This window comes from Enoplosus armatus, chromosome 8 (assembly GCF_043641665.1).
Source record: "Enoplosus armatus isolate fEnoArm2 chromosome 8, fEnoArm2.hap1, whole genome shotgun sequence".
NCBI classification, from domain to species: Eukaryota; Metazoa; Chordata; class Actinopteri; order Centrarchiformes; family Enoplosidae; genus Enoplosus; species Enoplosus armatus.
This window is the reverse complement of record NC_092187.1, coordinates 11808928-12070306: the sequence shown is the minus strand read 5'-3', so window position 1 is coordinate 12070306 and position 261379 is coordinate 11808928. Positions and strand designations below refer to the sequence as shown.

Genomic DNA, 261379 nt, shown 5'->3' with positions numbered 1-261379 from the left:
GTGCTGGTTACATTAGTTCTGATACACATAACTGATATTCATTACAGGCATGGATATCAAGTCCACCTATTTTCGCCTCCTTTCATCCAAGGTGACATGGAAGCACTCAAAGTGCACTAATTCCTGTCCCTCTCATTGAGCTGCTGCCAAAGTCCCACCGTTAACTTGGATTTCTCCGACTCAGCAGGTGTAGGGGAACGAGTCCCAGCTATAATCAGCCACAGCCATCCAGTGTTTGATGCAGCCTGCTAGGAAACTGACTAAACAAACTGTATTAATAGCTCGCGCTGCAGCCATGACTCTGGAATCTGAGGCTTGAATTGCCAGAGGGTAGGGGAGACCCCACAAAAAGAAAAAAAGTAAAGGAGGGGGAGGGAGAGAGTGAAACGGTGAAATAACGAAAGAAAGAAAAACACGGTCAGCAACTGGTCAATTGGAGGAGCATAGTTATGTGCTGGATCACAGGTGAGGTCCTGTTAATGTGGGCTATGAGCTTTAGAGACCAGAGATCTAGGCTTGGCGTGTGCAACAGCCAATATGTATTTATGTAAGCAAAGTGAACCTGAGATTTGGTAAATGGAACAAATGAAATCCTATATCCATGTATGCATAACTAACAAGGGCTAAAAGCTAAATCCATGCCGAGGTAGCAGACAATGCGGAACAATACAGGATGGACCCAGGGCAGTTTTCTAAAATTAAATCAGAAACACTCTGCCTTTGACTTGCGGTTGATGACTTTCATAAGCACTTGCCGTGAGGTTTTGGTTCTATTACAACAAATTCAAAAGAAAAAGACCATGTCACTTGATGTGTTGGGTCTTCAAAACTATCAAAACTGGAGCCTGCACAGCCTCTGGTACAGACAATAATTTTGCTAAATCATTTCTGCTTAATTCTCTATAGCATTAAATATTGAATTATCAAACCAATAATGAATGGACAGCCAAAGGCACAAATGTATACACAAAAGCATACAAGCTCAGCATACATTTTTGAAACATTACATTTATTTACCATATGTGTAATGTGATAATGTTTAAGTTTAAAGTACATTTATGTTGTATAAAATTTCAGTTTTATATAATTACTCAAGATGGGAGGAGTGGGTCAAGAGGTTTGGTGGGACAAAACAGGCTGCAGTTTTCTCTGGTGTAACTCTATGTGATGGAATGAGGTACAACTCTGCCAAAAACATGACCTACATTCCTAATGAAGGTGTTGACATGCATGGGGATGCGGATCCTGAGGCGTTCAACAGCTCAAATTGCAATACTATGGATATCATTATTACTCGAGACTTCGAGTTCTTCAGATTTTGGAGGCTCTCCTTGCAGACCCAGATTATCATTACAGCATGTTCAACCGCCAAAAAAACGACAGGCAAATATTTGTCGTGGGGTTTCAGGCATGTAAAAGAGGTCAATGTCAAACTGAAATCCCAAAGTCCCGAAAACTTTAGTTCCTTCTTCCAGACAACGCTGACTGGCTTGAAAAAGTTTGTCGTTTTTAGCCTTCATTATCGTCTGGCGACGGACGAACATGCTTAGCCCTGCCTTTTCCCGTAACAAGACCGCCTATTCTTTTCAGCAATTGGCTGTAAGCAAGTCAGTCAACGGCGTCTGATGAATGCAATGCTTTAGACCCTGTCAATAACATCGGCTAGCTGAATCTTATTGGATAAAACCCCGAGATCAACTTTTTGTATCCACGAAAAACTAATGGCTAGCTGGTGTGGCTAGCTTTAACAACAGGCCGAACGCACATTCAAAATGAGTAATAACAGTGCTACTACCAGTTTCAGCGATGACAACAAACACACACCAACACTTATTTAATGATATCCGAAGTGAACTGGTGTGTTTTAAAGCCCTTGCGGACAGTCAAAATCACAAAAGCAGAAAAAAACGTTAGCAGTTAGTTGGTTAGCGGACTGACACTTGAGTGCAAAGCGAGACAGTGGGACCGAATGAAACGTTGTAGCTGCCACAACAGTTTAGACAATCCAATAGACGTGTAGTTTAAACGATAACAAACACTGAAAACTGGCGCGGCGAACGCTACTTTGTCATAGTATGGTGTAGTCGATATATCTATGATGAATTTAAAGGGTAATAAAGTGTTTACAAACTCACCCTTGCGCCCCTCTCTCTAGCTCCCCTCTCCTCTCCTCTCTCTTGGAATTTGACACTCCCCTTGACGTCGAATCATCGCGAGAATACATATCAGTTATCGTAGCCAGACAGACGTTGAGAAATGTATCCGGACATTGAGAGAGGAGGCCCCTGATTTTCGGGCGTCATTTTAACGAGATACATTTGTCCTTTAAAAGTTTTAAAAACTCAGAGATTGGACCTACAGGTATATACAGGAAAATATTACAGCGTATAGTAGACCTGTCAAAATTACCCCTTGCTCTTCGCCTTCAAAACCCTATCTAAATACTATGGAGGCACTATATTTTGTAACAGCCAGTAAAATAAAGTATGTGATGCAATATGATGGAAACGCCAAATTCTTAATCAGGTCAAGGAATTTAATAGGTTAAAGAATTTAGTGTAACACCAGATTACGAACCAGCTCTGCCTCTCTGAACAAATGTTGGCTTTGACTATATGGTTTTGAAAATATTCATAACATGTAGGCTACAAACCACGCAGACAAAGTACATACATACAAAAGATACTGAATGGGAAGAACAGCCCATGGAACATCAATACAGACACAAAAAGCAGAAAAGTACATTAGTGTTTAAGGTGAAACTAAATTAACTTAAAAGTACTCACAGTAACACACTTCATGCCATATTCTATAATAGCTCACTAATTCTATTTTTAAGACTGTGAAAAAAAGTGTACAAAATTAATTAATAGTAACTTGTTTAAGACAATCACTTCTGCTGCTCATTGTACAAGACAACATTACCTCTATTAATTGGATGGGTGAGTGATATTGTAGACTGTGACCAATCAAATGTGTCTTCATAAAAGCAATTGAGTGCATACAGTATACAACTGATTTTGAACTTTGTCTTGAGACGCTCATTAGAAGTTTAATCTATTGCGTGTCTGTCTGTCTCTTCCTGAGGTTTCTTCCATTTGTTTCTTATCTGAATTTAGGGTTTTAGGACAGAGGATGTCATATGCTGTACAGATTGTAAAGCCCCTTGAGGCAAATTTGTGACTTTGTGATATTGGGCTATATAAATAAAAACAACTTGACTTGAAGTTATTTCCAAGTCAACACATGTACAGGATGACTATGGTTGTTATTACTTGCCTGTCCTTTCCTACTTAAATTATATTTATTTCCCTTTTCTATAAAATCCCTGTTTGAATTACTATTGCATGACATGTCACAATTCACATAATAACAGCAAATTGTTGAAACTATTGTATGAACATTGAAAATGAGAGGGGTCTTTTCCCCTCTTGCTTTGGTTTCCTTCTTGATATTCTCACCCTATACTCTCCTGTCTGTGGCAGTGCAAGGCATTACATGGTGCACAAGTCTAAAATAATGGGCCAAAATATTAGAAATAGAAACAAAATAGGCTACAATGATTGAATTTGAAATGATGCCAAATCAGCTCGTTATATGTCGCGAAAAATATTGAAGACGAGGCAGCTGATGTAATCCGCAGCAATTGTTACGTAACATTGCAATTTTCCTCCAATATAAAGACTAAACATCTCATTCAGAGGCCGTTTTGCGAGCCAAGGAACGTGAACTCAGGGACGAGGCTAGAGAGACCCCCAGTGGATAATTTGAGAACTGAATGTGCTAAATTTCGCTTTTGTGCTCCTTTCAAGAGACGTAAGTAAAAATACAATCAGCTATTTTTGGTCATCTTAATGTTTTGCCAAAGTTCTTCCCTGGATGATTTAGTTCACCCGTTTTTACAAAATAAATACATCTGTGTGTCAAAATAAATCTAAAATTCCTGTTTAGCTGTTACTATTGTCCCCTCTTGTATCATAAATTCATTAGGCACCCAGAGGAGATTTTTCATTGAAATGGCTCCAAGTAACAGCTCTGGCTGCAAATGTATGATGTGGTTTCTCATACTTAAGCTGCTCTGGCCCTCTCATTGTAATGACTGTGATTCAGTCTAGTGAGTGCCGTCGAACTGTAATTACACAAGTGATCACAGCTGTCTTCAGTCCTAATCACTAACAATAGAACGCAATTTTAGACAGTAAAATCATAATCAGCATTTAATGTATGTATATAACTTAAAATTTTAAAGATTTTGTAAATTTGGGTATATTTTAAGTGACAAAGCAGCAGGAAAAAATGCTCAGAATATTGCCATGATGTTCCTTAAAGGTGTACATTAACTTTTAATTTCAAAAGCATTGAGCCTTGATAACTGGTTTCATAATCAAAACAGGGAGACTCAATCGCAGTGTATACAAGGTGCAGGAGAAGCACAGGAGTAAATAATAAAATGAATGGACTGAATTCCATTTAGCTGCTTTGGTTTCAGGTATTGTGCATGCTGGCTCAAGGTGACTTACTGGGACACTTGAATAGAACAGAGCCATTGTTAACACCTGTACTTTTCCTACTACGACAAGTCAAAATGTCTACTGTGAAAAAGGCCTATGCAAATAAAACCTCAATCTGAATCAAGCCTATAATTTGAATATGACACAGCAAACTGTTTCAGTAGGGTTTCTTAGCCTGCTACAGTGGAGCGTTTAAAGTAATAGTGCGTATAGCTGTCTTTTAAACTTAATGTTCCCATAGACAGAAAATAGACCAAAAAACGTATGGAATATAAAGGCATTTACTTTCATAACGTTGACAAAGAAAAAAGCACTTTTGCAGGTGTACACAAGACATGAGTTAATTTTCATCCATCAGCAGAACAAGCAAAATCAAGCAGAGAAATGGTCAGATTTTAGACAGATGCCATAACAAACGTAAATACATTTTGCAAGCTCATTTAGTGAAATCTTTCAAGAACAAAAACTTAGTAATCGGGCCTTTTCATGGTTCCAACACTTAAACATTTCATTTAAAATAAAGTCTTTTTTAAACATATGCTGCAAGATTTTGGACCAGGGAGCACCATTGAAAACCTAAACTTTTGTAAGACTGAAAACATCCATAGTAAAAAAAAAAAAAAAAAAAAGAACATTTTATTCCTCCTTGGCAACTGCAACGGCACCACTCATTAAAATAAAGCCCAAATAAATAGTAAATCACGTACGACAGCAGGCATGTTGACGTCATTTTTTACCAGCGTTGAACATTTTCAGAGGATAGAGGCAAGATTAGTGTGGCTGGCACATTCTGTGACACCAATCTGTGAAGCCAATGACGGCAACCTTTTGATGCTTCTACATAACAAATGAAACGGATCCTGGCACAGTCTTTTCTGTTCTGGTCAAAGTGTGTTGTTTTTTTTACCTTGGTATTGCAAAAAGGATTGCATTGTGAGTTCACTGGGACGTCATCGAGAGAGAGCACTACTTCAGGAACTGCATTCTCTGACAGAATTATTAGACAGCCTGCATCATGAGACATTAGCCCTCATTCATACACCTATCTTACATTTAAATCTAATCTAACAAGGACCATATACTAATTTAATAACCCTAACCACCAAACATATTTACGCTTTTCCTCATACTTTGTGACAAACCATAATAGCATTTTCTATTATATTTAAGTTTTAAAAAGGTAATATTCAAAGCTTATTGTGATTTTTGCATACAAAAAAAATAACAACAAGCTTACTTAAAATTTCAAAGATGCAATGGCTCTTTGTGAACAGCTGGATGATGGACACAACCAGCTTCATACAGGTCAATTCCTATGATGAAGGCCAACAACTCTGATGTTATAATTTCTTTCTGTACTGGGCTGAACACTTTTTGCTGCACCAAGACTTCTTTTTAACAGGCCAAAATATGTTACCAAAAACAAAAATATTTTTGGGGTGTTTATATGAAACAATATAAACATGGACTGGTGCAGTCTTCTTCCTACAACTGTAACTGATCAAATCTGCACTCCTCTTTTAGATGTTGTGCCACCACAAGATAATAAAAATAAAGACTTGGAGAGTCATCATCTCTCCATAATGCATAAATCTGTTTTCATTTTCAAGAAGGTTTGAGAAATGAGGGCCACTGTCAGACAATATCCTATTCCTTGCCAGTAAACAAAATGTGGTGAGCTGTCTAATAATCAGCCAGTGAGGTCGGAGAGCCCCCCAATTATTTCATGGCCTCAGTCTCTCAGCAGTAGATAGTCTTTGATAGTCTCTGGTAAAGGAAGCTCTTTCACAGCAGTGGGGAGGAACTGGACTCCAAGACTCTGCCGCACAGCACAGCGCGCCAGAGAGCGAAGTGTGGGAGCCTGAGCCACCATGTTGGTCAGCCTCGCCAGCAGCTGGGGATCCTTACTCAGCTCCCTGGGAAGGGTGCCGTCAGCCCGTCGGATCTCAAACCGCCCCGCTGCCCGACACAGCAGCTCTAGGCACTCCTCCTCTTGCTCAGTGCCCAGGCCCCGGGCCAACAGGGCTACCAATCGGGAGATAGGTGTCTGGCCCTTCAGGTTGGTCACATGGACCTGGGCTCCGTAGTCTAATAGCACTTTGACACTCTCCAGGTTGCCCTTCATTGCTGCCCAGCTCAAAGGCGTGTCATTGTTGTAGTCCCGGGCATTGGGACAGGCCCCGCTCTCCAGCAGGGCCCTCACACACTCTGGGTTATCTTTGAAGGCGGCCCAGTGAAGTGGAGTGTCCTTGTTGCCGTCCAGGGCGTTTGGCTGGGCCCCATACTCCAACAGCAGCTCCACGCAGCTCTCATCCTTCTCTGCTGCATAGTGCAGCGCTGTGCGGTTATATCCATCCAAAGCATTTACCTGAGAAAGAAATGAAATGAGCAACTTTATGCTAAGGAGTTAATAACACAGACCATATTTTAATCGCCCAAGCACAATAACCAGTTCAAAGTGGAAGGTCGTTGTAGGGCGCATAGACTGCGCACCTGCTGTTTTAGTTCATGTATGTGGAGCAGCACAAAGTGCAAAAGGGCAGGCTGAAGTAAAATATAGATCAAAGGATGTGGTAATTGAGGGTCAAAGCGAATTTCAAGGTCAGGAAAATACCACACTGTTGTAATGCTGCTTGCACCGCCATGAATACAGAGCCCTACAGTTATAGGTTGTTTATCTTTCTACCAAATGAACAGTCCCAATGAAAACTGTTCCCAGTGATAATCTTATCTTTTTTTTGGTTGCAATTTTGCCTTCAAGGGACAGTCAATAGTGAAGAAGTAGACAGGAAATGAGGAAAGACAGAGATGAGATGCGCTTATGTGCTATACGCTCTAACAATTCAGGTCATTGCCTTTGGGTGGAGGCAGAAATCTCAAAGATAGACAACCCTACACCTGGACAAATGTCACCAGATCTGTGAGGCTAGATAAAATCTGTAAGGCTGGATACCTCTAGAGGTAAATGAAAAAAAATAATTCACAGAGAAACACATTATTGCCAGCTCTGATCATCAAACACAATTATTGTTATTATTATTATTATTATTATTATTATTATTATTATTGTATGGGTTAAATGGAATTTTCCTACATTTTAGCTTGATTTGTGCATCAATGCTTTTTAGCAATCAACTATTCAAGATGTCAAAGCTTTACTCAACACACCAACAGGGAAGATTTAAAAATTGCCCCATAAACATATCTTTGACAAAAATAAAATAAATAATGTTCACTGTGATTTATTACCTATCACAAGCAAGGTTCAACTCTCTGCAGGTTGACGTTCATATCATACAGTGGCTGTCTGGAATTAATCTAAAATCTTGTGGTATGCTCTGGGAAATGGTTCAGTGTGTGGGAGAGACCTATAACATACCTCTGCCCCCTTCTCCAACAGCAGCTCCACACAATCAGCATCAGCGACCATACAGGCACAGTGCAGGGGCTTCAGTGTGCCATGCATCCTGTTCACATCAGCTCCCTAAGGCATACAGGAGATAATGATGTCAATATAACTGATGACACTAAGAGATATTATATATTTGAAGCCGGACTGGAAGATGAGCAGGCCTACCTTACGAATGAGATCCTCCACATTGTCGTGTGGGAATGACCGGATGGCTGCAATGGTGCGGATTAGCCGCTCAGACAAGGAGTATTTACTTTGAATGCTTTGCATGATGTACCACATAGTAGAGCTCATGTGTAACTGAGGACCATGGCACCCGGGCAGGGGTGACACTAGGGCACACTGAAACACATTTCAAGAAGTTGGAGTTAAAAGCTGTTTGATACAACGGAGATCCCTGAGCATTAAAAAAAGAAACAGAATAAAACAAATAACAAATCCTTCAGGGGTTTTTAGTTATTTGGGTGATTAGACCTCTTGTTAGTTAGTGGCAGGGAGTGTGTGTCCCCCAACACTTTCATTATTACATGTCTGTTGCTTTAATATGAAAAATGCACTCACACAGCCACCATTTTACCACCATGGCAGTTTGCATGCAGTGTTTTGTTTCATTGTGACAAAAAAAATGCATACTGTAGAAATTGATTTCATGTAAAATGACTCTGGCAGTACATAATCAGGTCTGCTAAGACCTTTTGAATATTAGGAACTATGTCTCCTTTTATTTTAGAATTTGTTATATTTTAACCTATTTTTTAAAGTGACATAATGCGAAATTAATAAAGAAATTAAAAAAGAATCGTGATTTCGAGAGTACTTCTTGATCTCAAGCTCGAAATGCCATGCCATCATGTATGATGACAATCATGAACGATAACACAATTTAACAAGATTTCCCCGTTCTTTGATCATGATCATTTTGGGGTTAAAGAAATACTGTCAGGGCACTATAGCTCCGACCATACAAACTAGATAGTGTATGCTTGTACTGTTGCCAAAAAAGAGAGCCGATGATTTACGTTATTCTGCTGTTGCTACTTAATGGAAGTCGCCCAGCACAATATCAGCCAAGTAAGTATGCTAACTAAACGTAAACAAATGACTGACACTGACAGCTACCGTTAGCTCACTTGGCAAAAAAACATGCTCCACAACAAAAGAAAGAAAAATACATCTGCAACAGTGACTAAATGACAGCTTTAAAAAAAAAAACACAACAGATTAACATTAATATACAAATCCGCACGACGCTGACGGGCTGGTTTAGAGGGAAAAAAATATCCCCGGCTACATTTTCACCGGCAGCTAGCACCAAGTTAGCTAGCTAGCGAGCTAACGTTAGCATTGAGATGCGAGGAACAATCGACACTCGTAGGCGAAAAAGAAACAAATGACATTCATTTAAAATACTTGTGAACGCGCTTTGAAGTGCCCCTCGCACCAACCATCGATAAATGACCGATGCTAATGAGACAACGTACCGTTTACGGTCCACGGTTTGAAGGTCTGACAGGTTACCGTATTGACTGTTTGCTGCTAGGTTTGACATAAACACAGAACGTCACCGCTCGCGGCCACGCCCTCCGCCTCGAGCCTCCGTTCCCTGTATTTAAACCTCACCGAGCTAACGCTCACTCGCTAATCTGAGATCATTTCAAATAACTTGACATTTTCTTTGAATACCGGCTTTTACGATGTCTGACTACAAGGCACGTCTTTGCCAAGTATACTTACGGTCCCGATATAGACATGTACTGCAGCACCGCCGGCATCCAGCGGCATGCCGGGAGTGCCTTTAGCTCATGACCATGTTAAGATACTGAGACACTGAACAAGTAGCTTCACAAATCACTGAAGACTGACAGGTCAGTCAGCCTCTGGTGGACAGCATAGCCAACAAGCCACAAACAGACCGCACACACTGTGATGTTTTCAATTTTTTTGAAGTCATACATTTAAATTTCCTCTGGGACTGTGGACAAGTTATAAGGAGTTTTACGATTCAGATTAATCGATTAGTCGTTTAGTCTACAAAATGTCGGAAAAGAGCAAAAACGGCCTCCACAAGTTCTGAGACACCGAAGTCGTCCAATTCATAGTTTTGACACCAACAATCCAACAGCCAAAGATATTCAATTTATATTAATCGCCTCGGCGATATGACAGAGACTCAGCATTTGAGAGGCAAAAGCTGGAACCAGTGAATGTTTTTTCTTTGATAAATGACGAATGATTACTCTTATCAAAATATGTTGACATCAATTTTCTGTCAATTTGTTTCAGCACTATTTGACAAACCTTCAGATTCGCTTGTTTAAGTCATTTTTCAATCAAACATTTCCCACCTCCTGCCTAACAGTTCTCCAGCTTTACTGCGTTTCTTTGTCTCGTGATGATAAACTGAATATCTGTTTCTTTCTGACTATTGAAAAACAAAAAAGTTTTATATCACCACTTTGGGCTTCAGGACATTTTAATGGTAATTTTTCACTATTTTCTTACATTTTATAGATCAAACAATTCATTGATTAACCAAACCTTATAATTGGTCTGTGACTTCATAGTCCCCCAGTAAGCACCTCAAATAGCCCATGTAGAAGTCAACAGAGGCCTTGAACTGTGACCCAGCCTGTACCCACATTTTTATGCCTGACTGAACCCAACTGGTACTCGCAAATTTTACAAGAAAAGCTACATTTTAGCTTTTTTCCCACCCATTACTGCCCTTATTACAGTTACATCTTTCTTTTTGTTTATCTTTCAACATATGCCATGCATGGATGCAGACAAATGGCTATTTGGCACAGGCAGAGAAAGAGAGAAAATTTCCAGTTACATTCATTAGAAAATGAGACCATTAGAATCCAACAAACATGTATCCAAACATGCTGTATCTGTTGATGTGTGTAGTGTAGGTACAAAACACGTGATAGCAGAAAGAAATGTGACACTAGAAAGCCAAATCAAAATAATTTATTTTTGGTGACATTTCATACAGTTCTAGGATTGTGTCTCAAACACTTGGTTGATCCATTACTATATTTCCTTTTGCCACCCCAACCCAAATTAACAGAAAATAACCCAAACATATGGAGAGGGGGGGGGGGGGGGTTGTCAACTCCTGTAGGTATTTGCAAGCCTGTCAACATCAACCATATGCTTCTAAAATGATTTCACATTATTCATGAGTAAGATTCTTTTTAAAAACAAGTTAGTGCATTTATTTAATTATACTAAACCACTAGCTGCTCATACTCATTAATGAAAAGGAAATAACAGCCCCAGTGATTGGTTACTCGTTTACTGCATTACTAAACCCAAAGTCAATGCATCAAGTATCTTCGCTCAGCTGACATCTCGAACAGTATATAAATGTCATATGCGTGATTTTATTTTGCCAATGCGATTTCACACAACTTTGGGGAAACCAGCCTACCAAGATTGGGAGAAAAGCGTTGTGCATCAGAATTAAAATAAATAAATTTAAAAAGCAATACATACAGTGAGTCAAACTTCAAATTCTAAGTCAACCTGTTTTGTTTTTTTCAAAAATTAAAAAAAAGGAAAAGAAAAAAACAAAAGAGGAAAAGAAAACAATAAAACAAACCAGCAAACTCACCCTAAAAGCACAAAACAATCTGGTGGATAACCTGTTGTCAAAAGCCTCCCTCTGTAAATTCAGTACTAGAACAATTACATTCTCCCACACACATTTCTAGTGAAGGGTTATTACAATATAGCATAGGCAACTACACCTCTACAGCTTCTTCAAAATCCAGTTTCACTGGGCCAAAAAATTTCCCCAAGACTACATTTAGCAGACCTCGTCAAAAATCAAAACTTTATCCTAGCACACTATAATCATAGGCAGCTGGCACATAGCACGTGAAAACGTTCCAATTTTCTTTATACCCACGACTTGGCTGCCAAATATTATGTTGCTATCATCCTTAGCTAACAGCACTCCTCTGTCTATTTGTTTTGACACTATGCCATTGTTAAGAACAATTCACAGATATAAGCTTAACCTGGATATCCTGTGATGATGTAGAAAAGCCAAACCTCACCTAAAGCACCTGGCGCACTGAACAGTCAAATCTTACCATTAACCAATTCTCCACCCCCCCCCCCCCCCTCTCTCTCTCTTTCTCGGAAAACATCAACCTACTACCGAAACAAACATGTAAACAGAGAACCTGACTGATTATCAACATGACAAATGTTCTGAAGCCACCAGAGTGGGTCAGACCCCAAAATGGTTCAGATAGATAAGAGATTAAACTTAACATGAAAAACTTTGGACCAGGCTAGCAGGTTCACAGAGGCTAACAGGCCAGTGAGCACCCCAAAGTGGATTTCGGCTTCAAACAAAACCACACATCTGACTGCAGCGTATGTCAACAGCTTCTGATATCTGACTGATACAATTTAAGCCAAATTATGAACCAGGATCAAAATACCACCATAGAACACATTTCATTAATATACATTAGAAGACCACACTGTCCAGTTTCAGGACAGTGATTCTGAATCTCTGATGTAAAAATCAAAAATCATCCATTTCATTACATCAGTGCCAACAGCACAATGTAGCACTTCAATCCTTTTGCTTAACAATCAATGCATACACAGACATCAGTCAACCCTTCAGTCATACTTGCAAACCTAAGCACACAAGAAAAACAAAACAAAAACTGATGTCTCATTGCGTGTTAGTGATATCTTTGTATATGTACATGACATATATGCATGTTCTTTTCTTCTTAGTGCATATTGTTCTTGCAGACATCTATTCGTTAAAATAAAATTAAAAAAAAAGGTAGAGGGCCATTTACGCGGCCCAGCATCCCACCTCTCCCTAGCAGAGCATAAATGAGACGGCCTCCAGGAAAATCGCACTTAAAATTCTTTTAAGCATAACGCTGGAGGCCCAAACAAGATTTCTGTTTCCTTTTCAAATCACTCAAAGTTCTTCAGGTGTCATTTTGCCCATTAGTCCTGGATGTCCCGGTCTTGCCATTTTAAAAGCTTTTCTTTGGACAAGTTCCAGGGGGGGGATGGTGGCTACCATAATGTTGTTGCTTTTATGTTATTTTTATATAATTATATATATCCATGTATATATTCATACATCTTTTTTTCTATTCATATCAAGTTTTTACTTTGGCGATACTGGTGGGATATTCTGCTCTTTGCCAGTGTGCCGGTAGCCTCCCTGTGGGGAGCTGCGTCGGGCGGGAGGCGGGCGCCTCTGGTCCCGAAACTTGAGGCCCCCGGTGCCTCTGGGGCCATTGCTGCGGTAGTAGCCTTGAGAGTCACGTTCACGTGGTGGCCGGCTCTCCTTGCATTCCCATCCCCCCTCCCTGTCGTGGCCTTTCTCTTGCTTGTCTCCGGGACCACTGCTAGATCCCGGGTCCTCTGCCTTGTTCACGCGCAACTCGCGCAAGGGCTGGCCCGACGCAGTGCTCGAGGAAGCTGGGGCAGGGGCCGCTGGGGGAGGGTCCTTGGGTGGCCGTTGGCACACCTCGGCGTAGCTGAGCTTACGAGGCTCCTGTACCAAGGCAGGGAAAAAGCACGATTGTAAAAGATGTAACACAGACTCATTTATACATACATTTTCATGATTTCCACCGTCAAACCCTCAGATCTCATAATCTTAACGCTCATTGGGGTAGGAGTGAACATTCTGGACTTTTGGTGGGAAAGGGCAGAGAGAGATAAAAGACAGAAATATTGAAGGAGAGTGACGGGTAGAGAGAAGGGAGAGAACCAAAGCCAGTCAGTCCACTACCTCACTTCCCTCTATGCGCAGAAGCTGTCATCATCAGGAAAACGACTTTGCTGAAGTGTGGGCTATCATTACAAAGAACCAGATCCTCACCTGTGCAGGGGTGGGAATAGTGGCTGAAGCAGGGGCCGGCGTGCTGGGTGTCGCTGGCGTGGAGGCAGCAGAGGGCTGAGGCCTGGAGCTAGGCACGGGCTGTGTGGAGGGGGGTGGGTTTACGGCAGTTTGAACAGGTGCGCGTGGAGCCACTTTTGGAGCTGGAGCTGGGGGCTCTGCCCGTTCAACCCTCTTCTCCTGACGAGTGACACTGTCAGAATAGAAAAGAGTTTCAGATATTCAAGTTACCATTTTAAGTTCAATGCAGGTGTTTGAGTCCTAGTACCAAATGTCCTGAATTCAATTGTAATTGAGACAGTCGTACCCAGGAGCTGAGGGTCCAGGTGGTGGTGGAGCGGATTTTGCTGCTGCCAAGGCGGGACTTGAGACAGCCACGGTCTCCTCTGTGACTGGGGCTTGGCCTGAACCTGGACTCACAGTGGCCTCTTTATTGGCTTGTTCTGTCTATAAAAAGCAAGGAGGCATGCACATTACACCTCTGAAGCCCCCCTCTCAACAACACACTCAGTGCAGTTTATCCAAGAGATTTACAAACTGTCAGTCTTAATTTCCTCTTACCTTGTCCCTGTACAAACCCCGAACAACATCTGACATTCGATTTTCGAGCACCGGCTCTCCCTGTGTGCTGACCACGCAGCCAGGAAGAGGTGGGAAATTGGTAGCAGCCAAGTCAAACTTGGGTGGAGAAACCTTGACCTCTGCCAGTGGTACAGGCCTCTGAGGAAGGAAATTGAAACGGAGCGATCACGAGACGTTTCATGCTTTAAATACAACATACAAGTTTAAAGACAACATGAAACTTGCTATTTACCGCAATTCGATCGTCTTCTCGCCTCCTCCGTGTTCCTCTGTAGGTTGTGCTCCGTCTGAAATGCAAATAAATTATCTGTCAACATGAACTCAACGTCACTGATGAAATCACAGCCAATGAGGAGCAGCCATTGCCGTCCGGCACAAATCAGACATTGACGGACAGGTAGAACAGGTTTACCTTCCGCGTCCAGCCATGCCGCTGTCATCACTGGGGTCCAAAGACGAGGAGAGATGCGAGAACGCTGAGCTCAGGTCAGAGGCTGTCTGGACCGGGTTAGTGGTGTTGGCGGCGGCGACAGGAGCGGGGGGCTGCGGGCTGCGCAGTCCAGTTAGACTTTCCAAGGGGACAGGAGTTATAGATGCTGGGGTCACCTCGTTTGTCCTCACCTGGGGCTTCACATGGTTTCTGTTGCGGAGGGGAAACGGTGAAGATGAGCAGGGTCAATATTAAGTTGAAAATACTCTCAAGACATAATGGTAACCAGTGTTTCCTGTAGAGCTTTTTGCTTGTGGGGATAATTTTGACCCCAGGACATTCAGGGTGAACTTCAGACTATACTGTTGTAAATGCAAGTCTATCTAAAATGTAGCTAATGTTTCTAACCTTTTCAGACTGATATCCTGCTTTTATAGCCATTAATACTATAAGTAAAAGTAGCAGAGACTAGAAACAATCTCAACATGATGAAATCCATCTCTCCAATCCATCTCATATCGTCTTAATATTTTGTTAGGTTATGTTACCGTCACTTGTTAAATGCATTTGCAAGGTAAACAATACACAGAAGGACATAACTTACTTTACCGATGCTGTTCATAAGTGTGTGAGTGCTTTTAATATCTTAATGCTTCAGAAAATGTTCAGTAGCTGTTACAGCCAATTTAATGGGCTAGACCATGTTAAACTACCTGTATGGTCCTTTAAGTGGAGCTTGTGTTTGGACACTAATGCCATTACATATAAGAAAACTGCACTGTAATCATGGTGGTTGTGAGATGAAAATTGGAACGGACAGTAATATGCTTATAAAAAAAACCTAATTGTTATTTGTTGGGAGTCCATCAACAATTATAGATAATGGAGGCTGATACAGCTAAATGAGTTCAAAGGAAACACTGGTGGCACCCGTTTGCTGGAAGGATAAGACAGCATGCTGTATCCTCAGGGTGAATGTGTAGACATGCGACTACATTTGTGCTCATGATTGTTTGAAACAGTGACCTTTGATGTCAACATTCTGTATGTTGGCAATCCATGTCAGACTGCGACAGACTACTAATATTTTAATGCACCACAAACAACGCTTTGAGACGTATACGGTTCGTCTAAAACCTGGCAGCGTAATTCACGTGGATTGATCTTCTCATGAGTCTTTGACCCTCAGATCTCATAATCTGAACGCTCATTGGGACGGGGGTGAAGCACTTGACTTTGGAAGGGAAGGATAGAGAGAGAAAGGAAAGAAACAGGGAAAAAAGATGCAGAGGACAAAGAGAGAACCAAAGCCAGTTACTCCACTCCCTGGTTTCCCTCTATGCGCATCTTGATCTCATCACTGGGTCTGACTGTCAGAAGAATCCAGCGAGATATTTCTTGAAGCTGCTTTTTCAGTGCATGAACAAACTTGCAAAGTTGTCATCTTTTTGTGGAAGATTTAAAGCATTGGGATTAAAGCTCGACAGCTGACCTAAACGCAAACTGTCAGGAGTTCTTTGTTATGGCATAAAACACCACATGGCAATACAATCACTGACGAAGAAAGCGGCAGTAAAACAAATTTAAAAAAAAAACAATGAACAAATAAAATGGATGGTTAGTTGTTATGGGGAGAAACTGTTACGTGTAATACAGCAAAGAGGATATTTTGGAGCCAAGGTGGCCATAAAAATCCAATTGCTCAGAATCAGATAGCAGCTGCTGCCATGTAGGAGGCAAACCTACATTTATCAAATGACATGACAAATACAGGATGTCCATTACCTGGCAACAAACATTTATCACACTGATGTAAAGGATTATGCGCTATGAAACTCTGACTGGCAGAAGGCATGAAGGCCACCATTATGCATTTAGTCATTTGGCTGTGGCAGTATGGTAAGAGATGAGGGTAGCAATGAAGCTGATTGTACAGTATAACAGTGGTACCTGAAGGCATTTATTACATTCTTTCTTGAATAGAGGGGGACACTGTGGGGACAGTAAAAAAGACAGGGAGTGAAGAACAATTCCCTGGCAAGGTTACATTATCTTTAGACAAAATTTAAAAATCGCAGATGATCTGATGTTCACATGTTCTGATGTTTAACATCATGCAAACACAAGTGGTAAAACATTCCAGTTAGAGTATTTAGAGTGTTTATGCAAATACCAGACTTAGATTTAAGAAGAAACTAACAAATTAAAATACTTAATCGGGAAAAAGGCGTCCTTACCGGTTTCTGTTGAATGGGCGAGTGATATTAAGAGAATTGGAGCCAGTTTTGTAGTGTCCTGCAGAGCCAAATCCATTCACAAAGCTACTGTTGGGAAACGGTGCCTGCGTAAGGGGAAAAAAAATTACAAAATTAATTTCAGTTATTTATTCAGTAGCAACCACAGGACCTGAAAAGAAATATACGGTTTAGAAAAATAATGAATATTTTGACTAACTCATTGTTAAGCAAAATATTGTGTGCTGATGTCTACTGACAATTCAAATTTGAAGGAGAGAGAGGGGAAAGACTTATTTGAATTCACAACCAACAAGGTGACAACCAACAAGAAAGTGTGCGGGTTTTTTTGGGTGACGGGGAATTCCAGCTACTGCTGGCACACAACTTGTGGCTGTCAAGGTGAATTATTTTTGTCACATTTTATGTTGATGACACATGGAAACAAAACTGGGAAATGAGGGATGAATTCCAGAGTAGGTTCGTGTTAGTGTGACTGTCTCATAGCAGTGTAGGTGCAGCGTGTCTCACCAGAGGAGTTTCAAAATACGGTGTGGGTGAGGGCGTCCAGGTGGGAGGTACGATGCCGTAGACTGGGTACTGCTGCTGGGGGTAGACGTGCTGCATGTAGAGTGGAGAGCTGTACTGGGACTGGCTCTGGGACTGCTGAGCGTACAGGCTGCTGTCCATGCTACGGTAGCCATTCTTCGCAAAGAATGTGTTGATGGCCTTTATCCTGGCCTGTCAGCATGGGGGGGGGGGGGGGGGATTCAGGAAAAGAGCAAAGACTGAAATGACTAAATGCAACTTCACAAACGGGCCTTTCCAAGATGACAAAGGAGTTTTAATTTAACTCACCATAATGGGTTTTCCCTGAAATGTTTTAACTTCCTCTCTCAAGTACTTGTATGCCTGGGGGAGCGTAAGAGAGAATCATGAGGCAGTTCATGGTGCAGCGTATCTACTGAATACTTCACACAGTGCGAAGAAAAGTGCAATTTGACTTTGCATTACCTGTTGAGCATCCGTGTCGGATTGGAATGTGATGTACCAGTTGTTGTTGTGTGCAAACTCAACACTTATCACCTTTGGACAGTTCTCATTTTTGAACAGTGACTCCACTTCCTGTGAATTAGATACAAAGAATGGGCTCACATGTCAGGTAAACAACTACAATTTGATGCCTCCAAAGTGCTTGCACAAGCTAGCTTTACCTCAACAGGCGTGGTTTCAGGGACCTCCCTCAGGATGATAATGCACCGCTTGTGATTTGGACGCACCTTCTCCCCTTTCTCATCCACTTGTACCATAGGAGAGGCTGAGGGAAATTCAGGGTATTTAAATCTAGACGCATCAGACGTATGCAGATTGTTTCAACATACACCATCTTAAACTTTCCACTTACATCTCAACACATCCAAGATGAGGTCCATGTCAGTAGTGAGGACCTTGATGCCCTCCATGCTGGCTATAGTCCAAATAGGGACAAACTGGTCGCTGTCCATCTGGGACATCAGGTACAAATCCTTCGAGAGGTTTTCTCTGCATCACAAAACGACAAATCCATGTAGATTAGCCTTCTCTTGACTTGAAATGACAATTCCACAGTACATAAAAAGGTGGTTTGGCGTTTACCTAGAGAAATAAAACTCCAGCTCTTTCTTCAGAGACTCTCGTAGATTCTCGGAGGAGATCGGCTGTTCTTCAGTCTTGGAATCCACTGAGAACCAAAAACAAAATGTCAGTGGTAAGAAAAGTGACAACATGCTTCTATATCAACTTTATCTGTATATTAATTTGTCACATACTTGTGGTTCATTCTTTTTCTTATCTTTACATATTTTTATAAACACTCAACATCACTGATGTCTTTTCTCCAATACATCTTTCCTACAAATATGAATATATATTTCACTCCCCTGCCCGGTTAGTGTCTCTTCAGCGCACCAGCTGCCCCACATTAAACTCCTATATCAACCTACATTAGTCTCATATGACCTGTAACACCCATGCTTTAATGCCTTTGGTAATCATCTGTGATGTGAAAACATCAGATTACTACACAGTCAGAAAGTAAAAGTGTGTGTCCTTGTCGTAGTTTAGTTATAAAATCCTAGCGCACCACAGAGCGCCTCTCCTGCCGGGCTGCTCACAGGACTGCCAGCCAGGACGTTGAACCAGCGCCTGGTTCGAAAGTAGTTTAGCAGACTTCATTGACAGTCAGCACCTACCCTTCTCTACTTCACAGTTAGTTTTGTGGTGAGGTCATTTTGAGACAAGACTCGGTTTGTAAAGTCTACAGCCTGCCATGCTATTCCTCCTGCATTGCTCTATGTGCAAGAGTACAAAAGTGATTAGACTAACAAAATGCTTCTCAAACAATTACTCGAATCATCGACTTTTACGTGGCAGTCCTAATCATTGAGGTCATAGTTAGTGGTGGGGTAAAATGAAAAGGACAAAAAATTAGAAACATCTCAATATAATGTAGTCCAGTACACAACACCTTAAAGTATGATCTCAATAATAAACATATAATTGATTTTACACATTTCAACAAAAACTCAACATTATAAACTTCATTAGGATAGATGTTATGGACGGTTGTTGTATTGGACTGCGTTAGTGTACAGGCGAAATTAAAGTGCCCACAGAGTCCAAGTTACTACAGTAAGTATAGGACAGGCTCACCACACAATTACTAGGATAACTTGGCAGTGACATCAAACCGTCAACCATCAATTCTGTTTCCCTCAGTAGTAATATGCAAGTCAGGTTGAGTCTGTGAAAACAGCTATATGGTGTATTTTGTGGCTCTATAGTGGCTGCATTTGTGTCTAAGAAAATTCATTTCAACCAGAGACTCTACTCACTGCTGAGGTGATCAGCTGGTACGAAAACCTACACACTGGTATAGATCAGTGTGCTCCAATGGAAAGCATATTTGTGAGGCAAAATTCACAGAACAGTGTTGTATTTGAGCTGTGGACACCATTTATGATATTAGACCATATCGTTTGTTCAGCGCATGAAACATTTTATATCCCATCCAAACTATTATTTAGGTTAGAAAAATGAAAAAATGTAATGAAAAAGAATAATACTTAGTGGCAGTCAGAGTCTGTGTATGGGGACGACTGCCTGTGATGTGACTGACCTGAGGTCCCTGTGGTGGACTCAGCGGGGGGAAAGCCCAACTCTGGAGGGTCCATTCCATTTACTGCTATCTCAGCTGTTGCTGTGGAGCTGCTGTCATCCAGGGCCGTGAATCCCACAGTGTACTGCTTGCACCCAGCAGACGAAGGCTCAGAATAACCTGTGGACAAGGTAAAGAGTTTCATTCAGACGCAACAGCAGATCATTCTCAGGGCTGCTTCACCTTGTCCATTTTGAAAGTCCATATATGTCCCAGTGTTTGGCTTAGAACTGTGTGTGTACATAAATAAAGTTCAGATGTGTAGAGAAAGGAAAGTGTAAAAATAAAAACACTAAAAAGTGAGAACTTAGGGCAAAATGTAATTTAAACATGAATATAAGTGTTATAGCTGGCTGACTAAAGAGTCAATATTTATAATCAACAGACATGGATGTCAATGACCAGTTTTACAAGCAAACACTGTTTTTCAACACTTTAATAAAATCAGTTATGTTTTCTGATGGATATTTAATTGGGCTGATAGAAGTGCATCTCACCCTCACTGATGTCTGAGGGGGGCCAATGAGGGCTGTTGGTAACAGCCTCGCTGGGGGCCGCAGGCATCTCCTGCCACACCTTGGCATTTGGGTTCAAACCGGCGCCCTTAGAGGTGACCTTCAAAGCAAGCAACAGCGGGATCAGGATGACGTCTGTATTTCATCTAAATCAAACATTTTACATATAGACATTTTGCATGTACAGCTGTCTATCTAAAATTAGACTGCTGCAATTTGACAGTTTATTTTCAGATTTGAATGTGACTGATGTGCTTCATCTGCAATTGAGACCTACACAACGCTGAGCATCATGTATTTAATCGCTGATTCACCTCAGATTTGCCATCTCATCTCAGTTTAGCATCACAGTCACTCCCAGACTACTTTATACATGCTACAGTGCACAGTATGTTTTAACACTCATTTGCTTATCAACACAAACTGATACTTTTTATATCCAATATTGTGCACTGAGAGAAATAAGCACCTAGCATCTTCAATGCATTAAATTTGTCTAATAGCTGTTAAGCTCAAATGGCATCAGGAAATCTATCACCATCAAGAAGGGGAACATGATAATTTGATGCAATTATGGCAATGGACTTGGACAATATAAAGGTAAACAATAAAACACTAGTTGCCTTACACCACAATCATGTTTCAACAGGCAAACACTCCAGAGACTAAGATAAATTCATAGAAGAACAATTTTGACAAACAAATGTGAAACCATTTAGTTTTACAGGCTGATGCACTTGTGTCAATTCTGCGTATGTATCTCCCTCAAGTATCGAGTGTTTGTCAGAAACTGAAATAAAATTTTACCTCTTGTTGTAGGGGTAAACATTCCCTCTTTACTACGTGTGTGGAGGCACATCCACTACAACAAAAGCGTCAACAAACCAGGCAGCAGCAGGGAAAAAACCTTGCCGATTTAACAAGGAATTCAACTGTGGTCTTGAGCAACGTACCATGAAAGACTGAGCAGGTTGCAGCCAACCATCACTACACCTGCTGGTTTCACTAATTACTTTACCCTTATATTGGAGGGCCACTAAGTGAAATCACCTGGTGCAAGGAACCCATGCATACCATTGGGCCTCTATGGCATCTAATTGGAAACCAGAGAAGTACAGTGAAATGTGCCACATAGAGCCCTGTGATCCCATGTCAACAAAAGAGGCTATTACCCCGTTAACCTCCAGGAGGAGAGTGATTATAAACGTTTTGAGTAACCACACTGTTGTCTGTATAGTAATAAATGTTGATAAAACAACAAACTAACTTAATGTTAAGAGTACTTAACTATTACTTTCACCGCCATATTATGACTTTTGATGCATATTATTCAAGGACTGGATCTGACTCGCCATATCAAAAGAGCTGTACACTGGCAGGAGAAACCCTGACCCTGCAAAGATCTGTGGCCAAGAATAGATCACATACTGTACATATTAAGGCATACAGATCCTGATGTGAACTTGATGTGAACTAAACGTGGATGGTGCTTTTATCCAAAGAGGACTGGGTGACAGCCTTTTGAAACGCCAGTAACTGTGAAATTTACCAGCCTCTTCTTTTGACATTGGCACTTGCCACCTGCTAATAGATCCACCCCCCCTTTGGCCTGACAAGTACAGCTGCTAGTCACAATATGCCTCAAGACACTTCTTTCCACCAATTAAACAAGAATGGATGTGCCGAACGGTTAGGCCTCGATGTCATTCAAAAGAGCATGAACATTTATGTGCCGTATGTGACACATGGTTACAATACATGCTTCTGTGTTACAGGCCGTGGCAAGCCAAGTAATGTCAGCTGACTGCGCTGCGCAGCATAGGCCAGGTATTTGCAACGCATGTCACTGCGCTAGCTAAGTTAGCTAGCAGCGCGATTAGCTAACAGATAACGTTAGTGAATGAACGTTTATCCTTCGGCCAACAATCGAAGCATCGATAACCTACAAATTGAAAACAACTCATTCAGTACTTCTCCGCTCCAAATACCACTGCCGTCATTCTTCAGCTGTGTCATAACTTAACTTATAGGCTAGTGATTACTCAGCAAACTACTTAATGAGCTTGCTCGTTACAGAGGCTAAGCTAGCGTTAGCTAGCTATCTGAAGGGGCTGCAGTGGATATCTGGCTAACGACAAGTGTGTAAAATTACATGCTTGTACTGGTTGCAAGTTAGTAGTCGTGCAAATGCTGCCATATGTGCGGTGTCTGAGACTGTTTTCGCTTGATAATCAATATCACCTTGCGATTAAACACAATCGGAGCGTTATTACGCAAACAGTCACAAAGTCAAAGCCAAGTTGAAACTTAGTAGCTTATTATATGTCTGGTTTGGGTTAATTTTAGCTGTTGCCTAATGAATATCGCCCATCACACAGAGGGGGGCGTACTGTGCTAACAGGTCTCCAATGAGCAACAGCCGCTTAGCCAGCCAGCTAACCTGTTAGCTAAAGAAGGCCTCACTCACCATGCCGCCTGACCCTCCCTCGCTCCCCAGCAGAGCCTCGTCCTTCCCACCGGTCTTCGGTCCGGGATCAGCCTCCTCCTGCAGCAGCGGCGGCTCTCCGCTCTGGTCTGAACTCATCAGCCGCTCCTGACTCACTTCCACCCCGTCGCGTTCTCCCGGCCCCCGCCTGCCACCACCTCCTCTTTCCAAAATAGCGGCTGGGTTCAGCAGTCAGTCTCGTTCTCTCCTGTTCGACTGGATTGGCCAGCAGCACACTGAAACTAGCTTACTAGCTAGCTAGCTGGCTAGCAGGTGTGCTACAGACTGAGGCTAACGACCTAGCGTGCTATGAATCAACGAAGCGGGCTAACGCCTGCTAGCTCAATGAATCAAACTTGCACGCTAAGATACTAATGGTATAAGCGATGCCAAACCATGACTCTTCTCAGACCACGGTCCCCGCTGGCGTTTCTTCAGATATTACACCACACACCGGGTTCGTGAGACGCATTCCTAACCGGGCGACCGGAGCGGACACTGGGGACACGCACCCTTCCTCAGCAGTAGGCACACAGTCCGCCGACGTCCCGGCTGCCACCGCGAGTTCTCGGTGACCTCTGCAGAAACCATTTCCTCTTCCTTTTCCGGATTTACACTGTAGTTTTCTACAGTATATTTGCTGTAACGAAGTCTTTATTCCAATATTTATGTGCCGAAGAGTACCCCGGTCAAAAGTATAGATACAGACTTCCTGTATGAATTTATTGTTGTGTTTATTATGATAAAAGGTAAATTCCATCTACTTTTATTCTAAAGCTGAAATATACAAAGATAATTCAAGCCAGCCTATAAAGTTGTAAGGCACCATTATATGAATGTTTGGTTAGGTTTGGGATAAGACCAAAAAAGCAAATTTAGTTTAATTCCCTGATCCCAAACCACATTTCTACAATATACTTGTAAGAAACAAAAGGTTACAGATATACAACTCCTAACATGTACTTATTCCTCTGTAGGCCTGAACATCCTTCAAGACAACTTGATAATTTACCTCTTTTCTTATATTAAGTTGTGTATTTAGGCTATTTATACACATCATAGTATAATGTTACTTGTGTGCCCAGTAATTACAGTAGAACTAGTTTTTCTATTTGCAAACGTTGTCACACTTTTTCTTTTTTCTACAATTACCTGTACTCCCTTTTATAGGGCAGCAGGTATCTTCAGTTTGAGTTAATACACTGCTTTCATGGTAATGCCCATAAAGGGTGTTCAGTGATTACCAGCAGGTTTAATGAATTATCTAAGACCTCTTTTGTGGTATCAAAAGAAAAAGGAGAGCTGTGATGTAATCACTTTTTTTTTGCCCCACTGGAGATGCAATCAGAAACAGGTGATAAACCACTGAAAACACTTTAATTAACCCCAAAAGATTGTTCAAAGATAGGTCACACACTATTACACTGACAAATGTTATTGGATTATCAGTGTAATGGATACACATGGCTCCACTGCTTATGTTCCCTTTAAAATGAAGAAAGCATGTTTGCAAATGGTGAATATTATAACTCAGTGACTGTGGTATTCAGGTATAATCACAGGCAGCATGCACCTGGACTTACTGCGAAACTATTGCCTTTGACACTTCCAGATATTATTTTATTTGAAACTTGTACTAAAACTAAAAACATCTGGCTGCGATGCAACCTGTGTTTGGCAAAGAGCGCTCACTTTGCCACATGGAGTCTTCTCTTTACCTGCAGCCAATTTAGACATCATAACCCTTCCCACCAGTAATAGTAAATATATTAAAGCCCCTCCCACCCCACTATAAAATGTGCTTCGCTTATTGTGACTTCACTTGGATGTTTGACCTTCACTGTGCAGAATGGTATGCGCAGAGTTTGACACTAGAAGGCAGTTTTCACATTCACCTGCTGAAGGGGGAAAGTTTATCTGTGCTCACCTTAAATTTGAGTTTAAGACGTGTATGTACAAGCATGATTTTGTGACATCACTACTAGTTTTTTAAGCCAATCATGGTCTAATCTGCAACTTTTTTAAAATTAGGCAATTTAACTTTTATCAGACACAAATAATTATTCCAAGTAGAGTATTTTTAAATGTCTGAAAACATGTCTGGAGATCAGTACAACAGGGATCTCACATAGATTACAATGTCTCCTTCTTTACCTGCCCACACCTGCAGTTGTCTCAATGATAAGTGGATACAAAAAGATGGATTCATGGATCGATATATCCTGTTTATAGCCATATATATGTCCTAAATTACCACAGTCTTTACTGTACATGTACTAGGATATTGTATGCATAAGATTATTATCTTAATTGTCCGTTTCTCAGGACAATTCACATTCTGCTCCATTTAACATAAAGGACAAACAATTAAATTTTTTAAAATATACCTTTAATTGTTTTTTTGATATCTGGCATCTTCTGCGAAATTGATTCTCTGAAAGTATTGAGAGCTATACAGGACACTGAATTATATGAGACAGAACACATTCAGGATTAGAAAGGATAAGACAGCAGCTCTGTTCCCAAGGCACGTGGACAGGTAGTCGAACAAGAAAAATACTTCGTAATGGAACAGACTGAGTCTATTTCTCGAGAGGACTCCTCTTCTTGATCACGTGCTCCATGTCGGTGTGCTCGGACGTGTCTAGTTTGATGTTGTACTTTGCCAGGATCTTCATGATGGGCCTGATCTTCAGCCACCACTGTGTCTTAGGGATGCGGTGCCTGCAGCAGACAGAGGAGGCATTCATTCACTGTGTTCACCATTAAACATGTTTCTTGTAATACAATAAGTTATATGTAAAAATAATCGTACTCAAAATCTGTGTCTTCCTTCAGGTCAGCAAGAGGCTGGAAGGTGAGCGCCCTCTTCCTCATGCCCAGCACACAAGCAGAGTCTGGTGTGTTAGCGAAGATACGACCTAAAGGACACAGGAAGTGAAACAGTTCAGTGAACACGCCATGCAATGCTCATTACTATCAACCACCAAGACACAGAGCATTATTAATTCCTGCTGACAGTGGTGGAGGAAGTATTAAAATCCTTTACTTAAGTAAAATGAGTAAAAACACATTGTAAAACTACTCCAGTACAAGCAAAAAGCCTGCATTCAAAATTATACTGGAGTAAAAGTACAAAAGTTTTAACAGTTCTATTTTGCATCATGTTTTTATATTATTGTTCTTCAGTATGTTGTATTAATGTTTACATGTACTCAGATCCCAATGTCAATGACACTTACCTGATTAAACAAAGGTTATATAAAGTCATATATGCTAGTATCAAAAGTAAAAGTACTCGCTATTCAGAAATATGTCCCCTGAGAGTTTTATATGGAGCTTTTGGAGCACATTTGAACTACTTCATATACTGTTTGGTAGTTTACAACAATGCATCATATTTCATAAGATGTTCATTTGTTTTGTAAAAAGTATGATATTTTCCACTGAAATGTAGCAGAGTTTAAATATAAAATAATAATAATACATCGGACAAGCTCAAGTGGGTACAAGTACCTCAATATTATTCTTAGGTACAGTACTTACAGGAAATGTATTAAGTTATATTTCACCACTGCTTGTTGGTATTGTACTTGTGCAACAGAAACATTTGATTTCAGGCCCACGTACCATGCCTATAGCACTCCTTGAGTTTCTCAGTCAGCCATAGAACAGACTTGGCACCCATCTTTGTGCCAAAGTTTCTGTCAAAGGGTGTTGGAGTGCCTCCCTGTAGCCAATAAAGGACAGACAGGTGTATCATTGATCACATTGTCATATAAAACAAAATAAGGACAACATCAATTCTGTTTTTTTCTTGGAGTGGATTCACTGCATGAACAGACCTGCTGCATGTGTCCGAGAACGTTCTTACGGCAGTCGAAGATGCCTTTGCCCTCCTCTGAGTACAGGTTGAAGATGAAGTCAGTGGTGTAGTTGGCATTAGAGTTCTCATTCCTGTTGAAAAGTGACAGATTACACACATTGTTCACTCAGAAGAAAGCCTTCACCCAGACTACTGGTATTTGAACACCATGCCTCAATTCATATCTGCTGCACATCTGGGTCACACCTGACCAAAAACCTACCTGAGAATCAAACCTCTCTTCACCGTTGTCTTCATCTTCTCCACGAGATGCTCTACATTCACCTACAGGCCGAGTCCACAGATCACAATCAGAACACGGCGGTGACTCTTACAACTGAAAACTGGATAGACAGGTCCTGTCATCAGCTCACCTCCAGGTCTTTAATGTTGAACTTTTCCTCAAAGATGTAGGCAGCGTCAGCCCCAGCAGCCAGACCGGCCATGGTGGCCAAGTAGCCGCAGTATCCGCCCATAGTCTCGACGATGAAGACGCGGCGCTTGGTCCCTGCTGCAGACTGCTTGATTCTGTCACAGGTCTGCAGAAAAAAAACATAGAAGAAATGTATTTAGCTGTTTCATGTATGTATGTGTGTATATCTGCTGTTGAGGCACTGACAGAGGTGATGGTGTTGAGGGCAGTGTCAGCGCCGACGCTGAAGTCAGAGCCTGGGACGTTATTGGAGACGGTGGCGGGGATAACCACCATGGGAATGCACATCTCCTCGTATTTCTCTCTGGCCTGAACCAGCTCCAGGCCTCCCACATAAGCCTGCAGCAGGGGAGAAGACGGAGATTCACTCGTTTCACTGCATTTTGTGGTGAGGGAAAGATGGGAAAAGGGAGAGGAATGGCTGCCACGTCTTACCTCAAACCCACCAATGATCACCAAAGCGTGGATGTTGAACTTGGAAATGTTCAGGCTGATCTTCTCCAATAGTTTACCTGGCAGAGTTCTTTGGGACATGAGGACAAATTACACTGAAAAGTTTTGCGGTGTTATGACAAAAGCTGTACCTCAGAAATAACAACGTTTTACCTCTTGGTGCCCAACATTGAGCCTCCTTTTCCGGTCCAGCCACTCACTGAAGTCCAGGTGATCGGCTCAATCTGCAGTGAGGAAAAATTACCTACTGAAAATTGTATATACCAAATATTAAAACATGGACGGCTTTTTGGAAACATAAAAACTGAGAACATACTGTGTTATTGGTATAACCTCACCAGAGTACTGTAAAGACTTCCCATCAACGCATGTCAGCCTTATTTATATTTAATTTGTTATGTTTTTATCTGATAAACTATGTTTTGACACTACGGATACAGTATCACGTGTTTTACTTGCTTCGTTTTTTTGTTTTTTCTTGTAAAGTATGCAATGTAAGTTGTGTCTTGGGCACCTTTGTGTGTATGACACTTAAACAAAAGTGTTCATTTATTCATTCACTTGTAATACTAATAATATTACCCCTGCTACCACTTCTTGTAATACTAACATTACAGTTGTCATAATGCCTGTCTTTGGTCCTGTTTGTCTGCCCATTTGTTTGTTTGGCAGGTTGACACTGAAGCAGGATATGGCTATTTATTAAGAATTTTACATTAGGGCTCATAAACCACCAAATCGTAACAATAGCAGGTGTGGAGAAAAGAGGGAAATCTCCACTTACCTGTCCTTGAGCCAGACCGTCAAAGCCGTCATGGACAGCCAACATGGAGTGACCCTGGATGATGCCCATCCTGACTGCCGCACGGACGGCGGCGTTCATACCAGCGCAGGGAGCACCGATGTTCATGATAGCCACATTGATGTTGCTCTGATCAGTAACAGTGAGAGAGAAGGAGATGACTGAGGGGTTAGTTATTGGAGATTTAAATTATGAATTTTATTTTTCACAAATAATATCCCATATTAACGGTGGTTAATAAGGTCCGAGTCTGAGTTCTTACCTTAACATCTGGAGGGTTGATGTGAGCCAGCAGCTTGTATGTGTTCCAGTTGTTCTCAAAACTCCTGCACATCATATATAAGGTTGAGTGTTCAGAGCTACATTATATAAAAAATACACTCTTTTTAAATATATTAATGGTGGTATTAATTTATCTCAGTGACAACACTGATGTTTGTTATTATTTTACTTTTTGCTTTATGTTTTTTCTGTTTTATATACTTTGTTCTATGTTTTGACTTGATCCTGTATATTTTCTTTGTTAAAATAAATAAATACAATTTAAGTGACGCATTATAAACCCCAAATCAAAACAATAAAGTTGCCACTAAATAATTCTATTTCCTTTTTCTGTCTTCAAATTATGAATAATCAGAATCAGAATCAGAATCAGAAATACTTTATTGATCCCCGGGGGGAAATTGTACAGTACTGGTGCTCCCATTCAAGATTAGAAAGCAGCATAAATTTAGAAATAAAAGTATGTACAAAATATAAAAATAAGAAATAGAAAATAAAAATATACACATTTACAATATTTAAGTGAAAAATAAAAGTAAAAAATATATACAACAGCGATGTATATGTATGTGTATGTGTGTATATATATATTTAAGAATAAGTAATAGTGAGGTAGTATATTGTAATAATTTAATTTTAAAATGGCTAGGGTTAGGGTTGCAAAATTAATTTAAAAAGGGTCTTAGAAGTTATCACTTCCAAACTTCATATACCATCTAACAATTCATTTAGTATTATTTGTATTTCATTCAAAGACAGCTCTCTTAAATTTAAAGATGTTTATGCAGCGTGGCACCTAACATTTGAAGGCCAACCAATAGAGAGCTCATATTATCCAGTTGTTATGTGCTGGCAGGAGTCTTGCCAATCACTGTTGCTGCTATATGGGTTGGATTCCCTATAATGTTTAGGTGGCACGCAGCAATTCATTGATTTTTTAAGATGAAACACTGCAAAAATCTATAATTACTCTGTTGACACACACAGGCTTCACAGTGCTACATGGTGATGTTGCACTAAGAAACAAAGTTTGGTGGAGAAATGTTCATCGCGATGACACTCTACATTTAAATGGGGAAATACTTACTTTCCCCTGAGCTTGATGGCGTCCTCAAATCTGCCCTCAGCCATGGCGGCAGTCACGTCTTTGGTCTGTAGCAGAGAGAGCGACAGAGAGTGTGAGTGAGAGAGATGGAGAAATCCCTCACTGTAAAGTCAGTGCATATCCTCCAAAACAAGTAGAGAAACACTCTCAGAGAGTAAATCCTGGTGGATTCTTTCTGGGCGTGAAATGTTTTGACGTACCACTTGCACGCACTCCATGAGCGGCAGCCTGACGGCCTGGTTCCCGGACAGGCTGACCACACAGGCAGGAGTGTCTGGAGTGGCCTCCAGCAGCGCCATCACCGCCTCCACACCCATCCTGCTGCCCTGGACGACACACACACACACACACACACACACACACACACACACACACACACACACACAGTCAGATCATGAGGTGTGTGTGAGCTGTACACTGTCCTTTATATTTGGTGTTTCATTGAGACACTTACCAGGATTCTGTCGAAGGCGGAGGGAGTTCCTCCTCTCTGTACGTGTCCAAGAACAGTGGTGCGAGTATCAAAGCCGAGTCTGTCAGTCACCAGCTGGGGACAAACAAATCCTGCTGTTAGTACGGCACGTTGTCTGTGCAACTTGGAATAATACTGCACTACGCTGACATTAGAAAGAAGCTCTTGCCTTTTTGATCAGGTCAGATGTAATCGGTTTGCCATCTCTGGCGATCGCACCCTCAGCCACGATGATCACATTCAGACGAGAACCTCTGGCTCTTTGCTAAGAAAATGAAAAAGAAAAAATACATTGCGTTTTCTGAATGACCAGTGTTGTAGTGTTTAGAGCAGGTAGGCAGGCATCTCCATCTGCAAATGAAGTGACACATACGTCTTGCAGCCTCCTGCACAAGTGGTTCTCCCAGTTTTCATCTGGTGGCATCTCTGGAATGAACACCCAGTCTGCACCACAGGACAGAGCCGTCACCAGGGCCAGGTACCTGCAGCCACACACACACACACACACACACACACACACACACACAAGATAAAGCCATGTACCAGCAATATCTGTACATAATTCTGGCATAAGTAGACATGTCTGTTAACGGGTACATTTGAAACCTTCCGTGCAAACACAGGATTCATGTATTCTTAATGAAACAGCATTTCCAGAGCGTCTTGCATCCTGAAGTTGATATACTGTACTGAAACTGCTTGTTGGGGTACAAAAAAGCAGAAGTGAATGGAGGCATTATATTAATATGTGGATCAGTAAGATATAATTTAGAAAAAGGTACTTGGAGTTTTCTTTTTATGCCTTCAATTTGATAGTCAACGGTAGAGATGTGACATGAAATGAGGGGAAAGAGAGGAGGGATGACATGCAACAAAGGTCCCCAGCCAGACTCAAACTGGGGACATTGAAAGCACAATGTCAGCATCTTAAACCTCTTGGCCACCACCCTCGAAGGAGAAATTGTTAAAATAACTGTGATAGTTTTACTGTGTGGAATTGTTTATTTTTCCACTTCACAAAAAAGTGTTAGTGTAGTTTCTTTGATTCTTGTTGAGATAAGCACTAAATACTGTTTTCTAGCATTAGAATTAATGTGAATATGAATAAATGTAATGTTTCGGCATTCATTGCTAAATGTGTATATTATAACATGGATAACAGAGAGCAAAGTGAAAAATATTTGATTTTATTGTGACTTAATATCAACAGTAGGTGCTACAGTGCTACATGCTACAGAAGAAATATGTTCTATTTTAGACCAATGATGTTGTATGTTCACGACATACACACACAGATGTGTCCCTGCCAGTGGACGACACACATGATACTGACCCACAGTGTCTGCCCATCACTTCCAGGATAAACGTCCTCTGGTGGCTGTGGATGGACAGAGAGCATTTTGCACGAATAAGAAAAGAGGATTCGTAAAGAAAAGTCAAACAATACACGTTCACTTACTTCATGTCTACTATTCTTTACTGCTGCTATGAATTAATTTCATCCCAGTTGAATATTAAAGTGAATCTTATCCATCACTGTGTGCAAGGAGGGTTGTTCAGTGGTGTCTGACCTCTGAGCAGTTGTGGTGATGGCGTCCACCACCTCGATGATGCGGTGCAGGGCAGAGTCGGTGCCAATGGTCATGTCGGTGCCACAGAAGTCGTTGTCAATAGAGCCCACCATGCCCACGATGTTCAGGTGGGAAGATTTCTTGGCTTCTTCTTCAGTAATACTACCTGTAGAAAAAAAAACAAAAAAACAAAGTCAGAGATAGTAATGTTGATGAAAAGAAGATATTTATACATCTTTGGCTCTACAATCAGCACGGTTCCCAGTAGACCACGCACACCAAAATGGACAATCCACTCTCATGCAATATTTCTGAATGTATAACAAATGGTGCAATATCTACATCTCTCTAAGTGCAATACAGTATAATCCCTTCACCTTTATTTCTTTCGTTCTGTGAATTTTTGAATTTGTAAATTATAGTTGTTTTTTTAGTTTTAGAAGCTTTTTTTAAACAGTCTTTATTGTTTTTATTTATTATATCTTGATTTTCTACTTTCTACAAATTTCCCCGCTGAGGGATTAATAAAGGATTATCTTATTTTATCTTTGATTTATGATTGGTATGTGTATTTGTAATTAAACAATTAGTCACAAAAAACCCAACAAATTATATCAACAGTGATTCACTGTTGTAAAGCAATAAAATGACAAACATTTGCTAATAGCACAAAACACCAGTTACAGCTGAGGCAGATGGGAGTGTCATTAGTTTGCAGGTATTTGGTCATAATTAATATTAAAATTTGACCCTGATGGTGGTGCTACATGACAAGTCAGGGGAGTATAATGTGTACAAAATCTCATGGCAATCCATCCCATAGTTTTCAAGATATTTCACTAAAAGCCAAGAATATCAACCTCATGGATCAGTCATTAGGATTCATCCTCTGGGGACCATGAATGTGCTAAATAAAATTTTATTGCATCTAATAGTTGTTGAGATGTTTGACAGATTTCACTCAGGACTCTTTCTTATTCTCACAGTCACAACGTTTGTCTCTTTACCAGCTCGGACGAGGTCGACCAGCAGTCCGCTCCACTCAGTCCTGAACTGGTTGGCTCCAGTCAGACTGCCGTCGCCTCCGATCACACACAGGTTGGTGATGCCCAGCTTCACGAGGTTGCGAGCTGCCGTCATACGACCTTCTCTGCTGCGGAAGTCCTTGCAGCGGGCACTGCCTATGACTGTACCTCCCTAACACGTGAAGAGGACAAGCTGTTTTTAACACACTTACTGATGCACAAACATTTCCTGGCTTTGAAGAATGTAATAATGCAGCGATTACTGACATTTAACCCCACAATGTTTTCCATCAGGACAGCTGCAACACTGTGGAACTAGACTCATTAAGATGCCTTGAAGTCACATCAAGTGAGGTTGCATCACGCTTTGAGTAAATGCAGTCGGCACTTTAGAAGCGATATCGTAGAAATTTACCATGGCCCGTTTCCACTCCAGTGCTCACTTTCTCACACTTCATGAATCTTAGCATGTCATTCCTTCTCCACTGCCAGGCCTCTTAATTTAGACAACAGAGATTATAGAAAGAAATGTGAATCACAGGCTTCGCAGTATTATTTTGTCTCCCTCATCCTTCAGGTTGCAGGGCAGCCATTTAATATCATAAATCAGTTTCTCAGGTTATCAGAGCTCCTGAGACGCGTTAGGAAGCTCTCGACGCCAAGTGGAGACGGTGTGTTAAGTTAAAAGGATCAGTTCACCCCAAATTACAACAACAACAACAAAAAAAAAGGATACATCTTCTCACTTACCTCTAGTCATGTCCAGCCAGGCAGATTCAGGTTTATTTTGATCTGGTTTTTAGATATCTGCCAATGGGGGTGAGTGGGATTTTGTGTGTGACGGTCACAGCAATGAAAAATGTAATTTCAAAAGTTCAACAACAATGTGTCTTTCCATATCAAGACCAAGAGTCTACAACCTCACGAACGGTCCTGTGAGTCCGTACTTGGGCACAATGATGCTTCTTTACCTGGAGCTACTTTCTACCAAAGAAATAGTCCCTGTGAAAACTGTTTGTTCCGTGTGTCATTCAGAGTAACCAGGACACTTTTTATGGAAAAACGTTTTAGCTGTAATTTTCCAGAGCTGTGAGCGCCACAAACAAAATCTCATTCACCTCCATTGTATTTGTGTGGCAGAAGTCTCAAGATGGATATCTCAAAACCTGAACAAAGTATACCAAAACTACAAGGTGAGGCAAACTTTTATAACTTCAGCTCACTACAGGTCTTACCACCAGACTAACCCTCTCATTGGGAAAAATAAACAATGTCTGTTAAACCTAATTTCCTCAATGATTAAAACAAAAAATGAAACCAAAACTATCTGCATGGTTAGACACCAGTAAAGGTACGTGAAAAAGAAAAGTATTTTGGGTGACCCAACCCTTCAATAACATAATTAAACACCTCAAAAGTCTTTTACATTTGAACATTTATGCATATTTTAGTGTCTACACTACAAAAACTATATGTGGCTCTTGCTGGTGAGCTGTATGGTGTTAGTCTGCGTGTTTACTCGGCTGCACATCACTCACCAGCTGAAGCATCATGGACACACTCTCCCATGTGGCGGGGCGAATGTGTTCTCCTCCGTCCACCAGACCCTGGTAGCCCTGCAGCACACGTTAACATACACTGTGGCTGAGCAAAGATACAGTTGAGCCTGATGTACAGGTTTAACCCTGCACTACACAAAATGCAAAAAAAAAACAAACACGATTTTCTTTCATAACTTTCATAACATACAAATCTCTCATAGGCTTAAGAGTCCCAGTGTTGTATATAATTGCAATATCATGTGATCAAGTCATGAACTGCAGCCTGTATGGAGCCCGTACCTCATGAACAAAGTAGACTTTGGCTCCGGTGTAGAGGCCAACTCTGACTGTGGCTCTCACAGCAGCGTTCATACCTGAGACACAAAAATGACACGATCTGTGAGTTTAGTCACATTACAAGTAAATGTCAGGTTATATCGAACTGTTAAGTGACTTGACCTGTACCGTACATTGGCAACAGATGAGACAAAAATAACCATAGGGAAAGGACAGGACTTTATGTGACTGTCCTTCTTGAGCACCATCCCGCCCCTGGATGTCCGGTGCACTAAAGGCCACAGTATGAACTTGTGTTGTGGCAGGCTGGCATGTTGCAGCAGCTCTCGTTTCACCAGACAGCAGCTGTTGATGGGGGGGGGGGGTTCTCTCCTCCATACCAGAAAAAGGTCAGCGCCACTAAAATTAGCCCCAATGATGTGAAATAAGGGAATGCTTGGGCTGATCCACAAAGGGTTAGGAGAGGAAGATCGCATGGGAATATGAGATGAATATGAGATGAATATGAGATGAATATGAGATGAATATGAAACATCATCCTGTTTGACTCCAAGTCGAGTTGATGTAGTAATTGACTACAGGAGCTTAATGCCAATTTGTAAGTTTGACAAAGGAAAACACAGTCTGTAGGGATGAAATCTCAACCAACTCTCAGATCAAACTTGGCTTGTAGAGTTTGTAATCTTAACCTGTGAGAGTTTATGGGCTTTGTCTGTCATTTGTAAGGACGTTTGAAGCTTTGCTGGATACACATCAAACACTGGTGGTGTTGTGAATCAAATACATAATCCTCTCATCATGCAGACTTCAAATAGGATTTACAGCCAAACATCCACCAACCTCTGACAGCTGGCCTTCAACTGTGCCACTCTGACATCTTGGAAAAATGCTGCTTGCCCTTTCTGTTCTTTGGCTCCTGAACTTACTTTGATGCCCGAGCATTAACATGATACTTTATTGGCCCCCCTGTAAGATGGGGCTTCTACAGATGGTCGGGATTCGGTGTTGTGCTCGGAAACATCAGCAGGGAAGATGCTGCCCGACAGCTTTCATCCCCTCTGCAGCGACTTGCTTTGTGTTTTAACTGTTCAAAATAAAGCTGTGATGAAATAGTGGAGCCTCATCCTCTGCTTACCTTGGGCGTCGCCTCCTGACGTCAGCACGGCAATGGAGCGTCCAAGCCCCATCTTTGTGGGGTCCATGGTCGGGTGGAGATCCTTGGACATGTTTCCAGAGGGAACCGGGGCAAACAGGTGAGCACGACGAAGGGAAAAGAAAAGGAGAAAGAACAGAGCTTGGCTGCCCTTCCTTCACTCTCTGCTCCTCAGGGGAGGCACGAGGAGAGGCACAGGCTTTATACACTACTGGTCCTAATCCTGCCCCGAGCCCCCTCCCACTGACACCCTCAACCAGTCACTCACACAACTCTACTAAATATACACCAGGCCCTGTAGCCACCTGCAGAGGACAGTTACACACAGGGAAACACAAAGCACGTGGCACTCATGTGACAGTTTGAATGCATTTCTGATGAGTTATGTCTAATTAATACAAAGCAACAAAATAATGAAAAGGATTTTGAAGGAAAATTGTCACTTTTTGGTTTTCGTTTCACTTGGACACATGAAATTAGCTGCTACTCAAAAGTTCCTGAACGAAAGAATGGAGACTCCTGAACTCAAATGATTACTCGATCAACAAAAAAACAATAAAAACCCCAAAAGTTTCACATCACAGCTTGATTTGAAAGCTTTTCTCAATTTTATTATATATTGAATATATTTGGGTTCTGAACAGCTTATCACAACAGAAGCTATGTGAATTCATCACTTTGGTCTCTTGTCATTATGTTTGACATTTAATAGCCTCAATGAAAACTGCCCGTCAAGAGTTGAGCTGATTCAGAAGCAGGGTGTGTTTCACATGTGCTGTACTGTGTGTAGCACCAATACTGTCGTCTCTCTAAACGGGACACTGTGTCGCATGATATTTAACATGACGCCGATATGTGCACCTTTCCAGAAAAAGGCTTGAACTCTACATCGGGCCCATAGGCAATCTGGGGAATGCAAGACAATATGGCATCTCTTGTTTCATGCAATAAAGATGATATTTTTCCACATTTTAATGTTGAGCAGTTCACGTTGAGTGGCGACAGCATTACATAAGACTTCAGGAAAAATAACACCTGAAGTTCTAATAAGAGACAAAAGAAAAGGTGAGTATACTGATGATAGTTAAAGAGGAACTCTTTTACAATTTTGTAGTGCACTTCCACAAAGTTGGGGGACTCACAAGAGACACATGGTCAGTACATCCTGACTAGGGATGCAACTATCAATGATTGTGTTCATTATCAATTAATCAATGATTCTGAGGAGTAGTAGTAGTTCTCTCTCTATGACAAGAGAGAAGATTAGCAAATCCTGCTATTTAAGTGGCTAAAACCAGAAAATATTTGATATTTTTCCTTAATAAATCACTTAAATGATTACTTGATTATCAAAATTGTTGACAAATAACTATCTGTCAACCGATTAATTGATGAATTTTGTTTTTTTGTTTCAGCACTTAACCTGTTAACTGTTAGTCTCAGTCAGCTCCAAAAATACTGGCTCCTACATTTCCCACAATGCAACCATCATCATGATGTCATTTGACCCTCCCTGCCTGGAAAATACCCACATCTTTCAAAACTCCACGCTGACAGTTTGTAACTCAGGCTTTTGGTTGTAAGTTTTGTTATGATTTTTTATGAACTTTTCTCAGACTTTAGAAAGAAAGACATTATACAGCCGTGAAAACTGCTCATTGAAACTGAACATTAAATTATTATTAAAATTATTAAAAATTTTATAAATATTTTCAAGAGCTGACAGAAAAATTGTACATGGCCAGACAGTAACATATATAAATTTATTATAAACACTGTACATCAAGGACATTAATCAATCCACACAAGAAGATTCTGGTGTTAAAAAATTGCAAATAACAATGCTCTGATCCTAATCTATATGTATTCTATAGCTATCACACTGATCCAGAGTCTTCATTGACCTTTTATTTATTTTTCCAACATTTAGCTTTTAATTCACGTCATAAACATTGTTTCTAATAGGCGTTCATCTACATTAATGACATTAATAAGTGTGTGCAGTGTAAAAGATGCATTGTTTGAGGCAACAACATACTTTTTTTTTTTTTTTTAAGAAAGCATCTACAGAGAGCAGTCGTAAACATTGCTGAGACAAAAGGGTTGATGGGTTTCTAAAGAAATTATACCAGCAGCGTTCTTTGGACTTGTACTAAGGCCGGCAACAACAGTGTTGGACAAACATCAGTTCTATTAAAAAAAGTCTCATCAGTACACAAGAGGAAGCTTATCCCCTCTCCAGATATTCACTGGAAAACAAATACTGTACTTGTAGTGCAAATCATCTCTCCTGCAGTGGAGAAGAAGGGCCAGACAAGAGCTCGCAGCCAATTGGAACAAATCTCTGGAAAACAAAGACAAATATTTATATTATATCTGTATGCATATACAGCAAATATGTATGCACATGTTTTAATGTTTTAAAGTGCCATGTCAGCACTGTCAAACTAAATGTGACAACTTGTCAGGCTGTAGCACTACGCTGGGTTGTAAATTAAAGGAGTAGTTGAATATTTTGAGAAATAAGCTTATTCGCTTTCTTGCTATGAGTTAGATGAGAAGAGACTGATACCATTCTCACGTCTCTACAGTAAATATGTCGCCGGATCCAGCAGCCGCTTAGCTTAACACAAAGACTGGAAACAAGGGGGACAGCAACGCTGGAATCAAAGTAAAAAACCTCTCTAAAGCTCACTAATCTGTACTAAAAAGGTGTAACAACAACAATTTATGTTATTTCAGGACATAGTAGTAGTTGAGAATATGAGCATTTCCACAAACAGTCAAACTATTCCTTTTAACAATTCATCAAGATTTTTGTTCAAAACTTAATAAATTACCATGAAATCTGTTACAGATACTAATTGTCCCAAAGGATCAATTCAAACAATTTTTTGTAACCACCTGACCTTTACATTAGTGCCACTTGCACATTATTACACTGAGTGTATCCTAATTCCAAACTACATACTAACTGTATATGGCATATACTATATACACTAATTGTCTTAGCATAATGCATGATGTTTATACTAACAGGAAATGATACAACACGTGTGCTGATGCATGTCAATCAAACTGTGACTTTGGAAGTTCACTGCCAATTAAAATTCACATCAAAACCAAAATGTCTGTCCAATGATTCAGTTGCTCTGTTTTTGTTTTCAACAACACACTCAAAAAGCAAGTGATTATTAGTGAGCATACTGACTTTTTTGAGTATACAGTGCATATATGAAGTATTCTCACAAGTCATGCAGATCACTTTCTAGAGATCCATTTTCACTTGTTGACCAGTGTCAAAAAATGGCCAAGCCCAGCCTTACATAGCCTATAGCACGGCTGCAGACATATTGTTTTTTGTAATATATGCATAGAAGATTGCATAGAAATTCATTATTTTGTCAGATTGTTTTGTCAGTTTGTCAACTAGCAATTTGAACTCATCATGTTTTGCTCTGGTGACTTTTGCTGGTCATTTGTACTTTCTTATACTTTATTGACTAAATGCTTTTTGTTTAAAACAAAAACCTATTATGGCCGTTATGTAATGTAAAAATGCTACACATAGCACCGTTTATACTTATTTTCTGTACATGCACACTGTCAGCGGTGTACTCACAGAGGACTCTTCCAGGTGCAGGATGGAGGCCAGTGGGTTTCCACAGCGGGGCCGAGGGGGGAGAAACCCGAGAGCAGCCGGGGCGGACACCGAGGTGTAGGTGGCCACCTCCTCGTCCATACGCAGCTCCTCCAGAGAAGGAAGGCGCTTACGCAGCATCGCCACTGCAGAACTCAGAGCGCAAGTCTTCTGAACAATGAGGTCTGTAATAGAAAGAGTCACACTTTAAAAGGACATTTACAGTCACAGTTCATTGTATGAGTAACACTATAAGATGAACTATTATGGGGAGTGTGAGACGTCAGTGTCACCTCTGTGCAGGCTCTGAACAGAGGGGTTGATCCGACAGGTCGGTTCTGACACAGATGATATCTCTTCATGTGCCGGCGGCACCGTTCTCTGTTCTGATGAAACCGGGCTATGCTGCTTGTGGTGTGCTGAGCTCTCCTGCTTTTCAAAATGAGGGGTTCTGAACAGCTTTTTGCCAGTTGAGAAGAAAATAACAGACTCTCTTTGCGGTGCTTGGAAGAACGGCTGTCCTCCCACAATTCTCTGCTCCTGCTCCTCGTCGCCGTCGGCCCCCCTCGTCTCTACCTTTTCTTCACAGTGGGATTTAGTCTAGAGGAGGGATGGAGGACACCAAACAGCACACAGTGATTTTAAATTAAATAAATAACAAGAACTTAAATCAATATGGATCTCTGTATGGCTGTAAGGTTTGAATTCTTACAATTGTGGCTTGAACTGGGAGCTGCTCTGCTTGTGTTTCAGGATCTTTGTCGGACACATTCGTGCTCTGCTCGTCCTCCTGATCATGAAATAATCTCTGGACAACCTCCTGCTAACAAACAAGAAAGTCACATGGAAGTAGTAAAATGCCTTAAACTACTGCACAATGTTACACATAGTTCTTGAGGGCATTTTATTATTATTCCATTTTAAAAAGGTCTCTTTGAATGCGACGCGGGTATAGCATCATCCCCACCAACTTTTAAAATCTGCTCTTCAAATGCTGACTTTGATAAGAAATGTATTTGTTAACATCTTCATCATCCAAGATATTGGTGAGATCCCTGATTACATGAGCTTGTTTTAATGTCAAAAGGCTATTATCCAATATCTTAGTAATCCATCCTCCAATGTCAAAGCCCACAACAAAAATATTTTAAAATTTCTAAGAGGGCATTGAGTTTTGACAGGTACATTATCTCAGTTGTGAAATCCAAATTTTATCCAACTAAGAATGACATTACTAAAAAGGTACAGAAACCCATATTTAAGCATTTTCAGACCAACGCCAAGATAAGTATAAATATATTTTTTTACTTCCACCAATTACACAAACAGTTTCTACAGCAACGACCATGACTATGAAAAACATATGCTGCTTTTAAAATGTTACGGTTTCTTTATAAATCTTTACATTTCTGAAATGTTGCATCCATTCAGCATATCTAAATTGAAAAATTGTGGCTGCCTTGAATTTATTGAAAGACGCTTGAAGAATAATTATTTTACTATGTCTTTGACTGTGCCTGAAATTTCTCTGTACATACAGATCATGTTTCTCTTTTTGTCGGACTGTTGTTGTAAAGCACTTTCCCCAACATATTTGTGTAAAAGCTCTCTAGACACAATATAAAACTGACATGATTTCCCGCTCTCACCTCCTGGCGTGGCTGAAGGTTTGTTTTGCAGCTCTGCAGCCCGGGACTGCCAACGTACGGTGACTGTTGTGTCGGCAGATGCCATTTCTGAAAACAGTGGCATCGTGAGATGAGGGAGTGACTGTGAGAAACACTATGTACCAAACAGACTGTGTGTGAACAAACACATTTATACGGACCATAGCAGACATGGGCTGATGCCTGGTGTCGCGGACTCTCTGTGGAGTCCATTTCTTCAGCGGAGTCTCTTTGAGTGCTACTGCTGAGGATAAAACAGCCGCGTCACATCAGGGTAAAAGGACAAAGAGATAAGGATGCATTAGGTTTCATAAGATAACAAGAACAATGAGTGTGCATCCTACCAACTGGTCCTCCGGTCGCCTCACCACGATTCTTTCTAAGCGGCACTCTCTGAGCCTGAGGAAGGAAGCAACACAGTGAATGAAACTGTGTTTGTCTTTCAAAAGCCATGTAATGAGCTACAAAAAGGTCCAACGAACAATAAAGTAGAAGAGCTGAAGTGAAAAAAATGTAATGTCTACATACTGTGTAGATTGAAGTTCCTCTGCCTGGTGGACAGACGGAGTCTCGGGGTGTGGCACCCACAGGCCCTCCGATCTTCACGCCCTCGTTCTGCAGGATACTTTGCAGTGCAGCATGGTCCGGGGAGAACTGCATCGACTTCATTGATCCTGTAAGAAGAGCACAAAGAGCACAGATTCAAGTGACATGCAAAGGCCGATTCATTTACATGGCATTGTTTGTTTTCTAACTTTGTACATAACACAGTAGTAAAATTAGCTTGCTTCCCTCCATTTCTCGTCGTCAAAAGACATCACTTTGAGCTCTTTTGACTTGCATCTGTATCTAATTGTTGATATCCTATCGACGGTGTTAAAACAGCAATCACTAACTTGAAGCAACAGTTCTGCAGTTTGGTAAATATGCTTATTTGCTTAGGTAAATATGAAGTGGAAGCCAGCTGCCAATTAGCTTAGCTTAGCATAAAGACTGGAAACAGGAGGAAACCATTGGTCTGGTCTGGCCTGTCCAAAGGTAACAAAACTGGCCTACTAGCACCTCTAAAGCACACTAATTAACATGTCTGTGTCTAGTATTACATGGGGTTGTGTGCTGGACTTTTTCTTGCCTGGGCCATGGATGTATTAAGAGAGCTGGATACGCCGGCACTCAACTTTGCTGCCAATTTGTCCCAAAAAGTATTTTCCCCACAGACTTCCATTATAAAAAGAGACATCTGTAAAATTGTTGACAGGTCACCTTGAACAGCAAAAACGTCACTTATAATTCTTTCTGCGTTGGGTATCCAGTGCTTATAATAAATCCATGGGCTGGGCCCAGTAACTTCGTCACTGTGCCAGACGACCAGAAGAGACTCCAGCAAGTTACTGCACCTGGCCAAGAAACAGTCCGGCACTTAACTTTCAATAACACTGCATCGTGTTGTTTTTACACTTCAGTGTTTGTTACTTTTGGACAGAACCAGGCGAACTGTTTCCACCTCTAACCCCCATTTCACTCAGTGTAAGAAAGTGAGTAAGAGTAATTCCCAAAACATCCAACTATTCCTTTAATGCTCTACAAATACATAAATGTACCTAGCTTCGCACTTCTGTAACTGGTTTGACGCTAACAAAAATCATAATGAAATGACATTATGTTTCCAATCTTGTCCTCACCTGCAATGGGTCCAGCTTTTTGTCGACTCTTCATGACAGACACTCGCTGGGGCTGCAAACACACAGATGATTATTAAAGATTTGGAACATTAAAATGAATCAGAATCAGAATCAGAAATACTTTATTGATCCCCGGGGGGAAATTGTACAGGAGAAAAGTAAGAGAAAAAGAAAAAAAAAATGGTTAAACAAAGATTCAAAACCAACATCTCAATACCAACCTGTCGTAAACGACAATTATAAAACCAACTCACCACATAGTTATAGGGTTTGGACTGTGGAGTTGCAGATCCCAGACCTGTGACACTTAACCCCTCATTCCTGAGGATACTCAGCAAAGCTGCATGGTCAGACAGGAAGTTCTCCCCTTTGTCTGAAATACATAAGAAGCACTGTTGACTGCTATTCACGGGGGAAAATAAGTGAGCTATGTACTTAACAAAGAAAAACAGCAGGCAATCATAAAAATCCTAATGATTCTAGCTAATTAATTAATAATAAGCTACAATTGTGTCATTGTCCAGGTGAGATACATTAATCTCCATGAAGAAATCTAGTTATTGCAGCAGTATTAAATGGATCCAATTAGTGTATGTGAAAACAAACAAACACATCAAAACCTATATTTAAAAACTCTATTTATTACCAAATACACTCAGTTGCCGAATTATTAGATACACCTGGCTAAAACTAATACAACAGTCCTGTAATAAATCCTATATTCATGAAGGTTATAAATGTTCAGTTTGTGTTTGATCAGTTTCAAATAGGTGTTCATTCAACGGTATGATGGAAGCTGTAGTTTGTGGTGCTGCTAAAATGTATTACATTACACGGAGACGTGTTTCTGTTACCCTCATTGATATAAATGGGGTAGACAAAACAACAGCAACACCTCTCAGTATTACACAATACAATTCAAATGACCCTGAAGTCAAATCAACACCTGTTTAGAATAGTTTCAACAAAAACATTATGACCTTCATGAAGGTAGGATTTACATCAGGACTGTCAGGTTTAACTTACCGGCTGAGCAGTTGGAAGAATTGCCCTGCGCGGTCAGCTGCATGTTTTGGCTAACATGGGATGTCTTGGTTGGATCTTTGAGACTGAGCAGGTTCATGTAATCCAAACAGACCTCTGCACTAAGAGCAGGCTGTGCAGAAGAAGTAGTGCTGTTTTCATGCATAGCATTATTAGGAATGGATGATAGAGGATTGGACAAAGTGGCTGAAGTCTTGAATGTGTTGGAAGGCCCGGACTGTCCTGACAGCTGGGGTGTATTTTCTGCAGCCTTTCCATTAGACTTCCCCGTACCTTTGGTTGAGTCCACGTTGCTGTTTAATGTGGCTGTATTTGTAGGAGGTTTTGAATTTATGTCTTGGGTTTTTAGACGAGCATTGCATACATTGTTATCAGGTTGGACAGCGTGAGCGCCGGCCCTTGATTGTGAAACAGTTATGGGCTGTTGATTTTCAGAGGCCATTCTTGAGCTCTTGGGCTGAGACAGGTTGAAAGGTATAGGCCTGGTGCATGGCTTTTTCTTCTTAGCTTTCCCCTGCATGACAATGATAAAGTATTAAGAACATAAGAATCATCTGATTAAACACTTTTTAAAATAATCTACAGGACAGGAATGAGGCACTTACAGCCAGAGGTTTCTCCTCCCATCTACAGTGAGATTGACTGAAGCCAGAGGGAGTCTGAAGACGAAGGGACTTTGCAAGCACTGGAAGCCTACTTACACCTGGTTGCACAGGTGCCTTCCTACCCATTTGTGAGTTTCCTGGATCCTGGTTCTCAATATCCCGGTCGGTAAATTGAGGTGAGGACTGGAGTTTGGAAGGCTTTTGATGCGCTGGCATCTTGTTATGTTCATTCTTAATTCTGAGAGGAGAAAACCAGTCAGTAGGTAAATAATAAATGCAACTAGTGTTAAGCATTTCTTTGATACGGTTGCGAATTTCGAGTTTCGGGAACCAATAACAAAACACATTTTTGCTGCCTTACTTTTTAGAAATATGAACATGTTTCTCCAAATGTTTGTTTTGTTTTTTTATTTAACAAAAGAAGCTTTCTCAAATGCTAAATGTCTAAACACAAGCAGCTGTACAAGAATTTTGCATGTATGAAACACAGTCTAAACAGGTTTTAATTTAAACCAGGAACTATCTGATCAAACAATAATTGAACAAGATTACAAATCTGACAGGGCATCCGATGACACCTTTTGGTTTTATTTTATTTTTTATTTATAATTGGTGCTGTAGGTGCATTTCGAGCAGTACCAAAAAAGTACTGAGTTTCGATATCAAGCCCTAACGGCAGGAGAAAATAACTTCATAAACTGGCTTACCTCAGAAAGTCACTCCGGACTTTGTTCTGACTTTGCTGACGGAGTACTGGAGGGGAGTCCATAATGATAGCAAGGTGTGAAGAACAACTAGAGGAGCAACAAATGGCAAACACACATGAAATATGAGCAACCAAGCATGAAACTCTATAAAGGATAGTAGCAAACTGTGTATACAGATAGACAAAATACATAAATCATGCACCAGCAAAAACAAAAAACATCAGACTACAATTCCCTCCAACACTTCACATTTTAACTGCTCCAAAGTTAAGGAAGATAGGATGATACAAAAACAAGGAAGTTTAGAAAGCTTGAGCTCCATGCAGCCAAATGTAGTAGAAACAGTAGAAAGGACTTATCAGGCATTAAGTATTGACTTTTTTTGCCTGATCAATAGAGCACAAACTTGATCGTAGCTAAGCAGGGTGGACTAGCCAACATTAGGAAGAGAAGTATATTGGTTAACTTTAACCCGAGCAGAAGACTAAATGTCAAGTCTTTTCTCGTTAGCACATGCTACAAACGCAGGTTGAGCCGTTTATTACATACGTTACATACTTTCAAAATAGAAGAGGGCCTCTGTTACTTCCTTCTGTGCGATTAAGTATTTCGGATACAAGAATTCCAAATGTTTTGGTTTTCCAGGCGTTTTGTGCAGATTTAAAGATCCCTTGTTATGTCCTTTCACACCGCAGAGGGCTGTGAACTTCCTGGACTCGCAGCAGTTTGTAAAAAGCGCGCTTCGCCATTGGTCGTCAGAGGAAGCCGTACCAACCAATGACTGCGTGCACTTTGGTCAGGACAATATCGTTGACCAATGAAAAAACGATTTTCACAAACAGCTCCATGGTAACGACGCGAAAGTTGTTTTACCACGTGATTGCTTTTTGCCGCGGCATCCCCCCACCTGCAAACAGAACAGAATAGAGCAGAGTAGAATACAACATTATTGTCCACCAGAGTGGATAATTGTCAGTAGTAGTAGTAGTAGTAGTAGTAGTAGTAACAGCACAAGAACATGTAACATATATAACAAGTAACATGTACAACAAATGCGACGAAAAAAACAACGTTTAGTTCGATAAAAAAAATACAAATAAAATACTTAGAACAAAGCATAAAACACCAAAACATATCATACTGTTGAGCAAGATTTTTGCTTCAGTTTGTTTTTGTTTGAGATGCTGATCGACTCTATTCTATCATAATCACATCTATCATAATACTAAAGAGATTAATCCTGTGATACTGGATGATAATAATAATAATAATAATAATAATAATGATAATGTTTACAATTAACTCAAACTTAAAGTAATAGTTTGACATTAACAACATCTTAACTAAAGGTCCACTCACTAACGTTTCCCAGTGCTTTCAACTGCATCTAACTGTCTTCCTTTGCTCAGTTGTCATGGAGATGAGCAGATTCCTAGTGTGTGCTTTAGTCACACAAAAGATGTAACCTCGGTTAATCACTTCGTGTTTTTTGTTTTTTTAATCCTAGGTCGGATTTTTATAAATGTATGGTACAGTCATGGGAAATAATTTAACCATTGTTTAGCTGCTAGAATTTGTAAGTATTGCTGCTTGATGTTGCCCACAAATACTAAATCAATTTACCTCCAAAGGGCCTCTAGAGGGCGATGTTTGTTATGGCAGCAGTAATATCTGATATTCAGACTCAACGTCATTTAAACAACGTTACCACTCAGTTATTTAAATTACTAGATTATGTGAATTACTCTCGACAAAATGTGAGATGTGACTGTCGGTTCAGACGCCTGGAATCAGGCGTACCTAGGCTAGCAGGTATTCATGAAGTCTGTTTATTTTTAATAACAATGCTAAAGCATACATACTATATAAAATAAACAAAGTAAACTGTTAGGCCTAGCTAAATTAAATTACAGTTTGCTAGCTTGTATGAGAGGTACAAACCCGAGTTTAAGCTAACTGCTAATTTCGTTTTATGCTAACCATGTGATAGTTAGCCAACACTAGACCTAAAAGTAACGTTAAACCAAAGAGAGAGGACGAGCTATGTCGCAAATAATAAAATAATAGCTCGACTAATCACGTTTTATGTATTTATTATACTTTATACCACTACATTTATTTGACAACTGAAGTTACTACTAATACATTTATAAAACATGATGCCTTGTTATAAACGAGGATACCCAACAATATACAGTACATACATCAAAAGGTGTACAGTACATCAAAAATAGCTCCACTTCGACCACCTACAACATTAAAATGCTGATGACACCTGAATACATCAATAATGATAATTTAATGAAATAATAACAGAACATAATATAATATAAAACTGTGATAATAATATAACAATCTAAAAGGGACATTCTCAACACTGAAGTATACAATGTACTTTTACTTGTAATGGAGTATTTTTATATTGTGGTATTTCTACTTTAAAGGATCAGAACATGTAGTAAACAGTGACAGTGGACGTCCTGCAGGTGTCGCTGTCAGCAGCCTGGTAAAGCCCCATGTCTGTCTGACAGCAGCAACACAGTGTGGGTGTCTGCTTGTCACCCAGGGGCCCTGTGTCAACAGCAGAGGGAAGAAGAAGAGACGTAAAGGAAGAAACCAGAAAGTAACAGTGCTGCAGACATGGAACTGCGGTCTGAGCTGCTCAAGTCCATCTGGTACGGTTTCACAGCCCTGGATCTGGAGAAGAGCGGTAAGGTGTCCAAGTCTCAGCTGAAGGTGAGTGGAGGGTCCTCTACCTGGAAAATTAGAGTTTAGGAGACATTTTTTTCATCTGAGAATTCGCTCACTTTTGTAATATGCTGTCTCATTTCCTACCTCAATTCATATTCCATCACGTGGGCTCGCTCTGACGGAGATGTGGTGAAAATATTTGAAGTGCTCAGCAAACTAAATGTCACAAATGCGCTTGTTATTTGGTCTTTGTTATATTTGAGTGGTGTTTCAGGAAGAAAGGGTGTACACGATCTCATATTACTTATCATTCTCAATATTTCCTGTGTGTAGCTCTGTTTTTTATACCACATGCTGTCCAACAAGGAACAAATTTGTTCCTTATATTGCGAGTAAAATGCTTTCGCTGCTGCAAGAAGGCACAATATGCACCTCTGTCTGGCGAGAGAACGAGAGTAACAGTTTGCTCTCAGTCTGTATATGAATGGGAGCCCTCATCTCCATGCTGTGCTTACACTGGGCCTCCATGTACCAGCTTGTAGTGCAAAGGGTCCTCTGGCACTGGACCTGTCCAGAGAACAGCCTGTAGAATAGAGTATCTTCACAACATGAGCCCATGTACGTCAAAAGGACATTGTTACAGTTAGAGCGAGGACAAAGTGGAAACATGTTGGTGATTGCTGTCTCTTGCCACAGGGCATCAATGAAGCCACTGTATTTTTGTTGATCTCACTGTTATGTCACTTGGTCTTGGTGTGGATCAGACTCCATTTCCAGCCACCTCCACGTTCCTGCGATGTGCTGCCCGCCACTCCTGGCTCACAGCAAGTCAGCCTCATGACTAGGCTTATCCCCCTCATGCATGCAGCCTGTGCACAGGCACCATGTTCTTTAGACGCCCTCAGAAGAAAGCAGTTTGCATGCCACGGCCTCAAAACTGACAGATGTTGTACTGCGCTGGAGAGTAGAGACAGGATGTGGTTATGGCTCAACACACGGAGACTGGTTGTCAGATAACATGCATCAGATAACTCAAGACATTGCACTCACCGTTGAAGAAATTTATAGCAATAAAAGTAAAAGCCTGGTTTCCCTTTTACACTCTAATTGTAATACTAGTAGTACCACACTGATTATACATAGTTGTTTATGTTACTTATAGCTTATGGATATTTGATTCCCATCTGTAATTGTTTGCCTTTTATCTATTTTTTTGTAATTTATATTATTCCACTTTTATAATTTTTACTCACATTGTCAAATTACTATATTGCTTCATTGTTTGTCTTTTTAGTTTGACAGTCATCTGTTCAGCACTGCACTGAAACATGTATGAAAGGTGCTGTACCAATCTAATTTAATTTGATAAAAAAAAACACATTTCCTTGTAGTGTATGTATGTAATGTAGTTTCGTGTTGACTCCAGCTACCCACATTTTCTTCAGTATTTCTTTCACACTGATGTATGTGCAAACAAAATTATTTTTAGAAAAATACGATGCAGCAGTAATGCAAAACCTCAGTTCCCCAAAGATCAAAATGAGCATTTGTCTGGGAATCTTTTCTAAGGGAATAGTAACACAATGGTTTCATCCCGTCCAGTAGATATACAGTATGCAACATCAACATTCATGCCAGTAAAGCTTATTCCATTGTTGTCCTTTTTAAAAATATTTATGTCCTGTACGTTGTGATTTTTCAGGTGCTGTCCCACAACCTGTGCACAGTCTTGTCTATCCCACATGATCCAGTTGCTTTGGAGGAGCACTTCAGGGATGATGATGATGGGCCAGTTTCCAGTCAGGGATACATGCCTTACCTCAACAAATACATCCTGGATAAGGTGATGGAAAAACACCACTATATGCTCTTTTTGTTTTGTGAAATTGTAATGCTGTGTAGTAGAGTTTTTTTCAATCTCTGTGTTTTGTCGTTGCAGGTTGTTGAAGGGTCTTTTATTCAGGAAAATGTAGATGAGCTTTGTTGGACTCTTACGGCAAAGAAAAACTACCAGACGGACAAAACCAGCAGCACTGTTCTGCCGGAGAAGGATGCTTTTCGGCTTTGGTGCCTTTTTAATTTTCTCTCTGAAGACAAGTACCCTTTAGTTATGGTCCCTGACGAGGTATGTTCAACCAGAATATATTTGGACTCACACTCACTCATTACAATCTCTATTACAAAACAGATACTTTGAAAAATACTTGGAATATGAGGTGTTTCTCGTTATTCAAACACATGGTTGGACTGAACAAAAGCATTTTTTGTTGTAAGATTATATGAACAAACAAATTTGCTCATCTTGAACGTGGGTGCGTGTGATTATAGTGACACTTGTTTCTAAATTTAGCCACATGGATAATTCAAGTTACTGTGCTCTGTTGTTGAGTGCAATTCAAAGACTGTAGTCAGTAATCTGTGACCTAAAAATGGTGTTGGATCTTTTACAACCACTAAATACACCCTGGCTGAAACCTTGTTTCTTGCCATCATGGAACAAGGTGCTCTTTTCATGCAGCGGTGTGGGCTTGTTTCTCACTTGCGAACTCTCATTTTGGTTTCCTGTTGTGTTTTTTTCACAGCTGCTGCCAAGAGAAAGACCTAACATTCAAGGGCAGAGTAGTTTCTATCAAGCTGAGTTTAAGAAAACATTATCCAGTTTTATTTTGGTATGCGTTTCGCACGCCAACCACTGGACAAAGACATCTGTGGTGTACTGAGTGCTATTGTGTCGTAAATACTGCATTTAATTAAGAATCAACATAAATAAAAGTTAAGGACAACATTGTTGGATGTGATCTCTACTCTGACCTTATCTGCCAGCAAACAATTTATTGTAAAAAGCTCAGAAAAATCAGAAAAAATCTACTTTATATTTATTATTATAGTAAAAGAAATAATTACCGTAGCCACTTAGTTACTTAGTTATTTGATGCAGCAAAGACGGATAATTCAGATGAATCGCATTATTTCTCACTCTCAGCCTTTGGTTTCTTTTCCTCTGCAGGTGGAGTACCTCCTCAAGAAGATATGCATGGCTATGACTACTGAGTTCAACTGTGTTGAATTAGAGGACTTCTTCTCCCAAGAGTCAGTGCAGCAGAGCGGCATTACTGTTTGGGTTTTTCTGGAGATGATGAACTCTGGAAAGCTAACCAGAGGAATTGATAAAAGCATAATCAGCATGGCTATAGAGGAAGTGTACAGGGAGATAGTTGGTGATGTTCTCAAAGAGGTAGGAGACGCATCTGCCATCTGTGTGTGTTTTGGTTCCTGACGTGCTCTGCAATGTGTTGGTGACAGTATGTGTGTGTGTTGGTCGGGGGCACGCAGGGTTATCTGTGGAAGAAAGGCCAGCTGAGGAGAAACTGGAAGGAACGCTGGTTCACCTTGAGGCCGAGCAACTTGTTCTACTACACCGGGGAGGACCGCAAAGACTGCCAGGGCAACATAGTTCTGGATGGGAACTGCTGTGTGGAGGTAAGCAGCTGGAGATGATCATCTTTCAAAGCCAAACACTGCTAACACTGGAAAGAACTGTGGCTTTTGATAACAATGTATTCTTTGTCAGTTTGTCCAGAAAAGAAATACATACTCATTTGCTTTTTTTAGTACATTTGATTCAAAATATCATTCTTTAAGCCAGCGGTTCCCAACCTGGGGGGGTGGGGGACTCCCCCGAGGTGTCGTAAGATGAAGCTGAGGGGGTCACAAGATTTATGACTTCCCTCATCTTTGTTTTTTCTCGTGAATTACTGAAAAATGTTATCTCTTCAGGACTTAGAAACAAAATAATTCAAATAAAACACTATGAGTCATTAAAGTTAGATACGATAAGATAACCTGTTAAGATTGATGTACAAATAAATATGATATCATAAGAGGTATATATACAATATATATATACAAATTAAAATAAGAATGGAAGTAAAAAAATAGAAACTATACAAGAGTAATTAAAGACAAAATGACTAGATAAAGTGACAGTCTAGTATATGTAAACAGAGTACACCAGACTAATATATAATATGTTTAAGTAATGATACTTAGTGTTTGTCGGTTAATTAATATAGAATTATAATAGAAATATAATTTAGTTTATCATGTAATCAAACATTATAACATATGAACATAATATAGTATAATATAGTACCATATAATATTGTATGGGATATAAGATATAAGGTGAATGTAATTATATAGTATAACATAATATACAATATAGTACAGTAACACAATCTGGTTCTAAATGTGGTTTTAGTCTCACTGCTCACAACCCGTAGACATGTGCAACCAGTTACTAGGACTCACAAGGGACTGTATGAAAGTTATTGGGATGGGGAGAAGGGCAAAACATTATGTTCCACCTTTTTTAAAAAACGAGGCCCTCCCCAGTGTAATTGTGATTTTCTTTGGACTCTTTCCTTGACTAAGAGAAAAACTGCAACACATTCCCCACTTTATCTCTAAGTAATCTAAAACACTATTAGCATTGATAACTAAGTTCACAACTAATTTAAGATGACTTACTCCACTTTAAACCTTCCAAGAGTACTCCACCGATTTAGTACTGCACTCCTAAAACACCGCCGGACTCACAATGGACACTTTGATAAAAAAAGGATCAAAATTGATGCAGCAGAATCGAAGATGTCGTCTCTTTTCTTCCATGTATTCATCTTCCATGTCAAAACCCGGCTCCTACACTACCCACAATGCAATGTTGAGATTTGAGTGTGTCATACAAGTAGTGGCTAGTGTAGCCTTAAGCCGCTAGTCTCAAGCAGAGATGAGGAGCAGGCTTTAGATTTCTTTCATTTTCAAACTTGTAGTCTTCAGCTCCAACCATTTTTCAGATTTCCTGCAGCTCCCGTCTGAGCCACAAAAGGCTTTATACAACTTCTGTCAGTTCCCCTTTAACATGTTAATGGAACAATGATTTTCACATAGCCCCGAAATCGAAGTGTCAAAATTATGGTAAACTATGGTAAACAAATATTCTAGCCAGACATTTTCGACACATCTTTTATTTCACTAATGTTCTGCTTTCTGTCAAGACTGTCAAGATTAAAGGGAAGGTGGGAGCTGCTGCAGAATAGTGACAAATGACGTGTCTCTAATCACTAAAGACCCCCCCTCCTCGCTCCCAAAACATTTAGACCACCCTCCCTTATGCAAGGAGTAAAAATACATAACCCCCTTTTCATAATCCAAAAAGGTTGGGAACCATCAAGTTCATAAAAAAGTACGGTTGAATGCTGAATGTTGTCTTGTTTCACAATCAGGCTTCCTCACAAATCTCACAGAGCTCAAGTGAACTTAACTGATTAGTCTGCCAGCCTCGCTCTCATGACTGACCCATTCAGTAGCAGGATTCTGGTGATTGTTACCTGGGCTGTTTTGCTGGCTTTTGACATTAACACAGAGTCAATTATTAGCCCATCAATGCCACGCGGCATCACACTGAGTGATGACAAACAAAAATCAGGTCAAGTTCTGTTATTTTTTCAGCAAGAGCACCACACACTGCACCATGTGTTACTCCAGAGGAAAACAAGCAATCATTCTAAAATCATGCTTTATTGTAGGAAGTAGACGATGATCAAATATTGTTTGGTCGATCAAAATGGATCAAAAACGTCCTTTTCCCAGTGAGTTTAAAGTTTTTTTTTTCTCCTCATCACTGTATATTTAAAAAATGGTTACAGCAAATGTAAAAAAGAGAAAAAACAATTTGATGACGGGATATTTATTTATGAAATTGAGTTTCCCTCGTTGAACAGGTGCTGCCCGACCGGGATGGAAAGAGGTGCATGTTTTGTCTGAAAACCCTCTCCAAGACTTATGAGATGAGCGCCTCAGACACCAAACAGAGACAGGAGTGGACTGCAGGTCAGAGGAGATGAGTCATGATAAGTCTGATCTTAGAAACTTCATCTTCATATCAAGACATTAAACGTTATCTTCTTCACAGCCATTCAGACAGCTATCAGGCTGCACGTGGAGGGGAAAAACTCCCTCCACAAAGATCTGAAGCTGAAGCGGCGTGAACAGCGTGAGCAGCGGGAGAAGAGACGGCAGGCCAAGGAGGAGGAGCTGCAGAGGCTGCGGGCCCTGCAGGAGGAACGGGAGCGTAAGCTGGCGGAGCTGGAGCTCCTGAAGGAGGCGCAAAAGCAGGCTCAGGCCCTCTTGGAGCAGGACGAGCAGAGGAGACGCCAGCAGCACGAACAGCTCCAGCAGGCCCTGGAGGTCCAGCTGCGGGAGGCTGAGGAGGTGAGTGTGGAGGCAAAGACGGAAGAAAAAATAAGTTTGAACAGATGTGAGTGGTCATTCCTTTGCTTCTCGCTGTGCAACTCAAGGCCCGGGTCAGTATGCAGGCAGAGATGGCTCTGAAAGAGGAGGAAGCTGAGAGGCAGAGGAAGAGGATCCAGGAGCTGGAGGAGATGCAGAAGCGTTTGGAGGAGGCGCTGCAGCAGGAGATCAAAGCCAGGCTGGATGAGGAGGCCTTCCGCTACGCTCAAGCAGGGTAGAGTGTTACATGTAGCCATCCATCTCCGCTAACACATGATTAGAGACCTACATGCACTTTCACAGCGCGATAAGAAGTCATTTGTTTGGGTTCAGAGCCAGCAGACACATCTGTTAGCTGTAAGGGAGGAGGTGCTTTTGTGTGCAGATATTGAGCTCAGCTGTTGAAAGGAGTTCATCTTGCGTTATGTTCCTGAGGAAGTTGAGCTGCCAACAGAGGAAGCTGTTAAATGCTGCCATCAGTCAGATATATTGTGTCGATGTTTCTAAGCTCTCTCTGCCTTTTCAAGTAAAACATTCTGATGAACTGATCCCATAAATCTACATACAGATTTGCATCCGGCCCCGTGCATCTTATACTTACTGTAATGTCTGAAACATGATACAAATAGCTGTTCCTCTTAAACAGTGAGGAGTCAATCATACCTTTCTTCAGAAAAGGTTATTACTGGTGTTCTCTGTTGTGTCCAGGTTACTGGCCGAGGAGGAGGAGAAAATGAAGGCCCTGATGAACCTGCAGGAAGAACAGGAGGAGTACATCCTGAAGACACAGAGGGAGAAGCAGGAGCTGAAACAGGAAATGGAGGCCAAGTCCCGGGACCTGGACGAGGCACAGAGGCAACTGGAGGAGGTCCGCGCCAACCGGCACAGGGTTGACCAGGATGTAGTGGTAAGAAGCAAAAAATAAAAACCTCACAGATTTCACAGTTAGTTAAAAAACAACTATCATCAAAACTACATTTATTTCTTTATTGCTTGCAGGAAACGGGCGTTTTAATGAGCTGCTCTTTTTCTCTGACAGGCTGCACAGAGGAAACTTCGCCAGGCGAGCACCAACGTCAAACACTGGAACGTCCAGATGAACAGACTGATGCGACCAATCGGACCAGGCGGTACGTGTTCCATCCGCACGACGAGATGGTGCATTGTGTGACACGACTGACGTGTGGCATTTCAAGAGGTTGATTTTCAGCAAACCTTTGCGTCAGGCCTCTTTCACAGAAGACACGTCACAGTAGGAAAAGCACAGGTGTAAATAATAAAATTAATGATGGCTGAATTCCATTCAGTTTCAGGGTCCTGGTATTGTGCACGCTGGCTCACTGTTATGACTTACTGGGACATTGACTAGAACGGAGCCGTCGTTAAACACCTGTGCTCTTCCTACTACTGTTTCCATTGCACTTTGTCGTATTTTGCTTTTATGAATACACAAACTTTTCCACCTCAGCCAAACATAAAAACCTTTTTTGCGGTATTTAAGTTTTTTAAAACAAGTCAAAATGTCTTCTGTGAAAAGGTCTGTTGTCTGACAATAAAACGTACTACTGTGTTTCACTGACAGGGAAGTAAGCTTATATTATGTGTCATTTCTGTTTTATGCTACAGTCATTTGAATTATTTCCCCGGAACGTACTGCAGGTTACGTAATGCCAGAGTTAAAGGCTGTGGTGAGCTGATATTCAGCTTTGCCTCCAGTAAAGACTAGTGTGACACCATTTTCTTAGATCAAAGATTGTTTGCGATTAAATTGACAGTAGTTATATTTCACACTCTGTTCTGTGAATATACTTCCTGAAGTGAATTCCTTCTCTATTTCAGCACCTTCGCCTCCAGACCTCTATGTTACAGACCTAAATCTGATTTAACTTGCCTGCTGTGAGCATTCACTTCACTTTCTGAAGTGCTCTGTTTGTGCCGTCCTTGTTTTTAGAGAAGAGACCATCGTTGGGGAGCTCTTTCTCGGCCTTCCAGATCCCGACACAGAGAGATCCTGGGCTGCGTCTCAGGAGGAGGTCAGGATCGGAGGATCGGGACGAGGAGAGCAAAGAAAATGTTGACAACAGAGCTGGGTGTGATTTAGAGAAACGCCATTCCCATGCCTCTAATGGAGACATGGACATCCCCTAAAAATCATGAATCAGAGAGGCTGCGTAGGTCACTTCTAGTCACTCTGTGAGGTTTTCTGACAGGAAGGGCAAGAGATGGCCATGTAATGTGTGAACAATATGAAAACAGTGGGACATCTGCACTTAAAACTGAATTTACAGTACTACCATTTCTATTAAATGTTGAATTTACTGACCTCATTTCACAGACAGCAGCAGTTTCGAAAACATTTTAATGAGAAGTTACATTTGCAGAATTCACTGCTCAACTAATGCTTTGACAGCAACCTGTGTGAGGCCTGCTCTGGACATAAACGATACCTCAGTGCAAAGAAAATGAGCTGTAAGCAAGATCCTGAAAGTACAAAGTAAGTTGTGACGTTTAAAGGCTAATACTTACTTACAATACAAGGAAGCTCATTTGTTTAGCTCCGTAATATAGACACATAAAGTTTAATTTTTATATATGTATTTTGTTGGGGGGTGGAGGGTGCCTTGACTTGACGTAAAAAGTTGGTTCAGTATTAGAGGTTACTGCAATTTCAGTTGAAGAGTGTCACTCCTGACAAACAGGAAAGAGAGAGAGAGAGAACTTCCTGTTTCTGCTGTCAGTTAACATAATTGTAAATAAAGGAGTGAATCGATGCCTTCACCTGATTTCTTCCTGTATCTTTACTGCGTTGAACTGAAGTGCAGCGTGGAATTCAAACAAATTGTTAGCATCACTTTCAATAAAATCTCAGATACTTTACACAATGAATAGCTGTGATGAATAATATTTAAATAAGTACATTAAATAAGTTAGTAAATGACTGACATTTTAATTACAAGGACCACGCAATGGAAGGAGTTGAAGCCCACACTGCTGAATTTGCAAACTGCACGTCCGCTCGAGTTTGAATTTGAGTCTACCTCATTTGTTCAGTGTCAAAATGTGTCATCACTGACTAATTTGACGGCTCTCACTGATAAAACCACGAGTGAACAGAGACATCCACTGACAAACGGAGCAAACTACATGTCGGTTGGACTGATTTTAAATAGGCTCCTTGCCTGTATGCTGTATAGTTTTATCTACCAGTTTTTACAGACTTAACAGGTTTCTTTTTGTTTTGTTTATTTTCACTCTTCTTTCAGAAAGTCTCAGCGTTACACTAACAATTACAAACCACAAAATAAATAAATAATAAGACTTACTTATAGAAAGGAGACAGTTATACTTATTGTCGATATACATGGTTGATATAACCTGCCAAAACATTTGATATTTGCTTCTTTTTTAAAGCTATATCATGGTAACAGAATTACAAAACATAGCAGAAGGGTGGAAATTGCACAACCTTAAACTTAAACTAAAAGAAAAAACTCAGTAGTTTTTAACTTTCTTGTATCTTGGGGAAATTATATTTTTCATATAGCAGCCCGTCTAAACCCATGTAATCATGAATGCTGACTTTAAAAAGAACTTTATATATATATACCATAGCCAACCAGCTTCCCAAGAGCAAATGAACTGCTAGACCTGCCATTAACTCTCTGTTCAGTGTGTACAGTATTCCCATGCTGTAATATGGCCCCAGGATTGCTGTGTGGTGATTAGATAACCACAAATTAGTTTAGGAATGTGCACCATGAAATAATAAAAATCTTAAAACTGGATTTGGGCACAGGGTTCCTCTTCAATGCATGGTCTATAGATCAGGTTATAAAAGAAGTTTGTTGCTCTGTTGGACATTGTTGTTCTCAGATATCCGCAATTACGTTGGTTTAGTAGGATGTTACCATAACCGATGGAAGTGATGGCCAGAGCAACAAAAATTAAATCCAAGTTATAGTAAATCATAGTTTTTTCTTCAAGACCCTCATCACGTCCATTGGTACTGTGGTTTAATAGCATCAACTGCCAAGCAAAGCTACAATTAAACATATTATTGTGCTGCACAGTGAAGCAGAGGCTTTTGGGGGGGCCCTTAGGGTTGGGCCGCCAAGGCAGTTTCTTGCTTTGCCTAATTGGTAATTGGTAATCAAGTCTTGGTATGTGGCATTTGGCTAGAAAATCATAAGTTTAATTTAAAAAAAAATTGCTTCTCCTAAATATTTTGAAAATCACACAATCCAAGTCTATCTAGTGAAGTCAAACCAATTGTTTTTATTTAGACCACAGCATATGATCAAAGCCGCATAAAGCTGTTAAGTATCAGTGCAGATCCAAAATAAATGTCGCAGATTACAGAGACAACAGTGCATATTAGTGTGAACAGAGACCTTGACTCCTCAGAAAGCTGTTTGCTGAATCCAGTTTGATGTGTGCGTGTGCGTGTGTGTGTGTGGGGGGGGGGGGGGGTGGCGCTGTGTCCTGGCATGTGACGATGGAGGAGGGGGGGGGTGAAGCAAAGCAAAGCAAAGCAAAGCTAGGAACAACAAGGAGAGAGTCGGGGAGGGATTATCAATTCACTATGCTTATCTGCATGTGATATGGTAGCGACCAAAAGTGTCCTGACAGTTTTTCTTTTCTTTTGAGCTCAGCAGTTTTGTCAGCTCGACTGCTACCCGAAGGCCTGAATCAATCTTAAGTTTATGTTAGCAGCCTGACGTTAGCTCCTGCAGCTAGCTAACTCTTGCTGGTGACTTCAAACAACTTGTCAACAGCCGATCGATCCAGGACGGGAATCGGGACAGTGGCTACCAGTTTATTTTAGCCTGTTGGCAATTTCTCGTAGCGTAAAAAACGTCTTCTGAACCAGCAGCACTATTGGGAGAGGTAAGCTAACTTGGCAAGCCAGCTAACGTTATTTTAAGGCACACGCGAATGTGGGTCAGCCACGCTAACAGCTAGTAGTAGTACTCAGTCAACATTCAAGGTTAGTAGCTAACTAGCTAAGTTAGCTAGCCGTGCCGACTCTCTTCGACGGCCGCCTTGCAGGGCAAAGCTACCCATTTATACGTCTAATATTGGTTTCACTTTAAGCAAAAAAAAAAAAAGTTTGACGGTAGCCATGTCTATAACTTATCCGTCCTTTCATTTCTTTTATACTTGTATCCAGTTACAGTCATGTCTGTGACTCATTCAGTTCACAGTAATGTTAGCAGATATTTCCGAGAACCAGTGTGACAGGTTGGCTACTGGCAACCTCCAAACGTTATGAAAACAAAGTTTAGGCTGTGTCCCGCTTTGGGCCATCATGTGACGACCGTATTCACACTGGAAATATTAATACATCTCTTAATAAGTAGAGGCTGTGGATGTTTGTCAGGGCACAGCTACATACATGGACGGATTAATCCACTAGGGGGCCCCGGGGCAAATATGTAACCCCCACCCCCAAAGCCCTCTCCCCTACCGCCTCCACCCGCGATCAACACTGCACAGTGTGTACATAGTGCATGCACCCTGTCCCCTTAAAGCACCCACCAAGTACACTGTGCACCCTACCATGGAAGTGAGGCAAACAATAATACAGATGTCTCCCAGCTCCAAAAGAGACAAAGTTTACTTTTTAAGATAGTGGAGAACAGACTGAAATGTTTAGGACACATTGCTGTCAGTCCAGAAAACTGTGGTTGGCTCAGGCATCTTGAGTTGTGGGCCCTGTGTGTTCATAGGAATGAGGCCCTTATTTATGTCCAGGCTATTTTTAATTGAGATTTAAGCCTCATAGACACACACACACACTGACTGGAAATTAGTAGGGGTGGGCAATGTAGACATGTGTAACATCAGAGATTTTGCCATGCTGTTTATACCGTGGTGGTATCCCTTTTAACATCTCTGGGTGGATTAGACCTGTTTGTGTGCATGTTGCTGATCAATGAGCAGGACTGCTTTGTGGTTATATTGGATTTTTATGTGAATTTTGTGCATCAGTGTAATGAAGTGCCTAAATCTGTCAGTTATTAAATTTGCTGCAGATTGCTGACTGGTTATTTTAATGGTTTCTTTAAAAAACTTTGCAGAAAATGTACTTTATCATTCTGACATCAGGATGCATATCACCCACTCTATTAATAAGGTGTTGCAAGTTTGTCTTCATGCAATGGTTCTCAGTGGTCCAGGCCCCTGCTTGTCTGTTCCGCTTGCCTAGCAGGTAATCCTGGCATGCCTACACAGCGTGTGTATATCATGTCATAAGCCTATTACTATCAAGGACATTCCCTGGCTGCTCAAACACAACCAGTAGTAATGGACTGACTCGGGAAAGGACACCTAAAGAAACGAACTGTCAAAAACTAGTAAATGCTCCCATTTACTAAGACAAAAGCTAAATAGCCACACAGTGTTCACAAGTGTGCTTCCATGAAAAATGGACATTTAGAGGAGCATTTTGGCTCTGCAGCATGTTATGACAAGCTTTACACTCAGTTGGGCTAGTGACTGGTCACTGGAATTGGACTGTTAACCACTCACATGCTGGATCAAATAGCAAGATAGATGATATGTGGACTTTTGAGGCCAGTTAATAGTGATCTGTTGGTCATTCTTGTTCTGCATTTAATTCACATGTTAAGTACATGGTTTTTAATTTAATATTGCTTATTTAAAACGAGGTATTCTATTCCCCAATAGTGGAGCTATGATGGCAACGTGACAGGAGGGAAGCCGCTGAGTCAGCTACAACAGGAACCATGGAAGGGTTTCAGCAAACTGCTACAGAGCAGCACGACAGGGTGAACGGCTACTCCGAGCCCAAATCCCCAGAGGACTCAGCCGATGTCGGGTGGACGCCACCGGAGGGAGAGTCTGGAGGTTCAGACAGCTGTGGGGGGACAAGTGTGTCGGAGCTGACAGACCTGCAAGAGTTGAAGGCCAGGGAAAGTGAGGATGAGGAGGACAAGGAGGAGAAGAAGGTAGTTCCTGCCTCTAAAGGCCTGAAAGGGGACCAGAAGAAAAAAGAGAAAGAGAGTCTGGATCAGGAGGAGAACAAGCAAAACAGCAGTGCAGCATCCAGCTATACAGGTAAGACTTTTATTTCAATGACATATTTAGATGATAGATAATTCTTTAGCCTTAATATTCATGCATATTTTTCTGCAGACCTGTCCCATACCTCGTCGCCCTCGCTGTCAGAACAGCTGCGTCTTGGCCGTGAAGACAGCACAGGGTCTGGGATCAGCGTGGAGTGTAAGGTCTGCGGGGACAAGGCCTCTGGCTTCCACTATGGTGTCCATGCCTGCGAGGGTTGCAAGGTAATACAATTAGTGTGTGTGCATCGCAGCAGAATTGCTAAGTAAGATTGCAAAGTATGATAACAGCAGTTTTGTGCTGTCTGATATGTGTTACTGAACCGGTTCCGTTCTTTCTAACTCAGGGCTTTTTCCGGCGGACTGTGCGGATGAAACTGGAATATGATCGCTGTGAGCGTTCCTGCAAAATTCAGAAGAAGAATCGTAACAAGTGCCAATATTGTCGCTTCCAGAAGTGCCTGTCTTTGGGAATGTCCCATGATGGTGAGAGAGAAAACATTTTAGCAAATGAACTCCTTAAATTAGGCTGTGTTATTTTAAATAATTAAGCTAATCCAATACTTGATTTGAAATGTAATTTACTGTGTAAGGTTTAGCTTAGACAATTATTATTATAATTATATTATAATTTAATAAATCTGAAGTGAATAACAATTAATTTATCATATAATCATAAAGGTCCTGTCTAATCTCCTTTGGAACCTTTGTACATATTTGTTTGTCTACAACAAGGGGGGTGGAGGAAGTGATTTTCAATTGCAATTTTGAAACATGCAGTTTCTCTGAGGGGATGGTGGATTCAGTCGAGGGCTAACTTAGAACCTGTTCTGAAAAAAAGCCAGGTTATCAGAACCTAACCATGGTACTGACAAAGTGATTTACTCCTGAAATATCCACTCAAAATAAGACTTTTGTGTGTGTGTGTGTGTGTTTTCTCAGCGATCCGTTATGGACGTATGCCTGAGGCGGAGAGGAAGAAGCTGGTGGCAGGCTTGCTTGCGGAGGAACTGAACCACAGCAAACCAGGTGGTTCAGACCTGAAGACCTTGGCCAAACAAGTCAACACAGCCTACCTGAAGAACCTCAGTATGACCAAGAAGAGGGCCCGCAGCATCCTGATGGGCAAAACTAGCAGCACCTCGGTACGTTCCAGTTTTATACCTAGAAGAGCTGACATGACCATCATAGGGTCACAGGAATATATTTTTACATCTATGGTCACTGTGGCTCTGACCCTTAACTGCTGGTTGCTTGAAATGTTATCTTGTTTAGAAATTAAAGCATAGTATATTGTTTTAGTCAGTCGAACTTATTCTCGTTTCAAGCCTCTTCTGAAAATATGTAAGAGAACCAAAAAGTACATATTTATTTATAATCCATTCTTGTGTTTTATGTGAATCCTTAATACCTAAATGTCATACCAGGTATATTCTAGTTCTAAGTCTTTGAAGTTACAGATGGTAATTTATGAGAACTTGATTTTTGTCCTCCTTTTAGCCGTTTGTGATCTACGATGTGGACACACTGTGGAAGGCAGAGAGCGGTTTGGTATGGAGTCAGTTAGTTCCCGGTGCGCCCCTGACCAAGGAGATAGGGGTCCATGTGTTCTACCGCTGCCAATGCACTACTGTGGAGACTGTGCGAGAGCTCACCGAGTTTGCCAAGTGCATTCCAGGGTTTGTGGACCTCTTCCTTAATGATCAGGTGAGTCACGATCGACTCAGTGTGCTATACAGTAATACGATTTGTATGTGGCTGTTTAGGCACTAATGTACAATCGTCTGTGCGCTTTCTGCAGGTGACTTTGCTGAAGTACGGCGTGCACGAGGCTATTTTTGCCATGTTGCCCTCTATCATGAACAAAGATGGGTTGTTGGTGGCCAATGGTAAAGGCTTTGTGACCAGGGAGTTCCTGCGCAGCTTAAGAAAGCCCTTCAGTGAGATCATGGAGCCCAAGTTTGAGTTTGCTGTCAAGTTTAACGCTCTGGAGCTGGATGACAGCGACCTGGCTCTGTTTGTTGCTGCCATTATTCTCTGTGGAGGTGAGACGGATGGGTTTTCTAGTAAAGTATGTCATGTCATATTTGCTTGTTTTTCAGGGTATCTGCAGGTCTTGAAAAGTCTTCAAAAAACATTGAATTAATTTTCTTCAAAAAACTGCCTTAGAAGGTATAAAAGTCATACTTTTTATTTACAAAGTTTATGTATCCGATAACTGTGAGTTGTGCTTGCAGGAGGCTGCGCAATCCTTTTTTTGTAGTTTCAGTCAGCATCATCAGACCTACAGCAAACACTGTCACTGCTGGTAGTGCTGCTACTGCTAAGAAACTCTTAAAGGTCAATGTTAACGTCAAAGAATTGGTTAATCCATTCATCCATTTTATGCTGCTTATGCTGATCCAGGTCACATTAGTTGAATTAATTATATCATTTGAAATTATTGTTATATACTGCTGGTGAGTGCTGAAAAATATTTAATATAGTAGTTAATAATTCAAGGCCAAATCGTCCCTACTGGTTTTCCATCATACTTTCATTCTTTGGTATGTATGATTATGAATCTGGTATTAAAGTACATTCTATTTTGCATTAAAAAGTCTTCAAAAATGTTAAATTTAACTTGGTAAACCCTGCAGAAACAGGGTACATACACAAATCAGAGCACATTGTCACTCTTCATGTCCCATGGTGCCTTCTTGTTCTCTCAGATCGTCCCGGGCTAATTAACGTGAAGCAGGTGGAGCAGAGTCAGGACAGCATCCTCCAGGCCCTGGACCTCCACCTTCAAGCAAACCACTCTGACTCAGTCTACCTCTTCCCCAAGCTGCTGCAGAAGATGGCCGACCTTCGTCAGCTGGTTACCGAGAACGTTCACCTTGTCCAAAAGATCAAAAAGACTGAGTCGGAGACCTCGCTCCACCCTCTACTACAGGAGATCTACAAAGACATGTATTAGTATTCTCCAGCGCAGACTGCTTTTAGCAATACTGTTACAGACTGAATTTACATTTATAATAATACACTGCATTCAGTACAAGCACTGTTCCACGTACGGGCATGGATTTTAACATGATGAGGCAAAGTCACGTGGTAGGGCTAACACAATCAGCAAAGTCTTCTCAATGTCAGCATTACGCTCAGCACAGTAATGTGTGTGTGTGTGTGTGTGTGTGGGTGTGGGTGGGTGGGTGTGAGTGTGTTGTGTGTGTGAGATGAGCATCTGGAATCATTTGCCGCAAGTCCTAGTTTCCCACAACGGTCGCTTAACAGAGAGAATGAAATGTTTTCTCACCGAGGCTGCTCCTATTACATTCTAATAGCAAAGCTGACCCCAGAGCAGTGTCTAGAGAGAGCTTCTCCTCACTCACCTCGGCTCTGTGTTTCGCTCTGAAGGGAAAGCATTTCATGTTCTTACACCAATGGCATAATTGAGATAGAAAAGAGCCGTCAGTTTGTACCGTGCAAGAGTTTCTTATGAAACCAATGTCTTTGGTAGAGTGATTGTTCTCAGACTTTTTGGTAAAGCTGAAGATGCACAAATTGGTTTTTGTTTACATCACTATCATCATCATTATCATCATCAGTGACTGCTACTTTGCCATTTGGTTTATAGAACACAAACTGGGCTGGCTCCAGCAGTGTAGAGCTCTCTCAAAGCAGCTGTCTGTGCAATACCCTTTTTCCATTTGTCAATAAATGTGGAGATCCAAGTTATATAGGTTTTGTCTTAAAGCCATCTACCCAAGAGGTAACTTATGGACTATGCTGCACAGATTTTGTTTCTGAAGCTGACACTATAAACACACGACCCATTGAAGTACAAGGGACCGCATGTTTTTTTTTTCTCCTTTATTTTGACATGCAAATTATCACAAACTCGCCTTTTTAAGGTTTTTCTTAGTTTATTCTGTGTAATTATGTTACTAATTATTTGTAATTGTTGATCATATTTGTAAGGGCAAAACATGAATTATCTTGTTTTATGTATTAAGTATATCTGTTCTTTCATATTACATGTCTGCCTATTTAGTTTAGGTTGTACCAAATATATTGTCAAGCATACCAACAAACTCTTCCTTGATGAGGAATTTGGACTTCACGCCTTAGCAGGATTTACCTAAAACCAGCATACTGTACCATGATGTCATTATTGGGAAAACTGATGATGATTAGAAATCAACATCCAGCATCTGGTATACTACCCCTTTCTGATTTGTCACACAGTGTAACAACCCTACAATACTGTAGCCAGGATTTATACATTTCCAACTGCCCCCCCCCCCCCCCCCCCATATTCTGTAGCACCTCTTGTTTTTCACTGTACTTATTCTGAATGGACTTCAGTATGTCAGCACTGGTGCACACAGTCCACCTTCAGAAGTCTCCTCTTGTGCTCTTATTCTGTCTTGATCCCTATCTACCTCTAATGTATGATCTGTGACATTATTCCACTGTCTCATCTAATCTCTGACATTTTTTTTGCCTTAATTCCTGCTATTGGTACACATTGCAAATTTGATATTTTAATAGGCTGATATGCAGTGTGCCAAGCAAAGGGTGTGGATGGATAAAATGAGAAAGTACACCAAAAAGTTGATGTAAGCTACCTCTATGCCTGTGTAAGTTTAAGTGATGGATTGACATATTTGTTCACAAAAACATGTTAAGACTTGAAATAATTTCGTCCTTATAGTCACATGTAACCTATTTACAGATCTAGTTTAGTTACATCTCACTTATAAACTTTATTAGAAATATTAACACTTGATCTTTCTCAATTTTTTATTATGAGGCAGATTATGTCTGATTCATATATCAACATTTTTTTTCCACTTATTAGAGCACTCCCTGGTGTGATTGCCATAATTAATTAAACTGGGAGAGTTCAGACAAATGGATGGATAAATGGGAATTTGAAATACGCAACGTACAAACGTCAACGTCACGTTTCTATTGGTTCGTTGCTAAGTTAATTGGTAAAAAGAACCGGCTGTCAACTATTTAGATAGCTAGTGAGATGGAGGGCGCTTGGCAGCATACTCAAAACACACGGAGGATGGACTCGGCCCGTAGTGGAAGTATTTGTAGGTAAGCGGCAGTTGTATTTGAAGCTGACAAATAGTAAGAAAATAGTAACGTTAGCTCTGAAACTGAGAAACGTTACTAACTTAGCGAGTGCTACCGAAAGCCTTCACTTTGAAATGATGGGCTGCATTCGAATGCGGGCGTTAAGGCGGAAAGGTGCAATTTTGACGCTTACAAAAATCATTGTGATAAAATACAATGAGATAACGTTGCCTTTTAGTGGATGTATTGACCTCCTAGCAAAGGTTGTAGCGTTGAGAGCCATTTTAATAAATTGATTTAAGTGTATCAAAAAAGTTATACGCGTTGAAAAATTAACCGAAACTGTTAAAGGTTATCGTTAGCGTTAGGTCAGTTATTGGCAACGGCATGCCTTCTGCCGTGTTTAGCTATTATCTCATTCAATATGAGATTCAACTGTCAATAAAACAATGCAGGACTAAGCTAACTAATTTAGCGTTAGCTGAGTTAGTGACTGACGGTAACTTTCTGCAGCAGATGGAAGCCTCGATTTCGGACAGCACGTAAACACAATTAATGAGACCCACGTCTATTTGGTGAAGTTCGTTTTAGCAGTTAACCTTATCTGGCTAGCTAAACATTAGCCACACAACTTGTTGCCAGCTGTGTCATGGCAATCGCAAGTAACGTACAGTGTTTATTTTCGTAGGACGGTTAGCTGTGTTGAATTTACCGTTGTTGTTGTTTTTCTTCAAACGGTCGGGTTACCAGTTCTGTCCGTAGCTTCCCAAATTTAGTTACACAGCCCTGGTCACTAGTTTTTATTTATTCAACGTTAACGTTAGTCTTTTGGTAACTCGTGTGTCGCTGTTCATAAAGTTCTTCGAAAGACTTGCATTTTGACCTGGAATTTTCTCATGAACACTAACTTAACTCAGAGTTGTCCCATAAGACATATGCACCATTTAACAAATGGGAATTCACTGCCCCTTTTTCTTTACAGGCGTTTCATAAATGGCTCATGCAGATTTGGCCCGAGGTGTAATTATCGACATGAATGGCCAGGTATACAGCCAGCCCAAATATGTAGATACTTTCAGAAAGGTGGATGCTGGTATGGTGAACGCTGCAGGTAAGGTATTTATCTTTTTTCACCCTTTGTAACTAAAGAGAGGATGACATGCACACAAATTTCCATCGCTCATGCAATATTTTTCACCACTAGGTACCTCCACGTCCTTCAACCTGAAGTTGATGCAGCTGTCGCAGGTAGAAGAGGTTCAATGCCTACCGTCTCCTCCTCCAGTGTGGCTTATGCTCCACCTGACAGAAGAGGGTCAGAGCCTGCTCTTCTGCAGGCTGAGGTGATGTCCAGGCAGGGATGCAGCAGCAACAGCAGCAGCTCAGAGAGGGCGGTTAATGTCTCAAATCCTCAACAAAACATTGGGCACCTGGCAGCAGATATTGCTGAAGAACAATCGCAAGGTATTGGATGTTTTCATGTGTGAAACTGACTTTGGTCATCATTTCGCCATGCTTCACTTAACCTTTTCTTTGCAGGTACTGGCACTCATCTCACTGCTTCTTGGGAATCGGTCCAAGAATCAGAAGTTGTTCAAGCATGTGCATGTGAAGGAAGAAATGAGCAGGTTTGCTTCCTTTTTTTTTTTTTTTCTTTCTTTTTCTTTAAATGGGATCTTTCTGCAGGGAATATTAGTGAATGAAGCGAACAAAGTTGAACCCAGGAGGCTTATACTGATAAGTTTGTGTCCAGGAGACCTCTTCCTATGAGACGACAGAGGATGGTGGTGGTGGTGGTGCTGCTGCTGCTGCTGCTGCTGCTGCTGCTGCAGTCTCTAGTCCCCAGGGGAGAGTAGAGGAAATGGAGGCCTTCCTCCTCCAGAGTAAAAATGTGACCTGTGGCATCTGCATGGACAAGGTGTATGAAAAGACGGATCCAAGAAACCATGTTTTTGGAATCTTGCCAAACTGCAATCACTCCTTCTGTTTACAATGCATCATGACCTGGAGGAAAACGAAAGACCTCGGGCCAGATGTGGTGAAGTAGGTTTCAGTAATTATTTATTTAATTGCATCTGACGTCACCTCCCCATAAAGGATTTGACTTGACGTCACTGTTTCATGATTATTCTTCAGGACCTGCCCCCAGTGCCGAGTGAGGTCTGCCTTTTATGTGCCTAACAAATACTGGGTTGAAGGACAAGCTAAGGAAAGAGTCATCGCTGCCTTCAAAGAGAAATTCAGGTATGGCGTGAGATTCAGTTTTGATGGCAGCACAACTCATGAACTCAAAGTGATTATTTTGACATGCTGTAGGGTTACATTCAAGTCAACTGATTGAACTTGGTTGCGATTCAAAACTTTAAAGGCATAAAAACGTTTTTCAGTACAACAAATCTGGCAATATGTGATGAAACTAATCGGCAACTAAAAACATCAATTTTTAAATGCTACCAAAATAATGGTCTTCAGATCCCAGAAATAAAAATGGTTTAAGTCAGTGACTATAAATGTCTGGCCTGTAGAATGTTCTGTAGACAGAACATATCATTGGATCATTGAGGTGGAAAGCAATGTGATAATCTGTCTCAACATGTTTTAACAGGAAATGCATCAATTTAAGCAAGATTTACTTGGATTGGATTTGGAAGTCTATTAGCAGGCTAAAACTGCACGCCCATTATGAATACTAAAGATACAAAAGTTTTGAGTACAAAATGGAGATGCAATTTTTACTATAACTAGACTTTTTTTCACGTGCACTTGTCTTATGTAAAGTTAAATGCAAAATAGTGTGAACTCTTGCCAATGCTGAATTGTTGTGATTTGTGTGAGAAATGACCACATGCACCTGAAAGCCCCAGCCCCCCCCTCCTGTTCTGTCTTGTCTCTTTATGACTAGTAAGAAAAGCTGCAGTTACTATTCGCGATACAGATGCTGTCCCTTCAAAACAGAGTGCCTTTATCGGCATGACAAACATGCACGTCACAGGTCATTTCCGGTAAATATCATTTTTTTTTATTTGCTATTAAGTTTTCACCACCATTGGTATACATTAGGTGATGTGTTGGTGTGTTTTACTTTTCCCTTTCATTTGTTTTTTGTTTAACAGTATCCTACAGAAGATGAAGACGACTACGATGGTGTAGATCTGCTTAATCTTTTCATAGCCATGACCCTTCTCGGTGGGGATGACGACGACGATGACTTTGACTTTCCTTTTTACCTATCTGAGGAGTATGGTTTCTGAGCTTTTTCATTGTTTTTGTCAGTGCCTGAAACCACTGAATGGGGTCTTTAATTTTAAGATTGGCCCCAGAAGAACACATGGCTGTGTTTTTGACCCTTCTGTCAGTATTGAAACATCATCTTGAGTAGCCATGTTCAAGATCAGGGATATCAGCCATGCACCCTGGAGGGCCAAGTGTTTTCAGGTTTTTAATTACAGTCAGACTACAGCAGGTCATTTTACTGACTAGCACTCCTTCAACTAGTGAGGAACTAACCTGTGAAATCACCTTCTGCAGTCTGTTTGGAAATGAGACCGTGTACACTTAGCGCTCCATTGCACATGATTTGTTGCCCCTGCTCTAGAAGTAAGCACCCCAGATGGGACACAGCTTTAATCCATATCTCTAAGGATCTTGTGGTTAATCTGCAGCCTTCTAGTTTGGATATATTTCACTCTCCCGTGGCCATAGTGCTTCAAACATGTTAATTTTGAGTGCTCAATTTGGACTTCTGGCCTAGCTATTTTGCACCATTTTGATATTTTAAAGTGTTGTGTGGATGGTAGTTTTAATTGTCTATAGATAAAAAATATCCTGTACCCCCGTCTCGCTAATGTCCACTACTGATGATACCCGTCTCAAGTGATAGTCATGACACCCTTTCCCTGTTTTGGCAAGAACATAAAATGTTAAGATTTTATTTCTTTTTAAACAAGTTGTACTTGTACACAGAAAATAAAACATTGCTTCACACATTGTCTCACTGAAAAGGGTGTGTCGTGCTCTTCATTGACATGTTTGCAGTTTGAGAGGAAAGAATATATTGCTTTTGACTGTGACCACTAGGTGGGGGTGTGCAGATTACATGTAGTCAAATGGCACTAGCGAAGAAGAAATGTCAACAAATCTGGCGGCTGGCGGCAGCAGACTAGTCCGAAGATTCACACAGCAGTATGGACGCCGGTGTGTCTCTGAGTCGGTTCGACGGGCAGTCGAAGCTGCTGGTCCGGGCTCTTCTGTCTGGAGCCTCCGGTGCCCGCAGAGCTTTGGCCGTCTTCCACAGGCAGCAGCGGGCCAACCCCGAGATGTCACTGTCTAACTTAATAGAAACATTGTGCCAAGACGAAATAACCTGTCCAGACTGTGAAGCCCAGCCTCTGACAGCGTGAGTAAAAGAACACCGCTTTAGATTTCCGTAAAATACATACAACGTTAACTTGGTAGAAAAGGCTCGGGAGAGGAGACGACCGAGGTTTTCTTCAGGGACGTTTCCTTCTGCTAGAACTTAACGTTACCCTAGCAACAGCAACGCTATGGAAACTTGATAAACTGAGTGAAGGAACATTGAATGTGCAGTTATATTGTAATTCTCTGTAATGGTAAGCTCACTCGGTAAACCATATGAACTTTAACTATTTCCATTTCTCACTGCAGACAGTTTTACTTGTATGCGTTTCTTCGCATGTCAGTGAGCAGTGGTGGAATTAAGTGTCGTATGTTGAATTAGTATTTTTACTCAATTAAAGGATCTAAATACTTGTTCCACTACTGCCAGTATGCTCAGTACCAGCACTGGTAACAATGAAGGCCATTTTTAGCGTTGTTCATTGTACCTGTGTTTGAAAAGTAAAAGGTGTAAACCTGGTGTTTTTGATTTTTAACACTGGAGTTTTCCTTTACATCTGGCTCTCTGATTGTGCTTTCATCTACAACCCCATTAATACCATGAAATGATAATCTTCAGATATTAAGTCCATAATCGATAACCTAAGACAAACTGTTGACATCTACTTCCATATTATGTCACATACCCGTGCCTCTACCTCACACCCATTTTTTCATCACCTATTCTAGTAAACCCCTGGTGTGCCTGTTCCCAGCATTATTCAAACACAACCTGCTGTCCTTCATCTATCTGGTCCACTCGGTTCTTCCTCGGACCGCTGTCCTTCGTCTGCTCACACGCCTCGGCCAGGACCCTCGTCCAAGCCCCTGGGTCACCGCTCTGGTCAGACAGCTGGAAAGAAACCTGGGGGCCCACAGTGAGGAGCCTCTGTACACTCCACTGTGCAGCCAGAGACTCAAGAACTTGTCGCAGCGTTTGGCTGGTTTTGATGAGAGTGGAGGATGGGCTAAGTGCTTCAGCAGTCAAACAGCAGAACCTGAATCTCAGAGTGCATCTGGTTTATCAGAGCCAGGGACACAAAGGAAGAGGAAGGGCAGCTTTGTCACTCTGGACTCAGATGGCGAGGAAACAGGACAGCAGAGTAAACGGATAAAGATGGATGTCTGTGGTAGTGAGTGTCTCGATGCTGAACAAGAGAGCGCAAAAGAAGACATTTCAAAAAGTGGTGCTGCTGAAGAACTGCAGCCAGCACCAGGCAGTCCGTGTGAAGCCCTGCCTGAACATATAAAGGTAGAGGCTCTCAAAAGCAGTTCATCATTTTACCAATTTGATTTCTTTCTATTCAAGAATGGAATTTTCAAATGATAATTGGACACCCTCCTGATAGCAGATTTCCACAATGATCAAATCAAGTGTACTAATGGGATCATTGTATTTATTTTTATCACAGGTTACAGTTGAAATAACAAAACTTGGTCTATTTCTGTGTTTATTTAGGTCTCTGTCCTCCAAATAAAAGAATTACTGGAAAATCAGACAGAGGTATGAAGACATTTTTCTTCAAGCCAACTCAGTTAGTACAGACTTTGGTATAATTACTATAATTATTATTATTGTCTGTTTGCAGTGGGACCAGAGCTCCACGGATGTGTTCAAAGTGCTGAACGAGTGTGACCCCGGCCAAGTATGTCCTTAAAATGTTTGCATTAATACTTCTGTATGTTTTTTTTTGGTTTTTTTTGCTCTCTATTTAAAGGTTTTTGTAATATTTTATCCACCCATTATTGTATATGGGGAAACAAAATATTCGCTACATCTTTGAATGTACTGCAACACAATACACCAATGAAATTATAGGCTCAAAAATGATAATTTATTCATATTTATATTTATTTAATGTAAGTTTCACAAAGGTAGGAGATATTTCAGAGCGATTGAATTACAATGTACAGGCCACTAAATGTATAGCAGCTCTAATATAAGAAATAAAGTGGAGACTGATTATTAAATACCACTGTATTTACCATTGCTTAGTTTAGCACGTTGTGCTTTACAGCTACACTCAGCACAGGAGAAGTACCCTTTTGACCAATCAGGATGCTTAACTTAAGCACTCATATTAAACATTTGCTTGCTGTGAAAGGACTAACCCCACATCTCTACCTCTCCTGCGTAGGTGGAGGTGTTCTGTAGCATGCTGAGTTTGCCCAACTTGCCGGAGCAGACTCTGCCTAAACTGTGCAGCAGTATTTTGGTTCCCTCTCTTGACCTCAGCTACAGCACAGCAGCAACACTCATCAAGAGTCTCCTGCTGGGGAAGGTACATCACTGAATATGCAAAGGATGCAACGCGTGTCGCTGTGTTTGGCGCTGACAGGATATCATTCTGCTCTACCTGCAGGTCCTGTCCCTGTCAGAACCGGCCTCCAGGTGTCTAGTCACTGCAGTGACATCACTGTGTAGCCACTGTCCCAGACCAATGTGCCACGCTCTAATCGGACCAGTTCTAGAGGAAAAGAGCATAGGTGAGGAAAGGGTTGAGCTGAGTGCAGTGATAATTTATTAACTCTGACTACCACAGGGGGATCAGAGTCAGTTAGTTATAGAGCAGCAGCCCTGGAGCTGGACCTTGTTCCTTGCCTCTTGGCCCCAACATCAATTGATCCTCTGTTTTGAACTTTGTTTTGTTTTCAGGGAATCCACATGCTGAGCTGCTGAACAGACTGATAGAAGGCTGCCTGGATTCACATTACAGACTGCTGGTGCTTCAGTAAGATAAAACATTTAGATTCTGTGTTTCCTTGTAACTGCTTTACAAGTCAAAGAAGCACATAATGATAATAGACTCATATGGTTATTATTAGTTGTTTGTTGATGCAGTCTTTTACTTTTTCCCAGAATGACATTCAAAATAGCGTGGAGCGAGGCAGTGCTCTCCGTTATCCACAGCTTGCTCGACTCCAAGGTAATCTGTGTGTGTGTTTATTCGTGGGAAAAGTACTGCCAAGACCACTTAGTCATAACATTCATTGTTATTTAGTTGCCCGTTTTCTTTTTTCAGCCTGACTTGAGTGAAGAAGTGTTCACACAATTCACAGAACAGCTCGTCACCCAGGCACCTCAATTCACGAAGTCTGTCAAGTTTGCAAAAATGATACTAACAGTCCTCACCAAGTACAGCAGTCACGTACGTTTGTGAACTTATATCATGCATAATGGCTGAAGAGTGGATGAGGTAGTGTTTGTAATATTTCTGTATGTATTCATCTGTTTTTCCAGGTGACCGCTGCACACAAACACTCCCTGTGCGGTTGCGTGATGTTAAATGAGACCTTCCTGAAAAAGTCTCTCCAAGCTGCTTTGAAAAGAATCACACACACATGAAGTTTCTTCTGATCTAATGCATGTTAATAAACATGTTTAAATAAGTTCTTGTCTACTTCTTGGAAATATTTTGACTTGAAAATGAAGCACCTCTTTCCACCCGTTTGACACAGAAAGATATCACAATGCCTCCCTGAGTCAGGTCTTAGGGAAAAGATTCCAAAATGCGGACTTTTGCTTTCCAGACTTCATATTCATTGTGTGTGTGTGTGTGTGTGTGTGTGTGTGTGTGAGAGTGTGTGCGCATAGCTCCCTCTAAATACTGAATAAAATTTTTTTCGAATAAAAACATACATTGGTGGAATGTATGAATATTTCCATTTAGTCTTCCTTAAACTTCTACTTCACTACATTTGAAAGGGAAATATTGTACTTTTTACTCAACTATAATTAATTGAGACCTATAATGACTACTTACCCTGCAGGTTCAGATTTTACATCCAACACGTGATCAAATATAGTAAAATATAGTTGTAGATTATACTGCCAAACAGTATATAAAGTAATTAGAATTATCTCTATCTTGACCATCTTCAGCACTAAAATGCTGCTTACATGTTAAGGTTCTGTATTACAAAATGTATAATAATATATAAATTATATTATTATAATATATAATAATATATAATATAATATGATAATACAACACTAACAAGCCAATCTGCTGCATGAGTACTTTTAATACTTAAGTACATTTTTCTGGTAATACTTCTGTGGTGTTGTGTAAGATTGTTGTAAGAAGTTGTAAGTAATTGTTTTAATATTGAGGCTTTTTTCCTTTTTTAAATTTACTTTTCAAATACAGATATAAGTACTTCTGCCACTGAAAAAATATATATCAGTATTCTGCTTGGGTTTTACATACACAGCTGTCTGGTTATATACTGTGGTTTAAATAAAAAGACAGGATCTTTTAAATTTTATTTTATTGGGAGCCTTTACATTTAGTCAACACAGTTTACAACTCCTTTTTGAAAATTTTCCTCTTCAGCACAGAGCACAAATAGTCACAAAATACTATTCAGACAGCAAATGTGTATTTCTTAAAATGCGAATTTGAAACATTAAATAAGCGAGACTGTTAAATAATATACAGTCCTTATTTTTATATTTTAAATAGATGTGTGTATTGAAAAACAAAAATGCGTCGATACGCTTTTTGATGACGTCACCAGATGGCCGCCTTTATTTTGCGTAACTTCCCACGGTACTTCCTTTTCATCGTAGCAAGGCGAGAGGGACGAGCCGCTAAAATGAGGTTAGACCCAATTTTACTAATAAATGTCCAGAAATAAACTGTTTCCACATTTACACTGAGTCGTATTGCTGTTCTAAACCTGTAGTGATCGTATCTTATGCGGCAGTTGTGATATTTAGTACAGTTTGTCAGAATTAGGTGACGCTAAACATTGAGTACGTATGAAACCGCTTCATCTGCCGGGGTTCATCCGCCACGTTAAATTTTAGATGCAATCCACCGTCATCCACAGATTTAAAACGCATTTTAGAAAGCAATACAGACTCTGATGTGTACATTAACTCTCCTAGATGACATTTAAATGACTCTTTACGAACTTCGTCACTACTTATGAATGTTTAGCCGCTGCTATAGATTATCAGAAGGAACTGAGTTTATTTAGGTATTTTACTGATTGCATTTGGCTTTAACATGATTTTTGATTTTTATATTACAGTAAGGTTTCCAGGGATACGTTGTATGAAGCCGTAAAGGAGGTATTGCAGGGCTCTCTGGCCAAGCCAAGGAAGTAAGTTCATTTGAAGAAAGCTATTAAACCTGTGACACTTGGGCCTCAAAATAAATGCAGGAATGGGATATCAACATAACTTGGTGTCTGTTTGTAGGTTTACGGAGTCTGTGGAGCTGCAGATCAGCTTGAAAAACTATGACCCCCAGAAGGACAAGCGTTTCTCCGGCACTGTCAGGTTCGACTTTTTACTGTTTCACCCAACCTTTTCCCTGTGTGCTTCCAGCCCTGTCTGAGCATTAAATCAGCCTGTTACATGGCAAGTAACTATAGAAATCTCAAAAGCCAAAAACTAAGTCCAGACAGGCCAGGGGCAGACATGGAGAAGTACTCTGGGTAGTCTGACTGAGCTCATCCAGCCTTGGCTGGTGAAGGCGAAGCAGGCGGACCCCTACCCTGGGTCTTAAAACATGAGGGGAGGTTTTGAGTGGCTGAGCTTTTGAAGTTCATGTCCTCAAGCCGACCAATTTACATTACCAAAGAGGTCAGCTGGACACCGGCCACGGTGGTGGTATGGGTAAGACGTTTTCTGTTACACTGTTAAATCAGCAAGGTGTCATTTGGGGATGGCAGAGTATTTGAGACCAAACACTGGATGTTGTATAGAAATGAACTCAAGTCCACATTTTTCATCACCAAGTTAATTGTGTGTTTTTAATGTTTGCAGTTGATCTACAAAATTAGTTTTATAGGCCTCTAAAGTCTGTTATATGTAATAGAAGTGCACATGCCAGCTGTTACTGAACCACCATAATGCAGGTTATTCAGTCAGACCAACACTGAAAATTCACCCAGGTTTTCTCAACCATACCCTGCCTTACTTCCAACTGATGGCCCCTGGGTTTGACATTTGGGTCGTGAGCAGTGTCTCTAACTGCTTTATCATCATGCAGGCTGAAGACTCTCCCCAGGCCCAAGTTCTCTGTTTGTGTCCTGGGAGACCAGCAGCATTGTGACGAGGCCAAAGCCGCTGAACTGCCACACATGGACATCGAGGCTCTTAAGAAGCTAAACAAGAACAAGAAGCTGGTCAAGAAGCTCGGTAAGAAGTTAGCACCATGATCTAGAGACACCTGATTTGTGATGATTGTAGTCCCGACAGGCTTTGTAAAAATTGATCTTGTTCCATATTTCCCCCTTCTAGCCAAGAAGTACGATGCCTTCCTGGCCTCAGAGTCTCTGATCAAGCAGATCCCTCGTATCCTGGGTCCTGGGCTGAACAAGGCCGGCAAGTTCCCCTCCCTGCTCACCCACAACGAGAACATGAATACAAAGGTGGACGAGGTTAAATCCACCATCAAATTCCAGATGAAGAAGGTACGCTAAGCAGCACTCAAATCTGAAAATGTGTGCTACTTCACTGGTTAATGTTAGACTTATAGTCCAGTTTTAATTATTTGTTCTAAACACTGAAGTTGTATTGAATAATGGATCGTGTGGTTCCTGAACCAATGTATTGCTCACTTTTTGTCGTAGGTGCTCTGTCTGGCTGTTGCCGTAGGACATGTGAAGATGACGGAGGATGAGCTTGTGTACAACATCCACCTGGCTGTCAACTTCCTGGTGTCTCTGCTGAAGAAGAACTGGCAGAATGTGCGTGCCCTCTACGTCAAGAGCACCATGGGCAAACCCCAACGCCTCTACTAAATGACAACTTTTCTGTTAATAAAATGTGGAGATGCTCCAAAGTTTACTGTTTTGGGTGTTCTTTTTTTTTTTTTTTGTCAGATTGAAACTTTGGTTTTTAGAGCTTTGTAGAGTTAAAGTGTCATGGCCATCAATATTTTGAGTTTAGGCTGTTTGCATAGAATTTTCTGTGACCTAACCAGTGCCTAATATTGTACTCTAATTATCTTGGTTCATAATTCACTGTTATCTTAACAAATTCCATTTTTATACGAAATGATAGAAACATTTAATGCTGACTTATATTGCATGACAAAACGTAAAGGAGAGCTATAAAGAAACAAGTGTAGCTTTTATGTCCCTGGTAGGGGGGAAAAATGAAATGAAAAGTAATAAAGCTTAAATTCTTGGCAGTAGATGTGCTGAATCGCGTACATGATAAAGCATAAGAATACTTTATATGGTCAGTAACTGTTGTGTGATTGCTGCACAGTTAGACACAAATGGGGATATACAGAGATGCATTGACTACAGAGGCCCATGTAGGACAAAAGAAAACCAACAAATCAGCAAGAACAGAATGGGTCTGGACCCAGAAACTGACAAAGCTCCACTACTGGACAACAAATGGAATAAAGCAGTGAGCGACATATTACGTCAACACTGGAGAGGTCGCTGAAATTAAGTACAGACAAGATAATTGCGGCACACAACAGCAGCAGAGAAGCAAATAGTGCAACATTGAAAAGAGTGTCCATGTGCCCAGAACATTTGCTCCTGTTGACAGTAGTATCAATAGTGTGGGGATCGATCAGCCCAGCCCTACTTCTAATGTTTCTATCAAGCGAGTGGAGCTTCCTCCATGCTCTTAATACAGAGGAAATCAAACCTGTCCTACAGCAGGTCTAATATTGGACTCATGATACTATGATAAAGTGGATATTCTGGGTGAAAAGAAGTAATAACCCTCCGGATGATAATGTGATGCACCTGTCCTGAGTCAGCTGACAACACTGTCATGCCTTACAGAACACAGTGAGAGTTTTAAATCAGGATTTAGTGAAGTGCATGTTCAGGACCCAAATATTACCTTTTTCAAAGGACGGTGAGGGTGGTGGGAACTGCAGAAGTGGCACAATTGATTCCTCACCTGGGACGACACCAGCATTTATTTGCTAAAGATAAAAACACAGCAGCAGGTACAACAGGCCATAGCTACCCATGAGCCTCTTGGGGCAGTCATCCTGCTCAGGTTTGACTGTGGATCTCTTAATAGGATTATCTATTCTCAGTAGAGGAGAAAGGACGAGGGAGAAGTGAACCAAGCACGGACAAGAACTTAACGAGAATGTATTTGTGTTTTAAGCAACAATGACAAATCCACTGTTGGATCCTCCACCGAGGATTTGAGTGATTTAATCTGGTGTTTACCAAAGTAAAACATTTGGACTATTCTTGTGAGGACACGATGAACGCTGAGGTGAGTCAAATAACCTCCCAGCTGTCCCACCTGTTGCTGTTAACACTGAGAAACACTTTGTATTTAATGATTGTGTTGTTCAGTGACAGAGGTAATGTTTCTGAACTAATTTCAGCCTGACGCAGAGGCAAGCAGCTACTGTCCTTCCACCATGCTGGACAGCGAGGACAGTGAAGAAGGTAACAGCCATAAAAGGTTCATATAAGTCCAGCAACCAGTAACATGTCTCTAAATTTAAACTGGGTTGCATCTTCACAACAGAAACCAGTCAAGAGGAGCTGCCAATCACGAGCTGGAACGAGCTGTCCATCATAGAGCGTGTGGGCCTCAACAGGTGACACAGAGTAATATGCATCTATCACAGTACATTTAAATAACGTGATTTAATTTGACTTGTCATTAAGCTTTCAGTCGTCTTGTTTCCTGACAGCGTGGAGATGTCAGAGAAAGATGTGGAGGTAAGGTCGCCCTCCTCTCGTTCATCATGACATACCTCAGATTACATGCTGTTTAAGCTAATTCAACAGTCCTCTTTGTATTGGCCCACATGACCATTTCTATGTACTTCATATATTACATGTGTGCATTATTTGCTCATTGTGCCTGTGTACGTTGTGTTTAAAGGATATTTTTCAGGTGGAACACATTTTTCTTGTTATAATCATTCCTCCTGTTCACACTGGCCATTAAAACATCCTTTCTTATTGCTCTTTCAGTGCAAGTAATGGGGGACAAAATCCACAGTCCTCCTCCTGTGCAAAAAAAGTTTATCTGAAGCTCGCTGCAGCAGTCGCACTTAGAAAAATGTTGTGGATATCTTAAGGTACTGTTTTTGGTCCAAAATTCACTCTTTTTGTTATTATCCTGCCATTGTAACTAGACAAGAACACAAGGAAACATAAATAACTTGGATGGCTGAAGCCTCATATGAACTTCGGATAGACTTTGTAATACGTTTTTGAACGAAAGGAGGACTGTGGATTTTGTCCCCCATCACTTACACTGGAGGTACATTATGAAGGGATCTTTTAAAGGCTCCTGTAAACAGGAGGAATGATGACAGCAAGAAAAACCTGTTTCAATGTTCATACGGGCACCTGTATATCTAAATATCTAGGCAGCAGATGAAAATGTATTTATTTGGTTAAATCTGGCACATTTACGTGACAGAAAAGGTTATTTTATTAATGTATCGTTTAGTCTTTTTAGTTTAATTGTCATTTCAACCATAAAAAATACAGCTGAATGAAATGTTGTTTCTCTTCAGCACCAGGGATCAAAACAAAACGTGAACATGTGAAATGTGAGGGTGAAATAAAATGAATCTTGTTCTTGCTGGCAGACTGCCTTCACTCAGATCGCCCTGGCCTTCCGCTGCGATCAGTACACCCTGAAGCAGAGGCTGCAGGCGGAGGAGCACGCCCGCAACCTGGCCGAGGAGAACATCCAGCTGGAGCTGACCAGAGGCAGGGAGACCCTGGAGGTGCAGCAGACCACAGATGATCTAAAATAATGACACCACCAGAGAGCGAGTACACATGTGTGTGTTTGTGTGTGTGTGTTTTCAGACGCTGAAGGGCCTGTGTCTGGACAGTAAGCGCAGTAAGATCCTGCAGAGGCTGGAGCTGTCTCTGGACATCCTCGGTGGGACCGTGGAACGAATCTCCAATACGGCCGAGGTGCTCGGTGCTGTTCACCAGGTACACTGAGGATCCTCTGCGCCTACTTTATTTTGGGATGTTTCAGTAGGTAGTAAACTGCGGTTTCCAACCTGTGGGTCGGGGCCCCCAGAAAAGGGTCACAAAATGATTAGAGGGATGACGAATGAAAAAGAACATTTCTGTCTTATAAATGATAAATATGTTTAGTTTTTCCTGCTGAATGTTTTCACAAAAATCCCTTTTTATTTAAAGGGATCACAAGCCAAAGCAAATACGAACCACTGACTTAATAAACTCTCATTATGGGTTTATACGTTTCTATTCATGACTTAATTATTGGTTAATATAATAATTTATTAGTGTGGAAGTCCACAGTGTACAATAAGCCACGAGGCAGAGATTTGAAATGTTGGTACATCATTACCTTGATACCTTGATCTTTAAAGCTCTTAAAAACTTGGTTTCATCTTAAGCATTACTCTATGACATTAAATATTAATCACTAATAAGCAACAATCAAAGTTCAAGCTGGTCTGCTCCATCAGGACTGTGTGGGTGTGATTTGATAACATCTGACTGACAGCGGCCTGGCAACATAAGCGAACAAAAACAAAACTAAAAAGGACAAAAACACCCAAATACAGAAATCTCTCATGTGAAATGACCCCAACTGTCATCCCACTTTAACGGAAATGTTGTGTTCTTGTAGCACCGCGTCACTCATTGATTGAGCAAATAGGTTTTAGTTCATCATTTCTTAGTTTTAGTTCAGGGCTTAGCACCTGGTAAAACCAGCTTTGTGTATTTTTGTACATTGTGTGAGAGCATATCAAGCAACCAGTGGTATCCTTCAATTGAATGTTGGCTCACAACCTGGCAACCCAAAATCTCTTTCTCTTTATGCATTACATTAATATTGATCTGTAGCACTCTGTAAATGATGTATGTCTATTAAAGCTATCAATAACAGCTTAGATCTTTGGGTAGTGTCCCTTCAGCGTGACTCTACATGATGTTTTACACTTTCTGCCTTGGACAGGAGGCTCGAGTGAGTCGGGCAGTCGAGCTCATGGTGGCTCACGTGGAGAATCTGAGGAGGCGACATGACAGAAACGTGGCAGAGCTGGAGGAGGCCAAGAAGGCGATCCAGCAGCAGAACTCCTGCAGAAACGTCATCGATCCCAGGGCATCGCCAGGTCTCTGATACTTCACCTGGTATTTGACTTGTTCTGCTGTCATGTGCAATATTTGACTGACCACTGCATGTGTTGTTCTAGATCCAGAGGACAGTGACAACAGAAAGAGAAGCTTCCAGCAGGTATGCAAATATTTAGTTTATTGTACCATCTATTATGGGTACAACTATCTTTTCATCACTTGAATCTTTTCTCGCTTTTTCCCATTAGAACAGCGGCCGTCGAAGGGTCAGTGTGTCATTAATTCCCAGCCAAAGCCAGGTAAGGTTTAAGTCTATTTATTTACAAAGGTTTTCATCCGGAAACCCAAATGAGTGTCTCCTTCTTTGTCTCTGCAGGAGATAAAGCAAGACTTGAGGAAGCGGGCCGCTCATGGGGGGTCCTCCGGCAAGAAGTCCTGCCCGTCTCCCTCCCTGAGCTCCGAGTCCAGCTGCTGTGCCCCGGCCAAGGACGACAGCTGCCCAGTGGAAGACGGGTCAGCTAGAGGCTCAGTGTTTGTGCTTCTCGATCAGAGTGTGCATCACCTGATTTTCTCTCTTTTTTTTCCTCAGGCCACTGGATCCAGATGAAGCTCTGTCAGAAGCTGCTCAGCCTCCTCCCCAGCCATCTCCCACCCCCACCCCCGACCCAGAGTGCCTCCTTTCAAAGCAACTGGCCACCACAAAGATACAAAGCAAAAGGTTGTTGTTGTTTTTTAATTTCTTCTTCTCTGACATTGTCATTTTATTCTGCCACACATTACATGACTTTGCAGTGTTCGTGGCTGACAGGCCTATTATAAATAACAGGAGAGCTTTTTCACTGCTGAGTCTTTGACTTGTCACAGCAGGAAATGCACAGGTGTAATTAATAAGATTGATTAACTGCCATCATTAATGTTATTAGTAACACCTGCTCCGATCCTGCTGTGAAAAAAGATCGATTATAAAAGCAGCAATACAAGTTTCATGTAATATTTAATTAAATATGTCCAGGCCAGGTAGTTGCTGAAGTCTGAATTGCTGCAGAATCATGCCAAGGCAATGTGTCAAAAATCATGACGACACACGAACACACCATCAGTAGTTGTAGTTGTAGGGGGCCACAATGACTTTGTTGCATGTAATTTGATTAATTACAAGTTGGTCTGGTGAAATCTAAAATGTTAAGGGCCCTTGGTATAGAGAGGCCCTGTGTAAAAATTATAATTTTAATATCTTAAATATTTCAGTTAGCTTTATGCTTACATGGTGCATTTCCTTTGACACATTCGTGTTTAATCAATTTATGTCAACCTGCATGGGGGAGTGTTGTGTTGGGGGGGGGGGGGGGGGGGGGGGGGGGGGGCTCAATAGGAGCCCACAGATTAGTTTTGCACCTGGGGGCCCTTGTTAATCAGTCCTGATTTTAGAGAATGGGGGTATTGATAGTGACGATTTCATATGACATGAGGATGACTGTGTTTAATGTGTATAAATATCCATTTTGTTCTCCATCTTCTGTCTTTTGTCCTGGAAATAGAGGGAACTATGACTAAAAGACAACTTTGCATTGAGACTGGACAGTAACTGTATGTGTCGCTGTTACAGTTCCCCTCTGGATACTCTGCGACAGAGACACAAGGGCAAAGCTGCGCTATCAAAGAAAAAAGCCGACAAGGATAAGAAGAGTAAGAATATTTACAGACAGCTTCCTGTGGGCACGTGAGTCAACATGTGTTTTAAAAGCCTTTTGATAACCGTGATGATTCCTCCTCTGGACAAACACTCATTGTCGGCTCTCCTCAGGTGCGGATCTTTGTGGAGACAACGTCCTCTGGCTCACTGGTTGTATCGCTGTCGCTGGGCGCTCCTCTGCACGTACCTGCTTGTGCTTTTCTTTGTCGTAACACTGACTTACTTCTTGTTGGAAGCTTCATGATGGACCACCTGAGCCTCCGGTTTTCTGGAATATTCAGTTACCAGGATGTTGTGTAGACTCTGTGACTGTAAACAACAAGTGTGTAGTCCTGCTGAGTTTCTGTTTGTATATGAATACAAAACATTTTGATGCAGCACTTTCGTTTTTTCTTCCATGTGTTTTGAAATAAGTCCACCTTCTAGATAACGCCACAAACTCTCAGTTGTATTTTTTATTATAAATATACAAAAAATATCAAAACTGATACAATCACTTGGTTAGTAACAAAACACCATACTGCAGTGAAAACATTCATCAAACCACCGTTAAAGGCATCAGTGATTAATTATCAAGTGTTAATAGAAAATGTTAAGATTAAATTTTAACTATATATTCATATAAAATAGAGCAATGCATTTTCAAAGGTGTATCAAATTTGAGTAATAGGTCTCTATGTTAAAAACTTTCAATAACAGATAAATATAACATTTAAAGTTATATTAGGAATCTGGAAACTTGTTTGAAAACTACTGTAGGTGAATTTTATGTGCAAAATGTGTGCCAGCCACAAAGAAATTCTTGAAACCACAGCAAGTTTGTTTTTTCAATCTGTTTTTGTGTGAAGCTCAATTCACCTCAGGCGTAGAAACATCTATTAGAAAACAATTTAAAATAAATAAAACTGGCATAGCACCTTACATTAAGTTTTAAATTAAAAGACGAGAGAGAAATGTGCTCATCAGGGTACCGATAGGTCCACGTTTTCTGCATCATGTCAACATACAATCTCACAGAGAGTCCAAAACCTTAATAAATACAGAGATAAATAGAAAGGAAAAACACACATCCTACTGAACACACTGCAGAGCAGAAGAGGCCTCAGCTACACCTGGCTCACGATCTCAGCATCCTCTGCAATGAACCACTGGACTGGAGTCCCGTCCGCAGCTCTCTGGAGGATCACGTTACCTGAACCCTGTGAAGACAGTCAGGAAATCAGTGTTCACCTCATGCGTTCTGTGCAGAAATATATCGTATATATATATTAAAGCTGCAACAATTAGTTGATTAATCGATCAAAAGAACATCAATAAGAAACTATTTTCGATTCATCATTTCAGTCAGTTGTCAAGCAAACATGCCGAAACATTTGATTGTTCCAGCTTCTCAAATGTGAGAATTTGTTGCTTTTCTATGTCTTAACATGATTGTAAACTGAATATATGAGTTTTGGACAAAACAAGACATTTGAAGACGTAACCTTGGACTCCAGGAAATGGTGATGGACATTTTTCATTGTTTTCGGATGTTTTATACACCAATTGTGATTGTTAGTTGCAGCCCTAATATATATTAAGACAGATTTAATTACTTCTGACTGGCCCTCAATTTTAAATCACATCATTGTGTGTGTTAGTGTACTGTTGTATTCTCAGTACTGACCTGTTTAAATGGAGGCAGATGAGGTGAAGTGGGGCTCTTAACACTCAGGGAGCTCTGCTGATCCACGCAGCCCGGCCGTGACTTCTGCAGCTGATTCCTCTGATGCCAGGACTTCAACTCCTCCGACACAATATCCCTGGGCATCAGCCTGATGGCGTGGTTCGGGTACTCCTTCAGCGAGGGCGTTCGCACCAGCCGGGTGTAAGGCGGAGGGGGCTTTAGGATTCTCCCCGGGGACAAGGCTCCCTCCTGCCACTGTCTTTGCTGAGGGTTGCGTGCAACAGGAGGAGGGGGCAGGAAGCACTCCGCCATGTCAAGGTCTTGAGGGGAGAGGGGGCCATCTTCTGCTATGGCCTTGACGTAGCCGGGGCTGGACTGACACTGGTTGGTGTTCTTGTGTGAACTGGGGAAGCTGGCGAGCCCTTTCTTTTGTGCTCCAAAGTGGAATCCGTAAGGCGGCGGACATAGCTTTGGGATGTCAGTGGGTCCGTCCCTGCCAGGAGAGCCAACATAGGAGGAAGACGAGTGCTCCGAGCTGCTGTCCTCAGAGCTGGACTGGTGAAGGCACAGGGGAGAGTACTCCGGAGAACGCACCATGAAGTCAGCCACGCAGCGCCGCTGGGGCAGCCTGGCTCGTCCTCGATTGTTCTCTGAGCTGAGGCGCTCCATGTCAGCAGATAGCTTACTTTTGGGAAGCCTGGGGAGACATATCATATGAAATTGTAAAGTTATAGCGCACATGTTGTTATGCTCTTTGTGCATTAGTGTATCTGACTTCTCTGTGTACCTGAAGGACTGGGAGTACTGTCGGCGTACGTGCAGCTCTGGGGTGGAAGGGGCGCTGGTGGAGTGGTTGTGACGCAGGGCCGAGTTCTTGATAAACTGAGAGAGAGGAATCCTGCAGCTCTCGGCAGACACGTGGGTCCCTGCTGGACTACTGCACACAACAAAAACAAAAGATGATGTTAGATGTAATGTAATACATCCTGTAGGTGGTACCCTTACTGTACTCTGTTGCGATTATTTTCTGTAAGGTAAAACAGCCACACACACACACTCACTCAAGTTTTACACTACCCGGTGCAGAGACTCCTACCTGGACCTGCTGCTGCAAGCAGACTGAGGCTTTGTGGCCTTCTGGTAAGGTTGATCCAGACTAGACTCTTTCCATGGAGAGTTCTGGATGGGAGAGCGCTCCTGCTCCACTCTGAGCTGGCTTGATGACTGCTGGGACAACTGAAGGGTCTTGGCTGGCAGCTGCAGGGGGTCTGAGTAGGAAGTGCCCAACACTTGAGGAGAGGGAGGGCTGGGCGAGTCCACATCTGTGGATGATCACAGACGACATCAAACAGTTGGTATGGGGCGAGAGTATCTTTTTAAAAAATGTTTTTTATTGATATCATTTTGACTCGTTTATTCAATATCAGCACATGTTAAACAACATGAATGTTAGCTTGCTTCTTTGAATATGCTGCCTGCTCACTTAAGTACAATTTTGAGGTACTTTACTTGATCCATTTTCTGCTACTTTATACTTCTACTCCACTCCATTTCTTTTTATTGAGTAAAAATGTATTATTATAGGTTAAGATAAGACTTATATTTACAAGCTACCAAGCAGTGTTTTTTATGTCTAAATCAAAGCATGTTTGAGAGGGATGGTGATCTTTAAAGCTTGTATAAATATAGTCTCCACTCACCGTCATCCAGGGCCACCACATCAGATAGGGAGCTGTCATCAGACATGCACAGATCTGCATAGAGAAAGGGAGCATTTTTAAAAGTGTCCATCAAACCCAGTGTGTGTGTTGAGTGCAGTGCTCAGTTTGGCCTGAGGAGGGCAGCAGTGTCACTCACCTTTGTTTTGGCTGGTGATGCACGGTGAGTTGCACTCGCTCTTGATCCTGTGCTGGAACACGGCCTCCTGCAGATCCTTCACCTTCTTCTCCTCCCTCTTGCACTGCTGCAGCCGGCTCTTCTTCTGTGGTTTACTGAGGTGCCCCTCCAGGGAGAGTTTGCGGGCCGCCTCATAAATCTGCCGCTGGAGAGCCAAGTCAGTTTCCAGCGCTTGCAACTCTGAATCCTACGATAAAGAGACAAATTCTGACAATTAGTTTTAGCGGATGAATTGCAGTCTCTTTTGTTTACTGTCTGTCTTTCCCCAATAATGGTAAACACTGATGGTGGCCCGTACCTGTTTATTCAGATGGATCAGACCTTCATCCAGCTTGAAGGACGCTCCAATCCTCCTTCTGACCTGTGGTGGCTTCTCATCGGGCATCAGAGGATAGTCTGAGGGCAGTTTACCAGTCAGCTCCTGTGAATTCAAAATAAATGTTGATTACAAAAAAAAGGAAAAGCTCTTATGCACAAAATACAACTATAACCACTCGTTTAGAGCTATGACAGTTATAACTAATCAAAGCACAAAATAATACCTTGGTAATGTGTGTGTGCTATCATCTAGAAGTTACTTACTGCCTCCCTGATGCAGAGCTTTCTGAGCTCCAGCAGGCAGAGCTCCAGACGCTCCTCCAGAGACTGGTGCTTCAGCTTCAGGGCTCTGGTGTGCGTGGTCAGGTCCTTCACTGGGGACGTGGGGCTGTCTGGACCTGCAGTGAACACACAGGAAATCAGATCAGGCTTTCCTCATCAGGATCTGTACCAGCCATAGAATTAAATATACTATTTCTACTGTGTATAATGTACTGTTGTAATGGACTTGCTATAATGCATTTTCCCATGGATGAGCCAGGAATTCTTTCATCCCATAAAACGCATACACAAATTGCAGCACTATGGGGCGGCTGCTTAAGTTTGCACATGGAGTTCTTAGTACTCTTATCAGCGCTGCAGCTGGTGTTTTATAGTATGTTGTACAGAATATTCCTCTACTGTTTCTTCTGCACTTATGCTAACATTGGTTCTTTTTAGTATTGAGTTAGTATTAATATACTAATTGTAATAAAGTGTGTCAAAATTAACATCTGCTTTTGCATCTATAAAATCTGCAAACTAATTTATTGCAATTTGTGACCAATTGGACCATTATATCTGTTCACAATTTCCTCTTAAATGTTTATGAATGTTAAAAGTGAGCTAGGAATTAGAATATGATTTATTTCCAGATAAATAAATCCAACAATGTGACATGCAACATTTTCTTTTTCTTGCTGTTTTCATATCAGTAGTATTATTGTCTTTTATGTTGATTATGCAGCCCTAAGCTACACATGACATATGTAGAAATTCGATGCTGTGTTTTTGTATTTCGTAGTGACGTTCTTACCAGAGTGCAAGATAATCCCACTGTCAGTGTCACTGATCTCCTCTTTACTCTCGATGGCCGTCATCTTGAATATCTGCTCTTAACTTTTTAGAAATACCTGTTGAAATAAGCAGATATTGCACGGATTAGTAAAATTAGATTGATCACGTTTAAGAATACAGATTCCTCTGTTGTTTTCCTGCCACATGGCTCCATTCATGCTCACTCCTCCTGCTTTACTTAACAAAAGTGAATGACTGGCGAGTGTCCTTTCACAGACTTATCCATGCAGCTCTCCATCTCCCCCTCCTCCACCACCTCTTTTTCCCCCCTCCATGCTCACTCACAAAAGAGGCAGACCCAAAAGGTTGACTCGGCACATGTGCGGGGGTCAATCCGAATCGTGGTGCCATGGTGACGGGGCACGATGCGGCTGGCTAGGGGAGCGTGTCGCCATGAGGCGTGTCAGAGGGCGTTTAAAGAGCCCAGACCCCGAAAAAGAAAGCAGATGGCAGCGGGAATTACCCCACTCATGGGCTGCACCTGTTCCCCCAGCACACCCCTCCCTCAGCTCCTATTCAACCAGTGTCCAGAAAACCCTCTGGGGGCTTTGAAGTGGAAGAATGTCTCAATGCTGTGCTTGTCCACGCAGCATCAGATCACAAGGTCCCTGCTGACTCCTGTGCAACACTGCCCATTTCACTAACACACTTTCACAAACAGGCGAGCACAATTCATGTTTATGGCCCCGCTCTGTTCCATTGTTGCCTTTCCACCAAACATCTGACTGACAATAAACAACAACGAGATGCAGAGAGGAACGAAGAGGAACACAATGCCAACAACAAATTGGAGATAACATTTAGAGATAAGTCAAGGCTTTTAAAACCGCCCTAGGACGAGAGGCTGTACTTTATTTTCTCCATTTTGTAGGTCAATCCATTTATTCTGGATCTCACATGTTTGCCACTACCCTAGACTTTTCCTAAAAAAGGCCGGCAGATCACGAGAGACAATGTTACGGGCACTAACATGATTAAAGGATATCATTAGCCAGCCTTGTTTCAGTGCCCCACATTCATAAAGAGAGTCTCTGTGTAAATACCATGTAAACAAAGCTCATATGAGGAGTAAATTATGTGTTATTAGTCAGTAATAAAGGGGAAGCAAGGTGACATGAAAACAGATACCACATGAATTAATGTGTTGCTATGGCTGCTGTGTATGATCCTCAACCCTTGTCTCATCCTCTGTGTTTGGAGATTGCTTATCAGGCCTTTTCCTGTAGGGACCAGGAAGACACAGAGCCCGTGTGGATGAAATCCTCCTCTAACAGGATATTATTGTGTATCCCACAGGCCTGACCCATTCACCGCAGCAACTCATGTGAACTGACGCAGCTATGAGCAGCCGGTAGCACAATGAGGCGCAGGCAGCCCGAATCAGTAAAACAACACGGCAACAAAGGCCCTGTATCCACCGACCAGCCTCAATAATCTGCTGTGGGCGCAATATCTGCTGACAACTCTGCTTCGGGGCCTGAGCGCGGTTGTTGGGCCAACACTGAGACAAGGCTGCAGGGAGAGGTGGGGAGAGGAACAGTTTTTACTGTGCAAGGTCGGGGCCTGCTGTACTCTCAGACACATGGCTCCACGCTGCAGCAATGTAAAACTATAGACGTCAACAGGAATCCAGCCTGGTAATCAGAGACAGGCAGGGTAATGTGGGATTTACCCACTTACACCCCATAACTCTCTGAAGACTTTCACAAGAGTATGTGGTCGGTGGTCTAGGCTGAGTGAGTGAGTCTAGCGAGTGGGTGGGTGGAAGAGTTTGGGTAAAACAGCAGATCTTGCTAGAAGTCGCAGCTTATTGCCAAGACGTTGATGCCATTTGTCATAGCTTTCATAAAAAGCTGGAGTCGTGGGAGTGTTCAAATTATACTGTTAGGGAGAGTCAAAAAGACAATACTTTTCTTGATCGAGTGTAACAGGAACAGCAGTCCATTTCCTGAAGCTGCTGATAGCACAGTCTCCACCCGGCAGACTTGGTTGACGTAGTCATAACATCTTAATTGCGACGCATGTGATCACCGCTAATTACGACTATCTAGGAACGCGTTAGGGATGGGAGATGATCATCCCACCCGTCCTCGCTGCTCACCAGACCGTGACAGTGCAGCATCTACGGAAGTGGGTGTTTATGGCAAAAGATCATGATGTGGATTCACTGTCTCCCAGACTTCCCCCACCTCCCTTTCCCATGAGCCTTTTGGAGCTGCGATCTCCTGGAATGCCGCCACCACCGCCGTGCTCATTACCACTGTGGTCGGCCCTGGAATTACCGATGGGGACCAGCCTCGCCGAGGAAACAGTGAGGGATGCCTGAAACCAGACCGAGGCCTGTTCGAACCCTGTAATTAAGATTCTCCACTGAATGCTGATACTATGGAAGAAACCAAACGACTTTTGCAGCATGCCTTATTTCAGAGTCTGATGGAAAGCCAGAATCCATTCAGCAAAATGGATCCACTCTGTACACAATATGGGCTGCTGGAAGAAGAAGTGCATCAATGTGGGGGAGCGGCAGGAGGGGGAAAAAATGAAGTGTTGGATTACAAAGCACGTCACTGGAGTCAGATCTTTGTCTTGAGAAGTAGACTGCAGCAAAATGCAGACATGAGGCTGTGATAACACAAATAAAGAAGGTTATGATTAGTCTGTATCAAAGACTCAAACCCTGTCAGCCTCTTTCCTTTGTCAGATCAACACTGTTAAGTCGTGCAGGAGTCTTAGTTTTCCCGCAGAGACAATGCAGGGGTAATAAGCACCATATCGGCCTGCTCTCAGTCACTGGAGGCCATATGCTGTCCAGACACACCAGCCCTGTCACAGCCCAACGACAGCGTAAATACAGAGGGCAAGAAGAGATGCTCCATTGTTCTCCCCAGGCTGAGGGGCTGACCGGGGATCATGACACCTTGTCCCTCTGAGTCATCATTTTTGAGGCCTCTGAATGGACACTGATGGTCATCTCACCATCTCGGGGCCATTGGCAGGATGTGGTTACAGCTTTTCACCCACGAGTACCCACTGTTGACAAAGGAGCCGGGGGACTCCAGGGGCATAACAACACAGAGGTGTTGTCTTTAGCACCACAGTAGCACTGCATGTCTGTCAACATGTAGACTGTGTTTATTCTGCTGCTGTGGGCACAAACAACTGCCACCAACCAGCCCCTCATCATCCATTAGTGTTGCTTATCTGTGAAAGCAACCTGTGCACAATCATGCTACAATACTGATTCAACTGCAGAGCCCAGGTCTTATTCTGATCATTGTAGTACTGAGGGGTTCCAACTCTTTGTATTTGTGTGCCGTGTTGGAAGAAGTACTCAGATCCTTTTCAGATCCTCAGAGTACTTTAGTAACTAAAAATGGCACTGCCACACTATTAAGATATTCTCAAGTCCTGCTCAATACTTACTCAATTTTGCATAAGTAAAAGTACATAAACATTATCAACCAAATATACTTAAACTATCACAAGCACATTTTCGTTATGTTTTGCATGTAAAATCAATCAATCAACTTTATTCGTCACGTGTAATCACACAAGATACAATCACAGTGAAATATAATGTAACGTCTGTTAAATGACTTGTAACTGTAGCTGTCAAATAAATATAATGAAGTAAAAAGTGCAGTATTTCCCTCTGTTGAAGTGGTGTAATAACGTTAGTAGAAAGTGGCAGAAAATAGAAATACTCAAGTAAATTTCAAATATCTCATGATTGTACAGAACTTGAGTAAAAGTACTTAGTTACTTTACAACACCGAAGAAGAGTGAACACTTCACAATGCCTGTGCTTTGGAAGTGTTTCTATTCTTACGGTTTACATACAGCCCAAATAGCAAATCCAGTTCAAAGCTAACTGCTCTGTAACGGTTCTCTACTTTATAACAGCATCTCTCACACACTGCATCCTAGCTTAGTAATGGTTGTACTTATGTTGCTGCTCCTTCCCTGTCCGGTGTTTTCCCTTCGTATCATCTTGTTAACCTACAGAAAACCGTGTGCACTTACCTTGTGGCGTGTTGTCTGCTCCTCTACAGCATCCTTTCTGGGACAGCGGGAGTTGTTCAGACTTTCTCCGGTCAGATGTGAGAGTAACGCTTTGGACATCTGTTTCAGTCAACTCCACTTTTCCGGGGAAAGGGGAAGAGCGTAATTGTTTTTTTGAAGTATTTCTTTGCTAACTCGTGTCTTCTTATATTTACTAAATAACAAATATTTCTGTATTTATAATCTCTGAAGAACAAATAGTTTTTACAAAATTATGTTTTTAACCGGGAAAGAATTTTTTTTTTGGTATCTGTGATCTCCTCGGCTTGTCTTTAAATGGTTTGGTCCGACGCTGCTGACTTTCCAGACACGCTCTGCGTATTGACACAGCACGCGACTCGCTGAGGGGGCTTTTAATTTGAGAAGAGGCACAAAAGAAGAATGGCCGGAGGGAGAGACAAGTTTTGGTAAAACCCAGGACAGCTGGCAAGTAAGTAAGAGGTGGTGGTGAACAAGACCACACTCATCTCTTCCTTCCGCCATGCTGATGATGAAAAAAGAGCAAAGAGTGATGTTTGATGCCAATATGAGCCACCCACTCATCATCCATTCTCAGCAATACATTCAAACTTAACTATGCTGCAGAGACAGATGTACTTTTGATAGCTGATTAGCATAGGAAGAATATTTATTTCTACTAACCTATATTTGGCCTTCTTATGCCAAGGAGAATATTTTATGCTGGGGGATGATTTGGCGTTACATTTGTTTATTTTTATATTTTATTATTTACGCGTACTTTATTCCTAATTATATAATTTATATACTTTTTATATGAGTCCTTCCATCTGATGCTACTTTACACTCCATCAATGGTGGAAGAAGTACTCAGATCTGGTACATAAGTAAAAGTAGCAATACCACAGTGCAGAAATACTCAAGAAAGTTACAAGAAAAAAAATCCTGCATTTAAAATGAGTAAAAGTACAAAAGTTTTAAAAAACATAAAAATATACCAAACGTAAAAATAAACAATTTGCAGAATAGCCCATTTCAAAGTAATGTTCATTATATTCTTGGATTATGGATGCATTCATGTTAAGGGGACTTTAATAATCTTGTAAATGTGGGGTCGATTTAAATGTATTTATATATATCACGTATTATGTGAAGCACTTTGGGTTGCATTTGTGTATGAGATGCGTTAGTAAAATAATCTAAATACAATTCTTAAATAACAAACAGGCTACTTTTATTTGCCTTCAGCCGGTGGCTTCCCTGACTTTCCCAAATATCTGCAGTGCCTTAACCAGGCCCTTGGGTATTCCTAGCCTATACATCCTACAAAACCTCCTCCAGATGGCCTGTGCTTTCTCCTCTCGTCCCGTGATGGAATGAAAAGATCAGCTAATTAAACAAAGTCCCATATCCATGTAAAAGAGCCGTGAGAGTCCTCAGGGGAGAAGAGCTGCATGCAAATCAACCCCCAGTGCTTTGAATTGCCTCCAACAAAACAACACATCTATGCAAACCATAAAGCATTTATTTTCCACAGCACACGGACACACTAAAAACCGAAAGTCATGACAGAAACAGATAAACAAACATCCAAAACGGTGACACTGGGGGGATTTCTAATGATACAAAATAGTTCTGTTGAGAAATGTCTCTTTTGACAATTGCATAGTAAACTTATAGAAAGTAAGGAATTAGACTGTTGTGGCCCTTCCACTAAACAAACAATAGAACAGTCTCATGCTCCTTTAATCAAGGAAGAAGCATGATGAAATGAAATAGTATTACGACCATATAAAACATTAAAAAAATCCAGCCTTTAAACAGAAGTAGCTTTCCCTTAACAAACATTGATCCAGATAATCATTCAATTCAATTTTATTTATATATAGCGCCAAATCACAACAAAAGTCATCTCATGACACTTTACAAATAGAGCAGGTCTAGACTCTTTATAATGTTATTACAGAGACCCAACAGTTCCCACCATGAGCAAGCACTTTGGCGACAGCGGCAAGGAAAAACTTCCTTTTAAGAGGCAGAAACCTCGAGCAGAACCAGACTCTAGGTGGGCGGTCATCTGCTTTGACCGGTTGGGTTTGAGAGACAGAGAGAGAGAGAGAGAGAGAGAGAGACATAGAGAGGGAGGTAGAAGGAGAGAGGGGGAGAGACAGATGGACAGACAGAGAGAGAGATAGACGTAGAGACACAGATAAATAAAATTAATTTAAAAAATTAGCACTTCCATTCCCTCATCAGAAACAAAACTGTGACAAAGTTTTTAAGATGACTTGTCTACGTGTGTTTCCTGGTATGCAGGATTCCTTACACAGATTCTGATATTTCAAAATACAATTTAAAATTGACTAAGAGATGTGTAGTCAGCTGATGCCTCTGTGATGTTTTTTATATATAACTCAGCAGACAGTGAACATAAAGATAGGGCCACTATGGTGAGATGCTGCAGGGGCTGATGGGAGCCTCAAGGCCTCACTGCTCAGACGTCTGTGTTCGCCTCAGGTTGTCCTTCACACGGACAAACTCTGGGATCTTCTGCTGGTTCTCCCGCCGCCTGATCTCTTCCTGCTCGTACTGGAAAAACACAAATAAACAAAGGACAAGTGAGTCAGTGTAGTGTACTGAAAATATCACATATGACATTAGATCGTTAACACTGATGCATCAATAGCTAGCTTTAACTATTTTTTTATATAGTTACTTCTAAAGAGGTCATAAGATACATCTGAAGGGTTAGGAGGTGATTAATGGGGCAATAAAGTTCTGCTACACATATTTGTTTCCAATTTTGTATTTTTCTCTGATCTTTTAATATTGGATAATTTGACATCTTTGGATGTTGAACCATTATTTAAAAAATCAGAGTAAGTTTTGAGGGGAAATGTCAAGTGCATTGTGTGTTATTATATATATATATTTTAAATATAGAATCTGAATTTGAAAGTGAACCAGTACATACATCTATCAAATACATGTAATGGAGTATTAAGCACATAATAATGTAGCAGTGAGGTAAAAGTACCTTTGGCCAAAATAAACTTATTTGTATTTTATAAAGTATTAAATGAAATGTCTCCCAGCTGTTTGTTATGCGCCTCTGACCTCTTCCAGTTTCTGCTGCCTCTTGCGGAGCTCCGTCTCCAGGTCCGAGGGCCGCCGTTGTGCCATCTCCTCCTCCTTGTGGAGCTCCAGTCTGCGCTGCTCCAACACTCGCTTCAGCTCCGGTTTCTCCTCCAGCAGCAGGCCCCTGTGCGGTCAGTCACAGAGTCACACTCAATCATACTGCTCTGTTTTCAAATGCTGACCATAAGAGTGGAGATGTTTTCAGTGTTCGACCTCTTGTACCGTTTGTGACTGAGCAGCAGCTCCCGGTGCAGGTTCTGGTGGCTGGGTGTCTCCACTGAGGAACCATTCAGTCTCCGGGGCTGAACGGCCTCGTCACTACTGCAGTCTGCTGTGGACTGACGGTACAGTGGCGGGTGGCCAACAGAGGCCTCTGAGGAACACAAAACCACTCAAAACACCATCTGTTGACTTTTAATTCCTCAGACAAACACATCCATTTAGGAGGAAAAATTAATGTATGTGTCATTCAGCGTTACTGAAATATAAAGAAACTAGTCTGTTTTCATGTCAGGTAAGAACTTATAAAGGTAATCAAACAAATCCTAACCTATCAATCAAGTATTTGTCAATAGCTGATTGATGGATCAATCAATCTATCATTTAAATAGATTGATTGATCTGTTTGATCAAATAGATTAAGCAATCAAATATGTGATTGGTAACATTTGAGTTATGTCAATCAAATATTCTAATCCACAGTATCATCAGCTGTATGTGTACTTGTTGTAATGTTAGAATATATTTTCAGTTTAAGTTCAGCATTAGTGTGTTGAAGATACCTTTTCTGTAATGTCCATATCCTGGTTTCTGTCGGTTTAAAAGTGTGAAAGAAGTAGGTTAACATTGATTGTGCCAAAACTGGTTTGTCAAAACATCTTCTTTATTTTGGTCTTCACCTGGTCGGACAGATGGTATAATTAGACACTGTAAGAGCTAAAAGGGGCCGTGCCCGCTGTGCTGTGTTTACGTGGAGCACAAAGGTGACATAACATCTCTGTCAGCCTGTCGGAGAAACAGTAATGTCGGTTTGGTCTGAGAGTGAATGTCTTTGGCAAAACATGACCAGTTCTGCCAGTAATTGAAAAAAGAAAATGAAGTAAATATCTGCATTTATTACACTCATGGCATAAGAGGTTATGGATGAAAACTTGGCATGACAGCCTACTGTAACACAATCAGACAGATACCTCTGCCACACCCACTGAAACCAGGAGGAAAGGATCATATTGAGCAAGTAGCAGATGGTAGATGTTGTTGTAACCGGTCCGAGCAGCCTTTCTCAGACAAAGTGAAGAAAGCTGAAAACAGCATAATTCTCTTACAAACTGCCCTACGCCTGACCATAAGATCCCCAAGCTCCCCTCCTGGGATGCTCTGAGCTCAGAACTGTATTTGGGATTGTGCCTTTTACTGTTCCCGTCACCGACATAAGCCTCCAAATCCTGTCCCTCCTCTGGCCCCTGCAGAGAGTTTGAGCTGGGGGATCACCTGACGGCTGTCTGACCTGATGCGAGCCATTGTTCTAGTCCAGGCCTGCAGGGCTGGGATGGTCTCCAGCAAAATCACTCCACCTAATCTCACAACTTCTCCTTCTCTCTCAACCAGAGGCTCTGAATTGTATTATCACTGGCTGACTGTAATTTTACCTTCGCTCATCCTGTGGATGACACATTTATTTGCACATCTTTTCACCACTATTCGCACTGTATTTGTTGTCATTGCAGTTTTTGTTCTTTATCTATTCCTTGTTATTGTCGTCACCTCCCCCCCATCCTCAGGTTAACTTGTAAATATTTAAACTCTTAGTACTTGTATATGCCAACCCAGGGTTCTGAGAGAAACAGCATTTCAGTTCACTATATGTCCTGTACATGTGGCAGAATCCACAATAAAGTTGACGTTTATGTCCTTTTTTTAATTTTTTTAATTTTTTTTATGCCTTGGAACCAGAGACCTATACAATTGCTATTTAAATGTTCACATGCATGTCTAATTTAATTATCTTGATCATCCTAATCTGTAAAATAATTGTAGATTGTCTCAATGACAATGATTATTTTGTACACAGTCTACATAATATGAAGAGGGATAAGTCTATTGGATAATATAGAATTCAAAGTAAATCACAACTGTAAATTCACAAAGTCTACGCTGAAGTCAACTAACCTTCTGACAGATGGCCACCAGACCAGACACTGACCTCTCACTCACCTGACAGGAGTGGAGGTTTAAGAAAACAACTTGCAAGAACTCACTTTTTTTGCAGTTGACCCCTCCATGGCAGGATGGTGGAGGTGCACTGTTTCTGTCCAGTAACAGTGTCCCTGTTTTAGTCCATTGTTAATAGAAGCACAGCTCCTCACACAGTCTGTCTGTTGTCTGATTCTTTGCTGCATCCGAGTCCAACATGTTGCTGTTGACGGGGATCCTTGGACTCAACGTGCCACCCGGCAGTAGTCAATAGATGGTAGTAGACACTGAAATCTTATTACGCCATTCAAGATTACCTCACAACCCCCATAGGGCACAGGACGTTAGATTAGTTAATTGCCGCAGACACAAATGCAGCTTAAAACCAACCTAGCACGGCACTAGTGCCAGACTCCAACAACAAAGGCTTTCAGGCAAACCGACATTCGGTATTTACTGTGAAGCAGTCAGATTTTTCACTCTATGTTCATTGGTTCTCATTGTTAGGAGACATAAAGTGCAAGTATAACAATTAGTTGCAGATAAGGCATAGAAATACTTATTCTATTATTTTTATTTCTAACTGCTAATCTGGAATCCATCTTTGGCTTGAACTGTGAAAGCAGCAGAAACAATTCCTACAAATATAATTGTAGTATCATGTTTTGGTGGATTTTTTACATTTTACATTTACACATCATTACTTCGTTTATATTCCTTCATATAGGCCAACTTACAACTTACGTTTTTACTATTCTATTATTGCTTAGACCAAGCTGTTTTTCTGTGTTTCTTATAAGCTTGCGTAACTGTAAAACTACAATTTCTTCATTTAATGCAGGAAATAAGTAAAAAAGAGGAAGAAAGGAAAGTATTTCTGTCAATGGCCACTTGAGGTCGACATACAACTACCTACCGCTTTCAATGTCCCATGATTCCATGCGGCTTTTAGCTTTAAACCCGACCCGGATGTTGCTCGTTCTTCACAGTTTGAATGGCGCGTGTGTGTGTCCTGTCTGTGAGTATTTGGTGACTGCTTGAGAGAGTGAATGTCGGGCGTTTGTGTGCGTGAATGCGTATTTCTGTAAAAACCTACACACTGATCTTATTTGATTTGGTCTGAGTTTGGCTCTGCTCTGACCAGAGATGATAGGAAAAAGCGCTCGCGAGCCTCCGGGGCGATGAGCAGCAGGCAAGACTTAAAGCTACAGGGCCTCCACGCTTCTTGTTGTGGTCAGAGGTGATGAATTGATCAGATATACTAGTTCTTGGTGAGTTTGGGTTCATCTCAATCTTCACAACGGACAATGAGTAAAGAGGCGATTCTGATCTAACCACAACCGAAAAGCAGCCCGCGGATATTTGACCGTTTTGGCCACGAGACAAAGAAGATTTCGGCAGCTTTACCTTTTTCCGCTCGAATTGTTCAACCGTTTACAGGCACTCAGAGGTGGAAAGTAACTGTACATTTACGGTTATGAAGTACTTTAAGAGCTAATTTAACTATACTACTTAAGTACCATCAACTGAAAGTATTCGTCACGAGATGCGTGCTTTTAATTAAGTGAGGACTATCCTAATTCATAGGTCTGAAGTACAGGCCTACGGTGGTTAATGTTACTGTCGTCATGGTTACTTCACTACAACCTACTTCCTAAACCTTGCTAGCCCGTGCGCCCGTTATTAAGGGTAGCTTTACGTTTGTTTTTTGTTTTTTTCAAGTCTGTTTTGAAAGTATTGAAAGTGTTATTGGGTGCTGTAACGTTCATCCCGTCCATACTGGCTGTGAAGATATCCTTTAAGCCATTTCCACGTGAGAGAAGGGGGACAAAGGAGTCCTTTTTTGTGTAAAAGTAGTACGATGTTCCCTCTTTGTGTTACTATACCTCCACTGCAGCCAAGTAAGAAAACAATGGGGAAACACAAGGATCTATCCTTTTTTAATGTCCCTTGACCTATCCTTAAATTACCCAGCAAATGAAGCCCCCCACCTCACCTGTGCAACCATATTCATCTCCCTCTTTGTGTCTAGTTTATTGTATACACCTAGCTAAGGATAATTCAGTCTTAATACAATACTTTGCAATAAATCCCACCTTTTTTAATGAGGGTTACTAGTTTTTGTCAGAAACTGATTTACAGAGGCGTTGACCTGTTTCTGATATTTTGTTCATCCCATTCATACCAATGATGGTAGACTAAGTACTAAAACACCTTTCTGCATAATGCAATGCAATTCAACAGCACCACAAACTACATTCTCTAAAGTGACTATAAAGCTGAATTCACATCTCTCTAAGATTTCAACAAAACACAAATACAACATAACCTTCATTAAGGTAATTTGTATTAGACTGCATTAGTTGTGCACCCATAACCACATCAGGCCCTGTAACTTGGATATAACCAGGGACTATTAATAAAATAATATAATCCTTTATTAATCCCTCAGCAGGGAATTTTGCATTGTTACAGCAGCATACAGGATAGTGCAATAGCAGAGACATAAGTAGAAAATCAAGATATAATAAATAAAAACAATAAAGACTGTTATAAAAAAGCTACTAAAACTAAAAAACAACTATAATTTACAAATTCACAGAACAAAAGAAATAAAGGTAAAGGAATTATACTGTATTGCACATAGAGAGGTGTGGATATTGCACCATTTGTTATACATTCAGAAATATGTGGATTATCCATTTTGATGTGCGTAATCTACTGGGATAAATGATAACTAGAATAAACTAATTAGTAAAATGTGACTAATATCATCGGTTTGCACTATATTGTCCATAACATTACATTGTGGTGCTTAATTCAAATAGTTCTTTGGCAAAGTTGTCCAGACTTATTGGAGTCAGTCCATTTATTTTTATCTATGTGGATTTTTAATAAAAACCAATTGTACAATGAAAATAAAATATTTTCTCCTGAATGTTCTTTGTATATATATATATTATATATGTAATGAAGGAACAGATGAGAAATTGTTTCTTTTTACTCTGCAGGACCCACAAGAATGTACTCTAATACTAACACAATAATATCACCTGCTAACCAACAACTGCTGAGTTGTCAAGTTGTGATCTTGAGTATATCATTGCCTTGTATTCTGTATCTGTAAAATATTTTCTGCTCAAATCAATATAATTGTTTTTAGACATATGCAATTATATGATTTGCTAATGTTTTACAGATGTCCATATCAAACAAATATCATATGGGGTTGATTGCAGGTTGGTGGAGGACAGTTAGTTGAAAAAGTTTTACCCATGGACGTATTATGTGTTTTTATTATCAATCTCGCGATAATGAACGTTAGGTTTGACAATGACGTCAGTCTTTGTGTTTACACGTGACGCCTGGGGTCCAACCAGATTTCAACAACGACTGGGCGAAGCGCGCGAGGGCAAACTAGCGTGTATGTAGTTCCTTGACAGTCGGGTTCTGTTTTTATTCTCAATGGCTGAGCGCAGCAAAAGACGGCGAATCAGTCATGCTAACAGCAGTTCACAAACGTCTAGTAGCAGCGGAGCGAAGACGCAAAAAGGTAGTCAACCCGATGTGACCCGAGGAGATGGTCGTTTTGTAGAGGGAGCCATACTTCGCATTGCCATGAAAAACTTCCTGTAAGTTACTGCACCCCCGCTGTTCGTAAGCAACACAGAACAACATCTACAAACCAAAACTCAACTGCCGCCAGCCTGGAAGGATATGTTAGACCCTGATCATTGCTAGACGGCTAAGCTAGCTAGACATGCTAACATATCATCAACGATACACCGAATCAGGACGCTTTGACGTCTGTAAACATGGCCAAGTCGTATACCCACTGAGTTAGAAACCATCTTACGCAGAGATGTGTCAGTGGTGCCACGGCTGTCTTGTGAAACTCATGTATTAATTTTAAGTCATAAAATTAAGCCCAAATTTTAAGTTGCAATTAAACTTTGAGGGACGAATTGTTGTCAGGTCTTGAGTTGGAGCTCAAATCATGTCTCAAGATCTTGAGGGAGGCGTCCAAGTCAAGTCTCCACAGTGGCCAATAATGGCTATAATTTTCACTTTAGAATATATACACTTAGGTGCCAGTTTATCAGGTACACCACCAGTGGTGGAATAAGTACTCATTCATTATTTTCTAGACTTTTCTCTAATGTTTTACTTTTTTGTGTGAAATGATGGATAATATTACCTCTATGGGCCTGAAACAGAGTTTGAAATAAACTCATGTGAGTAAGTTTGACTGGAAATGTCTCTGGTGGAAATGCTACAACAACTCATTGACATGAAACATGATAAAGGGCCCAAATCAGGCACTGCTTTCTTTCTAAGAGGTCACAAAGCTAAAAGGTTGGAAACCACTACTTTAATATGTTTTTTAATGTGAAATCTTAATCTGAAAAGTAACTAGTACCCATAGCTGTCATATACATGTAGTGGTGTAAAAAGTGCAGTATTTCTCTATATAAGACTTTTTTATGATGTTAGTGGCCTTTATTTCAGGCAAGGCTGCCCTCTTTCTGCTATAAAACACTGCAGGGAAACTTTAAATATATACCTCCTGCCCTGACAGGACCTATGACTACTCTGTGGTGTACCCTGGACCTAATCTGAACATGATCGTTGGAGCCAATGGAACTGGCAAATCTAGCATTGTGTGTGCCATCTGTCTGGGTCTGGCTGGCAAGACCGCAATCCTGGGCAGAGGCGACAAGGTAAACGGCAGAGTAACACAACCACTGGTAGATGCACTCTGAACATGTTCAGGCCTTTGATTTCTATCCAAAAGACCAGTGAGTAAACTTAAATGCAGGATCATTAACCTTTTTATAATGGATAGCTTTTCAGCTGCTAGCAACAGCATGAAGTAGGTGATATGCGTCATTTGAATGTCTTTCATCGTCCTCTTGCACCGCATGGGATCTGTGTTTGTCTCAACTCCCAGCACCAGTGTCAATCAGTCAAATTATTACACAATTGTTTTAGCTGACAAATAGATAAATTACAACTCTGAGGATGATTATTAAAAGGGTTTGTTTATTTTTTTTCCCGTAGGTTGGGCTCTATGTCAAACGCGGGTGCCATAAAGGATTTGTTGAGATTGAACTGTAAGTTATGCAAAAGAGTTCACAGACACACACTGTTACTGAAACACATTTGTGTTGCGTTTATTCAGAAATTCCTGATTAATCCATTTAGAAATCATCAAATATTAATCTTATTGACCTAACTCGGCATTTTAACTATACAGTTCCACCTTAAATGATACTACTGTTTTATGTGTAGTGTCATGCCAGCCATTTAATGATTTTAGGAATCCGATTGTAGAATCAAACTGTTTGTCGTTATTCCAGGTACAAGCGTGGTGGTAACGTAGTGATTAACAGAGAGATCCATGTGGAGAACAATCAGTCGCTGTGGATGCTGAATGGAAGACATTGCAACCAGAAAGCAGTGGAAGAGGAGGTCAGGGCTCTGCAGATCCAAGTCAGCAACCTCTGCCAGTTTCTGCCACAGGTATGTTTGTGTCACCGCAAGATGCAGTGAATTAGAGTAATAGCTGCTGGATGGATGATCATTTCTTTCTGTTTTTCAACCGTAGCTTTCAATAATCAAGCAACGTGTCAGTGTGTGAATGTGGAGGACATATAATGTTGTATTTTATTCATACAAATCTGTACTTAAAACTTAGGAGGCATAATTCCAACATGTCTTGAATGTTTCCTCTAATAGCACTTTGCTCACTGTTTTCCTCTTTTCCTGTTGATGTGGTCGGTTTGTCCTTCCAGGAAAAAGTGGGAGAGTTTGCCAAGATGTCCAAAATTGAGTTGCTGGAGGCAACTGAGAAGTCGGTGGGACCACCAGAGATGTACGAGTACCACTGTGAGCTCAAAAACTTCCGCAACAGAGAACGAGAACTGGAGGTAAACACAAGGCTTGTATGGACATACAGTATACCGCGGGTAACTCACAATCACAGTTGCACCATTGATTATTTCACTTTTTTTCCCATGTTTAAAAAGAAATGTAAGGGTAGTGTTGCAGACCTCAAGCTCTTCTAGGTTTTTCAGTGTATGTCGGTGGTTTGTTTCCCTTCAGAACGTCGTGAAGGAGAAGGCCAGCTTCCTGGAGAAGGCCAAGCAGAGAAATGAGAGGAACAAACATGATGTGAACCGTTACTACGAAAAGAAGAGGCATCTGGATGTGATTGAGTTGCTTGAGAAGAAGAAACCGTGGGTGGTGAGTCGCAGAAATGTGTATGAGAGGGAGAGACAAATACACAGTGTGCAGTCAGAGTAAAACTGAATTCTTCTGTATTATTCTGACTCTCCCCCCTCTGGCACTAGGAGTACGAAACCACCCGTAAGGAGCTCGAGGGTGTGAAGAAGGAGCGAGACGAGGCTAAAAAGCAGCTCTCTGCCCTGAAGCAGGCACAGACGCCCATGCTGAGGAAGATCCAGCTGATTGACAACCAGCTGAAGCCCACTGAGGCACAAATAAAGGCGAAGGTGGAAAAAAAAGCAAATGTTACTCTCTGATAGGTCTACAGTATGACAGTTGGGTCTCATAAAAAATGTGGGTAAAGATTTGAAGAATTGTAGAAAACTTAAATGAAGCCTGTTATGATCGGCGCATATTTATGTACTTAAGAGGTCTAGCCATTAGCTCTCACTGAACCAGGTATCCACAGTAAGTGCACTTGAATGGTTTTATGGACATCCTTTTTCAGCATCCCTGAGGATTTCACACAAAATTTCAGTGCAATATAAATTAATCCGAGCATTATGCTGCCCACAGAAACCCTGAATAAAGATGTTTGAGTGGCACACTTGAGAATCCTGCCAGCTATTTACATTACAATGTGGGTTTATTTCTTAAATACGTTTTCACTGAATGTGAAGTAGGAGTAATTTAAATTGATTATAAACCTTTTCAAAGTCAGTTTAATGTCATTAAAAATGAGAGGCTGGGGATTTTGAGCATGTTTTTCCTCCTGCAGTACAATAAATACTGGAAGGTAATGTTTGTGATACTACCGTGACGATAACTATGAGCGCGTTGTTTTTCAGACTGTCGCCATCAAAGAAGCCTCTCTGAAGTGTAAACAGAAGCAAGATCAGTTGGATCGAAAACACAAAGAGGTGAGACTGCACTTTTCTTTGTGCTCGGAGAGCGAAAGAAAAGCAACAGCTGATAAGAACAACCCCTCTGGTAGACTCGACAACGTTTATCTTGGGGGGGGGGGGGGGGGGGCGGGGGGGGAGGAGGAGGAGGAGGAGGAGGAGGACAAGGAGAAAAGTCCTGCAGTTAAAGTTGATGTTTGATTTTTGGCTGCTGTTGATTTGCTATATGCGTGTATTATAGATATTATTGAACAGGAGCTTCATATTTGTGAGTGAATAAAATGTTAAAGGTCAAAATCTAATCCATTTTGTAACGATGTGAGGCGCACAATAAACAGGCCACTATACATTAAATGCACTTCTATCTAGATTCAGATTCACTACATTCAGTCCTCCTCTTGTATTTTTCATGGTTTGCATTTCCTTCACACGTCACATTTGGAGTGTGCTTTAACCAATTACAGCTAATTATGTTTTGAAAAATCCCTGATTTGAGTTCATTTAACGATAATATATTTCTTGCTTTATATCAAGTAAAGAAGAGATAACAGAATTTGCCATTTGAATGATGTAATTAGTGGTTTTTTTTATATTTACGATAAATCCATTTTCTGTTCAGTGTGCCTTTTTATCACTGAGTGCAGCTGTGTGTTGTTCGTTATACAAGATAACTCTCCCTGTTCTTCTCTACAGATTGAAGATATTAAACAAACGCTGAGGCTGAAGCAGATGGAAGAGGAAGACCACCAGAAGCGGGTCAGCAACACCAGGCGGACCATTGAGGACTTGAAGGCGGAGCTTGCCAAAGTGGGCGACCAACCAGACGTGACACCACAGATCAACGCTGTCAACGTCGAGCTGAGGCGCATCCAGATGGAGAGAGCCAAGATTGAGGGAGAGAAGTCCGACCTGCGCAGGGAGAAGGACAACCTCTTTGCCGAGTCCAGGAGTGAGAGTCTGAACCACTTTACATAAACAAAGATTGAATATTTAACATATGATGCTGCTCACATGGGTTCCTTACCTCTGCTGGTGTCAGTCAAAAACCAAATAATAGATGTTGAAATAATGTTTATTTATTTCAATTGCCAGTGTTAGAGAGGAAGCTCAATGACATGAACAACATGATGAATGCCAAAGAGGAGAAGCTGCGAGGACGCCACAGGGACACACACGTTGCCCTCCAGTGGCTCCGACAGAACAAACACCTCTTTGGTGGAAATGTCCACGAGCCCATGATGCTGGTGGTGAGTCCCAGTGAACCATGTGGGGTAGTACTTTACTTTAACCCCACCCCATTTAGCATTTATAAGCAGTATATAAACATTTAGAAAATGGTTTATAAGACAATACAATGTAGATATAAGTGTAGATAATGCTACTATAACTATAACTCCTCCTGTGGTGTTGGGTGTATTAACAAGTTGTAATTATATAAAATATGTTTTCATAGGAGAAGTAACAATTGTTGACCAATGTTGCACATGAACAAACACTTAAAATGATCTTATGTCTGCGTACAACTAGATTACAGTGTGTTATTAACAATTTATTAATGTTTGTATAGGGCTGACTAAATTGTGGGGGTTAGAATAGTACAGTAAAAGTATATATCCATTTAGCAGGATGACAGAGTAAAACAGGTGTGTGATTTGCTGATTTGATAGCTGTCACTGTTGTGCATGCTAATCCTTTCCTCTTTCCCCAGATCAATGTGAGAGATCATCGCTATGCTAAGTACGTGGAGAACCACATCTCGTTCCACGATCTGCGGGCGTTTGTCTTCCAGAGAAAAGACGACATGGAGAAGTTCATGATTGAGGTCCGGGCGCTGCAGATTATGACCGTCATGTTGACTCTGTGTGGAGGATGGAAAAAAAAATCCATCTGAATGCAAATTATAGTTAAGCTTAATGTCAGACAAATCCTAACTTTGTGTGGCACATCCAATATTTACCCGCTCAAAAAATGAATTGGGTTTGATCTGTCCTGACCCTCAGGTCCGTGACAAGATGAACTTGAAGGTGAACTCCATTTCTGCTCCGGAGGAGTCGTGCTCTAAGCGGCCGCCGTCCCGAAATATTGAGTCCATGAGGTAATGTAATCAACATAATATGTATTTATTTGTGCAATTGTGTCTTTGCCTGTGACCATGATTTTTTTGTTTTTCATTTTCTTACTTTTTCATCTTTAGGCGTTTCGGGTTCTTCACCTACCTACGTGAGATGTTTGACGCCCCTGATGAGGTGATGAGTTACCTCTGTCACCAGTACAGGGTGCATGACGTACCCGTGGGCAATGATCAAACTAAAGCCATGATTAGAACGGTGCGTTTCTCACATTTTCTCAGAACACAACAACAGATTCAACCTCTTTGCTGAAATAGGTTGGATATCGAGAGATTGTGTAGGTTGAGGCACCACCAATAAAAATGATATAATCACCTTTTTAAATGATTTATTTTGACCTTTCAGAGATGTCAGAAAATTGCATTCTTCAATTTGATGTCAAAGAAAATAGTTTTAATTTGACTGTATTTTACGGGGGTAAGTTCAATCTGACTGCCGTACTTCTTTCTCCTGATATTTCCCAATTTTTTTTTATTAAAAAGGTATCTCTGCTGACTTCGACGTTTGTCTCCATGTTCTCTCTCACAGGTGATTGAGGAGCCCTACCTCAAGGTGTTATACACAACAGAGGAGAGGTACACATTGAAGAGGTCCCATTACTCCAACAAAATCAGCACCAGTAACTCTGCAGTGCACCCGTCCCAGTACCTCACCATCACTGTGGACGCTGAGGACAAACGGCAGCTGGAGCAGCAGATGAAGGTGGGGGAGAGACATATATGGCAGCACAGCCGACACCCTTTTCTTTTAATTCCCAACATTCTTTAAATTCCCAACAGTTCATCAATGTAATTTACAGTACCTTGAGAGACATCTCAGTATGTTAGAGTTTAATTGTTTTAAGAGTTTACCTGTTGAACCCCACTGGGAGCAGGCCTGTGAGTCCAAGTTACGAGACATTGATGAACGGATGAAGGCCCTGCAGAAGGAAGCCGCCGCACTCGATCGCCGTGACAATGAATTGTTGGCGGAGAAGAAGCAGCTTTCTGAACTGAAGGGCAAAAGGAGACAACTGGAACAGAAAATCAGCACCAAACAGGACAGGCAAGTCTGTCTTACATAGTCAAGAGGCCCAACAGGAGTTTTACTCTGTATCTTGTAATATGTTGACACACATGACTTGATTACTAAGTTGTCTCTGTAGAGATGTGTTTGGTTAATGCACATATATTAGGATTGGACTAACTCCCATCTTTCCACGTGTTTAGCCTGAGGCAGATGGAGCAGAGTGTTATTGACCTGCAGAAGATTGAAGAGGAGACAAAAGAGAGAACAGCAGCTGTCAATTCCCAGAAGGTGTCCATAGTCGCAGCGTTCATAACCCAGATGAAGGTATGGATAAATGAACTTGGAGCTCAGGACCTGTATGTGGCTGCTTTGCTTTTGATAGCTAAAATAAAATAAATAAATAAAGTTTTTCTGATAGCTGTGGTTGGGTGACATTTATGTTTTTTGATGTTGTCTGACTCTCTTTGTGACCTCCATTTCCCTCTGCAGCTGAGAGCCAAGCTGACGATGGAGAAGGTGTACCTGGCTTTGGAGACGGTGGGGCTGACGGCTGAGAAGGACAAGCTGGAGAACGACTGTAGAGAAGGCGCCTCTGAACTCAAGACCACAGAAGTAAGCGGCCGTGATATTAACTCCTGTATTTCATGATCTACTCCTTCGCTCTGTACCACCGCTGTATGCTAACTGTCTGTGTGTTCCTGCAGCAACAATGCAGCCGTCTGGATCAGAGGAAGGTCCAGCTGACAGAACAATGCAAAGGCCTGTTGAAGAGGGCGAAGATGATCTGCAGGATGCAAGCTGACGAGTCCTTACCTGAAGACCTGCGAAATGTGTGTGTTTATTCTATCGCTGAACGACACAAGCCACTTTCTATGGAATATTATCCTTGGCATGTGGTCCTGTCGCTTTTGTGGAGGCCTTTTGAATAGAAAATACTATTAATGTTACTTTATATCATATTCATGGTTCTTGTTGTTTTGTTAATGCAGGCTTTCAGCGAGCTGCCTGACACACTGGACGAGATCGATGCCATGCTGAACGAGGAGCGGTCCAGAGCTGAGTGCTTCACTGGCCTCAGTGAAAGTGTAAGAGCATTACAAACTACATTTCTATATAATCATAACTTTGTTCTCATAAATTAGACATTTTGAGCCTCTCTCCAGCTTAGAACCATCTGTTCTGTAAATCTTTTTTTGATATGGAAACTTCAGAACTCCTCAGAACCTAGAAACTGCCTCTTTTCTACAGGAATGTGTGGTCAGACCATGCAAGCCGTTTTTATTGTTGTTTATGAATTTATTCTTAGCAATTTGGACAGAAATTGTGAGTCTGAACACATCGTGGCAAGTACCCTCAGAGTGTAAATGTCTCTCATGTTAAGGTTGTTGACGAGTACAAGAGGAGAGAGCAGGAGATCAAACATCTGGAGAAAGAGCTGGAAGATAAGAGCAACGACCTGAACGCCTACCGACAGAACATATCAGAGGTACATGATGCGTCACTGCTGTGATTCCTCTGTTTTGTAAAGAAATATATATCAGTCTGTGAATTCAGACTGACAGCGTAGCCATCCTGTGTATACATGTGTGTATAGTGATTTCTGTGTGTGTGTCTCACAGGCTAAAGAGCGCTGGCTGAACCCACTGAAGCAGCTGGTGGAACAGATAAATGGCAAGTTCAGTGATTTCTTCCGCTCCATGCAGTGTGCAGGAGAGGTTGACCTGCATTCAGAGAATGAGGTAATGACAACACACACAATTAAGGGTGATTTATTTTAATTCATGTTATGAGGATTGTTGTTGGTATTTGTAAATGGTATTTCACAGTCAACCAACTGAGTTGCGCACAAGTTTACGTAATCCTGTAAATCTAATAAATCTTATCGTCATTATTGTGGTTCAGGCAAAACTAATTTTGATTATTCCCCCATTAAATGACTGCTGTCTTTCATTGCAGGAGGAGTATGACAAGTATGGGATCCGAATTCGGGTGAAGTTTCACAGCAGCACTCAGCTCCACGAGCTGACGGCCTACCATCAGAGCGGAGGAGAGCGCAGCGTCTCCACGATGCTCTACCTCATGGCCCTGCAGGAGCTCAACCGCTGCCCCTTCAGAGTGGTGGACGAGATCAACCAGGTAGAGCTCTCTCTCTCTCTCACTCACACTCACTCTCACACACACACACACACACACACACACACACACACACACACGGTCTACAGCGCTCTATGGTCCAAACTGCACCAAAAATTAATCTCTTAGTTCTTTAGCACATGGTCTAACTTCTAATACTACCAAATGTAGGTATTAATGAGATCATAATGTAGCACATCTTCAGATGATAAAACAAACTAATACATGCAGGAACGATGCACGAATCATGTTCGGTTTGTTTAGCTGGCTGTTTCTTAATGATTTAACAAAGTGAGCTTTCTCTTCACTAATATCATTTGCTAGCAAAGCTAATTTTTCACTTTTTCTACACATACATCCTGAGCAAAACATTAACAGACAGGTTTATATCCTATTTTTGAGGATTTTAACATTTTAGCAAGAAATTTATAACACAATTCTGACTGTGTAAATATTGACTCCTTTTTGTAAAATTGCTTTTTTCACTCACTCACAAGCCTACAAGCATTTAATGCAAAAGTCAGTTTTCACCTGCTTTGTTAATGTGGATGTGACTGAGATTATTTCTCTCTTCTGTGCAGGGCATGGATCCCGTAAATGAGAGAAGAGTCTTTGACATTGTGGTCCGCACGGCCTGCAAAGAGACAACATCCCAGTACTTCTTCATAACTCCCAAAGTAAGTGTTTGTACCTTCTAATGGATGAGTGTTAAGATGGTCATAAGAAATTGATCTCATTGAGCGTGTGTGTGTGTGTGTGTGTGTGTGCGTGCGCGCGCGTGCGTGTGTGTGTGCATCTACTGTACTGTGTGGCTAAGTGACTATAATCAATATTTTTATATTAACAATGGATCGTATGACTACTTGTGTGAGAGGTGTCGCTCATAGTAATGAGAAAGAGAGACAGAGGAGTATCATCCAACTCTGTCGTTCTCCTCAGCTCTTCAGAGCGTTTTAACATCTTTCAGCTCTCCTCAGCGTCGTCTCCAGCCGCAGCAGACAGCTGTTTTTTAGCGAAACAGTTTTAACAGTTCACACCAAACAGCAGACTAGCTGGTGAACATAGTGGAGCATTTAGCAGGTAAAAAGCCAGATATTTCCCTCAGGAGTTAGTGGAGACCAAAAGCAGTTAAAAGACAGCGATTATTGGACTTACATTCATCAAGTGGCTGGAAACATGACTCCCAATAAATGCCAGTGTTGCTCTGTATCTGCCAGATGTGTAAATAAGTAACTGTTTGCTAACAAGTTTGCTATATTAACTTAAAAAGTGATGATATGTCACTGTTGTGTTCAACTTGTATCTGTTGTCCCCAAGTGGCCAACAAAAACCAGCTACTGCAGGTTTAAAATGTTTTGTGTGAAGCTGTTGTATTATGTTGGTGCACCCACGAGCGTCTGTGCTGTTCATTTTCCTGAACTTTCACTCCTGCCGCGTTTGTCTTCAGCTGCTGCAGAATCTTCAGTACGCTGAGGAGATGACCGTCCTTTGTGTCCATAACGGCGCCCACATGCTTCCCCCCAGCCAGTGGGACGAGAGGGCTTTCATCAGACGGTGTCTCCAAAGAAAAGCCAGGGCATGAGTCCACCAGGCCGACCCGTCCTGCCAGGATTCGATTAGTTTCCAGTTCAGTGAGTTCAAAATACACAACAGTAAAAGTAAAAGTGACGTTTATCAGTTACTATAAAGGGTTTTCAGAAAGAATGTTTTCGTTTTAAATATGTTTCACAAGTGCCATTTGTTGAAGGTCTACATAAAAGTGAAATATACTGTGAGCATATTTGTTGTTTCCTCATTTGCACATTATTTTATTCTATCTATGTTAACTCTTTAGACAAGACAAAACATGTACAACTGTTTCATCTCCTTAACAGTTAACATGCACTTATTTCTAATGTATATTTGAATAAAATATTCTGCTGTTTCTGTACTAAATGTGTATATTACTTTTATCTAGAATATTCATTAAATATCTGATAGCTGTTATGCTTTGCTTGAATACTGCTTCAGTACGCAGTGCAGTATGAACAAATTAAGTAATTATTATTATAATTAAGTATTATTATTGTTATTATTATTATTATTATTATTATTATTATTATTATTATTATGTATTATTTTCTGTAAAATACAGAATAGAAGTTTTGTTTTGATTTTGATATTAGAATACAAAGAAATGTATTTATTTGTATTTTAATATCTAATATTTTTTGGCATATATTGTTAAATAGGTGCACAATATGACCAGGGATGTGATCTAAAAGGGTTAAATGGAATTTTTCATTTCATCACGACTTTAACATCCATATTATGCAGAAGTGTACCTTCATTTTATAACTTCATTACATATCCGCTTGGCCATTTAAATATCTATATATGACAGCTGAGGGTTCATGCTTTTATTATACCTTGCAGCTTTCTTCAGTGCTTATTGAGCAGTTTTGTGGTTTAAAGTGATTCTTAAATCAGGCTCAGTGTCTAAGTGTAAAGGCATCCCTTTAATTTAATCACTTTTCAGTATTCAGATTACTATTTTGCATTTGGAAAAACACAAGCAGTACAAAAATGCACTGAAAGAACTCATTTATTTACAGAGCTCTGATGTCTGTAGTAGTTGGAGATAGTTTTACTGGAAGCTTCATGTTGAACAGACGCTGCCATCATCCTCCCGGGTGTAGCCCTTGCTGGAGGGAAAGAAAGGGCACTGTATTGATATTCGGGACACACCTTGCTCCAGACAAAGCTGCGATTAGGCTAAAGTCAGATTCCACCAGTCTGAGATTTGAATCAGAAGTATTAGGTTTGTTAAAGTTAGTTTCTCCACACAGACATCTGCTGCAGTGACTGGGGATCAGAATATAACTGAACCTCACCTGTGCTTCACTTAATGCTGTAAATGGAGCTCCTCTGTGGATCAACCCACACTCTGATGTCTTTCTCTTGTTCCTTTTCCAGCATATCCTGCTTTAAGTTTTCCTGTTTCCTGTAAATTAACATGAAAAATGATAAATTAACACAGTTGAATTAGACTCCTGAAATGCCACTGCCAACACAGGGTTGTTCTGCCAGGCCACAAACTTATCACCAACACCCACCTTGGGTCCTCAGAGACGGTCTCCTTCTGGTATAAAATCTGGGTCTTTCTCCAGAAGAAGTCCTTGTGGTGATCGTAGACAGACTTGAGTTGGAAGTCGAGGCTGTCGTTTGGAGCCTGAGGAGGAGAAAAGAGCGGTGCATTGAAAGTACTGAGGGTGCGTTTGCCTTGAAATATGTTTCTGGTTTTATAAGTGATGGTCAACATCATGCTCCCAGGTTACCTGACGCTCATAATGCGTGACACTCCGCCGGGTGCTGGCCAAAGTGGCTGTATCATAGAGGCGACTCCAGGGTTCCTCTGTTTGGGAGATGTGAGTTGGTTTGTCCCATGTTTTTCTCTACACAATGGGAAAGGAAAAAAAATGGATTCCAAATTTACAAAGAAATTATGTTTTTATTCAAAATTACAGCACAAAATGATTGTTGGTGCAACTGTACATCACATGATGGGTCACTTGTATTGCTAAGGGTCATTTTAATACCTGGACTGATGAATTTCAGGTGAGGGTTTTCAAATGATCATATGCTTTAGCATTCAGTATTATAAGTGTAGCAACACAATAGTGCTCATTAATATGTGCTTTATTAACCATAGGTGTTAATTTTGTTAGAATTTGAATTCACATATTGAGCTCAAACACGTCACAAAATACATACATACTCTGTATATGTACATTCAGATAAAATATACGTTTTTCTTAAGCATTTTTAGTATTCTGCTGTGTTTTTGCTGCAGGCCTGTTTGAATGCCATCATTTGACTCTCCAATGCTTGATTATCAACTGGGCAAGGTCCCACGGGCCTCCAAAGGTTCCCAGGTTCACTGTGCGGGAGGTTTGTGGTAATTTAATTGTAACTATGTTTGGGGATATGGGAATATGCACCACTAATGCACCGGATCAAGTGACGCAATAAGGGCCTGAAGGCCAGACTTGCTTTATTACCTGATCTATAGTTCCTGTCTCACATACATTGCAAATACACAAATACAGACAGCTCAAGTAGTAGCACAAATATACTGAATGTCAATTTCCAGCATTAAACTGACAAAAACACACACATTAAACTGACAAAAACACACAAAAACACAATATATAGTAGATGATGTTCATTCAAAATAACATGAGTTCACAGTATGTTGGACATGCTGGTCCTTTACAAATTGTTTGCATAGAAAAATAAAGTGTGCTTCTGTCAGGATCAAATGCGAAGTGACTTTTAACTAGTCTAGCCTTTAGCTTGTGTTTTGTTTAACTAGCTAGGTAACACTAATACCAGACAAATAGTGTGTTAACAGTTGAAAAACTCACCAGCTGTGGCCTGAAGCCGCTGAGCGTGAAACCGTTTTCAAACTTTGGGGAGGGGAAAGGATCCCGGCTCGACATATTTAATGACAACACGAAGCTCGGCAGACGAAAAACATAATATGTCCGGAATTTTGTTGTTGCTGTTAGTTGTTAGCTTCTACTTTAGCTAAAGAATAACTCTGCTACTGTGTTTACTGGTTTCTAAGCAACTACAAAACTTCCGGTTAAACCTTTCAAAAGAAAACGATTGATGGCGAAGGTTTACCTCCTCCCACATGTTATGGGCCTATTAGAGTTGGACGCTGTCTGTTTTAAACCTAAGGTGTTTTCAAATTATTTCCTCACATCCAGCTGCTATGTCCGTTTGTAACAATGCCAAAATGGCCGCTTTTCTTTTATTTATTTTAAAATAAATGTTAAGCCCACCACATCATAAGCCATCAGTTGCTAACACAGTTGCGAAGTCGTGGCTTTTCTTGACAATTAATTACCGATAACTGTACAAATAATATTGGCAGAAGGCAGGTAAAATACAAGTCAGCCTATTGTGTTTGAACAGTCAAGATGATTCAGAGTCAAAACAGGCACCAGAGCCAATCGGCTCCCAGTATTTGTTCACATTTTTAGTATTCTGCTGTGTTTTTGCTGCAGGCCTGTTTGAATGCCATCATTTGACTCTCCAATGCTTGATTATCAACTGGGCAAGGTCCCACGGGCCTCCAAAGGTTCCCAGGTTCACTGTGCGGGAGGTTTGTGGTAATTTAATTGTAACTATGTTTGGGGATATGGGAATATGCACCACTAATGCACCGGATCAAGTGACGCAATAAGGGCCTGAAGGCCAGACTTGCTTTATTACCTGATCTATAGTTCCTGTCTCACATACATTGCAAATACACAAATACAGACAGCTCAAGTAGTAGCACAAATATACTGAATGTCAATTTCCAGCATTAAACTGACAAAAACACACACATTAAACTGACAAAAACACACAAAAACACAATATATAGTAGATGATGTTCATTCAAAATAACATGAGTTCACAGTATGTTGGACATGCTGGTCCTTTACAAATTGTTTGCATAGAAAAATAAAGTGTGCTTCTGTCAGGATCAAATGCGAAGTGACTTTTAACTAGTCTAGCCTTTAGCTTGTGTTTTGTTTAACTAGCTAGGTAACACTAATACCAGACAAATAGTGTGTTAACAGTTGAAAAACTCACCAGCTGTGGCCTGAAGCCGCTGAGCGTGAAACCGTTTTCAAACTTTGGGGAGGGGAAAGGATCCCGGCTCGACATATTTAATGACAACACGAAGCTCGGCAGACGAAAAACATAATATGTCCGGAATTTTGTTGTTGCTGTTAGTTGTTAGCTTCTACTTTAGCTAAAGAATAACTCTGCTACTGTGTTTACTGGTTTCTAAGCAACTACAAAACTTCCGGTTAAACCTTTCAAAAGAAAACGATTGATGGCGAAGGTTTACCTCCTCCCACATGTTATGGGCCTATTAGAGTTGGACGCTGTCTGTTTTAAACCTAAGGTGTTTTCAAATTATTTCCTCACATCCAGCTGCTATGTCCGTTTGTAACAATGCCAAAATGGCCGCTTTTCTTTTATTTATTTTAAAATAAATGTTAAGCCCACCACATCATAAGCCATCAGTTGCTAACACAGTTGCGAAGTCGTGGCTTTTCTTGACAATTAATTACCGATAACTGTACAAATAATATTGGCAGAAGGCAGGTAAAATACAAGTCAGCCTATTGTGTTTGAACAGTCAAGATGATTCAGAGTCAAAACAGGCACCAGAGCCAATCGGCTCCCAGTATTTGTTCACCGCTCAGAGTGAAGCCGCGCCTCCATCCGCCGGGCGGGCAGCACCTGAGGGCGCAGGTCAACCGTCTGCTCCCGAGTCTCCATCACTTCAGCGCTGATAGGAGGCGACGATGCAGCGAGGCCCGATACACCTGAGCCACCTGTTGCTGTGGCTGCTTTTTGCACCAGCCTCTGCGGATTTACCCATGTGCAAAGAGGTGAGGAGATTCATATATTAATGTTTTATTGTGAGCCACTTCTACACGATGAATAACCATCCACCCAAAGCTAAAATCACTCATAGGTGTCAATAGTTCCTATTTTGACAAGTTAATGTGCATGTTAAGGTTTCATCAGATAAATTGCTTATGGGTGAGCTGTAATTGGAAATTTTAATTTACAGTAAGTCCAGCAAAATATGAAATTTGTTGCTCTGAGGTGAGAGACCTGCAACATTTCTGAACATTTTTGAAAGATAGCTGACCTAAAGCCTCTTAAACACCTTCACTCAGTTAAACATATGTCTGATAATGCCAGGAAACATCAGTCATTGGAGGACTGACTTAATCTTTAAACTTGTAAGTGTACATTTCCTGATGGGATCTTGAATTGCCACAATTCAACAGTGCTGTTGTCAGACACATATTGTGTGTGGGACATGAACATATGTTTAGCAAGTGTTTGAATTACATTACAGTAGTCACTTCACCTCTGCTTGCTTCAGTGTCATGTTATCAAACACTTGTTTTACTTGAACTCACATATGTTACACTGCTCTACTGGGCTCTCCTTGCACCTCTGTATCTGCTTCTAATTTGCATAACAGTACAGTTTGATAATACTCAGAACATTTGTTTTTTATCAGCATACCATGAACATTACCACAGAGTGTGTGGAATTGAGATATCAGAGCTGTAAGGGAAGCACAAGAGACCTGTAGTCTTTCATTTTGAGTCTATTATAGCTTATAGATGATGATGATTTGGAGGTCCTGGTAGGTGAGTTTGTTTCCATGCCAGTCCACTGACCATGAGGCGCAGCGGTCATTATGTCCTGTTGCCTTGGTTCCCTCATGTTTGTTTAAAGGAGGCGATTAGGCTACAGCACATCTCCCGTTTGATGCATTTTTACATCAGATCCTCCCACCCAGACCCCTGTTCATCTGATACCCCAACCACAGCTAATGTAGCAGCTCTAATCGAAAACACAGACCCAGAGGAGCGCTGCTGCTGCTGCTGTGTTTCTGTTAACTATTAATCCCACAAGGCTATGTGTGGGCTTGGATTAGTCTGCTGAGTGACTTTCCTTGGACCAAGATTACACTGTGTGCCCGTATTCATGACTTGTTTCAGAAGGTGTCAGATCAACGAGATAGCCTTTAAAGTTATGTCACATCCCAAATAACATCATTACGGGTGGGACAGTGTTTGTCAGTCACCTATTGTAACTTGTATCTCCAAAAGGCGTCAGAGCACGACAGACAAACGCAGCAAAAGCTTTGCACCTGAGCTCCTGCTGTCTCCAAAGTCCTGCGACAACACCGAAATTAAATGTTTGCAAAAGGATTGGGTGAATCAGCATTTCTCCCCCTTGGCTGAGTAAATAAACCCTTGAGCACATCCTTGATGAGTGAGATTGAAACAACAGTTGAGACAGCCTCCTGGGCAAATATTAGCCACAACCCTTTATTTGGAAAAGAGGCTTGTCTGGTTTTGGGAAAAGATTCCAGAGGTATAAAATAATCTGGTGACCTGTTTCTAATGACAGCTCCATTTGCCTTTCACATGTAAGCTGACTTGCATGTTTCTGAATCACTTAAAATGTATTTGATGAACTTCTAGTATGTACGTTTCTTTTCCTCCGGCTGTGTGAAATTCAACACCTGTGTTTTGTCCCTGCAGTCAGATTATCACTTTGAGTACACAGAGTGTGACGTACTCGGGTCACGATGGAGAGTGGCAGTTCCCAACAAAGCTGACACATGCACGGGCCTCCCAGATCCAGTCAAAGGCACTCAGTGCAGTGAGTGTCCTTCTCTTTCATCTCATTTTATACATTTTCTGTACACACCTCAATCTGTATCAGAGCTTTAAATTGTTCCCACGCTTCATCCTCTATCTGTTCCTTGCCATGTTGTCCACGTCTCCATTATACCTCTCATTTCTCTTTGTGCTCTTTCTTTCCCTCTTATAGCCTTCTCCTGTAGTGAGGGGGAGTTCCTTGACATGCAGTCGCAGCAGTGCCAGAAGTGCGCTGCAGGCACCTACTCTCTGGGCACCGGCGTGGCCTTTGATGAGTGGGACAGCCTGCCGTCTGGCTTTGTCACCCACGGGTTGAACACGAATGGCGGGGACGCCCACACTGACTGCTCCAAGTTAGTACATGCCTCACTTGTTTTAATCTTAAAAGCAGGTTGTTTTTTTTCATGCTTCTTGGTTTTATTGATCAGTCAAAGCTCTCACTGTCAGTTAGTTTTGAGAAGCTCATTAATCTGTTTCTGCTGCTGATGTTTCTCTAGCTCAACGTGGACACCAAAGGGCGATTACGTAGCCTCAAACACAGATGAGTGCACTTCAACGCTGTCCTATGCTGTGAGCCTGAAGAAACCTGGAACTGTGTCCTTTGAGTATTTCTACCCTGACAACAGCATTTACTTTGAGTTCTTTGTAAGTGGTTTAAAAATGACTGTTGCTGTTGCTGAAGATGGCTGTATCCCATTTTTCAGAGGGATATTTGTTAACTTCTGGCTCGTTTCTCCTCCTCCTTTAGGTTCAGAATGACCAGTGTCAGTCTACGGACTCTGAAAACAGGTGGATGAAGATCTCTGAGAGCAACTGGAGCAAATACAGGGTTTGTCTGAGCACTTCATTACACCTGCTGCCGTCTGTTTGTCACTCGCTGGAGAATTCAGACCAGGAGAGCTCTCAATGTTTCCCACTTTGTCTGTTCCTGTCTCATGTTCACATTGACTCTGTGCAGGTTGAGCTAAACACTGGCAACAATGTGCTGTACTGGAGAACCACTACGTATACTCTGCAGGGCAGTGCTGTCAAACCTGTGCTGTTGAGAAACATCTCCATCTCAGGTAGGTGATCGCCATTTGTTCACTCCTCAACTCCTTTTTCACGTTAATGATTGCAAGTTGATTGATGGTTTTCTTTCAGGGGTGTCCTACACGTCAGAGTGTTTCCACTGTAAACCCGGCACCCACAGTGCAAAGCCAGGATCTGCCCGCTGTACTCCCTGCCCTGCTGAAACCTACTCCAACAAGGGTGCCACTGTTTGCCATCAGTGTGAGCCAGACACATATGCAGGTAGGCATAATTCTTGTAGATATGTCCAAAATTTTAACCATTATGTATTTGCATGTTGCCACACACACATATGCAAAGCAGTCTGCGTACAAATACTGCATTTACTGCTTAGGTGGCAAGAGTGTGTAAGGTTTGTCTTACCAATGGATCTTAATGTGAGCTGTGTGTTTTCCCTCGTCCCCGCCCGCTGTGTCCCCACTGGCTTGGTTTCTATTATTCCAGAGGCTGGTTCAGGGAGCTGCAAACCGAGACCTGCATGTACAAACAGTGACTACTTCTACACCCACACTCCCTGTGACTCCCAGGGAAAGGTAATGTAGAAAATGGCATGACGTGTGTGGAGGCAGCGTTCATGCAGGTTCAGTAGAGGTGAACAGAAAGAGAGAGAGAGATTTGACTTTGGAAATCCTGCTAGCAACCATCTGGTGTAACTATTAGGTTTCTTTAAATATACATTGTCTGGGCCGATTGTGTATGCCCACGCTTCTTTCACATATTCATTGCTGTGTGTCTCAGACTCGGCTCATGTACAAGTGGATCGAGCCAAAGATCTGCACTGAGACTGTCGAAGGAGCTGTGAAGCTGCCCACATCAGGGGAGAAGCAAACCTGTCCCCCATGTAACCCGGGTTTCTTTGTCAGCAACTCCTCCGCCTGTGAACCCTGCGACAAAGGTTTCTACTCAAACGGAACAGGTGCAGAATCAGTGAACTCCTTATACTCTATCTTGTGCTTGTCAGACTGAGGGGCTTATTTTGTCATACATGTGTACTTACCAAAGACATTGGTCATTTGACAACAAATATCAATTAATATGATTTTAACAAAAGGTAATTTACAACCTTTGTGCTAAAGTGTCGCTGTAAAAATCACCAAAATTAATTAGACTTCTTGAATGCAGAGAAATATATATAGAAAAAGTATAAAACTGTGATCCAAGTCAGGACAGAAACGACCGAAAACATTCGGTGACTACTTAGAATTAAATATTCAGCAAAGCCATGTAGTAAAAACATCTAGTACTGAAACAAGTATGAAGAAATGACTGATTTTAAATGGACGGTTAAGAGTTTGCACTTGCTCATTAAGGCTGTAGAGACATTTATTCGGGGCTGGACCTTTCTTATTGTCATATTCAGGTGTTTCTTCTTCAGGGCAAAAAAAGTTGTTGTTTGCTTCAGTCCTTTTTTTTAAATTTACCTTTAATGTAAACCCAAATGGTAGTGCCATCACATTCCTGTTTTATTTTCCTTTTTTGAGTACATGTATACCCCGATGTAATAACACATTATTTACTCACAGCCTGTACCAAGTGCCCTGTTGGCACGGAGCCAGTGGTGGGTCTTGAGTACAAGTGGTGGAACACAATGCCGAGCAACATGAAGAGCTCCATCTTCCGCCAAGAGTTCAGTGACTCTGAACACAGCACGGGTGAGACACAGGATTACTAAAACAGCCGGAGGTTGAAGGATAGCACAAATAGCACTGCTGAACACCCAAAAAAGCAATCACCCAGAAGAGAAAAGTGTTGCTAGAAGGATAGCACAGGATGGTGTAACTGTTTTCCTTTTTATTTATTTGTAATGACAGCATGGGAGGTGGCTGGAGAATATGTCTACACCACCCCTGGGGATCAGGACACAGACTACCTGATGCTCACACTCAGTGTCCCTGGATACAGGTGAAGTCAAACAAGAATTTCACATAAAAGTCTCTGTGTTCATACACTATATCCCAGTTGGAAAAGTTGAATGAAATGTCACTTGTTTCCACAGGCTGCCTCAGTCCATGGCCAAAGACAGCGAAAGGAGCGAACTGTCTCGCATCACCTTCGTTTTTGAGACCACGTGTACAGCTGACTGCAAATTTTACTTCCTGGCGGTGAGGGAAAAATGTTACAACATTTCTTCTCACATATATGCTTCAGGATGCATGCATATAAATGAGCTTGACATCAGTGTGAATATATATATATATATATATATGAAGTGAGTGTATTTTTCTGCAGGGTTATAATCAGTGGAATAACGATGTGGTGGAGCAGTGGAAAGGCAGCAACAGGAAACAGTCGTACTCCTACCTGATCCAGAGCAACAGCACCGTCAGCTTCACCTGGACATTTCAGCGAACAGAGGAGTTTAACACGGTGAGACACAATATCACTCTTGATCTATGACCCTCCAACAGCTTCACTCCCTCGTTCTTAAAAATAATTTCTAAAGGAATAGATAGAAAAAAGTCAATCGCTATCTCATTCAGTGGTCTAGTAGTACATTGTTATTTTATTTTCACAGTCATCCATCCCTCTGACTAGACAGCCAAAGCCAATGCTACAGCAGTCTATCATAGTGAATTCACGGTCTCTTCATCTTATAGCTTTTTAGTATGTGCACTTTGTGTCCGTGTTTCTACACGTATATATCTTATACATATGTATTGTTATACTCTTTTCTCCCTCTGTACAACACTCTGTAACTTCTGTTTTTAAAGTTTACTTAGTGACAGTCAACAGTAACGGTACGTGTGAGAGAAACCCTGACACATTAGCCATTATAAAGGTTTTTATGATGATTTATGTGACGCAAGAGGCCAAGAAGATGAAGCATCACATTTAGCAATAAATACTGTAAAATTATTTACAAGTGGCAGCTGTAAATGTTTTAAATTATTATTTTGTTATGACAGACTGCTGTCGCATCATGTTTGCCTCCAGTTATTGCTCTGAACTCTAGAGGGCAGTCTGGAGCAGTGCATCTGCTTCTAAAAAATCAGAATTACCTTTGTACATGAACTACATGAGAACTGAGTAGAAAGTATGGATAGATTTTTAAAAAATCTACATCAGCTGCTGAATGACACCTTACGTTTCCCTTGCCTCAGGAGAGGAAATACAGCGCTGATTTTGCAAAGATCTACTCCATCCATATCACCAACGTGATCGGAGGTGTGGCCTCTCAGTGTCACCGCTGTGCCCTGAGGTCTGCCAAGGCGCTGTCCGCCTGTGTTCCCTGCCCACCGGGAAACTACATGGTCAGTGGGACGGGAGTGTGTATGAGTTGCCCGCCAAACACCTTCATCCGGGCCGACCAGCCCATCGGAGAGGCAGCTTGCGTTCAGTGTGGACCAAACACGAGGAGTAACAAGGTAATGGGAACAAAATCCTTTCCATTGAAAAACTCTCAATACAAAGCCTGTCAGGGCATGAAGGTATGGAGGGCTTCTTCTTCTTAATCTAAAATGAATAAGGAAAGTGGGTATTGCATTGGGAAATTTGGAATTTGGAATGTTTCAGTGAGTCCAAATTGTTTTATATGAAAATATAAAACCCTTGTCCTTAAGTACCCTTCCTCTCTGACATACACAAACTAATCACAGTTGCAAGACTTTCTGCCATCCACAAAAGTGTTCATTTCTTTTATTACGCAATAACTCTGTTTCTCCTTCTACCCAAAAGTGAGAAATTCTCATGTCGATATTATTTTCTGCCATATTTTAATTTGAATTGTTTAGTTAATAAAGACACACAGTTATAAAAACATAAAAACCAAATAAACTTAAGATTCACTGATAAGACGCTCTCTATATCTATATTCTGGCTAATATCAGTGTATACCAGTTGTCATATTTGGGTTTCCCAAAGTCGGTACATGAGATTATACCACCCACTCTAAACATAATGTGATGTACCTATCTCCCCATCCTCCAGGCCCACACAGCTTGTCTCAGTGACTGTGCATTGGATGTGCAGACGGGAGGAGGAGCACTGCTGCGCTATGACTTCTCTCCTCTGGCCAACGTCACCGGCTTCCACAGCAGCCCCCGCTTCACCAGCAAAGGCCTGAGATATTTCCATCGCTTTAATTTGGGTCTGTGTGGGAAAGAGGTGAGAAGGTGTTCCTGAAAGGACTGGATTGTGTAAAAGTTTAGTTTGACGCGTGTCTTAACCGGCTGTGTCGCCTCTTACAGGGCAGAGTGCCGGCTACCTGCGTGGACAATGTAACAGAGAGCGGGAGAGAGGTCAAAGGTTACGTCTGTCAGTCCACTGTGGTTCCCTCGGACATCAGGAGTCAGACCGTGGTGTCCTCCCAGCCTTTCCTTATTGGCGATTCACTCATAGGTATGGACTGAATGCTGCAGCCATCTGTTGCTGTAAATGAGAGGATATGTTGTCATTTGCGGGGGAAAATACACACTGACGGAGGATGATGCACTTTAAAACACCCATATCCTCTGTTTTGGCGGTGTGTCGCATCGGCAAGTTCCACTTTCCTGTTTCTCAGCATCAATGTGTGTCAATGCTCCAAAAAAGCAGCAGTTTTGTCACATTCACTCGCCAGATTGGAACAGATTCTGGCTGTCTGTGTGTGCTATAGCCGTGCGCGCTAAATGATGGTGTGTTGCAACTCTTCTGTTGTTTTTACAACCACCAGTAGTGCTTTAGTGACTATTTTATAGTATATATTGTTTAGTCTGCTGGGATGTAGGATCATATCTAAATTGTGACTCAATTATACGCTTCAAATACTTGAATGCTAATTATTACCAGGGTACAAAATGAGAAACAATTCTGCTAAATTATATTACATTTTGTACTTTAATATTTCCCCTTTTTAGCACTTCAGGGACTGAAATGTCTAAACAAGTATTGGATAGATTGCCATGAACGTTTGTGCGGACATTCATGGCTCCCAGAGAATGAATCCCAATTATTGTGGTGATCCCCTGACTTTTCCACTTGCACCACCATGAGGCTGACATTTGTGGTTTTAAATGAATTGTCTCAACAGCTATTTGATAAATTGCCGGGACATTTAGTTCAAAAATTCTTTGCTATCCTCAGGATGAATTACTTTGGTGACCTTCTGACTTTTTTGACGAGCGCCCTCATCAGGTCAAATTATTAATTTGTCCAACTTTGGTTTATGACCAAATGTCTGCAAATCTAATGACATTCCCATCAGCCTCTCACAGACATATGCAGCCTGTGACGAAGGGTCGCCAATAGACATTGCTTTGTGGGGTTTCTAGCAAAAAAGATTGGAACTGCTGGTTTACTTTGTGTGTATGTCATATATCAGATATGTATGCTCCATGTCTTCTTATTCTGAAGGTGTGACCACTGACACAACCCTGAGCAACGTCTCCTCTCCAAAATGGCTGTTTCCTTCTGCGTCCGGCCTGCCAGATGTCATATTCTATTACAAGTAAATAAGATCACACTTTTTCATTTATTGTGTTTCATTCATCCTTCATCTGTGGTGCTTTCAATTCCATGTTTTTAATAGTAATTGTTTGATGCTGAAAGTTTGACCATTTGTTTAATGATGAAATATAACTGAGAATCAAAGACAGTCTTAAAATATATCACATTGTGGAAGTTAAGACATTTATGTTCGTCATGTTTGTGATGTTTCCAGGTCCAGCGAGACGACTCAGGCTTGTAAACAAGGCAGGTCAGCCACCGTCAGACTGAGATGCAATCCCACAGTGACTGCTAAAGACCTCATCACGCTGCCAAGGTATCTTTCACTGTCAAAGCTCAACTTTTGACCTTACAAGAGTTGTCCAGACAGCATTTGATTTGACACACACATCGTATTACAACAGCCATATATGGCACTTACATGCCACATACTGAGCTCTGTGAATCTCAACTGTGGACAAAGTGACTCCTCTGAGATCATTTTCACCACGTAAAGCTTGTAATCTTCTCTCTTAACTTGTTTTCCTCCACAGTAACTGTTCAGAGGGGACGTGTGATGGTTGTACTTTCCACTTTCTGTGGCAGAGCCAGCGTGCATGTCCACTCTGCACCAAAAACCACTACAGGGAGATTGTCAGCGCTTGCATCCAGGGAATACAGGTAGTGCTGCACAATGCATGGACATATTGACAAAAACAATTTTCTCCTCAACCCCACTAATCCACCACAGGTCCATCACCAACTCTTGTTGTGTTGAGAGATGTTCTCAAAGATTTAAAAAATTTGGATTATGTCAGGTGTTGTCAAACTGTGTTGTAAGTGAGCTACAGATACAGTGAAGCACTGGAACTGCAATGTTTTATCTAACTTTTATGGGGACATTTAAAGTAATAGTTTGACATTTTGTGAAATACGTTTATTGACTTTCTGGCGGAGACTTAGATGAGAAGATTGAAGTGTATTTCCCAAAATGTCCAACTATTCCTGTAACAAAAATACTGAAAACATTAGGATTGGAGTAGTTAACTGATATATGATCAAGTCAAATCGAACTATGTGTGTGTTTGTGTTTCAGAGAACCACCTATGTGTGGCAGCAGCCTTTGCAGTGTTATGGCGGAGAGTCACTACCAGCACAAAAAGTCAGTGCTTGTGTGACTCTGGATTTCTGGCTCAAGTTTGGCGTTTCCACGGGAACGATCGCCGCTGTGCTGCTCATCAGTATCAGCTGCTATTTCTGGAAGAAGACACGCAAGTAAGACTACTGAGCTTCACATTTCCTTTGGTGTTTGTTTGATATATCATACTAGTAAATAAGATTAAAGCTAAAACCTAAACTAAAAGTATGAAAACTGTGATTTGTGTTGGCCAGATGTGAATGAATTCCTGTCATTCTCTGTCTGCAGATTGCAGTATAAGTACTCCAAGCTGATGATGAGCTCTGGTGGTAAAGAGTGTGAGCTGCCCACCGCAGACAGCTGTGCAATAATGGAGGGAGAGGACGCAGAAGACGACGTCATGTACCTCAACAAGAAATCCTTCTTCACCAAAATTAAGCCCTTCTCACGAGAGGTCAGTAGCCCCTCCATTCACACATAAATTACGCTACGTCTAAGGCAACTTTTCATGCTTTGTCTTATCACCCATGTGTTTTCAGTGGACATCAGACGGATTTGACTCGGTTCCACTTAAGTCATCATCTTCATGCCAGCAAAGAGATGAGGAAGACTCTGATGATGCTTAATTCAGAGGATGAACAGATCCTTCTACGGAGAGCGCAGAGGAAGTGTTTTTTAGGTAAACGGTTTGACATCAACGCAGCTCCAACAGATGGAGTCACAGAAAACAGAGATAGGTTGTTGAAATCATTTTATTTATTACAGAAGATATAGGCCTAATAAGGGAGTTTTAAAACGATGTTTTATTTAGTATTATTTGTCATATATTAGGTTGCCAAACCTAATATCACAGGTCTCCTTGCCATTGTTGTAGACGTGTGAGTCTGTGTACATTTTACATAAATGTGAGTGTTTTTCATTGTTTTCTATTTGTTTATCTTTTCTTCATGTATTTTTATTATTTCTTCATGTATTTTTATTAGGCGATCCTGTTTTTATTAGACCAGCCATCCAGTTCCGTCTCATAATGTCATTTAGTAGTATGTTTTTAATTATACTACAGCTTTTGATAACCTTTGCTGCACCTAAGATTATAATATAATCTTGCTTTATTGTGAAGTAGATACATTTTCTACAATAAAAAAACCCAACAAATGTGCATCTCTAAGAATTAAGAATGACCTCCAATGCTGCCTTCAGGTGCCCTTCATAAAATCACATCGCAGAGCACGAAAATAATTAAATCACTTCACATTACGTATATTATGTTGTACTATGAATACTTTCATGTTACTACTTTATATTGGCTTGTTTGAGTGGTGTTTGAATATAGGTATAAAATGTATCTTAAAATGTGATTACAATGTCACCAACAAGTTTTACTGTTTTGGAAATTACTTTACAATCACAACTTCACATCTCATAATAAACCATTATGGAACAATAGATACTTCACAAAAGAAAATCTCTGTTTTATAGGAACTGAATGGACAGGAATATTTGGTGTGTAATGGACCTATTGGATATAAGTGGAGATGTATTACCTTACAATTTTTTGGAGTAAATATAACATTGTTTGCAACCTCAAATAATTTAAATCTCTCATTAATGCCTTACCCAGTACATTCCTTATCCTAGCAAAAATTATATCATTGTACTCTCAGTCCCCATCTCATCTCCCCACACATTTTATAAATGGTATTCATTTTCTTGATAAAAGGTGCTCAAACTAATTCGCTAGGTCTGTTCTAACAGATGACTTATACCCTGCTCAGTTTTGTAGAAATAATATTTGAATATATTTGACCAACCAACAGTATCCAAACTGTCTTAATATTTATATACTATTTTTGTTATCAGCTCTCCTGTATTGTGTACTTGTTTGTGCCTGACGTAATATGTACATTTTTGTTGTTGAATAGAGTTGAATGAAGCTGAAAAAACAATCTTCCGTTATTATTTTTCAACATTATTCCACAGTGTCGCCATTGCAAGTCGAGTCAGCCAGCTCCGAGCTGTGCTCCCCGACTGCAATCGGCTACTCTCGTCTACTTTCGAGGCAAGCCGCGTCGCATCTCGTCGAGTGTCTTTCGTTGGCTCGGCTGCCCCAAGTTCATCTCTCGCGAGACTTGACGCGACGTGTTGCAAGCAGGGTGAAATCTCGGGAGCTGTCTGAAAGCGAGCGGAGTGGGGAACAAATAGCGTGAAGATTTAAAAACGTGCACTTAGCAGACGGTGATTCTGCAACATTTCGCAAGGAGGTGTCCCCGTAACGTTTGATTATTTGAAGCTCTCTAACGACGAAAAACGTTTTATTTAGCTTCTCATTTCGTAACTTGGAGAAAGTTTAACTCTAAGGCTGCACGGCTCGGAGTACCCACCTCGGAGCATAAAGTCAAGTCGGTGGTCGGCAGTTCTGCAGGAATGTCGCAGAAAGAGAGACCCAAGTTTTATCGACAGGACGTCAACAAGACGATATGGGAAGTCCCGGAGCGATACCAAAACCTGTCTCCGGTTGGCTCTGGCGCCTACGGATCCGTGAGGTGAATCACTTTTTGTGTTAGTCTGCGAACGTATGTGTGTAGCCTGGTCACCTAACTTAACCTCCATTCATTTAACGTTAGACGAGGCCTGTGCTGCAGATGCTAAAGTTAGGTTAGCTCGCCCCGATTGTTGGCTAGCAAGGTGGAGCCACGATGTGCCTTTCAACAAGAAAACCTGTTGACTTGTTATCTATCTTGTATTATCCGCTTGTAAAACTTGTAATTAACCCATCTAACTTCATATATGCTCACACAGGCCACATTGCAGGAAACTGCTCACTCACAATAACGTTGAACTGTTGAAAAAGTATGCGAGTCTTTATCTGATCCGTCGGACTGATAATTCAGTATTTCTAATTACTCACACACTGTAGCTGCAGGTCTCCAGACGTTACTTTAATGTCGGTAGGTTCGGTTCTTTATTTTATTAAATGTATGTAATCCGAGTAAGTTAAGATGAGGTTAACATGTATTGTTGGGTGTTGTTAATGTGTTTTGGGAAGATCTCGAGAAAATGTTACAAATACGTTTTTGACTCACTACTTTCGTATTGATAATGTGACAATATCTCTATTATCGGTGCCTTCATATTCATATATAATCTGAACTGATATTGCTAAAAAAGTAAAAAATATTAGTAATAAGATGGCAAAAAAGATAGACTCTTTCAAAGTTATTTTCACTCATATAAAATAGTTTAAATTCATTGTGAACCATTTCGATCAGTGATTGGTTGTCTGACATTTTGTCAGACTAAATGATAATTATAGTAATTGCATAAGTAATTGACAGACTGGTCGATATGCTAATGAAAATAATTGTTAGTTGCAGCCCTCGTCCAGACAGTTATATTACTTGTTTACTTATCTGTAATACAGTCAATAAGACAACTTTCCTGGTCACCCAATCCCACATGATGGGTAGTCTCTCTATAGAAATATCAATATAGTTTCGATATATTTTCCAGTCTTCAACATCTCGATAACTACTCATCTTTTAGGCAGCTCTACAGTGAATGTTTTCAGTAATGATAAACAAATTTGCAGCACAGAAGCATTTGCATGTACAGTGGAGATGGGATCGCGCTTCTTGATTTAAAAAAAGAAAAAAAAATTTTAGGTGGATTTCCTTAATGCTGCTTCGTGGCAAAAGCATAAGCTTTCACATGATAGATCTTTTGCATTGGTCTGGCGATTAAATAGGTTGTGCTGATACTATCTAGGACACAACATTGTCAGCGGTACACTTGATTTAGTGGGCAGATGTTTGTTTTGCAAATGGAAGCGGACAGCTGTGCTGTTGCTGGGCAATAGGATAATCTGTTGCTGGTCAGATTACTGTCTGCTCGCCAGTGCATTGAGCGTGATTGGGTTTTTTTTCTCTCCAAACGGTACACTAGTTTATATTGTCAGTGGTTACACGGTGGACGCTACCCTAAGTTTACTGTGAATCTCTGACCTGTTTATTTATACTGGCACTGCACAGCTTTCATTTTTCCCCCAGATAAACTGGTTGTACAATGTTGAGATGACACATACCTGAAAAATGTATAATATGTAAAACATCCATATCCATATTTAGTTATCAAAGTAGAAAAAAGTGGGATACCATCAAAGCAGTCAATGTCTTCATATTTTATTCAGATATAATTGCTGACTACTTTGATAACTGATTATATTTTTGAGGTTGAGCACATAGTTTCCATCTCTGGAATGCATATTTGTCTTAATTAATTCTTAATTTTATAAATGCATGTTTTAATAACTTGACATGTGTTTTGTATTTCAAGAAATACATTGGTTTTGGCTAATAGGGATGGAAAACATTGGATATTTCAGCTTCAGCAACTTGTGATATTGGTACATCCCTCGTCACACTGGTTTCTGACTCCTTGCAGTAGTCATAGGTGTGTGTCCACTGGCTATCACTATGGTTAGGTGAGCTGAGCAGGAGGAAGTGGTGTGTTTGGGTTGGAGATAAACAGCCTTTAGAGACCAGGACAGACTGCAGGCAGGGCTGCTCCCAATCTGCTGAGAGATGACATTTTCTGCTGATGTCGCCCTTTTCCTCAGCCTTCAGCAGCTCTTACTTAACCTAGTTTGGTTTTGAGAGCAAACTCAGCCAATTCTGAGCAGAAACAGTTTTTCTCATCTGCCTTCAAATGGCAAGCTCACATTTCATTTCAAGTTCATTTCTAGTGTTCAATAGATTTTCAACAAATCAGTTCATTCTGAGTGCTGACACAAATTGTTTGTGTACGCAGGGTTATGGTGCTGGTGTATTATTACTGATTAGATTTATGCTTACATGTTTACCCACTTTTTCTAAACAGTTCTGCATATGATTTGAAGATTGGTTTGATGGTTGCTGTGAAGAAACTCTCTCGGCCATTTCAGTCCATCATCCACGCCAAGAGAACATACAGAGAGCTGCGGTTGCTTAAGCACATGAAACATGAAAATGTGAGTCGACTTGTTCCTCTTCTCTTTGTTCTGTCTGGTGGCGAACAGGTATAGAAAAACAAAGTTGTCAATGTTTTCTTGTGTAATGCTTCACAATGTGTTTGCTTAAAAACATCAGCAGTTTAAGATTTTAGTTGCTGCCCATTGCTGTTTTGTTAACTTGACAGTGGGTTTCCTATGTTTGCAGGTGATTGGCCTCCTAGATGTCTTCACCCCTGCTACTTCTCTGAAGGAATTCACCGATGTGTAAGTTGAATTATGTTTGTTTTAAAATATTTTCCTTCATCCCAAGTTTCCTTCTGCCCTTTGACTTGCGGTCACATCAGCAACACTTATGCATAATTTAAAAAAAGGTGTTCAACAAACTGCAGCCTTTAGTTTCTCAGCAGCAGACAGTCCTAGCTGTGGCTGGGAAACACCTGGAGACAGGCCAGCTGACTAAACACACTGGAACATTTCTGAGACTGTCCACTCTGTTAGTTATTCACTCTCTGGCTGCTACAACAGTTAGTTCACCACCAGCTTCCTTCCCTTTGCTTCCTGCTTTCTGGCTAAGTGAAACATATCTGCTTTGTTGGCAAAGAGGTAGTTATTATTTGTTGATGTTGAAAGTTGTTGGAAATGGGAAGTGGACAGCTAGACAGTGACTCAATCCTCAGACGTGCGTGTTGCCTCCCCCGTCGTTTGTGGAATTTCAGTCTCTTTCTCTTCTCTACACACACGTAGTGATTTCTATCAAGATCAAATTGTGTTGGATTTCAGTCGACACCCAACAAAAGAATGTGTCTTAACTGAATACTTGGAGTCAGTTTTTTCTTCCTCACTTACTTATGATTTCATACTTAATACCTCCCTGTATGGAAAACTAATCCTCAAGATTTGACTCATCCTAAGTATTTTGGAGCACTTGGGGAGTGGGCACTGTAGCACCCGGGGACCTACTTCATGCAGGATTATTTCTAATACCTAACATGCATGTCATTTTGTGTGGGAGGAAACCCACACAAATACTGGGAGAATATGTAAACTCCCAAGACCAGACCCAGGAACTTCTAGTTTTGAGAATGGGAGACAGTGCTCCCTGATTTTTAACTGTATTACTGTATTCACTTTTGCTATTTGTGTCACATAAATACTACAGAGTTTATTAGGCAGTCTGTGAATGTGTTCAGGGATGCACTTGCAGTGCAGGGTTTCCACACTCACTAATACATGGCATTTCCTTTTTGAAATGCCATGTATTGAAATGCCAAGGTTCATGTTTAATTCTTCCTGACTGCCAGGAATACATACCGTGTCTTTAAGTGTATTAATTTCTCATGTTGGCATAGGTGGTTTTGTTTATTTCAGGGGTCTTCTGCCATAAAACACTGCAGGATACCCTGCGTCCATGCTCCCTGAGCACTCAGAATGGGCTGTGTTTCAGGTGCAGTCATGCCTGCATTGAGAGCTGTCCACTGTGAGATCACCTGAGGTACATTTTAATGCAAAATGTGAAAAAGGCTTCAGACATTGACAGCTGGGGCTGATGCAGAGTAGTGAACTGTGGTCAAGTTTTCCTCAGTCATGTCCCCGAATAGCCTCTCCCATGCAGTGTGACTACATGACCTTTTCATATCTGACATGACTGAAAATAGGCTCCAGTAAGAATTGATATCTTTGTGAAAAGAAAACTCTGATTTTACTCATCAAAGTCTGTTTACAGACATTGGGGAGTACCACCGCATTTGTTAAAAAAGTTGTATAAAGCCTTTTGTGGCTCCAGAGTGAGCTGCATGAAATCTGATAGATTGTCTCAAGTGATGTAACTTGAGGCAGAAGACTACAAGTATGAAAAAAGGAAAAACATCTGGGGGTGTGGAGTTCGAAAGAAGTGCGGTTACCAAACCTCTGTAGCCTGCACCTCGTCTCTCCTCGAGGTGCACTACATTAGCCGCTGCTAGCATAACACACTCGAATCTACGACAGAACTGTCGAATTGCATTGTGGGTAATGTAGGCGCCCGGTTTTGACAAGGAAGAAGAATCCACGAAATAAAAAAGATGATACCTCTGGTTCTGCTGCATTGATTTTTATCCTTTTTTTTTTAAAAGAAACCCCAAAAAACTGTCCATTGTGAGTTCGACATGTTATAGAAGTGCAACGCTAAATCGGTGCTGTTCCTTTTTAATGTGCTGCATTTTTGCAGAATGGCACACAGAAACATGCTGGAATTACTTCCTCACACTTTGAGCAGTGTTGGCTGTGTTTGCTGTTGAAATGGAGAGGCATCCTCTCAAGATGCCTCACCCCCCCCCCCCCCCCCCCCCCCCAGATTAGCATAATGTCACGGAGGCCTGAAGGCAACACAAGGTCACACATGTAGACAGTGTGTGAGACTGGGCTCCTGAGAGAAAGGGAAAAATAGAAAGAAAAAGAGGGAGAGAGAATTGGTGGGTGGAGTGGAAACATAAACGTGTGCTGTGAAGTTTCTCATACTACATAGAAGAATAAATGCTGAGTCACAGGTAGTGAGGAGGAAATATGGCTCTCTTTATCTGCACATCTGCTGGAACATTGGAAATGTTCTGAATGCAGTACGATATCTAGGAAAAATCTCAGACATGCAGGTGCTGTAAGTGTGGCTCCCCTTGGCTCTAAAAATAGTCACAGCGTTGTGTTAAGGCTCCTCAGAGCTCCAGCCATGCTCCTGTTTCTATAGGAGAGCGGAAAACAGAGGTCACTATTTATATCCCTTTTTTTCCAAGGCGGGTGAACTTTGGAGAGCGCCTGTGTCCCTGTGTGCTGCTGAGAACAAGTTCAAGCGCAACCAGTTGCTATTTTAAGGCCTCGCTCTCTGCTGTGTGAGAATAGAAGTATAGAGTATAGAGTATTCATGAAATGGGTATTTGTTGAGCAGCAGACTGACAAAGCAGCACATGGCTCTGTGTATTTTGGCCATAAAACTGCCACTGTAGCATCCTGCTCTCGCCTCCTTCCATAAGTGCAGTTTGGGCATTTTAAACAGCTTTGGGATTAGATTTGAGTTATCCACTGATGCAGTCCCATTAAAGCCCATTTATCTGGGTTTGTTGTTAAATTACATTCCATTTGTGAAGGGCTTGGCCTTTCAGTGCCTCTGGAGGGAAGTGAGAGTGAAAAGAAGTAGTAGCTAAACCGGTTTAAGCTCACATAGCCATATGGGAAATTAGTTTCAGGCTGCAAACAACTAATAAGCTGGAAGTGCAAATATATTAATTTATTTCCATCTGGCTTGGAAACATTGGCATGCCTTCTGACATTTGTGTCTATTTCAACTATCTTTTGTGATTGACAGGTATCTTGTGACTCACTTAATGGGGGCAGATCTCAACAACATAGTGAAATGTCAGAAACTCACAGATGATCACGTGCAGTTCCTCATATACCAGATCCTCAGAGGGTTAAAGGTGAGCTTATTAAAGGGATAGTTTGACATTTTTGAGAAATGTGCTCATTTGTTCACTTGCCAAGAGTTAGATGAGAAGATCAACAAACAGTCCGACACAAACCACAAAGTGTAGTTTTTACAACAAACAAGACCTATGCTAACGTGATATGGCAAGCTAAGCTAACTGACACGAGAGTGGCATCAATCTTCTCTTCTAACTCTCAGCAAGAAAGCAAATAAGCGTGTTTCCCTAAATGTTAGATGAATCACTGGTTTCTACATTGTACAGCAGTTCCTCTGACATTGTATGCAGTGGTAAACCAATACATTTTTAAACTGATTATGTAATTTAATGCACATGTTCTCCATCTTTCCCCAGTATATCCACTCAGCGGACATCATTCACAGAGTATGTGCCATGTTTACATTTTTGTCTGACAAATGTCACTTTGTCTTTGACCTCGATTGGGTAAAAAAAAAAAAAAAAGTGTTTCAGGGTTTATGACATCCTCCTGGCAGAGTTTGGCCTGTGCAAACACTGAAAGGAAGAGAAAGTCATAAATGGGACCTTTTACTTTTAGGTGTTGTTAATGATGTAATGCTTTTATTCTAATGTTAACAAAGAAAGAACATATTCATTCATGAAAAATAGGAATATTTCTCCAGAACAAGATTACAGATGTACTATCCACAAGTGTGCTCATCACCTAAACTTAAATTACACTTATTCACATTCATGGCTTTCCTCCCTTCAGGATTTGAAACCTAGTAATCTGGCGGTGAATGAAGACTGTGAGCTGAAGGTCAGTGAACTGCTGCTCTCATTTAAAACAACAGTTTATCCACAAATGTGAATCTTTTGCAAACAACTCTGCTTTTTTGCGCTTCCATTGCACCCCAGATTTTGGACTTTGGTTTGGCGCGGCACACTGATGACGAGATGACCGGATATGTGGCCACCCGCTGGTACCGTGCCCCAGAGATCATGTTGAACTGGATGCATTACAACATGACGGGTAGATGACACTAAAAAGCTCCCTTGATCTTCCTCAGTAACTTTCTGCACCTATACAACATGATAGAAGAGTTGTTTGACAAGTGAGTCTTGATGTCTGTGTCCTGCTTTTGTGTTTCAGTGGATATTTGGTCAGTGGGGTGTATAATGGCTGAACTCCTCACTGGAAAAACTCTGTTTCCTGGTACCGACCGTATCCTTTTCATATGAGAGTACAGTATGTACTGAGCTCCCATAGCTGGTGAGACTCTGACACAACATTTGCATAACAAATCAAACAGGTTAAACACACTTTGACATTGTTGTCCTGTCTTATGTTGGCCAGCCCAGTAGCAGAAACTCATCTGCAATGCTTCTTTTTTTATGTCCTCTCATGAAAACCTGCTTTTTTGCTTTTCTGTTCCAACATGATGCTGCCTGAGGCGTTTTTAAAAATGTAACGCAGATAGTTGACACTTTCCTCTAATGTTTCCACTGGCATACTTCAACTCTTCCTACACTGTCAGTATGCATCGTTGGCTCTGGTCCGCTCTCTGCCTGCACCACTGCCAGTCTTTGTATGGGCCCGTCAATCTGCTGTGTCTGTGCTCAAGATTTTGTTTCTCTCTCTCCCTCCTGCCAGTGTTTTCAGACTAACGGCTAAGCGTACAACAGTGTACAACAGGGCCGTCCGCTACCTCCACTTTTGTCATGTCGTATCTTTCCTCTCCTCTGTGTAGACTTACATGTAGGCCTTTTTCTTTTGTTGCATCTCACGTGTGAAACATAAAGAAAATATAGTGACATTTTATTTACTCATCACAGATGGTTTTTAAGTGACTTAAGTTTCACAAGGAGGTTGAAGACTAATGGGTCAGATTACAAGTTCTCCCTTGTCCAGCATCTGGTCTTCCTTTACCGTGTGCCGGTAGACATTGATCAGTTGAAGCTAATCATGCTGCTCGTCGGAACACCAGGGCCTGAGCTCTTGATGAAAATATCTTCAGAGTCTGTGAGTTCACAAAGTTATGCAAGGTTTTTCCTCTAACCAGTTTTCTGCTCCAAACTTGCCACTCTGCTGTACAATAACTTGGTGTATCTGCTACCTAACTGACAGCATGTCTTCCACCCTTCAGCTTTGTGGGTTTGAGCCTCTTTAACTGGGTGAATCAAGTTATGTTTGCCATGATATGACTATGACACAGGTGATTGAGCTCTGGCTTCCACTGATTGACTGTAATGCCAAGTATTGTGTTGTGTCTTTCCTTTGAAACTGCCAATCCCTCCTCTTATGTTTTTTTTTTCTTTTGGTCACATTTTGCTTCAAAGCTTGAAGTTTGCTTTTCAACTTAACATCCTAGTGCATCTAGTGTTTAGCCGCACAGTGTTAGATTGAGAAGCAGCTTCTTAACCAACTCTGCTCTGTCGCTATACTCCCCTTGACACAAGCTTCATAGATATAAACCAGCTTCAGCAGATAATGCGTCTGACAGGAACACCCCCAGCATCTCTAATAAGCAGGATGCCCAGCCATGAGGTGAGCAGGATCCGCAGTCGCTTTCTTTAGACCACACAGCAGACCGGGGCGGGAGGACAGTCAGACCTGCTGTAACTCACTTTTTCTTTGCTTTTAAAGCAACGCAGCTCTTGGCTTAGTATTCTGTATTTATCCTGAGTCATACCCCAAAATTGTACGACAGTTTTCCTTACTAACATATCCATGTATAGAATAATAGCAGTAATATTTGATGCCAAGATTGAACTATATTAATCTTTTTTAACTCTAATTAAGTCAAGTGATGAAGGTGTTAATGGCCACACTAATGAGAGCGCTGGGCTCTGGATGGCAGCATCACTCAGTTGACTCAAACTACTTTGGTCAAGTGGGGTGTAAGGAGCAGCAGGGCCTCTTGGGACCACTACCAGGGATTTAAGATTTTAGTTTTCCAGTTTAATCATAGTAATTGTGTGGTGTCTGACACGCTTGCTGCATGTGATCGTAACAATGATTGCCAGAAGTGGCTCCGGTAAATGCATTTCTGTGCTTGTCATTTCACTCGGGTAGAATTAAAATGTCTCTTGACAATTAAACATGCACACTGTGTGCCATAGCTAGGCTTGCTCTTGGTGATACAGTTGTTACTAACAATGTTTTCTGTGTGAGAAATGCTTTGTTCTGTGGGGTTTTTTTTGGGGGGGAGGGGAACATCTCTTGAAACGTGCCGTCTTGCTTCTTGCAACATGCTTTTGTGTAATGTACAAGTAGTGTGCAGCCTAAACTTTTCTGTTAACGAGAGGTTTATTATGAAGAAAACTTTGACCAATAAAATAAAATAAATCTGTCTTTTTGTTATTAGCAGAATAAGACAGCAGGGACTTACAGGATACTTGGGGCTCATTATTTTCAGTTTTTAAATGTATTGATGTGGTTTTGTTATGATAAATTGTATATGAAAAATAGTATTTGCAGCGTAAACACGTAAAACTGTTTATACCGGACGTCTTGAAAAGAGACACCGCAGTGTTTTTCCCCCTGCAGCTCTGATTTTGATCACACCAAGAAGTCTTGCTGTTGCCAGGCAACACATCAGGGCTGTCGATCACATGTTTGCCTTGAAAGCTACACATAGCCATGAACAGCAGCTGTGTATGTGTTTTTGACTGCTTGTGTCTCACTTCAGGCAGTCACCGTGTTTACTGTAAACTGCACTGATCAGGAGGAAACACAAAAACCTTTGGCTCCGTGGGGACATAAAAATATGTGTGAAAATCATTCTTTTTCAGTGAAAATCTGTTAAAAAAACCAAAATGAAAACAATGAGCCTTAAGTATACTGCCTAGGGCTTGAGCTTTAACACCAACATTTATACTCTTCGTGGTATTTATATACATTCAAGATTATGTGATACAGTGTAGTCACATCTGTGGATGGATAGAAATGTAATAAGTGGGCAGGTTTGATGCAGGTGGCTGCATTGAACAGAATCAGTAGCGTGAAAACGTGTGAGCATAGTGAAACAGGCTGCACTGAATGTGGGCGACATGTTGCTGCTAGTGGGAGCTGACATTTGAGTTAATGTGTGTATTTTCCCAGGCCAGGAACTACATCAGCTCCTTGGCACACATGCCCAAGAGGAACTTTGCTGACGTGTTCATTGGTGCCAACCCACAAGGTAATACCCGAAAAACAGGCTTTTCTCAACATCAGCTGTATTGTGTTGTGATGCAAGCCATGCTAACTGTAGTTATTTCTTCTTCTTTTTTTAATTCCCCTTAATAGTTTTGGGTTTTCTATGTGATTAAAAGTGGTTTAGAATTGAAACTTTGGCCTAAACTCTGCATGACAGGACGCTAGGATTTTTAATTGTTCATAGACCGTAGTTTGAGATTTAGCTCATTCACGTGTTGACATGTTTTTAAGCTGTGGACCTTTTGGAGAAAATGCTGGTTCTGGACACAGACAAGCGGATAACAGCAGCCGAAGCTCTGGCTCACCCTTACTTCGCTCAGTACCACGACCCAGACGACGAGCCCGAGGCCGAGCCGTACGACCAGAGCTTTGAGAGCCGCGAGCTGGAGATTGAAGAGTGGAAACGTATGTCGTTATTCTGCACTGAAACTCTAATATTGAAAAAGAAATCTGTAGAAATCTATTCATATGACTGTTATCTGTAAAGAAAAAGGTGTTAATGTACGTACAGACAGCATAGAACCCAGCATTTTCTCTTTTCTTGCAGGATTAACCTACGAGGAGGTGTGTAGTTTTGAGCCACCTACGTTTGATGAGGATGACATGGAGTAATGAGAAGTGCTACCCACTTTGACCCAAGCCTCCGACAATTTGTAACAACCTCGAAACATGTGCATTAGTGTTAAAGAAACTCTCAGACACACTTGTATCAGAGTGCCTGCCAACCTTTTGTCAGTCTTTATTAACCGAGAAAACATTGTCCATGATTGGCTCAAGTAAGGAGATCATTGCCAGCGCAGGGAAGAGCTTGACCAACTATCATTATTCTTATTTATGAACCACTAATGTTGATGGTCTGTTGCTGGGAAATGTCACTTCTTGCCAATTGCTGAAATAATTTTATATTCAGATATTTTTAAATTTAGACTTTCATCACTGTGACACTGAGATGCTGAGACACCTGGACCTATAGCTGTGCTATTTTGTGTTTTTAAATTTTCTGTTGAGTAACTTATGAATAAGCTTTTGTGTCTATCAATTGAAAAAGGATTATGCTAGTCTCCCACTCACCCTGCCAAGCTGTCACATATAGAACTATATGTCACATGTATTCAGTTATGGCCATGTTTGTTCCTATATTTAAAATATCTGTGACCGAAGTAGATTTTATGTTTTTAGGTATTTGACAATTTGAGAATGTGCCTGTTCTGTGTAGTCACTGATCTTTAGTGCTCCAACCAACTGCATTTCATACATTTTAATGTTTATTTTGGTAGTTTAGATACTCTGTGAGACTCTGAGATACATATGCTGGCTACACAGAAAAATCTGAGCCTCTGCTGTTTAAGGACAGTGTGATTCAACAAGGCACCTAAAATAGGAAAAAAAAAACAATATTCATGGTTACACGCTCTGCTCAAAAATGTGTAAATATCTGTGCCATATTTTTTAAATCTCTGACTTATTGTGGTTATATTATGAAGCAATCACTTTTAGTATGAACATCACTTAAAGACTTTGTGTGTGTTTGCGAGAGTGTGTTCTTGGTTTACAGGAATTTTAAGTGTCATGCTAAAACCTCTAATAGAAATACTGCTTAAATGTGTAAAAGAGGGATTTCAGATGTATTTATACTTTGTGGAGGTGGTATTTATAAACAACAATCGAAAGATCCCTTAAACTATTTTCAGTCCAGCAGAGTAACTACTATCTTCAGTCCTTTGTTTAACAAAATAAAGACTTATTTTTAAGAGATCTATGTTTCTTTTAATTTTTGTCCTATTTTCCAAATAAATTTGTATCAGCAGTGCCATTCCTCAGTGATTTCACTTGAGAATTAATGAATGAATTGATGTGGATGATTTTACCGAGAGGGCAAAGACCTGCACATTTATTTTTCATTTTGAAAATTCATGACACATTACCCCATTTACACACACATTTTAACTTTCTTGCTGATAAGTGCTGTATCTGCCCAGCTTAAGTGTTCTTTAACCAAACAGTAATACACAGAAAAATACAAAATAAAATTGAAACACCTGAGATTGGCTGTTCAATCACAAACATGAAAAAAGCATTAAATAAGTGGCTTTGCTGTTTACAGAAGTCTTGAGTGCACTGCGAATCATCAGTGTGCAGGAGGAGGGATGCCGCTGCATATTTGTCCGTGGTTCAGCAGTACTTTTTTTTTTCCAAATGGAAAGTCAATGTTTCACTGGCTTTATCTACAGTATTTCACTTAAGTGCCACATGTCAATTGCCAATGTCAAATGCATTAATCCAAGGTTTTGTAACGAGCGACTGACAAAATAATGCTAAAATTATACCCTGCCCTGGTTTATGGAACAGAGCCCTGATATTAATAGGTGAACTTAAAACAGATATATTGTTTCGACACATATGTTGGCCAGAAAGTAACAAGACATTTCAGTGCAGAAAGGCTGATGTTATGTTTTATAGTAATTTAAAAATGGTGTCTCCATTACTTTGTTGCAAGTTTGTTTTTTAACAATAAAATGTCCCCCTCAGTACTTATTTTCATTACTTTTTATTAAATGAATTCACGGGATCCTTGCCAAAAATGTTTATGCATAACACTATGTCAGGAAAATAAAAATATTTGCTTTGGGCTTTCAAATATTTAAGTATGACCCTGCAAATGCTAATGCTGGTGATGTTGCCCCTGCCTATTTCTGTGCACACCACTGTCAATTTCAGTCTCTAAAGAAGGTTTTTTGTATAACCATCTGACAGCTCGTTTGTGATACAAACTTGAATTATTGTTTTCATTGTAAATATTAAAATGTAACAGGGTACAGATACTTACCCCCCAAATTATTTAATCTAGTTGTTTTTGTGTTATGTCAGGCAGATCATTTGACACTGAACTACCTGCCAGTGTTACTGGATGGACACAGTTTAAGTCAGCATGCTGTAGCCATTGTTACACATTGTTATACAGTAAAAGTAAATAAAAGATCAAAGATGAGTTTGAAATCCCATCAGTACTACCACATAAAACACTTCACTGTCTCTGCCCTGCAGCTTCAATGTAGTAAAAATCATAAAAAAACATGATTTGATGCCCAGGTGGAGACATCACTGGGGAAGCTCCCCTTGAGCAAAACGAACCAGTGCGCATGCGTGGAACATTCGATCACTGGTGGTGTAGCTAACGGCTAGGCTACGAATCCAGCCAACATGGAGAGGAAAGGTAAATCTTTACACCGACACGCCGCACACTGTATGAATAATGTTAGCCCGCGTGTGTGTTGACACTGCAGTTGATGTTCCTCCGCAGTCACAAATGTAAAGTTTAGCCGAGCTGCGTGCGTTCAGATGGTGGTTTAATTGAACGCGTCTGTCACGCACTGTTGAGCTGGAGCGAGCTACGTTAGCTCTCTAGAAATTAGCTTTAGCTTCAATGGGACATGTCAGGATTATCTAGCTACATATAGCTTTCTAGCTCTTTACGTTTTACGCACACCCCGAAACACCGACAACATTAACCAGCCGTAGCTCTATTAACCGACCAGCTAGCCACCCGAGTGTCTGAAATGACTTCACGCCATACTATCGTTACAGTCCTTTAAAGAACGGTTACCTAGATGGGTAAGTTAGCTTAATGATGTAACTTAACGTTAGATGGCTTCCAGTATCAAACCGGCTGACTGGCAGACCGACAGATACACAGCAATTGTGATTTAGGTATTGGTAGTTGCAAACATGACATAAGACGGTGCATAATGACCGAGTTTCTGAGCTGCAGGATCTGATAGTTGTATTCCTTGCCTCAGACAATGTCATCCTTTATTTGTCTTGAGTATCAGCTAGACAACAAACGGCAGCCAGACAATGGCAAAATAATTGGTCACTGGTGTCTTTTGACAGTTCTGGCACTCCAGGCGAGGAAGAAGAGGGCGAAAGCGAAGAAGACCATCAAAAAGTGAGTGTTTACCCCCGTTAAAGCTCGTCGTCTCATCGACACACGGTGCTGTCTGTAGATGGTCTAGACGTGTAGATGTGAAACTGACACATGGTCCTTGGCTGCATGCTTATACTCTTGCTTATTTTGGTCTGTGCATGATCCAAAGATAAAGAAATGAAGGACTGATTAACATCTCTCAAAAGACTCATTAGACTGAGCACTTTGGGTTGGCTTCCATAGCTTTCCTTTTTTTTGTATGGGGTGTAAGTAAGGGCAGTACCATAATTAATTTGGACAGTTATTTTGATTTAAGTTATGACTTGTAAGCTATCCATATAGAATGTGCAGTATGTGGTGCCTGAAATAAACGACCCGAAGGCTATGCCCTACTATTAAAATAGTTTATGAATGATCGCATTAAGATAATGCAACATTTCGTGCTCAAAATAGACCACTCAAGTGTTGATCTCCAATACTGATTGTTTTGGTGTAACTAACAATCTACTAATCATGCCATCAGTGGCGTCCTCTGGAGTGTTGCATAACAGCCTGTGCTATATTTATAACCAGAGAATGAAGAAGCCCACATCAGCCCACCGAAGCATGCCGTTTAACTGAAAACGGCACTATTGCAGATACGCACCTCCTGACAGTGTTGTCTTCATGGCTGCAACTGGCATATCCATTAGACATAAGAACCATATGATGCTAAGGAACTAAATATAACTTAAAACAGTACTGTTGCATGCCACAATCACCCTTGCATGCTGAGCACCATATGTATAGAAGAGCAGTAACACTCTCATGTCATGTTGAGGACATAGCGGAGTGTAGGAGATGCAGCTCTGAATCAGTTGTCAGGGTGAATATCAGTTTAATGTAAGCCTCTCAGGGAAAACGTACATCAAAACAACTTGAGCACTAGACACGCAGTTGCCTTTACACCCAAAGTGAAGAGCACCAGCAAAAAATAGGAGCACGACCCAAAATTAGAGCAGCCATGTCTTTTTTGTTTGTTTGTTTTTTTTCATGAAAAGATATCTAATTGGAGTTGTGTCTGGCTCCACATTTAAGCATTTTGGTCCATCCCTGTCTTCATTCTTCGACAGTCAATGAAAAGCCGTGACTGAGTATGAGAATTGAGTAGATTAATTATTAGTACCAATGATTGCTAATTGCTTCCTAATGTGTTATTAATTAAAATAATTGCAGTAATGAGAGCATTTCAAATAGTAAAATATCATTATAAAGTCAAAATCCAGTGAAGATAATTCAGGAAGTGATTGCAGCTGTTGTTGTTATTGGTACACAAACATGCAGTAAAACTGCTCTGCTTCAAATAACCATGTCAGGCATGAATAAGTAGGTTGCAGATTATGAAGAAACCAGCAGCCCGTTTGTGATACTACAGACCAGTTTAGGAATTTACTTGAACGTGATCTCTCCACGGTGATGAGCAGCCTTAATCTCCTCTGTGGAGGAAGTAACATCAATATTAGCAAACTGAACTGTTGGCAAACACAGATTATAGGATGTTACACATATATACACAGACAAAGCCATTGTGGTTTTTATGACTATATATAAATGACTGAATGTGTTTGTGAACCCCTATATTTTAATTTCACATTTAAAGATTTGTATGACTAAATTAACGAAACTTCAAAAGAGAGATTGATATCATTAACAATCTGAGGTCAAAACACCAGTAACTGCAAATATGAAAAACCCAAATATTTAATATGCACAGATTTTCATCCATTCCCTTTCTTCATGTACTAAATGCCATTAATTGTGTACGGATACTTACCTGTCAGGTTGTTTTAGGTTCTAGACTTCTAGTGCATAAAATATTAATATTTAAGTGTATTTTTTGTCTGTAGTTGACTACAAAACCTTGGGCCACATTCTTAATACTATTTTCTTAATATCTTATTTTTCGTTCAGTCTTCTATGACTTTCTCTTGATGTACTTTGTCTCTTCCATCTGACAACCTGACATAATGACAAAATAACTGTGCTTGTACAGGCTTGTACCCTAATCTTTTTTCTTAAATGATGCATATTTTTTTTTCTACAAATTAATGAAGCCATTCTGATAAATTTGTATTGTGTCCTTAAGTGTGATGTCTGTAGATGGAGGAGTGTCAGTGTGGATCTGTTGTGGCAGGAAGATTTTGACTGAGATTTTTACAGCCTCTCTTCATTGCCAGCATGAACAAAATATTGAAGTTCAGATGCAGTTTTCAATCATCAGCAGCACTTTAAAGGCGTGGTCCACCTGAAAAATCTTTTTATAACTCCAGGTGTATTCACTTGCATCGCTCAATTGGCAGTCTCTTTTTTGCGTTTATTTGTTTATGGAAGATACAGCTCAATTCAAAATGGACTTGGTTGATTTTAACAACAAATTGGCAGATTGGCTCTGGACATCTGCACTATTTGTCTGAGCTAATGTAGTTCACAGTCATTCAAATATGGTATACAGTACATTCTGAATGGTGTTTAACATTCATTTAAATTCAATTTAACTTACAACACATTCAATATGTCACTGGTTTAAATATCTGCTGTCTGGCCAGTACAGCTGTCTCATCAGAATAATGCCAACTGCTGCTCTATTGTTTTGTCTTGGCAACAATTACCTGCAATGCATTAAGCAGGATTTGGGTGTGGTTAAATTTGTGTGGTGGAGGCTAATGAAGATTAACTGTTCACCAACTCTGCTGAGAAAATCTTTTATTACCCTTGTTAAACATTTGTCAAATAGGAATGCGTTTCAATTATTAAGACTGGTTGTTGGTGAGAGGCTGTGAAAGTTGATTTCTCAAAGGGAAATCTGTACTCAGGCAAGAAAGACGTCTGGGACTTTGTTCCTAATGAAGTCTATGATGGTTGATTGCTTGTCCATCAGGCAGCCAGCCAATCCCAGAAGTCGACAGCAGCCCCAGCTAGAAGCCTCGCCCCAGGAACCCGAGGAACCTGAGGAGATTCTCGGCTCTGATGATGAGGAGCAGGAGGACCCCAATGACTACTGCAAAGGTGAGTCCCGTCTTACTTAGTATGTTTACATGCCCACTATGACCCAGTTATTGTGAATAACCAGATTGAAAAACTTGATTTAAAGCGTTCGTATGGTTTGCAGTAAATAAACTTTCCGAATAAATGAGTTTATTTTACTAAGATAACCCATTCAAGGTGTTTTTATGTGATTGTTACAAGAGTATTACCTGACAGTCTGTACATTGTTGATCCTCCTAGTCAACATGGATTTTCTTCTCATCTAGGTGGCTACCACCATGTGAAAGTGGGAGACCTTTACAACGGAAAATACCATGTCATCCGGAAACTGGGCTGGGGACACTTCTCCACCGTGTGGCTCGCCTGGGACATCCAGTACGAGAAAATCTTTACTGCATATTCTTACTGCACTGTTTTTGTTTTTGAGGCCTTAAGTTGGATACAGATTCAGTAGCAGCTGAGTGTGTGACTGTTGTGGTAGGACCTGTTAGCGAACGTTACTTGCTCTGTGGTTGCAGGGTGAAGAGGTTTGTTGCAATGAAGGTGGTGAAGAGTGCGGAGCACTACACGGAGACGGCAGTGGATGAGATCAAACTCCTCAGATCTGTAAGTAGCTGAGTTAATGCCAGCTCCTAGTTAATGCCTATGCCAATCCTGTATTGGCCCAGTCTAACATTAGTAAGTGTAAATCCTGATTGTTTCGATTGTGTTGTACCTTTTCTTTGTCCCCAGGTAAGAAACTCAGACACCAATGATCCCAACAGGGAGATGGTGGTCCAGCTGCTAGACGACTTCAAGATCTCTGGTGTTAATGGAACTCGTATCCTTTGCAGCCAAATATTTCGAATGCTTCGGGGTCATTTTTAGGACTCAGGTTTGATCTGTTTTAATTGCTGACTACTGGAAAGTCTAAAGCCTGTTAATTCTTAGAAAAATACTTTGTCAAGGCGAGGATCAATCTTTCCCCTGGTGTCAAATTTAGCTGAAGAGCAGAATGCAGGTAGTAAAGTAAACAACAGGTGATGGGTGTACTAAATGGAACCTTGTGTGTCCCAAACAGACCTCCACCTATCCACAACACGTTGGCTTAGTAATATCCCCTGAATGCCACAGGGATTGCTGGAGCTGTAACATGAAACTCCCTAACAACACTGTAGTGTTTGTGCTGCTATGACCTGCCCTCTTTTCAATAAAAATAATGCTGCTTCTCATTTAGGTGATTTGACCCTTGTGTTATTAGATTTTTTTTTTCTAATTGGTTCAGTTTGGGCTTTACTTGTATTGCATTGTTAATATCTTAACTGCTGTGATCTTCAGATGTCTGCATGGTGTTTGAGGTGTTGGGGCATCACTTATTAAAGTGGATAATAAAGTCTAATTACCAAGGGCTGCCCCTGCCGTGTGTGAAGAGCATCGTAAGACAGGTAACATAAGACCCACAGTGTCGCACTTTGTTATCTGGTGACTCGTGATGAAGGTTCAGTTGTAGCTTCCTCTAGTTTGCCAGAGCCAGGTCGCCTCCTGGCTGTTTGATGGGTGTGAACCAGTTAGGGTGGAGCATGTTGTGATAATTGACTGTATAAACAGTAACCAAGTGAAAGTGGGAAAAATTGTGGTGTATCCATTTTTTTAACTAAGGGGGCCCTTGTCATGATGGATCGAATAATAAGAAATATATTGCAAAAGACTCCATTGTAATACATTATATTCACTGGCACTAAGTGTTACTCTTTATTTACGCTTGGATTGTTGATTTGACATCCAACCAAAGACAGTTTTCTCATTGCCTAGTCATACTTGTATTCAATATATTTTAACCGTGTGGAAAACCAAAACAGACCTAGAGAAAAGGATCTATACAAATATACACTTTAACAGTCTGTCAATCATTCTCCATTCATTAATTTTCCAGGTACTCCAAGGCCTGGACTACCTGCACACGAAGTGTGAGATCATCCACACAGACATCAAGCCGGAGAATATCCTGATGAGTGTTGATGAACCTTATGTCCGCAAGCTCGCAGCTGAAGCCACAGAGTGGCAGAGGGCTGGGGCGCCTCCCCCCTCCGGTTCAGCAAGTATGAGACACACACACACACACACACACACACACACACACACACACACACACACACACACACACACACACACACACACGATGAGCACAGTTTTTACCAGTTTGTACTCATCTGATATTCTCTTTTCAGTAAGCACAGCGCCTGCTCCAAAACAGGTACAACCCTTTTATCATTTACTTTTTGCATAGGACATCAGCCTCCCATATTTTCTAGTATAACACACATTTAAAGCAGTCCCACAAATATGCAGCTATCCATGAGAGCTATTTTATTTCTTACGTTCATCCCTGACAGACAGTAAAAATGTCCAAGAACAAGAAGAAGAAGTTAAAAAAGAAGCAGAAGCGTCAGGCGGAGCTGCTGGAAAAGTGCATCTTGGACCTGGAGGAGATGGAAAAGACCACAGAGACACGAGAGGAGGAAGAGGATGAAGATGAGGACCCACAGTCTCCAAAGGGACGGGCCTGCGCTCCTCTCAGACAGGTGTCTCTTCTGGAGCTAGGAAATGAGGAAACAGAGGGTGAGAAGCCAACATCACAGTAATGCTTCTTAAATGTTTATTGCTGCTGGCTAAAGTTCTGTCGTGGTTGTAAGCCAGTCATAAAATCCCTGGTATGAGTCATTGGAAAAGAATTGTCATCTGTTTTGTCCTGATACTTTCAGAGAGCAGTGTGACTGCAGATCTCATGAGGCTGCGACCACAAGGGCTGTCAGAGGTGAACTGCAATGGCCACGTGGAGGTGGACCAGAGGCAGTCTCAGTGGAGGGACGAAGACCAACACAATGGCAACGCAGAGCCCACAGAGAAATGTGCCAGTCAGGAGGAGCAACACGAGGAGTCCCCTGTTCACCCCGTCTGCAACGGCGTGGACTCTGCAGATCTCAAGGAACTGGACACTGAGACTGAAGGCAGGGGTGCTCACAGCAGCGGAGTAACTGAGAGACGCCTTCCTGCTGGGCTGGAGGAGGGAGAGCTGGAGCGTAGCATTTTGCAGGAGGTGGAAGAGGACGGGTCTGACTGTCAATATGCAACCCAGGAAAGCCTGAGAAACGGTCAGTCAGCCAAAAATCAGTACATCTACTTAACTGCAAAGAGTTTGTTTTTTTTCGTTTTTTTTGCTAGCTGTTTGCTGTGGCTGGGCTGCTTTGGAATAAATAAAGGCTCAGCCATGTGGACTTTGAAATATTGATCGTTAAGCTCTTCTTTTATTAGATGTTTAGTCCATCCTTATCTCTCTGTCTCTCTCTCTGCTCTGATATAGGCAAGCTAACAGCAGGATCCCTGCTAGTTAACCCCCTTGAGCCACTCAATGCAGACCAGATCAAGGTCAAGATTGCAGACTTGGGAAATGCCTGCTGGGTGGTGAGTAGCCTACTAATGACCTGAGGGATTGCCTGATTAGGCAGCGAGGGACATATCCAGTGTCATCAAGCTACCGAAATAGAAATACTTAAATCTTCCAGCTCTTTGTCTTATTTGTTGTATTCATCTAGCTTTTGAGATGGAATGGAAGTTGGATACAGCTCTCTTCTAGGCTTCTTCTTCAGTCCACACACATTTATAATTCTTCAATATATTTCTCCCATCTTAACAGGAACCCATCTGTTGGCTTTGTTACTTACACATGTCATGGGATTTTTGGTTAGGATTTGTTTTCTTCTCTTCCTCTCTCAGCACAAGCACTTTACAGAAGACATCCAGACACGGCAGTACCGGTCCTTAGAGGTACTCATTGGTTCTGGATACAGCACACCGGCAGATATATGGAGCACAGCCTGCATGGTGAGATTAAACTTACCGTAGATCATAGTCCAATGTACCTTGAAAAGATCTCAATAGCGTTAAGAGAGTTTAGCAAGTGGTGGGAGGGATTAAATATATCCCGTCATGCAGTCTTTTCCTGTGTTTATGATGATTGTGTCTCCTCAGGCTTTTGAGCTCGCCACGGGGGACTACTTGTTTGAACCACATTCTGGGGAAGATTATTCCAGGGATGAAGGTATTGCTGGGACTTCCTCTTCCTCTCCATTATCTGTTGTATCCACTTATAACTGCACAGCATTAATCCTAACTGCTACATGTTGTAGTATTTTTTAAATGTACGCTTCACTGGTAAGAGGCGTTTAGCATTGGTGGTAACTTTTAACAGTTATTGCTACTGTGAAAAGCTTCATGATGTCTTTCTTGTTAAATTGGCCCTCATTGATGTTTTATTGCCATCGTGAATGATGAACGTCGACAATCTAATGAGTTTCACAGTAAGCATGGCAAGCTGTGACCTTCACTCCAAATTATTGTGCAGTTTGCACAATAAGTTGCAAAGTTTAAAATGCAACCAGAGTTCTTGTTGCACAGTGGTAACTCTTAAGTGAGGTACTCCCATTACAGTGATGTCAAATTTAGAAGAAATGGAGATGTGAATCATGTGATGATGAGTACCAACGTTCCTGTGTTTATTTCCTCTCTTAACACCTCAAACCACATTTTTTTGCCGCACTGGAGGCGGGGCCATCTTTCACTTCCTTTTTCATCTTTTCTTCATCTCCTCACTGACTCACTCTTCACGTCTCCTCGTTCTCCTCCATATGCTTTCCTTACATTCATTTTGGCTCGCTGCTTAGCTTGAGGTGTCTGTACTAACTTGATTCTGCTGCAGCATGTCAGGTATGTGGTAAGATTCAAACTTTATTGGCGTATGCCCCGCAGCTGTGAATCGGCTTTTTCACCTGCTTTACGTGATCTCTTGAGGCTATTGCTTAATATTCTTCCACAGCTTTCTCTCTTATGATTCTTTGACTAATCACTCATCCTGTATCAGAATCTACTGTACAAGTTTTAGCACGTATGGCTTTGATGGCTGTGCTTTAAGTCTGATTTTTCAATCTGATTTGATCTTCATGGTTTGTTTTCCTATACGAAAGTGAATGGCCCACATGCGTTCCATTGTTTGTAATAGCTTTTGATGTGAAATAATGATTAGGCTTCCCATATGTGTGCTTCTTGTCACACAAGGCTGTCATCATCCATTGTTCCTAATACATTGTTCCACATGACTGTTTGCCATCTCTCTCCTATCCCCTCTCTCATTTGCCATCTCCTCCTCTCTCCAAACTGTCACCCTCTGACTTTCTGTCCTCCCCTCTCCTCCTCTGATGTGCCTCATTTCCAGACCATCTTGCTCTCATGATTGAGTTGCTCGGTAAAATCCCTCGTCACTATGCTCTGAGTGGGAAATACTCACAGGAATACTTCACCAAGAGAGGTATGCTACCCCTCTGTCTGTGGCTCGCTCTGGGAACGGTGGAGGGGCGGAGATGAAAGGGGGGAAGGCGCATTCAGATCTATCAAAGTTGTTGGTGTGTGCAGGCCAACGGGCAAAATAATGAATACAGACCAATAAATGTGTGTTACTTTGAACAGTGCCATCAGACACTGATCCAAGTGTCAGTAGTTCTGCCAAAGATTTCCTGGCAGAGGTACATTCAGTACCTCTTTAGTTGTAGCCACAGGACTTGGCTGGACACTTGATACTGTATTGATCCTTGTAGGCGAACTTCTCGTTACTTTTATTTCCTCCACTGAAGAGTCAAGAGTGTAAGGTCAGCCACAGTAGTGGTCTGATTTTACCTAATTATTTAAAATGCATTTAATTTGATAGAATTATAAAAGCAACCAGAGAAAATGTTCGTCTTAGTTGCTGTGCTTCTCTAATCACAGGTCTGAAGTGACAGGAGTGTCAGCATATAAACTGGCATCAAAAAGTGCAAGTGTGAATAAGAGTGTTCAACAGTGTGATAATTATGGAGGAGCCTTGGAAAAATATCTCATCCAAAAGGGATCCCTGGGCCAAAATAACTTGAGAACCTTTGTGCTCCAGATGCAGGGTGCCTGTTTGGTGGCTTGAACCTGAACTCTGTATTCTCAGAAAACCACTCTGCTACCATTCACTATGGCACAGAGTCTTGATGACATAACCTCTGCGATGCCTTAGTGCACTGATTTTTGTTGTTGATACAGTCAAGTGTTAAAAGGGTCAAGACCTCTATGTTTACACCCAAGAGTGTTGCTGTGAAAATGAGGATGATGCTGTTGTATAAATGGTTCAACACGTATAAGCAGGTGTATAAACATGACAAATATTTTTTATTTAAATATATTCATATGCCCAAGATCAGTGAGTTTAAGATAAAATCGCTACCTTTACTTGTAGGTGTTGAAATGTAATAAAAAGCTACTATAACTTAATGTGAGCCACTGAAAGTTTCTGCTTTGAGATTGAAGTATATGAACAGTAAAAGACTGATTACAGATCTCAGAAGAGTATTTACTGATCCTCTTCATACTCCACCACCTTAGTTTTAGTATGAATTTGAAATTTCTAACTGAAGGTCTGTACACCCCAACCTCTGCAACAATCTGCTGTCAGCCTGGTCCCCCCTCCTCTTCCTCATCCCCCACCCACACACCCAGAGTGGGCCTGTGACCGGGACACTGTCTGATGAATCTGTCGTTTGTCTTTGTCTGTCTTCCCCTCTCCTCTTGCAATCGTCTGCCGTTGTAGACCATATAGCGCTGATCATTGAGCTGCTGGGGAGTGTCCCACGCAAACTCATAATGAACGGCAAATATTCCAAGGATTTTTTCACCAAGAAAGGTAAAAAGTGTCAAGATTTGAGGTTTTCTGTCTGTAGTCAAGATCATGCCCTCGAGCCACTTACAAAAGAGTCATAACTCTTTTCACTGTTAAAGAATTTTAAATGTTTTTTCACTTTTATGTTAAAACATTTCCAACATTAGATATTGCTATCCAAAAGAAATACCTGCTTTGGAAATACATTCACAGTTAATAAAGTGAAATATTGAATGTATGTCATAGCTAGATATTTAAATATGTTTTCACATACTTTACATTTGGGAAATTGTTGTGTCCTGCACGGCCCTCTGACACGATGTTGTCTGACTGACGTGGTTTGTCCGCAGGTGATTTGAAACACATCACCAAGCTGAAGCCGTGGGGCCTGCTGGAGGTGCTGGTTGACAAGTACGAGTGGCCCCGCGAAGAAGCCGAGTGCTTCACCGACTTCCTGCTTCCCATGCTGGAGCTGGTCCCAGAGAAGAGAGCCACGGCCGCAGAGTGCTTGCGCCACCCCTGGCTCTCCCTCTAGTGGAGACCTCCAGTCATTGCACCTCCCTTCCCTCCCCACCATCTCCAGAGACTGCAACAGATCACTTTCCAGTTTGGGCATATCAGATGAATATTTATTTCTCCTTTTTTTTATTTTGTTGTTTTGGATTTCTTATGTTCTCTTGAACTAATGCTTCTGTGTATGTTTGCTTTGTATTTGTTGGTTCTTCTCTCGGCATGATGACGCCAGGAATCCAGTGGATTATATTACTTTGTGGTCATGTTGGCTCCAACTGCTGTGTTCCGTTCACCCACCCAACTAAGCAAACCTATTATTGTACTGCTAGTGACTCATCCTTGTTTGTTACACTCCTGCACTAAAACCCAAACAAAACAAGGATATGTAGCCTTTATTGGTCATTTTTGTCCCCTTAAAAAAAGGACGCGCTATCACTTCTTTTCTTGTACATTTTCATTAGTGCTGTGTTGTTGTTTTTTTTATTAATTATTTTATCTTATATTACACATATAAGGTATATATTTTGTATTTGTAAAGTAGGCTTAGGAAGTTGCACACTGGGCTGACATTTACACTGACTGTGGTAATAGCATTTCTCCAGACAGACACTCTAGTTTCTTACTGAGACATCCACTGTCTGGTAACGTAGGTAATATTATTTAGCCATAACAAATCCGTGGTCTCCTGGTATTTAGTGTGGTTAGTTAATTATAATAAATGAGATCTTTCATTCTCATGGGAGGCTGGTATTCTCATACACTTATTACAATTCAGGAAAATAGTGTTTTAAAGGTTTCAACAAGACGACATGTTAAGAAGCCCAATTTTAAAGGAAAAAAAAAAGTGAAAATAAACTGTATATATCTGTACCAAAGAGTTTGCCTTTATGTATATTACAGTTATGTACAGTTTTTAACAAATCTTATATCTTAGCTAAAATTATTTAGCTGGGTAGCTGTGTTTTAATAACGCGTATGGAAGATGTGTTCAAGCTCAGTTATATGTGTGGCCAACTGTTCAATAATGTCACTGTTTTTACCATAGAAATGGTGAGATCTGATGTTATGTAATGGTGTCCAAAATTTATCATATGAAAGTAAACCTATGTATCTGTTGAGGCCTAGGGGGAAAAAAACTAAATTTACATCAGTGTGAAATTCAAGAACATAGACTTAATGTGAGCTGTCGATTTACAAAACTGTACAACACACCATACAATAAAACAGATGTTCATACAACACAAAAGGACTGTGTCAAGCTTGTTTCTCTGAGTTTATTTGACATGAAGTACAGAAATAAAACTGCAGTTCTTGTGAAGCAGTAAAGGACTTCTAAATTTCAATTAACCAAAAGTCAATACAACCATGAAAACAGCAGAAAACAAATAAAAAGTCAGGTGAACAGTTTGATCTAAACTACATCATGACATTTCAGGATGCTTGTTCATTACCATCAAAGTACATCTGCATCACACTGGTCCTGAAGGTTTGTGTTCATCAGGGGTTTTCTGTAAGAGAGGAACACCTTTATGTGATGGATTTCAGACACTGGGCCTTTGCTGGCTGCTAAACCAACTCGATAATTCTGGTTCTCAAACTAAAGTGTAAAGTATACAGAGAAAACTAGTGTAACTTTTTAATTTAGGATACTGTTGATAAATATATGAAGAGTTCAACATTAATATTTTCACCTGAGCTATTATGAATAAGTGGAAAAAATATATAGTTGTTAAATTCTCTCTCAGTATACAATTAGACAATAGGATCATCTGAAAAGCAATCAAATTAGGAAAGTTTAAGGTATTTAAGTGCTCTGGAACAACTAGGCAAACTCCATTTGCTGATGAAGACCATATGATATGACCGAAAGCTCTGAAACAGACACCAAATGGACCTTGGGGTGGGACTGTTATGGCACTTGCTGTTTCCAAGGTCAAGAATGTTTAATAACTCTCAAACCTGTTTTCCTTTTTTTTGAGAACGCTAACTTTTCTGAAATGTAGGTAACAAATGTATGTGTGCATTGTTCAAATGTCAGTCAAAATGCAAAAACTGAAAGAAGTTAATGCAGCAGTTACAATGGAAGAGCTGAAAGAAGGTTCAGCATGAGCACTGAATGAAATCAAGTGTAAATTTAAGTGTAAGCACTGAATAAAACTGAAGATTCAGTTGAACTTCAAGTACTGAAATGAGTTTAAATGTCAGTCATAGTGTATGTCATGAATTGAGTTTGAAGAGACTTGATGTGATGTCAGCAGAGGAGCAAAGGATGACTGCAGCTGAAGTGGAAGCGCTGAAGACACTTCAAGTGCGTGCATTGTGAGCTGTTTAACATTTCAACTGTAGTTTATGATCTGAAAGTTGAACTGTCTTCAGTTTCAGGGTCCTGTAGTTGAGCATTCTGGCTCACTGCCATGATTTACTGGGACACTTGAATACAACGGTTAATGTTATTGTCACCTGTGATTTTCCTACTATGACAAGAAAAATGTCTGCTGTGAAAAAGGCCAACGACCATCATTCAGGCTCCCAACACCAAGCTCAAGAGCAGAGACGGGTTGCGTCCGTGCTTTGGTCTATTCCCACAACCTTCACCCGTTTGCATCAACCCTCACCTGCTCCCTCCACCTCAAAGTCATCCGGCAGCAGTTTGTCCTGGCGGTTGCCGAGGGTGAAGGACAGCAGTGCCAGGAGGAGGGCGTCCAGGATGCTGATGATGGCCAGGATGTAGGCCCAGCGCACCGTGCAGTTCCCCAGGCTGTACTTATCCGTCCTCTGGCCACACATCCTCTTCACCTCCGGGGAGTCCCAGCCGTCCGGGTAGATCATGCAGCCCATCACCATCAACGCGGCTGCGGGGGAAGAAGGATATTGAAATGGTGGAGCCGTGCAATAATTACCCCTTGTGTGCTTTTACTTTGATAAATAATTATTAGGGAGGTTCTTCTGAGCCCCCAGTGCAGTATAAGGCATGATGTACCCCCATAAAGTGCCAAAGGTTTAATTCATTTATGGTGCCGCAGGGCAAAGGATGCTCAGTGGTGCTGTTTGCATGATGTACTGTTCTGAAAGTTCTTAAAGTTAAATGCTCTTCATCTGGTAAAGTTTCCTCTGGGCCACAGCTACGTCACAAACCTAGATTAAAATCTGCATTCTGCAACTATGTGCATTTCAAGGAATAACCATGTTATGTACAGTGGTGGAAAGTAACTAAGTAGATTTACTGTACTTGAGTATTTCTTCACACTTTACTTTATCATTATATTTCTCAATTTGTACTTTTTATTCTACTACATTTACTAGAAAGACAAAGTTACTAATTACTGTACAGATTTACTTCTACATGAAAAGTAAGCTTATAAAATAAAACACACTGTTAAAGATTAAATTAGTGCTTTCCAACCATTTGGGTTGTGACCCCTAATAAAAATATAGTGTCTGGTTCTCAGATGTCTATGACTTGTTAGCAGTTCAATCGAAAAGATGTTTCTCCTCTAACCTTCTCAGACGGTTTCATTTAAATAACTTTTCAAGGCCCAAAGAGGTAAAATTATCTTCTTCTTTTTTTTATTTACAAAAATGCAAAGATTAGATTAAAGTCATGAGATGATTCATGGGAGACGTTAATCATCTCATGACCTCTTAGATTTATCTGGTGACCCTTTGGAGGGGCCCGACCCCTAGGTTGGAAACCATTGGCCAAAACTACCTGACAATCTAAAGAAGTTCAAACTAGCTGCAACTCAACCGGCCACAACAGAAAAATGCTGCTCTAACATTGTTGCATCAGTATTAAAAATGTAATAATGTGATATATGATAATACATCACTCATGGGGAGTACTTTTACATTTGATACTGAAAATACATTTGTTGATAATACTTTATCAAGTATTTAACTTAACTTTTACTTTAGTAGGATTTGGGATGCAGGACTTTTTGTTTGTAATGGAGTATATTTACATGCTGTACTGGTGTTTTTACTGAAGTAAAGGATCTGAGTATACTAGTTATTTAGGACTTTATCATATGGCTAGTTTCAGGTGCCAATTTAGATCAGTTAACAACACAGCAACACCTGATCATGTTACATGTAATCAATCCACCCTCAGAGGTGTCAGAGGCTGGACTGAAACTGGATCCCTTATTGGCTTCGACAAGAACAACACATCCAACACAAACACAAAACGCGCCTGAAACCAGAGAGGTGAGAAGGCGGCTCATGACAGGATGAGTTCATCACCTCACAGTCGAGGACAGTTCATGACAGAGGCACATGTCTCACTCGTCCTTCAGACCCACTGCGTTCTTGTCGGAGTTTTGATATTCAGGTGCCGAACTTTGGTAAAAATTGGAAGGGTTTTGTGGAATGTGTATGTTCACGACCAAATGTAAAAACTTGGTCTTTATTCGAGTAATTAGATGCTGACACTAAAGCAACTATAAGGTTTTAAAAAGTAGAATAACTGGTCCCTTGCCTGCTTAGTGTTTCTCCATGGACTGTGGCCTTTGACGTCGGCCAAGACTTTAACATTAACTCATAAAATGAAAAGCAATAGACTCCTTTTTTTCCTCCAAACCTTCAAGCCAAACCCAGTAGACTTTTTGGTGGCACAGTTACAAAATCAACTAGTATTTTTCAGACAATGTCTCAATATTGATAACCTGATGATATTATAGGCATTATTCTCTTCGCTCAGTTGTAAGTTTTGTATCAGTTCTGGACAGCAAAATAAGTTTCTTTACTTAAGTACAAGTAGTAATGCCCCAATTTAAAAATGCTCAAGTAAAGGTTCTGCAAGTATTATTAGCAAAATGTACTTCGTATTTTGTATTGAAAGTACTGCAGAATGGACCATTCCATTGTGTTATATTATTATATACATTATATTAATTATTAATATTACTGATGCACTGATGCAACATGTAAGCAGCATTTTAATGCAGCTTGTGGAGGTGGAGCTAGTTTTAACTGCTTTATATACTGTTGGGTACTTTAATCAATAATATGCATCATATTTTAGCCATACATTGATCATATATTTTTATGTAAAATATGAATATAACCAGTCACTGGTCACTAGAGCTGCCAAATAAACGGAGTGGACTAAAACATAGGCTTCTGAGATGTAGTGGAGAAGAAGTATAAAGTAACATACAATGAAAGCGCTTGAGTAAAGTACAAGTACATCAAAATGGTGCTCAAGTACAGTACTGGAGTAAATGTACCTTCCTCCACTCCTCCTCCTCCTCACCTGAGGCCAGCTGCATCCAGGCACAGATCCTGTACACGTTCCCGGCGTTGCAGAAGAAGAACAGGCTGAAGCAGACCATGGTGCCCACCACCAGCAGCATGGAGGTCCCCACGAAGAACATGGCGGTCCTGAAGGCCGGCGACGGGATGGAGCTGAAGTCCAGCACGCTGCCCTTGCACGTGAGCTCCGAGGTGAGCGCGTTGCCGATGCAGTAGTGGAAGAGGCCGAAGTAGCCGGCCTGCGGGGTGTTGACGCTGTCCCCGATCCAGTAGGGCTGGATGAAGACCACCACGGTGATGATGACGAAGCAGATGGTGAACACGGCCCACATGACGCCGATGGCTCGAGAGTTCCTCACGTAGTTCGTGTGGTAGATTTTAGCAGCCTCCTGGGCCGGGAGCAGATCCATGTCAGCGAGCAGACAGACAAAAAGTTTGTCTCTGAACTTTTCTTAAATGTTCTCCATCTTCAGTTAATCTGTGAACATCTTTCTAAGAAGGTTTAAGCTCCATCCACACGTCCCGAGTCTGTAAACGCCACAACACCCCCCCGCTGCGACTGAAACACCTGGCTCAGGCTTCAGCACCCTGGACAGCACCCTCTCCTCTCTAATTAATGACGTTTCTCTGGCGTCAGAGATGGACAGCTGTCTTACAATGTGGGATCACAAGCTGACAAACACAGGCTTTACTACAGAGAAACGAAATAATACAGAGCTGCAGTTTATTGAGTCTCCTGATGAAGTATTGAAGCTGCTCAATTCATTTTGGACATGTAAGAATAACAGAATAATCAACACTATCAGGAAACTTGTCCATTCACATTTGCTTGTCTTTTTCCTCTTCTTTAAAGACGGTTTAATATAAAAAGAAGGTCATTCTGGGGACTGGCCCTTTTCTTGTTGAGTTAAAACCACAAACTATCTCACAGCATACTTAACTGGGGGGTTTAATTGAAAATGTATTTATAATATAAACACTACAATTTTATCATTATAAGATTAACTGTAACTTAGTACATGTTTCCCTTTGGAAAGCCTAACCTGTTAGCCTTGTGTTTCCTCAAACTAACTGATCACCAAGAAAACAACACACATTTGTCAGGATTATTAAATGTTCAGGGGTTCTTTTTATATTCACACTGCAGCTTTACTGCGTAGTTTTGTTGTTTTAATTTAGTACAAACCCCTCTTCGTTCCAATATTAAATTAAATGTCATAATATGAGATTTAGTGAGCTTGGATGCTGCTTGGCAGTTTACTGAGGTTTATCGCTGCCACGCAGGAAGCTTAAAATAAAGGTTTGCTGATATCAAATTCAATATTGTTCCAGCTGAGTCTTGCTTATTGGAGCGCCGCTTATCTGAAAACTTGCCGCACACAAGGAACACAATCAGGTTTTTTTTTCATTTTTTTATTATTATTTTGATAAATTAAAAAAAAAAACCTCACATGGATAGATGCTGGCTTTTGATTGTAGGTGTTGGGCGTTCAGCTGCCTCACAGTGAAGTCTGAGTAGAAATGGCACAGATGTGGAAAAACCTCACACTACACGGACGTGGGCAGCTTCAAAGCACACAGCACACTCGCGTTTGCCAAAACCAGCTGGTCTGTGATGTTTGATACCAAAACATCTATTTAATGCTGGCGAGGCCTTTTCTGCTCTCTCTCTCTCTCTCTCTCAGTTGCTGCTCTTCAGGAGCCTATTTTGTCCATTTTAATTGCTCCTCTGTGGCCTCATAAGTGACCATATTCAACACCAGAATTACTTAATTGCTGTGCTGCAATCCCACTTTTAGTGGTGTGTGTTTAATAACACTAACAGTTTCCTTCAAACAACACATATGGTTTCACTCCTTGCACATTTCCTTTGTGTGCCATATTCAGTTTGGGATGACAGCTACGGCTCGAGGCTGACAGGGGCAGCCGGACTGAGCGTGCCACCATCTGTGCCCTTCACCCTCCAGTCAGTGTTCGTAACAAGTAGCTTGAGGGCCTCCTACATGACAGTGTGCCATGTGTAGAGAAAAGTATTCAGGCATGAGCGGTTGTCCCACGTCCCCCCCGGGGGATCTCTGACGGCTACCTGCAGCTCAGGAGGGACAATCAGCTGCCGGTGGGAGGTAGCGGAGAGGGAAACGAGAGCTCTGTCTGAAAGACGGAAGACAGAGAGGGCTGAGATGGAGAGGAGATGTCACAGTTTAGATAAAAAGACTAATCAAACTCTTTGTTTCTGTGGAGGAAAAATGTGGGGGAGCAGCTTCTGAGTGCTGCTCTAATGAGACGTAATCCCCGGTACATGTGACAGCCTCTGAAGAGTCTGACTGTCTTGTTAAGATTTCATCAAGCCTGCTATTTCTTCAGTGATGCCTTGATGAGGAGGTGTGCTGCAGACATCTTGGTGGGAAGAAAATGGTTGTAGACAGTCAGTGCATCACTCACACACAAGCACACTTTTGATTAACCTCTTTATTTGTCTTTTTTTTAGTTTTCTGAAATGAAACCTTGTTTCAGGCGTGTTTTAAAGTATGAAAGCCTGTCGTGATATGAGGGAATTAGTGAAATCCAAGAACCACTTGTCTTGCATTCAGAACCCCTGGTTATGAATTAAAAGATAAATCCATGACCATCTGCTTTCGACCCAGAGCAGTGCTGCTTTGTTAGAGCTCCCAAATGAAGATGAAATGTGATGAATATCTTATGGGCTGATGGGCTGCATAAATCACCTTGTGTTAACGCAAAGTGGGAAAGAAAACTTTTCCAAACCCTTTTTCATTTTACAGCTTTTTTTACCCGTCACAGACAAGTGGTGGTGCGTGGTTGGGAATCCACCCTACTTGTCACCCCATTGAGGCATTTTTTGCCTTTATTAAATAGTAAATAGTGGAGATGTGACAGGAAATGAAGGGAGAAAGAGAAGGCATGATGTTGCAATCACACGGTTATTGTCTTAGACCTCTAAGCCACCAGGACACCCACACAATATCTGTGTTTTATGGTAATTACCTGTCTTGAAAGAATGAGACACCTTTAAGCGTTGCCTCATGTACAACCTCAGGATCTACTACCTAAACATACTGTATTTCCCCTCAAAGGACTTGTTGAGCATACCTCTGGGTTCTTTACTTCACGAGTGACTGTTTAAGCAAACCTGATAGCTGAGCTGCTCTGCCTTGTCATTCTTATACCTTGAGGAGTCAGCCTTGTTTATCCGTTTGTTCAATAATTCCTGTGCCTCACTGCAGTTCAGAGAGGCTGTTAAAACGATCTGCCAGTTTCCTGTGCAGCGAGTTCACACGCTGGAGAGGCAGGCAAGAGAAAAGTGAGAGGGGGTACAAGCAAGTGAACATTTCTCACCCGGCTCTCTGAAAAACGACACAAATAAAAGTGACAGATAAACACACAGAGGACGTAATGTGGGCTGCTGCATCTCACCTCGAGGAAGGCACTGAATAGATGGGCAGATGATGGGAAGACGTATTCTCACGTTTTCTAAATCTTCAACATGTACATGTTTCAGTACATCATGTTACCCATACAGTTACTGTACATTTGTTTTTTCTCCCCACAGGGTGTCTTCATGGACATATAGTACAGTTTAAACAGCAACATTATTTTCATTGTTTCTTTGGATCCTTATCGGTCATTACCTCACCAACAACTCTTTCTGGGGTTCATATTTACATGATTTACTTTATTCAGTATTACATTATTTACACTACAGTCTGGCTGACACATCAGCTGATATGTTTTTTTTTTTACATGTAACACTTAAGATAAACATCTTTGAGGCCCCTGGGGATGTTCCTTCTATAACAAAGATGGGAAATAGCCTACTTGTAATTTCATACTTCTGTGTTTTTTCTGTATTTCCAATAAAAAAGATTAATAAAAAACAAAACAATGAAATGAAAAACAAACTAGAAACCATCTTGCAATAGGATCACACCAGCCGTGACGCCCGTCAACATGTTGAGGTTCTGACCAATGAGTACTCAGTAGTCATTACTACATTAAACATGAGTACCCACATACTAACATACTGGGATGCAGTGATCCGCGAATGTGGGCCAGGGGCTTAACCAACACCCCTGCTCCTGGTGCCCTTGCTCCGACCACACCAGTCTTCAAATTCTGCCTTCATTATGATCTCAACTCCACACCTGTAGAGTTTTATGACGCTATCATGTTGACACAATCAGTCCACAGACAGACCTGTAAACACCACACACAGACTCACAAGGTGAAAACAATATCAGCTACATGCTGTCGGCAGGTAAACATACGATACGCAAAGCATTAATCAGAACAACTGACCGGTAAACATGGATGTAGAACCCATTTATAGAGAGCCAGGGGAGGTTTAATGGGACAATTAGTTTTCAGTGTCTGTAAAAATCAAGTCCAGTCTATCTCAATCTGAGCTAAATAAACACTTTTAGATGTTGTTCTTTGTCACTCCAGAGCCTCATCAACTCTCAAAAAATGTCTTAAAACCCTAAATACCCCCTAGAACTGAACACTTGTGATCAAAGCTGTAGAGGTTTTTCAGTGGAGTGTATATGTTGTACACAGGCAACACATGGCTGACATGGAGAGGCAGTTGAATTGCAGCACTCCTTAAAAGGATATCTTTGAGTTTTCACCGAGCTCAATGTCTGACTGGATTCAGTCACAAGCCATTAAACCTCCCCTGGTCCTTTTGTAAATGAGCAAGTTCTACTTCCTTGGTTCATCATATTTCTCTCCATAATCCAATATGAGGTGTGTGAGCTGCTGTAAAATGGCCTGTGGCACTTCTAATAACCATGGCAGCTTTATTACATTTATGGCCAACTTTCATCAAATGAGCGACGTGCTTATTCCTTGATGTGATTAAGGTCTGCTGCTGAGACAGAGAGCAGAGTGCATCATAATGTTTTCTGGAAATGTGACAGATATTCCACCACGATTGTATGTTTTGCTGCATTCTTGCTTAATGTCATGTGACTCGTCTTCCTTCCTTCTGCCCGTCTTTGTAAAAATGTGCTGTTTTCAGGCTTTGGATTCATAACAAACAAGCACTCACCATAATCCCGTAGATTTAGATGGCAGTGCCAATTAGAGATGAAGAGGCATTTCATCTGAATGTTAACAGTCGTTTAAAGTCAGTCGCTGATTTCTGTTATGATTGGCCCAGAGGAGGGTGCTGCCAATGATTCTGGTTTGAGGAGAATCATAAGATTTGGTTAGTCTTTTCTACTTAGTATTCAGTTTAATAAACCACTCCAATCAGTATGCAAGAGGGCTGTTGCAGGAGGGCAAACTCTCTCTAAGTGTATCTCTAGCATCCCTTCATTTCTATAGTTTTAATCTCACTGGCCTTGTGCATATATCCTTCTAAACACCCCCTTGGGTTGTATCAATAACCTTGACCCTCTGTTGTGTTGTGGCTTTGTTTCCCTGCTGTAGCAGTGCTTGAAGATAATGAGCTCTGTGAGTTTTGAGCAATGTTGCAGCAGCTTTGGCCAGGATTCACATATTTTTTGTGCTCCTCCCAGAGCAACAGATTGTGTTCACCCCCCCCCCCCCCGCCAAATGCCTGACCCCACGCTAATGTCGTCTCCCCTTCATTACAGCACAGCAGCTTCATAGATGCTTGTCCGGCCGGCTCTGGGGCCAATTTTCTTTCATCCCATCTCTGTTAGAATCGGCATGATCTGGCAGCAGAAAGCAGGAGCTGATACAGACCTCAGCCAGACGCATCTAGTTATTTCAGACAGAGAAAAGAGCACAATGGGCTTTCAAACCCTCAGCGACCCGGCACCGCTGTATTTGGGATAACTGAGGCATCCGCAATGGTTACAACTCTTGGAATGTGTGTTTGGTGTCGCACTAATGAGATTTTATTTCTACCACCACAGATGCTCTGCTTTTGAGCAAAAAAAGAATAAATGAAAACACAGAAAATGCAGAGTCTCATTGCGTTGATGAAAACACATTTTATTAGCCAGGATTGTCCAAGAGGGGGCAGTATGCCATTAAGTGTATAGAGTCAGGTCACTTATTAGAGTGTATGCACAGAGGCTAGATTAAGAGTGTACACCTCCTCAAACAAACAGACTGTCCTTACTGTTCACAGGTGTTTTTACATACAAAGAGTCACTTGTAATAGACAGGAACACTGATCAATATTAAACATACCTGAGAGTCCTGTAATGTTTTTTTTTTTTCTTGCAGGGTATGCTTATGTTATCGTTTGATGTTGAAAAGGACCCTGACTGTATTTGACATGAATCCTTTGTGGTGTAATGGTCTTTGAAGAGGCTTCTGAATCCGCCAGTGTGACCATATTAACACACAAAATCCTCAATCACATTGATTTTCATACTCTTACTTCCGTTCCCTCACTGCCTCACTCCCTGCTTTTCTTCATCATTTGGAATTGTGAATAATGCGTTTATTTCCTGGACGTCTTGCAGATGCACCTCTTTGTTTCTGGGATTGAAGCCCAGCGTATGCGTGTGTGTGGACGTGATATCAAGTGTGAGAAGGGGGTCATCATTCAGTCCTCCTGACAGTGAAAACACCGCTGCTGCCTCTCCCAACACAGCTGCTATTGGTGCAACGGCACTGGCTTCATCTCCGAGCTCGCACACTCTGCATGAGATATCAGGCAGGGGTGCAGTTATGCAAGGGCACGCGTGACAAGGAGGCATATTCATCTAGGGGGTGAATCTCATCGTTATTCTTTCCTTCCTAACCTCCCCTGGTCGACTCGGTGGTGTGCAAAGACCCAAGGCTCTGAACTTTGATGGCAGCGCTGCACCAGCAGTAATATAGCCTTGCTTGTAGCAGATAGCAGAAGTGATAGGAAGGAGGATCCCTTCCTACCACCCCACCCCCCACCCCACCCCACCCACGAGACAATGCTGCGAGAACTGTGGGGAAATTCTTACTGTTAATTGGACTGTGAAGGATTTCTGCTGCAGATTCAGCACACTCTGCAAATTCATACCATGGATTGTGAAAGGCTATTAGTTTACAACATGTCCTCTATGTCTCTTTCCATGTCTCAATTCCATACTGTAATTTTAATCGGCATGTACTACAAACTATTCATAGCATACACAACTGTATAGTTTACTGTTTTGTAAGCTACTAACTGTAAATGATGCAAGACATGCACTGACAGTTTAAGGAATAGTTTTATGAAATGTTTTTGTGCTTATTTCTCTTTTTCTGGCTGACAGATGAGAGGATCGACATCACTCATGTCCGTATGCTAAATATGAAGCTAGCAGCTAGCGGGCATATAGACTGGAAACAGGGAGAAACAGTTAGCCTGGCTGTGTCCAAAGTAAAAAAAGGCACTAATTAACACATAATATCCTGAAGTGTAAAAATGATAAGTTGTGGTTTTATGGGAGGTTAGGTGCTGGGTTATTTCCTGGCTGGGAACAGTGATTTCCCCGAGTCTTGTTGTCACTGCGAGGTTGCCAGACAACCAGCAGACACTCCAGGATGTGTTCCAGTAAAATGTTGCCAGATTGGACAACTTTTTATATGATTGAGCCATTTGGGCGGCTTCCCCCATTGAATAGTTCATCTGCCAATGAACCGGCCCCTCCTCTCCTCTAATTACTATTAATGAGACTGACAGGGCACTGAGTCCAATAGTTCGCCTAATTAAACTAATATAGTAATAGAGGTCGTATTCAGCCTCAGAAAATCACAAGGAAGCTCTGAGAATATGGATAAATAAAAAACCCCATCAGAGATCCAACTAGAAAAGGCTACATTTATGACGATTGGGTGTGTTTGTGGCTTTGATTAGGCTACTTGGTGTCAATCAAATCTGGCAACACTGCTTCCAGTCGTTATGCTAAGCTAAGCTAACCAGCTGCTGGTTCCAGCTTCATGTTCACCATAAAGACATGAGAATGGTATTGATCTTATCGTCTTACTCTTGCCAAGAAAGTGAATATTTTGAACAACGTCAGAGCAGCAAATGTTTTCCTTAGATTTACTTCTTTTTTTGTTTTTTGTGGTCTCTGCAATTTGTTTTAATGTGCTGCAGCTGCGAGTCGCTCCTCCACATCCTTTGTGCATTGCACTGTGGGAATGTAGTGCCCACCAGTGTGAACACATACATACTCAAAACCCTGTTGGCATACTACACAGTCTCCATGTCTTCCTCCTCTTCTTCACACATGCAAACACTTTTTCAAGAAGGCTGCTCAGATGAAGAGTATCCCATCAAACACTATTTGCACCAAACACTGATGAAACAGTGACTGGTGATGATGCCAGTTCATGTAAACTGACTGTAAACCGGGATGAGAGCGACGGGATCGAGCTTCAAAGGGAGTTGCTGGCTATGCAAAGACATTTCTATTCTATTCTCTCAACATTTCAGATTGCGTAACTCTCGGTGCTGCTATCTTTTCCTCATAGTGTATTGTGTCTCTACTAGAGATTTTCTTACCCTGGAATTACAGTTTGTATCAGCTTTGTGAGTTGATTTATCACAGTAATGGAGGCGCAGGCAGAAAAGAGCACAGAAAAAACTGTTTCGTTTTAAATCACTTCACACCGCCGGGCGTGTAGCCATTAACTGCTTCTTTTACCCACAAAGGAAAGAAGAGATGCTCCATCACATAAAGCAGTGGGTATGGCTAAATACTTGACAATATGAATCTAAGAAGTTTATTAGGCCCTTGCAGACCGAGTACAAGCCTTTAATGTTCCTTTAATTTTTTTTTTTCAATCACAGACAGACAATCTTTAGGTAAAAACAGCATCCAGGTTGTCCGTCCTTTTGTCCTCTGGCCTACAGGTCGCTCATAGAAACACATATTTTGGGTGGAGTCAGATAAAATGGGGCCACTTTTTGGTAAATGATTTATAAGACCATCATATAAGCTATGCATGAGATCGAATGATCTTTTTATGAATTGGCATGGGTCCCTTAAATATGTATTTGTTAAAGAAATTGTGAAAAAGTATAATTGTTTTGGAATTTTGAGAGTTAGCTCATCAGCAGGTTCCCTCTTGAGCTATGTTCAGGTAAAATGACCCAATAGAAAGAGAGAACACGTCACTTCAATTTCAGCTTGACACTAACTATTATCGTTGGTGTGCCATAGTAACACTGTAAATGCATTTCATGTTGTATGGGTGTGTGTTTCTGCATCTTTGTGTCTGTTTTTTGTAGGTCTTAACATCTCATCTAGACAGGTCTTGTTAGGTCTTGTCCTGCCTTCCCTTCAGAACACAGTAGGGCTGTCACTTTTCCACAAAATCAAGTTTCAACAAATTTGAAATGACATGTAATTCATTCGAATGAATTCCCTGTTTAGGGCGTCCGCCAAAACCGAAACTCACACTTACTGCACTGAACAACGTTCAGGGTACTGAGCTTTACTTTTTAGATGACTTTTTTTTTGTTGCCTCTGTGAGTTTTATTCTGTCTCAAATTCTTATTTAAGAAGTTTTATTTGATTATATTGACACAAATCTGACTCCATAGGTTACAGACTATGACGCTCCAACCTTATCTGGCCCATTTTATCTGACTTCGCCCAGTTTATTCACAGAATATACATAAAGGGAATGTAGAGGTATAAGCTTTCCCTATAAAGGCAAAAATCTATTGTTGAAAAGTGTTCACAATAAGGAAGTAATGAGTCCCTTTATTTCATCGCCTCTCGACTGGTTTGATTTTGGACAATAACGGAGGCGAGCGAACTGTCATTTCTATGGAAATTGTCAAGTGGCAGCTGCTGGTGGGGGGGGGTGGGGGTAGTAAGGAACAGCTCAAAGGGTTAAAGACTACTGGCGTTGACAACACCGCAGCAGGCCCATGCTGCTACCCGCACTCGCCACTGATGACTTTTCTTCCCTGACAGCGATGACTTCCCCGGGCCCCTGCGAGCAGGCGAAGCCCATCAACTCCTAAAATCACGCTGCTCCCGTAATGAGGAAAACCATAATGGCAAATCCTGCTCGGAGCATCCTCTGGCTCTGATGGCTGCACTGTAGGGCATGTGTGCAGGGAGCGGGGGTGCTTCAGCTGGCGAGCAGGCGCTCCTCATTATTTAGATGTGAGCGCCACGAGGGTCGAATAAAGCAGAGGGTGTGGAGTCACATTAATCATGCTGTCACACATGTACAGGTCCACTCCAGAGACAGGAGTTCACACCCTCACATGCTAATGCTCTGAGGATGAAAACAACCAGTGTCCTCACTCACTCAACCACAGTGGTATTTAAGCACCTACCACAGGACTGTGGCACTGTGTATTTTTATACTTTGCTGTCATATCACTTCCTCCAGCTGGGGATGTGTGCTGTAATGGTAGTCCTCCTTTGCAGCTCCGGCTCAGCGGTGCTCCCCTGCACCTGCATCTGATCTCTGCGTGGGAGGAATCCTGCTATTCCTCCTCAGTGAGCCATTGGTGGTGCACTGTGTCTGTTGTTGGTCTTACCATGGCGATGTTCACATATCACTGGCTGCGTATTCATTTCCACCCATACTTCACAGGGGATAAATGCGATGATTTGCATGGATATAGCTTTGAGAAAACACGGTGATGAAAGTCCTTCCCGCCCACGATGGAAAGCAAACTTTAATCAGGGGTAGGAGGGAAACGTCTCCATGCCTCCTGGCATCGCAGGGGCAGGAAGCTACAGGGGCGCAGCGTTTAAGATTAGCCCCACTGCTTGTTGAACAAATAGATAGAGGTCAAAATCCTTTGGGAGGGGCTTCTTCTTTTACACAAGTCTCAGCCATGATGATGATGCCACTCACTAAAGCAGTTTTTTATTAAGCATCTAAATCATTCTTATTTCATTAAAGATGAGCAGTGGAGCTGCAGAGTTTCAGTCAACACAAACTAAATTGCTTCAGTTAGCATCCTGAGGTAGAACGATTAGCGGGTGTGTTGCTGTTGCAAGTAGAAGCTGAAATGGAAAATTTAGATGATGCTGTGGCCCGGGATTCGGTGGATGAACAGATGATACATTTCTCTCAGGCTCCCTGCCTCTGAGTTAATTCAATTCATTTTCTTTTATTGATTGACACTGGACACCGTGACGTTTGCGGTTCATGCAAGCAGGCAGCGATAATGAAGGAATTACTTGCAATTCGGCTCCTAAAAATAAAGTGTAGCTCTGTGGAAGCTGCCAAGTAGTTGCAAGTGTGTGTGTGTTTTATTGTACTTCTAGCCATTTTTAACGTGACATGTTTGCAGAGATTTTAACCAGTGCTCACAATTTCCAGGGCAAGTTTGAGGGCTAGTTTGGACTTCAGGTTTGCCATAGTGTTCCCACAAGTGCAGTAATACAAATGTGTGTGTACAATTGTACGTTTACCTTTGTGAGGACAATTTTGAGTTTTAAAGCTTGACAAAAGGAAACATTTTGGGAGGCCTTCTTCAAAAGGCTGTTGGAGGTTTAAGGATTAGTTTAAGGGTTAATTTTAGAATAAGTTAAATTTGCACCAACTGATTTGTTTACCTCTTGGGGGCAGCATAAAACAAGCTGTGAACACAACATTGACATATTATTACATTTAAGGTTGATATGGCGAACTTGTTGGCAAACAGTTTCGTATTTACACATTCAGATATGGAGCAACATTAGTATTCATTTGGAGTCGTGTATCTGTGCACCTGGTGGATTTCAGCCCAATATTCACTCTCATTTTAGCTCTGGTTTTGTTCTCCACTAACTCCTGAGGGAAATATCTGGCTCTTCAGCTGCCAAATGCCACGTTGATCAGCTGGTTGCTAACTTTGTCTGTATGCCGTTTGGTGCTGGGCTGGTAGCATACAGTGGGTTTTTAGAGCTCATGTGTAGGAAACAGCTGCCCGATGTGGCTGAAAACAACGCTGATGAGAGCAGTCCGAGTGACCCAAAAGGTTGAGGTAATGGGCCGTAAAACCAAAACAATGAGCTGAAAGACAATAAAGCTCCATAGAGCTGAGGGGAGCTGAGGAGTCGAGTGCTAATTCTCTGTGGGTTACTACGAGAGGGTCCTCACAAGTATAAAAATACAAAAATGTGTGTGTTTGTTAACAATAATCAATTTCTTTTTGGGGACCACAGCAGGAACCTGTCAACTTTGTGTTACTTTTGTTCGTCTTCCTGACATTCTTACTTTTTGCAGCCTTTGAAGATATTAAGACCTTTTTTCATTAAACCCTCCAATGTGTCTGTTTCTTTTTTGCAGAAGAAAGCGTGGCTCTTTCTGGGTTTGTAGATTGTTTCAGAGCCTTTTGACTGTTGTACATAATCATATTTTTAGGGATTGTCTCCTTCCTCTCCGGAGCTGTCGAACCACTGAAGTGCCTGAACTTCATAACTCATAAAGTCTGACCTCAGTTACCCAGAGCTTACTGGGGACGGATTTCATACTTGTGAATTAATTTCATATTGAAGAGGAGACTGCTTGACCTCGACAGCTGCTTAAAATAACCTGCAATTTAAAGGGGCACTCGAGCAATTTTACATGTCAAAGTCAATTTACCAGTCATGAGTGTACTCAACGCCACCGCCAGACAAGAATGTCGATATTGAACCCCGGATTACATTCAATGACAATGTTTTTTTTTTTCTGTTTTTGTCCAATGCCAACCTATTAAACAGTTTTCACTCTCTACAATATCTACACATGGCAACTTTAGAGAGGTTATGGTTAGGACATTGAATCATCCAATATGGATGTAATTTCTGTGATTCTGGACGGAGCGTTGTGAAAGTTAGTCAAGGGGCATCACTCGGGTATCTCGGCTTTGGCTTGAGACTACACATTTTTAACAGAGATCCTGCGTTACAAAGTAGATGTGGCATTTGTAAGACGAAGAAAGGAAGGATCTAACAAATGCGATCAAGACGCACCATGGGAGGTGTAGGATTCAGTGTTTTTGGAGCTTGACCCAAACTGACTTTAAACATTCACTCACAAGTCCACCCACTTTATGAAAAGGAAATACAAAATACTAAACTGGAGGACTGTTTTACTTTAGATACAGATCAATGCAAAGCAGTGTTTGTTTTCCGACTGGAATTGCATGTTCTTTCATGATAATTTTGTTTGTTGCAGAGTCGGATGTATTTGGATATCCCAACATCACGACGTGTTAACAGGGTTTATGAACAATGCACACAAACATTTCAATGCATCTTTTGGATTGCATTGATACGAGCTACCAATTTGATCACAACTGACACTGCAATCATTCATTCTTTGGACAATAGGAGGGGAGAGTGCCTGTTCTACATTGTGGTTTGGTCTTTTCTTATTTACAGGAAACAGTTTGCATGAAAGACCAGTAAGTATCTGGACTGAGAGGATAACAGTAACACAATCTGAGGAAGGTGAGCATACCTCTGATTTATTTCTCTGGAGAGTCAGCAGCGACAAAGTTCAGTCAGTTGTGGTCATGTGGTGTGGTTTCTGAACTACAACACGGGCAGCTTCAAGCACGCATTCACCAAACATAATGTGGCAGAGTGAGAGTCATAGGAACTCATCACAACCCTTGTATTACAAGTGACCACAGATATGGCAGATGACAGGCAGGCTTGAACCTGCATGACAACGACTGCAGCGGCACACTGAGACAAAAACATGTGGCAGGCAAGACAAACGCAGCCCAAAGAGCTGCCAACGGATGATAGCAACTAATTAGAGAGTTTTCTCTTCCGCTCAAGGGGCTGTCTTATGATTAAGAGAGCCCAATGAATATGTATATGATGTGAGCACAGGGATGGCTGGATCTAGGTCAGGCTGCTGGTGGATGATGAGTTGCCTGTGAAGTGAAGCAAGGAGACGTGCGGCAACACCGCGCTATTCAGAGAAACCCTCGAGAGGCACGCAGATGTGAGAGACCTTAACTTTTCCAGATTATGTCTCTAACAAGTTTATGGGCTCTTGGCATTCAGAGGGAGGCAGCTCATCCAGCTGAGGAGCCCTAAATGACTTCTCTGGGGATCATTTCTGTCTGTTACAGCTTGGCATTTAAATAGAGCAACTGGATGCATTGATTGGTCCAGCTACTCACTCGGCAAACAGAATGTTAAACAGATACTGTATATGTTGCTGCAGCCGAGAGATAGCCTTACTTTTGTTGTCGTTCGTTGTATAGAGAATATATGTTATATATGCTAACACTTCAGAGTCCGTGAAGACAAATGAGTGAGAAATAGAAATAAAAAAGGCAAGAATTCAGCTATCTTGGCTTAGGTATCACAGGGACCCTGCCATGGTCTCTAAGGCAAAGCAAGTGTGCAGCGCAGAATTGTTAATGATGCTTTAAGTTGGTCTGCGATCATTTCTCTCCCCAGGATCAACAGCTGACAAATTCCACCACTCATGGTTTTGCTATACCAACAAATGATCAGAATTCATAATACAAATGTCCCGCCAAGCTACATTCAAAGTAAAGAGTTTGCTTTGGATATGAGGTGGAAGAGAAAAGACCTGTCTGTTGCAGCCAACCCGCCACACAGCTGAGTCCTCCCTTCTGTCACAGATGCCTAACCAACAGATCTGTCAGAGGATATGAGAAAAGCCCCCAGTATTATTTTCTTTTATTAAAATGTGCATGTCCTCAGCTTTTTTTTTTCCTTACCACTTGCAATCACACTTGGGAATTCTGAAAGGTTATATGATTCCTGCATGCGTGACAGCTCCCAATAAAAGCAATGATTTCTTTCTGGGGTTTTTTTTTTTTTCCTTTTTGGAGGGAAAATGACTTGAATGAATTACCCCGTGTTACGTGTGCAGCATTTCAAAGCAAAAGCACAGAGAGCCAAATCTGTGATCCTGAGCTTTTCAAAGCATACTTGCATAACTACAACTGTACCTGTGCCTGTAATTTTCTGAGATTCACACCACAAAAAGGATTTTATGTGTGAATTCTGCAGCAGGTTTCAGCCAGAACATACAAGTGACAGCCTGAATTATCTCCACTGTACTCTATAATAAGAAATGCCTCCACTTTATGCGACTGTGAATCTCTTTCTCAACATAATGAACTCCCTGACAGGGAAGAGGCAGCGCTTCAACACAGTAAAACACGGCCGTTTCCTGTCACCACCACTGAAAACAGCCACGCTCCAGTGTTTCAGTAATGGTTGTGGAGCGGCTGCCGACATCACATTTCCCGCTGCTCGATCAGTGTAACGGATGAGTCTCTGCTACAGACAGTGACGCTGATACACACATGTGTGCATGCATACATGTCATGCATATACACACAAGAAGCCCTGTTCTGTGATGCCCTCTGTAGCAGTTATACCTCTCTGTCACACAGAAGATGAATGAGCCAAAATCTCACACTCTTCCTCCCTGCATGCTTGGTGAAGCTCCATCCGCCCCACATCAATGCAGCTCAATTGGACATTGAAATGGATCAGCGACGGACTAAACGCCACTTCTCAGTTGAGTCCAATGGTTCATTTGTTCTCTGTATTGTTCTGTATGACTGAAGATCCACACACTGCTCCTCTCATTAAGACTTGAACATCATTGCGCTGGAGGGATTAAATGCTCCCTGTTTCCTTCTCTTCATAAAAACAAAACAAAACACAGCGCTGATAAAATGATCGGATCACCTGAAATGGAAAATGATAAATGTGTTTCCAGCCCAGCAGAGGGGCATTGTTGATTTATGTCACGGAAGAATGAAAGTGGAGCTATTCTTTAAGCATTGCAGAAGAAAAGCATCCACTTTAGGCTTCATATAGATAGATACTACATTGAGTTCAAACTGTGAGGATTGCTTGTGTGTGCTGATTTTGTATTTGTTGTTGTGTATTTTTGATCTTTTTTTCATCACCATTTGTTGTGCATTTCCTTGATGTTTTTCGTGGTCTGAACTTTGTTTATTGTCATGGCAATCAGAAAACCTGATGTTGTCTAGACTTGGTGAGACGAACGATTGTTCGTAATGAAATACTCAAACACAATATCCATCTTTGTCCTCTTACAAGCACACAACAATTTCCATAACACTATTGACTTGCCAACTATTTCAGTCGGCCTTCTCCTCCCCTACCGCTATCTGCACGTTACCATTTTGCATGGGCACCGTCGCTGCATCCTTGGCTCAGCGCTGTCCAAGACAATTGTGCTTAGTTTAAAGTAATACAAACAAGCCAGAGCGCTTTTCCCCCATGCCAGAATGATAATGGTTTGAGCCAAACCTTTCCCCAAAGTGTGGACATAAGTTTGGCTAGTTCTCCCCAAAGGATTCGTAATCTAAACAGTTACATAGTTAGCTAAAGAAGGAGAAAAATAAACATGGATAGTCAGTTATCAGTTATAAAATAAATCAATAAAAAATGCCATACAGCCATACCAGATATAGGAAAAGTTGCAAGACAAAGTCAAAAAATAAAAACTATAGCCGAAGTCAACACACTGTACAAGCAAACAAAGAAAATATGCAAACAAATTAAAAAACAACAGTAATATATTATAAAGAAATACAAAAACAGTATGAATCAACACATTTTTGGCACAGACGGAGCCTCATACAAACAAATCTTAGTGATTGCAAAAAGTTCCACTGTCAGTATTTTCCTTGTGATCTTTCCTTGTGTACTGACGCCAGCAGGCTGCAAATTTGTGCTACTAACTACTAAACTCTGGCTGGGCATTATAACACTATTTATTCTCAGCGGGAAAGGAGAGGCATACATTAAATTAAGTTCATTCATTCAGTAGTCAGTGGTTTTGTGTTTGGAACACAACAAACTTTGCCGCAGATGGCAAACTTGTCCTTGAAAAGTTTCTGCTGTTCAACAGACGAGAAAAAATGACGGAAACAAAACTAAACTAAAACAAAAAAAATTCCACTTTTAGCAACAATCATCTAGAGACTGCATAGCCAATATTTCTTCCACGGTACATTTACAGTATGTTGCTTCCCAGAAGTTCATTTCAATGTAGATGCACTTGATGTTTTCAGGCTGCACAGACAATAGATGATATTAGACTTTCTGTGTCTGGTCTTTATTCTACTACTTCTCATAACAGGAAGTGCCATGAGCATGCAGATGCACACATGCTTTCTCTCTCATTCTCACAATCTGCTTTTCTCTACATCATAACCTTCAGTGATAGAACAAGTATTCAGATAATTTCTTCAGTAAATGTCGCAGTACCACAGTACAGAAATACTCCATTACAAGTAGGAGCCCTGCATTCAAATGTGTGCTTAAAGCTGCATTTATTATCATTTTGATTCATTAAATGTCACTGAAGTTGGTGGAGACCAGAGCTAAATCACAGAGCAAATATTGGACTTTCATTTGTCAGCTGGCCAGAAACACTACACCAAATGAATGTTAATGTGGATGTGTAACTGTTTGGTTACAGGTTTCAAACTTTCAGACACTGTTGAAAAGCACAAGAGGGTACACTGATGCGGGCGTGTTGCCTCAGGTTCAGGTGAGACATTGAACTATACAATCCAGAAAGTCCAGTTTGAGTAAAATAGATCGATGAGCTTGAAGCTAAAATAAGCCCCATTTGTGACCACTGCGCGTCACATGGGCGAAAGTCAAAACGTTATTTCTCTTACCTGTTATCCAGCATGAGGTTGTATCTCCAGGTGTATTTTCTTGATCCCACAGACGTCATCGGAAAGATATAATGTATGCGTGGGGACAAAGCAGCGCTTAATTCCTATCCTTTCACAGACTGCGCTGAAGCCGAACGCTGCCACGCCTGCGCAACAAATTTAACGTACGTTCCAGCGAAGAAGAAGAGCAGAGCGTAGGACCACTGTTTGTGAAAATGTTGGTATTAAACGTTGTTTTTAATCCCATGCAAACATATTATCATTCCAGGCAGATAGCAGACACCCGTGAGAGTATGAAAATACACTTTGAAGACGCAACCCGATGCTGGGTAACAGGTAAAATATAACGTACCTTCGTGTTGGGAACACAATGTGACCGAATCTTGAAGGTCGTGAACGGGGCTAACATTGCACAGCGGTTTCAAACTCTATAAAGTTGTCAAGGCAGGCATTTGTGTATTAGTGTGTTACTTTATATTAGTATGTCGGACCCCCGACCCTTATTAAGTATAATTTTAAATGCATTGTGTCACTCAAGTCGCTGAAAAGCTCCCCTGCCCTCATGTAAGACGGCTGTAGTGCGATATCAGTTTCCGCCAGTAGGTGGCAGTAAGAGGTGTGTAATGTCGATGAGTTGCGCTGTAAACCCGTAGGAGCAAGTTACACCAGTTTTAATGTAGAACAGTCACAAAAGCAGAGAGCTACAAAGCCTGTATTCATCTAAAACTGTTCTTTTGCTGTGTTTGCAGGTGAGAAAGTGAAAAAGCGCAGTGTACGTTCAAGTTAGATCGTAATATGTGGCGCTATATTTTTATGTTCAGCAGGTTATCAGTGTTAGAAAATGAAGTAGCTAAATTAAGATAGCTTCCTTAGCTACCTTTTGTGGGCAAGTAAACCATGCTAATTAATGTAGTTTTTACCTGTAGTAGATGATGGGATGATTATTTTGTTATTGACAGTGGTTTTGCTTTAAGCGAAATAGCAATACCTCAATGTATGCTAAGAATATCATGTTACAAGTAAAAGTCCTGCACTCGAAATGTTACTTAAGTATGTATTACGAGGAGAGTATACTTAAAGTAGCAAAAGTGAAAGTACTTATTATGCAGCAGAATGGCCCCTTTCACTGTTATACTACTATATATGATACTATTGGACTGATTAAAGTGTAAACAGTATTTTATGTAGGCTATTTTATCTTGTAGGTGATTGAGGTGGAGCTAAATTCAACTACTTTATATACAGCAGGGTAGTTTTATCTAAAGCATTACGTCATATTCCATTTGCAATCTGTGAAGTAACCAGTAAATCCAAATGTATGATAAATGTTGTGGAGTAAGAAGTACAGTATTTTATACCTCAAAAAGTACCTCAAAATTGTACTTGGGTAAATACTTTCCACCACTGGTTATTGAATGGGCTGCCAGTTTCATATTTATATTATTGTTTCATTTCATACATGTTTAGTTATGCTGTGTATTTAATTAGTTCTGGCTGTTTATGATGTACATAGACTACATATGGTGATGTATTAGTGTCTATGTTTATGTCTAGAGAGCTTCAAGCCATGTATTCATCTAAGACTGTTATTTTGCTGTGTTTGCAGCTATTGAAAGTATTTGGCACCTGATTCAACATCATCATGATTCGGAGTGAGTAATGTCGGTCTGAACACGAACTGAAGGCGTCATTATGCTGCAATTGAAGTGCTTCAGTTGTTGGATGGTCAAACAGCATCAGAAACTCCTTCGCCTCACAGCCTTCTGATGTCTGAACTGACAGGTGGAGCCAGGTGTGTGGAGGTGAGAAAGTAGGCAGCACTTGAACTTGTCTCTCAAGTGTCTTTTTGTTTCATCTTTCACACAACTACTTCTGTCACTTGTCATTTGTACAGATGCGTGCAACAGTATAAATGCCTTCGAGGACAGGCTATCTGAAAGTGGGAGCTGTTATCCCAATTGTAATAATTATTGCCTCTCAACCCTCTCTATGATGGCAGGATCTTGGCCCCGCCTTCTAGTGTGGCTGTTGGGAACAGCTACAGTATGATCACTTTGCCTCCTGTATCAAAAACTGTAGTTAAGTTTCATAGTGTTAAAATGTTGCTGCATTGAGGTTAGCAGTATTTTAAAGGAAAAGTTCAACATTTTGGAGAAGAGTAGAGAGTTAAATGAGAAGATCGATACTTCTCTCATATCGTATGCTAAATATGAAGCTATAGAGCTAACAGCTAGTTACCTTCACTTAGCACAAAGACTGGAAACAGGGTAATGTATTTCTCGGCCGAGCACAGGGTTTCTTGTCGTCACTGTGAGGTTGCCAGTTTCCAGTCTTTGTGCTAAGCTAACATGCTGCTGGCTGTGTCATAAATACCGTACAGACATGAGAGTGGTATCAAGTTTTCATCTAACTCTTGGCAAGAAAGCAAGTTTATTTCCCAAAGTCTCAAATATTCCTTTGCTAATCCAAGTGGTAGGCTACTAAAATACTTAATATACTGTTGTGTATTTCGAGAATTTATCATAAGTGTAATCTTTGACTGAAAAGTAACAGCTGTCTGACATTAGTAGTAGAGTAAAATGTTTCATATTTTACTCTAAAATGTTGTGGACTAGTACTAAGTTATACCAAATGAAAATGTAAAAAATTGCACTTCTTGAAAATGCTGTACTCAATACAGTACTCGAGTAAATGTACTTTCAGCCTCCGCTCGTGTTGCTGTAGGCTACTCGTCATTGCAGAACACCAGAGATGTTGGAGTTTGAACCCCATCATCTGGCCTGCTCCCCCTGCTAATGCTGAGGCCTGCTGCTGATGCCGTAATTACACTCCTGCCACAGCTATAGGAAGTGGTGCTGCTGCGGGTAGAAACAGTGGAGAGCCTCACAGCAGGCGGCGGGGAACAGCACACTGAAGGGAGCTCCAAATCAACCAACTCGGGGCCACCACGGGGCCTAATTACCGAGTGAACATGACTAATGATGAAGCTGCTCTCTGGTGTGTCCGAAATATGCAGCCCTCATGGCCCTATCAGCCCAAGTCTCACACTCCAGTGTAGAAGTGTAGCTGTAGCAGTGTGTTACCGTTGTGCATAGACCTCCCACAATGTTCGCTCCTCAGAAATGACACTTGGAGAGTGATGGATAGCCTGTAGCACGGACCTCATACAGTTTCTTGCATGATTTGCGCGTGTGAACTATGGAACATATGTAGGTGTTTCAGTTTATAGCATATGTAGATTATGATTTCCATATGTCATAAATTTAGGCAGCTCTTTATACCTTTTGCGTCAATCGATGATTCGGAGAGGTTTTATTTGGCGTTTCCATGTGAGAGCTGGTGGCCTGTTTGCCACTTATAACTGTGTGAATGGTTTCAGGGGACATGGGGAGTGATTCAGAGTGATTTCTTAAAAAGCGTTTTGCAAGAGAGATGCAATCACTCTGTGCAGTGATCCTCTCCTCAGAGATTTCCCGGTAGTTGGTCGCAGTGACTGATGGGAGTAACCCCCCCCCACACACACACACACGCACACACAATTTCTCCACATTTCACCTGGTTGATAAATCAGGAAAACGATGAAACGGAAATGAGGCTCCCCTGGGAGAGAACAGCCTTCCGCACAGAGATGCATACAGTAGGTGTGGAGGAGAAGCGAACGTTACTTTTTATTGGCAAGATAAATGAGCAACGAGGCTGCAGAAGTTTGAGGAGCTGTCCAGATGCTGAAAGGGCATCAGGGAGCTTTTCAATTAGTAATAAGAGCGAGTGGCTTTGGAGGAACTAATGTAATGTTAACACCAGGTGAAAATACACTATTAAGCCAGTTGCGTGTGACGTAAATGTTCAACTTATACATTTAATGTTGTCGTTAATTTGATTTCACATCTGCACGGAGGTCCGCCGTGCTGGTTTCTTAAACCAGCAAGAAAATCACTTTTAATAGATGGTTCGATTACATCAAAATATTTCACCCGTCTGTTCTACAAAGAAAGAGCGAAAATACAGTCCAGTGCAATATTCACGCCCCTCGGTGCTTATTTATTTTATGTTAGAGGCTCTTAAAACCAATTTGGAGCAATATAAAGATCCGTCCAGCCGTAGATCAATAGCTTGAATCTGCAACGAGTGTCAGTCGCAGCCCCGCATGTAGGAGAATGCAGACAGGAGGGGTGGAGTTCACAGCTTTTACTTTTTTTCCAACGCTGCTCTGGCAGAAGAGCACAATTCTTTGCCTGGAAAACCTCGGAGTTGGCGCTGATGCGTCCTGGCATGTGATCCCACTTTAGTCAAATCAGTCGCCTCGCCGCTGCAGCCCCCCGTTAAACTTTCCATGCTGTTGCCCGTCCAATGGACAGCACTTAGGAGGTTTCTCTGGACCGTATCCGCTCCTGCTCGCTCGTCCGCGGCGCTCCGGCTCTCCACCGTCGACCCTCCAGGTTCAGAGTGACTCGCGCGGCCCGGGGAGCTGGCCTGGGTCTCCCGCTGCACGCATGGAGGGAGACGTTATGGACAAAGTGGAGGCCACGGCGACGGTCTGTGACTTCGACCCCATCAGTGGGAGCATCCCGGCCACCAAGGTGGAGATCACCGTGTCCTGCAGGTGAGTCCACCCCGGCGCTGATGCTGCTGTGTCTGCGTCAGGGTTAGGGGAGCTCCGCGCGCTTTGGGTGCGCTTTACCACGAGAAGCCAGGACACTGTTCGTAATGAGTAACGTGATATCTAACATTTTGAGGCTGAAAATCATAGCCTATACGTCTCCATGCGTCATGTCCTCATGAAAAAGAACTACGTGTAACATTTTGAAGAATAAAGAAACTTTACAAAAGGTAAAACGAGTTCGCAGGGATCCTTACTCCCCTATAAAGACCCATATACACACAAGACACCATTGGAATATTTAAGCATGTTTTATAGAGTTTTAGTTAGCAATGTAAATTAAAAATTCATACAGCACCAAATTAGTATTACAGTAATGTCCAGATTTTCCGCCAATCACAGGCAGTACAGAAGACAACATGCTGTAAATCTGGCAATCCCTAAACTTTACGCTTTTGTTTGTTTGTCCAGTTTATCGTTGAGATTTACGCTTTTATGTTTATTCAGATGAGTCCCTGTCTCCGTCAGTGTCTCGTGGGGTCTGTAGCGCTGTTGTGTTTTGCGCGCCAAGTCGCGTGCCACAGGAGATATCGACCGTCGTAGAGTTTGTTGGCGTGCCTGAGAGGCTTCCCCCGAGGCAGCGTGTCGTGTGAAGCTGTGTGAAAGCTTGACAGGCTCAGAAAACGACACCGGTTTTGTAGCAGAAACGTGAAAACGACAATTAGCGCTAAATATTTTCGCCCTCGTTGTCCATTACTGAATCCCCTGGTCCCCTCCCTCCAAAACCCCTAAATACCACGAAGATGGCAAGTGCCTCGGCTGGATAGGGTGGGGCAGCGCCGGTTGCAGGTAGAGTGCGGCAACATATAGAGGCTTCATGTGGGTCGTCAAGTACAGTTGGTACAGTTTTAATTAACGTTTCACATCGAAATTGGCTTTAATTTGTGTTTCCAGGGCCTCCTCGGCTTTGCGTCATTTTGCCACAATCCACAGCGTTTAGCTCTGTGTAACTCCTGGCTACATCAGTGTTATATGCATGTAAATGATGTGTTCCCATGTGCACTGCTGTTGAAACTGATCCCACAGAGATTTCAGCAATTAATGTATGTAAAGCCACAGGCCAGAGATTTATTAACCAAACATCCTGCTGCTGCCATTGTTTCCTTCACTCTCTCATCTGCTTTTTTTCTCTCGAAATCTCCATTCACTCAGTCAGCTATCAGGAGGGGAGACTGATTGATTGTCTCTCTTGTTGCAAAGGCTGCTTTGTCATCCATTTTGAAATTCTGAAGTTGTTCAACAAACCCAACATTGCTGTCGCCATGTAGGCGACCTTACAACCCATTTAGGATATTAATTAATTAGTTACGTTTCAGAACAAATCTGTTAACCTTTAGAGAGCAGACTGGCTGAGTGGATGGTGCAGTTGTGGTGGGTGGGGGCTGTTTGAAAAAGATGAACAGCATTAAATCCTAGATAGACTTACTGTAGGATCCTGTGTTTATATAATTAAAAGTATTAAATTGTGTGTAAAAGTGAGGCGATGTGTCTAAGTTTGGCATATAGAGCTTGGGTTGTGTGTGTGTGTGTTTTATCCATTGTAGGGCGTGTGTAGTAGCAGCTGGACTCATGTTGTTTCCCTCTTGGTACACTTGTTTTGTTTCTCCCTCAGACCTTCATACTTTAAGCTGGGATCTGTGTTGATGCCCTCGGGCTCTCTCGATCGGCAGCTCCTTGTTTGTCATTAATGTCTCTCCAAACAAAGACTTGCTCCAGGACACAGTTTGATAGAGAAGAAAAATTCACTCCAGCTTTCATTGGACCTTGAAACATTGTCTGCAGAGACTTCAGGTCCTGTCTGTTCTACTTCGTGGCTTGTGGAGATTGCCACAGTAGCTCATGTCTGACCTCTGAAGACTGCTTTTTAGATCAAACACTGGACAGCTCAAAGGTTGAACGCACATGAAATAAACAGCCATGCATGCAGCCATTCCTCCCACTTATCAGCAAGTGTGTATTTGGTCCATAGAATGGAAGCAAACCAAAACAATGGCTGTTATGTGGGTGAGAGGCACAGGCTCCACAACTCTGTGTAATTGATTTAGTAAGCCTGAAAGCTCCGAGGTTGCAGCGCTCATGGAATTGAATTGCGGCGTGCAGCCCTACAGGCATTCTCATAACCCTCTGCCAATATTGCAGCAAGCCCCCTGACAAACTGGAGGGACTGAAGCAGACAACCCCTTATCAAAACGTGTGCATATCACCGTGATAGCACATTGTTCCCCGTCTATGGCTCTGATTGGTTTTGCTCACAGGTCAGCCAGTGAGCCGAGCCCAGAGCATCTGCTTCTTAGCTGCGAGGGGGCCGCACTCCAACTCAGCAATAAGATGGCTCTTCAAATTCAAGTGGCCTCTATTCCTACATCTGCCTGACCAAACGCATGCCAGTTCAGTGGGTTAGGGCCAGTGGTCCCCTGGTACTTTTACATGCTTGATCCCACCTCTGACGTGGCAGTAATGAGTGAGTTCATTAGTTAATATTTAAACCGTTCTGATGAATATTTCACAAGTTGTTTATGCGGTTTGCTACATCATGCTTTAATTATGAGCAAAGTAGTAAATGTGAATACTGCTGGATTGTAAAAAGCGCCTTTCTATATCTCAGCTTACCAGACTGTCTCAGTTCCCATGTACAATGACTTAAGGGAAATTGGGGCTTCAGCTCTGTGGTTCCACTGTGCAGAACACTTTTGTAATGAATGTCGGAAAAAATGTGCACACAGACGAAAATCACAAAGCCCCTAAAGGCACATGGATCTCCATTTAATGAATATATTTTTTTCTGTGTTTCTCTTTGGGACATCACAGTACAGATCCATATGCAGGATGTAAGTAATGATTTGTAAATGCACTGTTTACTGTGTGTGCACCGCTGTGACCAGAATCAGGGAGCATAGTTGATAAGCTTGACAACCCTGACAAAGGTTTACAACCCTTATCAGGACGGAGCGAGGGAAAAGGAATTTCTTGCTCCTGAAAGATTCGTTTTTGGCATGTCATTTGTTAGATATAGTTACCACCAAGAGGAGGATGAAGGGAAAGAAAATAACAGAATGATTTGACAAAAAGCTCAGATTTGGACACGGTATCATTGTGAGTACATGATATACTCTATAAGTTTAACAAAACCATCAAGCACAAGGATGTGGCTTGACTTTTTATTTCATTACATATCAACAAAGGGCATTTTATAGACATTTATTGGTCCTTTGCAACGTGTCAAAACACACCACAGGTATGCTGTTAAAAGTGAAATCGGCTGACAAAGCCACCCTCCCTTCTACTGCGCTCAGCCTCCCACCTGACAGCTTGAACATCGAACTGAATCAGCCCCCATCGCCCATTCCATCAGGACGAAGACACTGCGTCTTTTCCGTCCCCTCCTGCTCTCTGCTGTTGCTTTGGACTTTGCTGTAACCATTCATTTGCTGTGATAGATTGGTTAGAGTAGCACTGCATCCAATCAATGCATTCCATAGCTGCGGGGATCTAACTCAACCAGGCCACCCCGCTCCAGAGGGATTCATTACCTGGTGAAACACACAAGAGGTCACATGACTGCCAGCATCCTGCGACAAACGCTTGCAGGAGAGGATCCCTGGTGCATGAGGCCACTGATTGCTGTTCCCCGGGGTCATTCTGAAAACTTGCGGCGTGTTTTTTGATCTGAACTCTTCCTGAGGCAATCATTGCAGCAGAGGGGGGAGGCCTAATGAAATCATCAGGACGATTAGGATGTGTGGCATCGCTGCTCGATCTGTCAAAAACAATTGCTTGAGCACAGCAATTGGGATTCAAGCTGTGTTACAACCTATTGTTTATTCAAATGCGTTGTTAAGGCCTGTAACTCTGCTGTTGTTGTGTTAATAGCTGTTGTAGCTGTTGATCTCATTCAGTCTTGGTTGCCCATTCAATCAAACCCTGTGACCTGGTTTTTCTGGATGAAACATCCTTTTGTTTTGCCCCGGCTGATAGCAAGTTTGAATTGGACTAGTTTGCATTGTGTAAGAGCATAAAATATTAATAAAAGATCTCTCTGAGTAAGAGAGAAATTTCAATTTACTGTGCCGTTTCTTTTCATATCGTGTTCTGGGTTAAGACTGACCTGAGGCGAGCTCGCAGCTTTTATCTCGCAGGAAGGCTTGTGTGTGCGTGAGTGAGTGATGTGTCGCATCTGTTTTGGGGATCGAGGCTGTGAGACAAGAGGGTGCCAAGAGGAGGCAGATTTTTTTTTCTTCCAATTTTGGGGATGTTAAGATTGCAGCAGGCGAGTCTCACAGGTCGATGAAGCGGATAATTATGCATGAACCCCTGACACAGTGAAAATGAGTTTGGATCCCAGACACTTGGCTTGTGGTGGTGTCAGTGTTATTAATATATTCTCATTTGGGATATATGATAGCAGAGGGGGATCCCATGGAAACACAGTCATGGTGCCATGCGAGTGGTTTATAACACTCTGCATGTTGCCTGTGTCATCTGAAAGTGTTGATTAGAGTGACAGGAAAAGTCAAGAGTGTGGTGTAGCAATAAGAAATCAAAGCAGTCCCTCCAGGCTCAGAAGCATCAAGCTGCTTTTGTCACTATTTTCAGAGAACCTTAAGGGTCAGCAGAGTATGTTAGTGGATTTCTGTGTCGGGGGATATTTGACCTAACATCACAGCTTGTCTGGGAAATGTGAGAGCTGGTGGCGGATTTGTACAAAGTGTGACAGTTTGCTCAGTGAAGATTTCACCACATTATGTTACATATGTTGAAGGTCTCTCACTCGTTGACGGTCTTAGCCGAAAGCCTAAACAAGCTACTTGTTGTCATGTCATTGTCACTCCTGTAGACCTTTCTGAGTTAGTAATTTTCCTGTTAGATACATTAAAGTGGATGTGTTATATAGTAGCCAAACTGGACATTTCTTTCTGTGTGAGTGAGAACGTGTGTGTGCTTTTGCTACAAAGCTGTGTATTGAGCTGAAATATCAGGTTTGATAAGTACAAATTCAATTAATTTTCACTGCAGGGAAATGGATTATCAGTCAAAATGTGTGAATCATAAAAGATACACTTAACCACAAGCTACAAAACTGTGAAATTATTATAGTCTTCTCTAGAAGCTGTCGGTTATTCTAATTTCAAGTTTATTTGTCATTTGTGTTAGATGCCTTCAAATTGAGCATGAGTGGACAACAAGAAAAGGTCTACAACAAAGTAATTTAGCCCAGTGAAGATGCCATTTTCTCCATGTCCCTGGTCAATTTCAATCCGGTGACCGTGTAAACAAACCACTAAAATCTGTGAAACAAATGTGAACGAATTTGGATTGATCAACCAATCAGCTTGCTTGATGCGCAGGTCCTCACTACACCTTGTTGAGATTTGGGAGGTGTGCACGATGACTCCTCTGTGAGCCTCTGCAACCTATGGCTACACATAACACCCTCTCTGTGTAGATTTGCAAAAACATTTACGTGCATCTTCTCGGGGGCATAATTCTAACTTCAGAGAAGCCATTGACCAATCAGAGCTCACGTCAGAAAAATGGTGACAGGTGTGGATGAGATTGACATAGCTGTAGAAGTTGACTTACAGAAATAACAACTCTTAAATCTTAAATATTTCTTTTACAGATGTGAAAAACCTTGGTACTCCTTGGAAACGCAGCATTGGCAAATCAGTTGTGGGACATCCATTTCCAGCCCAGTTAATGTGTGTGTGTTTGAGTGAAAAGGCGTGTGTGTCATAAGGCGGTTATGCCTCTGAATACTGACAGCGCTACTTAGTGTTCGTCAGTACATGCTCATTGCTGTTTACCGCCACCTACCTGCTGTGTGCTGCTTTCACCTATCGAGGCTCAACATGAGTCCACCACCAATTAGACAGCTCCATTTCTCTGTTTGCACCCTATACGGTATGCTCGCTGCCATCTCGTCCCTCACTAACATCAATTAGTGTTATCCTCTGGAAGAGTTTCTTTGTATGGTTTATTATCATGATCAGATTGAGATTGACCCTGCTCTCTCCACTCCACACTTGACTGAATCCACTCAGAGTTCCCTTTCTTCAGATTTAATGATCAGTTTCTGTCATTTCAAAGCCAAAATATGTATGAGCTTAGGAATGCTTTACTGTGCCCGATTTGTTTCCTAGTGTACAAGTTAACGTGCTCTACGTTTCCAGTTTGTGAAGTACATAGTTAGTGTGTGCCATTTGCAGCTTGGGTTTTTTCAGATGGAACGGAGAGATGAAGGGAAATTGGCGTGAATTCACAGTAGGCTAAGTGCAAAGTGCTCTGCCAGGGTTATAACAGCTGTATAGTATCAGTGTGTGCATCTCCCTCAGCTCCTTGCAAAAAAGAAATAAAGACCTTTCTCTGCACAAACCCCGAGCTGTTGCAGCGTGCAATTAGCGGTGATATTATTCCCTGATCGGACATTAGTCACACACCAAAAGCCAGTCCGAAACAGGGAGTCGTAGCGTGTGTGCATTCTCATTTATTATACTAGCAGAAGAGCAGTTTTATGACTGAGATTCTGTCGCTGCCTGCGAGACGGCCGCCCAGGGAGTGCTCTGCTGCAGGTATTGTCGACCTGTAGAGTTCCCAGGTTGATCAGAAAATGAATAATTAAACAGATGGAGGAGAGGAAGACACCTGGTGCCATCGCAGTGAAGGTCAGCAGATGGGTCGGTCACTAATAAAGGGACCAGATTGTGCGTTGAATGTAATGGAGGTGTGTTTTTCTGATCCAGACAAAAGCAACATTTCTCTGTATCATCATCTGTCACTGTCTGGGGGATTCAGTTATGCAATGCAGGCAGAGATCATTTCCAAAAATTAAAATGCAGGAGTGCATGAGCTTTTATCAGCTGTTTGTTTTAATTTCAGCAGTGGTACTTCTTACACGCCTGTATCTGACGACCTTTCCTGCGTAATATTCTGTACATAGTTTTCTATGAATCACAAAAATACCTTCAAGGAAAACTGAATATTTCAGTCTAAATAATGGGATTCCTCCCGCTTGTAAAGGGTCAGCCGACCTCTGCAGCAACATCCATCTCCCCTGTTTGGTTCTTTGACCCTTTGACCCCTGAGAAGCTGCTTAAGGGTGTCTTAGACAAAAAGTAGACCTACTGACCCAGTGGTGTGTGTGAGTGGAAGCAAAGTGTCTGTCCTCAGTCAAAAAAGAGAGTGCCAGAGGGTGGCTGAGAAAGCGAAGTGGCAGAGAAGACTTGAAAATGCAAACCACCCTTCACTTTCTCCCCGAAGCCATCTCCCTTGTCTCGATTATCTTGAGAATTTCTGTCCTCTAACCCACTCAGAGACTTGACTTTCAAGCTCATATTTGTCTTGTCCTTTTAAGAACCAATGAGGCAGCAGCTCATACTGGAAGTGGCCAGCCAGATTCAAGACTATTTAAAACCACTTTCCACTGAATTAGATGCTTTTTCTCCAAGGTGCCAATTATGATTTCGACAACTCTGAGAAAGTGGAGGAGAATTAAGACACTGCTGACAATAAGGCACTGTGGGTGCAGGAAATAATTCCCACATTTCTTAGTTTAATAATCAGCCACGTAGACCCTGGAGTGGCTAAAATATCTCCAGGGATCTGACCGAGAGGGAGTGTGCTCTCCTAATGTATTCTTTTAAATTAGAGTTCAGCAGCCAGCCATGTTTTAGAGGTCAAACCTTCTTCCCTCTTGGCCTGTAATGGAAACATTTATCAATATGTTAGCCAAACTAAATACTTTTTTGGCACCTTTATACTGCCAGAATGAGTTTGCAGATTTGATTTCGGAGCACATGCATTGGTTGGGTGAATTTTAATTCAGCGTTTGCAGATAAAGTGTGCATAACCAATGACGACAAGCTTAATTCACTGATGAATAAACAAACATTACTTTGTTAGGGATGATTAGACCGAGAAAGAAAGCTATTAAAATGATATTTTCTTTTTCTCAAGTGGAATTGAATTGAATTTCTTGTAGTTTTGTTTGTCTTACACTTAATAATGCACTCCAGACTCTTGCTTCACATGTGATGAAATATTAAGTGCTCCGGTGACAAGAGGAGGTGATTGCACTCAGAGGTTTAATGAAGGTGGTGAGATCAAGAGGAATAGGAAAAGTGATGTTTGCCATTTTCGTATTTCAAACTAGATGGTCATAGTGATCATGGAAGTGCTGCAGTATGAAACAAGGCTGATACATGTAATGTGATGTGGATGAAACGTAGCTGGATCTAATTACTTTTGTCCTACTTTCAACTAACTTCAACTTCATGAGCAAAACTTTCTCTACATCAGCTTTCGGGATAATGATCTTCTCTTATCCCACTGAGAATTGAAAAGAGAAGGAGTTAACTTACTTCAGTGAAAGCAGATGGATTATCTGAGATCTTAATACCCATCCTGCAGCACCGTTGTGTGTTTTCTGGCCATGTGCACGGTGAGATGGTGGATTAATTTGTATTGGTGTATAAATCTGTATACTAATTTTCTGCAATAGCAAAGTGAGGTTCAGCCACTCAAATGGAGGCTGGTTTTCCACAGTAACATTGCGTAAGAGTGAAACAGGATTTCCTGTTTTACCTGCTTTTCCTTTTTTCCACGTGGCACATTCTCTTCTGCATTGAGAGATGGGATAAGGTGATGGACAGGCTAATTTGTTGCAGGGTAATGAATGCCAGACAGTAACAGGTGGATACAAAGAGGCAGTTAGTCATGGATGGCTTTGTTATCTCCACTGATAATTACACTGACAATGTTCTAACTGTAGTCAGGTCAGCCCACGAAGCTCTGTGTATTATCCCCTTACGTATACCTGTGACAGAAGATTTTGTGTCGAGGAATGCAGAATTAGGTGTACATGAATGATGCCCTGTTGCTTGGATTCAGTCCTAAAATCTCATCTATATTCATTGAAATCCTGCTGTCCCCCAAAGGGATGAGGATTGTTCTGAACTGCATGCAAGTTATTTATTGACACTGCTCACGACCAGGAACCAGAAACAAGACATATTTATAGGCTGTATGAATTATGCTGATATGCTGATGAGATCACTGAAGCCACCTGGAAAATGTCTCTCATCTAAAATGCTGAATGAAGCGATTGATGGTCAGACCCATTTGTAGCATTGCGTTATGTTTTAAAGGTAATATCTGCTTTGTTTGATCTTGTACAGCGACAGAAGGAGATACTGAAGGGAATGACTCGAGTGGTCGGGAAACTCCCAAAAAACACAACATTTCAGTCTGGAAGAGGCTAAAAATAAAGATTAGATGAATAATATGAATGCTGATTGCGCCACTTATCTTGGATGAGTCGATGAGCCAATCAGAGTGCCTGGCAGCGTGAAAAGGTGTTGGATGATGATCAGTGTTGGGGAACTGGATAGGTCCTCCACAGTGAGCTTTATTTTAGGTTTTAGAGGATTTAGAATGCTGTTGTGGGTGTCCTGACATGCAATAGTAGCTTGTTTTCTTTGATTGTGCTTCAAACTGAGGGAGATTGAATGGGATCTGGTCTGAATGAGTGTGACTTGGACTGGATCAGACTGATACTCATAACGTTATGAACATGTGAAACACTCTTTTGCAGTGACTTTAATGTATTGATAGTACCGTGTTGCTGTGTGAGTGGTGAAATAACTCGTCATGTGTACTCTGTGTTGTGGCTTCTTGCTTTCTGCCCTGAGGCCAGAGCCACAAGAGCAAAAACAGCAATACTCCTCACCTTCACTCTGTAGTACTGGTGTTCACTGTAACACTTTCCCTTGTGTTGTCATGGACATATTAATAAAATTGGATACTGTGTTAAAAGATACCCCACCATTCATTTTAATAAAAGTTGCTCACCTGGTGGTAAAAGTGCTTCAGACTTTCTAATTTTTTGACCCATATCACATATGCATTAGCGTTAGGGCTGCAACTAACGATTATTTTCATTATTGATTAATAAGCCAGTTATTTTCTTCATGAATTGTTTTGTCAGTAAAAATGAAAGCTGAAAGTGTCGTCTTCAAATTATTATATGAATGCTTAATTTTGAGTAGGACAATTGTTTACGTTTTTGCTGTTTAATCCTGAACTTCTACACTTATTTGAATGAAAAGTCTTTTTTGATAGAGATAAAAAAATAAAGAATACTGTTTTCATAAGTAGTGCCTATGTTTCTTCTGGCACCTCTGCCTCTGTGTCCTCTGTATCCATTGTCTGAGTTTTAAAGTACTCATTGTGCTGCTCACCTGGAAATGAAAACTCAAGGACAGTAAGGTTTATGTGAAGTTGGTTGTGAATCACCATGCAATTATCTTGCAGCTCTTTGCATATGGGATTTTTTGATTGAACTGTTTAAGAGAGGAAGCATTTCTTCCCAACTGTTACACAGCGGTAAATTAATTAGACTAACATAAACAAATGCTGGACTCCAATGAGATTTTGATGTGTAACTGTTTCCTTCTCTTACAGGAATCTCTTGGACCGAGACACTTTCTCCAAATCCGACCCATGTAAGTCCTCAGCTTTTTACGATGCTAATTGCAGCTCCGCTTTTCCCTGGTCAGAATACGGTTCATTGACACCTCGCTCCTTTTGCAAAGTTTAACTTTTTACTTTCTCTGAGCTTAGCTTTGATTCAGTTTACTCTGCTATTTCAAAGTCTTCAATAACTGCATATCATTTACACAGTAATGTGACAACCTTTCCTCACTGAGAGCTACAGAAAGTACCTTAATGCATGCAGGGTCTTAACTCCAGCCTTTGAATACAAATGGGTATGTTTTGGTGAGACACACGGGGAACCGCCATAAAGGCATTTTCTTTGATACTCCCTGAAGGATAGAGAATGGAGGAGGCATTTAACATAATAGGGAGGAGGTTCTGGCCCTTTGGTGTAAATAAGGTACTGGGAAAATATCACACTCGCCCTGTTTTGTATTCGCCTGAAGATGAACCTTGTGATATATGACAGGTCACGTCGTGTTTCTCCAGCCTCAGCTTCATTTGAAGTCGCAAAATCAAATAGGAATCAGGAGAATCCCACAGTGAAGAAATTGTGTTTTGATTGCGCGGCTTAAATTGTGCTCCAGGAGCCTTCAATCTTGCTTTAGAGCTTTGTTCTTTTCATGTGGACATTATACCCAGAATTTGATGCAGCGCAGCTTCATCAAGCTTGGCACTTCATTATGCTGTCAGGGCGTGGCAGGATAATTAATGATGAATGTCAGCAAAGAAGGAGCAAAAACAAACACTATTTGAATAAGCGGGATGCTTGATTGAGATCGTTTAGTGACAATGTATTCCTCTGCTCTCTCTTTCTCCCTTTGCCTCCTCTCCTCTCAGTGGTTGTGTTGTACACGCAGGGTGTGGAGTCCAAACAGTGGAGAGAGGTAAGAGATCACAGCCATCCCTCTGTCAACGCAACTCAATCAGCCTGTCTCCTCTCCATGACAGCCCGCTCTCTGTTTACAACCCTTCCTCCCCTCTTCTCTCTCTCAAGGTAAATGCTGTGAGTGCCAATCATTTGCAATTGATTTACCCTGCGAATATCCATCCGCTGGTCAGCACTGTGTTAGCTGTGACTGATTGGGTGATTAAGGTGGCAGCTACTTGTATCGATAAAGATTTGCCTCTGCTTCAAGATTCCCCCCTGGCTGTTGGCCACTGGTCCTTAATTAGACCAAAGATAAAAGAGGCAGATAAAGTAGAGGAAGACTGAAGAGAAGACTGAAGCAAGACAGAGGGTCCCTCTGGGGTTTTTGTTTGTCCCTGTAATCCCAATGGATGGACATGCAGAGAAATGGCAGCTTGAATAACATCTCAAAGAGGAATACTTTACTTTAATACAAGATTTTTTTTACACTCTGATATTCCTTTGGTCTAAGGCAGCCCATCATGAAACATGAAACCCTTCAAAAATTAAAAGCCAGCCAATTCAGAAATATACAACACAAAATCAATACTGTGTATACATGCTGCCTAACAGGAAGACAGATAGTTTTCACACTGAAATCCTGTTTGATTGAATAGGAGTGCTGTGTTTATTGACTCCACAGAGACCTCGGTGTCATGCTGGTGCACAGTGTTGTGACACAACAGATTTAAGAGTGGGAGACACTCGGCTGCAAGATGCAAAGGTTTCATTTATAATCTGTGTTTTGGTGAGTGTGGGTTCTTGAAAAGCGAGGAGGGTTTACAGAGGACCAAGGATTCAGCGGTACACCACAAGTTGATGACATGGATTTAACATAGATGAGAGACACTTCATCTCACCTTTACATGGCATAGCCACCCACACACACACACACACTAATGTTTAACCTGCTATACTTGTTAGGGCCATCACGGGCGTAGTAGCGCAATGCCTAACCTTAACCGTAACCATAGCCTTAACAAAACAGGACCCTAAAACCAAGTCTTAAAGGAATAGTCAGATATTTTGCTTATTTGCTATCTTGCTCAGAGTTCGATGAGAGGATGCCTGTAGGGTGAATATGAAGCTATAGCCAGGAGATTAGCTTAGCATGAAGACTGAGAGCAGGGCTGAAACAATCTGACACTGTCCACAGGAAAAAATATCTGCCCGCCTGCACCTCTAAAGCTCACTTAGTTACATGTTATATCTTGTTTGTTTCATCCATACAAACACCAAAGTGTAAAAACAAAAAGTCATTTCTATTTCTTGGCCAAGAGCTGTAAATTCTTGATGACGATAAGACTCCAGATAATCCAGAGTGGTATCGATCTTCTTACCTAATTCTTACCAAAAAAGTGAATAAGGGCATTTCCCAAAAATGTTGCTTTAATCCATTAAAGAAGTGAGGACAGGCTAAGATGTCCTCGCTTTCAAAAAATGTCCTCACTCTCAACCAGCTGTTTTGAGAGTGAGGACATTATCAAAAGAGTGAAGTACAACACATAGAGAGAGAGGTGCGTCACATTTAAACTGAACTCGTGAATGGGATCTCCAGACAGTGTTGGTAACTTTTACACTTTGTAACTCATCTTGAGAATTGCCATTTAAGAGAATAACCATTTTCTTTGTGTGTTCATTTCATTTTAATGTATTTGGGGTCGTCTGTATGATGGTTACCTGTCTGTGTTATCATGTCTTGTGTGTGTTACCAGCTGACCGCATAATACATTTCCCAGCAGGGACAATTAAGGTGAATTATTGACTGAATTGTGGATTGGTTGGATGTTTGATCAACTATTTAATTGATTCGCTGATTAACTGAATGTGTGCCGAGAGTTTCATTGCTAAATCGTTTTGGGGTGTTAATCACTCAGAAGAGACAATATTTGAGCTTGGTGGCTGGTTATAATTTCTGCTCGCGTGTCTTTTAGGAGCAGTCAGCTGGCCTTGGCTCACAGTAAAGCTTAGTAAACCTTGGTGCTGGTAGCAACACAGTGATATCATTTTAAATAAAGCCAGTGGGTAGTTTTACTGATTAACACGCAAATGTAAACAAGCTTCAAGTGCAGTGTTCAGGCGGGAAGAGCCTCCTACACCTGTCACCTCTGCTTACACTGCCCCACCTCGAGCTTACAGACTTTGGGTGCATCCTGAACGTCTCTCCCTGAAAGAGATATGGGCTTGTGTTTTCAGTGCAGACGACAGCTGGCTGGGTGAGCAGCAGAGTCAAGCTGTGCAGTATTGATAAAGCTAAGCGCCTCTTTTGCCCCTCTGTCATGTAATGTGTTTTTGTTCTCCCCAGACTAGATATGGTTGGTCGGAGCACCTCTCACTGTGCCACCAGCCGTCTGTAATCCAATCACTCTACTCCCCCATCGGCTGCGAGGCATTCTCAGTCCTCCATCAAGAGAAGAATATGAAAATGTGGATAAATTGTGTTTTGATTCCAGGAGGATGCCTTCATCAGCTGCTCTTCAGATCTGTGCCCCCTTGACTAATTTTTTGTCAGCATCCATAGTCGAATACATAAAACTGTAGCTGCAGCCCATCATTCTGTTACCACATGACTTGCAAGTCTTAATGTTCAACTCCCTAGTCTGAAATTACTCCGAAGTGCATGACAGGTTTTCCTCTTTCTACTGCTTTCACTTAACTGAGCAGCTGACACAATATAACCTCCCTAAATTCAAGCCAAGCCTGGCCTTTCCACTTCTAGCCAAACTGATAGACGTTAATCTTTTTACCAAGATGAATCGTCTGACATTGCAGCTCACAATTTATCCTAGTTAGGGTTATTGGAGGGGAAGAAGTGCACACTGCCAGTGCCCAGATATCCCTGTAGCATGGTTGTTTTTTTGGGGGGGTTGACAGTTAATTGTAGTGCTTTGCAACTCTGGCTTTACAGGCCGACAGTGTACTTCCCAAGGTAGGAATAATATGTGGACTGGGAGATCTGTTATTTCCTCGGGTGGCTGTTCTTTGCTCTGGTGCTGATGTTTCCTGTGTTAAGTTTGGCCAGCCTGAGACCAAATTGAATATGCTATCGTCCCCCCCTGCTGCCACATTCAGCTCCCATCATTGAAATAGGCTCCTGTTCACTTGGTGGAGATTTCACCTCCTTTGCATCTGCTGGAAGGGAGCTCTCACTTTCTGACAGGGACGAAGAAGAAGAGCGAGAGGAGAGGTAGTGCCACATACTAGTTAAACTTTTATAGGCTTAGACACACTTTTACGTTTGATGGCAGGTTACACTTCAGCAAACCCACTCTCTCAAACTGTCATATTTTACACACAATCCAGCTTGACTGTTTTTGCATTAGCATAGGAGTCCATCCGTTAAAAGTGTTCTGCTGCTGTAACGTTACCCTGCTCAGCTCCCCTGTTAAGTCCTACTTTGAGTTTTACCCCCACTGAATGTAATCACAAAGGTGTGAGCCTGTAATCCTGCTGTTTCATCTCCTCATTAAGCCCTAACACTGCTTTTATTAATTCCCTGTGTCAGTTTATGGTAACACTTTCTACTGGGGATCTTTTATTTATGCAGCTCAACATCAGTTCTCTGACATTGAATTATTCATTTTGGATACAATTAATGTGCTTGTGCGGGTGGTGCAGCACTTGGTGCAGCCATTTCTGTGTCTGTTGATTTGTTTATTGGTACATCAAATAATTGGAAGGTCTTGCTCTGTAACACTGACAGATATTTTTTTCAGTGTCTGTGCTGGCACGCCAGGGAACAGGAAACTGTTTGCCATCTTCCCATCATTTGTGACAGTTCCCCCTGTGTAAAGATAAAATATGAAAGTCACTATTTTTCTCTGCCTTTGTCTCCTCACCCCCTCCTCCATCCTCCGCCCCTTGTTTTGGAGTGGCTCTGAGAACAACAGTGGCGTTAATGTGGTATTAATTAAATGAGCATAATTGGACTCAATGAAGTGCTTTCCTCAGGCTTGCTCATCCCCAGCACAAAGAGAAGAGGTGGAGAAGAAGAGCTGACACTGTGCCATCACTGACTTCTGTTAATCAAATCTGAGCTTATCAGAAGCCGCGAATTCACACGGTTGCCGGGGGAAGATAGAGGGGGTGGGGTGAGGTAATAGAGCAGTGGATGTAGTTTCTGAGTGACTGCATGATGTGCCATCTCAAAGCTCTGCGCTCACATCTTCCTTTTCTCTCTTCGCCCCCTCCCTTCTTTCCTGGTTCTGATCTAGTTTGGGAGAACAGAGGTGATAGACAACACGCTAAACCCAGACTTTGTCAGGAAGTACATCCTGGACTACTTCTTTGAGGAGAAGCAGAACCTGCGCTTTGACGTGTGAGTTATTGCGTTTGATCCGGTCCTCTGAGGACACACACCGAGGTGTGTGTTTGTGTGTGTGTTTCAGATGTGCCGCCCTCTTCTAACCCAGTCCTCCAATTCTTCCTTTTGTTTTCACCACAAGCTTAACATCTTCTCCCTCATTTGTTCTCCCTCTTCCCCCATCTATCTCTTCATCCCCTGACCCTCTTTCCTGCCTCTCATTTTCTCTCTCCGAGTCACTCTTCTTCTCTCTTCCCTCCCTTTTCACCAGCGCGGCTCTCTCCTGAGGAATTATTCATTGGTGCAGTGTCTCAATAGTCATTCGTTGAAGGGAGATTGGTATAAGGGTGATAAATATTTCATATAAAGTTTTATCCTTAATCTCCCTGCTGCTAAGCAAAGCAAATGTCTTCACATATTGCTGCCTTCCTCTCCTTGAAAAGGCCAGACTAGTGAGAGGGTCAGGAAGGTGCGGTTTCATTTTGAGATCTCAGTGAACAGAGTTGGGATAATTTTTTCCACCCTCCCCTCCTCCTTTAGGAGAACAGATATGCTTCCAAAAATCTGTCCTTTTTTCCCCCCTCCTCCCTTCAAGCATGAAGTCCCGGGTGGACTATCCAGGACCGAGCTGCAGGTCTCTGAGGATTTTTAGACACTTAATGAATTCATTTGGCGTGCTATCATGATACGACTCTGGAACAGGAAAGGAGGGAGTGCATCCCCTCACAATTAGCGTTACTCATTTACATCATCTCTTTTATCACAGAGGTGGGAGCCAGGGCATACTGAGGTTTAATTACTTTTACATTAAGTTTGACTGGCAGATGCTCGAAACTTTCTCTGCATTGGTAGACTGTTTCAATACGATCCCCCAGGCATAGTACAGAAATTACATTCATAAACTATAGAATGACTTTCTTAATTAACTGTCATATTATTGCTTACATTTTTTTTTCATTGGCTGTTCCCTTTTGCTCCCTCGGTGACCCAGGTGTGTGATTGACAGGCAGAAAATGTCCACGCTGCAGCCAGTATTCCTTTATGAGAGTCTGTAGTCATTTGCAAGGTCTTATGATGTTTCTTTGCCTCTGTGATTTGTGTTTTGTTTTTGTGGTTTCAGATATGACATTGATTCTAAAAGTCCAGATCTGGCAAAGCATGTAAGTGAAGAATTTGTCATTTTTTATTTTGTGGATCAAGAGTTTATATTTTATCCTAAAATTAGTTTGAATTGTGTGCATGTCTCAAATGTTTAGGTTTTATGCAAACCAACATTTGTCTAAATTAAGCTCAAATATATTTTGGAATAATGAGTAAATTATGCTTCATCTGCCAAAATAGTTTTCTTTACCTTCCACCTGCTTCAGTTTGTAAAATGAGGCATTTATTCCTCCAGAGCTATAATAATCAGAGTACATTTGCATCTGGCAAACCCTCATTACCTTTTTTTTAAATGAGAAATGAAGCATTGCACATCATTATCAAAGCTTTTCCCTGTGTGCTCTGTAGTGTTGTTTGCAATTTTGATTTTTCATTTCCAAGACAGCATACGTTTTTTCAAAACAATATACATTTATTTAAATGGTAATTTTGTCTGAAAGGGACAGCACTTTATTGTAGAACATACATTCAGGTAAACAACTCATTGAGATGAATGTATGTTAGTGTTATCATTTATGCTGAAAGCTTTGATAAATAAACTCCTACTCATAGTGTACAGACACAAAGAATATATTTGCAACACTTGGTTTGCATACTACCAAGATTTTCATCATTAGTTATGCTTCTGTCCCTGTGATGCTTTTATTGTTGTGTTTTTTGCATTGTGCTGCATGCTCTGGAAACAAACTGTTCCTTGTGTGAAACTCTTTCAGCCGTTGTTGCTTTCCTTCTCTTGGGCTCTTTCACTTTCCTTTTCTCTTCCTCTGTGACTCTCTGCTGTTACCATTCTGCCTCTGCTCTTTCACATGTCTACTTTTGCTCTTCTTTCTTGCACTTGGTTGATGACAGTCTGGTATTTGAGTCTTGTGCCTTCTGTTCCATGATATGCTCTGTTGTGTCACTGCTGCTGCCTGGTCTCTCTCTCTTCCTCCTCCTCCTTCTCCACCCTGGAAGGCAACCGACCTTAACGTACGTGTCTGCCTCAGATGTCCTAATTTATAACCGTACAATGCTTATAGCGATGCTTAACTCCTCACCGACTCTCCTTGTTACCCCCCGTGATCCACCTGAACGCCCCCATCCTTTGCCCCAACCTACGTCTCTCTCCATCCCACTTTATGCTCCCCCCATGGCAGGACTTCCTGGGACAGGTCTACTGTACATTGGGAGAGATCGTGGGCTCACCTGCCAGTCGCCTGGAGAAACCTCTCGGGTGAGTGTTCATTTTACATGTGGCGAGAAAAAGAGCCACTCAGAGCTGGGAAGCGTTTTTTTCCCGTTACTTATCATCTCAAGAAGACAAATAGAACCATTTTAACTTTGAAAACACGAGTTCTTAGATATTATCAGATAATGAAAACTCAGTGCCTCCTCTCAGCCCATTCAAATGACAGGGTTCTCCTGCTGGATATCACACGTTCCAGCAAAGATGAGGCGGTGATGAATATGTCTGCCTTCTAGAGCCATCTGTAACATACATTACACTGCGAGATTAGACCCGTGTGCTTGGATGGGAATGGGTAATTGAACACGACTGGGGGCTTCCTCAATGCAATTACTGTCATTAGGGAGGCGATCTAGCACGAAGAGTGGATTGAAGTCAGCGTGAGACACATGGCACTATCAACTCCGCTTCAGCGTAAATTGGGAAATATGAAGCCCTGAAGCCATTGGCACCCACGGACGTGTGCATGGCTCTTTGGGTTATGTGTGTCTTTCTGCGAGTGAGAAGGAGGGTTTGACAAACTACGAAGCTTGTGTTTGTGTGTGAGTGCAGTGTGTGTGCCTCTATGTGAAGTATGAGGTGGTGCTGGCCCCGGAGGTGGGGGGTTTGTGTGAACAGCAGGGCTTTGGTGTCGACCATGAACCCTGCCAGGGACTGGTGGCGGTGGATTACAGAGCTCGGTGCCCTTCAGGGCTGAATAAGAGGATGAGCAGGATCAAGAGACAGTGTTCACCAGTATGCTGTAAACTAGGCTTCACACCCCACATCAGACACAGGCAGGAGGCTCAGGAGCCCCCAGACATGATGGACAAAAGTATTGATTCTGCAGCTTCAGCGGGGCACCTTGATCTCCGCTGAGACTCTCCACTGATGCAACACCCAATTTAGCTGCAGTAGAGGGTGATGATGATGATGATGATGATATGGTGGTTGCTACACAGTTTACAAAGTGAAGAAATTAGCCCTCATGAAAACATTCTGTGTTACTATTAAGTGTCCCAACAGCTTTTATGTCAGGGAGTAGCAATTCAGAAAGTATAGGTTTCTTTTGATTCTCTGTTCCTGATGACATTCAGTTAAGGGTACAGCTTTATTCAGCCCTGACCTTTTTGAATAGCTAAACAGTATCCATGGGTAATGGAGTTTTCCTCCCCTCCTGTGATAGACGACAGCTCAGAAGTTGTTTAATGGCTATGTGCTCCATTTCCTTGTCATGCATCCTGACGTGACAGTGCCTCTCTGGACCTGAGGTTTGAGGAATGGCTCCCACAGGGACTGAGCAAATCTGTTAGCCATGCTTAAACGAGCCCTCCCAAGGCACACTGCATCCAATGACCTGCTTAAGAAGCACATCAGCACCCCTTTCCCTATTTTCCACACTTCATCTCTCGTTTATTCTCCCTCCTTCCATCCACCAGATTATTTTTTTTCTAGCTTGACCCCCTTTCTCCTCCATTGTGTTTTCTCTTTCTTTTTGTTCCCCCAAACCTCTCCCTCACTCTCATTCTGCCTTCCTTTCGTTCCCTCCTCCTACCAGCACACACGCTATACTTGTGAGGGCATTTTACTGACTTATCCTAGCCTTACGGTAACGTTAACCATAAACGCTACACACCTTTCAAACCCAGTCATAATTCTAACCTTCACCTCAAAGCCAAGTCTTAACCCTTAATTGTTTTTTTTTTTTACTTTATTGGGACCAAAGTTTTGTCCCCAGATGGGTGGTGAGTCCACGCATATCAGAGCGTGTACAGATTTGTGTCCCCTCAAATACATATATTCAACCCTGTCTCCTATGAAATACAGCTACACAGTATAAGACAATGTTGCTTTTGTCAGGAGACAGTCAGGAAACATGGGAAGAGAGAGAGGGATGACAGGTAACAAAGGTGCCTGGCTGGAATCAAATCGGGGACATTGCGGTTTCCGGTGGTTGCAGTAGATGGTTGGGTTTGCAAAGCACAGGGCATTGACACTGGAGATCAGGGTTCATGTCCTTACATGTAACGTCTTATGTATTGATTAATAAACACCTAATTCGAGCAGCATTACGTTGCCTCCAAAATGTATATGCAAATGAAAGTTAGTTTTATATGAATGTAGGTTTCATGAAACTAGGTTTCGCATCATATTGTCTTACATTCACTCCCTGTAGTCTTACCTGAACATTAACCACAACCACTACATGCTAAATCCCAGACTTTACCCAAAAAGTCAGACAAACATAAATTATTTAGTTTGTGAGGACTGAATTATGAATAATGTTGGGGTGGATGTGCAATAAGTATTCATCATATTGTTGGATTCCTTGTACTCACCTTGTGATGAAAACATTGTACACACACAGACACACTCTTTCCCTTTCATGTAAGCACAATAATTTACCTCTGAATTTGTATGTGCTGTACACATGGGGACAACAATAATGTTCTGGCATTCACTTCAGAGCAAATTTCCACAGACGTACAGTATTTGTCTTGGGGAAAATAACAGATGAAATGTATGGCTTTTCCTACATGCCTTTATTAAGTCAGAAACGTATGCCAGTGGAAGGAATGTGAGCTATGAAGCACTCAAGTGATACAGTGTTACAAAGCCTTTATGTTTATAATCTGGTTTTAATGAGAGGCATGTATCAAAGTTATTGGTAGCTGAGGAAATGTAAAGCTAGATTGACTAGTGCAAGTGAATGGCATCTTTCACTGAAAACATGTCTCACAGCTGTGATTATGTGTATAGCCTGTGGGAAGGAATTGTAATATGGTTGTATAGGTAACATGGTAATAGAGTTCATTATACAAATGGCAGAAGCCTTTTCTGTTGATATAGTTGATTATACCACACACTAAAGCATATGAATGCAGCACAACATTAGCATGTTAAACCCATTAGCCTACTGTGACTGTGACCTCCTGCTGTATGCTTGAAGCAGAAAATGAACCATAAGCAAAACTGCAGTGACTGCCGTGGGTGTGCTGGCTGCACCCGTGGGAGCCAAGGGAGGAAAGGGATTCGTAGGAATATAGAAAATTATATATCAAAAGCGTGCATGCTGAATTAAATAAATTGAGAGCCGTAGCTCATATCAAAGGATCATCTGAACTATATCCCACCTGTGGGAACCAAAACATCATTAAAAGGATTAATCTTGCCTTTCAGTTGTCTCTACAACACTCCATATAGAGTGGTAACTGAGGAGGAAGTTTAGGAAAATGTTTACGCAAAGGCAAGGATGCAAGGTACAGTAAGCACTTTCAAGTGCACTTCATGTGTCATTCACTTTTTAGCTCACATAATAAGAGATCAGCTTCTGTCTCTTGTTGCAGTTATGAGGAAAGATATAAGTCTGATACAGTAAGTCTATACACTACAGTAAATACAAATAACTCATTTATATGAAGATATTTTGAAGTCAAAGTAAAATTAATGCTCTGCTAGAACGTACCCTGGATGTGGAAGTACTGTGGACGTTTGATGTAGTATTGATTTTATGCCACTGGATCTGTTATCAGTGTGACACTCTACGTTACTGAATTTCTCTAAAGCCTTAGCCATAAATGTGTCCATATAGTTGAACAGAGCCTGCACCACAGGGGTACTTTCAGTCCAAAACCTCAAAGTCAAAGGCCAAGCAGAAATTAGATTTAAATTACCCCAGGGGTGGAACAGAAAAAAATTAAACAATAAAAACAGAGAAGATGAAAGTGTAGTTAAACTGATACATTTCCTCTTGAATTTCCCAATTGTTTTGATAAAGACATAACTTGATTAAAACATGCCAGATTTGATCAAAGCAGAGCCAATATTTGATTAAAATCACAAGAAGCTTGATTTGATGAACATCTTTTTTTAAATCACAGCTTTTCTGTTAATCATTAGTTTTCTCTGATGTCGGAATTTATGGCTTAATATGTGCAGTGGCCAGTGTGTCACAAGCCACGTTATTGTCTAACCTCCTTTCTGATGACAATAATTAAACCCGTTTTAAATCATCTGTATCAAGAAATGTATTTATACCTCTTTTCTCCGGCTGCTTTATTGATGTTGAAAGCGCCAACATCAATAAAGCAGCAGAAAATCTTGAGAGAAAAGTAAACAAAAAGTCAATCTCACAGTGTTGGTGCAGACCGGAGCTCCAAATGGCTCCAAACTGGGTCTGTCACATTCAGCGGTGTGACGAGGCCTCAGGGAACAGGAAGTCAGAACAATCAACGCTGACTTTAAAAGATTAAGCTTTGATTGACACATTGGTCAGTACACATGTTAAATGATAACTGCACACACCAGTGCAGACGTCAAAAGATGAACGGTGTTGAATGATAATGATGTTTTTAAAATGAAGCTCGCATCTGCTTTCATCGAATCAACCATGTTTTAATTGACTGATTCATGTGTCTCTGTCCCAAAACAAGACATCTAAAAAAGGAAACACAAGATTGCATCAAATTAAATCTATTTTTGTGTTTTAGTATGTAATTGCATTGTTATATTATACTCCCTGGAGCTCTCATCCTTGTGTTCCCCCTGGACTAGACATCATTTCAACATTGTATCTGCGCTCATATATCTCCACAAATCCTTTTTGCTCCCTATAATTGAATTTTAGACTAAATCTTAAATGCAGCAACATCAGTACAACGTAATACAATATAACACAACAGAAATGCAATAAATACTGCATCTGTGAAACCTATAATGTTTGATATTTGTTGAGACTGACTCAGAGGTGTTGATTCACCTCTCCTCTCGCAGTTTCTGGTGTTTATTTTTTTAGATTAAGTTTAGGTTAAACTTATACACATTATATTACATATAGTAGTAAGCTGTATGGTAGTAAGCTGTCTCATCCATGTGCTGTAGTTGTCTCACCTTTTTTCCTATTCTGTCCCTTGTTGCTGCAGCTCACAGTCCATCAGAGCATAACATAAAAATAAGGATTTACTGTAAGACAGTAATGATCATCGTAGTCAACTGATCAGACATTTCACTGAATCAATTCAGTGAAATGTTTACATTTTGACAATTGACCTTTTGCTTAGCCCCGCCCTCCTTTACTTAGTTACTGTTGCTACGCTTGTCGGCACATATGCAGTACAATTGTAATGGTGGCAGATTTACCATAGAAATTCATTGCAATTTTTTAAACAATGGCCCTTGATTTCACACAGAGGTAAACAAAAGCAGCATATAATTTCTAGTCGGCGATTGTCGAATTTGCAGCTAAAATAACTGGTGTTGCTGGTAAGTTTCATCAGCTGTAGCTAGCTACTTAAATAAGCTAAGGTTAGCTGAGTTGGCTCGCAGCTTACTTGTTCTAAAATCCATCTAAAATAAACTTGATGGTAACATACTGTAGCTTTCATGATATTGTGCTAAAAGACTGAGGCTAAAGTCAGCACCCTCAGTCAGTTGATGATCCATGTGGAAGACATGGAAATACAGAAACAGCGTTACTCTATTGCAGCATAGAGCTTGTTAGTCCTAGTATTATTATAAGTATGATAAAGAAAAGTGATTTCACTCTAAGACAACCCTCTTTGGATTAGCTTACATACTTACATATTTTCAAACAATATTTTTGTACAGAGGGTTTTAGGAGGAGGACTAACAGATGTGGCTTAGCACTATCTTGGGTAATGATGGCTAGAGTGTAAATGTCCCCACATCCCTAAACTCTGATAGCGTCCAGCACCTTACATGTAACCCCACAAACTAATGTAGTAAGTTAATGAAATTGTAGCTCTTGGCTTTGAAAATAATACTCGGTTACTCGTATCAATAGTAACTAAGTCCATTCCTTACAATTTTGTGCCTGTGTTTTTGATTTTGGAAAGGCTAAACAAAAAGACACCAACGTCCAAACTCATCCTATGACCCCTTGCACACCGCTTCAACATGTGGAGACATCAAGAGCCTGCTGTGCCTAGTTACAGTTGCTAAGCTATGATTGGACCATTTGGGAAGAGGGGTTTAGCAAAAAGTCAGTTTAAACCTCATAGTACTAAGATGAGGTACAGTTTCTAAGATGGATCATATCTACATACTCTTATTCTGAAATACAACACAAAAATAATAAAAATGTATATAAAAAGGTCAAGTACATCTTTACAATGTCATTCTCTCAAGATGTCAAACTGTGTTAGCAGCAGAGTTTTATGACTCAGAAAACTGAAGCAGAGGGCATCACTCGTCTCATCTCGACTTCAGAGACTCAGTTCTTTTAAAGTTGTTGGTTAATGTAGTTGGCTGACTGACTTGGGGCTACACAGCTGCAGTTCCTCTGAGATGAAAAAAAAAACCTTATGCTGCAGATTTGAATAATGAGTGGGAGTGAGAGAAGTTCATTTTGTGGTGAAGCTGAAAATCCTTAATCTAAGTACTCCTGATACTGTACACAGAGAGAGAGAAGCAGGTACAGTGTTTCTTTCTCTGTTTAGCCCCGTGTTTGCCTGTATTATTTAACTGGGAGGTGAAGTGTTTTAGACGGCTTACAGTAATCAGCATCCTCTGCCTCGGGACATCACACACAATTAGAGCATTCTGCTGCCTCGCTAAATGCCAATTTGGGCTCCAAGGCTGAACACTAACAAGGGTCCCTCTCTAATAATGTGTATTCCTGCTTAGGTGTGGAAAACCCCAACCATGCTGATTGTACAAGAACCCTTTTCATCCGATGAAACATGGAGCTATATGGTACCTTTTTGGGTCCATAAGAGGCAAAAAGCCTCCCTTCTCATCAGCACAGCTCTTGTAGCTAGCCTCTTGTAGTTTTTTCACCAGGCCTTCCCACATTCAGTTTAATTGCTCTGTTTATGACTCTTCAAGGACTTTGCCGTCACACAAAATCTAAAACATCTCCCATTTTTTCTGCTATAAAATGAAAACAGTTCATTTTATATATACTGTGGTTGTTAAAGGTCTTGGTTTTTCAAGCTCTAGAGATAATAAGGCAATAGATTTTTGTCTTCACACTAATAATGGAGGCCTCGGGTCCAAGAGCGGGCAAGGGCAGCGGAGGTTTTTACTCTACGGATAAGCTTAGCTGATTTGTTTTGCACTCAGAGCTGCCAGACAGTGTTCGTTTCTGTCATGGCCACGCACTCTCATCTGCTGGAAAGGTGAGAAAGCACCCCGAAAGCCTCTGAACGAGCGCTCTGCTGCCCCAGTTTAACACTCCCATGTTGTTAATCTATTCAGCAGATGAAAACGATCTGTCGGTGCGCACATTGCAATCTATAGTCAGCAGTAACCACCACAGAAGAGGTCAAGGCGACCCAGTGTAACATGATATGAATTCCATTACTCGGCGCCCAGCATCAGGTGAGGGGGCTAAAGGTGCCGCTGCCTCGTGACACAGCGGGGATAAGGAAGAGGAGAATCAGCTGTGATTTGATGTCAAGCACCCACAGTGGGGAAAGTGGTACAAAATACAACTTACATCATGTGTGGAATAACAAAGAGAATCGGGCATCTCTTTTGGCTTCTGATAGAGAGGGATGTTCTGTTCTTGCCGGGGGGAAATTGAAAAGGCCTCGTTATGTCCTCTAGAGAAGGGCTTTTCTTGTTGGCAGGAGAGAACACAGGGAAGGAAGTGAATTTGCTGTCATGACTTTGAGTAGTTTTTGCCTTTTTAGATGGAGACAGAAAGTTTCTTTCTGATTGACAACACCTCTTAATCCTCTCTTACTTGATGAAAACAAGACATTTTTAGCTTGCAGGTGGTTGATGAATGCCTCATTTATTTAGAATCACAATAAATCAGTGTTGTAGTGATTAAAGCCTGTGCCATCATTTATGTAATCAAAACATCAACAACAGTCTCATTACATCACTACACACTGTACATACTACAGCATAAAATGGAATACATTTATAATCGTATTTCATATTTAGTGTTCATAATTAATGAGCACACACACGAGTGAACAGAATTCCCATAAATGACAAGATTAGTTTCTTTCATTGAAGCTGTGATAATGGTCATTATGCGTCAGTGGGAAACCTGAGATGTCCAGTGAATAGTACTCAACAACTCATCAATGCTAGTGACGATGTGGTTTCATGCCTTGCACCTCGTTTCCACTAGTAAAAACACATTCTTGGTCACTCCTGTTTTTTTTGTATATCCATCTGACATTTTCTGCACCACATTTTTTTGGCCTATTTACTTACTTGCTTTGTGCTCATTCTTACAAAGCTTCAAAGACCTTAGCACAGGTTGCCTGTAGCTACCTGCTTTAAACACAAACACCAGCTCGTCTCGCAGCACCAGTAGGAAGCAGCTCTCTTTTTCCCCTCTCTCTGCGAGCTACAGTTACATATTCTGGTGTCCTTTTGAATTAGTCAGTGCACTTTTCATAGTCTTTTTTTTTAATCCTGGTGAGGTGAGGGATTATGGATGCTTATCGGTGTATGAAGATCAAGGGGATTAGGGGTATAATCCCATTTGAACCCATATAGAGTTTTGGCAACCTTGTCTAATTCTGTTCAACTTTGATCTGCCCACTGCCCCAATCGTTTACAGTGGCACAAAGCCAGATTATCTGTCTACGCTTCATCTCTGTTGGTCTTTGACTCCAACCAGTTAGATTTGTTCATTTACCCCTATCCCCTTGTCAACCAGGGAGATTCATTGGATTCACTAACCTGGGCAAGCTCACGGAAATCATTCTTTTGTGCAGTGAAAATTATCCTATTTCTTGTCTTATTGCACTCCACCTTCCCAGATAATATGTTTTAATTTGCTTTTCCCTAGGTGTGAAATTGCAAAGTAACAATCTTCTTTGCACAATAACACTGCAGTCATTCTGTCTCGTAGGAAAATATGTAGACCCACCCTGCAACAGCTGCAGTGTGAAAAAAAAAAAATCTTCTTCTTGGGCTCTCACTCATATTGTTGAGCTGATAACCCTCCCCCACTCTCATATGCGTGACACGTTGCAACGTTGTTAAATATCAAGACCATTCCTCATCCTAATGACCTAATGTGAACGGCATCAACAATTGCTTCCTTCTCCCTCCTCGGACTTTAATCTCACCAACCTCCATCCACCCCACCTCTGCACTGATAGGTAATGGCGAATACAGGCGTTGTGAATCACCATTTCATGACAGCAACTGCCTCTTGTTGGGAAATTATAGAGGCCATACATTGAGCATGAATATCCATAATATAATATGTCATGCACAATGATCTTTGATGCTTGTTTTTTGGGAAGAATAAATGACTTGAATGTGTTCTCCGTTGGAAAAGAGATAGACCCGGTATTCTCTTCGGTATTCTGCAGTATCAGAAACTTTGGCCAAGTAATTGTAGTGATGCTGAAATATTCTGCTTGATCTCTTTCCATTCGGTTGATCAAACGGGGGATCTGTCAAGACAGCTGTGGCTAACTCTCTGTGTCAATGTGAGCTAAGAGCACGGCAGCACTTCTTCCTTCCATTTCTTTCTGGGTAAAGGAAGCTACAAGGCGCCGTTTCATTTCTGTCTCTGCTTGTTTGTTTTCGTCATGAAGTTTTGTTTGATACCTCTGTGTTTCTGCTGAAGACAAGGAGCAGCAGAGGAGGTAGCCTCGCTGACATGATGCTAATCTGGCTATAAATATGAGGCCTGCTGGGGTTTTCAGGCAACACCAATACAACACGGACCGGCATTGGATTGGTCAGGACCATATGGCACGGTGTCTGTTGAGTGCCAAGGGAAGCCTGTAAGTGTCTGTACGAATTACGGAGGATTGTGAATGGTGTTAAGTATCATAGCTACTTAGCTTCTCACCTGCATTGCTGAGATGCTGGAAGCCGTAATGGCTTTATTACATCACATTAATCATCTACTGGAAGCACAGAAGCCATGGATGATAACAGGCTGTCCACCTCATCAAAAGTCTATTCAACTGTCTGCGCTTCACTCTGTGAATTTAGATGATATTCATTCTTTACTATTATTCCTTTTAACTGTAAGTTGTGTTAAATCTCAAAGAAATCGAGTAATAGAATTGCGTAAGGGCTTAAATTTCTATTCTTCAAATAAACTTAAGGTTGTTATTGCACTCTGAACAACCTCACTCAGGCCTGTGAGGGTTCTGCAGCCTTAAACTAAAGTTATGAAATATGTAATTGTGACCTTTCTAACCAATCATATAGGAAATTTCTATTCTATCTGCTATTTTACTTTGATGGCACCACGAAGCTCCAAGGCACTTAAAGTTGTTGGGCAGTTATTTCACTCATGGATGTACGTGATATCATGCAGAGAGAGTTAATCTATGTTTGATTTTTCAGTCCTTTGTTGTTTTACATAATTAGATAGAGACACTGTATCAGTGGCACAGTATGAAAGTGTTGAAACGCACAATACACCAATGCTTTTGCTATTCTTACAGCCTGCCCAGTAGTGTGGCTAGAAATTTGGTGCATGGCAATCTGCCAATGTTGACATTATGAAGAAGGTTCAAGGTGTTAAAGTTTCATGTGATATGCCTATTGGACTTGGACTAATGTTTCTTGTGTTCAAGTGGAACTGATAGCGGGAGAAGAGGAAAGGTCAGGGGATCACTAAAAACATAAACACTGCATTTAAATAAGGGTTTAACAAGCCTTCATCCACTTCCCTCTTGGCCCTTCCAATACTATGAAAATTCAAGTAGAGCCTCTGAGGGCAGAGGGAACGAGTGAACAGTGATGTAGACTCAAGCCGTGCTCACTACACAGCATGCGTTACGTGTTGTTGAGTCTGTAACATCAGTTGGTATTAACAAACTTTACATTCTCCTTTTGTTTCTGTGTTTTAAATTTTGTTCAGAAAAGTGTGATTATAATACAATTCACTTTTATCATTACTTAACGTACATGATCACCACACTCACTTGATCACATATTGCAATCATTTGCTGAAAATGCTGTCTCCCCAATAATTAGTACGTTAGAGACGAAGTAACTGCAGTGCACAGACAGTTAAGCAAACGTCTCTTTCCTGATTCATTATTGAAGAGTATTTGTGGAGTTTGTCTGCAGATGAGGGCAAGAGCAGTCCATTTTAAATCTTCCTCTCCTCTCTAACCCTGTCACCTCGCTCATTAAGTGGTGATATGTAATATCAAGCGCAGAGGGGAAGTGAAGGAGAGCATGGCAAACGATTACTGAAATGCACCTTTTCATCATTGGAATATGACTATCCATAGAACATTTAATGAAAAGCTGCCTCAGGCAGGTAATACTGAAGCTTATGTATATACTGCTGTCGAGCCAGTCAAATGATCAAAAAAACACCTTTTTGAAACACTATAAAGAACCAAAAGGAAATAAAATAATATATTTGTCGAGGAGCAGTTAATGGTGGGCACTTGCAGTTACAATTTAAATACCAACATCTGTTGAAGTCAACCTTATATTAACTAATAAATTAAACTTGACCAAATTATAATATAATAATGCCCCTGATTATCAATTTGTTATTTTAAAATGTGAAAACTGACAACGATACAATTTATGGTATAATTTGATTATTATCAGATTATTATTGTGTGTTTAGACTTCACATAAACACATCTTTTATTACATTGCTACAACATTCACACTACCCTATGACAACGTTACAAACAGACATAGTAAGAAATTATTTGATGTTGCTTGTTGTAATGACTCTCTGGAACAGAAGATACCATAATACACGGCCCAATGTGACAAAATCGAAGCAAAATTCAGAAAAGAGAAAGACTAAAAACATATTTCTTATTATACTGTATGTTGATTGATGTAACCTGAAACATAGATGCTGTCACGTTGTTTTGTTGACACAATTCGGTTATCAGGGGATTGCCCGACTGTTAAAAATCACAAAATACCCTTATGGTGTTTGACTGTAATCATTTGAATACTCAAATGTTTGAGCAGCAGCAGAATCAGCAGAGACAAATATGGCACACTTTTACATGACCGACTGATTAAAGCCCGTCCGGTTCTCACAGCAGCCAGACTGTAGGCCTTGTTCACAGCAGATAGTACAGCAAAGGAGGACCACAGCAACTCATTTCACATAATTTCATCATCAAGGCGTTTTCCCTCTGAGGAACCCTCAGCGAATGAATGCTGAGGCCTCTTGATGCAGGACACTTCATATCACCAGCAGTCACATTTCAGTACCAAAGCTGTTAGAACTAGCAGGAAAATTGTCAGTCTGGGCAATAAAAAGGAACTCATGTGCCACAGATAAACGACAGGAACTGTATTTATCCAGTCAGTGCTGGCTTGCTCTTCAAGTTAACTAGTCATTGTCAGAGAGAATGCCGCACTCAATAATGCATGCCTAATTTAAAGACCATTGCCCTTTTGGTTCCTGCTCTCGTCTCAGCAGCAGAGATTACAGCAGGGTGGTGCATCTTAACGTGTCTGGATTTCCTTTTTACCAATCACTGGATCTCATTTCCCGGTTTGAAAGGAGTGTTGGTCATTATCGTGACCTGAGGGAGATAACTTGACCTGTGGAGTGTGCAGGGGTTTACTGGCCCCATTGCTGAAGGGTTTACTGGCACTTTGAGGCGTCATCAAACTGCACGGTGGCGACTTGGAGTGAAACATAAATAATTCAAGGACAGTTAATTCACCTTGAGACTGGTCTCCATGGAGCTTGAAGATAGACCCCGAGAGTGAGCTGGTTGCCTTTCAGAGAGTCATGGCAGCATTTTACATTCTGCTTCATTAAAGGCTGAGACTATGATTGTTCTCTTGCACAGCATTTGCAGTCGAATGCTTTTGGTCAGTGGATTTATATTAAGGTATGTATTAAAGTATATGTATTTCAGGGCTGGGAAACCTGAGAGAGGCCAGTAATGGTTAATGGAATCACCCTTCACCATATCTCTTAAAAACACTACAACCACTTCCTGCACAGGCAGATAAGAAAGAGGAAACCACACTCTATCTCTTAAAAGGTCCCCTGGCGTACCCAGTGCTATATGTTCAGCCGTTGCAGGTTAAGCTTTAGGTTATCTATGTAAATAATGCAAGCTTCTGCTGCTGTAGTTAAAGACTGTCTACCACTTAGCAGTATGGAATCCAGTATTGCTGCCAGTCAGATCAGCTGTGCCAGCTTGATGAGGATCTGCAGCAAGTCTGACCTTCTGATGATTGGTCTCCTGCTAAGGCCGCAGAAGGACTCCTGTGTAATTTCCTTCTTTATCCAGAAAGATGACAGGAGTGTCAGCAGCTGGAGTGCTGCTGCATGATTGGAAAGTAGATATGCCTTGTTGCTCTGGGTTTGTTGGAATGGGCTCTCTGCCTTCCTCTCACAGCTTCAGTGGATGCAGAGAGTTGGTGCGACTGAATATTAAAAAAAAACAAAAAAACAAAAAAAAAACCATTTGGTTCCGCTTGAAAAAATACAGCCAAACAACATTTAGGACACACTCTGGAGCAATAGAGCAATGTTGTCTCTATTTTTGTGGGCGCCATTGGATTGGCATGCTACTGAAGAGGTGATATAGAGAAACACAGACACGCAGGGAACCTCTCGTATGCTACAATACGTCTTGATCATCTGCTGGAGTGGGAATCAGCGGTAAACAACTGCAGACCTGCAGAGCTTTAAAGTCTCAGTGTGATGCTGGCAAACAGGGATCAGAGGAGTTTTATGTTTTTTTATTCCACATTGTACTAAAAAAACTCAGGAGCCAGTATTTATAACTATTTCTAAGTAACGTTTTTGATTCGGTTATAGTGGTGAACCAAAATAATGTGGTCATTAATGCTGTCAAACTGTCACTCGAATGTCACTTTGACATTCTGTAATGCATAATTGAATTAAAGCTGTGAAAATACACCTGTTGTCAGCCTCAAATGAAAAGTATTACAGCAGAAAAAGCCAAATGAATGTTAATCTTTCTAATATTATTATTGAAATGTGTGGTATGCAATCAAAACTATGGAGTTAAAGTGAAGGCCTGCGCCTCAGGTGTACTTTAGCCCTCTTTCAAAGGATAACTGGACTCACCAACATTGGTTAAAGCTGCTGCTAAAATAACTCACTATTTCAACAGTTTGTTGAATACATTGCATGACTTGTGCGTATTGTGAAGTGTGAAACACAGCACCTCTCAATGCAATTTTACAAACCTTCAAAGATTATCGAGTGGATCTTTTAACGTTGCGCTGTGAACAATTTTAGTTGTGAGAGTGAATAATATCTATTTGTTTTCACAGTGGCATACCTGGGAAGAAATGTGGGACCATTATCTTGTCTGCCGAGGAGCTGGGAAACTGCAGAGTAAGTCCAAAAAGTTTTAACCAGTATCCTTTTTTAATTTGTTCACAATGTAGGTTTCATAATAAATGAAATGCAGTGTTCACTGATCTAATTTGAAATGGACCCTTTAACAACGGTGCATTAGAGTTTAATTGAACATATTTACTGTAGCTGATAGATTATGGCATGTCACTGTGAAATTGTATGTGACACACTGTGGGGAAATGGTGCGTGCTGTTCAAGCCACATAATGCATGTTTAGCAATGTTCACAAGCCAGCTGAAGTGAAGTGGCTGTTTAATAGCCTCGACTTCACTAAGATATATTATATTATAACTGTCTCCATTACACAAGCAGGATACGCCATGTCACTATGCAATTGCATTTAGAAATTGTGTACACAGTGAATATGCTATGAGTTTGAATGGCTATTTAATGAGCCCGCCTTCATTCCAATGACTAAAACAGGCATTTCCTCCTATGGGTGGTGTGTTAATCCATGAGTCTGCATTAATAACCTGTGTCCACTAATGCCCATTGGCTTTCTCTCTGCACTGCTAAATGAAGATAGTAAATAATCACATTATACTGCTGCCAGTGGAGCAGGAGAAAGTAGCAAGACTTATCGACCAGAACAAGTGGCCTCCCTCGGAGGCTATAAAACAATCCATTGAGCTGCTACTATTGTCTTATGATATCCTAATGCATGTAAGCATCGAATGATTAAACGCTTTGTAACTTCCAGTCATACATGTCGAGTAAAAAGCACCTGGTTTAACAATAGTTGTGCCTGACTTTGAGGAGTTTTTGAATTTTTACGAATATCATCCTTCATTTCCTGACAAATAAACAGTCAGAGTGAGGCGGACAAGCCATGGTGATGATAAAACTGCCATGATAACCATTCCTGATTTAGTCGTTGCTGGATTGAAGTGTCAGTGCTCACAGTCATTGAAGGGCTGCTGTGAGTCATCAGGTGCATTGGATCTGCAATGATAGGAGTAAGCATAATCACTGCAAAGCACCACTTCAAGAAGCGGTTTTATAATATAAATGCAAATGATCATTACTGGTACAAATGACCATTTCCTTTCTCCCAGACTCAATTAGAGAGACACAAACTTGACATGTCACTCCAGACCTGCCCTGTTTACACAGAATTTGAGTAAAGAACAGGAAACTGAGAGAAAAGGCACATCATAGTTGAATATTCTGAAGACCCTGCTGTCAGTAGAAGTCCCACACCTGTGAGTTAAATCAGTTTAGAATCACTACCATCCATCTGGATGGTGTTTATTCTATAATCCACCTGTGACTAATAAATGGAGGCAGCAGAGTTGCTGCTTCGCCTGAGGTAAACACTGCGACTCTTGTTTGGGGGAAACTGAAACCAGCAGAGTGGGAATCGACTGGTGAAGTTCTGCAGGGACTGTTGACCAAGAGGCAAGGTTGGCTCTCACCTTTGGGGAGGATTTGCCAGGTATCATTAGAAAGAGCAACAGCCTCTGCGTGGATCAAAGGCTTCCTCTTGGCTGTCGTTATCTCTGGCACATATGACATGCTGAGCAGCGGCTGGCTCTCTCTCAGATCCTCCTCACAGTCCAGCAGCAGCTCTGGCTGATTTAAATCTAAGTAAACCACACAACACTTCATATGTGACAACAGTAAACCATTTGCTCAGATTATAGCCATTACCCAATAAGCCCAGTTACCATTGACATTTTGGATTTCATGATGTATTTCCCTCAAGCAAGTATTCTTCAGTTTATCACTGAAAATGTAATTGAGCTCTGTTACTCTTTTTATTATTCCATTTTCTTTGTTGGTGTTCATCGCATTGACAGAAATCCTTCACCTGAGGCTTACAGTCATAATAGACAAATACCCAAATGAATGAAGTGATGCGTGAAGCATACAAAGGATTGTGTTAATTTCTGATTTCATGAAATCCTCTGGCTCACGGTTCATTTGGTGATTCACTACAGTGTGCGATCCTGAGGATGTCATAAGCTTAGGTAACCAGAATTGAAGCATTGTCTGCTTTGCTTCGTATTCCTTGAGCGAACTTTCTGAAAGTGACAGTGTGCATTGCTCTGCCACTTACCCCATGCAGTGATATCTTGGTAGGGCAGAGAAGTGGAAAGAAGGATGCAGACTGCACTCAGTATTCCCCTGCTGCTCTTAAACCTCAGTAGCTGAAATGAATGTTCTGCCTTTTTTCCCCACTTAATGAGAGAACACTGCAAGGCACCAAAGTGGGTATGTGTTATCTGTGCCTAATGAAGGCTTAAGTCACTGTGTTGCCGTGATAGTGTAATTGTAGAGGCCATGTCAGGGCTAAGCAGGACAGTTATAGGATACCTCTATTTTTAAGGGCTTGGATAACTGACCTAAGCAAACTCTTCTAAAATGATGTGTGTTTTCTTAAATCCACCAAAACAGCAAACAGGCAAATAAGATGTTCTTTTGAAAAGCCATCAAGGGAGAGCTTGACACACTTCAGGTACAAACTACACAGTGAATTGCTCCGTAACTTGGCTGATACGTATCTAACTACACAAATTGGAAAAAGACAATCTTCCATTAATGTGCTCTCTACCTATATTGTAGAATTGATCTCAACACAGATAACAACTGAAAATGACGGCAGGGAATGACAATATTTAGAGTAGATATACAACAGCCCTATTTCATTTAGCCACCCCTGACCACCATTTTAATCAGCTCTATACTTCTGTGTCAACATTTCCACAATGTTTGGAAACAGAAACTATAATTGGAAACAACCGCAGTAATCAAGTTAGCTCAGTTTTCAGGAGAATACTCAAAGGGTTATTTTACTGTGTACCTATGTAGTATCTGTATGTATCCATCTTTCTCTCAGCGGTTGCCTCAGTGATAGAGGCTGGTCTGTGTCGTGTCTGTGTCTAAGACATAAAGTGATGTGATGGGGGTTAGTGAGAGGCTGGTCAGAGGCCGAGCGCTCCACACTGATCTGGGTCAGCGCAATCGATAGGGTCCCTGTCCAGCACCATGCTGATTCTGATCTAATGGCTGCTCTTCCAAACCTAAAAGTTTTAAACGACAACTCAGAATGGATATTTATATATAGCCTATAACTAGCAGCTGTTTTAATCTTTCTAAAGAAACTGTGTTAATGCTATTTTATAAATAGCAACACTCATTTTCTCCCTTCCTCCTTATGTATGTGTATGGTTTTAAACTAGTTTTTGGTGTTTACCAGCCGCGGCTGGTATTATTTTCACCCTGTTTGTCTGTGTGTCATCATGGCAAAATGTGGTCCTGGAGACACCTACTGTAGCCAGGTGGTTATATGTCTGTCTGTGGACAGACTTTGTCAACCAGATGCAGTCTCAAAACTTTACAGCTGTGTAGTTTAGATTAAAATCAAGCAAAGGCGCTGGAAGTAGGGCGGTAGAAATCTTACTCCCCTGACCCACATTCGGTTTTAGACGCTGATCACTGTTAATGGTCGTTCTTAACGGGTGTTTGCCTAAAATAAGATGTTAGTATGTGGGTGTGGTTCGACCCATGAGTACTGAGTACATATGTAATGATGTAGTAATGGCTACTGAGTACTGGGTCAGAACACCAACATGTTGATGGGCATCACGGCTGGTGTGATCCAATCACAAGATGGTCTCTAGTTTTGTTTTTGCTGCTGTATTGTAAATCACTTTGAGCTGCATTTCATGCATGAAAGATGCTATATAAATAAAGTTCATTCATTCATTTATTTATTCATACATAAAAGCCTGGGAGACCAGCGGGGTGAAAACAGCTCTTCTTTTTGCTAGTCGAAGGCTCTGATTGTCTTTAGGTATCACATCTCACACTCTAAGATATGATGATTAGACACTTGCATATGCAGTATGCTGCAGGGCTAAAAGGTTTCAAAGAAGACTCATACAGCTTTGAGATAAAGGCTGTCAGTTATAGAGAACAATTTGCAGAGCGTCTTCTGATGTGGACATTAACCTGTGCAGCCCCCTATGCAGCCTCATTATTATATACGATGCAGACTAATACCTTGACCACAGGGAGACTATCTGGAACCAAGAGCATTATGGGAGATGTTCATTGTCCTTGTAATGGCAGCACACATTGAAATGCTGCCTAAATGAGTATAATTATGGTAATACCAGCCTTTCTAATGTATCATTAGCTGCACTCACACCCTCCACATCCTTTTTGTACACAACCCCCCCTCCTTCATGTTGCTGGGTTTTGGAATCAATTTCTGTGCCCCTCTGCATGGTCTCTCATACTGTTACTATGATTATATTCAGCACAACAAGGTATTTTCAATTTGATATCCCTTATACCCTCCACTGTTGTTATGCAGGAGTTGCATAATAAAGAAATGGTAATGAATGCATTTGCAGGTTTTGGAAACTAGCGCCCACTGGCTGGTTCTGCACTGCTCTTATTAGGATTCAGTCAGCACTTTGCTTTTATTTGGTGCTTCAGTGCTTTTATATCTTGGCACACAGCATGTATAAACAAACAACAGGAGGCAAACAGAGGCAGGAGCATGGATTTACAATGTCCTTTACTTTTTTGTCTTTTCATTTCTCTCATTCTCTTTTTCCACTTGTCTGTAGGATTACGCCACCATGCAATTCTGTGCCAACAAACTGGATAAAAAGGACTTCTTCGGAAAGTCTGACCCCTTCATGGTCTTCTACAGGAGCAACGAGGATGGCACGTGAGTTTGTCTTCTTTGTCTTCTGCTTCTCAGTGGGTTTTTCATTTCAGCTTATCAAAGACGGTAGGAGGGCGCAGACATCAAAGAGGAAGGGGATTCAAGGTCGAGAGAATTAGATTGAGATCCCTTGAACTCAGTGGCTCAAAGATAAATTCATGCAGACATGCTCTCGAAGCAAAGCATAGTGGTATAGATTTTATCATTGGGTTTTTCTCTTAGACATGTGTCTTGTAGGATTTGAAACCCCTGTCGACCTGCGTCCTCCAGGTTCACCATCTGCCACAAGACTGAAGTGGTGAAGAACACACTGAACCCTGTGTGGCAGCCCTTCTCCATCCCTGTCAGAGCGCTCTGCAACGGAGACTATGAAAGGTAGGATGAATGATGATGTACAATAAAGTGTTGTACACTCTCACACATACTCGGATGGAGTGTGATTTTCCAGTGGAAATCAGAGAGTTTCAATATGTGGTATACTTATTCCAAAAGGAGTTAGGTGTGTCAAATTCAGACACCATTGATTTTCTACTAATATTTTATCTATTGCTGAAATAGGGAATTATTACAGGCCTATCTCTAACTACATGCTACCTTGTCTGGCTATTCATTGATTTCTCACAACCGGCGAGAGCCTTTCAGAGTATTTTAAGTGTGGCTGTTCCAGTGGCATCTCCTATCTTATCTGAATCTCCTCCGAGCAAAGGGCCTTGCAGGACACCTGACGAGCAGGAAGAGTTTTGGCAGGAAAATAAGAGGAGACAGAAAGAAAGAAAGTGAGAGGAGGAGGAAGAGTGGCTATACTCGATGTTCTATAGATGTTGACAGGCGGCTGCAACAACAGAGGAGCCCTGCTATGTGTGTTTTGTGTGTGTGTGTGAGTGCATAAGTATGAAAGTGCGTGGACCCAGACAGCCAGGAGAGTGTGTGGAAGTCGTCAAAGAACGTGTCAAACCTCGCCCTCTCCACCACGCTGGCTATGATCAAAGGTTCTTCACTTCGATCCCGTCTCTGCTCACCTGCTTGGAGAAGCTAATTGGGTCAGGCAGATGGAGTGGAAGCATGAAAGACGCCTGATTCCCTTTGAGGATTTTTATGGCAAGAGAAAACTACGGCAATTTAGGGCCTCGCCGACGTTTTGTGTGAAATATCTACAGTTTGCTGTGCTGTGTTTTTTGACGTGCTCTATTTCCAAGCTCCACACGGCAGAGCCGCAGCAATTTTAGTTCATTTCAATTCACTAGTTCTCAGCAAGTCAATTTTTAAATTATCTTTAAATTATAATGGCTTTGTAATAATTGCTGGTTTTGACCCACAATATGTGCAGTGATTCTGAGGCTTTACGTTTCTTTCACTCAGGCATTTGTCAAATGCACAGCCCTTTCTACTTTATAAATAATGCAGATTTCACTGCCACTGTGCTTTTCCTTGTATTCATTTAAATGTTTTCAACTCAAATCAATTTAATTCCGATAGCCCACACATTTGCCTCAAAGGGCTTTACAATTTGTACAGCACATGACACCCTCTATCGTATAGACCCTCGATTCGGATAAGAGAAAATGGGAAGAAACCCTCAGGCCAGACAGAAATACAATAGATTTCATGTGCACAGAGTAGACAGACACAGAAATAACAATAATAAAATCACACCATATTAAAACTGAATAACAATATTTAGTACATAGATTGCAAACATATATAAAGAGCATGGATCCGGGAGACCTCTACTACAAGGACCTGGAAAAAGGCACAGACTACACATACAGTCAAGAGGCAAAACCCAAGGATACCATTCACACAGAGTGAGAGGAGATAAGAGGTGAGGCTGAGTCTCCAGGAGGACGAAAATCCAAGTCTGAGGTGTCCGAAAGGATCCAAAGGCGCAAATTATCGTGTTTATTCCCTTTCCTCAGTCACGTCTTTTGTCCTCATGTGAATCTGTCAAATCTCTTGTAATCATTTGCCTTTAATAGCGATTAGAAAGTGAAATCTCTCCCATTTCCACTCAAACATTTAGTGGGTGAAGGAAACGAAATAACATTGATCCAGGAACTAATTCTCTGTATCTTCACCGGTAGACTTGATTGTGTCGTAGTGCTGCTCATGATCTCGATGATTTGTTGCGAGAAAATTGATGTTGACTGACACTTGACTGGGGAATCATCTGCCACACTGGCCCCTGAGTGTCAAAACACATTAGTTTTTTTGTCTGGTAGTCAAGAGTACCAGGAAGATTTGATTGGCTGTGTTATGTGTTGTCTCAGTATTTATAATTGGTTTTAGGCCAGATTTACCGTACAATTCAAGCCTTATCTCTCTCTGCACTACATGGATCACACACATCTGTCAGGAGGGGAAATACGTCAGATGAAGAGGCAGAATGAGTTCAGGTCAGGATAACAGGGCAGCCCTCCATCACCTCCTCCTGGACCCATTGACACATGATTGACAGCAGATCAAGAAGAAGAGAGGAGGCACTTTTCCTCATTCTCAGTGAATTCTCTCAGGCTTGCTTATTTGGTTTCTCGCCTTCCAACTTATTTTGGGAATTTGCAAAATATGCTCCCTCCCAGGAGGTTGGTTTTCTATCTTTGGCATGTTCAGGGAAATGCTTTACCCAAACATTTGGCATCTCTATCTACCTGCTGTCTCTTCTGTGAGAAACACAAACTCACTTATAAACAATTCATTAAAATCCTTGATGGCAGTTTACCAACCTGCTCTAAAATGACTTATTTTCCTTTTTTAGATGCAAGAATGACAAAAACCAAATAGGCTTTGTGGGTTTGTATCAGTCTCAGTCTTGTTTAAATGATTTGTCATTAGCTAATGTATTTTAGAAACTGACAAGTCTCAGTGTTCAAAGACGTAACTATTTTTTGTCACCCTTATCTAGATCCTCAGAAAGATGTTTGCATCTTCTGCATGTGAAACACAGAACAGGTTCTCTTTGATTTATTTAATTCAGCCTTCACTAACAATTAATGAGCTTAAATAGCCATTTAGGCATTTAGACATTTAGGTAGTGACTTGCGTGTTACATAAATGTGCTCAAACAATCAAACGCTTTGTCTTCTCTTTTGATATGTTTTACAGGACAATCAAAGTGGAGGTGTATGACTGGGACAGAGATGGGAGGTAATGGAATGTCATTTATGAAATTTTCCCCATGTCTTTGCCCACTGTCTATGAGTTTCTACTCCTCCATGAATTACATTTTCATCACATTCACATTACCCCATTCACAATCTTTTCCCTGTAATTGCTATTAATTTCTTCATTAACTGATTATTAGAGTCCGCCTGTGCATCAGTGGCTGTCGTGCAATTGCTCCAGCTACTTTTATCATCTCCCTCTCAGGTTTGTGCCCTACTGTACCTGAATGAACAGTATGTGATTTAGTTTTTGTCTCTTTTCTCCAGCCACGATTTCATCGGTGAATTCACCACCAGCTACAAAGAGCTGTGTCGAGGTCAGAACCAGTTAAACATCTACGAGGTGAGTGGAGATAAAGACAGTCGATACTGTTATCACCCTCTCTGGTGTCTCTCAGAGCAGAGGACCTTTCTCTAAAACAGCGATTGTAGTTACACATTTCATTCTAACTAATAGTTGAGCTGTGTTTAAAACCCCTTTTAAGATCACAGCACTGTATTTAGCATCTAATGGTGCTCTACATAGTGTTGTATGTTACCCGTTCCCCTTGTTCCTCTTTGATCTCTTTAAAGTAGAATTCAGGTCACAATGTAAACCTGACCTCCTTTCTATCTAATTCTGAAGGTCTGATATCTGTTTCTGCAATATAGAATTTTTGTGCATCCACGTCCATCACTTAATGTGTTTCAAGTCAAGTGAAGCAACCAAAGCACACTGTGGCTGGACATAGCTGTGAGCAACCTATTAATGAATGAAATTTGGATGCACCTTTGGCACAAAGGTTATTCTGCTGGGGCACGAAAACAAACCCAAGCTCCATTACTTGGTGCCAGTGTGAGAAGCCTACTTCGATTCGAGAGCAAATCAGTGCGTCCTTTGGCTCAGCAAGGTCTTGTTATCCAAAGTTTAATGACTTGATTGTGGTTGTTTGAGATTAACAGCTAGCCTCCTCTGTCTCTCCTCACCCTGCATGGCATTGAGCATCAGAGAGGTTAAGTGTTGCAGCAGACCAGATGAGGAAGGGTGTTTTTGTGGTGAGAATACAAATGGGAACGCACCAGAACTATACTGCTGATTAGAGTTTTTTTGGATGGTCCTTGGAGGGTCAGATTGGGTATTACTGTTAGGCGCTGGGAGGCTGCTATCGGTCCCTCATTTAAACACTTGCCATGTTACATTAGCCTCTGAATTAGTCATGGAGATGGATTAAGGAAAGAACAGGGCCAGTGAGAGGGAGAGGATGGTGGGTAGATGAGGATAGGTGAGGAGAGACGGAGTGAGAAAGAGAGACAGAATTAGTGAGTGGCATGCAGAGTTGCCCTTTCACACTGCTGACATGGCAGAAGAATGTGCATCCATTACCCTTCACCAAACCTTTCGGTATTTTAAATTAGAAAATGAAACACAGCAGTTTCTTCATGCACTCTTTGCCTGGTCACTGCCCTTGAATCTGTTTCAAGATGTGGTCAGAAACTACATGAAGCCACCTTTTCACTGTAGACAAATAATAATTATAATAATAATAATAATAACATTTGAATAGGTCACTGGCCGCAGTGTTCGACTCTTTGCAGATTTCCTGTGCACTCAACCTGACATGCGAACGTTTGCTGTGAGTTGAGATGACAGCAGGTTAAAGAGGGCCTATTATGCTTTTCCTTATTTTCTGTCATATACATGGTGTTACAATGTTGGATATTCATATTAAATTTTGCCAAAGTTGCCAAATAATGAGGCAAATGTATGTAAAAGTAAATCCCTGTGAGCCAAAAGCTCAGGCTTCAGACTGCTCAGAACGCTCTGTTTCCGTCTCCGTTTCTGCCTTCATTTCTGTCTGACGTCAGACAGGACACAGATTTCCTCAGATGTTCATCTGCTCAGGGCACAGCAGTGACAGCACGCCCATCAAGAAGAAAAAAAAAGACAAAAAAAAGCACACCCACAAGGTAGAGGGATGTGTTCATCCACCTGCTCAGTCTGTCTGAGTTATTCAGCTGCTCTGCTCAGGATTACTCTTTGCTACTACTCAGGTTGTTCAGTATGTCTCACAGAAAGTGCTTTTTCTGTTGTGAAGGAAAATAGGTAGGTAGGAGGTAGTTTCTTGACGGACAGATGGTTTTACTTGTTGCTAAAGTAATCGTTAACTACTGCTAACTGTAGCTGTCGTTCACTAGTTACCTGTGCATCAAGCAGTCCTCTTAGCCATAGATATATATCTATATCTATGCTCTTAGTTAGCTGACATCTGACTCGGAGCCCGGGACTGAAAACCTCCTCTTCCCGGTGATCCAAAGCTCCTGTGCTGGCGGTGTAAACACCAACACTCCCCTGGTGCTCAGAGCTAACAGAGCTAACAGAGCTAACAGCAGCTACAGTTAGCAGCATTTAGAAGTTACTTTATAAAGCTTTCTGTCCATCAGGAAACTGCGTAAATCACTGAGAGTTGATGCAGAGCAGCCGGAGGACATCTGAGGGAAAACCAGAAAACATTTTCTCCATAAAATGATCGAGTTTCGCCAAAATCAGGGAATAAAGTTGTGTCTTTTTGTACAGTAATCAGTGAGGCCCAGTCCCCAAAAACACTCAGCTCCAGCAGCTTCTATCGTTTTTACTTACTTCTTGTCTCATTTGTGGTCTGATAAACAGTAAGTTCATCACATTCAGTCCCCATATCTCTATTTTCCAAGCTAAGTTACTGTTGCTGTCATGCAGTCGAGCACAGCGCCTTGAGTATGAAGCGATGCGCTGTGCTCAGGGCTCAGACGCGTCTCCCTGCCCCTCATGGGCTGCAGGGAGGTGGCCAATCAGAAGAAAGTGGGATTTTAGGGAGGCGGGCCTTAAAGAGACAGGAGCTCAAATGACTTGTGTCAGACAGAGGGTGAACTGAGGGGCTGCATGATGGGCCAGAATAAGATGAATAATTTTGAACTATGAATCATACAAAGCTACTCTAGTGGTGTCCCAGAATAAAGATATAGAGCTGGAAATGAGCATAATAGCTCCCCTTTAATGCTAACATATAGTTGAAGGTGATGTCTGCGTGACGTAATGTGAACCTGGCAGTGACTGAGTGATGACCGCCGTGCTATGAGGCATGACCTGTGTTGGAGGAGTTGAGGAGTAGCATTAGAAACCACAGAGGCAGAACTGAGGAGTAAAGGCTGCAGGCAGGGAGGAGGAGAAAGGAAGAGAGTGGGATACCTTTTACTTTTATTATACAGCACAGTTTCCTCCAGGCTTGAGCTTTATGTTTGTGTGCAGACCCATAGAATAAGCTGTAGAGATATTTGACCTTGATGGATTACTGTTGCACACATGTTTTTGGCTGCAAGCTGTAAATGTAACATTAATTTAAAGCAGGGAGTGCTGTAATCTCATTCTCAGCTGGCCTCGCTTATCGCGCCTATATTTGTGTATTTTTGTGTGTTTGTCCACATTACAAGTTATTGTACACATGTGAAATTGCACTGCACAATTCAGTCTGTATGTGGTTATCATTTTGTTTTTTACAAGTAAATAGTTTGGAGAGATATGTGTTACACGATCCCCAAGCTTGGTAATGTGCATGTAAAATGTACAGCACAGTGCAGGTGCTTATAAAAATCCCCCTGAATAATCTGTATCTTGCTGCGAGGCATGATCAATGCTATCACATTCTCACCTACTGCAGTTATTGGATTCAGTCCCTATGCTCCATTACCCTTACAGACATGGAGTAGGAGGACAAAGATGTTTTTATTACTTGCCCGAGGGGTGGATAAAAAGAATGGTGCTGCAAGTTTACATTATCATTATCTGTCTTTTCTATTCTGCCGTCATACCAGGTGGTGAATGCCAAGAAGAAAATAAAGAAAAAGAGATACATCAACTCTGGGACGGTGAGTCTAAGTTCTGAGATAAGGCCGTCCTTGTGCACTCACACCCCTGCCCTCCTTTATTCATCAAGAAGTTTCCTCTAAGTGGATTGCATGAGTTCAGCTCTGTTAAATGTTTTTGTTCTGTTCCCACTCTCGGGGCTTATGATCCATACAGTGAATTTAAGTAGAGGGGGAAACATTCTGGTGACCTCAAACGGGGTGAACAATCAAGTCCATAGTAATGCATAAAGGGGCTCTTGTCTGTGTCGTATTAGTGAAGAGTAGTGATGGATGTTTAGAAATGAGCCACAGCTTTGTTACTGCCTGAGCACTTTGGCTGCTCTTGCTGTGTGTGGTGACTCTGTAATTAAAATCTGTGGCTAGTTATCCATCACACAAATCCTCCATCAGTGCACAGCCACGCTCTCAGTGATTGTAATACTAATATGCTGCCCAGGCGTCAAACTCACTCTCCGTGGATAAGTCATTTTGTGGGTGGTTAGCTCAGAGGGCAGTTTTAATGTGTAGCTTGCTCGATTTTGCTTTCCTTAATTACCAAGTGTGATATAATCAGTTTGGACCTTTTTCCTCAGGTGTCCTTGTTGTCATTCAATGTGGAGTCAGAGCACACCTTCTTGGATTACATCAAAGGAGGGTGAGTCCAAATGTTTGTCTAACAGTTATGTTGTTGCTTTTTATATGAATACACGGTGTATTTAGATATTACCTTTGTGCCACTTGGAAACTAGGTAATTCTAGGTTATTCTTAACTAGGTAATTTAACTTTTTGGGGGGGGAAAACCACATCAGACAAATTATTATGTATTTATATATATTATATTATTCCAAGTATATTATGTGTCTTAAAGTATGTCTAGAGGGACATGTCTTTAATTACTTTTATCTTATGTAGCATTCACAAGTCGGCTTTATAAACACACAGCCGTGACATTCAGTATGAAAAGCTAATAAAAAGTTGGTCACAAACTACACAATTTCGGGGTCACTGGGAAGGAAAAAATAAAGCTACTGGTTATGCTCATGTCCATTGTGTGCTTGTGGTCTACGTATGTTGTCCATTAAATCTACAAAAATGTCAGCACCATTCAAATTGACAGAGACAGAGAATTGGCCACATATACCAGTATGCACAGCATGTAATGTCTAGGGCGATCCTTTATGCCATGTCAGTTGTTTATAGAGTTGTTAATAGCATGAATCCCATTTCTACCGTTCATCTCATATGATGCGAAACACAGCATTAAACCGTCCCTCTGTGATGATGGGTGTTTTCATCTCTTATCATAAACTCAACAGTACAACAACCACCAACTAAAAGCTATGGTAAAATTTACAAACACAACAGGAACTGGCATGTGCAAAGAAACCACTTTTTTGCAGTTGAAGAGGGGCATATTTAACACAGTAACTCTGCTTGCCACCTATTAGCAGATGCTATATGCAACAGCTATACTTAGTTGCCAACAGCCCTCATGTCCCTGTTGGCACTGACTGTTTCTCTTTAAAGAGGTTTCAGGCCCCCTGTTGTCACACACACCAGCGCTCCGTCTGCACTGTCGTCTGCACTGTCGTCTGCAACAGAATCTCAGTAAAAACAGTCCAGTAGCCACAACATCCTGAGCCTCTGCTGGCATATTTTGACTCCAATGTGTTATAAAATGTGATGTGTGGGCGTCACATGGGCCTAGTGGTTCACTTAATTTTAATGTCCCCGGTTCGAGTTAGGTTGGAGATCTTTGTTGTAAGTCAACCCCATTTCTTGTCTGACTCTCAGCTGCCTACTACTAAATAAATATCTGTCTGTAAATAAACAGAAAAAGAACTATAAAAAGGTCATATATTCCACTATGTCTTCTGTTATTGTATTTTAGGAAGCCAGTTAGGTTGACCAACGAGCAGCTTCGGTGAAATAGTGAAAAACACTGAAAAAACTGTGGACCTGGAGGGGAAAAAACCCACTGAACTCTTTCTGTAGTTTTACCTTACATATTAGGATATCCGTCAACAGTGGAAGTTTACTAGTTTGCTAAAACAAGCGAGTGTTATGGGTATTGTAAAGGTGTCATTGCTGTGACGAATACATGGAAATGACTCTGCTCATAACAGTACAAGCACCAGTCCACATTTCCTTCACTGCTATTGACTGCGGCTTTTGAGGGGCCTGGAAGTTTCCACATGTTACTAAAGTGTGGCCTCAAAGGAGACGATCCTGTCTACATGCACAACTACAGTAAGAATGAATATGAATGACTATGATAAAATATGGAGAAGATCTGAGAGCTTAATTAAGGGCAGGCAACCTGTCACATATGGAAATGTTTCTCAGTGGATCAGTGGCTGCCCTGGTTTTAGTTTTCTGCTGCTTTGCTACTGATGGCTGAGTGTCCCAGATCTGTCCTGTTGGTCTCTCTCCAGCTCACACAAATGGACAAACATACTGTATCCACACCTACACACACTCAAAGTAACAGTGTTTTCATCTTCACCTTTATTACCTGTTCGCCTCTGATTTCATTTGTCCTTCAGACACTGTAGGAAGATGGAGGAAGAAGGACAACAGGCAAATAATAAGTATTAATACACTGTAGGTCCAAATCAGAATGTACTGCATTTAGATACATATTTCAGTCATTGGGGTTTTGTGTTTTTTTGTTGCTGCATCTTAACATCATTTCATATTCACAAAAACCCAGATAAACACTTATATAAGTCATGTGTAACCTAAATATGACCACTGGGATTTGCTGATACTGGGGCATGTACTCATAGTATCCCTGCTACTGTTCTTGCTTTTGTTGAGTGCAGACATATTTCTGCATGACATTTGGAAGGAAGGAGGCTCAAAGACAGAAGTGGGAGATAACCAAAATCAATCAAAAATGTGTGGGATATTAGAGATTTAGTGGAATAATACTTGCCTTGTGCCGAATGAGACCTTGAATTAAGATAAACTGAAATTGTCTGTAAGTGTTTTAAGACCACATCGGACCATTTCATTGGATTCTGCTTTCATACACCAAAGGATAAACACCTAGAGAAACTCAAAGACATATCACCACATAAAGAGTAGTGTATAATGCTTTTCCTCAGGTGACAAAATCCCAAATACAGAGAGAAAGACACCGCCACTAACCTGCTGATGAAAGATCACATCAAAAATCCTGCCCAAATTTCTGGCAGATGGCTTTACACCTAGCAGACAATACACCAAAAGAAACCTGACAGTTATTGAACAGCAGATGAACCTTCTGTTGAAAAGTAAACTAGTAAACATCACATATCTCCATGGGAACAACTTGGACTTAACCCAAGTGGGTGAACATGTGTAGGAAGGTTTCCCAAAATAGAAAGAAATCAAAAAAGTATTTATGTGACAAATGTTCATCTTTTAAATGGTTATGAAAGGTTCAACTTACATTCTGCTGAATGAAATTCATTCTGAAAGAGCCACACACTGATGTTGTTAACAGGAATCTGATTAAGCTCTAATTCTGATCATCATTAGAATAATGCATAATTAATGCAGCTACTGTCAAACGTTGTACACGTTACTTTCACCTAAATCTGTTCAGTCATTTGTTGCTTAATCTCAGTACTCTAAAATCAGACTGGAATCGAACTCTTAATAAAGCCACCAGTGTGAAGCATGAAACAGCTTTTTATCCATCATGTTAAATGAAAAGTAGTAATCTTCACATGAAACTCTTTCAGACAGAAATGAGAGAGAGATTACCCCATTAATTACTGTGACCCAGCACACGGAGTGAAGCATTATGCAGAGTGGTACTTCATCTTTTTGTTACAGATATTTAGAGATGTTAAAAGCTCATTAGTGCTTTTGTGAAGTTTCAGTGCCGTGCTTGGGAGACGAGCCGATGACAAAGACTATTACTTTAAAAACACTCATATTTAAAAGAAAAGAAAGAAATCCCTGAAAGAAAATCACTCCAGCATCTCTGTTGTGATATTTTCTCTTGAGGTCTTTTAAAATCATCATGAAAGTCGTGCTGCAGCCTCTGCGCCTTCTGTTGTCATTGTCTCCCTAATGTTTTCTTTGAGAAGTGCTCTCAACAATGGAAGTCTTTGAATATTAAAATTCTCATAAAGAGCTTCAAAGATAACAATTGTCTGGAAGATACAATCAAAAACATGACAGTTACGGGAGACGCAGAATAGGTAAATATTACTTAGTCATATCTCCTGGTCTTTATGTGCTGTGAGTCAAGGCTATCTCGACCTCTGTTTTTGTGTTTTTATGTTTTGATTGAGGCTCTATCTTTTTTACTACAAGTCATCACTCATATGACTTGTACACATATGCTTACTTTCAAAATTAATTTGAGAATGATATATTGTATATATTCCACATGTAGGTGATTTAAGGCAACATTAACTTTTACTCATTATGCTAATGAATCGATCTACACTCACAGCAGATTTTAGATGGCACCACATGGAGTCAAACAATTAACTCACACATTCATTAATAATTTCAATGATTGGCTGTGAAGAGGAATGGCAGTGTTGTGACTGACGACACACTAAATCACGTCCTCTGTGTCTGAACTGTGAACTTTTTTTCTTAAATATTTTTTTCTATGAACTTGTTTCAGTTAGCCCTGGTATTCTAGTCTGGTTATGCAGATATTTATGCAGATATTAGGTGATGTTGGAGGACATCAATGACATGGCATCATGGCACATATCGTCTTCTTCTGGATAAAAGCCAGGAATTATCTGACTAAGTTATATACAAAATATGACCGGTGATTCAAAGCAATGAGCTCACAGGTCCATCAACAAGAACATAAGAACAGAAGTAGAGTCCATCGAGAGGTCATCCATAGCCAGGAAAGACGTCTTAAAAAAGCCTATATAGTATATGCACCCAAATGTAAATAATTCTACACTTAAATCTTTTAACAGAGCAAAATTACAGAATGTAATTATTTAATACAATACTTATAGTATTTGTTACACATACAATACTGCGCTTAAGATTCTTTGTCGGCCATCTCTGGGTCATTACATGTATATTTTAGATATACAAGCCTATGTGTTTTAAGAAATTATTGTGAACTGTTTTTATCTCTATGATCTATTGGCGATATGGTCGCTAAGAGATTTGTAGTGAAACTGCAATGATATAATACCACTACGTCAAAGCTCCACGATCATAAATAACCTAATTTATCAAGTAAGAAAAGCAATATGAAATATATTGCATTTAAAAGATTCTCTGTTTGGAGCAGATTGCGTGACAGACTGATGAAGAAAATAAACAAGATTACTAGTGTTGGCAGTGGAGGGATGAAACAATAAGCATGCTGCTTATCCATGATGGGTATGATTAACTGTGTCCATGGAAAATGAAACAGCAGACTTACAGTGTAAAGTAGTTGCTGTTTGGTCAATTAAACTGGAAAAAACCTTTAGGCAACTTTGAAGTCTTATCAATCTTTATACTTTGAGCCTATTATCCGCTGAACATCCATCAAGTTAGGTCAGATAGGTTTATTTGTACAATCCTTAATAACTGTTATTGTCTCAAAGGGCTTCCCAACACCCACGTTATCAAAATAAACCACACCCCCATAATCTCAACCCTAGAGGATGAGAAACCTCATTAGGAACTAAAAGATTTGCCCCACCGGGACGGTCAAACATGCAATGGATGCTGAGAATGGACCAATGAAGATTAAATGTATGTTTCATCTAATTAAGATGAATAGATGTATGCTGTTTTAATTGACTAGATAGCATTCGAGGAAACTAGCAGCTCACATCATCACCAAGATAGAAAGATAATGATCGCAAACAAACAAATTACTAATACAGAAACACATTATTTCACTGCAATTAATCATTTTGTTGTGTCCTAATCTAGACATCTTCGAAAAAATCATCTTGACATGCAGTAAGAACGTTTATGCCCATTCACAGATGTTTCTGGTTAAGTTGCAAAACATTTTTTCTACTCATGTTAAAATTTTATGCATTCACATCTGCAAGACCAAAATGTGCAATTTATGGGTTCAGACTGGCACAGAGCACCGTCAGTGTTTGTCCAATGGATCGCTTAGTTTTGATTTGGCATCTGTACTGCTGTAGCTGGGTAAAAGAGATGACTTTTCTTCAACTTATGCAAATGTAATAAAAAAAATAAAATTAAAAAAAAGGAAGCTGAACCTGAATGCCTGCCAACCCTGCCATTCACATAGATGATGAGAAATATGAGCAGGAGCCTGCATCAGGCTGTGTAAATCTGATCCAAGACCCAAGTTTGATATTTTAAATTTCTGCCATTGATTCCTTTCTTTTCATACGGGTTTGCTTTACCGCTCCCTTTCTAACAGGTGATAACTAACATGATGCATTTTAGATGATATTTTGAAGCAGAGGGTAAAAAAGCAATTTCTCCTCCAGACACACCATCACATCCTGACTGGTTTCACAGTGAATTGGTTTTTCATAGATTTTCATTAACGTTCAATTGGGGCAGAGATATAGTCAAATAGAGGTAATTAAAGTCCAAAAGCCACACACTGCTGAGATTCTGAGAGGCTAATGAAAGATTTATATTCTTTTCATCACATGATGAAATGTTTCTTTTTAAATTAAATCTGCAGTGGCATTGGCCGTGTAATGGCTTCTGTGGAGCCTCTATTGTGTGGACATCTTATTAAGGTTTAATAGTTTCATCCCAAAATATCCTGTTTGGGAGAAATTGATACAGTTTTTTTTTTTTTTTTCATTTAATTTAGGTTTGCTTGGTGGTCAGGCGAGTACACCATTTTCTTCTCTTTGTCTTTTACTGAGATATTTCTCATCTGTGACAGTTGTTCTTCTGCCAGGTTATATTTTACTACATGTGCAGTAGTTTGTTATCCATTCATCTTGTAAAAACACAGGAAAGAGGCGGTATTGATCTTAAAAGATTTCAGTTACTGTGTGCTGGACTGCTAGGTTTTGTGCTGCTCATTCTGCCATTGGGCTACCGTGTCCGTGTTTGAGTTTACAGGGAAGCAGAAGCAGAACACTTCACTTTGCATTTATGTATAACACAGTTTTGTGTTCATTTTTGTCCGAGGAATCGCTGCAACTAGAAACTGTCATGACAGTTTTCTGAAATCGGAATCTTGCCACTCTAGACCTCCCTGACCTTTCTTTTCCTTTGTTTTACGACCATTGTTACTGCCACATACTAAATATCCAAGGACGTAATTTCCACCAGGGATGGGTGGACATGCCCCCCTCACTTTCAACCCGCTCACTTTTATAGTTTCAGTGTAATTTTCTCACTAAATTCTCTCTGAAGATTGTGCAGTCCAGATGAGAGATATTTCCATCTGAGTCGCCTTCAGTTATTACCATGCTCTCACAGCAACACCGAGTTCCTGGGTGTCTTTTTTGCCCTGTGTTTCGCCTCTCAGGCTACATCCAGGTTGCCCTACCTAATTGGTGGTTGTTGGGGCTGTATGCTGTCTTAAAAGGAATCCTGCAGATATTACACAGTGTGTTGAAAGTACTTCTTTCAGTTTTGCGGGTTGAATAAAATAATTTAATCTGTATTTTAATTTAGACCCGCAGTTAATATTCTCCTGTAAAGACGCAAGAATTGAACATCAGTCAAAGATAAGGCAGGAAGGCGCAGTGCTCTTTGTCGTAAAAATGAAGATTAGAAAGTATATATGATAAAAAATAATTTTGTAATGACGATGTCTTCATTGTGTGTGCCCCTCCCCCCTCCCCTTCTTAAACCAAACTACACCTTTGTGTGAATCTGCCTGCATTTCATTATACAAGAAAAGCACTGTGCCAATCTGCTCATTGATGTAGTCTGATGGCCAATTTCCAGCACATACAGATGAGATTGTAGGTGCACTGTAGCTGCATTTCTTTGTCACACTGTTTTACATTACATACAATATCCCACTCAGCCCACTTTGCCAAGACTGCAGGGATTCACATTACAAGGACTCCTGCCATATGGTGTTTGTCTTACTGGAGGGGAAAATCAATATGACACCGATATGTTTGTACCTATTTTAAACTATTGCAGTAATTCAAGGTGATAAACAAACTGGTGGAGGGGCTGTCACTTTAGCTGAGAACAAAACTGCGAGAAGAGGAGATGCTCAGCGAGTTAGTGATGATATGGAAGGACAGAGTGAAGCCCATAGGGAATTATTGGACTGCCTGTTCTGAAGGATTTGTACTGAATCAGGTTGAGAGGCCATTTAGAGTCTGGTGTTAGATTTATGAACTCCTGATCAAATGTAGGAAATGGTGATGGTACTTTAATTTGTCCACAGAGCAATAAATCACTCAAAGAAGAGTCTAAAAAATGAAAGATGTCTGAAAAATTACCTGCTCTCAAGGACTATAGATAGGACGATTGCAGGGATAAGAATAGTAGCCCCAGACCAGCTACCTACAGAACAGACAATACCGCAGCATCAGTCAACATCAATCCGTATTGATTTTTTAGTCTCAAAATAATTTGTGAGCTCAGCTCTTAAACAAATCCCCACTGTGCGTCACAAGTGAAATAAACCCCCCCCCCCCCCAAAAAAAAAAAACAAGTACTGCAAGCCAGTCAACTGAACACAGACATATGTGTGATGGGAGATGTAACTCCTCCTGCAGCAAGCCACAGACTGCCAGCAGCAAATACTGATCCCCAGAGGACCATGTGTGTCCATGGTCTGTTGGCCGGTTTGTTTCACTTTTCTCTAATAGAAAGAGGCACCACTGAGAATGCCCTGATTTCTGAACCTGTTCATCCAGTGAATCCTCATGGAAAACTACTGTACAGAGAGGGATAGAAGGAGGGTAGGAGGGTGGTGGTGATTTAGCAGCAAGGATACAAACCTGAGCGCCCATGTTTATATGGACGCCTGTTGTGAGAGATAGTTCTGGAGGGTGAATGGAACAATATAAAATTACTTCCATGCCTGCCTGAACTAACATGAGGCTCTATAGTTTGGGTCAGGCAACTAAAACACTTGGTTTTACTTTAGCATCATGGTGGGGAAAGGTCGTAGTAATACTTCATGAGAAGGTAAACATTAATTGCAGGTCTGTCTAAATCTAGAGGTGTGCTGTGGAATTGCCAATTATGGAAGTAATGCCTAGAGTATTGGCTTTTGATAACTTCACCAGAAAATCACTGGACATAACTTCAATTTAAGGATCAGGATTCAATTTATGGATCAAGGATTTAATGATCAGTGACCAGGGGAAAGCTGTCTGGGTTTCTGGTGATGTTACTGGGGTGTGTTTATGGGGAGCTGTATGGTGATCCTCTGTAAATCATCCTTTGGAAAGACTGGTCTCTGTTCGGTACAGTATGTAGAGCTCCATACCTACTGCACTCAAACTGGATTATAACTCCCAAGAACATTTTATATCCAAATTGAAACAGGCATGTCATGAACTCAAATTGATCTCCAAATTGTTCAAAAACCCAAAGATATTCAATGTATGATGTAAAACAGAGAAATGCATCACATTCCCACATTTGAGAAGCTGAAACCAGAACATGTTTTTAGTATTTTAGCTTGATAAATAATTGATTATCTGCTGTGCACTTGTCCCTATAAACATTTGGATAAAAGAAGTAATGGGTCATGCTGTTGGTACTTCCACTTACTGCAGAGTTTAGCAGCTACTGCCTGAGGACGAACTTGCAGGTAATGCTCTGACGACCTGATTGGCAGTTTGACTGACAGTGACCGTTTCTATTGTCTTGCACTCTGCCTTAACTCTAACTCACCACCTTGCTTTTCCAGCCAAACATTCAAAACTAACCATAGAAATCAGCAGAGGCTTTCAAATTGAGGCAGCATGCCATTGTAACAACCCCCTTTTGTCAGCTGAGCAGTCTAGCTCAATGCTGATTAATGAGCTGGGGTCAGAGTCCCCCCCCCCCGGAGGAAAGCCACCATTATCTCCGATACCGTGCTCGTGGGAATTTCTGAATGGAGGTGAAGTCAAGAAAGGCAATCAGTGTTAATCACAATGAAAGAGCACACACTTTGATCTAAACTCCCCTTCCCTTCGCTCTTCGTTTGTCTCTCTGGGGGGGCGGGCAAATCCAGCAGAGACTAGTTAGGCCGTGTTTAGCTTCTTTTCAAGGTTTTGGCTATTATTACGGGCTCATGAATAAAACATATACACATTTTTTGGACATTTTGTGTGGCTGCTTTTTCAGACTGATACAGTGAATGGAAAACCTCAGACTTTCCATTGATCATATAATAGTGACCAAGTGGAACAAAGACAATAAAGGTGATTATAATGATGATAAAGATTATGATGGTGATTATAATGGACGATCGGATGCACAGTATACAGTATTGTGTAAATGTATATCACAACTAGTGAAGAATTGGGATTTTCTTTTTACAGCTCCTTGTGCCTCAGTGAAATGTTCAGTCAAATCATTAAGCCAGCTGCAGCAACCCATTATGCGATCATTTGAGAAATGACTCTGTTTTTCTAGGTTTGTTTTGGTGGGATTTGTTTGTGGTTTTCACTTTGCCGCTGTGCTTTTAATCTTTAATCTTTAAATATGCGTGTTATTTAAAGATCAAAACGGCGCTTTGGATGCTGTTTGACCATAATAAAATGTATGCTCTCTCTGTTTCTTGAAATTGAATATTAAAAAAACCTGATTAGATCCCATGTTGCACAAACAATAAAGGCGTATTATCAACTCTGTTTTGGGTTTCATTTTCTCGTACCTCTTCTCGGATGAAGAGTCAGGGAGTACGGTGAAAACCTGGGAGAGCCTCATTAAACCGCAGCGCTGAGTTTTCCTGCCTCTCTTTTTTTAACAGCACCCTTTCCCCCCATTCATTTGTTTCAGGACTCAGATTCACTTCACAGTGGCCATTGATTTCACTGCATCAAATGGTGAGTGTTTTGCCTACCATCACCCTGTTCTGCTTCCACTTATCCTCTGATGTATGAGTATGGCATTTTCCATGAATCAAAGAGCCGGCTGGAGTTTTCTCCCTGCTTGTAATATCTTTTTTCTTGTTTTTTATTGAGGTGTTCACATGGTAAACAAAGTCAAGTACACGTAATGTACGTTTTAAAAGAGGACAGTTAGAGAGAGAGAAGACAGCAAAAGTGACTTAACTGGATTTAGAAAGGGAAGAAAAATACTTTATCAGTACAAAATACAAAGCTAACATTTAACCCAAGTACTGTACCTAACTACAGTTTTGTGATACTTTAATGGAGTATTTCCCTTTTATGCTACTTTACACTTCTACTCCACAACATTTCAGAAGCACATGTTGTACTTTTCAACCCTCTACATTTATCTGAGATTATGTACATTATGATGTATTGTTATAGATTAAGCTACCCAACAGAATAACATTCTGCATAATGACTACTTTTACCTTTGTACTTTGTAAAAGTTTGAGTGCTGCGGTATTGCTACTTTTAAGTAAAATATCTGAATCATTCTTCCACCACTGCAAGAACTGGCTTCCAGAAACATTCAAACATTTCAGCATGATAAATCTGAGTATTTTATTCTCTCTGCTTTGAATGAATTGCCTGTAATATTTTGACTGTTACTGATTCATGCCAGTATAAAAGGGAATCCTGGAAACTGATGTATCCAGAAGTGTTCAATATGTCACTGTAACTTCAAAAACATAAACAGGCAAATATAAACATTGACTTCCAGTGTTGCTAATAATCCAGATAGTCACATCGAGCCTCAAGTCTGATTCAGAACATCAAATTTAGTGTTGATTCACTCGTGTTTCTGCGGTTGTAGCTGTCAGTTTGGTCTCAGTGTGATGGTTTGCATCACTGACTCAGACTTCTCTTGTCTTGGAAGGAAATCCATCCCAGTCCACGTCACTACACTACATGAACCCGTACCAGATGAATGCCTATGCCATGGCCCTGAAGGCCGTGGGAGAGATCATCCAGGACTATGACAGTGATAAGATGTTCCCTGCCCTGGGATTCGGTGCTAAGCTGCCCCCTGATGGGAGGGTCTCCCATGAGTTCCCTCTGGTGAGAAAACCGTGGGGTTATTTCAGATGCTCAGATTCTAATTCATCATCAAAATTGCTCATGAAAGTTAATCTGACTCCATGTGAAAACGATTTTCGCCCCCTCAATGGAGATTATCTTTGAGCACTCGTATGTGTTTTTTTATGCTCTCACCAACATGTATGGATGTTTTCATGTGCAATATGGATGTGTGCATTTTGAGATGAATGCTGCTACACCTCTGACATGCATAATTCAGAGTGAATTCCATTTACCTTTTATAGTGCAAATTAGGTTCTGTAAGGCTGAAGGATTCTTAAATCAATTTGGCTTCTCTCAGCCAGCTAATGTGCTCTGGCTGCTGCATAGTACAGCCTAATGAGGAGTCTGTCTACAGGGTAACGTCTGCATCACTCCATGTTTCCATTAAAATTTGCAAATTAAGATTCATCTCACCATATAATTGAAGCCTCATTCTCTCATGCTCTAGTCCTGTAACTGGGCTTAAAAGTAAAGTTTACAGTCCTGGGTGAAATATTTGTTTAATATACATATGTTTGGTTAGAAACTTGCCTTGTAGCTAAGGAAGCTAACCTTTGAAGAAAAGTTTGACAAGCACATCTTTGAACATTTTCAAAATGTTTTTTGTGTATTTAACACATTTAGAAATAGAAAATGGGTGCTGGGTGTATTTTTAACAAATTGTTCACAAACTACTGTGTAAATACGACCCTTTTGGAGTTGTAGGCGGTGTTTTCACTCATTCACTCACTCTTCTACACTAGGAAATGACTACAATATATAGTGTTAGATGACAAAATCAGAAACAATTATGGATACTCGGTCATTCCTTCTATATTTGTGTTTTTTTTCACGTCTGTGCAATGCATGATGGTAGTTTTCTCTCAGTTAGTGAGCATCAATTGTTACTTTTTAACATACATTGTGGGATCATTGAGTTCACTATTAAGGGTATAATAATTCTCACTAGAAAACACTACAACGCACACCATAGAATCAGAATCAGAATGAGAAATACTTTATTGATCCACGGGGGGAAATTATACCAAAGAAACTGTATATTGAATATCCAACCATTTCAGACACAACTAGAGTCTCTTTGATTAATTGGGCTAAACATGTCCCAGGTTCATATCTGTATTGAACACAAGGAGATTCAATTCATATCAGTCTTTTCATTTGAGACCGTAAACAAGGCAGTTGCCTAGTATGTGATTGTCAAGGTGTTTAAAGACCAACTTAACAGCAGCTGAAAATCTTGTTCTTGCTGACCATCAGTGGTTCAACTCCATTCTGACTACCTTTGTTGTGTCTGTAGCATTCATGTTTTGTTTTTGTGTTTCTCAGAATGGCAACATTGAGAACCCGTACTGTAACGGCATGGAGGGGATTCTCGAAGCTTACCATCAAAGCCTTAAGACGGTTCAGCTGTATGGACCCACCAACTTCGCTCCAGTTGTTAATCATGTGGCAAGGTATAAGCACAAACACCTGTCCTGGTGAACATCAAGTCGTCCTCTCTTTGAAAGTCAATCTGTAAATATTTTCAGGAGGTAGACACGCCGTCAGAGGTATTAAGGCAGTGAGTGATAGCGTCTCTATGAATTGAGCAGAACTAGTGAAGGGAAAATAAACAATCAGCGGCCTGGCTGAGATGAATAGAAATGGTAATCAGGTGTATGTGGGACCAGACGTTTTAGAGTGCAGGTGCTACATTGCTTTCCAGAAGTCTAGTGTGGTGAGAGTTTGAAGGCAATCTGGCAGGACTGGCAGGGGACTTATAAATGGATTCATGTCATGTAGCCTTTCTGCCACGTGCTGATGGGTCACGTTGTTCATTAACATGTACTGTGAATGAGGCACCACATGCTTTAATTCACAATTACAAACTTCCCGTCATTGCAAATGGGTTAAATGCACAAAGTGAATATAAGTGTGTGTGTGTGTGTGTGTGTGTGTGTGTGTAAGTGTGTAAATCGGGCTTCACCTCTTGAATACACAGCAGACGTGATTTGTTGAAAATGGTCTCAAGATTGAAACAGTGGTGAAATAATAATAAGGTGCAGGTGTACACCGCCTCACCCCCGACCTGTGTTTTAACAGTGGACTCTCGTACTCAGGCTTGGTCGCAGGTCCCAGTAATGATGACTCATGACTTTGCTTGGACTTGAATATTAATTGGAATATTCATTAAGGTGGACACAGATTTGTGCACTGTGGACCTGGACTTGAATTTTTGAATTCGATTTTCAGCATTTACCTGTATTTATGGTTTGTTTACAATTACTACGTGAGGTAACACTTTACTAACACTTTACTTCACTTTAAGTACTATATTAACATTTAATGAATGGTTTAAAACACACTATAATGTAGTTGTAAGCATACATTTTATAGAGGAAGTGTTTATCAATGTACAGTATTTGTCAACAATTATAAGTTCTCTTATGAAGACTTATTTTGTACTATCAAACTGTGTTTTGCAATATTATCATTCATTATCTGTTTATATATCAGCCTCCACTTTGTGTCCACAGGAGGATTTATAGTTATAGTTAAGAAAATACATTAATAACACTTATATCTGCTTACAACTACATTATAGATGATAACTTATGATAACTTAAAGTCACAAGTCTAACCGATAAACTAGGTTTTACTATTACAGATGTAAATGGAGATTCCGTATGTGTTTGTCGGGTTCCTCAAACTAAAACTAAAACTGGGCATGACCTTTAGTGACTTAGACTTTAACTTATATTTAACAACTGACAGACTGATGACTGACTTGGAATGAGGAATAATGTGGTGGTCAGGCCACTGCAACTTGTTTGTTTTCATCTGAAGCAGCCGAAGGGCTTTATGTCACTTATTGTTTGTCAGTTTCACAGTTTTATTTGCTTCTTTTTTTTTTACATTGACTGGTGCAACAACCGCTACAACTGAAAAATATCCTTCCCCAAAACCATAGACACCCTATCCAGTCCCGTTCACTACCCACACAAGGATAAAAAAAGATAAAAAGATAAGAAAAAAGTCCCCGGCAGACCTCTTTGCGTGATTTCAAGGAATAAAAACGATTAATAAATAAAAAATCTTAGAAGGATTTTATGCCCAATATAAAAATGTCACATTATGGCCTTGAATAGTTAAAACAATCGGAGACTTTATGCATTTATAAAATAAGACTTTCTACAGTCTCTGCTTGCCTTGAGGGTGCAGTATAACTAAGGGTGCAGTAAAACTCAAATACTAAGAATTATTCACAAAGATGCTGCACACCATGAGAGTGACTCAACTATTCAGAACAAGTGAAATAGGTCATCCAGTAAACCGAAGGTGAACAGATTCAAGTGGCTCTTTACATGACCAGAACATTAGATGTTGAGCAGAACATGTAGTTCTTGTTGGCAGCAAAGGTTTGAAGTTTACAGTTACTGTAGGTTTTACATACCGCACAAGCAGAAAGCTGACGCATTAATGAAAGCAGAATACGTACTGGATACTAGATGTACAGTTTGAAAATGTGCTGGTTCTATATTCTCATCTAGAGAGGAATCTTAAAAACAAAGACTGTCTATAATACAATATTGTGTTTGGTGCTGCAAATATTACTCTGCTAACATGGTCAAACGTCTCCAGTGAGTGTGGCCAACATTATTTTTTGGCAGATGAGGAAGACAAATGTCTCTCTAATGTCTTTAATACCAGTCATCGCTCTTGCTTTTGTCTCTAATTGGGCACGCTCTTTGATTAAAATGTCAACGCCTGACGGTCAGATTTACCAGACTGAAAGCGAGAGTAAGGGCTGACCTCTGACCTGTCCTTGGCTCTCACGATGACCCCCCCCTTCTCATCAAGGCAATCGAGAACTAGGCAACCAATAATGCTCTGAAAGAATAAGACTGCGGCACTTGCATAAACAGTTTAATAAATTATTCATAGAGCAGCCAGCGATGGGCGATTGAAACTAGGCCACACTCACTGTGGTGTCTCTGATGGGTTTCATAATAGTGTCTAGATAGACCTCTGAGACATGAAGAGCTATACAACATATTTTACTTCTTCTTTACATGTCTATATTAAGCTTTTGCGTCAATCGCTGGGCTGAGGGGGGAATTTCTTTCTGAAGAACATGTTTTTTCAATGTTTTTTTTAAATTTATCTCTGACACAGTGGTTGCTGCTCTGCTGCTCTTAGAAACCAAACACATCTCAGAGTTTTATGTAAATCCATACTTTAACACAGTCTGTGCATTCCTGTCTTAAACCACTGCGTGCTGATGATTTCTCTTGTTTCAGTTATGCAGCAGCAGTGCAGGACGGATCCCAGTACTTTGTTCTGCTTATCATCACTGATGGCGTCATATCGGACATGGCTCAGACCAAGGAGGCCATAGTGAACGTAAGTGCTGCTCTAACACAACCTGAAGGGCGCTCACCTCTTCTCTCTCTCTCCTGCAGGGCATTGGCATTGCAGGTGCTTTTAGCTTACTGTGGCTCTTCTCTCAGACTTTCTGTTACTTTCAGGAGTTTATAAGCCAGTGGCACTAGATTTGAGGATTTATGGGATGTTTTCTGCTCCACTTGTCTCACCCCCTGTGCTTGGACGCTCTGCCTGTCCAATACTTTTCCTTTTTATTTGAGACCCTCCGGAGGCTGAGGGGCTCAGCTGAGATTCACTCTCAGGTCAACAGGTTCACTTTATAAGAGGCAAGGGTCTTATACAGCGTACCATCTGAGGCCTTTTCGGTCAGATTTTAAAGTGTCCTTGTATTTCTCTTATGCCTATGCTGCATGCTGCATATTTTTTGTGCCTTATGAAAACACTGGAGCTCATTTAGAGTTGGAACAGGCTACTATAAGATGCTCATCATCGACCTTCACAGCAACACGGTGCTCTGACCCCCAGCAGACTGGGTTTAAAGGGAATTTGCGACTGTTAATCAAACCTTTCGAACAGCCACACCTTCCTTTTAAGATCTTGTCTGCTGCTCTGCACTGCTCGACCCGAACCTGCCGTGTCCTGCTGCCACTTCTCGCCTCTCAGTTTGGACCTGGCTACTCCTTCCTCTGCCCACAGTGCAGAGGACTGAATGACCTGCTTCACTTGGCATTCAGCCTTTAGCCCTGGAGATATGACTCTTAGCGAAAGAGTTATGTGCAAGACTCATTTTGGCACTTTTTTGTACTCTTTGTATCTTTAGCAGATATTTATAAAGACTGCACATAGCAGATATCTGTTGGTAATGTTACTGCTGCTGACCAAACTGTACTTTAATGTTTATCCTGGTGTCCTTGTTCCCCAAACCAGCACAGCTTAGCCCTCAGTGACTAATATGTCCACACATCTAACAGGACAGCCTCTGGGGCCATCGTTCCTTTCATGTTCTTCCTTTAAGCTCCAAATTTAATTTCACGGTTTTGAATTATAAAAGAGGGTCTCTCTCTGACCTGGTAGGCCAAAATATAAATTAATTTGTGCCCAGGTATTAGATTATGTCTCCGGTGGTCAATTTGTTGTCTGGATAGGAGGCTGGCTCGACCAGTAACTTCATAAAATCCATGAATATTTTAAAATTTAGAGACACTTAAAAAGCTGCATCAATTCTGAATCAACAAAGCAAAGGTTTCACTTGTCTGGCCAACTTTGAACTAAAAAAGGTCCACAACAAGAGATACTCTGCCACTGATTGTTCTTATTTTGCCAAATTCCTTCTCAAGCCAGCAGGTTTAGATGTATGTTATTATCAGTCTATCCAGTCTTGAAATCACTATAACTTCTCTTTTTCTCGCTGTTCTCACCGTTGACCTCTTCAACCCGATTTTGGGGAAACGTATAAAATGATGCATGAAACATCTAAAATTTATTCATTTGATCCTACATATCACCATAAAAAACATTTTGCTTCATTAAAGAGCTGGAACAAACTGATTGATGAACTATTGATTTTTTCCAACCTTAAAGTTACTTAAAGATGCAATGAAATGATACAAATACATTTTCCAAGTTCTAATTTCATGTACCTGTGTTAGTGGTTCATTTATCTCTTGTTACATGCTAAATGGCTGTAAAAAGAAAATGTGACTATTCTTTATATCCCTCTATTTTCTTGTAAAAATATTCATACTAAACCCCTCGCACATGTCTATTTCACTTGGAAAAACGTCACATTATAAAAGCTAAAGATGCTCAAATGTCCGCTTCTCTGTGATTTTAAGAGGAAACTAATTGGGAAAATTGGATTTGACTGAACAACCTGGATGCTAAAGTGTTAGCATTCGCATTGGAATCATTTTGGTGCCAATCCTCTCACCGCTTTGTTAATGTGACCAACGGGGGAACAAGGTAGCTATAGTCCTTTTAACAACCAATTCAATGTTTATTATGAGAACAGGCATCTGCTATCTGCTATGTATATATATTGTGGTTCTGTGCAGTGAGAGGAGGAAGTATCTGTTCAGACAGACTGATGGAGTGAGATCCCCTGAGTGATTTCACAGTACAGGCAAAGTAACAAATGGCGTAGGCTGAATAATTCAGCTACGGATGCAGAACCTGATCTGGCATTTATAGGTATATATGCTCGTGGGATCTTCTGCAGCTGGAAAAGCAAACAGAATGTATGTATTTTGTGTGAGAGCAAGAGGTCATGAGGAATGAGCCTGGTGGATGGAAAGATAAAATGGGAAAAGAGATGGAGGGAGAATAATGATACAGAACATGGAGAGGCTGGTCTATTTACTCCTATCTGTGACAGGCCTCTCCCCTCGGGAGGTTTTTCCAGGAAAGATGACCTACTTTTACCCCTGTAAATGCATTTCTACCACAAGCATATATCATTCATTCATGCCAGAGCTTTCACATTCCCCACATCAGGACTGTGGTTTAGGTTCATGCACTGGAGAAACCTGTACACCCATGAGATAAACCCTATTAAATGATTGAAGTTAAATAGGCAGGACATGTGACTTTTCTGTTCTGACAACATTATTTTAAACATTTCTTTATGCAAACATAATAAATCATGTTAGACTGAGTGATGTAGGTGTGTGCATGTTTGCACATTATACTTTGGTATTCCACAAAGCAGCCTGTAAAGTGTGTACACTGTATAGTAGTTAGTGAAAATATTCTGTTATGTGCTGGCTGCTGCAACAACCTTGGAGCCCCTGAGTTGCATAATGTATTTTGTATTTTCTCTCAGTCCCTTGACAACCCAAACTATGCAACATAAGATGATGTGAAACACCGTGAAGAAACTGCTGTGATGCTATGTATCATTTATGTTTATCTTATTTTATTTTGTCCATTATTGTTTCTGTCTCTGGCGTCTCTGGAGTACTGTTCTTGCGGATAAATACTGACTTTGCAGAATGAGAAGTGTATTGGGTGGAAAATACAAATAACGGGAAATTTAACCCCTCAAAACTCTGATAAATAAAACTCGGATGTCAGAAAATACAGTATGTCCTCTTCCAGGCACCTGAGTGACAACTGACTGTTTGTTCTTCTTGTTCATGACAGGCAGCTAAACTCCCCATGTCTATCATCATTGTTGGAGTTGGCCAAGCTGAGTTTGATGGTGAGAACAGCAACTAAAGTTCTTTGGGGAACAAATTTGTAAAAAAGAAAGAGAAACAATGGAAACCAGTTTGTGGTCTGTTTTGTTTCAGGGCTTGCCTCCAAACATAACATCTTTGGAATCAGTTCACAGCATGGAAATATGCTTGATGTGAGTTTATTTTTAATAAAACATCTTTTCTCTGCAGCCATGGTTGAGCTGGATGGTGATGACATCAGGATTTCCTCACGGGGGAAGTTGGCAGAAAGAGACATTGTACAGGTGAGACATGTTTTGTCTAATCTCAGCCTGTCATGGGAAGGACCTTCTTTAAAGGCACAGTGGTTGAAGAGTATCATTTTTGCCCCATTAGTAGCCATGCTTATAGATGGCGATGTTGGTTGTTTGTTTTATTACAAAGCAAGATATCTCAACTGCTACAGGCCAGATTGTCTTGCCTTTCCTGCAGCACCAGCATCAGGGAAACTTTAACATTGGCTTATCTTTGAAGCCTCAGTGCTGGTAATGCTCTAAAGCTTGAATTATGGTTGTGCGTTAAGGGATCATGACGTAGCTACTTAGCATATGCACATTTCCCTACATACACACCTCCTCAAAAACTGCACATCCGGTTTATGGCGGCTACAGACAAACCACGTGGGGACCTCAAGAACTGTGATCAGTCTTTTCAGTTTCTATAGCCAGTAGAGATTGTTGAGAGTGAAGACATCATTAAGGAACTTAAATACGGCAAGTGCATGGCAGCAATGAGTAACAAGGCGATGTGAAATAGAAGTTACCTGGATGTTACTCCTGTTACATGAGCAAGTTGCGCTATATCACAAAATAAATTAAAGAGTGTGAACACAGCTACTGTGGGGAATTTAATTAAAGCACAATACAGCCTGATCACGTATGATACATGTGTTTGGTGCTGCGGTGGTCCTATCAATGGTTGAACTCCGACACTAAACTGCAAATCAAAATCTACACTGTAGTGGGACTCCTGCTTACCCCTTACGTCAAGTACAAAAAGCAACATCATCGATAAATTATTTGGTCCAATACTTTCATTTTGTCAGACGTAAGGGGGCTACCAGAGGGGCTCTAGCCTGTTAGACCTATTTTACACATGACACATTCTCTTCATAAAGTCATAGATTTCTTTCCCATGTCGCAACAGTTTGTCCCGTTCAGAGACTACATGGATCGCACAGGCAACCACGTGCTGAGTATGGCGCGGCTGGCTAAAGACGTGTTGGCCGAGATCCCTGACCAGCTGATCTCCTACATGAAAAGCAGAGGCATTAAACCTAACCCCGTCCCGCCGGGTTACTCGCCCTGCGACCGCCCCCAAACCAACCCCGTCTGAGCCCCACACACAGCTCCGCGTTGTGGTGGGGTAGGGTCGGGAATTGATGGCAACCGCAACCGTCCTTTGGGAAAATGGAAACGCTTCAGAGGCCCTTTCATAAATATTAATCCGGCTAAACAAAAAGGTGATGAGACTCCATTTTGTTTTGGAGCAATAAGACTGCTTTGGGGAGACCTGCTGATGATCAGGGAGTTTTTTCTCTCTCTCGGTGTTTGAGGATGAGAGCGCTGAGAGGAACCCGCTGTAAGAGGAAGGTTTTAGTTGTTCGCTGTCAAACCTGTCAAAGTGGTGATGTAATGGATAGCAAGTAAACCCGTAGAGAGAGCCTGTTTGAGGGCATAAATATATTAGAATGTGCCAGTGTGTATCATGTTTGTGATACCTTTTGGACTCGATGTGTGTTAAATTAGGAAATTATGTGTATACTAATTTATTTATCTATTTATTTATTGCAGAAATAATTTATTCCTTTGAGGGGGTTTTAAAGGGTGGGGATTAAAGTCATATTTTCCTGTAGTTTTCCATCCTATATTTTGTGACCAGTGTAATAAAAAAAATCCCCATTTCTACTTTGATAAGGACTGTAATATAAAAGCATGTGATAAAACCTATTCAGCAGTTTATGAATCATTTTCACAGATGGATACTTTTTGATTGCAAGTTGTTATGTAGAGGACCTGCTGTGAGCTGTTGCCATATGATTTTCCAGCACCATGTCTTATACGTATTTCTAAATATTTATAATAATAATATGCACTAATTATTGTCCAAATAAAAAGCACAAAGGTTGTAATGTTAATAAGCTGAAAACCATCATTTTGAAAGAACCAACAGCTGCCACAATGAAAATAATGGAAAGGACCCCACTTTATGTTTTCAACATGGCTTTAACGTTGTCTTACGCCATAATTTTAAACAGGATGTTTATAAGAAAATCACTACACATATACTGTATATTGAAATGAGCTCATATTTATCATAAAAACAGTATGTTTACAGAAAAATAGATTAATAATTCAAAGCACATGTCTGCTTCCCCTGTTGGTATGCACAGAGGTAAATTATACTGCTTAAGTCATGCTGCCATATCTCATTTGCCATTTTGCAGTTTGTGTTTCTTTCCATTATATTTGTTGTGGTTTGACGTTGTTTGTCTGGGAGTTTGCTCGGTAATTTTAAAGGACCCTACAAATAAACTTTGACTAAAGACTGATGTCAACTAGTACCCACTTGTTTCCCCCTTTAAATGATTTGTTTCCCCAGAATGAAAACTGAGCAATCTTGCAACAGAGCTTGAGATATTTGGGTTTGGATTTCCTTTTTAATTATCTAAAGAAACAACAACCAATTGCACAAAACAAAAACAGTTACGAGTTCTCTTTTCTGATTTGTATGCATTGTGTTTACTGTGTTTTACTCTTTCAAATGAATTGAGTGTTCCCAGATAACATTGTTTTAATGCACAACAGCCCAGTGTATAACAAAACACTGCGATACCATTTTACTACCTAAGATACAATTTCACTATTTTGTTTTACGATTTCAAGCCAGTTGTCGATATATTCACATTTGTTCGCTGCATTTCTTTTTAGTGTACAAAATGTTTCAAAAGTTACAGCCATTGTGACCCAGTCACGTACATCCTAAGTTATCTATTAATAATGGCCATTATTTTCATTAGTATCTCTCAGTCACTCAATATCTCGATCCAAATGTGCCTATTATATGGAAACATATCCAAATTCAGTTACCCAGGTGTTATTCTGCCAGCAGCAGCAGGTCTCATGTTAAAGATGTACACACAGAACATGTCGGTGATGATAAAACTGTTGCACGATTAGGACTATTACAGCTGGAGTGGCTGATACACGCTTTCTCAACCAGTGTTCTGTACTTTTTATACTTACAGCTCTTCACTTATGATCTTTGGAATAATGGAAGTTAACAGTGTCGCTGAGCCTTGTTGTACAATATTCAAAGTCAAGACTTGTTTACAATTCAACTATGGCTATTAACGTTGCCTCAAGGAAAAAAGTAAACATTCATGGGTTTCATTAAGAAGTGAGTTTATCTTTGATGTGCATTATTCAGTCTTACTTTGTGCTTAGAGGGTTTCATCGCATGACACTGGAGAACCAACGTTTACAAAGATTTGTCCTGTTGTTCTTCGACAATGTGAAGCTCTGATTTCTCACCGTTGTTATATTTTGTTTTGTTTTTCGAGCAAACGTGTTTCTGGTATTCATGTTGTTTTATGATCTTTGTTAGCCGTTGTTCTTTGACTCCCATTGCTTTAGTGCTCTCAGAGGGAAGATAGAGTCTGATGATACTGCAGAAAGTCCAGAGGCAGTGAACTCCTTCTGTCACGGGCCCAGATATTATATTTGGCTTCTCTCTTTTTTAATTTCTTTTTCATCAGTGATGACATTTCCCCCTCAGAAGACAAAGCAGCATTTAATCTACTGCCAAATTCACTTGTTCATCCGAAATGAAATGTGGCTATTAAGTTTAGTTACATAACACACATAAATACCAGAATACCTCTACAGAAAGCCATTAAAGCCAAAAGGAAATAATTAATACACACTGACTACATTTGTTATGAAATATATATATCTAAGTATTATAAATTACTAACTTAAATATCTGATATGTTTACAAGTAACCTCTTTAAATTCTACTTTTCAAAGTAATTTATTATTTTCACATTTTCCTTTTAAAAACAATCACAAGGTAATCGTTACAGAAAATGTATCATTTCACATGTTAAGTCAGCATGCAGCTCATGTACCGTGAGTGTGATTGCAAATGTCTGTGAGAAGCGATGAAATGAAAACGTGAAGTGGAGTTGGGGCCGTTCGTTGTGTGCACTTTAGGTCATTAATATGAATTAATATCAGTTAGAGTAGTCTTAAATGGCTTTGTTTTTGGCTGCTCTGCTAAGATTATTGCTAAGTTATTCTCTTTTTTTACTTTACTTTTTTTTTATTACCTCTGAGATTTCCTCCATGGAGAAATCAAAAAAACAACTACCCTCAGTAGTAAACAAATAATCATTAAATATGAAATGAGCACAGTAATGACACTTATGCAATTGTGAAACATTAAATGATTATGAAATATATTTTGCAGTCTAAAAGATGTCTTTCCAACAGTACAATGATTTATTTTCTCTCTGTGGAAATGGCTTTGATTATCTCTTCATTTTGAATTTTCTTTGAGGCTGAACCCTTATTATGTACATAAGCCCTGTATGAAGAATACTCCGTGCCAAAATGTGTTCAGTTGTTGAACTTGGCCTCTTTAGACAATGTGCATGTTTGTGCCAAAATGGCAGGACGTTTGGTAGTCTACTTACATTTCACCTGATTAGTGCATCTGCCATGTGCTTCATTTGTTATTTACGGAGGTTATTTAGAGATAACAGCCGCCTCTAGCATGTTGCATCTCTGGTTTCTTTCCATTCTGTTCCTATGAGGCACATACTGTATGGGTTCTTCTTTGCCACTACTCCTGTTTTATCCCAGGTTGTTTACATACCTCTCTTGGTCTCTGACTTGCATGCTGAATAATTTCCAAACCAGGTGTTGGACATGATATTGTCGTCATACTGTGGTTTGTGAAATGCTTTGTAATGGATTGCCTTAACTGAAGATTAATAAAATATTGACAACTTTGGCAGAATGCAAGATGGGTTTTTTCTGTGTTTGGTCACTGTGAGATAAAACAAAGATGAAACAGTAACTTAACTCTTAACTTTAAAAGAGTACTCCACCGATTTAGCATTTCGCCTCTATAACAATGTCGGACTCAATGGACAGTTTAAAAAAGTCAAAATCGATGCAGCAGAACAAGAGATATCATATTTTTTATTACACGCATTCTTCTTCATTGTTAAAACCTGGTGCCTACATTACCCACAATGCAGAGATAAGGAGCAGGCTACAGAGGTCTGGACAAACAGGACACACCTCTTAATGTTTTTTTTCATTTTAGTCAGAATTCCCTCGCGTCCTGGATAACCTGGAAATTTAGAGGCTAGCTTTCCAGTCATTTTGGCTCCAAGACATATGAAAATGTCTGCTGTATGAAGCCCTTTAATTCCAGTTAAGCTTCCCAGTCAGATTTTAACTCTTTTTTTTTGTTTTTTTGTTGTTGTTGTTGTGTGTCAGTGGTTATTTGTTTGACAAAAGTAAATTTAAGTTAAACTAAAATTAAGATTTCATTCATCTCCATCAATACTGCTACTGTACAGGCTGCATGTAACAACTCATTACAATACCACCTGTTTGAAGTTCATATGAGGGACCTGGAGTATAAGCCGGTGTTTGGAGTTAGTATTGTCAAGAAAAATGGCATGGAAAGGTTCTGGAAAATTATTTCTTAAAAACAGTACTTCTTTTATTTTACAGAAATATTTTTGTGGACAATTATTGATTTTTTTTTTTTCTCAATAGCTTCGATGTAATGTGACCCAGTGACCCCAAATCAATACATAAAATAATTACTACACTGGACACATAGGACACACCTCTACATATTGGATCTTAGTGCTTCTTTTATTTTATAGAAATATTTCTGTTGGAAATTCCTGATTTTTCTCCCCCATATAATGTGAAAGATAATGTTGGGTATGTCACAAGGTGTAAATACAATACAGCAAAAGTTACTGGATGAATATTATCAAGTGACATTTCATGCTGGAATGTGGTATTTTAAGCTTGTGGGAAGTTACTGAACTGGACCACATATATACCACATGAGTCCTGACAGAGATATTATTGGATTGATATCATACATGGCGTGAAGTAGGCATTTGTTTGGTAATTTCTGCGTTTATGAGCAACATTACTGGCAATATTTTTTCTTTGAAAGGGGAAGAGGACCCATAAACTCCTTCTGCCAGTCGGCCAGAGTCGGCCTGTCCTCCTGTAAACAAACTTTGTTGGTGGTGGAGTTCCCCTTTAAGCTGAGCTGTCTTTACTACATTTCTTTTTTTTATTTCTTTTTTTAATAAATCTGTCAGTGTGGGGTCATACATTAGAAAAGCTGCTGTCAAGAGATTTTTATTGCCGCTTTTTTTTTTTAACAAGATGGTTGATTTGTATCTACACATCTATTCCCCCGGGAGACTGGTGTCCAATCAGGGATGAACGCTGTCCTCTCGCAGAATGTGTTCCCCTTAGAAATGTGTTTTTCTCCCCCTAATGAGATGCACTGCTGACGAATCAAGATGTCCACCTGGGGAGAGGGAGACAGCAGCTGGAGCCATAAATTACCAGCCTAAGATAGAGCCAACACCTCCCTTGCCCACCCACTTACTGCCTGAACAATAACCACCGACTGGCAGCCAGGAAGAAAATCAACAGCTAATGACATAGAATTATACCCTACTTATAGATAACATTTCACATGTATAATATGCAAAAATCATTCACAGGAGAGTTCTGCTCAGAACTAATTACACCAATTACTCTGGAGTTCTGGTAGGCAACATTTTATGAGCCAATATAGATATTGAAAAACCAGTTTAATGGCAAAGATGCCTTGACATTTTGGGAAATATACTTATTCACTTTCCTGCCAGGAGTTAGAAGAGAAGACTGATACCTCTCTCATCTGTACACTAATTATGAAGCAACAGTCAGCAGCCGGTTAGCTTAACATTGCATAAAGACTGGAAACTGAGGGAAACAGCTTGCCTGGTTCTGTCTATCTGAAACACATCCAAGTTGTGGTTTTCAAGGGGGTTATGAGCCTGACCATTTCTTGGCCCGGCGCAGTAACTTCCTCTCGTAACCATCTGTTTTTGTGCTAAGCTAAGCTAATCCAGTGTCATGTTTATCCTACAGATATGAGAGTGGTATACATTTTCTAGTCCAACTCTTGGTAATAAAATGAATAAGTATATTTTCTCAAAATGTTGAACTGTTTCTTTAATATTTAGTTTTCAAGTTGGTAAGATTTATTTGCCTGCTGCCTAACGGGTTTGTCAGTCAGCCATGTGAACACATCAAAAGCATATCAAATATGATACAGAATGTCTGAATGAGCAGTTGGCAAAGCAGTAAATTCACTTTAACTGCAAGAATACTAATAATATCTAACTACAGATAGACATTAAATCACCTAAGAATAATAATTAAAATAATTTGCTGCAGTTTGCAACATTTAATTTGGCAGAGCATTTCTTGAACAGACACAAACTAAGTCTGCGTTTGTGAATTCACAAAGTCTGCAGTCAGCCACCAAACGCCCCTCTGTCCTCCGGTGTGTCTGTTTTTAATCTGTTCAGCAGGGCGGGGAGGGAGGTGTGCAGAAGCTATTCCCACTCTAATCAGACGTCAGGGTGGGCTGCAGTTCCAGTATTGACCTGGAAACCAACCAGAACCAGATCTCTTTCTGGTGTGTTGGAGCAGCGCTGCCCAATTAAAACAGCCTCCAGGTTCTCCAGCAGCAAGGTGGGCTGCTTCACGTCTGATGGTGGGTGGAACAGCATCCAACCAATTTGTAGAGCTCAGGTCAATTGAAAAAAGCTATTCCGTCTCAGATTTGGATGTGAAGGATCTTTCCAGCTTCTACTCCTCACAGCACCAGCTTACTGTATGGCACAACCTTTCTGCCAATGAACTCCACTCACCTCGGGGCTACAACAACAACACAGGTCTCGCTCGGCAGCACAAATGCACTCACCGCCACGATTCACTAGCCGCCTTTATATTGGCTATAAATCATCATTAGATAAAGAATGATATTAGAAGAATAAGTGACTTTTCAGAGCGCTGTAATGGAGCCCGAGTGGAACAGTGGGTGGTGTCCCATTACCGCCCATATGAGATCATGTGTTGGGGATTTGTCAGCTGGGAGAGCCGTCCACACAGAAAATAACTGTGATGAATCATCTTAATTGTTAATTTCAGATTCGCTGAAAGGAAACACAAACATGCCATATGTCTTTCCACCTGTTTACATTTAAACTAAAGGACACGGTGGAGATGTTTGGTTTGCAACAACCTCAATAAATATCACGTCTTCTGCCTTGAAGGGATGAAAATTGACATTAAAAAAGAAACAAAGCTCTTGTTAACGCGCTGACCGTGCACATTAATAACAGCAAAAAAAACACAAAATGGAGAAGAGCCGAGTGCCTACAGTATGAGAGTCCTGACTTCTCAGGGGGGAGTCTGATGTGCTGCATATCATTACATCCTGGCAGAGTGAGCTTCATTTACTGCTTGCTGCATGCTGGAGCAGCCTGTTCCCCATGAAAATGCATTCCCATTATGGACAAAAACAACACTGAAATTGAAAATGTCAGGGATATTTTGGTGATTTCATTTGATTCTACACCAAACAGGAGGATACTGAGAAGGTAAATAACCCAGTCTGAACCTAATAAACTGAAGGCCAGCACAGTTTTAATTGCCTGTACTCTGAACAGGCCACTGCATGAACTGTTTTAGAATATATTTAGAGGTGAAACAGAAAGTTTATTGGCAACAATTTTGAGAATCGATTAATTGTTTAAGTCATATTTTAAGCAAAAATGATCTATGAATATTTACTGGTTTTCTTATTCTTTTTTGATAGTAAACTGAATATCTTGGTTGCTGAACTGTTTGGACAAAACAAACCGTTTTTATATTTTCACTTTAGCTTAAGGAAATTGGGATGGGCATTTTTCCCGGTTTATAACATTTTGTGCAGCAATTAATCAATAAAATAATCAGCACATTTATCAATAATGTTAGTTGCAGCCTTAAATATATGATATTTGTATATCGTATATGATTTATTCAAACTTTAAATGAGGGAAAAGAGAGTGCAGGTCAGTGAAGCTTCACACAATCATAATGATACTAAAATAAAATATCATATTTTACATGATAAGGATAGATTTTTTTTCCTAAAAGTTAGAAAAAAAGACTGTTAAACATAAAAGCAAAAATGTATTTTGATCGTTATATTTTTTACTTTTGTTTCTTTTTTATAAGCATAATTGATTATTTTATCAGCATACTAAGGCTGAATTTAATTATAAACATGGGGAAAGATAAGAAAAGAAAGACCCTCCCCTGCTCTTCTAGCAAAAATACAAATAGCCTGCCGCCTAATAATTTTCCCACAGTCCCTCACAACTGTTAGACATCCACACTGCCTTTTACACTCATCATCAAAAGGCTGTTTCATCTCTGAGTGCTGATGCTGCCAGCAGCCACAAACCATTTCAGCAGTGAGACCCATTCCCTGGTTGATGCGTGCCATTTAGCAGCAAACTGAAAAGTGCACACAATGACCGCCTTGACCAGCCCTGTCATGCAGCAAAAGGGAGATTTCAAGTAGGTGGTAGTTAATAATACTTCGCACATTGACAACTGCTCTAACTGCTGCTCTCTCTGCATGTATTTACTGCACACCTTAGATTACCTCTTCAGTAACTTGGAGCCAGGACTGTAATCTCTGTGGCAGGAGGGGAAGGAGAAGAGGAGGCTAGTAAAAGAGAATATATATGAGGAAGAGGAAGATGAGAGGGGCATCGGAGGGGAAGCTGGCAGGTGGAGAGAGGACAGAGGAGAGAGGGTGGGAGGCTGGAACGAGGAGAAAAGGAGATTAGAAAGAGCACAGGGGAGGGAGAAAGAGTGTAGCGAGGAGGAGAGACAGCGGGAGAGAGCGTGAGGAGTACAGTAGGAGAGAGGAGGGGAAGACGGAGCCCCCCCATAGGGAAGCACTCTTGTGAGTCATCCGCAAGCAGCTGGATGTGGGCACGTGTGAGCCAGAGACTCCCTCCTGTGGTCTTGTGGGATATTAACAAAGAGGGAGTGATGAATGACTGCTCCTCGGATGAAGAGAAAATAGAGTGTCTCTCTGTGAATTCAAGGCTGCCTGATTGAGGCTCTTTTGATGTGAAGGAACGTGATGAATGAGTTATACCGTGCACTACAGTTTCTTCTTGGTACATGCAGAAAATCACAACATTTGGAGATGAAGTGGAAAATCTTCTCAGTTGATAATGTCTCCAGTAGGAGGCTGAGCATTGCAGTTTTTTAACGATGGTTTGTGGGAAACAGAATCTCTCAAAAAAATAAGATCATAGTTCTTTGAAAGTCACAAAGCAACAGCTACATTTCTCAAAATAATTGCCTTTTTTGGCAGCTTTTACCTTTGCTCCCCCCAATTCCTTCTTTTCTGTCTTCTCTGCAGTCAACAGATGATGTGTGCTGCTGCTGTTATCAGTCTCATCCCTCTTACTCCTGCTCATCCTTGTGTATTTACCCCCTCAGAAGACACACAAACACATACATTGTCATACGTGTGTGTATACCCCCCCCCACGCATAAAGACACTGGCAGAGGCAACAAAAATAGCAGTAGATGGTGAGTGAAAACATAAGAGCACTGCTGCTGTGTGGGTGTGACACAGCTCAGCTTCATCGTTCCAACTCCCTGCGACAGTCTGGGAAAGAGGGACTGAGAGAAATCACTACAAAGTGCAGAAACCAGTGGCTTTCTTTATTGCCTATCCCCGGCCTGCTGAAAGACTGGCGCTGCTCTTCTGATATCACCTATGCTGAGCTCTGAGCTGGCGCTCGTCTCTCGCACAGCGTTGTCTTTGAAGAACCACAAAAAAAACTCACAGATTCAGCATTTTGAGACGTTAAAGTAGAAATGAAATGAGGAATGTGGTTTTCTATGAGGCCTGAGTTGAAAGGCCGCTCTGTTGCTCGCTGGTTCTGCCTCCAGGAAAGTCCTTGTTCCAGCTGCGTCATTTCAAGCAGTCTGCCAAGTTGATACGTTTGGTTTACCGTTGTCATCCTCTGTTTCAGACCGATGCAGCCGAGATGTGACGCTTCACTGGGGCAACAACTCCTTCTGCATCACGGATGAATGTTCCTCAAAACCTCCAAAACCAGCCCTGTGGAAAATGCATTCATTTGCATGTTTGAAATATTTTCGAACATGATTTTAAAATCAAGATGAGAAAAATTGCCGCAGGTTACAATAATTTTAGGCTGATTATCCATTCAGGAAAGATTCATGATGAATGGAGTTCACTAGGTGCAGTCCATGATGCCGAAAAGCCACATACATGGTAAGGCTGTCTATTCCCAAACAAAGTACGAAAATACTCCACTGCAAGGAAATGTCCTGCATTTCATACCTTGACTTAAGTAGAAGGACCCAAGTACATTCATCAGAATCAGTTTAAGTAGCAGAAGTAAAAGTACTCGTTAGGCAGCAGAATGGCTCCATGATTATTATTACAGATGAAGTAATATGTATTTCAGATAGTTTTAACAATTTATCATTGCATAATATTTCATAAGACGATCATACAGTATATCTTAATCTGCAAAATAACTACAGCTGTCAAATCCGTCAATACACTGTCAAAAACTCTGACATGTAGAGGAGAAGTTGGAGTTCAGGTAATTTGAACAAAAGAAATTGTGATATTTATATAAAGTATGTATATATACACATTTGTGTGTATATATATAATATATATTGATGGCTAAAGAGGCAAAACCTCCTATCTGAAAAATGCAGTTTTTTGAGAAACCAAAAAAAACTTGTTGTTTTCTTGCAGAGTGCTATTTGTTAAGTATACCCAATACATAATACACTGTTTTGGGACTGTATTACTTTATTATGTGTTAACAATACCGACTAGGTATTAGTGCCTCGCAAAGTGAACATAGGAGGTCTTTGCCCACTTTTCCTGGATCATTTTGCAGATAGGAGGTTTTGCGCTTTGGCCATCGATATATATATTATATATATATATGAGGCAAATAAAGACACAAACAAATTTGTATGGTGCTGATCTTTTACATTGCATTTTACATGGTGGGTTATAGCACATTTTACATGTAGTATATATAGTTTTATGTATTTTATTACGTTTTATCCATCTTATATTTAAGTCTGGTTTTGTCCGTGGACAGTAAAGTGAAAGTTGAAGCTGAAGCTGTCACAATAACCAGTAAACCTTCCAGCTACAGTTTCCCATCAAACTAAGTTCATTGCAACACCAAATAGTTAGCAAATGAGCTAACTGGATAGCTAAAAGTAATAGAGGTCAAAATGTCCAGCTTGTGCCACTCCAAGTAGTTATCATAGTCAAGTGCAGACTATGAACTTGAATAGTACTTTGTCTAGTGCAGTAACAGCTAAATCTTCTCAGTGAAACACAAAAAGAACAACACACGACCTTGACAATGAGATATCCAAAAGGTTTGGAGGCGTTTGAGGGTTCATATGAAATGATTCATAATGTTATTCAAATAAATCTGACAAAGGTGGGCGTGGGACAGAATTGCACAAGATTGACAGTCAACCTTACATGAACAGTTCAGTCATTGTAACATCCAGACTCAGAATAAAAAGAAACTATGAACAGATCCTGCTGCTGTACTGTTCAAAGAGTCATAGAGATTACTATTTGATTCTACAGTAGCGGTCAATCGAGGACTCCATGTGATGAAGTGCTTCAACACTCAGAGCAGAAGTTTGGTTGGTGCGCTAGCCTGTCATGTGCTTTACTTTTATATTTGTGGGTCTTGAGCGGAACCAAATTTTAGTTCAGAGTAACAGGTGAAGAATGTACTGAGAGCTCTTACTGGAACGGAGCTATAAATTACGCAGCTGGATCCTTCCCTTCTTCTTTACAGCGCAGGAAGAAAAGAAAAACACCCTAAAACACCCAACACCACACTGTGATCCTTGTTGGCAAACTGCCACTGTATGGCTCGCTCAGCAATTCTTTCTGCAGGTAATCTATCAGATACATGATGAGGTAACCAGCGTCTGACTTAATCTGTTAACGGAAACATTAACTTGAAGGGAGAGTTGAGTTAATTGCAATGGTCGCCTCATTCAGTGAGCAGTTTTACTCCTGGTAAAAGGGCTTGGCCTCGCAGGTAGCATGATTTCCACTTTGAAGTAATGGTGTGTGTGAGGAATCCATTACTTTAGCCCTAATACCCTGCTGTGATGCTTGTAGGGGTATGTGACACTCCATTTCCTTTCAATTCCTGGCCTCACTGCCAGGGCTTCATATTCTCTCAGTGTAAAATGGATTTTTCCACCCAAATTATTCCTTTTATTTTTTGGACAAACATGTTTTCTGTTTTTGCAATACAAGTTATACTGTCTTAAAATAGCATTTGGGGCTGCAGGGGGTTGGAAAGCAGCCTTTTGTAAAATATGCAGGAATCTTAATGCAAATTCAGCATTGGGCGTTGTCTCGTCCTGATTACAATTCAACCAATCTCAGGAGAACAAGAGTCCGCCCCCCTCTGCTGACTATAATCTAAGCCACAATGTCAGCACACTGAATCAGTTTATTCTTTAGCTCTGGAGTCTCGACAGAGCAGGTACTGTCCTGGTCATGTGTAGGAAGGAGGGGCACCTCACTGGCTTTGACATCTGCCCCATGTGAGAACCCTGTGGCACTCGGTGCAGTCATCATCAGTGGTGGAATATAACTACTGCAAGTACATTTACTCAAGTACTGTACTTACATTTTGAGGTTTCTTTTCATGCCACTTTATACTTCTATAATATTGTGCTTTTTAACTGCACTACATGTATTTGACCGCTTTTGTTATGTTACAAAATAAGATGTCTGCATACGAAACACACTTATAAAATAGGATGCTATGTTATAGATAAAACTACCCAACAGCATTTACAAGTAGAGCTGAAACAATTAATCAATTAATGGATTAGATGATTGACAGAAAATGCAAAATGCATTTCATGGTTCCAGCTTCTGAGATGTGAAGGTTCGCTGCTGAATAACATTTATTATTTATTTTTGATTCATTAAAATGTATTCGTATCTTCATATTTATATTTATTTTTTCATATTTTGGGGATTTTGAGGTTTGGACTGTGTTGGACAATGTGAAGGTGTCACTTTGGACTCTGGGTAATTGTGATGGCATTTCACACTAAACAATCAATTGATTTATCGAGAAAATAATCAGGAGTCATCATTAGTTGCAGTCCTATATAAATTAGTTCAAACTAGCTCCGGCAGCAGCAGCAAAATGCTGCTTTGACATTAATACATCAGTAATAATAATCTAATAATTCTTTTAATACGTACATAATAAGTACATTATTCTCATTATACTTATATACTTCTACTTAAGTAACATGTTCAATGCAGGACTTACTTGTAATGGAGTATTTTTACAGAGTAGTATTACTACTTTTACTTAAGTAAAGGATCTGAATACTTCCTCCACCACTGGCCAGCTTCAGTACCCGTCTGCACACAGTCGCCTCCTCCCACATGCAGGGAAACCCCACGCAGGAGCTGTTCATTCATGCTTTATGAGCACAAGAGGAGACTCCTGTTGGCAGCTCATGTCAATCCGACACACCACTGACGGTGACTTCATGATGTCTCAGTGTGACGCCTCTGACGTTTCTGAACTTCACACAGAGACAACTTTTTACAAGGCATCTTGTTTAAGAGCAGCCTAGTGGGACGTGTTAGGATCAGGACCAACTGGATTGATTTGAGCTGTAACGCTGCTCACAGTTAATGCTGTTCTGGGGAGGCGATGAGGAAAAGATGTATAACACAGAACATGAGTGAGTCCTAGTTAGCCATTAGCAAGGCTATCAAAGCTTTGAGAACATACTGTATGAGGTAGCTTTAGATATTCTGTTTTTTTCTTGTCCTTCTTTCTCTCTTCGTGATTGGAGTGTGGACTTTGGTCTCTAACGGTAACAGCCATGTTTCATGAGTGGATGAGGTTCTCTGTTGTTACGCAGGGCAGCAAAAAACATGCAGACCTTCACACTACCTTTCTATGGTGGCTAAAATGACAGTGACAGCCGGTCCTGCTGTGTAGTCTGGTAGCACAGCATGCATGCTTCAACATCATATAAACATGCAGTTTTTGTACAAATGTAGAAAGAATAAAATGGGTCTGAGCTTGACTTTCACGTTAAGAGCATCGCAGGCTTCTGGTCAGACTGAAACAGCCTGGTTCTGTATGTGCTCGTTTCTGTCATATAACATTTTTATTATCTTAATTTGAAATGTAATGTTAATATAAAAACCATGGGGGGGACAATGGGATTTTGTTGAGAGCTGAGTAATTACTGCTCATCATGCTGTTATCTCCCCAAAATATACAGGGTTTTATTTCCCTTTTTTTTTTTTTTTACAGGAATCAGACATGCTGCAGAAACCCAACACCCTAATTAAATGGGAAGCAAGACAAAGTGAAACTATCTGCTGACATTTTTAACAAACTACTGCCATCTTAGGGGAGAATAACAGCATTGCAACAGGAAGCAGCTGTGAATCCTCAGCTTACATGTCTGTGCTTTAGTATGTGGCGTACTTTAGTTATCAGAATAAAAAGGGACACCACAGCACATTCATTTGCAAACAAGAGGTTAATTTATTGAGGAAACAATTCACACATAAGGAGCCTATATTCAACATTAATATACAGTTAGGATTTCCTTTTCCTTTCCTTCACAAGAAATGGGTCTTTCGAACATGAACATTTTCCCTTTTCAAAGAATGTTGCTTTGTTCATAAATACAAGATAAAAGTAAATACAGTATGCAGTAATTAATCAAAATAAGTAAATGTTTTCCGATTAACACTCAAAATAAATGTACAGAAAATGTAATATGTGCATTACATTTGAATACGTGCCAAGAGCCAAGCATTCTTTTTTTATAAAACAAAAAGGCAAAGTGTTGCTTCACAATGTTTACAGGTCCGTCAGAGTTATAGAGTACTGTAGTCCAACCAGTAAGATTTAGGATTAACTGCCAGACTGAGCTGATAAATTCCCACAGTGGGCAGCCGAGCTGCACGCCGCTGCTTTATGTCCAATCAAAACATGTAAAAAGGATAATAGCAGCTACTTTTTGGAGTTGGCAATAGTGGTCATGGGGAACAAAAGCAACTATGAAACACACATTAAGCTCTAGTGCTATTCAATACACAATGTAATTGAAGATAAATAGTCCCCCTCGCTTAATATAACCAGTTTGGGGGTATTTTGGAAGTTGCTGCGCAGTGTTTCACGTTCATGTATCTGCAGTAGACTAACAGAGAAAGAATACACACTTTATTTATATATACTTTATATTAAAAAACATCTTCTCAAACCTCAGACAGACATACATACAGTTACAAACAAAGATAATCATAGGAAGTATGAATTTATTTTTTCAGTATTATATACCAGAGGAGCAACTTCCACTTGCCTCAAATACTGCTATTCTCAGTAAAAATGAAAACAAAACTAGACACCAGTTTGGGAAACTTTCAAATAAAAGGCCATCACTCACACACAAGTGAAAAAGGCGAATCTGGTTTATGGCAAAAACATCACTGCTTTTAAGCTTTTTATCACTTCCTTTTAGCTTTCAGGCTAAAACTGAATTAGATTTTGGCTTCTGACTCACTGCAGCAAAAACATATCCATCCAACAATCCCTTCAACTGGATTAAGAATGAAAAAGAGACCAGTGTTTCAATGTTTTTTTTTTCAAGGCAAAACCCCCCCAAAAACAGTAATTAGCCTA

The 261379-nt window shown here is 41.0% G+C and overlaps 17 protein-coding genes, 1 long non-coding RNA gene and 1 other non-coding gene across 29 annotated transcripts; 11 read left to right on the top strand and 8 right to left on the bottom strand.

The window, feature by feature from the left end:
* Positions 1–5776: 5776 nt before the first annotated feature.
* On the bottom strand, positions 5777–9451 carry asb8 (ankyrin repeat and SOCS box containing 8). Its single transcript, XM_070910840.1, has 4 exons — positions 9405–9451; positions 8089–8265; positions 7891–7995; positions 5777–6879 (listed from the first exon to the last, which is right to left on the bottom strand). The coding sequence occupies exons 2-4, from the start codon at positions 8215–8217 to the stop codon at positions 6244–6246; spliced, it is 870 nt and encodes a 289-aa protein (XP_070766941.1). The 5' UTR covers positions 8218–8265; positions 9405–9451; the 3' UTR covers positions 5777–6243.
* Positions 9452–10880: 1429 nt separating this feature from the next.
* On the bottom strand, positions 10881–23654 carry larp4aa (La ribonucleoprotein 4Aa). Its single transcript, XM_070910381.1, has 16 exons — positions 23247–23654; positions 20768–20879; positions 20226–20384; positions 18704–18788; positions 18474–18610; positions 18283–18386; positions 18083–18193; positions 17927–17980; positions 17600–17809; positions 17072–17175; positions 14817–15044; positions 14637–14691; positions 14384–14542; positions 14130–14269; positions 13805–14015; positions 10881–13474 (listed from the first exon to the last, which is right to left on the bottom strand). The coding sequence occupies exons 1-16, from the start codon at positions 23361–23363 to the stop codon at positions 13082–13084; spliced, it is 2379 nt and encodes a 792-aa protein (XP_070766482.1). The 5' UTR covers positions 23364–23654; the 3' UTR covers positions 10881–13081.
* Positions 23655–25654: 2000 nt separating this feature from the next.
* pfkma (phosphofructokinase, muscle a) lies at positions 25655–36389 on the bottom strand. Of its 5 annotated transcripts, none has more exons than XM_070910723.1 (22): positions 36246–36389; positions 35114–35187; positions 34811–34888; positions 33255–33444; positions 32248–32413; positions 32010–32054; positions 31050–31158; positions 30846–30941; positions 30659–30751; positions 30405–30530; positions 30187–30251; positions 29047–29143; positions 28800–28946; positions 28169–28239; positions 27998–28085; positions 27749–27901; positions 27504–27668; positions 27353–27414; positions 27110–27221; positions 26895–26994; positions 26080–26185; positions 25655–25988 (listed from the first exon to the last, which is right to left on the bottom strand). In XM_070910723.1, the coding sequence occupies exons 1-22, from the start codon at positions 36334–36336 to the stop codon at positions 25847–25849; spliced, it is 2376 nt and encodes a 791-aa protein (XP_070766824.1). In that variant the 5' UTR covers positions 36337–36389; the 3' UTR covers positions 25655–25846. The 5 variants fall into 5 exon arrangements, with proteins under 5 accessions (XP_070766824.1, XP_070766825.1, XP_070766826.1 ...); XM_070910724.1 differs by having other exon boundaries at positions 29080–29143; XM_070910725.1 differs by having other exon boundaries at positions 29086–29143.
* Positions 36390–45064: 8675 nt separating this feature from the next.
* Positions 45065–46285, bottom strand: LOC139288427 (uncharacterized). The gene is made up of 3 exons (XR_011597446.1): positions 46167–46285; positions 45609–45695; positions 45065–45139 (listed from the first exon to the last, which is right to left on the bottom strand). It is a non-coding gene; the product is annotated as an uncharacterized lncRNA (long non-coding RNA).
* A 1963-nt stretch (positions 46286–48248) lies between these two features.
* LOC139288713 (differentially expressed in FDCP 6 homolog) lies at positions 48249–57368 on the top strand. Its single transcript, XM_070910102.1, has 11 exons — positions 48249–48344; positions 50002–50142; positions 50239–50424; positions 51307–51534; positions 51633–51779; positions 54083–54191; positions 54274–54572; positions 54659–54825; positions 55299–55497; positions 55630–55720; positions 56542–57368. The coding sequence occupies exons 1-11, from the start codon at positions 48249–48251 to the stop codon at positions 56736–56738; spliced, it is 1860 nt and encodes a 619-aa protein (XP_070766203.1). The 3' UTR covers positions 56739–57368.
* A 3924-nt stretch (positions 57369–61292) lies between these two features.
* Positions 61293–65501, top strand: ppardb (peroxisome proliferator-activated receptor delta b). Of its 2 annotated transcripts, XM_070910596.1 has the most exons (7): positions 61293–61670; positions 61749–61900; positions 62023–62161; positions 62618–62820; positions 63176–63382; positions 63477–63720; positions 64387–65501. In XM_070910596.1, the coding sequence occupies exons 1-7, from the start codon at positions 61340–61342 to the stop codon at positions 64632–64634; spliced, it is 1524 nt and encodes a 507-aa protein (XP_070766697.1). In that variant the 5' UTR covers positions 61293–61339; the 3' UTR covers positions 64635–65501. The 2 variants fall into 2 exon arrangements, with proteins under 2 accessions (XP_070766697.1, XP_070766698.1); XM_070910597.1 differs by lacking the exons at positions 61749–61900; positions 62023–62161.
* Positions 65502–66695: 1194 nt separating this feature from the next.
* On the top strand, positions 66696–70732 carry mkrn4 (makorin, ring finger protein, 4). Its single transcript, XM_070910965.1, has 8 exons — positions 66696–66766; positions 67728–67856; positions 67950–68209; positions 68285–68373; positions 68499–68788; positions 68882–68989; positions 69648–69747; positions 69859–70732. The coding sequence occupies exons 1-8, from the start codon at positions 66696–66698 to the stop codon at positions 69994–69996; spliced, it is 1185 nt and encodes a 394-aa protein (XP_070767066.1). The 3' UTR covers positions 69997–70732.
* Positions 70733–70929: 197 nt separating this feature from the next.
* Positions 70930–74530, top strand: fance (FA complementation group E). Its single transcript, XM_070910947.1, has 10 exons — positions 70930–71141; positions 71831–72392; positions 72600–72644; positions 72730–72786; positions 73279–73422; positions 73504–73627; positions 73797–73872; positions 74001–74067; positions 74164–74289; positions 74382–74530. The coding sequence occupies exons 1-10, from the start codon at positions 70930–70932 to the stop codon at positions 74484–74486; spliced, it is 1518 nt and encodes a 505-aa protein (XP_070767048.1). The 3' UTR covers positions 74487–74530.
* A 1173-nt stretch (positions 74531–75703) lies between these two features.
* On the top strand, positions 75704–77940 carry rpl10a (ribosomal protein L10a). The gene is made up of 6 exons (XM_070910582.1): positions 75704–75744; positions 76181–76252; positions 76350–76430; positions 77146–77294; positions 77397–77569; positions 77729–77940. The coding sequence occupies exons 1-6, from the start codon at positions 75740–75742 to the stop codon at positions 77897–77899; spliced, it is 651 nt and encodes a 216-aa protein (XP_070766683.1). The 5' UTR covers positions 75704–75739; the 3' UTR covers positions 77900–77940.
* Positions 77941–84310: 6370 nt separating this feature from the next.
* Positions 84311–92938, bottom strand: inavaa (innate immunity activator a). Its single transcript, XM_070910651.1, has 10 exons — positions 92890–92938; positions 88826–88922; positions 88015–88148; positions 87731–87853; positions 87394–87619; positions 87237–87290; positions 86633–86858; positions 86324–86473; positions 85537–86233; positions 84311–85069 (listed from the first exon to the last, which is right to left on the bottom strand). The coding sequence occupies exons 2-10, from the start codon at positions 88887–88889 to the stop codon at positions 84977–84979; spliced, it is 1767 nt and encodes a 588-aa protein (XP_070766752.1). The 5' UTR covers positions 88890–88922; positions 92890–92938; the 3' UTR covers positions 84311–84976.
* A 2435-nt stretch (positions 92939–95373) lies between these two features.
* LOC139289481 (protein FAM107B) lies at positions 95374–98306 on the bottom strand. The gene is made up of 5 exons (XM_070911092.1): positions 98283–98306; positions 96807–96834; positions 96247–96397; positions 96004–96148; positions 95374–95475 (listed from the first exon to the last, which is right to left on the bottom strand). Exons 1-5 carry the CDS (start codon positions 98304–98306, stop codon positions 95374–95376), a joined length of 450 nt encoding a protein of 149 aa, XP_070767193.1.
* An 855-nt stretch (positions 98307–99161) lies between these two features.
* On the top strand, positions 99162–99551 carry LOC139289598 (small Cajal body-specific RNA 2). The gene has a single exon (XR_011597467.1). It is a non-coding gene; the product is annotated as a small Cajal body-specific RNA 2 (non-coding RNA).
* A 2074-nt stretch (positions 99552–101625) lies between these two features.
* On the top strand, positions 101626–112509 carry smc5 (structural maintenance of chromosomes 5). Its single transcript, XM_070910528.1, has 24 exons — positions 101626–101849; positions 102797–102938; positions 103279–103331; positions 103578–103740; positions 104013–104147; positions 104323–104463; positions 104571–104732; positions 105294–105365; positions 106041–106296; positions 106440–106594; positions 107056–107169; positions 107348–107442; positions 107542–107674; positions 108005–108178; positions 108351–108520; positions 108685–108808; positions 108974–109096; positions 109189–109314; positions 109474–109569; positions 109866–109970; positions 110104–110223; positions 110441–110620; positions 111199–111294; positions 112065–112509. The coding sequence occupies exons 1-24, from the start codon at positions 101683–101685 to the stop codon at positions 112197–112199; spliced, it is 3237 nt and encodes a 1078-aa protein (XP_070766629.1). The 5' UTR covers positions 101626–101682; the 3' UTR covers positions 112200–112509.
* A 761-nt stretch (positions 112510–113270) lies between these two features.
* Positions 113271–115154, bottom strand: cfap276 (cilia and flagella associated protein 276). The gene is made up of 5 exons (XM_070911177.1): positions 115024–115154; positions 113935–114051; positions 113713–113828; positions 113491–113600; positions 113271–113301 (listed from the first exon to the last, which is right to left on the bottom strand). Exons 1-4 carry the CDS (start codon positions 115096–115098, stop codon positions 113498–113500), a joined length of 411 nt encoding a protein of 136 aa, XP_070767278.1. The 5' UTR covers positions 115099–115154; the 3' UTR covers positions 113271–113301; positions 113491–113497.
* A 3628-nt stretch (positions 115155–118782) lies between these two features.
* Positions 118783–128277, top strand: elapor1 (endosome-lysosome associated apoptosis and autophagy regulator 1). Its single transcript, XM_070910206.1, has 21 exons — positions 118783–118861; positions 119033–119213; positions 119358–119505; positions 119609–119689; positions 119819–119924; positions 120004–120153; positions 120376–120464; positions 120670–120847; positions 121455–121583; positions 121743–121833; positions 121928–122033; positions 122161–122298; positions 123033–123296; positions 123859–124035; positions 124119–124269; positions 125263–125356; positions 125570–125671; positions 125889–126015; positions 126431–126609; positions 126761–126926; positions 127012–128277. The coding sequence occupies exons 2-21, from the start codon at positions 119065–119067 to the stop codon at positions 127096–127098; spliced, it is 2712 nt and encodes a 903-aa protein (XP_070766307.1). The 5' UTR covers positions 118783–118861; positions 119033–119064; the 3' UTR covers positions 127099–128277.
* A 383-nt stretch (positions 128278–128660) lies between these two features.
* Positions 128661–140825, top strand: mapk14a (mitogen-activated protein kinase 14a). Of its 4 annotated transcripts, none has more exons than XM_070910299.1 (12): positions 128661–129015; positions 131348–131477; positions 131665–131723; positions 134794–134905; positions 135266–135295; positions 135642–135689; positions 135788–135902; positions 136023–136094; positions 137338–137417; positions 138975–139053; positions 139302–139475; positions 139618–140825. In XM_070910299.1, exons 1-12 carry the CDS (start codon positions 128897–128899, stop codon positions 139680–139682), a joined length of 1083 nt encoding a protein of 360 aa, XP_070766400.1. In that variant the 5' UTR covers positions 128661–128896; the 3' UTR covers positions 139683–140825. The 4 variants fall into 4 exon arrangements, with proteins under 4 accessions (XP_070766400.1, XP_070766399.1, XP_070766401.1 ...); XM_070910298.1 differs by lacking the exon at positions 137338–137417 and adding an exon at positions 136813–136892; XM_070910301.1 differs by lacking the exons at positions 128661–129015; positions 137338–137417 and adding exons at positions 129380–129420; positions 136813–136892.
* Positions 140826–142237: 1412 nt separating this feature from the next.
* Positions 142238–154487, top strand: srpk1a (SRSF protein kinase 1a). The gene is made up of 16 exons (XM_070909757.1): positions 142238–142284; positions 142962–143016; positions 145913–146040; positions 146286–146394; positions 146538–146625; positions 146752–146839; positions 147337–147443; positions 147932–148097; positions 148227–148252; positions 148392–148617; positions 148761–149150; positions 149360–149460; positions 149773–149880; positions 150028–150097; positions 151268–151360; positions 153079–154487. Exons 1-16 carry the CDS (start codon positions 142272–142274, stop codon positions 153261–153263), a joined length of 1953 nt encoding a protein of 650 aa, XP_070765858.1. The 5' UTR covers positions 142238–142271; the 3' UTR covers positions 153264–154487.
* Positions 154488–155845: 1358 nt separating this feature from the next.
* On the bottom strand, positions 155846–158907 carry lhfpl5b (LHFPL tetraspan subfamily member 5b). Its single transcript, XM_070909820.1, has 2 exons — positions 158496–158907; positions 155846–156093 (listed from the first exon to the last, which is right to left on the bottom strand). Exons 1-2 carry the CDS (start codon positions 158902–158904, stop codon positions 155846–155848), a joined length of 657 nt encoding a protein of 218 aa, XP_070765921.1. The 5' UTR covers positions 158905–158907.
* A 21655-nt stretch (positions 158908–180562) lies between these two features.
* Positions 180563–245805, top strand: cpne5a (copine Va). Of its 3 annotated transcripts, XM_070911192.1 has the most exons (21): positions 180563–180672; positions 191188–191228; positions 192061–192107; positions 196345–196448; positions 197554–197593; positions 198549–198563; positions 198731–198807; positions 213016–213079; positions 217684–217787; positions 218055–218159; positions 220884–220925; positions 221210–221285; positions 224768–224821; positions 225394–225455; positions 235695–235741; positions 236688–236869; positions 238217–238344; positions 241171–241273; positions 244397–244454; positions 244642–244715; positions 245617–245805. In XM_070911192.1, the coding sequence occupies exons 1-21, from the start codon at positions 180563–180565 to the stop codon at positions 245803–245805; spliced, it is 1722 nt and encodes a 573-aa protein (XP_070767293.1). The 3 variants fall into 3 exon arrangements, with proteins under 3 accessions (XP_070767293.1, XP_070767294.1, XP_070767292.1); XM_070911193.1 differs by lacking the exon at positions 198549–198563; XM_070911191.1 differs by lacking the exon at positions 198549–198563 and having other exon boundaries at positions 197554–197608.
* Positions 245806–261379: the final 15574 nt, after the last annotated feature.

Bases quoted from the DNA above. Each gene is read 5' to 3' on its own strand.
- asb8 (XM_070910840.1), bottom strand. From the start codon at position 8,217: ATGAGCTCTACTATGTGGTACATCATGCAAAGCATTCAAAGTAAATAC. The intron at 7,996-8,088 runs GTAGGCCTGCTC...TGTATGCCTTAG, and splicing joins TGGAGGATCTCATTCGTAAG to GGAGCTGATGTGAACAGGAT. The intron at 6,880-7,890 runs GTATGTTATAGG...TTTCTTTCTCAG, and splicing joins TGTTGGAGAAGGGGGCAGAG to GTAAATGCTTTGGATGGATA.
- larp4aa (XM_070910381.1), bottom strand. From the start codon at position 23,363: ATGAGTTCAGACCAGAGCGGAGAGCCGCCGCTGCTGCAGGAGGAGGCT. The intron at 17,981-18,082 runs GTAATGCAAAGT...ACGCTCCCCCAG, and splicing joins CCGACACGGATGCTCAACAG to GCATACAAGTACTTGAGAGA. The intron at 15,045-17,071 runs GTAAGGACGCCT...CCTCCGCAACAG, and splicing joins CGCCCATTCAACAGAAACCG to AAACCATGTGAAGCCCCAGG.
- pfkma (XM_070910723.1), bottom strand. From the start codon at position 36,336: ATGTCCAAGGATCTCCACCCGACCATGGACCCCACAAAGATGGGGCTT. The intron at 35,188-36,245 runs GTAAGCAGAGGA...TTTGTGTCTCAG, and splicing joins GTCAGGAGGCGACGCCCAAG to GTATGAACGCTGCTGTGAGA. The intron at 30,942-31,049 runs GTATGTGTCACT...TCATTTTCTTAG, and splicing joins TGTGCAGGAGGCTGCAAGAC to CAAAGAGCCAGAGGTTCTCG.
- LOC139288713 (XM_070910102.1), top strand. From the start codon at position 48,249: ATGGAACTGCGGTCTGAGCTGCTCAAGTCCATCTGGTACGGTTTCACA. The intron at 48,345-50,001 runs GTGAGTGGAGGG...GTGATTTTTCAG, and splicing joins TGTCCAAGTCTCAGCTGAAG to GTGCTGTCCCACAACCTGTG. The intron at 51,780-54,082 runs GTAAGCAGCTGG...CTCGTTGAACAG, and splicing joins ATGGGAACTGCTGTGTGGAG to GTGCTGCCCGACCGGGATGG.
- ppardb (XM_070910596.1), top strand. From the start codon at position 61,340: ATGGAAGGGTTTCAGCAAACTGCTACAGAGCAGCACGACAGGGTGAAC. The intron at 62,162-62,617 runs GTGAGAGAGAAA...GTGTTTTCTCAG, and splicing joins TTTGGGAATGTCCCATGATG to CGATCCGTTATGGACGTATG. The intron at 63,383-63,476 runs GTGAGTCACGAT...CGCTTTCTGCAG, and splicing joins ACCTCTTCCTTAATGATCAG to GTGACTTTGCTGAAGTACGG.
- mkrn4 (XM_070910965.1), top strand. From the start codon at position 66,696: ATGGAGGGCGCTTGGCAGCATACTCAAAACACACGGAGGATGGACTCG. The intron at 66,767-67,727 runs GTAAGCGGCAGT...TTTTCTTTACAG, and splicing joins CGTAGTGGAAGTATTTGTAG to GCGTTTCATAAATGGCTCAT. The intron at 68,210-68,284 runs GTATTGGATGTT...TTTTCTTTGCAG, and splicing joins TGCTGAAGAACAATCGCAAG to GTACTGGCACTCATCTCACT.
- fance (XM_070910947.1), top strand. From the start codon at position 70,930: ATGGACGCCGGTGTGTCTCTGAGTCGGTTCGACGGGCAGTCGAAGCTG. The intron at 73,423-73,503 runs GTACATCACTGA...CTCTACCTGCAG, and splicing joins AGAGTCTCCTGCTGGGGAAG to GTCCTGTCCCTGTCAGAACC. The intron at 74,290-74,381 runs GTACGTTTGTGA...CTGTTTTTCCAG, and splicing joins TCACCAAGTACAGCAGTCAC to GTGACCGCTGCACACAAACA.
- rpl10a (XM_070910582.1), top strand. The intron at 77,295-77,396 runs GTAAGAAGTTAG...TCCCCCTTCTAG, and splicing joins GAAGCTGGTCAAGAAGCTCG to CCAAGAAGTACGATGCCTTC. The intron at 77,570-77,728 runs GTACGCTAAGCA...TTTTTGTCGTAG, and splicing joins TCAAATTCCAGATGAAGAAG to GTGCTCTGTCTGGCTGTTGC.
- inavaa (XM_070910651.1), bottom strand. From the start codon at position 88,889: ATGACGGCCATCGAGAGTAAAGAGGAGATCAGTGACACTGACAGTGGG. The intron at 87,620-87,730 runs GTACGGGCCACC...TCTTTATCGTAG, and splicing joins TGATCCATCTGAATAAACAG to GATTCAGAGTTGCAAGCGCT. The intron at 86,234-86,323 runs GTACACAGAGAA...ATGTCTCCCCAG, and splicing joins CAGTACTCCCAGTCCTTCAG to GCTTCCCAAAAGTAAGCTAT.
- LOC139289481 (XM_070911092.1), bottom strand. From the start codon at position 98,306: ATGGAGGGGTCAACTGCAAAAAAA. The intron at 96,835-98,282 runs GTGAGTTCTTGC...TTAAACCGACAG, and splicing joins AGGGGTCAACTGCAAAAAAA to AAACCAGGATATGGACATTA. The intron at 96,149-96,246 runs GTACAAGAGGTC...CTGACCGCACAG, and splicing joins CTGCTGCTCAGTCACAAACG to GGGCCTGCTGCTGGAGGAGA.
- smc5 (XM_070910528.1), top strand. From the start codon at position 101,683: ATGGCTGAGCGCAGCAAAAGACGGCGAATCAGTCATGCTAACAGCAGT. The intron at 107,443-107,541 runs GTAATGTAATCA...TTTCATCTTTAG, and splicing joins CGAAATATTGAGTCCATGAG to GCGTTTCGGGTTCTTCACCT. The intron at 108,521-108,684 runs GCAAGTCTGTCT...CCACGTGTTTAG, and splicing joins ATCAGCACCAAACAGGACAG to CCTGAGGCAGATGGAGCAGA.
- cfap276 (XM_070911177.1), bottom strand. From the start codon at position 115,098: ATGTCGAGCCGGGATCCTTTCCCCTCCCCAAAGTTTGAAAACGGTTTC. The intron at 113,829-113,934 runs GTAACCTGGGAG...TCTCCTCCTCAG, and splicing joins TCACGCATTATGAGCGTCAG to GCTCCAAACGACAGCCTCGA. The intron at 113,601-113,712 runs GTGGGTGTTGGT...GTTAATTTACAG, and splicing joins ACCGTCTCTGAGGACCCAAG to GAAACAGGAAAACTTAAAGC.
- elapor1 (XM_070910206.1), top strand. From the start codon at position 119,065: ATGCAGTCGCAGCAGTGCCAGAAGTGCGCTGCAGGCACCTACTCTCTG. The intron at 125,357-125,569 runs GTAAATAAGATC...TGATGTTTCCAG, and splicing joins GATGTCATATTCTATTACAA to GTCCAGCGAGACGACTCAGG. The intron at 126,016-126,430 runs GTAGTGCTGCAC...TTTGTGTTTCAG, and splicing joins CTTGCATCCAGGGAATACAG to AGAACCACCTATGTGTGGCA.
- mapk14a (XM_070910299.1), top strand. From the start codon at position 128,897: ATGTCGCAGAAAGAGAGACCCAAGTTTTATCGACAGGACGTCAACAAG. The intron at 137,418-138,974 runs GTGAGCAGGATC...GTATTTTCCCAG, and splicing joins GCAGGATGCCCAGCCATGAG to GCCAGGAACTACATCAGCTC. The intron at 139,054-139,301 runs GTAATACCCGAA...CATGTTTTTAAG, and splicing joins CATTGGTGCCAACCCACAAG to CTGTGGACCTTTTGGAGAAA.
- srpk1a (XM_070909757.1), top strand. The intron at 146,041-146,285 runs GTGAGTCCCGTC...CTTCTCATCTAG, and splicing joins CCCCAATGACTACTGCAAAG to GTGGCTACCACCATGTGAAA. The intron at 148,098-148,226 runs GTATGAGACACA...TTCTCTTTTCAG, and splicing joins TCCCCCCTCCGGTTCAGCAA to TAAGCACAGCGCCTGCTCCA.
- lhfpl5b (XM_070909820.1), bottom strand. From the start codon at position 158,904: ATGGATCTGCTCCCGGCCCAGGAGGCTGCTAAAATCTACCACACGAAC. The intron at 156,094-158,495 runs GTGAGGAGGAGG...CTTCCCCCGCAG, and splicing joins CTGGATGCAGCTGGCCTCAG to CCGCGTTGATGGTGATGGGC.
- cpne5a (XM_070911192.1), top strand. From the start codon at position 180,563: ATGGAGGGAGACGTTATGGACAAAGTGGAGGCCACGGCGACGGTCTGT. The intron at 224,822-225,393 runs GTGAGTCTAAGT...CTTTTTCCTCAG, and splicing joins GATACATCAACTCTGGGACG to GTGTCCTTGTTGTCATTCAA. The intron at 235,742-236,687 runs GTGAGTGTTTTG...TTGTCTTGGAAG, and splicing joins TGATTTCACTGCATCAAATG to GAAATCCATCCCAGTCCACG.